General features: G+C 39.8%; 1 protein-coding gene across 2 annotated transcripts; it reads right to left on the bottom strand.

Moving 5' to 3' along the window:
• Positions 1-23,821: 23,821 nt before the first annotated feature.
• On the bottom strand, positions 23,822-161,188 carry ZFAND3 (zinc finger AN1-type containing 3). 2 transcript variants are annotated; one of them, XM_054398384.1, is made up of 6 exons: positions 161,118-161,188; positions 128,619-128,659; positions 71,914-72,093; positions 60,735-60,800; positions 44,032-44,202; positions 23,822-23,988 (listed from the first exon to the last, which is right to left on the bottom strand). In XM_054398384.1, exons 1-6 carry the CDS (start codon positions 161,186-161,188, stop codon positions 23,834-23,836), a joined length of 684 nt encoding a protein of 227 aa, XP_054254359.1. In that variant the 3' UTR covers positions 23,822-23,833. The 2 variants fall into 2 exon arrangements, with proteins under 2 accessions (XP_054254359.1, XP_054254366.1); XM_054398391.1 differs by lacking the exon at positions 60,735-60,800.
• Positions 161,189-256,515: the final 95,327 nt, after the last annotated feature.

Below are 256,515 nucleotides of genomic sequence, written 5' to 3'. Positions count from 1 at the left end.
CACACCGTTCCTGCCAGTGATTTCCAAACCGGATAATTGCACCTGTGCCCAAGGACTGCACCGCACCGAACAGAAACAACACCTGGAAGTGATGTGTCATCTGCTAATGTCACGCTGTAAATGAAGTTGCCTTGGAGGTTCATCCCCAGTTCGCCCCTGGGCCTGGCCGTGCTGCTGTAGCCGCAGCTGGCGGGTGAGGAGCTGCTTGATATGCTAGAGGTGTCCTCCTCCCGCTTCTCGCTTCATTTTGAGTAATCAATCAGGCTGCTTCGGAGCTACAGTTTACAATCTGTAATTTGTATAATTTGATTTGACAGTAATTCCATCGTTGTTATGTTTATTTACAAGAGATGCCCCGTTATCAGTTCAGTTTTTATTTGTAGTTTTCCTTGCTTTCCCAATTATGGTTTAAAAATTTCTCATCTAATTCTTGAGGGCTGCCATGTGTTATGGCTCCCGAGGTAGTAGTCACTTCTTTGTGCTATGCTCCAGGGAAGAAGATGGGTCTGTACAGGACATGATCACCCTTGCATAGATAAAACTACTAAGGTCTAGCCTGAAATATCTTGTATTCTAATATTACAGGTATTTTCTGCTTTCCATCAATTTAGTTTTGTACCCTTTAGCTACTACTTTTTTTTTTTTTTTTTTTTTAAAGGATAATCCTAACTTGATGTGTATACCTTCAGATGCTTGTTAATTTAGAGGAAGGCAAGTAAGTACAGCTTCACTATGTCCGCTTCTTAGAGCTAGGTAGTAAAACCAATTCAGCATAATGAAGTATGACAGTTTAAATGCCAGAATGCTTTCATTTTTAATCACCTATCCCTCAATTTAAATCTGAAACCTTTAACAAATCCAATTCTACTCTTCGAATGAGGTATAAGAAAAGCTAAGTATGTCAAATGACTTCCAGAACAGTGTTTTGAACATAGGACAGAGCTAACCAGTAGGAAATTCTGAGCAGATGGGTTTATTATCCACCCTGTTCCTCTCTAGAATTCAAATACTTAGTTTGGAAGGACTTGGGATGTCATCTGAAGTTCTTACTGAGCAGGGGTACCTACAAATAGAAAACTGTTTTTTGTTTTGTTTTATTTTTTCCCCCTTAATGTATCCTTGTTGTAGGTGAAAAGATGGAGGTGTCATCTTGGCATATAACACCTTGTCAATAAAACCATGCAGAAAGTGAGAGTTGTTTTCTTTGCAACCTCATGACTTTCAAAGTCACACCTTCGCTCCCAGAAATACTCTTAGCCTGTAGCTTACTGGGAGAGAGGTGGAGTACTTGTTACCTGTGTTACTTAAGCTGTGTCATCATGCAGAAAATCATACGTGGGGAAAATGAGATTCAGCTCTCACATGAAGTATGTCAATCACCTGGGTTTCCAGAGTTCTGATTCCAGCCTCAGGGAACACATAGCTATTTTACCAGTTAATAATGGCACTTGGAGTAATGCTTAAAACTGAATGCTGCCTTTCCCCAGGTGCATATTTTAAGTCCTCAGGTGTTCTATAAAAGCAGACCAGTGGCATCAATAGGCAACAGATAAATGAATGCTGTTGGGATCTTGATGCATTAATTGTGCCCAAGACCAAATTAGGTGGCTATCTTTGTTTTCCTCTTTAAAAGATCAAAGATGTGATCCTGCTTTTCAAGATTTCCTGTAAATGTAAATATTTCTGCATGTATCTTCTGCTAGGTATAAAAATAAAAGGTATAGAAAGAACTTCTAAAGAGGGATTTACATACATTAACTTTGTAATTATATGCACAACAGGCAATTACACAAGAGTTAATAAAATAATAGTAATAATGATTTGTACTGGGTAATTGAAATTTATGAAGGAGTTTTGGTGTCTCTAATAAAGCTGTGATGTCTTCAAGTAGAGCTAATGAGTATGACAGAACTTACTAACATGAATAAACTTAATGTTGCATTTGTCAAAGATAGTACAGTGTTTTTAAAAGGTGTCTGAATATTAGTATCAATATATAAATGGGAAACTGAGGTAGGAATGTAAGCACATTTTGTTTTGCTGTGCCACTTCAGTCAGATATTGCAGTCTTTCATCTAAACACCCTTTTCTCCTACTTAGTAAAACTTTGGCTATTATTCAGAAATACCATGTAAAGTGCTGGTGTGCTTCAGTATGACTTCCATGCCTGTGGCATGTTTCCCAAACCACTGTGTGTTTAGCAATTTGAATTCTTCTCTCATGTTTGCACCACTTTAGCTGTAACTGCTTGTTACTATTGAGTCCAGGTGTGTCTACTACCGAAGCCTACTGCTTCTGGATCATGGTGTCACCGTGCGTGCCTGCCTTTTGAGATCTGTGAAGAACGAAGAAAATGAGGTCTCTGAATGTGAGAATGTTTTTGTTTGAGCATGGATTACTTTGTGACGTACTGTTCCTGTGCTTAAGGTTTAAATTAAGACTGGTTTCTTTATCTGAGGGTTTTCAATATGTATTATTTCTTTTCTTCCATAAATCCTACCATAGGATAGCAAGTGCTTTTTGTCACCAGAAAATGCTGTAATTTACCATCCACTTAGAATGGGTCTTGCTTCACGTGTTTGTGGGAGTTTCACCTGGACAGTGTTAAGACGTTTGTGCTGTGAAGGGTTCACTTTTCCTTATGTTCTTGTTTTATTGCAATGTCAGTCTCCTAAAGAAAGTATGTTTACTGTAGGATAGAATGAAAAACATTGTGGGTTTGAGGAGACAGAAGCTCTTTTACCCCTCCCCAAAGGAGTGAAAGAAAAACAGCTCCACACAGGATTGGAAATAACTGGAAATTTAAATGGAAGTGCTACTCACAACTCTATACAGCAGTACAAAAACATACGAAATACACAAATTCGTATTCAGCCTTGGCCCAGTTCTCTCCAGCCTGGGCTTTACCAAGACCTCGCTAGGCCAACGTTGTCCAAAACCCACCCTCCAAGGAGGCCAAAACCCCAGGCCTCAATGCCCACCCCCCAGTACCTCCCTGCCACCTCGCACCAACCAGGCCCGGACTATGCAACAAAAATTAGCCAGGTTGCTCAAGGCCAAAAAGCACCACCTCCCCCAAGAAAATAGCAGAGAGAGAAGAGCTCAGTGCACTGAGAAGAAAGCAGGGAGAAGAAAGGCAGAACAAACAATTATGCTCATTTATATAGGGGAATAGATGCAGGATTGTGGGAATGAAAATAACAAGGATTGCACTTTTCCCACTGTTCACCCGCTGAGCTATCTGGTCCTTCTGGAGGACCGCTCTGTGGTTAAGACATCCAATCTTAAACCCACAACAAACATTGTGGAATGGATTCTTTAAGCTCTCTTACTGATCACTTTACTTTCTCTCGCTTCAGAGAAATATTGGATTCTAATGGTATGGATTGTTGGTGAGGGGTAATTTGAGGGATGCATCTAAGAGGGACAGGGGAAAACTCCAGGAATTAGATAGTTGAAGAAGTGGCAAGCAAGTCAATTGTATTTGGGATGTAGTAATAATAGTCTGGAGCTCTGCCGTCAGCAATGAGTAAGGACTACAGGGGGCATAGAAGTTACAAGACAAGGTTGACACATATTGACAGAATTATGCATCAGTATTTTGAGAACAAGGAACTGGTTTATGGCATTACGTTCTGCTTCCTTCTTCTTCCATTCTTTCCTTGCCTCCAGCTGAGCTCCTAATGGAGAAAGGCTGGGGGGAGGAGAACGGGAAGCAGCAGAAGGATGTTTATTGCTGCTTGGTAGGAATGTAAATTAGCTAACTAATGATGTGCATTGAATAAATAGGTTTGGTGGGTTTGATTTTCTTGTCTTATTTCTTACTGCAGAGTGCTATAAACTACCCATCTCTGCCTTTCACTTACTCATAAACGTGTAAATTTGACCTTTTCCTGGGAAAGTCCCACCAAACTGAGTCTGTTTTAAGCTTCTTCCACTTCTTACAGGAACCATGTTTTCTAAATCAGGTGTGACATGGCAAATCTCCTCCAACACTTGTCATGTTTAAGACTACAGTGCAATGTGGGAAAGATGGGTCTGGTTGCTAAAGCTCTGGGAACTATACCTTTTTTTTTTTTTTTTTTTGAAAGTAAGAAGGTGGGATTTGAAAGCCTGTGAGAGCAGATGGAATGGTGGTGCTCCTCCACTGCTCTATTTCTGACATTTCTGTGGGTGCAAGGCTGGCTCCCCTTACCTAGGCAGTGACCTACAGTAAAGGTGTCCTGACATACACCTTTTTCACACATACACCTTTTCTTTAAGCTGCATTTCTGGTGAGTGTTTGAGCTGTCATGAAGGTATTGAACTGGGAATGTTCCACATGCTCCTTCACCAGGAGGAAACTAAAGGAGGGCTTCAGCAGTGTTCATTACTAGGCATGCTGTATTTGGCAAATGACAGAAAAAGGAAGCAGAGGGGTGATGGCAGTAGGTGAGATCAGCTCTAGTCTAGCCACTGATCCTGAGAAGCCAAGTGAATAACTGGACTGAAACAAGCAGTAAAAATGAGTGAAGCTACACATCATGCCAGCTGACCTTGGAGTTTAACCTAGGACTTTGCCAGTTTAGCCTAGGAATGAGGAAAGAGTGGTTTAGTTCTTTCTGAAAACTGGAGGAGGTGTCAGAGTCCTGTCCCATAGAATGAGAAATACGGGTCACTACTCGGCATTGTAAAGTGAACGTAATGCTTGCTTCAACTGCTTTAAGTTTAATATAAGTAAGTATTGTGACACAATATTGGAGTGTAGTCTCATGACTGAGTTATCTCAAACAGCCTTTTTGGAGAGTCAGGCTCAGATAGCTTTCTGATTGGCATCTGTTGCAGGTTCACTCTTATGTAGGATTCTCATTTTTTCCTGCTGAGCAATCCAGCCTGTTTCCACTGTGACTACTCCAGCCAAGCTGAAACCATCCTTGCTCATGTACACAGGAAACTGGGGCAGTATCTTAAGATTGGGAGCTGCCTGCTGAAAACTGCTTGGCTTCATTCAGTACAAAGACTTGGAAAATACAGTATGAAGCAGGTGATTGCTTTAAGGCAAGTGCTGCTACAAAAACATCTTGCTAGATGTTTTGTTCGGGTTTGGGGATGTTTTTATTGTTTTTTAAAAGTAATTTCTTTCCAATTCATTGCTTTATCTTCTTTCCATGCTTGGTTTACCCCTATGCACAAGATGACCCTAAGAAGTAGGGATTATCTGCTTCTTCCTAAACAACTCTTATAATCCTCACTGATACTGTGAGGATCTCTGAGGTAGGAAAGTGTAAAGAGAAATACTGGTGAGAAGGTGTGAAGAGAAGACTTGCTGTAACAAAGATGCTTCTGCTTTGGCACAAACAGTTATCTCTTTCTGCTTGTTTGTTTTCTTTATAAACACTCTGATCCTTGAAGTGTGTATTCTGGACTGCATGTCACTTAATTATTTTTTACTGGATGGAAAAAAATATAATTCCGCTAAATTAAAAATAGAGCTGAAAATGGGTGTGGCTTGATCTCTGTGGCATCTGAGGCAGAGGAACAATATTAATTCCTGCAATTAGATGTTAATTGATGTCTGAGCATGTCTATTCCTAGAAACAGCAAGATCACATATACTATAACTAGCACTATTAAAACAGCATAGCTTACCCTCTGTGCTCAGCAAGTGAAGAACTGGAGGAGGTGGAAACTTACTAGGGACCTGAATAGAGCAGTGGGGGATGATGTGAAAGGAGCAGAACTTGTGATGGGGATGAGGGAGCGCAGCCTGGTTGAATGGTTAAATGCACAGAGTGCACTGTGGTTTTGTTTGTTAAACATACATCCACTTTATTTTCATTTTGTTGCTGGTCAAGTCTGCTTGAGATTCACATCATAAGCAACTATAAAGGTTTAATACAAACTGATGAAATTTCTGACAAAGAAGAAAAAACACAGAAATTTTCTTTGGCCTTTGGAAAACCATACACTAACAGTTTTGATTAAATGAAATAAGAGGTCACTGAATCTGGTCTTTTACCTACTGTGTGTAACAGCTTCAGCTACATCCATTTCAATAATGAAATTCCGTTTCTGTACTGCCTATGTCTTATATATAAGCACCATGCACTGTATATATTTCATTTTGTTTCCACTTTACAATACAGTAAAAATCTTTTTCAACTAGAATAGATGCTAGCCTTGGATTCTGAAGTGTTGAATAGAATAATAAATCCCCTGCATCACTAGCTTGACTTTCATCCAAGAGTTTCAAAGAGCTTTATAAACATCAAGTAATATCTCCGGCATGCCCATCACAACTGGAGAGTATTACCACTGTTCTGCAGCTGTTATTATTAGTTTGTATCATTGCATCTAAGAATTCCAACCAGACTCAAGACTCTACTGTGTATGTAATGAAAAGTTAAGACCTGTCCCAAAGACCTTTGAACAGCTGTAGAAAAATAGGAAAGGGATACAGGAGGCCTGAGGAATACAGGGCAGTGGTTGAAGGGGAAAGAAAATTGGAACTTGGGAAGTGACCATTGTTGGAACAGCATGGTCTGTCTGACTGTTGTCATCTATCTTGTGGGCAGTGCAGCCGAGATGGGACCTGAAGAAGTTTTTTCAACGGCTCTGTGGATTTTACTGTGTGACCGCTTCCATGTTTAACGGCAGCTCAGCAAGGGTATGCCCGAGGCAAACTTGGCTTGATGAGTGATTAAATTTGCCTCAATATTAGGAGAAAAATTTGTAGAGTGGAGGTAACTGAACTGTGAAGGAGTGAAATGTCTCAGTTTACAGCTCCTCTGCTGCAGAGGTAACTGGGGTTTTGCTTTCTGGTTTGGGTCTCTCAAGACATAGAATCTAAGGGAGCATCTACAGCAGTTATTCATCTTACCCTGGGTACGTCTTCCCACCTCTGAGATGCACGTACTCATGTCTAGCTCTAATAAATGGCAAAGAGAGACTGTACCTCTGCTTCCAGCTATTGAGCAAGCATCTGGAAGAGGGAAGTGTTTGTGATCTTTCTGCTCAGCTTCTGTTAGACTAGACTCCTCCAGTTTTATTCTGTGATCCCACCTCTGTTTTTCTCGTACTTTCCAGTCATTGGACTGCTCTTGGTAAAGATGAGGCAGAATTTGGTTCACTGTCCAAGGTTAGACAGTGTCCTGCTTTTTGAGTAGATTGCCTCTAGTACCTAGCTCCTTTCAGCAGGGTAGGCAGGCTGAGGTCATCCCTTATGTGCACATGTGCAGAAAACTGTACCGTTGAAAGTACAACTGTCTGTAGACTATAAGCACCTATGTTAAAAGCAAAAGAAAACCCTCAGAGCCCTCACACTGCTTCTGCCAACCAGACTGCTGGATCCCAGGTGTATCTTAGATACACATCATGCTGCTGCTTCCATTTGCCACACCACCCAGGATTCCCACAGTACATTAGGCTTCCTTTGTGCCTTGACTGCAGCTGTGGATGCTGACACTGCCCATACATTCTCACAGCCAGTCTCAGCTTGTTAGTTGAGGTTTATTAGTGTGGACCCCTTTGCCATTCCACAACATTTACTGCTGGAGAACCTTGCTGTTGAGGCCTGTGAGTTGGGTAGTGCATATACCTGCTGAAATTGTTGTGCAGGTCTAGCTCTTTGTGCTCTTCTTTAGTATTGTCAGTGGGCTTAGCTGGCTGCTGTGTCAGAGAGCTGGGCTTTGTGAATCCTGGTTTGTGATTCTCTACGTGCATCATATAAAGTGACTGTTCTTAAGAAATCCATCTTGTGAAGTCTGCGTTCCTTGTCTTCTGCCACGTTTCATGTCTTATGCCCTTTAATCTAGGATTGCAGAGATTTTGTGCTTTAAGGAGATGTCTTCCAACCCAAGGATCATGAACGCGATATAAACATGGGACTGTCTTGAATGTAACAAGTCTGCCTGACTTAGACTCTGGTGCTTGGTTCATTCTCATCCTGACTAGTGACCTCACAGAAAGCTACTGCATCTGGGTGGAACTTGTACTGGTTCAGGAAAAGAGGGGTCACGGTGTGGGTGACTAGTCTTTAACATCAGCAAATGCTGTATTCCTTTTGTGTGTGTGTGTGTGTGTCTTGTTTGTCCATTCCAGTTCACATCTCCCTTGTTACAGTTATAGTATCTGGGTACCATTCTGAAGCAGTGAGATTTCACAGCCATTTTAGTGCTAGTCTGTGATAGTGATCAGTGCAGTAGTACCTGGCTGTTGTTGGTCTCTTCGAAGATGTCAGCAGAGCTGAGGATCCAGCTCAGAAGCAATCAGCCAAGATTGGAAAAAAAGACACTGACTGCACAGATGAGAATTTTACCTGACATGCTAGCAAACTGCCACAGGTTGTAATTCTGCTAACTTACATGAAGTAATGCAGGTTCAGGCTTGGTCAGTTCTGAAGTGAGAAAAATGCTAAGGGAAAATCTTTCACTGCAAGGAGTGTTTAGTTTTGTTTTTTTGCTGGAGGAGCTGGCATTCCTCCCTCTTCAAAGGCTGACAACACTTCAGTGTGATGGCAGGGCACGTTGTCCTTCTGGAAGTGCCATTATTCATGTGTAATGTGAAAATTGCATTGGTTGCTGGTGCAGCTGAAAACCTCCAAGGCTCTGAAAGTCTTACTCTGCACAGCCTGTTCAAATTTACGTGTAAACAACTTCAGTGCTGCCTCCCTAAATCTGCGTTCATGTAATGAATGTTTGAGCTATTGTGCGTGAGGGACTGTGTTTGCAAGAGGAGGAGAATGCACGCAGCATGTTTCTCGAGTGCTGGTGATAAATAATAACTTAGTACATGATTTTAGCTTAAGCTGGGTGGAAGTGGTTTTACTTAGCATTTGCAGTGGGATAAGGGCACACATAGCCTTGCTGCTGTTGCTCAATGGGCAAGCTGTAATTTGTTGTATGCTGCAGTAACTCAGTCACTTGTGTTTTTATTCTGGATGGAGACAGCAATTTCATTTGAACATGACTGGGTTTTTCCATGCAAAAGAAATGTGTAGTGTTGCCAGTGTGCTCAGAGGGAGAGTGATTAATCTGTGTTTAATTCACACATTTGATGATTTTTCAGCGTGAGAAGAGTTGGGCTTTGCATACTTCAGTGTAGGAAACTGAGAGCAAGGAAAGTGCTCTATGTATTTGAGGTTTTCTTTCTGTAAAAACAAATTCTTTGTAGTTGGGCTAGGTCTAGCAGTAACATTTCAGTAGTGGAGTGAACCTTTGGATTTTTCTACTGTAAAGAATGAGATATACTGATGCCTCATCATCTCCAAAGGGCATGTCTCTGAGGTTTGTGGCATTCTGATTCCCATGTGTAGTATTTCAGTTCTCTGATCTGTAACTGTTGGGCACTTAGGGTTTGCATGGGATTTCTTATACTTCTTTACTTCATTTAGACTTTGGTATGATTGTAGAGACTCATAACAAATACTTCTGATGATGTTTTAGCAGTTTTTTTGCTGCCTTTTGAAATTTAAGATGAAAAAAGAACATAATGAGCTGTCTAATTGTGCAGTACATGCTGTCCCTTCATATATACAAAAGGAACTGGATTTTTTTAGTTTTCACCACTAATTGACTTGATCTTCCTTTCATACTGCTGAAGGTAAGATGCTGCTATGCATTTGTAACAAGGAGGAAAAATGACTCACATAATATAGGATAGTTCAGCTACCACTGAGAAATACATGGTAATTACCCTGGTTTTCTCCCCTGCCTCAGAGAGACAGAGGGTGGGGGCTCAAGATTAACCATTGTAACCTGTCTTGCCTTTGAATGGAAAGCCTTCTGGGTAATTGTTTTACCTGCTGGGTGACTGTTACACAAAGTCAGTGAAGTTATTCCAAATGAGAGAAAAGAGTTTAGCCTAAACATATCATCTCAGACATCCTATTTGATGGTGGGGAGATAGAGGAATGCTGCATAACTGCAATTAACACAAAAATTACATTTTTGGCATTCAAAAGGCACTCCTTAAAATTTTGTCTACTGGGTTCAGCATTTGACAGTGATTGGCTTCTGTGGTTTGTTTCCGGCATTCTATTCTCAGTGGAAATGTGTTTGAGAAGAGAGAAATGCAACAATCAGGAACCCAAGCCACCCACATGCTAACTAACTGATTGTACCTATAAACATGGAACAACCCCACTATTGCTGTTGAAGCTGTTACATCAAACAATCATGAAAATTCTCCAAGCTTGTAGATACAAACCAAGACGGCAGCTGGGAAAGGAAGCTGTTAAAAGGGAGAGATTTTTAAAATGTTTGGATTACAGGTTCACACATCTAATTTGAAAACAAACCAGAAGAATAGGTCTGTTACACAAACCATCTCCCTCTGATTCCCACATGGTAGTGAATACAAACCATTTACACTCTCCAGTAAAGAGAGCTCATTGGCAGCTGCCTCCTATTTAGTTCCTTCTTTGTAAAGGAAAGAATATCGTCTTTGCAGCTCTTCATGGCTCATTTTTAAGTTGTGTATCAAATCTGACAACAAAAATCAAGGTTTAACACTCTCAATTAAATTAAGCTAGCTCATTGTTAGCAAGTCTTCTGTTCATGCTGAATGACTTTTTAGTTACTCTTGGCTGCAGGAAATTCGTTATCTTGGGTGTAGTATAGTAATGCAGATTTTGGGCTGTGCTAGGACAATTCTTGTTGTTTTGGTCATTTTTTTGGTAGATGCACATAGTACCAGATGGAGGGCTTATGCAGCAAAAGTATAGCTGCTTGGTTTGTTTAGTTTGTTTCAAACACTGTGTTGTAGCAGAGTAGCAGTGCCTGTTTATCTTGTAGCTGCTGCACTTAGCTGCAGTATCATGGAAGTACTGTACTATCTCTCAGAAAAAAGAAAATGAGCTGTTGTCAGTCAGGAGAACCTTTCAGAGAGGAGAAGAGCAGTGACATGGGTAGGGATACTTCAGCAGAAGAGAGAGAGTCCCTCTCTCTTTCCACAAGGACAGAGTGATAAGGAAGGGAGGATTTATTTTGAAACTCTTTTACTGACTGCCTTACCAAGCACATCTATTTTTTAACTATTTGAACAGAGGGCTTATTTTAGAGCCTAATAAACTAGAACATATTACAGTTTAGAGACTGGGAGCTTCTTGGTGTACTTTGATGTGCTCATTTGAAAGAAAAGATGGGGAGTAGTTCCACATGAATACTCCAGCTGATCCAGGATCCTGTCACAGCTTGTTTTTCTTGCCTCCTTTTAAATTAATTGGATAAATGGAAAATAATGAAGAGGGGACATAGAACAGGCTACCTGGATCAATAAAAATGTCAGTTTGGTTGCATCAATGTAATAGGCAGAGCTGTTTGGCTAAATAAATGCGTTTTGTGTGGCACCATGGTTGTCCAGAGTGCTTTAAAAGTAAAGATGATGACAGAGCTCAGCAACCGCAGGCTAGTGTGGCCTGGTGATCTTAAAGCAGGAGAGACCTTGCCCAGTTTTCAATAAGAAATTATCTTTATGCCAGTACATTGCCTATACTGAGGTCAGAGAGTGGGTCATGAAGCTCAGTAGGGCAGAGGTGGGCAGAGTTTAGCTGTCAAAATGGCAATTCTGCCAATATAAGAAATAATACAAGGATTTTACTGGTCTGGTCAGTGTTGCTGCTCCTTTTTGCATGGTGGTAGTGTGTTGACACTGAGGTGTTGAGTACTGTATGACTAGGAAATTGACAGGAGGTCTCAGCATCAAGACCCACACATTTAGACCGGTAGCAAGGACCCAACCAGACTTATTGTACACAACTACAGCCCTAGCACTATTGGCCAGGTTTGCAATCTAGCTTGATCGATGCCTCTTGCAAGCCAAGTAATGCAATCTGAGCAATACTCCAGTGACATGCAGAACTGGGTTTGCATCTGCATGGAGTAGAAGCTTGGTCAGTGAAACTGTGCCTGCACAGTTGGTTGGCTGCTGTGCCCTTTAGATGGCTGCTTCTCTCATAGTATCAGATCCTTTTGCTGCTATAAAGAAGTGCTGCTTCTTTTCTTGCTTTATTTCTCACAGCACTTAAGTAGAGTTCTTTATAGTGAAGTGTTGTAACAGCATAATACTGTGCAAATTCAACCTACAGAATTGTTGTTAGTGATATCATGCTAAAACTGTGTGGTCTTTACTGCCTGACAAGATGGTATAAGTTAATTTTCATGGCATTTAGTGTCTGTTCATTTTTTTAAAAAGTTTGATTAACCCAGAAATTTACCAAAGTCTTGTAAAATTTCTCTGACGCTGCACCGTTCCCAGACAGGTTTTCTTTAAATACCAGTGGAAGGGGAAAGAATCTTAATGGTCAAATTGAAGAAGCTGCTAGTTTATCTCAGAACAAGTTTTATTTCAGCCAGATATCAGAAGTCTTCACAGTTATTTGATGCATCTCTCTCTTCTCAGGTGTTGTAGTTCAATAAATTTTGCCTATTGATCATTAGATAAATACAGATGTGAAATTGGAGTGCTAACAAAGACCTGATCTATGGAAGAAGCAGCCATGTGAGATGGAAAATTTCTGCTTTCAAGGCTGCTAAAACTTAAATGAAAGGAAAGTCCTTTAAACCCTGACCTTCAGCTTCTGGGTTTACTTTGTGCACATTCTCCTTCAGAAGCCACATACTGGCTTTATTTATACTTACTAAAATAAATATGTGTGTGATCCTTTCTTCTACACACAGGGTGTTTTTTTTGCCATTTTTTTTTGTGGTAGAAAAGGTTCTTTCTGCTATTCTGAAACTAATACTGAAGGACAGCCTCTTAATTGTATCATTGTAAGAGTTTTTTACAAAGTATATCAGTGCTTTACAAATATGACTGCATGATTCAACCATTTTCCCAAACGGCAAATGCTTCTGGAAGGAAACAGCTACATTTGCAACATTGCAAGCAAAATAAAACACTCTCTTAGTGCAAGAAAGAGGAGGATAGTACCCAGATAACCTTAGGAAACTTAACTGGTTGTAAGTCGTCAGTCTAGTCTAGTCACCCTGGTTAGTGACCTGTCCTTTCAAGTAGTCTTCCACATCTATTTGTTTTTCATTTCTTGTGAAAGTCAAACACTGAGCCAAAGCATTAATTCAGCATGGAGTCAGATATGTCATACCATCTCCTGCTCTGGCAGGGGGGTTGGATCTGATGATCTCTTGAGGTCCCTTCCAACCTCTGATATACTGTGATACCTTGGCATTGTTCAGTCACTGATGCAGGGCTTGTTTTGACAGTAGAGAATGAAACTGTGGCAGAGAGATCTACAATTTCTGTTCCTCAGCAACAGTTCAGTCTTGTTAAAGCCACAGGTTGGGCCAGCAACTAAAACTAGCTTCTGCAAGAACCTCTGTCTGAGATGATAAAATGAACACTGTCAGTTCACTAAATGAACTGCTAGATTTTGTTTTCAGCTTGGCTCCAAGAGAGGCTGGTTGTGCAAATCCTAAAATCCAGCAAAGCACCTTCCCCAGCTGCATACTAGGAGAACATTCTAACTAAGCCTTGCATTCTCCTCCATACCAAGCCTCCACTGCAACTCTGGACAGGAGTTGGTGGAATGTAGGAAGGATTCTTGTGCCAAGTGTTCAGGACCTGGAACAAGACAGGGGGATGGGAAGACTGACGGTTTCATCATGGACTTCACCAGTCCAAGCTGGCACAGGGACTTCTACTCTTCCCCCTTCTCTTCTAACATTTGACATAGCATATTCCAGCCTTGACCAGCCACTTGTATGAGGAGAAAAAGTAGATAGATGGTATTGCAGAGGAAGCTGTAGGCCTTTTCTTACTGCCAGGGGATTTCATTTGCAGAGTACAGGCAGATTGGAACAAGTGATGTAGGTGCAAAGCATGAAATAATACAGGAGATGAGTCTCTGGCTGCAGCACTGCACAAGTACTTTGCTGTCAGTATCTTACACATCATTCACTCCCCTCTTCTCCTGGCTGTCTACCAAAGGCAGCACAGGAAATCTTAAAGTGACTCCTCAGCATAGTAGCAAGGTTTTGTGCTCTTTTCCTTGCAGAGAGGTTTGAGCACAGGTCTCAGTCTGACTCTGAACTCAGGGACTCTGAACTACTTGTTATTGCCTATGACTTTGGAATGATGAGGAACTTCTATGCCAGTCACACTGGGGGTAACATTTCTTTTACTGGTTCAGCATAGTCAGAAGGGACAAACATGCAAATAGAGCTTCATTCTTGTATGTATGTGGAATTGGACTGTAACTCTGTATCAGAGCTGGCTTTCAAATATACTTGGGACCACAGGATACTTTAAAGCCCAGTATTACTTGCCCAATTACATGAACAAATTGCCAAACTGCTTCAGGTGAAATCTGTCATCTCTGATCAAATGCCTGTGTGTGAGACTATCCTCTGAGTGTCCTAGTCCTGGTGCAATTAATGGAATATGACCATATTCTGTACCCTCTAGAAAGAATTATGTTCTTTTTATTTTGGGGGGTTTTCGTGGGGTTTTTTTTTGTTTGTTTGTTTGTTGGGTTTTTTCCTCAGTATTTGACTAAAGCTTAGTTTATTTACTGTCTCACCAATACAAAAAAAAAAGTTGTTCTGCTTTCTCTATAAGTCCTTCATTCCAGCAGAGAGGTAATACAAAAGACTGATTAGGACATCATCACGTAAAGTCTTTTATCTGTTGTGAACCTTTGAAGTTCAGCTGCCTTTGTGACTGTCAGAGTTGGTGTGCAATGCCTGTAGTTTTACTTGTCTGGTTACGCCAGCACAAGTAGAGCCCCAGCAGTCATGGACAGCAGCCTGAATAATTTGTACACAGTAGAAGCACGGCATGAAGAATGTGCTTCTGGCCAGAGTGAGCAAGTCCGTTTATCATTGGGGTTTTTGGTGGTGGTATTTTTTTTTTATTTTTTAATGAAGGCTTTTTGGTGGCAGCTCTGAATTAACATACTGATGAATTATACAGCTTCCTTGGAATAATTTACTACTTTTAGATTTCTCTGTTTTTCTCTGTTTAGAGGATCAACCCCTTAGCCATAGGCTCTACAATAAAGGATAAAAAATAGCCATTCTAAGACTTAATGCTTTCATTCTTCTCATGTGCTTTGGAGTAGCAGTTATCTAGTCATGGAATCACACAGAACCCATAAACTGTAGTTCATAGTTAAGCTCGCTCAAACAGAAAATTACACCAAGAAATCCATAAACAGTAAGAACAGCAAGGGTCAGACTGTATTATTGTGAAGAAGTCTCTGGTGTGGGAAGCCTAATGCCTTTTGTTCTTTCTGCTGTTAAATGCCCCAAGCTCAGCTCCCATGGTGCCTTCTGAGATATCAGAAATGTAGTGTTGTATTCAAAACACATTTCAGTATTAGAATTTTATTTTGGTACATTTTACACAAAACTGTAATCCTTACAGTAAACATTTAGCTCTATCTGATACATCTTCAGACTGCTCTCGAAATATTCATCCTTCTTGTCTTTACATGAGCAAGGTGCTGAATGTTGGCTAAGTATGACTGATCCACATTGATGTTAACATGATGTGAAATAAACAGGTAAAGACTGAGACTGCATTAATCTTTCTGTTTTGCTGGATGTATACAAACTGCACAGGACCTAATGTTTGTTTTGGTTCCTGTGCAGTGATTCAAGTTCCACAGGCTGTTGTATTTCCTTCCCTAACTTTCTGCTATCAGCCAAAGGCTGGTAAGATAAAGCTACCCCAGAAAGCACAATTCAATCAGAGATCAGCACTGTCTTGTTTAATACATTATCTCTCTTTATAAACAATTTTATTGTTTCACACAACAAACATGGTTAGAAAGAGCTGGTACAATATACAACTTGATTGCCTTCAGGGGCTCATGGATGACTGGTTCTGTGAATCTTGAGATCTTTCAAGGCTTGGGATAATAGTGCAGAGCACCACGACAGCTGCTGAGTTGCACATGCATACAACTGGGGCTTTACCATTATTATCCAGACTGAGAACAGCAAAGGCAAGGAACTGATTCTGAATTATGTAAGAAGTCTGACTTGCATCTAGTTGACCCATGGTTTCTATGTCAGTCAAATCTGGCCCTTTCAGTAGTTGTGGCATTTGAGGATTGTCTTCATGAAGCTTGATGTAAAGAAACCAAACCAACCCATAGTATCAACCACATGCCAATAATTTTAAATCAGTCAAGGAGATTGATAAAGATTTATCGTTATGTGGCAAGCGAGTCATAGATTTATATTTTATCCACAGAATAACAATGTTAGGTTAACCACAGAAAAAAAATAAGGCAGAACAAAGACAATGTTTTTGTTTCCATCTGGATAGGTGTTTGGTACCTGTAAAAGTACTATTAAACACTGCTTGCATGTCTCTATTGGCTGTACTATCAAGGTAGTTGCTCCTTGTGTTGAGAAAGTCCACAGAAAAAGTTAAGAGCAGTGAAGAAGGGGTTTAAATTGGAAGTACAACTCACTCTTAATGTTATTTGCTACAGTGTATTAAGACAGTTCTAGGAATTTCATATACAGCAGTCATTTCACACTTAAAAATAGCATTTTCATTACAGATGGAAACAGCTACTGGCAGTACAAGCCTCAATACCTTCAGACGTGATCGTCTCTACTGTTAGGCTCTGTTCACATAGGCTCTGCCTTTGAACATATGGGGAGAAGTGCATTGTAGTTGAGGAGAACTTTTTAAAAGGGATAATGGAGAAAGCCTGCAGAAATTACAGCAAAGAAAAAAGCCAGAGAACTGAAGGCCTCCATGGGCACTACAACACTGACACACTGCCAGAGGTATCAGAGAATAAATTTCAAATAGCATGTATTTGCCTGCTCCTACTAATTTAGCAGGAGTTGCTGCCTCAAAGTACTGCTATTAAGGTAGGAGTATGGTCAGTAGCGCACCTAGCTCAACCTATAAACACACATGGACCTTTCACCCACCCCTTTAACAGAGTTCCGTGCCCCTAGGAACAATATGAGACACTATTAAAAATGTTAGTAACCCAACTGTTAGCATCCCCCCAAACTTCTCAGCTGTTAGGAGGGAATATTTTTAAATGGAAGTACAAATGAGCATAACAATGCTTCCAGACTTAAGTCTATGGTAATTGATAAACTACAGCTACTATTAAACAGAAAAATGGAGATATTTCCCTACAAGTCAAGCCAGACAAGGAGTGATGATTACATATACATAGGTGTGCAGAAAGTGAAAGCTGTTTTTAGCCCAGAAGCATCATTCTGCATCAGCTGTTTGATGTCCCAAATTTGTGTGTGCACGTTGCTGAACAGACAGATCTGTTTGGAACTATTATTTTTGACAGGATCTGAGACCAAAGAGAGAAAACAATGGGTGTGCAGTGGGACTTGAAGAAATCTATAGAATTTTTAGTTAACTGCTGCTTACTTGATTAATAATTTCATCTATACAAACATGGTGCGTAATGAAGGGGAAGGTCTTCAGGCAGACAGAATAAAGGTAACACCTTTGGCTGCTGTGTACACATGGCAGGCTATCCAAAGGAGCAGGATTCATGCAAAGCTGATACGTGTGGATCATGAAAGATGTTTTTAGCTGGCCATTACTTTACTGTAGGCAAGAACAGTTGTGCTAGCCAGCAGTAGTTAAACTTAAAATTAAGTAGTTAAATTCATCTTGGGGATGACCAGCTTCCTCATGCTGCTGCTAATACAGAAACTGGTTTAGCTAAAGCTTTCAGGCATTTACTAAAGCAAACATACTTTAAACACTACACTAAAAGAGAGGAAAAAAAAAAAAGAGACAAATTATTGCTAGAATGAACTCTGACTTTAGATTATCTAGCAGAGGCAGCAGATTCTTTTCACCCTCCCCTGAGTCTTACATTTATTTGCTCCTTTGAAAAGCAGAGGGATGAGACTCAGGAGTTAACAATGGAACTTTCATTTAGCTTCTATAATGCAGAAGTGCTGACCATGCAGGCCTTCCTTTCACAAGATGATACCAGAAAAAAAAAAAAAAAAAAAAAAGACACACAAAAAGGTGTGGCATTAAGGATTATTGCTACTCTGTTGCAGAAACCCTGAACAATTTAGGAGAAAAATCCCCAATATTTTCAAGTGTGCTGAGAACCCTAAAAGGAACTCACTCCTTCTGGTGTTGCATCTCTTAATACAGTAGATGACTTCAACACTTTGCTTTCAGAGATGTCAGCTTTTTTTTTTTCTTCCCTTCCCCTCATTTTTTAAAAATACCTGAAGTGTTTACAACTCTAGAATGTGGTTTTCCATCCTCCCCAAGCATACTTGGTAGGGGGAAGGAAAGTGTCTTCTGCAACTCAGTTAAGACTAAAAGGGCCCAAGTGATGAGGAAATAGCGAGTGCCATCTTCTGTCCTTCTATGTGAAGGGAGAGCCAACAGACAAGAGTAGGTGTCTTTAATTTTATTCTCATTACTTACACAGTCACTGCACCGTGCTACAAGTTAATTAACTCACAGCATCCTATTGCATGTTATTACCTTTGCACAAACCTAGCAGAAAGGAACATTCTGCTTACGGTTAAACCGTTGCTGATCAACACTTGCTACTATCAAAACCCCATTTGTTAGAGGATGCAATCATTATCTTTAGAAACTATATATAATTTCAGTAATCTTTTCCTAATGCTTCAGATATATGTTTTGAATTTGAAATTATTTACAGTTAGTCTTGCAAAGTTCTGCTTGTTTTTCTTCCAAATAGCAGCACGTTGCAAAATAGGAAAGTCTTGCAGCAAAATACGTAGTATTACTAAACGATCAAAACCTTTTTCTAACGATGACAGTCCTGTTTCATTTCTTTGTGTAACATGTTGCAGAACTGACTCCGACCAACTCTACACAGAGATCCACAAAGATACAGCAACAGTTTTCTGCAGTACCAGGTTAAGAAAGTTGATGCTATTTGTCAAGAAATGATTTGCCTCTCTACCATTTTATGATCTGAGTTGACGTGAAGGGGATGGTGGATGTGATCTGTAAGCATCTGTCAATTTGCATCCTCTGCCTTCTGTTTTCATGCCATCTTTCCTGCTGACTCAACTTCAGATTGGAAGATGAGGCAATGAGGTTTATGGGATGATGTATATGAACAACATCACAGAAGTGAAGTTTAAAAACCCCATTGCCTAACATCCAGAACAAGTAGATCCTGTCTGTGTTAAGCTTGTTAATTGAAGAAGGAGCCTGTCGCTATAGTAAAATATGTAAGGCATTTATCACTTCTATAGACCAAGGTACATATTTATGTTGGCTTGAACTAACGTGCAGGGGCTTGCTAGAAGAACAAAGTTGATACTTTTTTCCACCTGAGGCAAGTACTGAAAACCCCAAAAATAGCTACATTCAGGTAGAACTACTTTCAAATGCCCAGATGCACATGCTGACAACCTCAACAAAGGAAAAATGAATGAAGACTGGGAAGAGAAAGAAAAAAAATGTCTCCTCACTGATGGTTTTTAGGAGTGACTTCTTTTCAGCAACACTAAGGTTTGTTCTCCTGGAAAAGCTGCTGATAGTGAGATATAAATCCCACTATGTCACAAGTTACCATGTAAAATGTGCACTCTGAATACTTTTGAGCAGTTTAATCTTATGCACTGTTTTTCCAGGGTGGTCCTTTGTGTAGCATATACAGATACAGTCTCAGCTAAGCATAGTCTTATGAACTGTATCCTCATACAGCAGCTCCTGCCACGTCAGCTTTTGTTGAACCACAGTTTACCACTGCTTCTGTTTTGTTCTGTGTGCAGAATTCTAATTAGGTATTTTTGAGTGATGAAATAAACATCTGGTACCAATAAATACATTTCAGTTTAATAGTGTTGTCTTAAATGTTTCCATTTGTTTTCTAGGTATAAAAGTTCCCAGGAGCATACAAAATTATTTCGTCTGAATGTGCCATAGTTTCATTGTGACATTAAGAGATTACTTCAATTAGACCTTCTCTTTACTGTTCCACTGATGACAACTACACTACAACAATGGGAACGCTAATTCATTTGTCTGGGCACTTAACTGTGTATGCAGCCAGGGTGAGCATTTTATCAGTTATAAAAGCTGTATTTTCATGATGCCATTAGTATGAACTTTCTTCCCTAGCATATCTTTTGTACTGAAATAATCAATGTAAGAGTCTTTTTTTCTTAAAAAAAGTGCTTTTATGCCTTAGAGACATACCTAAGCTGGAACACAGTTGGAGAAGGAACTGCTGTGATTGCAGTACGAACTGAACAGCACAATGAGCACAAAGTTAAATATAAACAGAACATTGTGTTCAAGAGGCCAGGGGGTCACACCTTGTCCAAAAGAAGAAAGTCATGCAAAATGCAAGTTTTGAATGTACATATCATGTTCCATGGAGTAAAAAAGCACAGTTAATATTACTTTTGGACATCTAGAACTGCACCAAGACTCTTTTCAGGGTACTGCCTGTGCACTGTTCATATTCTCAGGTACCTCATTTTACAGTTAATGTAGCTTCTCATTCAAGATACTAAACTGCTTCAAAACAGAAATCAGAGCAATTAAGGGTAGGCTCTGGCATAGCAACCTTCATGGGCAATTCATATTTTTCCTTGAAGCCTTGCCTTGGAATTTAATGAAAAGGCAGAGCTGCCTCACGTAACTTACCTGTACTACAACACAGCCATCTGGTTTAAGAATCACACACAGTGCTGTAATTGAAAGTACCATATGAACTTCAGGAAAAATGGGTAATAGGTGTAGGTGTCCAATGAATCAGGCACATGTTCAATTCCTAACAATTTTCAAATGGTTTGAAAATAATCACTTTGATATTCTCTTGCCCTTTTTAATTAGCCTTGTGTTTCTAGCATCTAAATGATTAAGAAACATTTATTTCATTCCTCTACTTACCCATTACAAATACATCCCACTATGATTTGGAATACAGCTACTCTAGGTGCAGGAGTTGTCAAAATGCATGAAAGAACGTTTAAGACATTTTAAAACTCTGATGCCAGTGATATAATGTACAGTATGCATTTGACATTAAGAGTATGAACAACCTGTTTATTTGATTATCTAATATCAAAATTAAATTGACCAGTATCCAGGCTACAGCAGATTTAGCCAGATTTACTTACAAAATAAATCATTAAACTTAAACCTATCAGACACCTCTTCCTGTTCCAAACTGACAAAGTACTGCCTGCCTTCCACCAACTGTAAATTCAGCTTTAAGTTACTGGCCTAACACTGGCATTTCTCCCCATTCTTATTTCTTACATGAACTTGCAACAGAAATGGTGTAAAACAGTAAGACCTGTTAGAATAGGCAGAAAGGAATTCAAACTTCAATCTGATTGGTTTAATTTTTCTTTTTAGCAGGAGGAAAAAGAATAAAGTTACAAGATTCTTTTAATATTTTCACAATGTTAAACTAAAACTGAGCTCTAGGCTACATGTGTAAGTAAATCTAGAACACAAAAGGATTAAATAAGATCTTCTTTTAAGATACAAGAACTTAAGCTTTGTTTACGTTTAACAAACTTCACAGAACAGATACTGCAAAGGAACAACCCCCTCCCCAACTTTTTGTTTAAAGTGAACATCGTCCATAATTCACATGAACTTTAAGTAGTGTTCTCTCAAGATCCAACTTGAAGCGATCTGTGCACTTATAAGAAGATTAAAGAAAATAGTAAGGAGGAACAAAATAGCATCTTCAGTATTAATGCAGAAAGTCTTGTGTATCAATCAGAATGCCCATCAAACGCTATGGTAGGATTTTGTAGGAAAAGAAAGTGCGTATCACAGCAGCCGCCAAAATCCATGGTTTCTTAAACTCCTCACAGCAAATGTAAGTAACATCCTTGGACAGTCCCTTTCACCAGGACCATTTCCTGAAAGCGCAGCACCTTACAGAGGATTTTGCTGCTGGTTTCATATTCTTGAATAATAACAACAATAAACAATAACAAAAAACCCCAAAACAAACCCTGCTTGCACTTTATAATGATGGGACACTTTGATTTGCTTCATGGTTAATTAATGCTAATACAATCAGATGCTGAGTGTGTGTGTGGAGAGACATATATATTACTCTTTTTTTTTTTTTTAATTAGTTGTCTCCTTGTTAAATGCTCCTAGCTGGCTAGCAAAGTAACAATATAATTTGGCCTGTAAGGAGTTAGTTACCTGTAACATACAGAACAGAGGATAACTCATACAAGCTTAGTCCTAGAACACTGGGGTTTTTCAAGTGACATGTTATTTCACCCTTCTGATGTTTTCTATCTGCCCAGTATTTGAAGATGCAACAAAAGTATTCCCCTTCCTCAGGTTTTCTAACAACTTTCCCTGATTGTTAATACCTTACTAATAGACTGAGAAGCTCAATTCACTCAGGATTAAGCTGGGCCACTTCAGTACAAATCTTTTTTACCTGCATAAAACCCCTGTGTGCAGCAGGAGACATGCCCATTATTATGCTTGCTGTTTCGTGCGTCCAAACTGATAAGACTGGTGCAATTCCGCTCAGCGCAGCGTGACACCGTAACACAGAACCATAGGTGTAAACGGATCCAAAGCATCCTACTCCACGTAATGCTTTTCACATTCACTTGCTATGCTTGCTTTGCTTGCTTTGCAATCCATGTGGGCAGAGATTTTCATGGGAGCATTCAGCTGCATAGAAGGAGGGCTGGCAGAGCCCGTTTGATTATCTCATTGACACTCTGGAAGTGAGGAACACAAATTCGTCTGATAAAGGGCGTTTTTTACCGGTTGTTCCCCAATACTGTTACTGAATTCCGTTTGCTACAAAATGTCCTTTTTTTTCCCCCAATATATAACTCTAGCTACAGAAAGTCAGTCTGTAGAATCCAGCCATGGCTACTGTGCTGTGAATTAGCCTTATTTGATCAATTATCAGATACCTGCACTTAGCAAAAGGCAAACAAGAGCCAATCAGGTTTCGGCCGGTGGGAATGGCTGCACTGCTCAAGGTATGTGGAATCTGTTCACATGAGTCATAGAATCTCTGTGGATGCCATGTAAAAAGTATGCACCATTTACTGCTCTAGGATGGAGTTGGCTTTAAAGTGAGGTCATAATTTAACTGAGAAGGAAAAAAACCCAAATGAACAACAACAACAACAAAAAAACAACCAAACCCTGATAGGTTCTCTATAGTAAGTTAGATATAAAAATTTTTCATAAGAATCTCTGTCCCCTTTTCTTTTTTGGCTTCCTGGGAAGAACCAGAAAGATGTTCCTACCCCCACAGAATCCCTGATGCTGGTGACACTGCCTAACTCAAAAGCCACACGCGATGAAGGCACGAGTGACCAGTCAGGTCTTCTGGGCTTAAGCAGCTGCAGTTGCTGCACTTAGTAGTATTTCACCTCCTCAGGATACAATAGCAATGAAGAAGTGAAACGCTGCACGTTGAACAGTTTGTCCAAAAGCCATGTGCATAGCAAACTTTTACACCAGCTTCTATACAACTATTTGTTTTAACTCTGCAGCTGGAATGTTTCCAGCATAAGGCTTTTAGAGTGACTCCAGCAGTAACAGAAGCCTTTGGATTTTTCTTGTTTTGTTTAAATCCACTAGCCATGCTCAAAAATAATATTTCTTAGGTTGTTGTGGTTTTTTTTTGTTTTGTTTTGTTTTGTTTTTTTAATACGGTGGCTAGCAGGCACCTTAGTAACCAGCCAGAAATCAATTTCAACCACCATCAATCCCTAAACTACAGTACCAGGACGGTTGGCTAAAGAAAGGAAACTGATTGGCTGTAGTCTGAAACTTGCCTAGTACAAGGTGTCTGGCTGACTTTGTCCTAAATAAGGCTAACATTAGTGAACTAAGAGAACAGCATTTGGTTGCAGTCTTGCACTCAGGAACATCCTTCGCCAATGCGTTGGCAAGATCTCCCTACTTTCCGATCCAGTTTCACCATTTTCATAATGGCTTCCTCACGCCCACGTCCCATGTGGTCAAACGTGCAGTCATGTTGTTCAGGCAGGCGATGTAACATACAGAACACATAACCTACCACAGACAGGGAGAATAAAAAAAAAAAACAAAAACAAGTTAGGGACTTGATTACAGTGGCAGAATCTTACCTGAATTGGAAGTGAAGGATCACCTACTGTGGGACTACTCGCTTCTCAAGAATTAATGCCAGCTTTATGTTTTTATTTACAGACTATTAATAAATATCTGATTAAATACTCAAGCAAATTCAGTAATTAGCAACACAGTATCAAAGCTCAAGTCACGTTAGGTTTGGAAATTTTTTTGCCATCCTCTCATCACACAGAGGAAGCCCCCCAGATTTCCTAAATTAGATATGCCCAGATAGTAGCAAAGCTAATATTGAATAAAAGGGGGAAAAAAAAGGGGCAAGAAAAGAAAAGGGGAAAAAAAAACATAACAAAAAACCACTGATCACCTTCAGTGAAATTGTTTCTACTTTATGTGGAGTTGGTTGTCATTTCTTACATTCATGCCTACAGTACTTCAGGTTGAGCTCCTAAGCAGATATTCAAATCAGAACTATTAAATCTAAGCACCTTGCTTCCTTTTTACTGCCATCACCCCAGTGGGCAGCAACTGCAGGAGTGGTCACTGCTCCACTACCATTCCAGTTTTCAGAAGCTTCTCTTTATGAACTGTTTTGACACTAATGATGGGAGGTAAACAGGCATTTGACATAGGAACATGTCATGCCACATCATCTTACTCTGCAGCTGAAAAGATGTAGGTTATTGCCTCTTTTTCTAAAGCTAGTCAATGTTAGTCAGTTTTCCAGGGACCATGTGATTCAGAAACACATCAACCCATTTTCCTACAGATGAAGAGGGCATCTTCAGTAGCTACCTCTTTCTAGTCTACCACGAAAATCAGCTTTTTTCTTATTTGGCCATAACACTTTATAACAGTAAAGAAATTACCTCTCATTTCCTACCTCTAAAATGAATGTTACCCAGCAGTAAGTAGTATTAAGATGATATAGTAGGGAAAAGAGTCATACAATTACAGGGTTCGTGTAGTCCGCCATACATGAAATCAAGTACGGTACTGCCGATGCTGCAGTATTTATTCCTGCCTGATGACTCAAAGAGCATCACTCTCCCTCTCACTGAATGCTCTACATTGCTCCTGCTGCTGCTTGAATGCACAAAAGATATTAAACCCACAAAATCATGGTGTGTGACAGATGGTAAAGGATAAGTAAGAGTGAATTATTGAGAGTGTGTGTTTGTGCATATATACACACGCATAGATATATGTGTGTTTGAAGTATTTCAAGCTCCTGGACACATGAATTGCAGGGGGGAACATGGAATTATTTAAAACAAAACAAAACAAAACAACAAAAGAAGAAAAATTGATTTATCTTTGCTCTTTGTTTCAATAGTACCAGCTATGGAAAGACTTGTCTATTATCTGTGGCTGGCTTTGAAACCCAGTTCTAGGAACAAAGGAAAAAAGACAGGTTTTCTGTATTGGTATATGTGATTCAGAAATATGGATGGAAAGATACAGATTGAATTGATATCTATCTTCTCTTGTGATCATTGCCTCTACTTCAATCTCAGTCTGGGTCATGCCACACTCAAACGTGACAAATACCTTTCCTGAGGTGCCAAAAATTCAAGGTCTGATTGTTCAAATGAAAATATTCTTGGACTATAGTTTCAATACTAAACAAGCATTTCACTCAATTCGCTCTTATAGAAAGCATGGACTGAAGGCTTCCCTTATTTCTTGAAATAAGATTTCAAATTACTGAACCAACATCCACTGCAGGCACAAGAATACATAAATACCTGACTAGATGAACTCAAAAATCCAGTTCATCATCTTACCTGCAATGGATGTGTAAGAAGCAGATGCAAGAAACTGCAGATACAAACTGAGCTGAAGTAGTTTCAGTCCCTTGTAGGTAAAAACTAGTTTTAAATGCCAGTGTTTTTACAGATCCTCTTCACATGGTTAAGAAGTGTACATAGAAATGCTATTTAATGTCATCTGAAAGAGATCTTGAACATGTAAACAATATTCTACACAGCTTCAGCAAGACCCTTTGACTCTTCTATGAATCTAGTAAGAAAAATGAATATACAACATGATTTATCACTTTTGAACATGACCTTTTAATTGCCCCATCTGTTTACCTTCTACAAAGCCTCCTGCCTTTTGTAGACCGTGTAACTTCATTATGTTCTTTTCTATCTTGCCTGTGATGGGTTGAAATTTCCCTCCCACATTAACACCACCAGACTAGCACAGTTAGGAAGCAAATGAAGCTGTATTTACAAACAAAAACTACAACCTACAATGGAATGCAATGAATGTATACAAACATACAGTATTTGCAAATATGTACAATAAACAAATCCAGCACAAAACTCTCCTGGCCAAAGCCAGGAAAGCTGTCCCTCTGCCTCCCCGTTCCCTGCCTTCTCCAGAACCCCCTGGCAAAACAAAGAAAGACAAGAAGCAGAGAAGTTGTTAGAACTTAGCTTTCAAGGTCAAGAACCAGTGTGTTATCTCTGAAGCAAAGCAGCAGAAGAGAAAAGCAGAAACACCCTGCTAGAATGCTGCAGAGAGAACTCTCAACTTTTGTTTTGAGAACTGAATCTTAAAGGATTCTCTCTCTGCAATAGAAGTGTTTAGAATAATCATATTTTTCTTTCTTACATCCGACTGTGATTTATTTACATTCTTTTACTTTTCTGCTCGAACTCTGTGAAAAGAAATTAAAGACATAGCCTTAAAAGCACCACATTGCCACACCCTCCCAATACAATATATTCTGTACTTTGACATAGATTTTCTTTCCTTTATGAACACCTCTCTTCAGAGCACCTGTTTTCATGAAGGAAAATCTCTATTGTATGCTATATTTATTCCAGATGAAACTATTTTTATTTTCCATTTGTCAAGTATTTGCTTATGCATTCTTGAACAGAATTTCAGTAACTGTCCAAGAATAATTGCAGGTGATTTTCCTTTTCCCAGACTATGGAAAAAGTATTTCTAATTCCAGCAACTAAATGATCTAAATCTGCTATTCATTTCTTTATTTAGATATGTACTGCTAATTAGAACTGATAACACTGAATGAAAGAACACCCAAGCACACTTTCAGCATTACTAAAATAGTTTTGCATGTATTGGCTGTTCCCATGGAGGGGATTTATTCTTGAACTAGCAATGGGGATCTTCTGGAAATCTCATTTCCAAAAGAGACTTTGGATTGTTAGTCCTGTTGCTCTAAAGGCCTAAGTCACTTTAAAGACTGGAATTGTGGTTTTGCAGGCTTTATTTAAAATTTAAAGGGCTTGAATACTGTTGTAGTAGCTGCATCAATAGTATCAGTAGTGCCAGAGTATCAGTAGTTCTAAACTTTTTTCATTAGTTGAGAGTGGATATAGTCAATTAAATTGTTACTGCTATATTCACTCCTCACTTCTTCACTCATCTAGAAATCAGAGTGGACATTCTGTGGTCTGCAGGAGCACAAGAGCCTGATGTTGTATCCACACTATCAGCTTTTACAACAGTTACGTTATTAAGTTACGTGTACTGGGGCATAAGGCCAATATGTATACTTCTATTTTGATCCTTCAAACCAATCCATATTTAGAGGTGAAACCTTTTCTTCTGAGAACTCTGCTTTTATGGTTATAAAGCAAGTTAGATAAATGAACTCATGGTGTATTTACTGTTAAGTTCATCATAGGAAAATATAAAATACAGGTTGTCACCCTAAAGGACATTACTGCAGAAATGCTTCTTTTAGCACACTGTAACTAAAAGACAAAATAAATAACTTTCTGCTAGAGGGAAGAGGATTGGAAAATGGAATCCATCTGCCAACTAAAGTTACTTTATCCTAGTCATCAACCAAAAGTATACCAGACTTCCACTCTAAGCATAGAAAATGTCAATCTAGAAAATGCAATAAATACATCTCACAGCTTTGCAATTGTTGTTTTCTGATGTTAGAACTGAGTCACCAACTCCTCAGGCTTCTAATGCAAGCATCTTGGAAAAACATTATTTAGTACCTCAAAATTCCTGAGCTCCCCTAAGCATCTCAGAAACTACTTCACAATGTGTTATCAAAAATTCACTTCCATTTCATCACCAGAGCACACACAAATGACTAAAAGCATAAAGCAATGTACTGTCTCTGCCTTACTTTTACACAAATAAATGAGTCTTTTGCATAGGGCATGCAAAACCCCATCACTTAAAGGGGGTCTAAGATCACACACAAGCAACTATGAAGCTGCTTTCATCATTCCTGTGGAATCTGCTGGAAAGAGGCGATTGGAGAGGACAGGAACCAAAATAATTTTCAAGACGAGAGAACATCGCAGACCTGCAGTTTGCTCTGTGTCGGTGATGATGAGAAATGACCACATTTTCCTCAGTGTTACATTCAAGAGTACTTGCTAGGTGGATACACGGAGTAACAATAAGCAAATACTTCAACTAAAACCCTACATTTAATTTTCGACTTTCTATCTTCAATTCTGCAAACAGTAAGCCATTAAAATACCAATAAATTTATAAGTGAAGCACCAGAAACAATTCAACTAAATGGCATAATAACCCAGAACATTTAAAAGCAAAATTCTAATTTTGGAGGGGTCCTTGGTTTTATTAATTTCTTCTCTTGGTCTTTGTTAACTAAACAGAAAGTGGTCAGACCTTGTCATCAGGGATGTCAAAGTCGAAGGCAGCCTGGGCTGCAGCAATCATGCGCTAGTGCAGTTCACTGTCTTGAGGGGTATGAAGCCCATGAGAAGCACAGTTAGGACTCTAAGTTTTAGGAAAGCAAACTTCCAGCTCTGCAAGGAGGTAGTAAATAGGACCCTGTGGGAAACAGCCCTCAGGGATAAGGGAGCAGAATATAGCTGGCAAATCTTTAAGGATGTTTTTATAGAGATCTCAATCTCCACATGTACGAAATCGGTCAAGGAAGGCAAGAGACCACCATGGCTGACTGGAGACCTGCTTGTTAAAATAAAGGGCAAGTTGGCACTACACAGGAAATGGAAGCCAAGGTGTAGAGGGAGTCAGTAAGAAGGGACAGGCATCCTGGGAACAGTATAGGGCTGTTGACCGGTTGTGTAGGGAAGAAGTCAGGAAGGCCAAGGCACAGCTGGAACTGAACTTGGCAAGGGATGTAAAGAAAAACAAGAAAGGCTTCTACAGATACACTAACCAGAAAAGGAAGGTTAAAGACAGAGTAATCTCCTGATGAGCAACAGTGGGGAACTAGTGCCAACAGATGAGAAAAAGACTGAGACTCTCAAAACCTTTTTTGTCTCAGTCTTCACTGGCAAACCCTCTCCTCATGGCTCTCACGTTGATGGCCCACAAGATGGAGACCAGGGAGACAAAGTCCCTCTCACTGTGAAGACAAGGTGCATGATCATCTGAGGAACCTGAAGATATACAAGTCCATGGGACCTGATGAAATACATCCCAGAGACCCGAGGCAATAGCTGGTGTGGTTGCCATGCCACTCTCCGTGATATCTGAAAAGTCCTGGCAGCCAGGTGAAGTCCCTGGGGACTGGAAGAAAGGAAACATTACAGCCATTTCAAAAAAGGGTAGAAAGGAGGACCCTGGGAACTGCTGACCTGTCAGCCTCACCGCTGTGCCTGGGAATATCATGGAACAGATCCTCCTGGATGCCATGCTGAGGCACATGGAGGACAGGGAGGTGATTCAAGACAGCCAGCATGGCTTTACTAGGGGCAAATCCTGCCTGACCAACCTAGGGGCTTTCTATGATGAAGTGACTATGTCAGTAGATAAGGGATGACCTATGGATGTGATCTAGCTGGACTTCTGCAAGGCCTTTGACACAGTCCCCCACAATATTCTATTCGCCAAGTTGAAGAGATACAGATTTGATGGTTGGACTGTTCAGTGGATAAGGAATTGGCTGATGGTCACATCCAGAGGGTAGTGCTCAATGCCTTGAAGTCCAGATGGAGAGCAGTGACAAGTGGTGTCCTTCAGGGGTCCGTACTGGGACCTGTACTGTTGAATACTTTTATCAATGATATAGACAGTGGGATCAAGTGCACCATCAGCAAGTTTGCAGGTAACACCAATCTGAGTGGTGCTGTTGACATGACAGAGGGATGGGATGCACCTCTGCTACAAAGACAGGCTGGGGGAACTTGGGTTGTTCAGCCTGGAGAAAAGGAGGCTCCGGGAAGACTTAATAGCAGCCTTCTAGTACCTGAAGGGGGCCTTCAAGAAGGATAGAGAGAGATTGTTTACAAAGGCCTGGAGTGATAGGACGAGGGGCAATGGCTTCAAACTAGAGAAGAGCAGATTTAGATTAGATGTTAGGAACAAGTTCTTTACCATGAGAGTAGTGGAACGCTGGAACAGGTTGCACGGGGAGATATTCAAAGTGAGGCTTGACAGGGCTCTGGGCAACCTGATGTAGCTGAGGCTGCCCCTGCTTATTGCAGAAGGGGTTGGACTAGATGACCTTTAGAGGTCCCTTCCAACCCAGACCATTCTATGATTCTGGAACATGGCACAAATGCCCAGTAACTGGATTACTGCAATCTACCAAGGGAGAAGCACGGCACACTGGTGTGAGTAGTGGATGTGCTAGTGGATGTTCTTGGCTAGACAGAGCCCCAGATTCTTCTAATGTACTGCTGGAGAACATCACACTGTTAAATAAAATATATAATAATTATAATGGACCCTGACTCATGAATAGCATTGTGACAGAAAGCAAAGTCCTCCTTTTGAGATACTGGTCCTGATCTAAATTCAGAAAGCTGCCAAAAGACAACAGATTCAATTTTGTTTGTGAGCACATTTTGAAAAGTGGTAGAAGTGCCAAACAAGCTTATTTAATACTTACACAGCTTACGCATTTACAAAGTGACCCGAAAACATTTAAAAGTGCCCCTATTTGAAACATCTTGATGTATATTACCTAAAAATTAGTCTTCTGCTGTGACGATTACCCTGACATTCAGTATATTTGCCTTTGTGTTTTAAGAAGAGAGCATGTTTGGACTTTGCCATACAATGAATGTGCAATGGTTAACATGGCAATGCCATCTACTGAACCTTGTTTATGTAGAGGTACATTTTTGTGTTTCTAGAAGATAAATCTTTCAAATATCATTGCAGACATGAAAAGACAAATCCTTTCATTACCAAGTACTATCAATCATCTTAATTGCTCAAGCTAGGCATTTAGGTTTTCATTGCAGACAATAACCACTCAGAAAGTTTAGCCATCTATACTACAATGACCCCTTCCGATTCATTCAGAGAAGCTCAAATGGGTAGGTCAAAGAAAGTGAAGTCAATATTACCATAGAAATCAGACCTTCTGGCACTTTAAATCATCTTACTTGCCCACTGGTACTGCTATTTATCATTTTCATTCCCAAATGAAAAGGCAGAACTGACAGAATTTGCATCTTACACCATTTCCAAATTTTATTTAATAAACAACTTGCATTTGAATAGATCCCCTAGGCAAAGCCTATTCGAAGGTAGTCTCAATGGTGGCCTGGATGCACCCCTGTGCAGAATTTTATGCTGGCTTCTTCACATGCTTCACAAGAATTTTTACCTTTCTTGCTAATTTGAAATTCTAATCAACAAAGGTTCAAACAGAACTTAAAAATACCCTGTAACATAAAGAGATGAAGGCACTGCAAAAGTTCTCTACCAAAGGTGCATTATCCAACAACGCATGTGTGAGTCTGGTTTCTGTGCAAGAACAGATTTCAATGTATCTTTAAAAGATGAAGATATCTACAGGATATCAAACACAGCAAAACCAGGCAGATTAGCCAGCAGAGAAGATTATCTCATGAAGTGATACATGCTGCTGCAGCACCGTTCCAAATAATTGGCCATCATTCACCAAGTGCCTAGCAATGCTCAAAACAATGTTCATGCATCTCCCCTTTCCAACCAGAAAGATAACTTAAGGTGTTGTAAATAATAGTAACAATAAAGTGATTTTTTTAAATGTGTGGGAGTGATTTTTTTTTCCCCCAAGGTATGAAATAGGTAAGAAGTGAATGTAAGAGTAGAACATTCAGCTACCAAGATACAAAGCAAGATCCTAAAGACTTGTACATCAGGGTCCTCAGAAAATGCTCTCTGGATTTCAGTATCATCCTGCGTGCTCCCTTAGTACAGTCCAGCCTAGTAAAACTTCCAGTAAAGCTTGAATGCACTACTCATTTACAGTATAAAAATATTCTAGTCTGCTGACATCTTGTATTATTCTCCTTCTAGACAGCCTCATTCTTGCATATGCTCAGATTATCTCTTCTCTCTCTTCTGTAGAGAATGCTCTGCATTGGCATTGTCAGCTTTCATTACACAACTCGAGGAACATTCAGCTTTACGTGACACCTATAAACCAAACCAAATCCCAACAAGCTAAACAACAAGCTTTTGGAAACAAGTCAGCTAAACTATTCTCCTGTTTACTGTTCCCAGCTTTGCAAGATATCATGGTGCTAAGTAATCCAAAATAACTTGCCTGGAAATCTTGTAATTCCTTCCCAAGGGTTTCAAAAGAGGAGTAAGCCATGTTATGGTGATGCATTTTAACCAAATAGATGCATTTATTAGAATTCCACAAAACATAGCTTGAGGCAGTCCTTTTTACTATTTCCACTCCAGGAAGAATGGATGGGGATTGTTAACCTCTAAGCATTTAAAGTTTGAAGTCTCTAAATACCAATGCACAATATCCTAAAAACTTCCCTATGAAGGCATTTCTGTTCCATGTTCCTTTACAAACAGCAGAGCTGCAAAAGATTCATGGAACACAGCAGGAAGAAGTGATCATAACTTAGCTTAATAATTGATTTTTCTAACCATTTGCTATGGCCACTACAACTTGCCTCTTACTATTTTCTACAGATTGTCTCTACTTACTCATGACTTCCAAAGCAATCAATAACTCAATCAAAAAAAAGAAGAAATCTGCCAGTCTGGGACTGGACATGCACTTGGGTCTTCTGTCCTGCTCTAAAGGTGATCATCATCTCAGGTTTCATACTAGATGTACATGGCTCTGTGACATCTGTCATGCTATATAAAATTTCATGTCTAAAATTCAGAATGCTTACAAGATGCTGCAGATTAATTTTGTGATTTTACTACTGGGTTTATGCTTTGGAGAAAAGGGAACAAAGAGTTTTTTCCTTTCTTGCTTTCCTTTGCTGCCTACCACAAAGAGAGTAAAAGCAGTATGGATGAGCACGCATTAGAGACAAAAAAGCTATTGTGAAAAAAACTGCCCAAGAAACGAACAGAAGAAATTGTATACAGAAGAAAGATGACGTCATTGTAACCCTGTAAGAGCCACTGGTTAAAGATTCTGCAAGAATTCCTTAGATTATAAGGAAAATACTTTTTATTTTCAAGTTTAGTCGCATATAACCCATGTTTCAAAATGTCTTAGGGAGCACACAAGAGATGTGGTGTTCCACTGTAGAGACTCTGCAAACTAACTAATTTTACCCCAATTTATTCTTATTTCAAATTCACTTTCCTGTTTATCTTACTACTTGAACAGAAATCTGTCAAACTGTTTTATCCTACATTAAATGTGACAGAAATTCTAAACACAATTTACATCACTTGTGGACAGAGAACATGCCGATTTTTCAGGTTTTTTTTTTTTTGAAACAATAATTCTTAAGGACGTTCTACATAAGACACTTGTACTCCTTGACTCTGGAACTAAGAAGAACTTAAGTACTATGAACATCTCTGTAGGTTAACATTTTCATTTCAATACATATAAAGGTACCTGGCTCTGAAACAGTAAATTGCAATTAAAAGGTTTGTTGGGGGCAGGTCTCAGTCAACATCATACGTCAGTTCTGCCATATAGCACAAAACAATGGTGGTTAAAACTTTTGTTTTGGACCAAGTATTTTTCTTGTTCTATAGAACACATGCACATAAGAGTACTAATTCTGCACCACAACTTCTTCACCCCACTATGGATTCATGAGTTAAGGGCAACATCTATCAGATGAGCAACTTAGGTACATAATTATTCCTGTGGATACAGCATGCAACCAATACTCACTTCCAAACTCTTTCACACCTCAAAAGCCACTGACCTATGCGTTTCATCTGTAGGCTCTCCTTCCAACCTTATATGCTATCCTGAATATTTTGTCCCAGTTGCAACCCACTGCAGTCAGGCTTAAGCAGTAGTTGTGACACTAAAAATTGACTTACCAGCTAGCAAAAATGGGGGGTCACCACTGCTGTGAAACATCTGCAGAACTGGGGTATGATCTTAGTTCGTCTATGGTAATAGATACAACTTCAGATAAATTATACATTTGAATTTGTCACACATTTTCTCACTATAATTGAAGGAAATATTTTTCTCCGAAAGACTTGTGCAATTTTTGAAGCACAAAGGCAAAAAATGGTTAAAGAAGAATTTTCAAAGGAACCACTTTGCTCTCACTGACTTGCAGCATCCCTGGTAGTGCCAGAATGTGAACACCAACGTATGACTAACCTGAGGGAGTTAGGGGAGTTTCGAAATTATAAGTTTAGACTTTAGGTAGGTGAAGAGAGTTTGCTTTTTTGAATAACCATGTCATCTTGCAATTATCTAGTCAGGAGGAATTAATATCATGGCTACACTTGTAAGAATGACATTCACTGCCGTGTCTGCAGGGCTGAGAACACCAAAACAACACTGTACTTCCCATACTCCTAGTTTCACAAGGTTATATCTTATAGGACATGGGAGAATAAATCCAAAGAATATGCAATAGAAAAAGAACAGTTATGCAAAAAAAGCATGCTCGTGTCCAAGAACAGACATCTAATAAAGTAGAGGTAAACCATAATAATAGGCAACATTACTGCAAATTGTAGAACTCTTTTAAAATTAGATTTTACATGGGCTATAACTAGCATACAAAAAAGGATATGTTTGCTATCCAGAATATTTGGATTTGAGAGTGGCATGAAATCTTTAAAAAAGTCTCCTAAGAAAGGGCAAGTGGATGGCAGAGCTATCCTAGTGTCAATGCAGGGCCTTGTGCAGAGTGCCTGACATTTATTTAAAAGGAGCTAGATGAGTATTAACACTTCTAGAATTCTCTCTACACCAAGCCCACCTGAGCCAAATCAATTCTCCCAGAAGCTGAGGATTTAATTAAAAGCCAAAGTGTACCCAATAATTTAATTAAAATAGCAAGGAATACTGAGTGATTCAATAATGTATGTGTATCATTTTGTTTAGCCCAATGAAAATGCAGGAAAGATAAGAACTAATAAAGAGCTGGAATGAATAATTAAAGGGTATATACAAACACACTGTACGTGTTGTATTAACTGTTCTTCTGGATGCTGCATGATTTTTGACTTCAAACCATCACATGCTGAATATGATTCCAGGTTTGACTTTCAGTATATTTCCCAAATTATATTATTTATATCTTGGGTTTAAATAGCTTTCTAGAAGTGATGCCATATTGATCCACGATCTCACAACAGTGAGGTTAGCTGGCCAAATCACTGCAGAGAAGCAGCTCTATTTCTTTTAAACCTAAATGAAATTTATTTTATGTCTTTATCCCCTATTTACACTTTATGTCCTGGGTCTGTTAGATTGCAGATTCCGCCCTGTGCAATTCCTGTAGCCTCTTGCAGTCCACGCCACCAGTAATTCTTCTTCTAACCAAAGGGAAATAGAGTTCCATTTTCTATTTATACTATAAAGGAAAACAAATGCTTAGAGCCATGTACTTCCCTCGTTCCCCTTTTTGAGTGTGAAGACTTACACAGCATTCCCTGCCCCAGCTTGTTCAGAGTATGGCAGGGCACCCTGTACACCACTTGTGCATATGTTTGAGCAACTTTCAGCAACTCAGGAGCATGTCAGGACTGTGCATGTCTCTGTAGCCAAACATTTTCATTTCAATACATATAAAGACACAGTTAAATAAATGTATTACTTTTTAAAACCTAGTGAAGAGAATATTGTACCTCAGTGATTAGGAATGTCTGTAAATGGAATTTTTCAGCTCTTGAAGCTTTCCTCCAAGGCCTGAAATACTTACTGTCAAAAGCTCCTGACACAGATGAAAATCATTCTTTTAACTTCTGTGAAAACTGATGCACACTGATCTTTATTGCTTTTACTTAGAAGGCCCACAGCAACCTAGTGGACAACTAGGGGGAACCAGGTAGTCTTAAGCCCCAGGCCCTAATGTGGAACTTAAGACCATAGCTGGCGTTTTCCTTTATACAATATTTTAATTATTTAGTTTGTAGGGAGAAAAATGCCTCTAGCTCCTGGAAAGAATCCTGACTTCTCAAGGCAAATTTTGACAATTCCTTCTGATGCAGCAATTGGTATGATTTCCATCCCCTGCCCACTTCTTCCTATGAAGAATTTAGACTTTCACCAGCAAAGTTCATTGGGCATCATTCCTTCCTGACTAAGCCTTACTTTGTGATTGAACTGGCTGGTTCCCTCAGGATTTGTCAGACTGTTATGACACGTTTTTGGGCTTTCTGTGTTGACTTCAAATATCAAACATGTTAGTAAAATCAGTAATTGTGTGCGTAGCTATTTGTTAACATAGGGACAAATATGTTTGATTGACTTTGAAGGGAACCCTTTCTTGGCATTATCTTTTCTTTTGAGAACAGGCTGCTGCAGCCTTGTGCCAACCAGCAGAAGCCTCCTAAGTGCACAGTCCCAGCAACGCTGTAATGTGATGCCTGTGGGACTCTGGATAAAGACACTGTCTTTATTTAAGTAAAGAAAGAATTTTGATTAGAAAAGGCAGGGAACTTTAACCTTCAAAGATGTTTCCTTTAACAGCTAGCAGGTAGGTGGCTATTATCTTCATTTTTCTGATAAGAAAAAGAAAAAAAGACTCAAAGACTGAACAAATTACTTCCCTAAAGGTACTGAAAAGGATGGAATTAGAAATAAGGTAGTTTCAGTCAGATTTTTATGTTCAAGTTCACTAGGTTGTATGTCTCTTGTGCATACAAAACAATTAAAAATTGCATAATCTTTTTATTTATGCATATGCTTTTTTCTTCTGTTGCCACAGTACAGGTATGTATGGAAGAAGAGACTTAATGTGGCACAGCAGCAAAATGCTTGTTTTTTTCCCCTCATACTGTAGTTCTCGTGCAAAGAACGACCTGAAGTTTATATATTGAAGGACTTACCACATGAGTAGTGCTAAAAAAATAATCTATTTTGTTTTGTTTTTAAAAGAAATACAACAACTTATTATGTTTAAGGAGAATTTGAGGACCTAAGACACTGACCCATTTCAATTACATGTATTGTTTGGGACTATAGGAAGGTAACTAAATAGAGAGGTTCCTGTTACAGGACTTTACATAGCATAGTGGTAGAAATCAAAACCAGCATGTGCTGTAAGAAACCCACACTAGTTGAAAAAGCTGGGGGAATGTATGAGAGCCTATTCAAATTGTATTTCATGATTCCTAATTATAAGCAGTGCTTAAGAACTAAAGTGTTTTTTTGGGTCCTATTGTTGTGGTGGTGTTAGGTCATAGGTTCGACTTAATGACCTCAGAGGTCTATTCCAGCCTCAGTAATTTTGTGATTCTGTGAACCCATGACACACCGATTAGTCAACTGCTTAATTTCTAGGATTTTCATAATACATATTGCTCAGAGAGATTTAAAAGCTCCTATTCTCTATCAAATTACAATCTTGGGATAACATCTTTGTGAAATAAACCAAAACAAAACCCAAAATACCCCAAACCAAACTTCAATAATTTTTCTTTCTAGACAACCATCTTAGAAGAATAGTCAGCAGAAGATAGCTGAATACTGTACATCTTAAGGCCTGGCAGGAAGATTAGCCAGAATTATAGCATATACCTAGTTACTATTTTCCCTTTTATTCTTCTTATTGAACTACTTGATCCATAATTTCCAGAGGCAGTGTGTGTATTTGGTTTTAACCAATGGAAGTACTTTGGTTATAGCAATACATAATCATGTTCTGAAGCCACTTTGGTTTCTAACAGATAAACCTTATCCTTCTAGAAAGCAAATTTACCAGTGCCATTACAAAGTCTTCTCCACAGGAAAAGGTTCCATGGAAACATATTTTACCAAGTTTTAAGAGAAGTTGAGACAAGTTTCTGAAATGGCTTAGAAAGTATGTTTGCAAAATATTTTTAAAACTTTTGTTCCTGTCCTTGACAGGATTACAGATTTTTACAACTTGTTTATAATGCTTTCTCCAGACAGCTGGATCTCCTTTAATCTGCATTTACTCATTAATGTTGTGAAGACCTTTCCACTGTTAATATTTTTTACAGATACGTATAGATACATAAAATTGGCAAGCACCAAATTATCCTTAGAACACACAAGACTTAAGTCAGGAGATGGTTTAGGATGCAAAATATTTTGTAAGAGACATAATAACAATTTATTTTTAACATTGTTCTAATGCAAGATTAATGTGTTGCCCTTGGGTTTATTCCCTTATCACCTCAAGGCCAGCTTTCCTTTTAGTGACTTTTTTTTCAAATGACTTCTCAATTGTTCCCATGAGTAACTTCCCTCATGATCACTATTCACACACAATGGTATGTGGTGCACTGATATCAGTATAAAAATTAAACTGAAGACTTCACATATATTTTTTGGACATACACATTTTTCATCAGCTGCCTTAACTTTTTTCTCTTACTTAAATCGTCAACCAGAGTACCTCTGTTTCTGTCAATAATTCTTTTCATCTACTTAAAAGGCATTTATGATTTCCTGTCCCATTGCCCCTATTTTTTCCTGTTTGTTTTCAATCAACGCAGTTAAACATTCATTTACATGTGTTTTTTCTCCTCTAGGCAGGTAATTTTAAGATTACGCTAATACATAGTTTGTTGCTTTACCTCCCTATTTTATAGTCTTTCACAGTTCAGCTTCTCTTTATCTTTCACTTTCTATAAGAATTTGTTATCCAAGCCAACTGAGCTAGGCAATATGTACATCTTGCATTACTATGGCCTCAAATCCCTTCCTCTAATCTAAGCAAAGAATGCAGATTCTTAAATGTTTTTATGCATTATCCTTACAAGCAACAAGCCTCAAAACACAAATTTAGTTATGCACTACTCCAACATGTTGATTTTCTGTGTTCAAAATAATCTTACCCATTTTGATCAGATCTTAAGGAAGCATTTCACCAACTTCTAATAAAAATTTACCATGGCATTCACCCAGTTTGCATTAAAGTCACATTCAGCACCCTCTCAAACACCCAGCACATTGTATACTGCTAAGACTAAAAATCTGTGTCCTTTTTCTACAAATGTGCTTTAGTAGTTTAAGATCTCAATCACAATGACCAGTGAACGGTGATCAATATGGATGAGGTTACATTCAGGAATCACAGGAAGGTTATGCCTTTATAAAGGAGCAGTCTGTGGTGTGCTCCAACAACGTGCTATGCCTGCATTCCACATGTTCAGCACAGTGAGGCAGTGCTCTGGCTAACCAGCAAGGTTAGACTTGAATGTATCCTGACTCAAATCTTACTGCTGTAGAAGCTGCTCATGAATGTGCACCCTGTCAAATCAAGAAGCAGACAAACATCGATACTTGCCAACACCTCACAAAGAAAAAACTGCAAAGAGACACGTTTTGCCTTCACCCACACCCGAGGTTAGCAGTTACTGCAGTCTCCATCAAGAGAGCACTGAATGCATTAACTGTTCAGAGCTGCTCACATTCTGGGAAACTGTTACTTGTTGCAACTTAACCTAGGCCAGTAAAACTCCAAGACAGTCTTTTCTGGCCACACAGCCAAGAAAGATTGCTATCAACGGTTTGATCAGATTGCACCACAACTGAGCAGTTAATTTTCAATACAGTCTGATTGAACTGGAAGGGTTCATCGTCTTCCCATCCTGTTAAGATCATTCAGGCTGAAGAATCCAAAAAAGTTGAGACTTCTTAGCACACATATCAGCAACATCTCTCTAAGGTACTGCTGGTCTGGAAGCTAAAGACAGGCTTACTTTCCAGGGCCCACTATTTTGGTCAACCCATTGATTGCCAAGAGTTCTGGATAGGTGAAACCTGAGCTACAGGCATGTCCACTAGGATGTGACACCAACACATAGCAAACCATTTAAGAAAAGCTGGTGAAGAGTTGGCACACTGTATTAATTATTCCTTAATTGCCAACTAGGACTGGAATTTAACACAGCAGATGTGAAATTGCTTTACTGATCATCTAGAATATCCTCACCCATCTTCTGCAATTCCAACAGTGTTAAAGACCACTGCAGAATTCTCTGTATTGGACTTATACAGCAAATGATACCAGAACTACTTTTTGCTGTAAAATACTAAGCCTCTGCCATAAAATTAAACTATGCTTTTCTGTGCAAATAATTTCTATGGCTTATAAGTTTACAGTTCAGTATCTTTTAAAAATGTACACAACTTTATTTAATAGTAATACAAATCTAGTCAAGCAATTAAGACAAGGCCTATAAATTTATAGTGTAATTTGCAAATAATCAACCTACCTTTCTCTAAAACACATTTCCAGAACTCCATGCTATACAGCTATTCTTACTCATAAATTTGCTGCCCCTAGTTTTAAAGGAAGTTTGTGGTAACCCCTTGCTTATCACATCACTGAATTGACAACTTAATTTTCAGATCAAGGATCATACGTGACTGATTTAGGACTGCTTACACATCCAGAGAAATGCTGTAACAGAGTGTAACCTGAAGAATATGATTTCCATAACTCCTGATGATATAACTGCCTACTAATCTAATATTAAATAATTACATTATTTCAGTATAATAATTATCTGTCATGAGACACGAAACTAATGAAAGACTCACCAAAACTAGGGAAAAATTTCTGTCTGGAAAGCATGCCTAGTGTAACTGTCATCTAGAAACGTTTGCTAGGAAGCTGGTTTTCTTCTGGCAGTGTTGATTTAAAGGTTATCCAGTCAGATAAGCGCAAAATGAGAATTCATTAAAAAATTTCACTTTCTCACTGAAGCTTGCAAAGTGCATCAGCAATTAACAATTCCTATCACTTCCCCCAGTTCACCATGTGAAAAGGCTCAGAACTCGTTTTACAAATTGCTCTTTTGAAGATCAAAGAGAAGCTGAATTTGTCTGTGTGTGCTCTGGATGAGTTTGTAATTTACTGGAACTTTCAGAGGCGGCTTGGCAGCACACTCATTTGACAGCCCCAGGATACAGGATTCAGGGGAGCTCTGTGACTCTTCCCTTCTAAGTTCCTTCCTTGCCTTTAATTGGCACCTCATTAGAAATTAATGAAAATGACATCCTCTGTTCTTCCTGCTCCAGGCACAGAATGCTACAAAAAAGCCCATCACAATTCATAACACATTCAATTTATATAGCAATGGCTCTTAAGCATTATTTATGAGATGTGAATTTCTTGTCAGCAGTTAATAACTTGTACAGAGGGGAAGCAGAATGAAAAAAAGATCTTGAGAGTATGTGTGTATGAAAATAAACAAGCCTTTCTGCAGTTGAAAAATGCTGTGTTTGAATTTGAAGAACCCTTGCTAGAACTCCTTTCAAAGTAGGGAATCGTTTTTCTTTGTGCCAAAGTCTTGCTGCTCTGTCCAATCTGTCTAAAATTCCATGTAGTGTCAAGGGAACAAGCTCAGCAGCATCGCCTCTCTGGACAGGTCTTATTGGAGGACAGCAGACCAAATACAGCAGTTTCCCAAAGAATTGGTATAAATCCTTAGGTCTAAGGAAGCAGCTCATTCTCTCTGTCCCTCCATTGCACAAGTCCTAGATACTCTGAATTAATATCTGCAGATGTATCTATATAAAAACATTATCCAGTATGTATAGATTTTTCTTTCCACTGTGTCCCACTAAAAATCTCACTAGAAGAGTCACCAAAAGACGCCTCAATGAAAAAGGAGAGGATTTCCAATGCTTTTAACATTACGACAGCAATAAACTTGCTGTTCTGTGGAGTCTTGATAGTCAGTTTGGATTTTAACAACAGTGTTTGGAACAATGTAACGTTTATGTGGTTAATCCTTTCTCCATACATCCAAGCACTCACATGCATTTGTCCTTTTAAATATGGCACCTGCCTTTCTACTGATTCTGACTATCAGAACTTTCTGTGGTGTTTAAAGATGAGGGTTTTTTCCATGCTTTTTTGCATTGCTTTAGTTAAAGATCAATATGCCAATGAATTTGATAGCAGTGGTACAAAGTCCAGATCAAACCATGTTTTACCTTGGCCGTTACTTTTTAAGACCATACATGTTTATTTTACACCAGTTGATTATATTTCCAACGCTTCCAGTTAAACATGTGTCACCACCTGTGCTTTTCAACATGAGAAAAAGCCTTACCTGATACAATATGGATTTACAAACATTTTAAATTAATGAAAATTTAAACACATTTATTCTATCCTATTTCACATCATGCCCTTCCCAGAGTTTTTGATCTGGCTGGTTGTTCATGACCAAAGCTACCAAATTTCACAGGCAGCAGAGTAAAGTTAGTGAGAACGGTGTCTATAAGGCAGCTTCTTTAAAAATGACAAAAGCTACATGCTGTTGAGTACTGAAAAAGCAGTTTAGTTGGTGTGAAGCTGAGATGACATGTTCTGATCAGTGGTAGGGTTTTGTTTGCTTCTTATTAATATTATTATTAAAAGTAAGTAGTGCAGGGTATGCCTATTTTCATGTCACATGAGAGCATTTCATTACAGATAACATACATATACTGAATACAGCATCAACGAAACATTAGAGCTTCACAGATACACCTAAGATCTCCAGTTTTATCAACTGTGTTGTAAACATGGAAATAAGACTCCCGCTTCCCACATCTCATTGAATGAGTGGGATATAAATGTTTATTATACATCCCATATAGGATGTAATATGTAAAGCAGGAATGCAAATATTGATTTCCTCATTTATTGCTGAGGATCTCAGAATTTTTTGTTTCATATTCATGATTTATTAACACATTTTATGAACTTTAACAGATGTCTTTCCATAAAGCTTTATATATTCATTGGAAACTACTGAAAGAACGATTCCTACAATATTCCAACAATGTTCAAGGAAACGTGAGATGATCCAACTAGAAGCATTTGTCATCCATTTATGAAAAAAAAAACAAAAGGGCCAGTCATACACAACGTAGCAACTAAACAAACTTCTCCAAATGTATGAATACAAGCATGGTCAGAGCGCTTTCAATACATGACTACGAAAAAATAATTAGCAGGTAAAACTACTATGTGCATTATCTCTGGGTCTCACAAACACATTTAAATGAGCTCTGTACACAATTGTTCCATGAAGGACAGAGCATCTCCCCTTGGAATCTAGTCACATTAATTATTGTTTCAGAAAGACTATTTGCATGCAACGTAAACTTCCAGATTAGCTGTCTGCATGAGATTATCAGCCTCAATTCAATTAGCTGAATAATATCATCAATGTTTGAAAAGCCACACTGGATGTTTTTAAGTCTTCTCCCCCCCATTAACTGTGAGAATGAAAACATTTTCAGTTAAAGGGCTTTTTTTGTTTTAACTTTTTAATAATAACATAATTATAAAATGCAGAATGTAGATGCTGACCTATGTTGCTTTAAGCTCTGTAAAAACTCTGTCGTCTTTGCATATTTACTGATGCGCTTTCTGTTTATTCTCCTGTCAAGTGGGTATGATGCTCTCCCGCGTTACAGGGACTTCTGAAGCTAAATTCATTAACATCTGAGATCTCTTGAGACAAGGCAGTACACCAAGGCCAAAGTTTTAGAGGGGAAATTATAAAGGAACTAATTATAACTTTTTACTACCAGTGGAAGCTACAGCTTCTGTTTAAAGTATCTTTGAAAGATTAAAAAAAATGCAAGTGTTCTCTGTATTTCCACCTTTGATACGGATGTGAGCACGGCTGCATTAGAAAAGCCAGATGCTACTGACAAACAGTACTCACCACAGCGACATGATCCCAGTTCCTGCTGTACTAGCTCCAGTTTTGTTTGGCACTGGAAGCATCGGCGTCTACTCTTCTGTTTGGATCGACTGGTTTCTTCAGGCCTGTCGTTACTGTCATCCAGTAGCCGTGGCCGTTTCACAGGAGAAGCCTCACCCTCCGACTGTGAATCTGTTGTATTCACAACAAATATTTTAGGCAAAATATTAGAACTTCCTTGCTGAGGCATCCCTTTGGGCAGATTAAAGGTTTATTGCTTTCAGCTGGGGTCAGCACCAAGCAGCACAATACTTTCCATTCTGTTGCATACATATTTTTTCTTAACAATCAAAATGAGCATCAAGCAAAGGACAAATTTTCTTTGTTCCCTAAAAGAACCCCTCCTGCTGGCAATACTGAATATAAAATGAACTGAACTGATTAGCTTTCTTCTAGCCATGGCTGGGTCATACAGAGATATATGTAGAGTACACACCATCCTAAACAACAGCAGGCTTCATCTGTCATCTCATTCAGTTTCTCTTCTGTGCCTTCTTTGCTCTCCCTGCACAAACTAACTGAAGTAGCCTGCTGCTCAAAAACAACTCAACACAAGTTTGACCTATTTCCTTCCTAGGCAGAAGGGAGATTTTTAAGGCACAGCATATAAATTACATCTTTTATGACCATACTGTGCTTTCCTCTATTTCCACACGGGTAACAATTTAAATCTAAATCAGTATACAACAACAATACGAGCCCAAACAAAATAAGACCAACTTGTCTGTGCATGCTATAAATTCAAAGTGCTCAGCCATTTTCAAAGAATTAGTCAGAATACTATTTGCATTAATAACTTTATACATTTCAGCTTATAAGAAAAGGTAAAGTTCAGGACAGTGTTAACTGCAGGTAGTGTAGGGCCTTTTGTCTGTGTTGTCTTTCTTGCACAATGGAGAGTATGTTGACCAAGGGTCTGGAGTAGCACATGAAATGCACATTACTGATACCCAAACTTCATTTTTGTGGCATGTCAGAGGTGGCGAATTTCAGCAGACCTGCTGCTCTGCAATCTGAGCTAGGTCAGGATAGAAAAAACTTTTTTCCCCTTCCCAAACTTGTGCATAGCAGAATCAGTTCTGGATTTCTTCTTAATAGAAGCTGCAAATAAATTTAACTCATACTAAAAATTAAATAATTTTTAATAGTGTTGCAAGGAAACTAAGTGCTAAAACCCAGTACTGCAATCAGTTACACTAGTTCAGTTAAATTCATTTTGAAAGAACATAAATGCAACAAGTAACAAGATAACTATATCTTTTTGGCAGAAAGATAGCCATGTTTTCACCTCTAAGTTTCCACTGTGTGGTATCCTGTGCCTATGGGGAACATGTCTACTTCATGTTAGCTGTCCTGGATTATCCACGAAAAGATAACTATTGAAGCTTCAACATTGTCCATATCGTCCTTATTTCAATGATCTTATCTGATCCACTGCTTATGAATATCCTTAAGCAAATCTCTAATGAAGTCAGACTAGGAATACTTGGTAATGTCTCCCTCTGGGGTATGCTCTACATGGTTTCTCACATGCAGTATAAACTGATCCACTTTTCTTACCTGTGTTTTGGGCCTTGTCTCGCAGTGTTTTTCCATTTATTTGGCTCCAATCTCACAGCTATTACAAATATATAACTTGCCTCCTTTGGGTTTACTTTATTTCTGTCACATTGCTCTTAAGATATGCTGAAAATGCACCTGGCTTTACAAGAAGTACAAAGTTTCTACACTGCACATTTCATACAAAAGTGAACTGCAACTGCTTTCTGTACAGTATACAAGTGGTAAGCTTTTATTAAGCTGCAGTAATTTTATCTGACATGTGCCTCAACATAGCCTTCTTTTTGATCTATGTCACAGATTACAAAATACATCTATTAGGGCTAAACTAAGATTTGTACGTAACATGTTACAATTCTGCACGCCTGAGCATGCAGGAGCCTTGACAAGGAAAATAAAGTAGTGCACAATGAATTAATAAATTTATGGAACAACTAGCTCTGTCTTTAATTGAGTCTCTATGGAAGATGATTCAAGAGAAAGACCCTCTGAATAGACCGCCCAACTCTCAGAACAGAGGTCCCAAGTCATGCTCCAAAGCAACAGTCTTACCACATAGACACTTGTTTTCAGAGTGCTAAGAAGAGTTGCCCAGTCTTGAATGTAGTAGGGTGCACCTATCAACAGACAGCTTGGCTGCTCCAAGCTGGTCAGCTTGGGGTTCAGTAAAAATCTGTTACAGTCCACCTTGTTGCCCAATATGGGGAACTACACAATTTGTTGTTTATTCATTACTCAGAGAAACAGATATTTAGAAATAGCTACTTCCCAAAGATCTTTGCTTCTGGGAAGATAAGCTGTTCTGGTAGTTCTCACAAGCAAATCTGGTATTCTGAATTAAGCTGATGGAATCCATTATGGTCTGTTTATAATAAAGGCTAAACAAAGGATTCATGTGTATGACTCAACCAATGTCTAATCAGTTAACGAAGCCATGTGCTTTAGTGAGAAAAACAGCTATCCCGTGTTGGGCTAGTAGCCCTATAATAAAAGTATTGCATTACACGTTTCCTATTAATTGGTAATGACTATCTGAACATTAACATAAGTTGGCTAAACAACTAGAAATGAAAATTTAGGTATCTAATTTTGTTTAATACCCATCTTTTTGTCGTAAATTAAGCAGTGTTAACACCAAGATACTCTGAGCCCAACTCCCAGGGACAGTACCAGATATGTGATCAGTGATTGCACAGCACCTTGAACACACCAGCCCAAGCTAATACTCATTACAAAACAGACCAACAGTACACATGATTGTATCTACTCATGGGCAAGTACAAAGAGCAAAGAGAAAGCACAGATTGGACATCAGAACTTTTAGATTCAATCTTGCATGGATTTATCATGTTGTCAGGGCACAAAGCATGTGGATTCTTGTAATATTACACTTCAGAGATCTGATAGCAAAAGGAAATTGTTATGCACAGCTTTACTACCTGGATCGCAGAAAAGAACCCTCTAAGAACAGGGTAGAGTGCTGCAATGAGACTCAAGGGCAAATTCTCAGTGTAAACTATAAAACAATAAAAAAACAGCTATAGAGATGAGGATTCTTTCAAACAGTGACTGGCAGTGGCTTCTGTTAGAAGGACGGTTCATCCTTCTAAGGATGCTTTTAAGAGAAATTTTCAACACTCAACCTGCATTTTAGCATTACACCTAGACCAACAAATACCCAGTCATAGAATAAAAAAGGAATACTTTCATTTTACATGCAGACATAAAAAAATCATAAAAATTTCCTGTAAAAAAAAATGAATAGAGATGAAATGCCCCCAAAATTTCACAAAGAGTAACTGTCCCGAACACTCTCCAATTGCAATTTTCATTCAGACTTAAGAAATAAGGATTTTTCTAATCTATATCTGATGATGAAGATTCTTTTAATAGTGGTGATTTTATCAAACTGTCATTTGAAATAAGAGAAAATTAATTTAGCTGGCAGAATTGAAACTGGAGAGGCTTTTCTGGCAACAAGAAGTAGAATAGTTTTCTTTAAAATTCTTTTATGTCTTGGCCAGAAACTCACGTTTGTTTCTTACTGTCACAGTTTGTCTTCATTATCTAGGTTTGCCCCTCAAAATAATAAATGGTGTCACAACTGCCAGAGCTGAACCCCACTCCTACTCTCCAGCCATGAAGGAGTTTTGCAGGCTGCATGCACATGGGTACACTAGCAATTATGCTCTTCCATAGCATTTTGGGGAGAAGGTGGGAAGCTTTAAACCCAGCAGACATGCGGGCTAAGAAAATGTAACAGGGAAGGAAGAGGATGGAAGAGGTTGGAGGAGAAGCCCTCCTCTACTGCTGCTTGCTTCAAGAATGAAATTAATCTGTTTAATATCTGGTTCAGTGACAGCTTTTGCGGCACCCAGGTTTTTTTCTTTTCATGAAGAACACACCACACTGACAGACTGACATCTGTGATCTCAGCTGCCTGTGCAAACATCAGGAAGAGCAATAATTAATGAACCTTCAAACATCACTGACATCTCCTCTGAAACTATTTTAAAAGAAGCCCAAGCTGTTAAAATCTCTGACCATGAAGAAACTCGTATGGTCACAGACAATAACTATATAACAGGGATTAACTAAAGTCTGAGCAGTATCTTGTTGCCACTTTCTAGATTTCGGGGGGTTTTATTTCCTTCATTATTCCATTTTTAGATAAGAGATTACTTAATTTCCTGGCATTTTAACTATGCATTAGAAACTTAATCTAGAGGAAGCTATCTCTTTACAAATCTTTCCTATCCCATTTACCAAAATCATAATTTCAAATCATCTCCTCTACTTCACATAAACTTAAAATTAACACAGTTGTTCCAAAACCCATTTACTTGTTGACTCCTAATGAAAAGAGAGAAATTCATGATTAACATCTTATGAGCCAAGTTTGACAACCATGACCACTTCAGTTCCTCACTGTTGTAGGGTAACACCGTGGAAATAGTTATTTTGAACTCTGATATTTTAATTGGGATTAACATCTCGTCCTTTCATGCAGTCATAACTATCTCAAAGCTGCATCAGAAACCTAAGTGCGTGCCTCTTTGGAAATAGCCATGCTCATAATTTCGTCTGTGAATTCACCTCAATTTTTCTTAAAACACTACAGACAGATGTCTCAGAAATTCTTACATTAACAGTTTGGTACCATTTAACCAGGCAATCTCTTCAGTATGATGGCAGTGCCCATAGAATCACCATTTCACTGATTTATGTTTTCCTCTCCATAGAGCTTAACAGCAATTGCACTAAAACTCATCGTCCCTATACAATGTGGAGCAGGGAGACTGCATAGGAATAGCCCCTGTAGAACTCAAGTCCCATCTGCCACTTATTTGCCTCAGTGTGAAATCACTCGGGAGACTACAAGTAACTGCCAGCAGTTGCACTACAACAGTTATTATTTCTTATCAACTATCAAAACCATTCAACAGTAGTTGTTTCCAGCTCTAATAAGCAAAAACAACCAATCAACAACAACAACAAAAAAAGCCACAACTTTTTGCCTAGCTGTTTGAAATACCTAATTGAAAGAACTGCTTTAAGACACTCCAAATTCAAGACATTACTGATGTGTGTGACAATTTTAAAATTTTTCTCACAAAGTTCGAGCAGAAAAGTGAAAGAATGTAAATAAATTGCTATTGGGTGTAAGAAAGCAAAATAATGATTATTCTAAACACTTCCATTGGAGAGAGAGAAGTGTTTAAGAGTCAGTACTCAAAACAAGGTCCCTCTCTGTCTTTCTGTCTGGTGTTTCTCTGCTGAGTGGTCTTCTGGCTGGAGATAATACACACACCCGCATGCTGACCTTGTCAAACTAACTTTAACAAACCTCTCTCTGCTTCCTGGCTTTCTTCTCTTTTGTCTTCTCTGTGGGGGGGAAAAAAGAAGCACAGCCCCTCTGGGGGCCAGAGGGCTTTGTTGTGTTTTTCTGTTGATTGTACATATTTGTAAATGTTGTGAATAGTGTATATTTGTACATATTCATTGCGTTTCATCTTAGACTGTAGTTTTGCCTGTAAATACAGCTTCATTTACTTCTGGACTGAGTTAGCCTGGCTATTGTTAAATGTGGGAGGGGGATTCCAGCTCTCCACTGTAACAATGTGTTAAAGATTCTACCAGCAAAATTTACCTTCTCTCTTTGCAATAGAGATGGAGAAAAAGCTTCTGTTACAGACAGTGATTAAGTGGTTTTTTTTTTATTTGATGAACACCAAAAGACAGCAACAAAAATTAAATTTAATGTGTACTGCTCTGACAGTGAACAGTATTTTTGAGCTGAACAATAGCATGGTTTAATTTCCCCAAAATGAGAGATGGCACATGATGCATGCCTTGCAACGAAAGGAGAATCAAACTAATTTGTACCAAGTACTTTGCTAGCACAGTAAATGCAGGCATTTGTAAAACACAGAGATGAACTCTGCAGAGCAGCACAAGACTTGTGTATGTGGCCTTGTGTTGTGGGTTTAAGACTGGATGTCTTAACTATAGAGAAAAAAAGTCCTCCAGGGACTAGGGACCAAGGAAGTAGACACTAGAAAAACATAATCTTTTGTTATTTCATCCCATCATTCCTGCATCTCCCCTATATACATGGACAGCACAGGCTGTTCTGCCCTTTTCCTCTCTCTCTCTCCTCTCAGCATGCTGAGCTGTTATCTCTCTGGTATTTGCCTGGCTAATTTTTACCTTGCCATTCAGGCCTGGTTGGGGGGAAGCAGGAAGGGATGAAGGGGGAGCGGGGGGTAGGGGGGTGGGCATTGAGGTTTGGCATTGAGGGCTGGTTGAGGGGCAGGTTTGGAAGGCTTTTGGCCTAATGAGGTTGTTGTAAGGCCAGGCCAAAGGACTGGGCCAAGGCTGAATATGAATTTGAGTATTTTGTATTTGTGTAAATATTTGTGCACAGTATTTCCATTTAACTTTCCAATTCTGTGCGTGGAATGTTTTTATTTTACTCCTTTTGGGAGGCGTAAAGTATCTTTGTATCTGTTCTAAACCCAAGACACCTTATTTTCTTAGGAATAACAGCAGCTGCTGCTCCTCATCTCCAGTGGTTTACATGCCTCAACCAAATTTGTGTTTTAATCACACTTTCAAAATGTAACACTCTCCAAGTAATTTTTATATGTATATGTGTGTATGTATATATATACACACGTGTGTGTGTGAATGAGTGCCAATGCATATATTGCTCCTCCCCTATGACTTCAGGAAAACAGAAAAATGTGGGAGCATAATCATACAAAACCATGTAATTCCAGTAACTTCCCAATATCACATATGGAAACAATTTTTCACTGTACGAGAGACCTGACACTGACACAGGTTGCCACAGGGGTTTGTGGATGCTTCATTCTCAAAAGACCTCTGGACACAGCCCCCAGCCTGCTCTAGATTATCCTACTCTGAAGCAAGGAGGTTGAACCACTGGGACTCCGGAGGCCCCCTCCATTATCAACCATGCTGTAAACTCAGAGAGATTCACGGAAAGGGAAAAAAACCACCCCAACTTATATACTAACTCCTTCCTACCGCTCCTATTTTTTTGTTTTCCCTCTAAACTTCTATTGTTGGTACTACCATCTGTCAATAAAGAATTATACTGAACTGCAGTGTAACTTAATGAGGCTATTAACTATCACCTCTAATGGAAAAGAGACTAACCTAGTGCTAACAACCCAGATGAATAAAATGCACATTGAAAGATCTATGATGAATGGTGAACTACATAGCCATGCATTTTAACTAAGTTATAATTACCAAAAGTATGAAAATGTCTATTATTCTTTCTTGTCAATAAATTTCAGAATTGCTACATTAAGTGAAAATCTAATTAATTTTCATCTCACACTTAAGTTCCTATGCTACATGTTTTGTAGTCAAATTCTTGCATTACTCCCCCCTACGCTATCTGTTTGTGAAGTGGGAACACGTTGTACAGTTCAGCTGAACACTTGGTCTTGTGCTTGCTGTCCATCCCTTGCTACAAGAGTAAGCAGCTGAAGAACATGTTTAGAACCAGCTGCTGACAGTAAGATCATATGCAGACAGTGACTGCTAGGGCATCCAGACACAAGACTTGATTCTCTTTGTCTTGATTACTCAGGACAGTTTATGCCATGTAGAAGCTTGACACTATTCTGTTAAGGGAAGTTGGTTTTGGTTGGTATTTTTTCCTTCTTTTTTTTAAACCGCTGACAAATAGCGTCTCAGGTTGTTCATATATTCAGACTACTATAAGGTATGAACCTTGAAAAGGCCAGAAGAGAAAACTGGCCACAACACTAAAGTCACCAGTTAAAAAAAAAAAAAATTACAGGTATCAATTCAAACTTATTTTCTTATTATTAAATAATGTGTTTTAGCAGCACAGCATTCAGGTTGAGAGAGGGTCAACAGCAGATTCTGATGACAGTTAAAGCTGGAGAACAAATGATGTCATAAGTGGCCTAAATAATCAGAACAGGATTAAGGATTATTAAGTGACGGAATAATGCACAAATACAGATAGCTAAATGGAAAAACAGAAACACAAGAAGGAAGGAAAAGAACCTGTAACATGGGAATACACATGATAAAAAAATTAAGGCAAATCATGAACATTCACACCATCTGAAGACTACTTACTAGTATTCAAATATGTATATTTTCACATGTGAATATGTATATGCAAACATACAGAAAAGTTTACACTGGTTCTGATAAAATGGGAAATTAAGAAGCATTCAGAAATATCAGAGTTTTATTCTTGCTGATTTTAATGAGAGCCCTCATAGGCTTTGTGAAGTTCCCTAACGCTGGATTAACAAGAATAAATAAGGCTACAAATACTGCATATTCACTAGTCAGCTCAAGAGTGCATAAATAAGTAGCGCTGCTCTGCTTCAAAATCCTAGTAGTATACTCCAGCTATGTCCTCATCAATCAGATGGTATACGGGATTCAGGAAAGTAATTCTTCAAACTAATAGCCTAAACCCAGTTCTATATAGAAACTACTTGCTCTGTTATTTTGCATTCATACACTGAGTTTTGCTTAGCATGCTCTTCCCCCTCATTGCTGCAATGAGGGTGTTCCAAGGCTAAGTCACAGGTTCAGAAGAGGAATCATGAAGAACTCTTGCCTGGTAGCAGTGGAAAAAAAATATTTTCCATATTTATTTTTCCAAACACTTATTTGTCATTAGCTGCTGAACCTCAGTGATGCCATAAGGAACAGAAATTTCACAATGAGACTATAATTCCAAGGATTGTAACTGATTAATGTCAAGGAAAATAACTAAGAGCTCTTGTATTTTGATATAAATTTTACTGAATGTATTAAGAGTAGATTCTGAAATATACAGCTAATCTATCTTCAAAATATGCTTTCTTTTGATTCAGATATTTTGAAGCTTAAAAATCAGTTTATGTTTTGATTGTGCTACTTGTTCTAGCAATTTTTGTGAGTGAAAAACCCCAGCCCTGGCAAAGAAGCCAATTTCTGCACACCTGATTTCTGTTTACAAAGCGTCAGAAGTCAGGCTGGTTAACTGGGTAGTTGTTATTATTTTGAAAGGAGATACTTGTGAATCATCTACGCTAATCTGTATCAAAGACCAAATCTGCACAAAGGGCAAGGTAGTATAGATTGATGCAACAGTATATGCACTGTCTTGTATCTTACATACATCTTGTCTCTTACTCTTGCTCGACCCTCTTTGGTCCCAAGATGTTGGTCTCATTGGTTGTTCCATAAAGATTATGTTATGGGAAATAATTTGAACAGGAATAGCAAAAAGAGATAACTTGTTTACATAACAATTCAGTGAACATACAAATATTTATAAACCGCTTCAGAGGAAGCTACACTTTCCCCTGTGTATGCTCTGACTGAAGCATATTTCCAAGAGGCTCTATAATTGCTTCCAGGAATTTTTAAGGTCCTTATGAAAATTAACACCGAAATGGAACACAGTGAAAACTTGTATTTAAAGGCTGTCTGATGCTCACTGAAATCATTAGTCAGAATAGAAGCCTTCAGCAATAGTCAGATGAAAGCTTTGGGGCACTGCCCTGAAATCAAAAAGTACAGCAGTAACAGGATCATGAATTAGTTCTCTGCAAGATACACTTGTCTTAATTTAAGAAATATATATGGCTATATGATTTTAAATATATTTTGGGCCAGTTATTTAATGCTAAACTTGTTTTAAAAAATCTTTAGTGAGATAAAATAACAAATTTAGAACTATAAAAAGCTATATCACATTTGTTAAAGCTTACCAGTAAGAAAAAGCCTCAAGGTGAGGCTCAATGGGGCTCTGGGCAACCTGATCTAGTTGATGTCCCTGCTCACTGCAGGGTGGTTGGGCTAAATGACCTTCAGAGGCCCCTTCCAACTCAGGTGATTCTATGAACCTCGATTTCTTTGCCCTTGAATTTAATGGAGACAACATTTATTTTAAGTTCTGAGCTGCGATTTTGTTGCTTGGGAATGGCTAATGGCTTTCCAGCAGTCTGTGTGGAGATAGTGGTAATGAAACAGGGAATTCGGAGCTGTTGGGTGCATAACGTGAAGTAACCTTAATAGATGTATTCTATAATATAAACTATGTACCTACTGTCAAAGGTCTGTTAAACGATGTTCACAGAGACCCTGGTATTTCTGAAATTTAAACATGGCATGAAACCACTTAAAAAAAAAAAAACCAAACAAGACAGAAGTTGTTTCATTTTAATTAAAATACACATAAAGAGTAAAATATTTAATTTTCTATTTCAACAAATTCAAGGACAAATCCTTTGTCATCATGTCCTATACTTTAATACAAGTCCATTGAAATTTAAAAGATAATGACCTTTAAAGCATGTAATTTTCCATCTGGTAAGTATTTCACAAGCCAGACTGAAAACCATCTTTAAGGACACAGAAAAATATTTATCATATTACACAAAACTAGTTTTATTTCTTAAAGCTAGAATCCTCTCATTAATTACTTCATTAGATTGATTACAAATGGAGTTTTTCCTAAACAGGAATTACTAGAACGTTTTATAAATGTCTTCAGAACACTGTGTAATATTTCTAATTAATCTATACAGCATGTGAAATTGGGCTTTCATAGCCACATTACATTTTTTTTGTCCCTTCAGCCACTTTAACTATCTAGTTTCCTTACTTTATGAACAACACAAAGGAAAAGAACACCCTGGGAACTAGTAAGCATGAAAGTTAATTTCAAAGAAATACTGACTATGAAAAGGATGAGTTTCCATTCATCTCAGTTTCGTGTACTTTAACACAGGCGATGTGAGTATTTCTGTCCTAGTATCATAAGAAAAATAATCTATTTATTTTATCTTGGCTGTACTGAATAGACAAGATAGGAGTCACTGTTGTCACATCCTGTCATGCTGCTGCACGCTTTTTCATTTCTGAATGTTGTATTTTTTCCACTACTCAGAAGAAAATTCTCTTCTGAAGTAAACAGCATGAGTGATCAATGTATGAACTATGAAGATGCTTACAAAACTTCTCTTTAGATTAAAGAAAGTACAGGCAAAATTTCAAGGCATTTTCTTTCATTGTGGTTTAGAAAAGAGATGATTTAGATGTCTAGCACAGAAATGTGCTAGACTGTGATAGATAAAAGACCAAGAAAGACTTTTGGGGCAATATTACCAATTATCGTGTGCTAACAAGCTCTTAAAAACCTTCCCAGGAACAGCTGAAGTTTTACTAAATCAGAGGCAAGCTATAGCTGACTTTTAGCAAAATGTTTTGATGTATTGACCCCCCCCAACCCATCTCTTTAGATTATTCTACCACATTGGTTTTAACACATTTAGTCTAAAATGCATGGGATGCATTTACTGAAGAGACCATTCAGGTGACCATATCCACCATTTTTAATGAGTGAGGGTGATCTTGTAAAGCTGAACAAGGTGATAGTGACAATAAATCCTACAATTGTAGGAAGTCCTTAAACTTGTTTACAGATATGACTATTTTGGTCCTTACCATTAGGAGGTTTTTAACCTACAAAAAACACAATGCTTTGAGAAGGCTCTTAAATGACTAGTACTGGCAACAAATGCAAAGTGTATCTGAAAAAAAAAAAGCAAGCTTGAGTGTATCTGTTCAAGCTCCTTTCAGCAGGAGGGAAAACAATCTGTCCATCCAGATAGATATAGAAGCACAGAACAGATAATACAAACACACCACAGAAAGAGGCAATAAGATGAGACAGTAAAAACGCATCAACATACATCATCTGATCATAGTACAGTGTCATCTCCCAGTCTCTGTTTAGCTCTTGCCACATCAGTGCAAGTTCTAGACACTTTATCCTGTTTATAATTGCTGATGAGCAGTAATAGGGCCTCCATGCCTCAGCTCCTGTCCGTTCCACTTCAGAGCCCACCGATTAGGTTATAACTTTTATTTACAGCCTTGCTTGATGCACTGTTCTATTAGTACAGCTGGAAACTGAGCAGCAGGGGCAGGGCAGGAGGGGAAGAGAGGAAAGAAGAGTGTCCCTAATGGGCACTATTATTGCCAGGACTGGGTGATTTATTGAGCTGCTTGAAGGCTGTTCTATCATCACTTTCCTGTTGGTGAGAGAGCTCCAAGAAGGTTGGATTTCTAACACAATGCCCTCCAGAAGTCAAACACTAAAGAATACCTTAAAAGTCCCTTGGAACACCAATGAAAAACATACAGCAAAGTTGTTTCAATGTCTTTTGTATATATTTTTTTTGCTCATGTGCTTGACAATTCAGAGTAATTAAGAAATAAAAATAAATAATTTAAAAAAAAAAATCAACTTAGTGGTTTACTAGGTCTTTTTGTCCTTACTCAACACACAGTGACAGAAAAAAATATTACAGAATCACAGAAGGTTAGGCGTTGGAAGGGACATTGAAAGATTATCTAGCCCAACCCCCCTGCCAGAGCTGGATCACCTACACCAGATCACACAGGAATGCATTCAGGCTGGTTTTACCCTCCTGGGCAGCCTATTCTAGTGTTCTGTCACCCTCACAGTGAACAAATTTTTCGTCACGTTTACATGCAACTTCCTATGGCCCAACTTCCACCCACTGCCCCTTGTCCTGTCATTGGGCATCACTGAGAAGAGCCTGACTCCATCCTCTTGGAACCCACCCTTTACATATTTATAAACATTAATGAGGTCACCACTTAGTCCCCTCTTCTCCAAACTAACGAGAAAATTAATGATTTCTTGGGTTTGGCTCTGGCTCAAAATTTGTGTACTTCTACCACAACCTGCTCTTTTTGTAACTCCAAAAAGCTCTCCTCTCGATTGTATGGGTACAGCCTCAAAGCAAATCAGATTTCTGGCACTGTGGCAATCAAGCACACACCTTACTATATAAGCATTGATAAACCCAAAACTTCAAAAAGGACCATACAGCTTTGCTTGAACAGTGAAAGAACTGTTTGCCTCTTCTAGACCCAAGTTTTACACTAGAAAAAGCAAAAGCAATGAGACAAATAATGTAATCATGTACAATATAAATACTACCACACCCACCTAGGACAGACAGCCTCATAAAATGTGAGCTGTCTGCACATATATTAAATATTAAAGATGCACATTTCTCATAAATAACTGCTGAGAAAGAAAGTACTTAACGATGATCCTTGTGGTCCCTTCCAACCCTGACTGATTCTATGATTCTATGACTAAAACCTCACTAACTTTATGGATACAATGCATGAATTTATTGTGTCATTAATGCATTTTATCTGACTGTTTCTACTACATTCTTCATAGCACAATTAAAAATCAACTGAGTGCACTCACACAGTTCCACCCATTTTTTCCAGGTATCTTTAATCTGCATGAAAATAGTTCAAAACCTGGCTGTTTAGAACTGTGTATTAAATCATCATTAAAGTTGCAGAGCAGAACAAGAAGAGTAATATGCCATTTTGCACTGCACTTTCACAACTCGGGCACTCAATATAAATGGGATCTGCATGCCCTACTGACTAGAGTAAGACTCACAGTATCTGCCATTAATCATGACATTACCTAAGCATTAAGAACCAAATCAAAACACGTCAGCAGCTATATGCTAAGCCATACAGTCTCATCATTTTTCCCACAAAGTCTTCAGACTGCTGGCTCCCAAAATCTTTGATGCATCATCCCAGCTAATTATTGTGAGGCTTTATTAATTCTTTTCACTAAAATCCTTGTCCTATGGGCACATTTTTGAATAGAAGTACTTTTTACCATAGCGATGATTCTGGTGAACAAGGAGGGAAAAACTCACTATTTGATGTAATAAAACAATTTATCTGAACAGCTCCTTCAGCATGCAAGTTGATAAGTACATGAGGTAAAAAACTTTTTTTTGTAAAAACTTCTCCTGTGTCTTGGCAGATTTATTGTTTTGATCTTTCTTCAATAGTTACATTAATGCTAATAAAATATGAAAGGTTTATATCTTCCTTAATATCCTCTTGACAGGAACCTACATGCAAGACAAGTAGGTCAAATTTCTAATTTTCTGTCTCAATGCTGATATATGTCAGACTTCATGGAAAAAATCTATGTTTGAAGGGGAACAAAATTACACAGATGAATTCCATCAAAATGTTCCTCCTTCAAAGCTCTTCCAAGCAGAAGAAATGTGGAATACTGATAGAAAAGAGGCTTATATGCAATATGTAGTATTGACAAATACAGCTTGTATCACTCAAATTGCTTCCTGGGAAGGGGCACTAAAGTGAAGTGAATGTAGTGTGAAATAGTCACCTACATAGTCTGCTGCTTATGCCTCTGGATATCACATAATTTCTGAGTAATATTTTGTAGCCAACATTTTCTTGTCGATTCCCACATTTTTCCATACTCCAAAATGCGAACTATGCCACGGCCATTTATTTTAAAAACTGAAGTTTTCTCTGGAGAAGAAAGCTGCAACTCCTGGTAACAGGTTTGTTAGTGTAAGGGACTACAAACAAAACATGCAGGTCACTGAGCAAATAATGCAAAAAGATTTTGGGGGTAATTGAAGCAATATAAAATCATTATATTTAACTGACTCAGCTTGTGGCATCAAATCTCCTTATTTTCTTGCTAAACACACACAAACGATTAACATACAAGCATGTAGGGACCAAACATTAGCATAAACCAAACCTAAGAGTAGTACTGAGCAAAGCCAGCCAACCATTTAATGTACATTTTTCAATATGTCCATTAGCCTTATCAGCTTTATTCTAACAAGATTTTACTTTTGCCATTTGCCACTTCACATGGCAGATTGAGTTGCTTTTTTGATAATGACAAGCACATTTTTAAAAACAGTCATATAGTACTCTCTATATAGAGGATCTATCCTACTCTTACAAAGATAGGCAAAGAGAGTTGGGGTTGTTCAGCCTGGAGAAGGCTTTGGGGAGACCTTATAGCAGCCTTCTGGTAATTGAATGGGGCCTACAGGATAGCTCAAAAGGGACCTTTTACAAAGCCCTGTAGTGACAGGACAGAGAGTAATGGCTTCGAACTGGAGGAAGCTAGACTTGAATTAGACATTAGGAAGAAATTCTTCACCATGAGGGTGGTGAGATACTGGAACAGGCTGCCCAGAGAAGCTGTGGATATTTCACCCCTGAAAGTATTCAAAGCCAGGTTGGCTGGAACCTTGAGCAACCTGGTCTAGTAGGAGGTGTCCCTGATCATGTCAGAGGGGTTGAAACTAGATGATCTTGAAGGACTCTTCCAACCCAAACCATTCCATGCCTCTATGATACTCTCAGTTTTCAGTATCTGTAGCATCACAGAAAGATTTTAAACTACCCTGCAATGAAAACAGTTAAGTATCACAACAGTTAAAATATAAAGAAAATACAGTTAAGTAGTATCATAAGCAAAGCAGATTAGTTTGAGCAGTAAACATTTTTGTCTTGCTTAGGTACATCTTCACAGCTATGTAGAAAAGAAAATCCACAGTCTTCCTATTCTGACAAGTTGGACCCAGTATCTTCCAGTGCCAACACAGAACATTCTTTGACAAACAGCACTCACAGCAATGTCACAAATTATCCAGCATTAGCTGACAGATCTGCACCAAATGCAAACTAATGTAGCTTCTTCTTAATCTTCCTTTGCTGCAGACCAAGCCAACTTGCATCATCATACGTTTGCTACAAGCTAACAACATGCATGTACAGAACAGCTACAATTCAGCTAAGAATACAGTAACTTTAAACTTTTTGAAAAAATTACTTAAGAGGAAATTTACCTTGAACTTCTGAAATATTAAGATCCCTTAATCAGACAGAAATGCCTTTGCTTTCTGCACACTCAGTACAGTTCCACTAGAACATAAATGCATATACTGACCAAAATTACTTTGGAAACAGACTGCTAAAAAATTATGACTACCTGCCACTGCCATTCCACAGGTACTTGTGGCTTCCCACAGTGGTTCCGGTGGAAAGGATCACAGGAGGTTTCCTTAATCCATCCAAAACCAGCCTGAAAAAGATCTGAGCCAATGCAGGTAACTTGTCTGCCTGCTTGAATGAGTGCTCACATGATTCTTTGTGACAGATCTGCTGCAGAAGCAGTAGCTTCAGCCTATCAGTTACCTAAAATGTCCTTAGTAACACTGGCTCTGTGAGAGATCATCCATCTATATACTCCATGAAGAAATAAAGTCACTGACAGGACCCAAAGAAGGTAGAACTTAGTCTCAATGACAAGATCACCTATCTATACTGCATTTTCCATCAGGGAAAGTAAAGACAATATACTCCAAACAGTTTTCTACACAGTACTTTGCATTTAAAAGCTGAGGATTTTCACTGTCATAATTGTTAGAATTAACACATACAGAAGTAATCAGTTTATGTTTACAAAGATTAACTAAAAACATAATATAGTAGAATTACCTGCCACACAATTCCTTTTATATATACACATTTCTGGCAGCAAAGCAACAATATTTATTTTCATTTGACATTTGTCAGATCTAATTAATAGCCTTGACTGGTAAACTATAACCTCACAGTTAAATATTATGCAAAATTTAATTCCTTGACCCCCACAAAACACATACCTGAGTCACAAGATCTTTTGGTTGGTGTGGTTAATGAGGCATGAGCTGTACCTGTGCATGGCCCACCTGGAAACAGAAAAGATCATATGTCTCAAAATAGCACCTATATTTAACATTTACAACCACATCAAGATTATACTTAGGAATATAAAATGCTGAGGAGCACTTGTCTTTGGAAAGCACATAGGGAAGTAGTCTACTATTTTCAGTCTTTCTTTACCAGTCAAATCCAAATGCGTTGTGCTGAAAAAAATAGATGAGAAGTTGGGACAAAAAGACAAGTCATGCTACACTTCATAAATATTTCAAGAGTTTTAGGAAAATACAGTACTGCAAAATTGCAATTTCTCCAGCGCTGACAAAGGTATCATTTAGGTGAGAACAAAGCTAGAACTGAACCTAACTAACCCAAAAGTACTCCAAGAGACAAAGTGATTGCTTCTCTAATGTGAACAGAAACCTTGTCATTCACTCCACTGAGATACAACTTTTATCTTGTACTCAGGATGTTTTCAAAGTGTGGCACAAATCTAACAATCTCTCCACGTTTAAGGTGTTTTTGCTGAAATCTGGACTCTTGCCCACTCATCTGGTATCTGCTTGGTAGTAAATTGCTCTCTGGCTTTTTTCTTAACATGCATCATTGTTGCAGAGTTCTCCAGAGATCTTGTTAAAATAGCAACCAATTGAGTGTACTCAGCAACTTGCAGTAAAAACAGATAAATAAATAAAAATAAACCCCATATAGTGAAGCCAAGACAAATTGACAGTAGCATTGCCAGTGGTAATAACACATCATAGCTTTGATAATTGGATATTATAAATTGGATGATGCCGAAGAGCCTGAAATTAAGTTAGATCTAGTAAAGGCTGGCTATCAAACTACCAGTAATCAAGTTTGCACTGGACTGCTGGTGACATAGTACTATGCTGGCAATAAAACAGAGATCAGCATGACAGGATAATCTTTAACGTATGTCTACATGCCCTAAAAAATACTTTCACCCTTAATTTTTTTTTTCAGTCTTTGCACATCTGGAAAGTAGCAAAATGGCTTTGGTAATGTTTTTCTCTTTTCAAACATTTTCAGGTCTGGCCTGGTAATAAACTGTTTCTTTTTGCTTCTCTTTGAGATGCTTCTCCTTCAAGTTTTTCTTTCATTTCTATTTTTCAGTAAGTATCGGGTGTTGGGTTACTTCACCTACTTTTTAAAACTTACAGCATGGTAGTGCTACCAAAAACAGTAAAAAGGAGAGAGATGGGTAAAAAAAGAAAAAGTAGTATCTGCAAGTGGGAAAGAAAGATGTGAGGAAATTATTTTGGTGCATTTTCTAGGTGATCCTGCCCTGGCAGGGGGCTTTGACTAGTTGGTCTTTTGAGGTCCCTTCCAATACCTCATTTTCTGTGATTTTTTTTTTTTTAAATTATGCACTCGGCAGTAAAGATCTCACAAGTTCACAATCCATTTTCTAGAGATGGACTGATAAACTTCTTGAGCTTTCTTTTCTCCCCAAGAAGTCCCTTGGCAACATACACCATTTCTTAACTGCACAACAGATAATCTTTACAATGGCCAACAAATCAGCTCTTGGCCTGCAGGCAAACACTGAGGCCACTTATTAGGGCCTGACCTGAGGTTACACAAAGTGAACATGACTACAAAATGTAACATATGACATTGCTGTATTGTGATAGGCCACAGCATAAGCAGCGGGCAGGAGTTACAGTATTGTGAATGACAGCTGGATCTTTGCAGGCTGAGAAGTAGTGGGGTGGTGAGAAATGGCTGAACTCCCCAGGTAAGTGGAAGGCAGCAGTGGGGACTCCTCTGCAGAGGCAAGTCTGTATACGAGATGAATCAAGCTTCCTTTTGCAGTGAGGAGAACAGGGAGGCATGGGGTAGATGCCTTTCCTGGCCAACAGAAAGTGTCCCAGTTGGATGGATCAAGCGTTCTGGTATCACCATGTTGGTGCCTGCTCCAGGCCTGACAGCAGTGGCAAACTACTGGTTTGCAACAACCAGAAATTGCCAAAGAAGCTCAAATATTTTTTTAACATTTTTTTTCTAGGCTAGAGTATAAAAGCTGAAAATATAATCTTGATCTGTGTCAGTAACATCATTGCAAAAGGCACAAACACTGCCTAGTCTAGGATTTGGTGTATTTGGGAAGAAAATCAATACTGCAGCAGGTCTCTTAAGTCAGTCTCAGCTTTCGAAGATCAAGTATATAGTATTTGGTTTCAGTACAGAATTTGTGTAAATGATACATACAACAGGATATGGAATATATCAAAGTATACACAACAGGGTATGGAATTGCAGTGATCTGAATTTATACCACAGCTGTCTCTTCAGATGAAGTAGCTCTCCTTTAAATAGTTTTAGTTACATTCTCCCAGTTTTCACCTAATACACATCACAGGCATCATCACTGTGGATTATCAAATAAGACTACTCCTGGTAATTATTGTACAGTAAATATTTACAATAGTTGATACTTTCAGTGTCCACCCAAGTAGGATCACACTCTCTGAAGTACAGTAACTTGGTATGTAGTCTGCACTTCCCCATATCAGTTTTTCTTTTATCTTGCCTCATTAGGTATTACATTCATATAGCTTTGATTTGTATAGCACAGCACCAGAGTTTCAACAAAGAATATCTTGGGATTTGCATGCATGTACACGAGTGCCTAATAACCAGAGAATGCAACATGTCCTTTGCAGCACTGCCTTCTGCTACTGTTTTTGATCCACCATTAAAAACATCATGCATAATTCAACAATATGCAGCGTCGGCTTGACTGTGCAATTCTACATGGAAGTCATTATGTTGAATCTTTTGGTACACAACAGCTAATGCAGGCATGTTTGTAGTATTTGAAATGAGGCACTGTATTTCCCACAGCTTTGATAAAATCCAGCATGGAAGAAAAAGGAAGCCAAATAATGTTAAAACACCAGCCCTCACTTTATAATTTAGTAGGATCCAGGATATACCTGCCTCTTCATTCACAAAATCCACCCCCCCCAAACCTAAACATCAAAAAAACTAACAAAAATCCACCCCTTCCCAAAAACCAAACAAAAAAAAATTCAGGTGAATTTAACTGTGGTACATAAAATACTTCAGTGCACAGTGAAACACACGTCTAGCTTCTAACATACCCCACAAGGCTGTGTTTCCCAGCACAAACAAGAGATTAAAAAGAAAGAATAAAGATATCTTTCTACTCTATATCCAATTAACAGATTAAACAAGAGCTTCTGCTCCTGTGTTTTTCCAGTACATGGTTTCTAGCATTTGTAACTCCTCTTTCAAACAAAAGAAAACTTGCCTAGAAATAATGTAATCCCAACAGATGATTTAAATGGCAAAAATACTAAAAGCTACTGAAGAAATTAGAAAAATAGTGAGAATCGTTGAGTTTGCAAATTCAAACACAGAATTGATGAAGACAAAACAAGATCCTCTAATTTGAACACTACTATACATTAAAGCAAAAGGTCTTGTTAATGTAGCCAGCATGTTTTTGGCTTCTGGTAACCCTAGCTTTCTGTAACTTACTGTTAACTGTACTCTAAATATTGATTTGGAAAAGCTGGTTCCAGACCAGTTTCTCTGCTAACTCTCTAAAGTGGTAACATTTTACGTATTGCTTATATTTCTCTGTATATGTTAATATTGTTATTTACTATTACAGACTACTATACTTTCTATATAAAATTTACTTTTAGAGTGTCTTTCTGCATTGTGCACTGCCGTTCCTGAAAGATGATAAAAATTGCCAAGTACCATTGTCCTGCAGGCCTTTCCCTGAGGCAACTTCTTGTTTCCCCTTCCTGAAGTCTTTCTCTAAAGTGAATTGACTCCACTCAGTCAGAACTTCCTGTTCAAGTGGAAGACTACATAATCTCACATCTTCTCACTGTTTAAGGAAGGGCTAACTTTAAACCCAGAGCATGCATGTTAGATGTATTTGAACAGGACTTGGAAGCACTTTCTGAGCAGAGAAAGAAATGCAGAATAGAATGAACCCTTATAGTAATTAGAGTGAGTACAGTAATACAATGAAACAATTACAGATAACACAAAACCAGCAAGTCAGATAATGAACAAACATGAAAAAAACAGTGGAGGAGCCTGAAGTTCAATACTACTTGATCACAGTAACATAAACACATCCAAACAATACACAGCAGAGCCTTTCAGCACTGTCATGGTTGCTTTCCTGAAAAGCTACACCGATGCCCTGCATGCGACAAGACTGAGTTCTGTAAGAGGCTGGTAAGAGCGAGCCGCATTTTCTAACAACAGCGGTGTTGTCGCTAGAGACACAAGAATTACATGTCTATTGGCAACACAGGAAAGAAATCACCTTTGGAAACCTATCCAAAACAGTATTCTAGTTTTATATCTCCTGAACTGGTACACACATAATCTAATTAGTCTACACAGTTGAGTTTGAAAACAGTCATTGATTACAAACACCAATACATAAACAAAGGAGAAAAGACATCTCTAAATTCAGTCTGCAAAGACAAATACACTCTCTTCAAGGAAAAAAAAAAAAGGCAGAACTTTACAGCACTGAGGAACGGCTTCTTTGCTACAGAATGAATAAGATGCATAATTAATTGATGTCATTACTAAATAGCTAAGAGGTTTGTATCAAATACAAATGCATACTTTTGAAAATCTAATTTTACAAATTAGCCATTACTTACTGTTATGGTAGGGCCACGACATGGCCCAGTACAAACCCAGACAGGCCTTAAGATGTCTAGACAAGGTCCCTTTCTCTCCCTTCCTTCCTGCAGAAAAACAGGGCAACGTGGGAAAAAGAACAAAGGGGACAGGACTCCTGCCTGTCTGGTAAACAAGATGTTTATCTGGGGTGGGAGCATGTAAGCTGACCACTGTTCCCCCAGAAATAAGGTCTTTGCTTCTGCCTTTTATGGTTATAGCCTGGCAGAACACATCTCCATTGGGCAGCTGCGCATTAGCTTCAGTGCCCCATTGGACCAATCGATCCCTGGCAAGGTGTATATATACAAGCTACTTGGTAGTCACCTTTGCCTTGCCTTGCCTTGCTTCAAGCCTTGCTTCAAGCTTTGCTTCAAGCCTACTTGAACCTATCTTGTAGAAGCCGCCTTGAGTTGCTCTGCCCTGCCTCGAGTGCCTGGTCCAGATCCTGGGATAAAGCCACAAGCCATACACATGCAAGCTGGAGAAGCCACAGCCTAGAAGCCAGATCCACCTAGCCTGCTTCCCCTTGCCACTAGAATCATGCCGTGCCTCAGTTTACCCAGGAACCAAGAAAGCGCCCGTTGTGAAGGGCGTCATTAACTGCCCACCATCTCCTGAAGCCAGATCAGCCTGGGACCACGCGGTGAACTCTCACACAGCAGCAGCAGCAGCATCCCCATGTGGGTAAAACGAGCTGTGAGTTATAATTCCTTGCCCTTTGGGTTTAAAGGTTCTTATCGAGCCTCCCCCCCGCTGTAATCAAGCGCTATCTGCTCTCAAGGGCTTTCTCTTTCCAAGCTGTTGCCTCCTAATTTGCATAGAATAGTTTGTATTTGCCCTGAAACTGCATATTCCCATTGTAAATATATATTCCAACTGTACAATGATCCTATTCAATGAGTTTTGGCATATTTTTATTAATAAAGGGTTATTATTTTTGTTGTGAGGGTAACTAATAAATAATTCCCCCCTCGACCACAACATTTACTTTTGTGGACATCCATCTACATGCAGCTTTTGGAGAAAGAAGTGAAACCTGGCCTGCTTTGCTGCTGCTGAACAGCTGGTAAATTTAACTTAAAGGATTCAGAATCCACGTTTTCCCCCTGCTATTGTCTCCTTTTCCTGCTTTTTCTCACTTTTCTCATTTGTAAAATAGACATGCTACTTCCCTATTTTATAGGTATACGATAAAGTGTAAAAATGTGATTTTTGAACCTGGCACTTAAATTATATTTTTATAAATAATTTTTATGCAAACTTGATAGCTGTGCAGCTCTAATCTACATTTTTCTTATGTGACTGTTTGTTTCATGTTCCAAGGGGTCCTTCCACTTTAATAAATGGGACCCTAGGATACACTGCCTACTCTGCAGTGTGAAGCGACTATAAATCAGACAGTACAATTAACAGTGGTACTATTCTGCTGGTCTTCATTACATTTTAAAATTATCATGCCACAGTCAGGGAAAGAAGTGTTAATTTCATAAATCTATGTGCCAGATCTTTGCTTAAGATGTTAGAACCACCAGAAATGTTCTTTAAATGAAACTTGGACTGTACGGATTAGACTGACACTTACAGAAAGATGTTTATGCCATGAAAAAAAAGGATGAAGGCAACACTTCTGCTAGACACTCTTCTGTGCAAATTTCTGTACTGGCACTTAATACTACTGGCATTTCACAAAAGAGAGCTCAGCCCACAGCTCAGTACAGTTATATTTGAGAGCATTCTTGCAAAACACCCCGAGAAAATGTTAGCATCAATACTAAAAATAAAAACCCAACAAACCCAAAACAAACTAAAAAAAAAAACAAACCAAACAACAAAACAAGACCACCACCCCCCCCAACAACAACAAATATTCAAGAAAATCCAGGTCTGATGCTAATCCAAAGGAAAAATTGAATTACTGTTAATTTTACTATGATTATCTATGCCAAGCAAGATAAAAAAGGGCCACTAGCTTGGTCTGATTATAAATTTAATACTTTATAGATGTGGGTATACATGTAAATTTCAGTCAAGGATGAGTCAAACCCCAAAGTTTCCCTTAGTCAGAATTACACACAAAAAAAAAAGATAGGACATATAAGACTGACTCTTACTACAATGAGCAACTGAATTCTCAAAGCCAGGGCATTTAGAAAAGCAGCGAAAAGCAAGTGCCATTATAAAAATCATTGTCCTTAGTTAAAATGCAATCAAGGATATCACAATAACAATTCAAAATATGAACTATTTTCAGGGCATATATAGGAAAGCTGTGATGCCTGATTCTGCTGACAAACAGGCAAAATGCAAAAACTGTGAAGTGTTATAAATTGGTAGAAACGTCTTGCATAGTGTCAGAGAGAAGGCCATTCAATAAAAAAAAAAAAAGAACGGATGTACTTGTTTATTCATTTTTCATAAGGTTATGTTGAAAAACAAACTGACTGAAGATTAGGTTTTATATTCCAAAGACAGAAAAAAAAAAAACATTACTTTTTAATACTATAGCCTATATGGCTTTTTACAGAGTCATGCTTCAACAAACCATGAAATTTAGAGTATAAGCTTCCAGTAAGTGCAGCAGAAAAAACAATCTCTCACCTTTCTGCCAAAGGTCTTTTACAGAAGCTTACTGCATTTCTGCCTCAGATGTAGTACACTATATGTACATAAAGTAACTTTGCCAAAATAACTTCATAATCAGGGGTATTTCAGTGTTTGCAACAAATGCAAATACTTAATAATAACAACGTTTAAAGCATTTTTCAAACTTGTCTTGCAAATTTAAGTGTTAACTAACAGTTTTTTGAACACTTACCTTGACATGCAACAGTTCAAATTCTGGACAGTATACAAAAACTAACCAAAATTTACAGATAATCAGTTATGGGAATTCTTATTTAGGAATCTAAAACTCAGGATACACAGAGGTAAGTTCTGGCCAGTGATCATCACCTTCTTTCTGGGCTGAAATCTACACTGTAATTTTTGACATTTACAGCAGTATTGTAGATCTTTGTGTATCTTATAAAGTCTTCAATGTAGAAATGTAGAGAGTTTAACTGTTCTAGAAAGATCAGATATTTCTTTTGTCCTTTTTTCAGTTGTGGTTCTTGCTGATTCAAGGAGGCCAGGAAGAGTTAAGTATATAATTAAAATCACACTGACAAAGGCTAAGAACTGAAATACCAACTCTGAGCCAGCTGCCAGAGCTGGAGTTGTTCACATTGGCATTTTTTCTGTCACATAACAGATTTATTTCTAAAACCTGTGCAGTGTCTACTCATATAGTGACAGAAAAACGAGACATCCCCCAAACAAGCAATGAAAGTCTGAAATTAAGCAAAACTATTTCATGTGCAGTGTGATCTTTACCAAAATAAACAGAAATTTCACTAATAAGCTAGGTTTTTCAAAGAGTGCTGGTGGTTAGAGGTAGTGGGAAGAAAAGTGAGGGTCACTGTCAAAACCCTTTTTCCTGTCTGTTAAAAATAAACAAAACCCCTACTCACCCAGTAAGAAAAGGAAATCTTTGACAGAGCTACGGTATCATTATTTTCTGTGTGTGCAAACGTTTGTTTCAGAAAACTTAAGGCAGCTGACCAGACCTGAAGGCTCTGGATAGAAAATATTAGAATGCTTTTTCCCCTCCTAACTTGCAACAGTTTTGTTTTTTCAATTGGTGCTAAGTAATACTTCATAAAAACAAAACACATGTGAAAGAGATTTAAAAAAAAAAAACAACAATAAAAACAAAAACAAAGTCCTGAAGCTTGAGTCACTGTCTCTGGGCATACATCTTCAACACATTTTGTTGACTGTAAGACTGAGAACTACCTTTCATCTACCAGGGGGAGAGATATTAATCAGCAAAGCAAGGACTAGGGTAGGTGACTATTCAGAATTTAGGGTGGCAGAAGGTAAGACCCTAGAACTTTGCTGTATATATAAAACAGCTGGGAATGCAAATGTAACTCTCACAAAAATCAAAACAGTAACAAAAAAGGCAGAAATACTTGCATATTGTCAAACTGTGCTTCTGCAAAATCCAGTCCAAGGAATTTTTCTGCTGTATCATTTGTGTTAAAAAGGGAAATGGCTACTTAAAAGCAAGTACAAAACTCACACTCACTTTCTCTGACACAGAATGAGAAATTTACCACATGAGATTTCTATGGCTCTCTTTGGTTGCTGTAAGACGAATGGAATTTGTTAACTGCCTAAATGGCTTGCCACAATTCTGACCAATTTATTTACTGTATAGACTCAATTACTGTGGCAAATGCCTTGATGTGAGACTCTCCTCAAAAGCTTGAAAGGGAAGTGGAATGCACAATGAGAATCCTTCTTGAGTATTCCACTCTTTTCACACTTTGATAGGGATCACCGTAATGACCCCATACATTGATTTCTGGTGAATTATCACTATTCTCCGCAGTATGGCACATAGCTGCACATTGTCACATGGCACTGCAAGACATCAGTCTTTGAAGAACACAGCTGTAACGAGAGAAATGCATGCTCTATAGAACTTACTGCAAAATAAATAGTGCATAGAAAAAGACATCCTCAAATTAAAAAAGACATTTAAAGTTTGGGTATTCTTCATTACAGGAAAAGCCTCCATGCTAGGGCCATTATCCGCCAGAAAAGCTCCATCTGTGTATAATTATTTCTGATAAATGACATTAAGCTTCATTAAAAAGGTAGAGGGGATGTGAGAGAAGATAGAGAGAGCTCAAGCTGTAAATAAATCTCTCCACTGTATTTCACTTAATATCATCCCAGCAGGAAGTCATAACAAATTTTCTTTTGTAGGTAGTATTTTCAAATGCTCTGCATGCTGTGCTGCCTAATATCCATCACCTTCAGTGTATGTTCGCAAGCGTGCAGCAATTTGGGATGAAGGACACTAATTCCCTATGCTACTTCCCATCCCTTTAATCACCTTCCTACTCACCCCCAAGTTGTTCTCAGTCACAATAAGAACACATTGTTGTAACACGATTTAATTCCTAACTGAAGACATTTTCAGAAAACTCGCCCCAATGAGCACTGGAGAAGCACCAAATAGTAGAGCAGCAGAGCTGCTGAGGCCCCCTGCCCTGTGAAGCCGAAATGTTTTGCTGAAGCATAGTATTTTGCTGAATTCTCTAAGAATGTTGTTTTAAGGCCTTGTTTTCACACCAGACTACAGGTTTCCCATGAAGTTCTGGACAGAAGGAAGAGATGATGGGTGATCAGCAGGCAACTGTGTATGCAAAGCAGAGACAAGAGTTACGTGGGAAGTTTGCTCTTTATTACAAGAACTGGTATCAGCACATTCACATTTGAATTCTGGTGTATTTCTGACAATATTCTCACATATAGATGTAACACAATAACTCAGTTAAATTTTATTTTAGTTAGTGTAATAAATTACTACAATCCCAAAACAACACTTTGCATTTTATCCACAGCCAATCTGTTTACGCAAAAAGAATTTATATAAAAGTCTACCTACTTGTAAAGAGGATAAATACTTCAGCAAATCAGCAAAACCATCCTATGTAAATAGTTAACACAACTGAAAATAAGTGTATCACATCAAAGATTTTTAGTCCTAGTGTTTTGTGAACAATATTATTTCCAGCAGTTGCCTCTTTGTAGAAGATCCCGAGTAGCTCTTTGAGACTTCCTGCTGACCAATAAGTATGTTTTTCTTGCAATGTTTACAACTATTTACCAGCCACAACAAAGTAAAACTCAGTTCAAGCAGGACTGCACCTTTGAAAAACGAAATTGCACACTTAAGTTGAAGAAGGCAGATTTTTAAAGCTCAACGTATTAGACACAAGATGAACTTTTAACAGAGGTTTAGATTAATTTTAAACAACTTTATCTCTTTATCTCACTGTGTTTGCCGATTTTTAACCTCCTAGCTTAACTTCAGGGAGAGTTTTTGCCTGACAGAGTTCAGTAAAGAAGATGGGTCATGAAAGAAGAGATGGATTTTTCCATGAAACTAAGTTTTAAGCAAGTAACCAGCAGCAGTCTAGACAAACATGCATTAGACTCAGTACTATGTGCAATTGCAGTAATTAAAAAACTAAAGGTTTTAAAGTCAAATTTCACAAGATATTGGTACCTTTCCTCGGATACATGTAATAGTTTATCAGTTATGTGAGAAGGAGTTTCTCAAAATGACAGTGCTTCAAAATCATAGCTGAATTGTATACTACAGTTCCAACAGCTGTAAAGTTGGTTAGAAGCTCCTGCAACCCCTTTTAATTAGTTCTTTGGTTAAACCATTAATGTCGATTTTGTGAATAACTTCTAACCTTTCCCTTTGCTGCAAAAACCCAGACCATTTACTTCAAGGAAACATAGACCTAAGAACAAAGATAAACGTTTATCCCTCCTTCGCTGTTAAGTTAAGACCCAAGCACTTACATTCCTCTTTGCTCGGTGAAGTCACATTCAGTTCTGTCAAAAGTTGCTGGTTGGAGTTAGCGGCCTGCGTGGTTAGAGAGGTATTGCTGTTGTCACTATTTGTTTCTCCAGAGAACAGATCTGACTGGTTGTTGCTTGTGCTGGGAGTAGAGTCATCATCTGGCTGCTTCTTCTGGAAATCTGTCAAAATCAAGATTTCATGTGTCATCCCAGTTGCTCAATCTCACCATCGAATTTTATACTCAAGAGCATCCAAAAGCTTACAGCACATGGCACCATTTAAAAAAAAACAGTTTACACAAAGTCCATATGAAAGCACAAAGGAACAAACATCTGATGAGGGAAGAACTAAGGCATTTAATACAAGTATAAGGAAACGCTACACTTCTCTGAAAACAGCATTTCTCACTGCTGTCATGTAAAATCCCACCAATATCAGTTTTGGCAAAGCTAGCATAGGTAGCTATGGTTCCAGGTTAGCATGAGAGAGCTGGTGAGAGATTGCCTTTGCATCACTTGTTTGATGTGTGTGTGGGCTTGCTCCATCTTCTTCCCTTCACTTACACAGACATTGCAATTAAAAGTTTCTCATTTATCCATGTTATGATCATATAGTTATGATCTCAAAAGTTTTTTTTTTTAATTTTGGTTAGCAAGTCACACTAAGTCTCCAAATTGCTCCCATAGTCCAAATTCCATGTCTTTGATAGATGATATCGTGAGGCTTTACCTTCCCTCCAAAACAGACTCAGGTTTGAGAGGAAATATGCTTTTCCTTTACAAGTGCAAATTCTCCCTTGAGAGTTTTCTCCTGAACCCACAGTCCTCATACCTGATCGATTACAGCACTAGTGTCAGTACCTACCAGCTACATTACTGAATTTCAGTCCAGCACAGCTCTGCCTTGGGATGCCTCCAGGGAACACACTACCAGTCAAGTGGATTTTCGTTTAACATCCAGTTATTCTCACAATGCAAAGGCACCTCATCTTTTTACAGAGACAGTTGCAGATGAAGTGCTTCACCTCTTGGTATTCTTAAATACTTTAAATTACATACAAAGGCAGAATTTATTCATTATGCAAACACATAAATTGGTATTTGGTTGCTCAATATTATGTTGTGACAGAGAGGAAAAGAGAGCAGTCCATAAATACTCACAGATGACAATGTGTTACAACATGGATCGCCAACATGACTCACTGGGATTGGGAAGCACTACAGTCAAACAGTCCCTAAAGGCTGATTTAAGATTAAAGTCATTTGCCAGAGAAAACAAGCTGTATTTCTGCTGTGGAAGAGTCAGCCAGAAGTCCAGCTTGGAAAGGAACAAGCTCAAAGCCAGGCAAGACAAGCTCTTCCCTGGAAAAACAGTGGGATGTTTTTTGTCACAGATGGGTTACTGGACCCAAGATGTCCCACTCAGTTCTTACTAGTTATCAACAAAGCTTCACCCAACTTGGGTTCCAAATTGCAGTGTCTGCACAATCAAGAAAGCTTCAAGTACTTGTACACTAGCCACAGCCACAGTGATTAGAACTGGAACCAACACCCCAAAATGTAAAACTCATCAACTCTTCATGAATCTAAGGCCATAGTCCTGTCAGAAGGGGACATGTTGGCTGAAAATATAAAGAGGCTACAAAGACTCTAAGCTTTATTCTACCCAAGGTAGTAAAGCTGTATTGCGTGCACCTACCAGAGAAACTTCATCTTTTAACGAGCAGGGCAAAAAAAAAAAATTATGTTCAACATTATACACCGTGAGTAATCTATACAATGCATTAAGAAAGAAAGTGCAAAGTTACAGACAGCAATAGATACTACGAAATATATTATAATTCAGCAAGTCAAAAATTCTCAGTGTTTTTTGTTTTATTTTCAGGATTTGTGTTGTTAGGAATTTTTTTCTAAATACCTGCACTATCTCATTGTTATCTTAAAAATGGTATAAATAATAAATATCCTGGCAGTTCTAACAATAGTACAGAAGTACTCGTGCTGCATTGTGGCTCCCAAAGCTGCAAGTTTAAGAGCACACTGACCAATGTGGTTTGTTGTTTGTTAGGTTTGGTGTTTTTTTCCCTCCTGAAAAACTATTCACTTTGCAACCTATTGATAAATTCTCCAGCTTCAAAGCATAAAACGGTGTTAAAAATGGTCATTTGGTGACAGCATTTCCCAACAAGCATACTAGTGAAAGAGCTCAGAGTCATCACACAGCAGCAAAATCCACCATGGCAGTTAAACGCTCTTTGCCTTCATGAATCCAGGACTTCATGTTCAGAACTAGCATTTACTCGGACTGCAAATCAACTTTCAAAAAAAAGCCTTTGCTTGCCCAGTTCTGTGGAATGTTTCCCATTCCTGCTCTTTAACCCCTTTTTCACTGTAGACAGGAGTACCTGAGGAAAGTGTTGAAACTGCTGATCTCAAGCACCTAAGACATACTAGCTGCAGCTGAACCTGTACTACTTATTTACATTACAGCAATTAACAGTTGACTTAGCAATATGGTGCCAACAACAACACAGGACTTATTCAGTGACATAGTTTACATAATGAATTCAGCCGAAATTGTCAACAGATTTCTGAACATACTGCTTTATGATTTGTAGCCTAGTATTCGCCTGGTACAAATACATATCTAATGACATACTGGGTGAGCTATATTTCTTGTATGTCCTGGTGAGCATTTAGCTTCTGTTTACCAGCACTCTCATTTACACACAACTTGCAGATCACCTTGATCTCCTCTCCAAAGCACAATAAAAGCTGGCAACAGCTACACCCGTGCACTGTTTGAATAAACCCAGTTAAGCCTTAACTGCTTAACAAACAAACAAAAATACACACAGAATACAGGCAAGACCCTGGCAAGTTTAGAAGGGGAGGGTTTATACTGATTAAATCAGAATGTAATTCGGTTGACAGAACAATGGCTTTTCCTCATAGTCTCCACGAGGTTAAAACAGGACAAGGGTTGGCAAGATACCATCATCTGCAGATTTTATTTAGAGACGCATGCAAAACACTTTTTTTTCCTTAATTTTTACTGATACACTAGCAAAATCTGTGCCAAACTGCACAATGACTAACTAAAAAAATCCATCAAATCCATGTTCCCCTTTCCTAGTAACTTTTCTTTGAAACTTTTTACAGAAACTTTAACTGGTACAGGGTTTAGTGGAAACAAACTTTCTCCATCTGTCAGATAATATCTTGGGTATTTTTTTTTTTCCAAGGTTGTCACCTTTTCCCTATTGCCTTCAGGTTTGGTTTTTTTTGGTGGCTGTGGTGGTTGGCTTCCTTTTTTAAGTGCAAGATATCCTGGTGTTAGTTACAAAGTGGAACCAACACCAAAATAAGATGTGAAAATAAGCAGTTACTTGCATGGGGGAATAACGCAAGGAAAAGGTCTATCAATAAAATGCATGAAATACACCGAATAAATCATTACTGCAAGTAGTAAGCAGTGACACTGCCAGTCTTCTAGCTCCAAAATTCTTTCACTTTTTTAAGCGCTGCACCCAGCATCTCAACTAGCTGAGGTAGGGCTCTCATGTGCTGGATGTTAATAGTAGGAGTGCTATTTTGGGTTTGTTACTCAGATTTCTTAGTAAACAAAACAATGATTATGTGCCTATACAGGCATTATAAAAACTTCATATTATACATATATAATTAATTCAAATGGTTTAAAAGAAAAGAAAGGCAAGAAGCCAGATTTGTTTCCAGACGTCAGAAGACTAGTTCTTTTGCAAGACAGTATTTTGTCCATTTGTGTTCATAAAAGAACATCAATAACCAAAGTCACTATCCCTGCAGCTTCTGACTCTAACCCATAAAACTAGAGGTGCCATACAAAATCACATCTTCTGCACAGGACTAAAACTTCCTCATACACTTATCCAGTTACTGTTACCAGGTCAGGGTGAGCAACCAGAAAGAGACTGTCTTCCCAATGTGATCTTTTTGCCCATTACCTCAAGATCAAATTGATAAATATTTAAAATATCTGAACTCTTCAATCACCTAAAATGCTCCTGAATCTGTGACAAAAAAAACAAAACAACAACAACAAAAAACCAACCAAAGAACCCCAACCAACCAACCAACAACAAAAAAAAAAGACGACAGTCCCAATTCCAGTATTTAGTTTACTTTAGCCATTGAAATCCAACAAAGTACCTAAGGAAATAGTAAGTCTTCAACTTTTGATTAACTGTAAGAGGTCTGTAACTATGCAAGGAACAACCCTTAGCTTCTGGAATGTAATTTGTGGGATTACAACCAGTTAAAACTTCAGGGAAAGGCAAAACCAAACAATACCAGTGCATCATAAAGCATTTTACTCTGAAAAAGACAGGCATGTCAAACTATTACACAAAATGACTTCATACTAAGCCTGGGCTGCTTCTCATTTACATTCATGCTATGGTATAAGCAAAATTTATGAAACTCTCAAAGGGAGGAATTTTCCTTTGGGTTTATTTTAAGAGTCAAGGTTAAACCCCCTTTAAAACCTCTTACTATTCTCAGGTCTATTACAGATTTTTTCATTAATATGGGCTCATTCAAATAAATTAAGGATGTTGCAAGAGGCATCAGAATAAACAGCATGCTAAGGGGAAAAATTTAGAGTTTTTAAAGTAATTATTTTTGGTGACAGGCAATATTACATTATTCCTTTATTTTTGAGTCTTACAGCTCCTGTAACTTAGCAGTGTGACTAGCAAAAAAGTTATTTAGAGAGTGTTTGCTTCTTACACTGCATTATATGTGCAATCTGCACATTTTTATTAACAAGCCATCTTGTTCTTTCACAGAACATAAATTAAGAGTGGCATGTCAAATGTCTACTAGCTCATCAGTATCTCAATGTACACAATACACTTTTATGTTACTCTAGTCTCATCAGAACACAGTTCCATGCTTAAAAGAACATATGTTTTGAGTACTCCATGGGAAGTAACATAAACATTGACACTGCTACAGTGAAATGCTTATTTTAAGTTATTGTATCACTTTATTTCTTCACATGCCTGGAAATAGTACTGACCTGGAAATAGTACTTCACATGACTATGGAATATTACTGCAAGTCTGAAGATTTTATTGACTTATTCGTTGAGAACTTTCCTAGTTCATAGCTTACTGAAGATGCTTCAAGTGTCATTAATCTATAACTACATTTTGCATAATAAATTACTGCTAAACAGATAAAACCTTTCCTATAAGGAGATATCTGAATGCAATCTAAAGCTCCAATAATGGACTGGGAATAAAATTCCATTTGGAGGAATTTTTTTTTATTTTGAAATAACACACAGACAGAAAGATACGCTAGCCCACTTGCAGAATAAACACAGATATCCTGCCTTCTGGGGAATGCACTGTAGAATTTGTGTTAAGAGAAGACAACTGAAGTCATAAAACCGAATCAGAGGTAAGTAGTGTACAAAACTGTATTTATAAATACATAATACATAGCATCTACAAAAAGATATTTCTTAATACAGCCACAATAATAATAGCTACAGTAAGTGGATGAATAGAAAATGAGACTGGAGAGTTAATAATTATCACAGTATATTTTTGTATGAGCTGTCAGCAGAGCTCATCACTTTCACAGTAAGGCACAAAGCACAGGGAGAACTAACAAACCAGTGAAAATACTAGAAAGATTACTTTCTATACAACTGAATTTTATTAAGAATTGTGAGCAAATATAGTACAGGAAATCCATTCAGCTCTTAGGGGATTTATTAATAAATATAACTCTTCCATTTTTTCCATGAAGAAAACCTGAAATGAGTTCTTTATGCTCAGTTATCCTTCATGATTGCTATACCTTTTTTAAATGGCAGCACATTATTACTATGAGTTTCAAATAATATTGTCATTTGGATGTTGCATATACTGTGCTTTTCATATAAATTTCATAATCTTTTCAAGTAAGTCATAAAAATACTAGAAGAAGGGCAAAACAAAAAAAGGATGGATTAGCAAGGGTAGCAAACAGACAGTGAGACCACGTCTGTAATTACATGTATTAATCATTCAGGAATTAGGATCACACTATGTAATAAGACTGTCACATTTGTAAAATTAACATAATAAAGTTGGTTTTGTTTTGTTGTTGGTTTTTTTTGGTTGGTTGGGTTTTTTGGGGGGTGTCGTCTGTTTGTTTGTGTTGGTTTTTCTTCGGTTGGTTGCTTGGCAAGAAAATTCATTAATAACTTGTAAATAAATGATAGCAAGACAAGAAGCATAAGATTATTACAGATGACCTTCAATTTAAGATCCAGGTCATTAATAAACACATATGCAGACATCTTTTTTAAGAATTTTTTTGTGTAAGAGTAGAAGAATCTATGGTAATCATATTAACCTGGCTTGTAAGACCTTGAATGATGAGCATGAAAAAATCTGCCATTTTAACAGCACATGATCCCAGCATCCCCAAAGTAGTTGTGAAATCCTGAATTGATGAAAAAGTAATTTTATTAGTGTATACAAAATTATCCTCTAAGAGCAGCTTCCCCCCAGGACAAACACTTCTCGATCTGCCAGATAATAACAATTTGCTTGTCATAATTATATAAGTAGTGAAAAACCATGTAAATAACATTTAACAAAACCTTTTATCATATTTCCTAAGGTTATTTAAAGTAGCATGATTACATTATTTCCACTAAAATTTTATTGTGACATAAAACTCAACATAAACAAGAAAAAATATTATCTGTCACCACAGAATCCAAAGTACTCAGGCTATGAAAACTACTATTTTGACAATCCACTTTAAATTTCCTGTTACATTTAGACTTTAATTCATTTGAGAGCATGTAGAGCGAGAAAGTACCCTACAAAGGTACTATTACATTGCCAAATCTAAACCTAATGAGTGGATAGCTATATAGCATGTGCATCTGACAGTGGAAAAACAAAATGTAGACAATTTATTCTGCAATTAACTGAGACTGTATAGATTCTTGAAACCATACCAAAGGATATTGGTAGTAACCCCACCCAAGGGGAAATTATGAACTTTAAACAAACTGTGGAAAACAAAGCAACCACTCCTTGATCATGACTTTCTTTTTCAATTATATGTGAAGTGGGAATTCATTTGGAAGAACATTTACCAAAACAGACCAGTAGTAAAACTAACTGAGAGCAGCTTCCCCTATGTTGTCACTGCGAAAGACAACAATGACAATAATTTGACCAACTCTAATGAGAAACGAGAAGAGAAACTCCAGTACCTGGAGGTCAGGAAAAGTAAACTGATACCAGGCTATGGAATTAGTCTGTAAATTTAACTGACTGCAGCTGTTTGAAGAATCCATTGGGCACTTCAGAAGGACAGTCATTTAACATGATCTAATGGTAACAGAACAGTGGAGTTTGAGTAGAATCAAACACAAGATGATTATTTAAAGGTACTTACGGAAAACATCTAAGCAGCTGCGATCGACAGAATTTATTCTAAAAGACAACTTGGAAAACATGTAATATGAGCATTTAAAAACAGACAAGGCAAAGCTCTAGAAAATATTCTCAAGGGTAAGCAGCACGTAGCCTACAAAACCCACAGCTCTATCACTCCCCTAAACTTATCTATGGCATTCTTTTAGTACTAGTACCCCTTTGTGAAACTAAGCAGATCAGTAAGAAATGTCCCATTTCAAATTAAATTCATGGTGTCACAATATATCCAAATTCACATTCTGAAAGGAGAAACATTCATTTTGATCAGAAGAAGCTGATCCATAAACCAAGCACTCTGCAACCACCATGAGTCATATATGAAGTAAACTAATAAATTCAACTTCTTGAGGTCCTATTGTACATAAATGAGAGCTTGAAAATGGAACAGTTAACTGATAGAAACAGAATTTAATAATCATTCATATTTATTCTAGACACTTCATTCACCAGGCACATAGGAATTAATATTGTTTTAATAAAAGAAATGTTTCAATTAGCTCTTCTTGTACTGGAGCTATCTTTTAATTCACCTTATTTCCAATACCTAGAGAGACCACTCCAATTTCAAAACTCTTGCCTATCATTTTTAAATTAATTTCTCCAGTCTAATTTATATGGTTCTAATTAAAGCGAACATTTGCCTCATTTTCTATCAATAATAGTCACATTTAGAGTTCAAGCATTCCCAAATATTTGATTATACTATGTATCACTAGGATTTTCACAAGGAATAGAAGGTCTCTACAGTAAAAAAAGCCTTTCTAGTACTAACCCACAAACTCCTCATCAGTCCCCCTTCCCTCACCTTCAGTTAAGACACCTTAGCTACCATTACCAAAACTCTCAAAACATTCTTCAGAATTACTCATTCATCAGACTCATTTCCCCAATATCATTTGAATGTTAAAAAGCATTCTGGAGGAGAAGGAAGAAAAGGCACTCATCCCCTACCTCACTTCCTAACTAGCCAACCTAACCCTCTGAAATGTGTGCCTGTGAGGAAGTATTTTGTTGCTATTTAGGTTTTACTAGCAAAGCACTGAATTGCAAACTGAAGTATAAAGTAGAAGTTTCTTCCAACTCTTCCTTCTGGAATCTGATGCTTCTTGTAATAAATAACTGCCTTTCATATGCAGTAGCTAGAGAAAAGCATTGAGAGATAACTCCAAGTCTGACAGTCCTGAGTTGTGGCAGCAAAAACTTTGCAATGGTTGTAGTTTCGATGAGGAATTTGTGACTGTAACCTACAACAATACGAGAAAACCCAGGTTATGTTTTAATCACACAAGTAAGAAAGCTCACTGGAAACTATCTGACACCCTTGTTAGTGCCTTAACTTCATGGTCCACGTGATGCTAACTTCCCAAAGAAGCCTGGGAGCTTAAGGGTGTAGCTGTAGTCTCCCACTTACCATCCTCTCCATCCTAATCTGTTATCACACAGAAATGCACAAGAGCGATGCTCGATGTGCCAAACAAAAAACTGCAGACATTCCAAGGACCAAGGAAAGGAAAGTTGATCTAGATTGAGGAATCCAAAAGGTCAAACAACTCACTAGACGAAGCTGCTGCAAATCACTGCGTTACATTGAATTCTGACTACGAAACATATGGCTCAGAAATTAACCCCAACTTAAGCACCCTTTACTTATTTTCAGCAAACTTGAAATACATTTATTTGTTTTCCAGTCTTTTAGAACAAAAATATGAATATGTGTAGATATTAAAGAATTGCCTACATAAGATAAGCATTGGTTAGGCTTCTCTATGAAGACATGCTGAAATTTTGATTTGATAAAAACATACTTATACTTATTCTTACTTATTAAAATTATCTTCTAGAAGATGATAGTAAAACCACTGAATTCAAGTCAATAATGTCATGTATTTTCATTATTAGCCAATTAATGTCAATTAACGTCAAAGAAAAGAGCTGGAATATATCTCAACATTTGAAATCAGTATAAAATGGCTGCAAAAAATGTGAGTTCATAGCTAAAGCTTCTGGATTTTTACTGACTTTTTTCTTATAAATTATGGCTGATTAAATTTTTAGATGCTTCTCTAATTTCTTTACATGAAAAAAGTGTAGAAAAACAAAAGGAATGGAAAAACTACTCTCCGCAGATGTATTCTTGTCCCCCCATTGGAAAAGATGGATAAATATACTTAACTCACTTATTTTTGTATAGCAAATACATGTCAACTTAAAGCATCTCTTGTGATGAAGTGACCCTTCTGCCTGTCAGTTATGGAGGATCGCTACTGAAACTGGATAAAATACATATTCTTCTCTATGGATTAATAAGGAAATAAAGAGGAAGTGCTATAAACAAAGAAGGCATGAGAAGAAAATAATCATTTTGCTCCTCATATCCACAATTTGTGATTTGATCTGATCTGACTTCTTGTGTTACCATTTGCAAGTTAACGTAGCTAAGAAAATTAGCCCTTCACCAGTGCTGTTGCTAGAGGTTTGGTGTGTAAATGGTTGTTATTGAACATAATAAATCTGGAATCCTTTAAATAGGAGTTCTCACTAGCAAAGCATAAATCTCTACATCAAGGGAGTCATGTAATAACATTAAACAGTACATTAATTAAATGTTGGTAACATTGGGATCCTATATACGAAAACAGATTCTGTGCCCAGTCCTCCATGTTAAAAGTTTTTTTGTTTTATATTTTTCCCCTAAGAGTTTAACAGTGTTACAGTCACAGAATTAGGACTCCTCTTCATGGAAAGATTCCTTCTCGTAGAAAGGCTCCAAAATTTTTGCTTTTCATATAGAGCCTTAAGAGAAGATTTAGAAGGTTTTGTAGATTCTTCTACTAATGACATTACAAAATAAACTGAAAATTATTTTGAGGGTTCCATCTTGGGGTGGGGGGGATGAGGGGGGAAGGAAAGAAGGGAAGAATTGTTTTACTGATGCTCTGAAAAAAACAAGAAAAATACATCCTTAAGTGCTTAATAAATAGAAAAAAAAACAAGGATGAAAAATGCTATTCTCATATGGCCATGAAAAGCTAAGAACCAAAATAGGCTTTCAAGTAATATTTGAAAGCATTCTTTCAAGCATTTTTGATATGCCTAAACAGACCTAGAAATAACTATTATATAGCTTCTTCAGGGGCTCACATTCTAAAGATCAATAGATTGAACCCATCTCTGAAAAAATTTATAGAGACTGAAGTCTTACAAATTATCAGTTTCTTGTATTAATAAGCTACAAGATAAACAGTTAATAACAGTCTTTCTCCTCCTTCTAATCACAGTTCAAGTACAAGTAATTACAAGCATTACTTCTGAATCTAACTGGGGACCAGCATATAAAATTCAGATCAAACAGCTAAATATGAATAAAATAAAGGATGACTACATTTTTAGGAAAAGCACCAAATGATTGCTTGAAGCTATTAGCTGTTTCATGAATACTGTTCTGATTACCTCCTTAAAGCACAAACATCCATAGAACCTATCTTTACAGGCCAGCAAAAATGGCAAAATGCAACTGATCTCAGCAGCTAAATGGAAGGGTAGCAGGAAACTTTGAGTAACTGACAAACTTGGAATAAATTGGGTCAAGCAGTCCAACTCTATCCCATATACTCAAAGAGCTAGAGTGGAGAAAACCCTACAATTCAGTTACCTTTAAAAAAGGGGAGCAGTCTGAGAGGCACTGCCCACCACAAAATTGTCAGATCAGAGTATTGATACAGCAGATTCAATTATGGCATGTCCACCACCAGAGGGAGGTGTTCCATTATACTGCACTTTCCAAAAACTTCCATTCCTGTGTATTTATGTCTTAAATTTTATTTAATCATCATAGTAGAGAACAAGTTTCCTTCTTTCTGTAAAGGCACTTAAAGAGTCTCTTGTTATGCATATCCACTTTAGAATAATTACTGCTATTTAACTGAAGAAACTCGGTAACTAATGCATTATTTCCATCTCAAACAATCAACAAACCTTTTATCCTTTCTATCCAACCCCTAACACAATGACAATAGAAAAGGTCATCTTCCAATATCACCCAAGACCATTACAGAAATTTTCCAAAACCAAAACTACTATTGCTTTCTTCAGTGCACAGAAATAAAGAAGTGGTATCACCTTGCCATCTTACATGGATCAGGTCAGTGTACCATTAAACTCTGAAGATGTATAAATAGAGGAAAAAGAGAGAAAATTGCAGAAGCATGACTTTGGTAAATTCTGCTGTATAAGTCTGTGGGAATAACCAATAGGTACAGTTCCCCAAAAGACAAAGGAGTGGTGCCAACAATCTCTAACTGCAAGCATTTGATTTGTGTTTAAGTGAGAATGGACAGAAGCAGGACATGTCTGGAAAAAGATTCAGAGTGCCAACACGAAGAGAAAAATGACTGCAATATATAAAGAGCCTAAATCACTCACTTGAAATTCATGACTGTTGACTACAGCAGGCAACACAGCTGCCCATGGAAAAGAAGAAAAAAATATGAAATCCCACAACCTAGCCATCTTACGTTACAATGATTCCACCTATTCTGCACACATAAGGAATAAAATCAACCCCACTTGTACTGGGTTTGGCCGAGCTGGAGCTAATTCTCCTCACAGAATCCTTCTAGTCCTATGTTTTGCAGCAGTAGTCGATAACATAGCAGTATTTTGGCTATTGTTGAATAAGTATCCAGGCTGTGGCTGTGTCTTTTCAATGTTTCCCTGCCTGAAGAGTACACTGAGAGGTGGGCAAGATCTTGGGAGGGGACATGGCTGAGCCAGCTGACCCAGATTGGTCAGAGAGGTATTCCATGCCATATGACGTCAGCTGAGATATAAGAATGAGGTAAAAGACGGAAGTGCGGGGATTTGTCCATGGCGTTTATCCTCCCATGCAACCACCAAGCTCAGAGAGCCCTGCTTCCTGAGACTGACCATCGTTCTGCTGATGGGAAGTAGAGACTAACATCTCTCTGCTTTTTGCTTCCATGTGGTCTATTGCTTTTGCTTATTATTGTTATTAAAATTGCTTCTATCTTATTATTGGCTTTTGTAATATTTTTCCCCCTCTCTCCTCCTGTCCATTTAAGAGGGGGAATGATAGAGCGGCTTTGGTGGGCATCTGGCCTCCAGACCAGGACCAAACCACCACACCACTGTGTTTGAAAAAAAAAGTTATATACTTCCTATGCTGCAGAGCTGAACAGCTAATACCTGCGAAACTGGAAAAAGCAGCAAAGAGATTAAAAAAAAAAAAAAAAGGCATTAGGTTTTCCTCCATGTATCACTGTGAATATAGGGTGCACCAACTCCAGTATTCAGGAGAAGAAACCTGCCATCCATTGCATTGGCTATTTTTAATTAAAGTCTGCAAGTTCTTTAATATGTGAACTTTAGCCTGTAGCTTCTGTCAAGACACTCTCCAAATCTAAATCTGATCTTGCTGGAGAAGCAGAAATATATCTAATAAAATAAAAAGAGAATGGAAAGTTTTACCTATTAAATCGGTTTTGCTTGGAAACAGTAATAGTAAATTTAACAGATTTACTCTGTGGCTTTTCACCGTTCTTCCTCATTTAAATGCTGCAAGGTAACATTTTAACATTGCTTAATTGTCTATATATTAAAATATCTCTGAGGCAAACAACTTCAGAAATTGTTCTTCTGAAGGATTGTATTCTCATAATCACATAGTAGGACTACAGTGACAGATATGACACCAATATGTTTTTATGCCTATATATAAAAGAAACTTCAACAAAATAAATATTTAGTGCAGACCAAAATGAAAGAAAAAAGATTATTTTTCTCTTAATATGGAAAAGAAACACTAAAACCATTACTTTGTTCATAGTATGGTCTTGGCTTATATCTACAAACGCTGTTTATGCACACCAGGGTTGCATGATATATTCTAGAATTCAACTTCAAGGAATATTCATTTCATTTTCTCTTACTTGTTCAATGTTCCTGTAAACATCTATACATCAATATTCTTGGCAAATAATAGTGGCAACTCAACTGAAAACAGGAATAAAATGCAAGTATTTCAGATGATCACATCGACACACACCTAATGTTTGAGAGTTTTTCCCTATAATTAAATTCCAAGTTGATGCATGCTTTTCTCCAAGACTTTAACTATGAAGTCTTTGTAGACTTGCATGCTAACAACATTGATATTGCACATAAATCAAATCCAGTTAGGCTTGAAAATTTGAAAGTTAAATCGTTTCAAAAAGGCAAGTCTTCGGAAAGTCTCCCACACGTGATTTTACAGACACCCAGGAACATTCCTTGTTATGCCCTAGCTTCTTCCTATCAAATTCTGCAATGACTAAGAACACATTAGCACTATAAACACTATGGTATGAACCCCATGTATTCAATTCCAGCAATGTATTCCCTTGCTAATTAATTTGTGACCTCTGAACACACTCTGGAACTTTTATCTACAATCTCCAGTTCCTGTTTCAGAACATAATCCAATCTTCACCGCAACACTGGTCTGGCTTCCTGCTTTTTCCTTCAATTCCAAGTTCCCCAGGCTATATTAGAACACATCAGCTGCATCTGGGATAAACAGTGTGGTTACAGAAGCTCAAGTTTCAATTACAAGACTTCAGTATTTCATATTTAATTTTAGGAATAATACCTGCTTTTATATTTTGCAGAGATTTACACTAATAGCTGTGCTAGTTCTTCTTTGCCTAATCCGTTCCAAGTCAAATTCTGCTTTATTAAATTACCACCAAACAGAGTTTTGGTTGTGATGATGCTTGAAATAGTAGATTTAAAGTTGCACATTTAAAAGATTTTTTTTTAAAAACAAAGGAGAATAAATCAGTGCCCTAAAATAGACCAGGGTGGCAGAGGTGATAGGAAACCAAAGCTTCTGTAGTATGTTCAACTGAATTATTTCAAACTGCTTTATATGAAACTGTACACCATTTAGAGTGAAATATGTCCCACATTACACATCTGAAGGTAAAGTTTCTATTTATTGTTCAGTCATCTTCTCGGTACTTGCAAATACAATTTCAATGCTGTTAGCCAGATTTTCATGACCATTTTGTAAGGGTATCCAACTGCCTTTAGAGATAGGGAAAAGCCAAGTACGAAGAAAATTAAGCCACTTGCCCAATTTCATGCTGGAGATGCATGACAAAGTCAGGAAGCCTACATTCATTTCACATATGAGAAGATTTTTTTGTTGTTGTTGAATATTTTTAGAAGTTTTCAGAACAGTTTGCACTGTTTTCTTGCAGCCTGGCACCCTTGGACACTATTGGTGGCATGGTGCTGGCTAGTCATAGCTTTGGCTGGCCCTGTTTAGAAATTTTTTTATTCAATTTCATGAATTAATTTAGGAATCATTCACTTGTGCACTGGAAACAGTTTGAAGAGAGCAATCAACACTGTAAAGAGAACAGAGCTGAGGAAAGCAGAACAGAAAGCAAAGAAATATATAGCTAGGAGTATACTGTGCCATAAATCCATATGAATATTGTGGCATTAACCATTTTGCTTGCAAATTGTATGGCCATTTATATCTTGCTTAATCATACTGGTCCTTCTAGACAAGCAAACCTGTTTTTAAAATTTATATCTGTAAGAGAGTTCACCCAGTCCTTCAGAAAAGAAACAGCACTTACAACATTGCACAATACCCAAGTAGCTTGTTATTTTGCAAACACAAAAGTGACTAGCATAAATTTAAATAAAGTAATGTCATGACTGACATCAAGAGCTTTGCAGTCCCTGATTTTGCTCTCTCTCCTGAGGACCCTGAAGTAACTCATCACACTGTATAGAAAAATTACCACTTTCTGATTCTAGAGCTTCTTTCTCTTATTCTTACCCATTAAATCTGAAAGCTCTTCCCTTTTTCACACTCACAAAAAAAAAAAAAAGGTAGGTTTAGAAACATGAAATTAATATTCTCTGGTCATTTTAAAGATTATTTAAACAGTCTGAGTTTACAAGTACAAGAAAACTGTATAATATTGATTTGCAATGCCATGAGAATAACTGCATCAGTCTGAAAATTTGCAGCAGTCCTGCATGTTGAAGACAACACTAATCTTAAGACTTTTCAGACTAGTTTTCACATCATAATTAAGCAGTAAAAAATTAATGATTTTTTAAACAGCATTACAGTCAGTAAGACTGTTAGGAACAGGCTTGTCTGTCAAATTCATTGCCATGCCAGATTCTCAAGCTTTCTGTTAAACTGATGCTAAAAACTGAGGCAGGCATTGGTCAGTGAATAGTGATAGCTGTACACAGAATCACAGAATGGTTTGAGTTGGAAGGTACTTCTAAATGTCATCTAGTCCAACCCCCCTGCAGTGAATAGGGACATCCTCCATTAGATCAGTCTGCTCAAATCCTTGTTGAGCCTGATCTTGAATATCTCCTCCAGGGATGGGGTCTCAACTACCTCGCTTGGGAAACCTGTGCCAATGTTCCACCACACTCATGGTAAAGAACCTGTCTAACATCCAATCTACATCTACTCTTCTTTAATTTAAAAACATTGCCCTTTGTCTTATCACTCACTACAGGCCTTTGTAAACAGTCCCTTTACAGCCTTCATGTAGGCCTCCTTCAGGTACTGGAAGGATGCTATTAGGTCTCCCCAAAGCCTTCTCTTCTTCAGACTGAACAACTCCAGCTCCCTCAACCTGTCCTTGCAGGAGAGGTGTTCCAGCCTGCTGATCATTTTTGTGGCCCTCCTCTGGCCCCACTTCATCAGGTCCACATCTTTCCTGTGTTGAGGGCTCCAGAGGTGGAAGTAGTGCTCCAGGTGAGTCTTACCATAAGCAGAGTACAGAGGCAGAATCACCTCTCTCAATCTGGAGGCCCTACTTCTTCTGATGTGGCCTAGAATGCAATTGACCATCTGGTCTGCAAGTCCATAAATGATGTGTCACCAGCTTCTAGACTCAAGATTCACGTTTATGATTTTCTGCATTACCTCTCTAGTAGATTTCTTTCAGCTTCTTTTTATCACCTATTTTTAGGGACCCAGTATTAGATCCTATATTGATGAACACTTCCTGCAATTTTTTCCCTTCCTTTTGATGATATGCCCTAGCAAATGGCATCTTAAAGATATTCTACAAACAGGAAGTTGAGGCTGCTGTCAGTCATATTTGTATTGTCTTATTACTTGAAACAAAATCTACTTTCTTTTTCTTTAGTCATTCTCTTCTGCTATAAAGCACACAGGGGAAACAATAAGGCTAGAAGCAAGTAAGAATGACTTTATTCTTAACATGCTGTGTTAGCAAAACATGCTCACGCTAAGCAAATGCAAAGCAGTCACAATGCCCCCAAATCCTGTCAAGAGAGAGCATTCTGACAGTATCACATTTAGGAAGATCTGGAAATTCAGTAAGGGTACAGAGCTATATCTCTGTTATGCCAAACTCATTTTCATAGATCATTTAAGGAAAAAAATCTTAGCCTGCAGTTCTGATGCCAAGAAAGTAGCATTTCTGTTACTTTCATTATCTGTTCAATGACAGAAGACTGAAAGGCTTCCATCAAATGTCATATGGTACGGTATGATATTTATACATTTCTGCTTCTCCTAAAAATTATCTGGCAAGTAAAATTTTAGTATGGAAAACAAATAGGTCCATTCTCATCTCTGTTGTGCATGCAAGCTTTGAGCAGACTGGGACACACATCTCCTTGTCTAAAGTCTATCATAGTACTCCTTTCCAAATGTAAATGGTGCATGAGAGCAGAACTATTTAATTCACCCCTTTAATCCTCTTAATATTTTAAATATGCCAGAATTCAGTCACAACGAGGAAAACTTTCCTCTTGTGGCACAGTATTACCCTTATCTACTGTATTTCCGTATCTGTTTTCCATGTTCATTCAGCCTAATTAGGGCTTCACTGAGTAAGAATGTAACAATTACTGGGTTCTCTAGCTAGCACAGCATTCCTTTTCTAATCAACATGTCATAAAAACATGAGAAAAAAAAAAATCCGTGAAAACAAAATATCAAGTTAACCCTACCCAGTACCACGACAGGCAGTTATTATCAGAGAATGTGATACATAGCATACTGTCAAACCATATTCTTAGTAAATGTATGAGCTAGAACTACAAGAGATATGACCCTGCCCTTTTTAAAATCCAAGTGCAAGCTCAAATTCAAAACTTGAATTTTCTCACAGAAATAGTACGTAATGAAGAAGTGCAAGAGAGCATCAACTTACATTTGGCTTCAGAAACTTCTACCACTTGAATTATTTTTGTTTACTTCATGATATCTTACTTTTCCCGATTAAAACCGTTACCCCTCCAGTTCCTATACTGTTTATGTACTCTCCACTGAGTAGAGCTGGTTTTTGCACAAATAGGAGTATTTTACACCTATGAAGGCAGCCAGATGCTAAGAATACTTTTTTCTTCAAAGCTTTATTTTTATTTTCTGTGGCTCCACTCAATATTGCACAAACTGAGTCAGCTACAGAATTCCACTAAGATTTTAATCTTTTATATGTTCATGGATATTTCATATACTTAATTATAAGGAATTTTTTAAAGAAAGCTTTCAAAGTGTTTCTGTATACACACACAAAAAAGAAGCAAGCTTCAGGGGATATTGTGTGGCAAAGAACTCTGTAATAACACTAAACCATTGAGGAAAAACATGCCTTCAAAGTTAAATTATTTTTTCCCCCTGCTTTATCAGGCTGAAAAGAATGAAGCAACTTCTTCATTGCCATTTATTGTTTCATAACTCACGTTGTTCATCTGCAGATTTCTGGAATTTGAAAGCACCTTAACTATCCAGAACACCTTCTGACATTTACATTTAACATAGCCATAACATGTTCACAGCACTTGGTAAATCACGGTCTGATGAAAAAAGAAGAAAGGGGAAGAAAAGCAATTTGGAAAACACTCAAGTATTGTGATTATACTGACAAAATTTTCAGAACTGACAAGTTACTGAACACATCTGACATTTGGAGTCAATACTTTGCTCTAAGATCTGACTATCGATTTTGAAGTTACAATCAGTAAATAACATGGATCTGTGTCACATATCAGTTAAACATTTCTCAGATTTCAGTTACAAGCACTTAAAGACAAGTTAAGTTGAATTAGTATTGAATTAGTACCTTTCAACTACGGAACAAGTCCTTGTACTTGTAAAGTATCTTGCTTCCCAGTGCTAGAGTCTCAAAAATCTTTGATTAATATATTTGTAATCTGATGGTTTGCTGTTTCTAATGCCTTAACCCCTCTTGCTTAAAGCTTCCAGATTTCAGAATTTTCCTCAAGTTCTACTGGCATTCTGAACACATGATGTAATCTGTATGCAGCTGAATATATATCAACCTTCAGTTTACACAGCCAGGAGAACAGGCTTGCAATACGGAAAAACATTAAAACTACTTTTTCCTGCTTGTTGAGATAGTATACTGCTAAGTGCAAGGAACATTTTATGCTGGTTTACATAGTACTCAGGACAATTAAATGGCACTGATTCCTCATAACACACATTTTACAAAGGAGATACAAGCAGAGAAATTAAATAGTTTTATTCAGGGTAGTACAGACATTTGCGAGAAATTTCAATCTAATCCCTCACTATTGAATCCTTTTCCTACTTGCATTTCTTTCTTCTATGATACTGATTTTAGTATCCTTTTCCACAGACTCAGGTGTCTAGATAAGAGCCTAATTAGCAAGTGCATACATCCATACAATTATCTATGAGTATCTACATTAAATGTAAAAAAAAAAAATAAATAGAAGAGAACCTAAACTCTTACAAACCTGGTAGTCTTACCAAATCTACCATCTTTAATGTAAAGAAATGTAAAAGTCTCTTTTGAAAACATGATTTTTCTATTCCTAATGGATAACTTAACTGCACTTAACAGAGCTCTGCTTTCACCGCCAAGATCTGCACCAATAGGAAACAGTTACTATGGCCATCTACTGGCTAGAAGGGTTTTTGCAGTCTAGGTGGAAAAGAGTCTTGGTTTTTAATTGTATGTAGGTTGAGTAAACTCAAGTGGAACAAGAGAGTCTATAGATCATGGAAGGAGTGGTTGGCCACTTGGGAGGGGTATAAGACTGTTGTCAGAGGATGTAAGGAAGCAACTAGAAATTCAACTTTGCAAGGGAGGTCAAGGACAACAGAAAGGGCTTCTTCTAATACATTGCCGGAAAAAGAAACACTAGAGGCAACGTAGGCCCACTGCTGAATGAGGTGGGTGCCTTGGTGACAGCAGATACAAAGAAGATACTGAATCATAGAATCAACCAGGTTGGAAGAGACCTCCAAGATCATCCCGTCCAACCGATCACCCAGCCCTAAGCAATCAACTAGACCATGGCACCAAGTGCCTCATCCAGTCTTCTCTCAAACGTCCCCAGCAACGGCGACTCCACCACCTCCCTGGGCAGCCCATTCCAATGGGCAATCACTCTCTCTGTGAAGAACTTCCTCCTAATATCCAGCCTATACCTCCCCTGGCACAACTTAAGACTGTGTCCTCTTGTTCTGCTGCTGGTTGCCTGGGAAAAGAAACCAAGACCTACCTGGCTACAACCTCCCCTCAGGTAGTTGTAGACAGCAATGAGGTCACCCCTGAGCCTCCTCCTCCCCAGGCTAAACACCCCCAGATCCCTCAGCCTCTCCTCATAGGGTTTGTGTTCCAGACCCCTCACCAGCTTCATTGCCCTTCTCTGGACACGTTCCAGTACCTCAACATCTCTCTTGAATTGAGGAGCCCAGAACTGGACACAGTACTCAAGGTGTGGCCTGACCAGGGCTGAGTACAGGGGAAGAATAACCTCCCTTGTCCTGCTGGCTACACTATTCCTGACACAGGCCAGAATGCCATTGGCTTTCCTGGCCACCTGGGCACACTGCTGCCTCATGTGCAGCCTACTATCGACCAGCACTCCCAAGTCCCTCTCTGCCTGGCTGCTCTCCAGCCACTCTATCTCCAACCTGTAGCGCTGCTTGGGGTTGTTGCCTTCGTTTCCATCTATACTGCTGGAGACTGTCCTCAGGAACACCAGACCCCTGAGGGCCCAGAGGAAGACATGACAAAGGAGGAATTTTCCTTGGTTGATGAGGATTGGGTTAGGGAACAGTTAAGTAATCTGAACATCCATAAATCCATGGGTCCTGATGAGATGCACCCGTGGGTGCTGAGGGAGCTGGTGGAGGTCATTGCCAGACCAGTCTCCACCATCCTGGGTAAGTCATGGTGGTCAGGAGAGGTGCCTGGGGACTGGAGGAAGGCAAACGTCACTCCAATCTTCTGAAAAGGTAAGAAGGAGAACCCAGGTAGACTGCTCAGCCTCACCTCCATCCTTGGAAAGGAAATGGAACAACTTATACTCGGTGCTGTCCTTAGGGATATCAAGGACAAGAGGATCGTTAGGAGCAGTCAACATGGGGATACCAAAGGGAAGTCAAGTTTGACCAACTTGATAGCCTTTTATGAGGACATAACCAGGTGGAAAGATGATGGTAGAGCAGTGGATGTGGTTTATCTTCATTTCAGTAAAGAATCAGAATTTCCTACTCTGCAAAAATACATCATATTAGTATGTAGTAAACTAGCTGCAGCCCATCAAATTAACATAGCATTCCTTCTCCATTTCAGTACATCTGCTGGAAAGCCTTACACTAATAACCCTACCATATATTGACTTTCATGGACAAATTCTTAATTTTTTCCCAAACTGCTTATCTCAACTAGGATAATGCTTGATCTAATTCTAACAGATTTGCATTTCAGAACCAATTGTAAATCTCAGCATGAGATTATATACAACTTCAGTGAGACAGGCTCATCCAAGAATCTGCTGCTGTGCACTTGGTTTTAGATTTGCAGTATTTTCCTTACAGGGGTATGGGTTCAAGGAGAAATGTTAGCTGAAAAAAGAAAATTTAAAAAGAAGTGACACTTCTTTCCTGCTAATCATATTGATATGACTATATATGAAATCTGACTTAACTGCTCATGGCATTTCTATTTACCTTTAGAAATTTCAAGGCAAGCTCTGTTTTCTCTACATAGATGCTTTTCACTGCATCTAGTGAGTTGCAGCAATTAATGCAAAGCAAGCAAGCAGCTCTGTAAACCTGCTGACAGCTGTTTAATGGGAGAGGTGGCAAGTGGTGGACATGTCCTGGCAGTGTGTTAAATGGATACAGAAACACCCACAGTCATCAAGCTAAACTGATACTGGCAGGAAATTAACTGAGAGATAGAAAGCTCATTTAACAATGAGACCCATAGCAATCTGGACAATATAAGACTGTGTAAAGGTTGGAAGAGGGAAAATGAGAAGATGCATTTCTTCAAGGAGATAGCAGTCTTTAATTTCATAAGTCATTTTATTTAGCCTTGTTGCTTCAGCGCACACACCGTCACCCCTGCTTTGCAAAGCAAATGCTTTTGTACAGATCTGTAAGCTCCCTGGACAGAGCATGTCACTGACGTGCTTGAGTTAAAAGGAGATTTTCATGTTAATAACACTGCCATCATATCATGCTTTCTTCAGACACTTCAGAACGTGGCTGTAATAGAAATCAGTCTGTCTCTCACATTATGACCATTTCAAAATGCACACCACAACTACTGTCAGACCTATTACAATTACTGACAGAAAAGCAAACCACTATATTGACTTACGTCAACTATTGCCATTGGGAAACAATGAGACGACACCTACAAATAATGCTTAAAAACAAAAACTCCAACCAAGAAAATACCAAAACAAGGTTTTACTACATGGTCAACTAAAAAAAACCCAAGAATTCTTCATCCATTCATGCTGTATTAATAGCCAGCAGCCCACACATGGCAGAGCTGCTGTTCTACCATACAAGGTGAAGTACAGACAGAAATAAGAATGCAGAAAGAATATTTAGAATATTACACTGGACTTTAAATATTGTAATAAAATCACAAGTTCAAAACCTGTAACATTTCTATGTGTTTCTACCTTTGTGGTCACTAAGATAAAACTACACTGGTTTATAATCTAGTATAAAAGCACAATCATTCTGTTGATTAGCATTTCTAAGTGACTTTCTGCTGCACTGAGAACATGCTTCTTATTGCAGAGTATTGAAATTTCAAATCCATGAATGCTCTGCAATAATTAAAACAAGGAAAATGTCAGGCTGTCTGTTTTCTGGGATCTGACATTTCTCAACATAGAGCACACAAACCTGGAGAGATCTGTAAATCCACTACTTGCTCTATTCCTGTAGACCTTGTCTTTGAGCTATCTGTATACCAAGAGTCAGAAAAAAGACCATAAAGCCCCAAATATTACAACAGTATAGTCAGCATTCCCTAAACTTTGAGTTACACAGTTAACGGTAAGTCTTGCCATTCTCATTATGTAACATTAAGAAAGAAAAAGGTTTTACATGCTACAATTAAAAAAAAAAAAATCAAAAAAAGCAAAAATAAACTTCCCTTCACTTTTAAAACATCATTTTTCAAACACAGCTCATCCAATTTGTAGGTGAGGATGATATTCCTCAAACTGGAAAAGCAAACAAATTAATCCCCAACCCCCCAACAAATTAGCTACAAACCTAAATCTATCCCACCCATTTATGTACATGAGCCAAAAGTCTTTGACTCTGTCCAATGCAAAAACACCCTAAGCACTATCCAAACTAAGATGACTGCATCATTTAAAAATCTCATCTTGAAAGGAGAAACAACACAGCTCTTCTAACAGCTGCAGCAGTTTACGGAGCTCTCCCTGGACTTTCCTCAGCCCACCGTCCTACGTTGTGCCTTCAGCTGTGCCAGTATTACAGTATGATGAAGCACACCAGAAAACTATTGTGAATTTGGAAACACCACCTTCTCTCATCCCAAATAGCCTCTCTGTTGTAGTGTGGTGGGCTGAAATTCCCCTTCCACATTAACAACTCCAGACTAGCTCAGTTCAGAAGCAAATGAAGCTGTATTTACAGGCAAAACTACAGTCTACAATGGAATGCAATGAATATATACAAATATACAGTATTTACAAATATGTACAATTAACAGAAACAGCATAAAACCCTCCTGCTCCCCTGTCTCTCCCTTCCCTGCTTTCCCCAGATCCCCCTGGCAGAAGGAAGAAAGCCAAGAAACAGGTTGTTAAACTTAGCTTTTCAAGGTCAGTATGTAAGTGTGTTATCTTTGAAGCTAAGCCCAGAAGAGAAACGCAGACTGCCCAGCAGGGAAACACCAGACAGACTGAGAGACTGCCTGTACTTTGAGTACTGACCCAAACATTTCTTTCTCTCCAATGGAAGTGTTTAGAATAATGATTATTTTGCTTTCTTACACCCAATAGTGATTTATTTACATTCTTTTATCTTTCTGCTTGAACTTTGTGAAGAAAAATTAAAGGCATAGCCTTAAAACCACCACACTCTCACACCAGAATGGTTACATTTTTGTCATCACCTTTTTTTGACCTGGTCAGCACCATGTGGTTCCCAGCACAGTTACACAACAGAACTTCAGGCGCAACACTGAGAAGGGATAAATTCAGAGTCCTAGAAACTGTATCAATTGCAGAAGAAACCTACTTCAAACCCTGGATTTAGTTTCATACATCTGGAGAATGACACGATTTTTCAGAGCAGTTATGTCCTCAGTATCTGAAGCTGTTTGCAAAAATCCAGTAACTTAGTTATCTTTGCTTCAGTCACTTTATGGGAAAGTTCTCTTAAATTTCACCCTCCTTCCAGACAGACACACATATTTAATGACCATGAACAGCACTAGACTTGAAGATACTGCATCACAACTCCTCTCACCTTTCTCCCTCCCCTCTATGGAGCTCAATCAACTTCCTAATAGCAAAACTTCAGAATACTTTTATCTATTGGTTTGACAGTCTCAAGTAAGACTTTAAATGTACTTTTCATTTAGTAGTAACTCCACAAAACTCAAGCACATATTACTGTTGCTGACACAGTTAAGTTCTTGTAACAAATATTCCAAAATCAGCCATGCAACTTCCACAAATATCCCTTCTTCCCCTTTTTAGCTAAAGGACAAGATTCCTTTCTTTGTAAATATGCATGTCTTTGCCAGAGGTGTCATGGTAATCAGCATTTTAGAAAGATTTAAAAGCAGCAACATTTTCAATGCTTCTATCTAAAAGAATAAAGAAATTCTAAATGAAACACTCCTGCTCCAGAGGGAAATCAGTTTCCAAAAAGGGTCAAAAATAAGTCTCTCTTTGCTATCAGATGTGCATTTTGTGCTCTAGATAATTTTTTGCCCCTTTTCTTAGTAAAAGTTGTGCGCATCTCCTACTGTGGACAAGGTTCCGAATGCAGTTCAACTCAGTGTAGTAATTTCCATATAAAATATTCCCAAATTTCATTTGGCAATACGAAGAGTATTTTACTTTCTGGCTTTCACTACTGTGTTGCTTTGGTTGGAAAACACTCTTAAGCATTGCCCTCTCTGTAACATGCCACAACATGTCATCAGTGTCTACTCCCTTTTTCTAGGGTGCGGGGATGACAAAATGAATACACCTATAGTTACTCCTAAACTGACAATACGACAATATATTCTTAGTTTGTAATTAGCTTATTAATTTTCACTACCTATCCATTCTGACCCATGTGCAATTTTCCCCTCCCTTGTGGTCTCAAAGCTATTGTGATGTGGTAAAATATACTGAAATCAAGAATCTTCTCATTCAGGGGTTTGCATTTTGATAGGCTGTGTGCCCAAACAGATACACCCACAGAAGGAAATATCAAGTGAGGCTCTGTAATTCAGTTTACCTATAACAATTCATATTTGTGGTGAAACTCTACAGTGTACTTAAATTTTGAGTTAAATTTGAGCTAGCTTGACTCTTCAATCATCTAAACATCGAAAGCTTGATCATGTAGTCTCAGAGCAGGATTGGTCCAAATACAGATAAACTTATCAAAATAAAAACAAGGCTGAGGAACCAAAAGAATAAAAAGGGCAACTTGGCAGATTAAGTGCTTTAACGCACAGTTAGTCTTTAGCAAGTAAAAGCAACAAAGAACAATTTATACCATCAAGTGCGTTAATGTTACATGACATATAAGTCCAAAATTAAAATAAAATTTAAAAAATTATATTTAGAGTGGAAAGATACTAGATAGAAGCAGCTATTAAATCAGTAGACAGTATTGGCTTTCTCAAAATATTTTCCTGAAAAAGTAGTAACCTGAAACATAATATTATGTGTACTGGTTTGAGGCCAGACAGATCCTCTCTTGCCCGAGAGGGACAAAAGAATGACACTCAAACAAATGGATTGGAGAGTGATGGAAAGTTTAAATGGAAAAGCAATTGGTGAAGCTACAAAAAACTACAAAGCATGGTGCCAAGAATATCCCAAAGCATACAGAGCCCCTTACATAATCCCCAAAGCTTCCCAATCCTTCCCTTCTCCCACCTGAGGGTATACGCAAACCCCCCAGGGCTCACTCTTCCCTCTCCCACTGCTAGGCTGGTCTCAGGCTGGCCAGGTCTGAGACTGCCCCCCCACCCCCTTCTCCTCCTGGCATTAGGCCTAGACAGGCCTAAGAGGCCTTGAGATACTCCCCCACCATTACCTGATAAGAGAGCATCTCCCATGGGAGCAGAGAGGGAAGAAAGAGGAAGAGAATGACTCTGCAGATGGATTTATAGGGGCAGGATTTATGGGTAGAAATACGCCGTGTCCTGTGTCCACCTGATTGGGTGGACATTCGGGACACCGGAGGTGTGACTTATGTGGCAGTAACAGGAGGCACCCAGCCTGAACTGCCACATATTGTCTCTAGAAGATGGTCTTATCATTGAGATTAAAAAAATTGAACACATCGTAATGTCACTTTGCTGTCTGCTGAGAAATCTATATTCTGTTGTCTGTCCCATTCAAAGAACAATACTAGGTGAAATCAGAACAGTGAGCTGCACAGTTTTAGAAGAGGTTATGTGATTTTTCTCTTCTTCCTTTCAGGTTAGGCAGTAACTACAAAGATGTGGAATTTTGTTTTCCTCCTATTCCTTCTTCATTGTCAAGAGACAACAGAAAAAGCTTCAAGAATAAATATACATTTCAGAATTTATATGCAAAGTGAAGAGAGGCAGTTAAGTATTTTCAAAAACAGGAACACTGATACACTGGAACTAAGCAGATCAAGCTTTCAGACTGTATTTTAAAAGCACTGAATACATGGCTGGCTGGTCACACTAATAATCAGCTTCAAATACAAGATGAAGTAGCTCTATAATGGAAAACCAGCCTAAATAAATAAAATACCAAGCAGAAGAAAAATAGCTTATTTTTCCATTAGTCCCATTTGTTTGTCTGCAAAAGCCTCTACTAGAAGCTTCTACTATCTGCCCTTTATCAGTTAATCATATGGAAAACTAATGAACACAAACTTGTGTAAGTGGAACTTCAGAACTATTTTATGTACTGGGCAAATGACTTGAGTTATATTTCTCAAAAATACCCTACTGTTTTGGTTGCAGTCATCATATAATTGTCAACATGGGATACCCAAGCATGTTCTTACGGGGAATTGCTGTAGTACTTCTCTTATTAAATCTTTCTTTTAATCTGAGCACAACACACAATCCTGACTATTTGGAGTAATCAAAGTCAGAAGGAAAGAATAAAATTGTGAGTCCCATGTATCAATGCAAAGTCTAACAGATATGATCACCAAAAAGCATTTTTAAACAATTATGGCAGAGCAGTAGGAATTAAGATATGCACCACTTGTGTAGATTACGGCAGAATCCAAGGTGCATCTCACCTCCTTAACTGGAAAGCTATTCTTGCCCTCAGAAAACTCTCATATTATCCTAGACGCATAAGAAGCAAGACAATTATTGACAAGTAGTGAAAACAACAGGATAGGCTCTTGAACACAGGCATATTCATTAGCACAAAAAGACAAAGTCCAGTGCTGGCTGTCACTCGCGTTCTAAACTATGTTTTCAGGGAGAACATGATGGTATAGAAGTATATAGGACACATTCTTTAGCAGTGATAGGAATTTAGGATTTGTCATTATTTGTAGTTACTGAAATATACTTTTAAGTAGCATAAAGGAAAAGTTCCAAGTAAGAAAAGCAGCAGAGCTTACAAGAGTTTGATAACTATCCAAATATTCGTCACATTATTAGTAGGATGCATGATGACAAATGAGAAAGCTGGGGTTTCATGAACAGAATTAAGAGTGTAGAAGACCAGAACAGAGCTATGTAAGCACAGAAACTTGATTTGGCAGGTTGCTGCAAAACAGATGTAAAAATAGGTATTTTAAAATGTTATATTGATTCACTTGTTATTACAAACTGCAGTATGTTTGAGTTGCACTTGATGATCTGGGAGATCTGTTCTCAACAGATACATGGCTGTTTTGAAAAGGATATCGCTCTGCAGAGATGGATGGTGTAATATCACATATAACTAACAAATACTAGTGTGTGAAAGAGAGGTTATATAGGACAGTGCTTCTTTCATTTGCACACTAGACATTAGAAAATATTTTTCCAAGGGATTACATAAAACACATTCAAACAAACAGTAAGCATTGTCATACCAATAACAGTTGCTCGTTGTTTTGGAAGGCACAGATGCAGCTATTTTCCTCCCTCTTTTCTGTTAGCATGACATTAATGTTCAGTAAAGGAAACTCTTGATAACAAGTGTAAAACAATCCATAGCAATTTACCTTAAGGGGCTGATAATCTTTCTTCTAGTAAAACAAACAGTACAAGTAATCTTTCATTCTTATAGAACCCCCTAAAAAGCAGCCCTTGGAGACTTAAACGTCTTCTATACAGGGAAAAAACAAACAACCCCCAAAACCAGATATCCAAGAATTGTTTTCCTATTACTTTCCACAAGAAGAGGAATCAAAATTAAATCTGACAGATGTTAGATTATCTAGGCTTCTTGGTATGTATTTCTGTTCTTAAAATATTTTAAATCCAACAAATTCAAGGTGATTTTGTACTGTGATTCTGCTCAATCAGAAGATAAAATAAGTAACTGAACAAATACACCATCAGGATCCAGCTTAAGAAACACAGGATGGAGTTTCTTGCTCACAGACATGCTTTGAACCATCAGAAAAACCTTCCCATTCCTTGTTTAAGAAGATGATTTTATGTTTAATACAATCATCAGCTTCTTTGGAAAACAGTCAACACCACATCAGCTTTCCACATTAGAAACAGACAAAGCTAATACTTCACACCACTAGTGGCACAGCTACCCTGCACTGCTTGAAGCATCCTCCAGTATGTAAGGCACACTATTCAGAATTTAGTGGTTTTACTATAATTTAGTATTTTTAAAGCTAAGTATCAAGGTACAAAAAGATTCTGACTTCTACCACTCATCACATGGATAGACTGTTGTGGTCAGGAAAGGGACAATGGCAATAAAATTACGTTTATATAAACACATGTAGTAACTGACATCTTTAAATGAAGGATACCTTTATTTTGTTCACCCAAAACCAGGAACATGATTTAAAAATACTTCCTTCTTGCAGATTCAGTGTTTCTGAACCAAATACTGATGACATTTAGTTTATCTGGAAACAGCTTTCCACATCATGCAGCCAGTTCAGATATTATCTGACCAACTTAACCCTATGTTAGAACAGTCGTAATCCAACCAAGAATATGGGCTTGTTTTCTGTTGTTCCCCACTAATTGCTTGACATGGAAAAAAAGAAAGTGTGTATTTTGTTCCTAATAAAACATTATTTGCTCAGTTACAAATGACTTAAAACTATGTAGATGTTTAAAATAAACCACCAAAACCACACAAATACCCAATAACAACAACGAGAAACCCCCCCCCCCAAAAAAATTACTGAAAATTCAATTCACATTTATGCCATGGCTAGCTTCTATGCATAGCAATCCCTTATGTAGTTCACCAGCATATGTTTGAACCATGAATAAATCAAGTTCAACTAACTATGCTCACAGCATACACATATATATATGTATGTACACATACACACACACATATAATTATACGGACATGCTTCCATTTAATTTGAGGTCTAAGTATACTCAAGAAATGAACACTATTTTGATTATAATATTTCTAAAGAGACTTTGTAGGTAAAGCATTGATTTCCCTTCCAATACAGTGTCAGCTTGATGTTACATTTCAACTAGTGTGGAACCCTGAAGGAACTTTGATTTTTAAAAAGTGGTCTTATATTACAGTTAACAACCACCTTCTCAAGAGGGCTTTTATTTATGGTGTATGACTTCAATCTGGAAGTTTTTCAAATCAGCTGACATTAGCTGCCACAATAAGGAAATGCTATTTATCCCATTAGCATATGGTGCAACCTTTCTGCTGTCCATTGAGGAATACAAAAGCTTCCAAGGGATGGTATCACTTCTTAATTTATTTGCGACTCTGAAATTAATACCTTCATCACCATACTTTGTATATGGACAAAATTCTCCTGAATTCTATTTCCTGATGATTTCTTCCTGATAACCTCAGGATCTCAAACACAGGTCAAAAACCCAAATAAACCCAACCCAAACCAACCCAACCCAACCCAACCCACCAAAATTTACATTTAAAGGCAAATTATCAAGATTTTTTAAAACTATGCAAGACATTATGCAACTACTAAAAGTAAAACAATTCAGGACAAACTAATCTGCTAACCAAGACAAATCAGTCAAGGAACAAGACAGCAGCAACTCACTGGTACCTCAGAGGCATCACTTGCAATGAAGTCCCGTTTCAACTCACTTAGGAAGTTACTTACCATCCCTTCAAGTTGTATTGCTCAATGGAAGTGAATGTGCTTTGGAAATTACTTTAATTAAATCTCTGGATTTATTTAATATAGAGGGAGCATTCTTTTAATTGCAAGAGCTTTTTCATGCTTTGCATGAAAAAGAAACAATTAGAATAACCTGAAACAAAATGAGTGTGAAATTTCTCCACCATCCCATGTGCCATTGCAGCAAGTGCAGAGACATGTAACAGATGGTCAATTTAACTTACATTCTCAGTTATTAAACATCACCTGCAGGTCCATTAAACTGCTTTTTACTGGAAACACTATATAAATTACTTAGTATCCACAATGCAGAGGATTAACTTGACCTTTCTCTAGGGCATGATACATGGCTTCTCAAAGACGTTCAAATAAAAATCCAAAATGATATTAGCTGTTCTTCTAGTGTTGAATTTTACAGTTACATCTTTAGCAGATGAGCTGGATGGTGTCAGTCATCAACCTTATTGTTCCTTTATGACAAACACCATGGAGTTAATGGATACTAGAAGAAAGCACAGTGACAGATTAAGATAATATAAAATAGTTGTGTGAATTTAGGAATTGAAAATCCAGTCAGTGTAAGAAGTAGAGAGTAAGGCTGAAGTATTGTTTTACACCGTTGCTCTCTGTGCCTGTTGCATGCAATTTACACAATAGCTTTTTCCTGTTCTTATAAACATGCTTCAATAGCTCCCGGAAATGACAATACTGGGCCACTGTTTTTAATCCTTGGCCTGTAAAAATTAAAATACTGAAAACTTAATCAAATACTGCTTTTACCCAAAGTCATTGCTTGCTTTATGGCAAGTTACAATTTCTTAGAATTATGTATATCACATTAATTGCATGTAAATTAAAATGTCTTCTGAAATCTATCTTTACAGCTAGCCTAATTATTTGACTTAATGTATCCAGAATCCTGTAAACGGTATAGCAGAGACACAAAAAGTTAAGTGAAAAGGAATACTGCTAGGTATCATAGAAAGATATATTTGGCTAGCATACTATTATGCATTTAGATATGATCCTGTCAAAGCAAACAGAATTTTGAAGATTCTCTTCTTTCCATGTAATGGCTTCAAAACACAACAGCCCAAGGAAGCAGTAAATACTCCTTGAAGCAATCTGAACAATTAAAAGTCTAGCTATATTTTTTCTCCTTCTTCACAACCAGCTCCAGGTGGCCCTGTTTGAGTAGAAGGGTTTTGATTGCCTGTGATTCTGTGAAATATGTCTCAGTCTGACCAATGATGAAGAAGCCCCCTCCATGCAAAGCAGTTCTCCTTAAGTGCCAATTATCAGTATTAGGACTGTACAGCATGTGGAGCGTCAAATCAACAGCATCCATGAAAATCAGGATCGTAAGGAAAAGCTTCTTTACTTTGAGGGTGACAGAGCACTCAAACAGGCCGCTCTTCCCTGGAGACTTTTAGAACCTGTGCAACCTGATCCAGGAGTACCTGTGTTAGCAGGGGGATTGGACTAGATTATCTCTGGAGGTCACTTCCCACTCCAGTACCATTCTATTATCTCCTACAGTCAGCTTAAAGGAGAAAATTATGCCAACATCTACAGGTAAATATCTTGAAGAATTGCCTACACTAGGGGAAGCTGCATCCCATCTGATGGTGATGATCTGGCCTCAACTACATTCAACTCTGTCATACTCTGAATGCTCTACAACAATACTTATAAACCCAAGTAACTACACTAGTGCTGAATCTAGCAGTTACCATCATACTGTGAGTAGGACATGAAACCCAGTTATCTGCCAACATGACATTAGAAAGCATCTGAAGAGAAACATGCAGTGAACAGACACACCACAAATTGTTTAAACCAAGAGTGAAGCTCACCTGCACAGCAGAGACTTTTCCCCACATGGAATTCAATTCTGCATAATGAATTCCTACAGAAACTAACACTACTACAAAAATTATCGGTATCTTCTCTTTCGCCAACATAAATATAGAGCAGAAAATAAAATAATGTATTTCCTAACAGTCCTACAGGATTTGGGGAAAGAACAAACCACCAAAAACAGATACTGATCACATTGCTTAATTAATTTCAGGCATTACAGTAGGGACAATTATGTATGAAACAAAACCTCATATCAAGGAGGTAAAGTCGTTTCAAAACGTCACATTTGACGCAACACAATTAACAGTTCAGGACACTATGAAACACTGTGTTTGATGCACACAAGTAGCTATGATGGAACACAATATCCTCTAGAAGATCATGCGACACCACAGAGAATTATATGAGCACCTGTGCTCTTGCTGGGTAGAACATTAACATGAAGGGCTGCCAAAGGTTTGGAAGCATTATTCTGCAGATATTTAAAAACACAGGTAGACACATTATAAACACTTAAGGCAAGAGTATTTGTAATTCTTCAAATATTCCATAATAACAGATAGTAGTATTAAAACAGACATATATAAACATAATAAAAAGATCAAATACTTTAGTATTGACAAAAAGAAAGTCTCAGGATTTTTCTGAAAAACACCACATAATATTCTTTAATTTCTCTCATGAAATTTAACTTGTTCTGCTTCTGTTTACAAATACTGTCCTGTTAAAACAGAAGTTTATGTATTTTTTTGCTTCGTATTCATTACACTGGAAACTAATTCTCATTTTTGTCTTACAATATTGACAAGCATTAAAAGTGTAAGATTTGAAAGCATTCACAAAACCAAATTATTTGCATGCTTACACTTCATGATAACAGGCTAGAATCTATTCCAAATTCTACATTCAATACTAGGGTATGACAACTGATAAAGTATATGTATGTATTAGACTCTCTGGTCTTCAAAATGGACAAAACCCATTTTTTTCTTCTTTTAACACAGAAAATATTTTACAGATATACTTAATATTAACCACACATTCATTCTGTTCACTGCAGTTAAGAACAAGACTCAACTCCATTATTGCTCTTTGGAGCTACTGTCTTGCTTTGGGATTTTTTGCACCTGTGGTGACAACGCTTGATAAACATCTACCACTGTCCTTGTCTTTCATCTAATGAAAATTTAACTTTTGGAATAACACCTAATAACCCTATAGTTTTAGTTATTCTCAGCTTATTTTAGCAACTCTTACCTGTTAACATGTTTCATTGTGTAATCAATATAGCAAAGACAAGTGTCATGCACAAACTGAAGAAAAAATATATATTATTTAGATGAGAAATTCACAGCAGAGTAAAACGAACATGAAAAAAATTATGCTGTGTATATAAGAATATTTAAGCACTATGAAATAGATTTAAATGCCATAAAAGTAGTATAAGTTTATCTTTTAATTTACTGCTCAAAATCAAAAAGTAAAATTTACAGTTTCAATTACATTATCATCAGTGGATAAACTGCATAGAACTAGGTCTATTTATGTCTGAAGATAGCAGATTTTCATAAAGGAGAATCAAAGACCAACTTAATATTTTGTGTCACGGTTCTTATACAAATAGGAATTGTCTTTCTCTCCTCACTGCTGTTTCACTAAACAATTCTCTAAGGTATGTTTTATACATTCCACATATAAATCATATCTTCCAGAAGAGAAATTCCATTAGCAGCTTACATTCATACACAGCAGAAAACACATGCTAGAGAAAGCACCAACAAAACTCACTGTAGAAATTCTTAGCTTCATTTGCCTAAGCCAACTGAAATAGAGATTTACGCTCAAGAAGTTGAACTAAGATTCTGAATAAATCATCTGATACAAATTAATTTCCTCACACCAACTCAACAGAGGCAAAAGGTCTGTGTGAGGTGAACAAATTAAATTTCTACTCAGAAGCTTCCCAAACTGAGAAAAATCTGGTTAATAAAATCTGTGCAAGAATCAATAGCTTCCACTATGCCCCTAACACAAAAACAGTGCATCAGTAAACCTAATATTCTTTTAATAATATCTCTAACATTATCATGCTGACAGCTTCCCTTTTGAGTTTTCACCTGTTACTCTCCCACTCATCCACTGACACATCCAAAGTAGCTGATCAGTTGTTATTTCAACAGCAGCAAGAGAGATATTTTCTACTTAGAACTGTTGAAGTAGTAGAGGACACATTTAAGCTCATGATCAAGATATTTTCTTCTCCATTTTTAAAACAGCTGCGTGATGTGCAAACATGTTTGATGAGTCTTCTGACCAGGGTGGGTGAGGGATAAAACAAAATTCTGTACTACCCATAAAGAATGTCCTCTTGCAGAAGTCCATCCAGAATTCCAGGAAGAGTAGAATTACAAACACACTCTGCTATTTCATATAAATTGTTAGAAAGAAGTTAGAAAGCAGATGAAAAGATATTTTACTGATAAAACCTTCTATTACTACAAAGCACAATCATAGGTAACAAGAAGAAAAAGTTCCCATATTTACTCCTAGAAAGGAGAGTATCTTCAATCAAGGAATGAAAATTTGCAATGAGAAGAGATTGTCACTTTTGGAATAATTGTCACTTTTTTTCTATGGAAGCATAGCCAAAACAAGGTGGGGAAAGAGTCTGAGAAGCATCTCTGAATACTCATGAGGAAAACAAAGATAAACAAATGTATGCATACACATGGGCACATTTCTTCCTTCTCTCTCCTACATAGAATCACAGAATCATAGAATTGTAGGGTTGGAAGGGACCTCTAGGATCATCTAGTTCCAAAGCCCCTGCCATGGGCAGGGACACCTCACACTGGTCAGGCTGCCCAGAGCCACATCCAGCCTGGCCTTAAAAACCTCCAGGGATGGGGCTTCTGCTACCTCCGTGGGTAACCTGTTTCAGTGTCTCACCACCCTCATAGTGAAGAACTTCTTTGTAACATCCAATCTGAATCTCCCCATTTTTATTTTTTACCCATTCCCCCCAGTCCTATCATTACCTGACACCATAAAAAAGTCCCTCCCCAGCTTTCTTCTAGGCCCCCTTAAGATACTGGAAGGTCACAATAAGGTCTCCGCAGAGCCTTCTCTTCTCCAGACTGAATAGTCCCAACTCTTTCAGTCTGTCCTCATAGCCACAACAATCTAATCTCTTTTGAAAACCAGAAAGATATCTATTTCATGAAAACATGCCAAATGAGCAGATGGAAAGAAGATGCGCTCAAAGTTAAAAAATATGTTATATCCTAAGAAGAAAAAAGGCAACAGTTTCTGCCTTTAGTGTTTTCAGAAGCTACTGCAACTTACATGGCTTCACAGGACAAACATGACTTTTAGGCCATTAGGCAGAGAGCAGCCCTCCCCAGTGATACCTTTGCCAAGTCCTGCACTTCCATTTCCCTGACAAATGCTTGCTTGGGTGAATGCAAGAAAATTTTAACACTTACTAAAGGATCTACTGTTCAGAAATCAAATAAAAGAGTATTTCTTTTTAAAGCTGCTTACTTTAATAAATCCAAACCATGCTATACATAGGACCATCTGATTAAAAAAAAAAAAAAAAAAAAAGGGACAAATCCCCAATCTGATGTATACATGTTTATAGACTTCAGGAGCATTAGCTCTAAATATTCCAGTAATGAGGGTTTACCTCATTAATAAAAATCCTTCAGCCATTATAGTTTTCAATGAGTTGTGTGCCCTGCTTTAATTTCACTCACATTTTCTATTAATCATTCCATGTATGACAGCAGAAGTTAAAAAGGAAGAAGAAATGCTACATCCATTTATAAAAGAGGCAGCTCTTTGGAAGGTGATATTTCAAACCAAGCACACATTTGTTATCAAAACTCATCTTGCTCTCCTGCATTGTGTAGGAAATTCCCTTAAAAGCTCACATGAGCTCCATCTTGAGAGGAAGAGACAACTCATCCTTTCAAAAAGAAATCTTTTTCCATGCAGTCTACTCAGTTCTCCATGCTACTTCTTCAGAACCACAACCAAAGATAAGATCAATGGTCGTTGAAATATGCCAATGAAAGTCTGTAAGCAAGGTGAGCACATACTGAGCTCTAATAAAGTGCCTGTCCCTTCCACCCCTTCCAATGTTAAGGAAATCTAGCCTGTGCCTCTCAACCCTAAAAGTAAACATAATCCAATTATTCATGTTCCACAGCAGACAGATAACTAAAAATTTCATACACAAATGCTTTCCACTAAAAATGCAAATGCAGCTTTGATTCAACAGTTGTTTTAAAATACTATTAAATACATATATATATAATTCAAAATTCAACTCAAAATGCAATATTCAGAATTTTATTATGCAAGAATTTTTTGCTACTGACACGGAACAGAGAACTTCGAGAAATACAGGGCTTTTCTCACTGCAAGAATCCTGGCTGAGTGTTCCTCCTACCAGCAGCCTCTGCCTCCCCAGCACACTACCAACCAATCTCCTGGCTGTCACACTTGAACTCAGACTGTGAATCATCACTTTTATTGTACAGTAACAGCTCTACTTTTGACTGAAGCAAATGGAAATTACAAAGCTAATTGCCTAAATTGTAGAAAATCCACACAACAAAATTCCATAAACACTATTGCTGCACTATTGCATAAGGCTTTCAAGAAATTTGACAGGAGTGGTGTGACATACTGGCATACTGTAAATAAAAAGCAACTCAAATTTTTGTTACATGATTTACACTGAATCTGAAGTATCAGTAGGAATTATCAAAGTTTTTTATTTTACATACTTTTTTCTCATCTCTTCTGCCCTATGAATGGTGTTCTGCATAGCCACTTTGATGACAACTAGCAGCAGAGAGACTCCAGCTGTGATTCCCCCAACCATACCAGAGAGCCAGATACAGGCCACTCAGAGAGGAAGTAAATATTAAAATTTTTCAAAAGTGAGCATAGTTTCTCTACAGATTCCCCTCCAGTTAGATACTATGCCTTTCACAATTTGTCTGCCAGTACATAGCAACTTAACCTTACCCTAAATTTTTAATCATGAAAGAGTCAAAATATGACACACATACATTATTGCCAGGTGAGAGTCAAGACTAGTTTTCAGTTCCTTTGAAAAAATAATAAAGAATACACACACAAAAGAAAATATTTACTCATAGCCCAGTACCCTTCAAGAATGAACATATCTGAAAACCTTGATCAAAAAGCAAAACACTTTTGAAATCTCATTATAAAAGTTAAAAGGCTCAATCAATTTAAACACCAGACAGCAGAGATGCAGAAAACTTCAAAAATGAAACTCACATTTACCATTTATACAAACACAGAAGACAATTACAGGGGGAAGGGAGAAGCCTTATCACAAATGATAATTTATCACATTAACAAACTATAAAAACTGTTAATGTTTCGCTTATTTTCTCTTAGTGAAATCAACACTAGGAGCACACTGCTTAACATTTTAATGCACATTTGCTTCTTGGAGAAGTTTCATAACATTAGTTTTACAATTCTTGAGCACAGGGGGTTTGATGTAAAGAGGCTACCACAGAATACCTGATTTGTAAGGAACAATTCCCACAGATCATACAAGACAGCCAATGCATCAAACCCCATTTAAAACTGCTTCTCAGAAAGCTATCAGATACAGATGCTTTCCTTTAACCTTCTTGTACTGCATTCTGTAAGGTATTACCACACTGACAGATGCCTTTCTATAGCTGATCTTCAGAAGCAAACCAGAAATCAATAATTAAGCAGTGGGACAGCAACATGACAAAGAACTGTCTAGCATAAGGGAACTGGCAACACAAACCACTGCCACCTGAAACACAGAGATCCCAAACTCAGTTCATTTAAATAAAGGCTTTTTTTCTATTCAAACAGATGACCCATATTCTGCCATGCAACTTTGTAGATCAAATTGAAGAATTTAGACTTTCACAAAACTCTTTAAAAATAAATAAATCCAGTCATGAGTACACTCTGCCTAAGGCAGAAGCTAAGTTGGCTAGGCACAAAGTTAGACTGACAGTGCTATGAAAGTACTTGAAAAAATAACAGCTCCAAAGTAAGGTACACACCTCGGATTCTTTAGGTCTGTTGGGAGGCAAGCTATACCAAACATCCTGTGAAGGTCTCACTATTCAGAAGATTTAAAAAAAAAAAAAAAAAAAAAAAAAAAATCACACTTGTGCCTTGCACACTTTTGGTAAGGTAGCAAGCCTGATTTTTTGTTTGGTTTTGGGTGTTGTTTTTTGCTTCTTTATATTTTTTGTTTGCTTGTTCATTGTTGTTTTGTTGGGGTTTTATTTGTTTGTTTGTTTTGTTATAAAATCTCTAAAAGCCTCCAGGACAAAATCTAGCTCAAGTGCAAAAAAATCATGGTCTTTGACATGAAAGCAAAAAGTAAAAAAAAGCCTTTTCCTTGAAAGGCAATATTCAGATTTTAAGTATAAGTATTCCAATTTCTCTTGGTATCTCATTTGGTATCTCATTGAGGAAATGGGCATTTTTCCTTTGTTCTTTGCAAAGATGAAGCAAGTCCATTAACTTACTTGCCTTTTATACTCAAAGCAATTTCTGTAGCCCACTGCCAAAACTAAACCGGAGATCCTGTATTTTCTGCAGATGGGCTAGGATTTACCTCACTAGTTTATGCCTTCTTACAAGCCAAAGCTTCGCTCTTCGTAAATGCCATTACAAGTCAGTCCTACCACATGAGACACAAAACTCAGATTTCTGGCAGAAAAGTTTCCAATTATCTCATTCATGATCTAAATTTCAGCAACACAGATCAGCTTATTTTTTTCTAACTCTAACTAACCCAAACTTTCATATCTCAACCTACCTCTTGGGACGGTGCATGACTTCAGTTTAACAGGCAGTTCACATCAATTTAAAATGTTTAGGGAGAAAAATAATGAAGCTACTTTACACTGGCTTTACTTTTATATCTGAGCCAGATGAACATAATTTGAAGACATGAGCTTTAACTGCATGTGTTAAAAATATAGGCCTTATGTGATTCTGTTTCCAATTTACAAAACAGCAAGATACTCCTGGAAAAACATAACTGTCCCATACAACAAACTGAAGGTAAATTTCTTCTTCCTCAGCTTTCATGTGTTCCTGGCCATTCCACCAGGGAAAAAACCAAAATAAACACAAAACAGTCAAAGCAAATAATCACTTACCTAATGAATATAACAGGTTCTGAAAATGGCCAATTTAAAAAATCATCTCTCAGAAAATTGAGTGCTTCCCTCTAGGGCCATAATTGGTGAAATTATGTGCCATTCACCTATTTTTTTGGAAGTTCTGGTTTCCTTGCACACTTCATGCCTCTTGGCAGAAAGCCTGTGCTCTGCCACTTCTGTCAAATACCAGTTATGCCTAAGGTTTGTCTGAAGGACTTCAGGTCTCCAAGTAGGGTGTTTGAAATTACCTTAAATGCAAAACAATTAATTTCTTTTCCCCAACTTCAGCCTCTCACCGGGTTATGCTGAGCACTGTAGCTCTGGCTCAGTGGATATACCTCTTTTGCCAAATAGCAAAGCACTACAAGGCAGTTACTCAAAAGGCATGATAATGCTGGCTAAAGGCAGAATTCTCAGAAGAGTTACTTTTCCTTGCAAAACCCACACAGACAGACACGAGTGTCTCTTCACGAGTGTGGCCCTTCCCGCTGCGATTTCAACTCATCCATAACTCCTGCAGTCTCCTGATGCTGTCAGTGCTCCAAAAGCACTTCTACCACACGAAAGAAAATCTAAAGCAGAAATTTGCCTTACATTATAAACATCTACTTCAAGCAAGGTACTGCTTATCAAATAATTAATTTTAATATTCCAGCAGTAAGATTTTTTCCGTCATGCTCCAATCTGAAGACAAGAACAAATCCAGTAATAGAATGTCAACAGTAATTTAAGACGAGGTGAACAATTACTTAATAACACTGCAGCAGGAGAACATTTTCCAATAGGTGATGGAGGCATAAAATCTTCAACAGATTTATTCTTGAACTATGGTATATTCCCACTAATATACCAGGGCACAACTGAAAAATTCTTAATAGCTTGCTGCACAAACTCTTACAGCAGGAAAAAAACACCAACTCTTATAATTTCAGATGCCTTAATCAGCAGTAAAACTGGAAAAGAGGCAAGAAGCCTCTTGCTTTCCTGTGAACCAAGGACATAAAATCAGTTAACTACAAAATTCAACCCAATATTAAGTCATTAATTAATACATGACACTAAATAGTGCCATAGAAAGGTTTTAGCAAAGAAAGTTTTAATTATAAAGCCAAACAGCACAGGCCAAAAAAGCCATGACAGTAATTTGCTATTAGTTTCACCCTCACCTGCTACTACCTTTCAAACCAGGAGGTGCAGTACAGACAAAACTCAGGAAGCTTTCCCTTCATTAACCCAGTTATGCATGAATAAGTGTTTTGCAAAGGTGCTCACATCCTTACCACAGTACAGCCTTTTGTTTTATGCCATGTAACAATAAAAATTTAAAAAATAATTTTAAAAGATGGATTTTCTAATACTATGCAGAAAAATAAAACGTCAACAGTTTGGACACAGTGAATGTCATGCCACTTTAATTGCTCCCTTCATTCCAAACCTTAGCCTTTCCAAGCACAGAAAGCCCAAGAGAAAGGTTGAGTAGAAACCAGCAAACATCTCAGCCCTTGCACTTAGATGCTTACACAGTTTCCACAACTACTCAGTCTCAGATTTGCTGGAGAATGCAGAACAGAACCCAGGATTTTGTCATCTGCTCAATAATACATTCTCACACTACATTACGCTTTTCTTCAATTTTCAGGTTCTGCACTCCTTAGAATTTTACTAGGAATGGAGAAATAGAAGAAACTAGTTCTAACCTGGAAGATCTGAAAAGAACCTTCAGGTTTTAAACTTGGTAAATGTTGTAATATTGTTTTCTGGTTTAAACAAAGATGTTTTATAAATTGGTGATCAATGTAAAGTCACTGTTCGCACATTTGAACGTATCAACTTCCAGTAAAAGATGGTTTTACACTAAATTTGGCAATTCCTTTTGTTAACTAAAATAATTAATGTATATCTACATACATTTATAAAATAATGAAGCTTCGTATTTATCCTGTTTTGTTGGACTTTTTTTGTTTGATAGCTTATTTGTCTGCTCATAGTTTAGAAACATACATGAATGCAAACTGGAATTTAATAGGAAGTTTACAAATACTTGGTTAAATAAGAAGTTACCTTGAATGCTCTGAATTTAGTTGGTTGGATTTTTTTAAGTTTAAGACAACATTTTGTATATATATTTGAAGGAACTACTTCTATTAGTAAAAATGACTGCTTGAGACTGTCACATACTGCACGATATACCTTCTCAATAAAGATTAAAGCATGGAGGCTACGAAAGTAATTTTCTTTCTTTCTGCTTTGCAATTTCATGTTAATCAAAGTACTTAAAATAAATAAAAAATAGTAAAATATTTTCTATGCAGTTAAGAAATAATTTAGTATTTCAGTACAAGTGCTTAGCCAGTGATCTCTATAACTTCACACCATATCTGCTCCTATGTAGCATCTGGACAGTTGATTCGGGGGACCAGGGGAGGCTCAGGCTGGATGCTAGGAGATACTTCACAGAGAGGGTTATTAGACGCTGGAATGGTCTGCCAAGGACATTGGTGGAGTCACCATCTCTGAAGGTTTTTAAGCAGCATGTGGACCTGGTGCTTAGGGACGTGGTTTGTTGTTGACCCCTCAGCGCTGTGTGGAAGGTTGGAGTGGATGACCTTTGAGGTCTCTTCCTAACGGATGTTTTCTGTAATTCTGTTTGGGACATCACTACAGTCTTTCAATTTCCAAAGGACTATTTTGATAAAGAATGTGACATGCTAACATAAAAGTCTAAAAAGTAGTTAACTTCATGAAAGGAGATATTTAGCACCTGATTCAGAGAAAAAAGTCACTTCAAAGTACTTATATAAAACATAGAGCACATATCTACAGAGAATGTATATACTTATAAAAATACAGAATATATATGTATGTGTGTTATTTGTTTATATAAACACAGACCAACATTTTAGCTTATTTCCCCACTAAATATGCAGACATACAAAAACATGGTCCAGACTGAAGGAATCTTTATTCTCATTGGAAAAACACTGTAGGGAAGAAAAATTGGCAAAGAACTTGAAAAAGAATGAAAGTATACGTAGACAAGAGCATTTATTATGGCATGACTTAAGTATAGTCTAAGATGATGAAAGACTTCTAACTTGATCCACAAGTCTTAAAATGCCACCTTCATACATATTTATATGGGTAAATAAAATCTTCTTCAAATTTTGAAATGCCTAGAAAGGCTTCAAAGTTTTCTTCTTATCTAAACTCTTACAAAATCCATGCAATGGATCCTGACCAATTTTACTAGAGTGCAGAAAGAGTTATAAACTGTTCTTCTGTTCTTGTTCTTCAAAGAAATCATCTTTGATTCAAGTTTTTATGATCAATGTGTCATCACACCATTAAGATTATCTGGGAGTTTTTTTGTGTTGTTTTGTTGGGGGGTTTGTTTTGGTTTGGTTTTTTTAAGTAGCTAGACACTTATTTGAATACCTTGGTGTGTTAGTGTGAGCTGAAATTCCCCCCACACCAACAATAACCAGGCTAGCTCAGTCTGGAAGCAAGAGAAAGCTGTATTTACAAGCAGATCTACAATCTATGATGAAATGCAATGAATATGTACAAATATACAAAATTTATAACATTTACAAATATATACAATCAACAGAAAAGCACAAACAAGCTCCCTTTGCTTCCCCCCAAAGGGGACCTTACCCGAGGGGCCTCTCTCCCAGGGTCCTCCCCCCCAGACCCCCCTGCAGAAAGCAGAGTTAGCTAAAAGCAGAGTTAGCTAAAAGCAGAGTTAGCTAAAAGCAGAGTTAGCTAAAAGCAGAAAAGTTGTTAACTTAGCTCGCCAAGGTCATTGTGCTATCTTCAGCCAGAAGAGAAGAAGGAACAGCAGCTAGACAGCCCCGACTGCAGACTGCAGAGTGCCCCACTTTGTTTTGAGTAGTAGTTCTTAAACATTTCTATCTATCCAATGGAAGTGTTTAGAACAATCATTATTTTGCTTTCTTACACCCAATAGTGACTTATTTACACTCTTTTGCTTTCTCTGCTTGAATTTTGAGAAGAAAAATTAAAGAGACAATTTCAAACCATCACACTTGGTAAGCTTAACTATAGAATAAGTTGCCATAATAGTATACAGTATTTTCTGAAGTCTCCTAAAAGGAAAGACACTTTCAAGTCCTATTGACAATATCACCAAAAGTCAAAAGAGTGAGCTAGAAGCTTTCCTCCCCTGCAGAGTAAGGCATGATTTAGTTTCTCAGGCTCAGGTGTGCATCTGGAAAGAGTCACAACTGAGTAGTCATTCTCTCTACAGGGAGTTACTTATTGCAGCTTGCTGTGTGGAAGGGAAAAATATTTCAAGGTAAAACCAAAACAATTACTTCTGCACTCCTGTAAATGAACATTTTGTACTTCGCTACAGTACCTACAGAAGAGGTTCCAATAAATATCTTTCACCATTTACTAGGGCATGGTCAGCAGAACATGAAGCTGCTCACAATGTCAGATGTTTATGCAGTAGTAACTCACATTAAATAATCTTATAAATCAAGAGCAAAATTAGCTTTCACTCTGTCAAAAACAGCTCAAGTGGTAACAAATACATGAAATCTGACCTTTACATCAAAGAAGCTCTTTTGATTACCACCAAGAAAAACATGTTCTGCTACAAAAGCTTAGAGCATTCTGCATTTCTAGACCTGCTTGAATATTCCAACATATATTCCCCCAACTGAGGTATGCCAAGACATTTTTTTTCTTTCTTTGGGAAAACAAAACAAGAACCTAAAAAACAAAACAAAAAAACCAACAGAAAAGATTAACTGAAATCCACAGCTACCAGGTGCACTGGAGACCTACTGCTATACAGTTCTACCAGACATATTAATTTAGAGACTATTGCCAGCCATTTTGATTTTGGATTCAGGTGTATTTTTTCAGTTCAGTTGTTCATAGATCCAAAAGCCCAATTAAAGCAACCACCAAAAAAAAACATACAAACAAGCAAAAAACAGCAAACAAAAAGCCCAAGCAAACAGAAATGCAACAAAAAACAGTTACAGTTATTCATACTGGAATCTATCCAGTTACCTCTAACTAGCATCAGTCAGGCATCAGCTATGACTTTTACATGCTGATTAATGAAACAAGTTTCTGTTATGTTTATCTTAAATGAAATCTTTGCAGTTATAAAATTACCAAATTAGAAAATTATCTCCTTTAAAATTATAATTACAGACAGTAACAGAAATAGTACAGAGTAAAGACTAATGTTTGAGGTATTTCAAGACATTAACTTACCTCATTCAGCTGGGTAGGTGTCAACACCCATTACAGACTTCTGCATTTCTAGGATTATTTGTATCTATCACAGTTTTCAGTAGATACTACCAGGTTTCATTTAAAAGAAAAAAATATAATAAAAAAGAACCACCATTCCCAATATCTAGCTTTTAAATGGCTGCTCAAAGCTTTTCAGCAGACAGGAGTTCCACAGAGGACATGAAATGATGTAAGGACTCTACCAAGGCAACCAAAGTGCAAAAGGAACACACTCACCTATACTGAGATCAGCTTTCTCTTTCATGGAAAGCAGCTCCATGGAGAAAGACTTTGGAGTTGTAGTGGATAGCAAGTTCTCCATGGGACAACAATGTGCCCTTGTGGTCAAGAGAGCCAATGGTATCCTGGGGTGAATCAAGAAATGTATGTCCAGCAGGTCTAGGGAGGTTCTTCACCCCCTCTGCTCTGCCCTGGTGAGACCACACATGGAATACTGTGTCAGGTTTCAGGCTCCCCAGTTCAAGAGTTTCTTATGCTCCAAAGGCCACTACTTGAGCTGCTTTTACAATCTCAGAAAGTGGAGCCTATAGAAGACTGCCACTAGACTGTTTATTCAGCTTCAGCACTTCTGATCACAGAAGTGAGACAGAGCATTTGAGTCCAACATGTGACCTGAATGCAGCCCAAGAGTTCAGAATCAACACTCCTGACTCATGATTTCCAAATGCTTTTACCCTCTAACAGTTACAGACCAATGTAACTGAGTATTACATCAGATGGATGTGGGGGGAGCATTGTGAAGTATAGCATTTCATGATGGCAAAATCCCACACTAAGCTTGAGAAGTCAAGCAGTCTGAAATGAGGAAGTATCTGAACTATATTCATTTAATCATAATTGTGATTTGGCCTCTTTAATTTATCTTCATAGTGCATGCAAGCAATGACATACACTTTCGTTTTATGGGACCCCTTTTTTGCTTACTGGATTAAAAAAAAAAAAAAAGGGCAAACAATCAATCAGAATTTTATAGAAAGCAAAGCTCCTTTCTGCTGGATTTGACTTTAACTCCCAAGAAAATTTTGACAAGAAATCAGAGGAATTAAATTCTGCCCACTGACTGCCACAGGATTCTTACATGACTTTTGTACAGTACTCTCATCCTTACTTTCAGGATGTTTCAATAGGTATTTTTTGGTTTTCACTAGCAGAAGCATTCAATACTCTTGCAGTTCCACAAAGACAGAGCGTGTTCAGTGTTTTAAGCATCATAAATTATGTATTTCAGGTGAGAGAGATTAAGACAGGATTACAGTCCCAAGGCTACTCAAAGTTGATATCCAGTATCCGTGGATGTTTGACATTTGTCCTTTAGATTCTTATCTATATCTAGTAAACCTCGACACACAGAAACGTCAAGATCGTAAATTAACTTATTTTCTTGAAGTACTAGGGGGCTAATTATTTTTCTAAAGAAATTCTATAAAGAAAATAATTATTCTCTATTTAGGTCAATGTGCAAGTGCTGTAGTAAGAAGATATAGGGCATGGCAATGTCTTAACATTGCTTCCTGTTCAGTACAATGAATGAGACCAATTCTATGGAAACATCTTTACAGTGTTGTAACTAAAAACATGTACTTTATTTTCTAACTTAATAGTGAGGGAGGTTATTCTTTAGAAATACTACTGACTCTTGTGCATGCAGAACCCCAATTGTCTTTACATCAGAACAGAGAATGTGTTCAAAGGAGGTATTTTCAGCAAACAGAGCTTACCTAGATGATACTTAATGATCTGTGATTTAAACCAGGAGATTAGGCCACTAATCGTATAAAGCATACTTGTACTATTTGGTCCTTTTAGCATAATTAAAAGACAATTAAAATGCATGCACACAGATTAGACTAATTATTATGGCATCATAACCTGTCTTGCAATTTCCTAAATCTTCAGTGCCAGGTTCATCAACAGCCTATGCTTTTTGCAAAGGAAATGAACAAATTCTTACACATTCAGTTACCAGAGGTGCAGCTAGTTTCAGCATCTTTTCAAGAAAGGCCTCGTCTACAGTACTGCAGTCTTCAAGCATGAGGTTCTCTCCTTCCCAGTTATGGAAAATCATCTGCTCACAAGAAAGGTTAAACCCAGATTCCCTATAGAAACTATTTTAACCTAGCGTTACTCTTTTTTAACTAGTAACTAACTGATATTTTGATGTGATCACAAAATTTATCTGAAGATTTTTTTCCCCTAATAGTTGGCAAATTAGTTGAACAGTTTAAATGTTAACTTTAAAACATTCCCTCATTCAACATAAAATACTAACTTCTCTATCTCCAAAGATAAGCATTATACTTCTCACTTTCCACTACTCAATACCACAGAGAAACTCTTCATAGACAATACTGTTTTGTTTTGGTTTTTTTATAAAAAGTAAAGCTATAGTTGGGTTAACTAAATCTGCATGAGTAGCTTGCCCTCTGGTGACTAACTTTGTGAGAACATGCAAGTTTTTGTAATAGATACATGAAGGTTAGTATGAATAAAGAATGACTGGAATGTCATTCTGCGGGCTCCACAAGAAACGGTATTAAAAGGTTTAAAAGAAACGGTATGCATTAATTGCAACAGCACAATGTGATTTCATTCAAATTAAGAAGAGAAACAGACTGAACTAAAGATAAAATGTCAAGAAGATGAAGAACAGAACTGCAGCTGTAGAATTGCCACGTACCAGAAAGAACTGAAATTCCAGAATGTTGCCTAAGACTTATGAAAGCTAAGACGAAATAAAGAACCCAAAGGTCCCTCACGGCATCTGTTCCTCAAGGTTATAAAAGGAGTCTTAGCGAAGGCTCAACAGCCAGAAATCCTTGTTCTCTCTCTCACATGGGTGATGTCAGCAGACTAATTGAACATACTCACCTTGAAGCTTGTGAGTATATGGGTATTACACAGACAAAAAAAAAAAATCAACCTAATTACAGACTATGTGAAAAAATTTCTTCCTCCTCAGTAAGATCTGACACCAATTTGTTACACGAATTTCCTGCACTATTCTAACACTATGCTAGAGTCGACGGGGGGGGAGTGGTGCGTGAATCTGGATCACATACAGCCAAAGGATCGAACTTCTGTCCCAGAGTTTGGGTAATTTACTCAGCCTGAGGGCCCTGACTGACTTTAAAGGCAGCCAATTTCCATTTTAATCTACTATGTGCTAATAGCATACTAGCTTGAAATACAGGTATTGTTCCTCAAGACAGGGTTCCAGATTTGCCTCAGCTCCTTAGATTATCACTGAATGGCACTGCACATCATATATATTTTAGCTTCTAAAACATTCCAGTGAAGCAGGGAAATCATAAGTAACTCATGAGGAAGAGAAATAGAAGACCAAAACAAGGTAACTTCTGTAGTATCACAAATAAAAGCTCGATGACTGTGAATAGGAATTGTGTCTCAAGTTCCTAGGTAGCTGTATAGCTGCTAGATCACATTCCTTTAATAGAAAATGGATAGACAATTGAAAAGTCATCAGTTACATTTTGTTCCATTATGTAGATGTTTGTCCTGTACACCTGCTTACCTAACAGCTTAAAACCTTAGCAAACAGCTGTATTTTTCTTACACCTAGCTCCTGAACTAAAAGGTTTTCACAAGAGAGGTTTTTCTTGATCTTCCTTGCTTGTGTATGTTGAAATGTTGTCTGAGTTAAGCGCCACAACTGTTCATCTCAATTCTTTCTCAGTGTCTTTATCTGAAAGTTGTTGGTGGACAGTAACTTCTTCTCTTTGAAGATGCACAAGTATGTAGAGTTAACTTCCAAAACTGTAATTCTGTCTTTTCTTGCATTCACCAGGAAATTCAGTTACTGTAAAGACCAGCAGAATCCTAAATAATTTCTGCAACTATCACAGATATCAATGGTCATACACATACCTTTTCCCAGTTACCTCAAAAGGGTAGAATAACAATGAGCCCCTCCTCACAGGTCACCTAGACCACAACCTTCACACATTTATTGAGTAAGTATTGCTTATGGATTCCTTCCCTTGTCAAATACATTTTGAAACTACCTCTTCTACCATCTTTTCCTGTCCTACATCAGCCTCTTGGGCCGCAGTACAAACAGAGAAAGGTTACCTGCTATTCATGTACAATTTTCATATGGCATTAGTGATTAGAATCCTAGATTAGTGATTAGAATCCTAGAAAACATGCAGTCAACTCAACAGCTATCCTTGTGCATTCTTTAATATCCTGCATGCAGTACTGCCTAACACTTGCCAATGACAAACTAAATTGTATTTATAAGGTGAAATATGAATCTGCATTGTACTTCTCAAAGGAGTAAGATGAATGTTTCTAAACCATGCTCCCTGGTATGACCTCTCTTCTCAGAGAGAAAGAGTTAAATAACCTTTTTTACTCCCCAATGGCTGCTGGTCCCACAAAGAGGTGCCATGTTTTATTTAAAACAAGCTCTCTCAGTAACCACTTGTTCTAATTGGCAAGGCAAGACTGGATCCCCAAAGCACACAGCTCGTTACATTCAGTTTGGATTACAAAAACACAGTGAAAGAAACTGCATCGAAATGTACAAATTAACAGCTCAGGAGTGCATGACACGGACATGGAATTAGATTGTAATATGGAACAAACTCCACAGGGAGGCTAAGGAACAAATCACTAGTGTTTCTATAAACTAGAGAAGGTTTCCAAACGAGCAAATACACAAAACTGAGCACAAACTTTTCTATAAATCAAGCAAATTGCTAAATGGGAAAAAAAAAAAAAACCAACACTTTCCCTCTCCTATCTTATCCATGCTTTTATAGGAGAACAGAGTTACAAGAAAGTTTAATTAATTAAACCTATAGGTTGTAAATTGTAAATATGTAACTCTGCTTCCCTGCTGTCAGCGTGCAAACATCATGGCAATTAAGACATATTTCTAAACTTACTTTTTTACATCATCATAGAACATATACACAAGAGACTACAGATGGTGTTTCGACGAGTCATTTGGAAAGGTCACAAGTTAAAAAGTGAACAACACATTAACAAAATAGAAAGAAACTGGCTTTACCATAAAGAAGACAACATACTAGAAAACAGAGCTGTGAAAAACTAAAAATAATGCAAGCTTGAGACAAAAAAAGGGCAAAGGTTCTTTCTTTGCTTGTAGACCAATCTGTACAATGGGACTGGCAATTCCCTGACATTAAAAAAAAAAAAAATAAACTACATGCAAAATATCAGTGATATTTTTTCAAGACAGAGTGGGGGAAAAATTAAGACTATTTGACAGTCTTTTCCAGTAGCAAGGTCATATTTCTGTTAAAGCATAATTAGTATTTTTTAGTAAATGAGCACCAGTCTACCAAACTATGAATTTAGCAAGATGTAATCCAATGAAATAGCCACTAACATCCCACACAGAAGTTTACTGATAGGACTGATCAACTATAAAATGTTAAAGGCATTCAATTTTCCTGCCCTGTATTAGTGAAAAGACTTTCAAATGTGACTGGAAAAAGTCCTACTGGCTTGAAGTCAGTAGTAGCCTGAAAAAGAAAAAAACCTGCCCTCTTCAATACACATTTAAATGTCAGCTGTGAATGAAATTCTTTTTCTTCCAAAGAAAGGCTGTATATAAATAGAAATACTGCATGGGTCTGTCCTCCATCACTGCTTGCCCCTTCTCAACATTTTATATGGGGAAATATGAGGGAGGAGTAAAAAGAAAAAAATTAAATTGAGCAAATTGAACCATCATCTGAGCCATTGACTTTACTGACATTCTACAAGCACTGTTTGTGCACACAATGCCTTCACACAGCCAAGTCCCAGGAAGCTGGGAACTATCTTCCACACAGCCTATTAAATGCCTTTTCTATAGATAATGCATGACAAAATCATATAGTATAGCTACAAAGCAACACAGGTGCCCTCTACCACAAATTCCATACCATGATACTACAGACAGAAAAAAAAGAATGGACTCCTAAAGTAATTTTATACTACTTTCACTAAAAATGTGATCTCTAAGTTCTAAAATTTCAGTACCCTAGAAAGCTTGAGATATTCTTCTCTCCCATATTTTCAATGTTGTGTATATCAAGTACATCAAGGAATGTTGTGTATATCAAGTATATCCAGGAACAGGTAGCATAAACACGCTCCATTATTTGTTTGATGGTATTTTTTGACAGAAGTAAAACAATTAGTCTTAAGCTTAGATAATACAACTACACTTGAATAAACTCCTTTTCTATTATTTCCTCATCAAACCTTTCCTCATCAAATAGGTTAGAGGAAAAGGAAGTCAACTAAAAACATGCAATATTTTGTGGAAGGATTTATATGCTAAAAAGACTTTTAGAGTTAGTAGTGCAAATCAAGCTTATAAATAAGTGAAGACCAATTAAAGTAATTTATCCTTTTTTTTCCTCTTAATGCTATTTCATGGTGATTGCCTTCGTCAAGCTTAGCATACACCTCATCTTCTCAAGTTTACTAATTATGCTAAGACATCTTTTCTCTAGTAGCTTTCCCTTTTAAAAATTCTTTGCGTATAGAGTAGATGAAATTAAATATATGCCAAACAATATCTGTGTTTAACTGGAATGTTATAGTTCTTTATTAGTGGGTGCTCTAGAAATTAGAAATATTTGTTGCCACTGTAACCAGCTATACAAATTTTGAAACAATTATTTAGCTGCAAACCTGACTATCTAATAAAACTGGAAGATGAAGCTTGAATACTTTAAAATGCTAGCCAATGAGCACTGTTTTCTGTAGTGTACAGCCCGTGTACTTCAAAAGACAGACATGAATACAGAAACCAATTCTAGCCTAATGAAGCAACAAATTGAGGCACCATTTGCCATTAGGAGCCAACAAAGGGAACACCATACTGAAAAAGAAATGTTTTGTGTACAGATAAACTAATACACAGTGCTGTTTTCAAACTTCTGAAAATGCTTGCTGCCTTTCTAGCAAAATAACCAAAACATGTGGATTCTCATTAGAAATTACAAGGATACAGAAAATGCAAACTCATGAGGTTTTTAATCATTCATTTAGGAATGAAAACTTAATGAAGAAGAGAAGAACTGAACAAAGAATAATTTATAATTTATCATACAGCAGGATACAGCAAAATTTGGACTAGCAACATGCAAGATACACCTGTTGAAAAGGTTTCCAGTAAGCAAGCTGAAAGCTTGACTGAGGATCAGGTTAGCAGTTGATTAACAGCAAAATCTATTCAGGCAGGAATGCCGATTTTTGCCAGCTTATGCTTACAGTAGGTGCTATTACTGCCATACAAGGCAGCATATTAAAGAGGATTTGTAAAGACTGAGGGAAGAAGAAACTGTGTTATTGAAGTGATTTTGAGTCACAGTAAGCCCCCAATTTTGTAAGCTCTGAAAGTTACAGTAGCTTAGCAGGACAAAATTAAAGTCTGCTCAAAAAAGGAAAAGGGTTAAGATGCACAAAATCATGAAGTAACTCTAGAAGCAGACATCTGAGTGAGTTCAGGAAATATAAAGAAAAGCAAGTAATTTGATACTTCCAGAATCAGATGACAGCTAGAAGTTACTAAGGTTGGGGGGGTTTTTGTTTGTTGTTGTTTTGGATTTCCCTTTCCCCCCCTTATCAGATCTTTCATATTCAGAATGAAAGATAACACTGAAGTTACAAGATTTCTTAATCTGGCATAGAGCTAAGCATGTATTTTGAAAATACATATGTAGTTCCAGCAATACTGATTTCCTACTTGACAGATGGAGACAGGAAAAATACAGTAATTTTTACTCAACAAGATATTCATATGCAAAAAAATGTGCTTGATTTCAAACTGAAAACTAAAACTGACCTAGGAGTTGAGGCCCCTAAATCTCAAGAGAATTTTTTGGTTAAAATAGTGGAAGTATTTTTTCAAATTCAGGGATGCTGATCAAACGTTTCACAGAACAAGAACATAAACACTGCATAGCTGGATTAAGAAAGAGATGGACACCCACCTCTTAAAGTTTCAATTATACCTTCAGACTGAAGTGCTATGAAATTGACTCACAAATCCATGAATGCTCTATCATTTCATCTTCTTCCAGTTTCCCAAGTGCATCACTCCACCAACCCATTCAATGCTGCACTTACCTTCAGTTTCACATGCTACTGAACAGCTGAAATCCACTTCCTGTACCACTCGTCCCAGTGCTTACAGCACCACAACATATTAAAATTTCTAGGCTTGTAATCCAATGGATTCAAGGCAGACTGCATTTCTTTGGATGATTTAAGTACAAAGTCTAGTTTTAACATTTTCTCTATCTAAATATTTGTTCTTACTCTGTAATAGTTTGTTCTGTACAGGACTGTTCCCAGAGGCACTAATTAAAATAGCGTTCTTGAGGTACCAGGTGTTGTTTCTGTGAATGTCTGAAGAATTCCTGCCTGAAAGGCCCTACTTTGTAAAAGTGGCTTTTCAAAAGTACTCAAACAATGTCCCTATCTGAAGCTGATATTAAAGAAATTCATAAGTGTAATGGGAGCAAAGATAGATTAATAAAGAGTGGTTTTGAAAAATTTCACTCATCACTGTCCTGCATTTTAATCATTCAGATTTCACAGTTTACCATATTGGAAGAAGAGAGGTTGCAGTATTAACAAAAGATGCAGTGGCACTAAGGGAAATTATCTGGTTGCAATTTGCATTTTTCCACTTACTAGCCTATATTCTGATTTTTTTAAAAAAGAAAACTCAAGCTTTATTGCATTTGAATTCTAGATATGCAAGAAGTATGAAGCAACTGTGCCTTAACCATCTGAAGAGCAAATTTATTTGAAGCAATTTAATATGTAGTATTACACTTATACTGTATCTGGAGACTTTGCAGCATTCTAGCACATGGTCAGCACCAAATTAGAGACAGAATGTTGTAAGGTACTTTGCAGAAGTACAATTAACTTGAAATTATTTTGGAGAGGCTCTTGAACATTTCAGAGTCTCCTGAAAGTTGTTTAAGCCTTGCTTCTAAAGGGCTCAAATAAAACACAGCAGGTATTCTTTCTTGAAGCAGGAAGATGAGGTGAAAAGAAGGAAAAGCTGGCTGAGGAGGATAGCTAACATCATGCTTCTCTCAAGTATTTATCAACCTTTATTTGCAAGCCAAGAACTAGTCTGTGGCAAATGAACAAATTTGTGGTTGTACCAAAGAGCTCAGTGAATCTTCTAGATTGAGGTCAAAACATTGGGCTCTTCTAGCAAAGCATTGCAGGTATGTATGCAATACACAGCTCACTCTTGCCATAGAAATCTGAACAACTTCATCTCTATAATAACCTGTGAAAAGTATTCTTGTGTTTAATGCAAGAAAATGTGCAGTCAGACAAAACAAGGAATTCCAGTCACCAAACTACATAATCTGGTTGACTTTGCTGTTTGGTTCATATCTGGACAAATGAGAGTGAAAATTCACTGAATTTATCTTGACAATAAATTTAGAAATCACAAGCATTTAGTCAAACAAGAAGGCAAACTAACAGCTAACCACTACCCTTTTTGTTCTACTTCAGCACTACTTAACATCACAGACATGAAACTATGACCAGAGGATGGGGAAGAAAGGAAGGACAGAAGCAAGGAAGAGCTCATGATCATGGATTTACAAAATTGTCACAGTTTAGAAAGTCTGACAAACAAGTAAAGATAGGAAGGTTCAATGTAATAACTCAGATTGCAATATAAACCAAGCAATTTATATTATATTATTATTCATAACCAAACAATGTTTTAATCTCTTACTGACTTGTTTGCCCTTTTCCCTCTATATATATAAGAAGGTAATGCTTACACAAATGTAAGGAGCTTTGCTGCTATGTGCATCTGAAATTATTTTTTTAATATGAATATTGGATTCTATACCTTTTATCTGAAAACAAAAAAAAAAAACAAACCAGTCATTTAATAAAAGTACTAACCTTTTTCGTTGTGTGGATTTCTTTTTTCTAAAATAAAAGAGAAAGGAAATGACAGTCAAGAGAAATATTAACTTCCAACTTGCCCTCACATACAATTCTTCAATACATTTGAATTAATAACTTGCTCTATTAAAAGAGAAATAAGAAAAACTTTTTTCACATCACATCTTTGGAGTGTCTGGAATGGTGAAGAACATCTTGCAACACCTTACTTGCTTAAAATACTGCTGTTGCGGTGATTAAATTTACAGGAATACAAGTACACATCTTTCTATTTCAATACCATGGCTGGAAATCCAGTATAAAAAATGTGCTAAAAATATTTCAGTAACATCGAAAAAAAAACAAAAACAAAAACAAAAAAACCCACAACCAAACCAAACAAAAAAAAAACGTGCCAACAAAAAGCAACTGGAAAAAAACCTCAAAGCCAAAAGGATGCTGGGATGATGAAGTTACTACTCAAACAGAAGTGGTTATTTCAGTGCTACTTGTTGAAGGGATCATAGTTAAGATCTAAAAAGTAAATCTGTCTTTTTCCACAATATTTGGTTTTGTTCCAACTAGCAGTAGTTTAAGATATTCAAACTCTTCAAAAGTCTTATTTCGTAAAAATAAACAGGCTGTAAGGAAAGCCTTGAAGAATTTTTAAAGTAAACTTCCCTCCTCCTGAAAAATCACACAAATATTTAGGTACCATCTTGTAGTTTTACCACAGAAAAAAAATGAAGTTGATCAGAGGTAGTGTTATTTCAGGAACATTACAGAATAGAAACCAAGAATCCTCCTCTTGTTAAAAAAAACCAACCAAAACTAAACAAAGACAAACCAACCAAAACAAAACAAACAAAAACACCCCACCAAAAAATCCCAAACAAACAAAGGGAAAAGAAAAACCACAACCCTGTAAAACCAAAATAAAAGATGCTTTGCTTAATGTCTGGTTTGGTGGCTGTGAAGTTTACTACGCTCAGTTAAACTCTGAATACAAGAGATGGGACATTTTAATATTTCTGAATCAGAAAATCCACATTTCTGAGGTACACATACAGAAGTTGTTTACAGTGCCAATATGAACACAATAGTCGTACTGAGCCAAAGACCTAGTAGCTTGTTTATGACTGTGGTCAGCTGGGAAAGAGTACAAGAAAGTACTTGAACTTCTTCATTACACCCTTTCCTGTGATCCATGGCTTTGGAAAACAACCAGGTAAGTACATGCATCATTTTACTGAACACCCTTTGACAATCTTTATTTGCTACGTGTTTGGTTAATAAAATCACGCTGAACTGAAGATCTGAAATCTAGAAGTTAAAATTGATTTTTTGGTTAAAACAAAGGAATCTCAGAAAAAGCTTTAAAGTTTTTGGGTTTGTTTTGTTTTGTTTTTAAATCTAAAATTTAGTATCATATCTGCTCCCTCAAGAGAAATTAAAAATCATTAACTATGACAGTACTTTAATTACAAATAAAAATAAATTTACAATACTAAGTAATACCTCCCAAAATTAAGAAAGGCAAAACTAAAAGATGCTAACAGGAAAAGGTCAATAGGAATTCCTAACATTTTTACACAGTAGCAATGACTTTGCAATATGCTGCAATTAGGATTAGCCTACTCATGAGATACTGATGATTTAATGTTCAAGGGCTGCAAGTTAAAGAGAAACTGAACAGGAAGTGTTCTATACCAGCTTCCCATTTTTTATCCATGCTATATCTCAGAGGTTATTATAAAATAAATCCTACAAAACTCAAAATTACAACTCAGATTTAAGCATTTTTAAAGCCTCGTCATCTGTATAGGAGCTGTGCTGACAGTGGAACTCTGTAGTTCAAGGGCATTCCAGAATTCCCTAAACTTCTAGAACAACGTTTGACTCTTACATTCACATAAGAGGTGATCAGCAAATAAATGAAGAAAGGGAACTATGATTCCATAGACACACCGAAGGAAGAGAAGCCCATGCATAAATCCTAAAAGAGATGCCAACAATGTGGTTTTGATAATCTAACAAAAACACAAAACCTTTTACTGCACTTACCAGCAAAGCATTTGGAACAGAGATTCATAGTCTTGCTGGACCTGAGGCAAAAATAAAAAAAAAAATAGAGCTAAAAAATTCATTATAATTCTGAGCAATACAGGGAAGTTTTGGGGGAATGAAGCAAGGGTACAGAGAGGGTAAGAACTTAAATGGCTAGGAATCAAATGTAAGGGGCTAGAAGTGGCTGAACTTGGAACAGGGACAAGGGAAAAAGACTTCATATGGGCAATCTCTTTCCAATTTAAAGAGCTTCCAAAACATGGCTTTCACACATTTACCTCATATATGAAAATAAGCTCACTTTACCATTCCATTAATATTATACACTAATTCATATCTTTCTATTGCAATATGATAATAACGATAGACAGGAAGAGCCAACACATTCCACTTGAATATTAGACTCCCCTTGGCAACCGCTCTGCAATCCTGACAAATCCTGACTACAGTACAGCAACAGAGAGATTACAGTATTGGAACTATAAGGACATAGACAGATGTGCTCTTGGAAATCTAGCCTGAATGACTTAAGAAGTTATTACCTCAAGCTGTTCATTAGTACCTGCAGATGCATCCAGCAGTAATTTAACCTGCCTGCCTTTGCACTGACATAGACTAGGATAGCTCATATGATCCCTCAGTGTGGCTCAGCTTTGAGGACAGGAACCTTTAGCTAAGAGAAAAATCAGCTGGAGCAAGACAGCAGTATCTTAAACCTCGCAGTTGTCTCCTAAGTGTTTGTGCAATTATGTCACAAGTGCTCACCCTCATAAAGAAATCCAATAGGATCATCCCAAATAAATAAGTAAATAAATAAATCTATAGACCTCCCTAGGGTTACCATGAAATTATCCAAAGCAATACAGTATGGGAGAATAAGTTTCTCCCTGTTTATGAAAAATTTTCTTCTAACATCACAACATCGCCTTTACAAAGTGAGCTGAAGAATATCTTCTGAAGTTCCTTGAGTGTTGAAGTGTCTTTAGATAAGAGCAACCCAGTTTCTGTTCCCAATATTTGATTTATTCGGCGTTTCTGAATCAGCTCTGCCACTACGTGTAAGCATTAACACCATCTATGCAAATTAATTCTGCATACACAAAAACAATTGAAACTACAAAACCAATTGTTTTGTATTTCCAATATGGACAGAACTTTGAGATGAGATCTGCATCTTACAATATGCATATTATAAAAATCAGAACTGCTTACTATCTTGAGAAGTCTCAATAATTTTTTTCAATGCAATTATACCACAAATGAACGCACCTATCAGAAGAATTATAGAATTTGTCCCTTTCCTCAGAGTTTGCAAAAGGAATTACTTTCAGGTAACAAAATCAATTCAGACTTGGTCAATCATATCTTATTATTAGTCACATCAAAACATTACAGATACTTTTCAGTTCATGCATATTTGAAAGCTGGTTTATAACAGGCTCAAAAATTCTAGGAGAACACAGTTCACTGCAGATATGAGACATAAGCATTTGCCATCTATAGCAAGAGCCACAGACACATGAAAGCTAGTTTTAAATGCAAACAGTAAGTGCACAGGACAAAAGTTAATTCCCAAGAAAAGAAATGCAGAACAGCATTTGTAGCCATACAAGTACATCATGAAATCAGTATATACTCAAAGATTCAATATCTATGTTGACAGTCTGCACAGATTATCTACCTTCAAAAGAACTGCAATTAAAAACAGCATGGTGAGTCAACACCTACAGCATTAGTGTGCTGCAGTTCAGTACTCACTGCTTATGGGTTAGACCTTCTGGAGCAGCTCAATATGCCAGGCAGGAGCTTCTCTGCAAAGCCATTAAACCCCAGGGGCAGCAAAGAAAAAGAAAGGCAGAGTTCAGATGGTTCATATCGATGACATTGGAATGGGCAATGACAAATGTTTTCAGTGGTATAATCAACCATCTCAAATGTTAAATATCAATTCAAAGCCTCAAACAATATTTACTTGTCAGCACATCAACAGTGGAAAACACACACACACAACATCCAGCTAGGTATGTGGGGGGAAAAAAAAAAAAAAAGCTGCCAGTTATTCATAATACAAAAATACCCCAGATTTTCTGAATGGGCAGTGCTACTAGAAAAGTGACCTTGTGAGCTAAGTAACTTCAGTTCACTGTTACAGTGTCAAGGATCACTTTCTCTCTGATGCTTTTCTATGGTTTTTTTAAGGCATACAAGTCAGTCTGAGGCTGCTATATAACATGAAAGTCTAAACTATGAGTGGTTTGTTATTTTTTAGTTTCTCTTACAGTCACTTATGTCACTGTGGATCCATCAATATTAAACTAGAACTAAGAAAATGACATTTTTTATTAAAGACAGAGTAACAGTGTTGATCAACAATCAGCTCCTTTTTGAAAGTGCAATATTTAACTAGCACGAAAGCTTACAAAGAAAATGCATTAAGCAGCTTACATACGTCAAATTCGCTAGGTATTATCTGTCATGTCAGTATCTGTCAAGTAAAACATGTTTTTGACAGTTCTTTGTTAGACTGCAAATCCCTCCTCCTATTGCTACAGTTTCTTCTTTACAGGAGGCAAGATTTCTCTCACCACACTCTCAAAACTGAGCAAAACTGAATATTGCTGTTTTCTCTGTGAAATAAATCTTGTTAACCACATAGCTATTTTACATTAAAAACTTGCCATTGACTCCAACATTCATCAGAAACTCATGCTTGCCAGGCAGGAACACCAAAATATAAAATTTATTTGCTACTGATAGCCCTTTCAAATATATCATACATCTGTAATATCTGTTCTTTATAGAGGTAATTTTATTTGAAACACTCAAATCTTTAAGGTACTGAATAGTTCTGGTCGTGACACAGCCCTGTTTCCACTTCATAAGAAAGAGACAGTCACAGCAGCCAACTCCACTTAGAGCAGGTGATTTGCAGGGAAAGCAAGACAATTCAGATTTCTAGGAACATAAAGTAAAATTATGAGTCTACAGGAGAGTAAGGCACAGTGAAGCTAAAATTCAAACTCAGTCCTTGCAACAAGAATTGCATGTTTTAGACTGCAAATCTTTAGGCTGACAACCAACATTTTGACACCCTGCTGTCAAAGGTTGGTGATATTTGACATGCTCCTGAATTAGATACAAAATCACCATGTTTTTTAACCAGACATATGAGGACAATTACCAGATTTCTCTCATAAAAGACAGCTTCATGCTTAGAGACACCTAATCAGAATTACTTCAGTATATCCCTAGAAAGCCAGTTTTATATTGATAATTTACAATCTTCACTTGTATATAATTTAAGATGGTATTCAGAAATACATTCATATTTATGGATAAATCAAGTCAAATAGAATGGTATTATCTCCAAGGCAGAGTATAAAGCTGAACCCTATTTGAAGGTACTTCCATCTGTCAAAAAGAAACCATTTAACTAGAGGGTGACACAAAATTATTATGCAGATTGGAAACCACAAGGTGAAGCAAGCTCAGAAGGTCAAGTGGCAGAGCAAGTTAGAGGCAGAGGATACTTCAAGCCTGCTAGAAAACCCCAGAGGCTACAGAATGATTACATGCAGTAGTTCTACAGGGCTCAGTCCAAAATGAATGTATGTATTAAAAGTGCTTCCATTTTCAAACAAAAATCCCCACCACCTTAATAACACAGCCATGAAAATAGTAAAAATCACATAGCACCTCTGAGGAAGAAATTTACAGAAATGGGAAAACCTGGAAGCTAGATTTATACTCTAAGTAATGAATAAATTACATGTCAGGTTAAAAATAAAGGAATATTTGAGGCTGTTCAAACTATCATCCTTTACTTGCACTGTTGAGCAACAAATGTCCATAGCGAAAGAAACTATGCGAGCTGTCACCCAGATGCACAAGCAGACCAACATAAGGATGTAACTTCAGTGCTATCAACATCTGCATCTCCAGTTAAAAGTGCATAATGCAAAGTGAGAGTCAGCAAGAGGCATCAATTATCGAAAATAATATACTTCAAATTCTATGTATTGATATATAACTAATCGCTTCCCTGATTTCATTTTCACCTCTTCCAGTAATTTCCTCTGAGGGTGTGGCCTTATCTCTATCTAGTCCACTAAAAGCACTAAAACCACTTAAAGTTATTTCCTTAAATTTATGCCCTATATACTATGAATTATTCCTTTTCTTTCTTGTCAGGAGTATACCATTGCAAGGTACCATTCAAATCAATGTGCATTCTTCTCTGCTTCACTGAAGTTTGCTCTTCCTTTCCTCTCTCCCAGCACATGACTGTATAACCTTATCTATGATGGTATTGTATGGAAACTTATAGAATGGAGCCAAAATTCTGGCCATGAATCTTGAAGACTGTTAGACATAGAGTAGTTGGTCAGAACAGCCAGAATCTACAAAAATAATCAATCTTAATCTGAATATTCAAGAACAAATTATATGTGTAAATTATGCACATTTGAAGGGAGTTAAAAGCAGCATACAGAAATTTACCTGATCTCAGGATACTCCGTAATGCACTTTCTACCAAGAAACTTAGAGCTGCACATCTAATAAATACCGAAGGTTTTGTGACAAAATCCTGCATTTTCCAGTTAAAAGCACTTCCAAGCTTCCTCATCCCGTCTTTAAAAGGATAGGAAAAAAGCAAACCACAAACACTAAAGTCTAATACTAGCTTAACTCCACACAAGTGCCAAAGAGCAATACAAAATGTGCAGTTTCATTTGTACTAGGATGTCTCCTACACTTTAAGGTAATAGTGAGCTGCTTTATTGAAGTAAATTCTCATCAATAGCAAGAATTCTGCAGCTGCACTAGAGTTAAAATAAGTAAACATTGCAGTGTAGGTAGTATATTCTCAATGCTTGATAAACAGCAGCAGAATAATAGTCATTCTTGAAAATACATATTGTTAAGTTGTTTTTACAGGAGAGAATAATAAAGAGTTCGGAGAAAAAATGTTTTCATACAGCATATATAAATTAGATACTTAAGCCACATATGCTAATTAAGTATGACTGCAAAATCACAGATTCTTCATTTTTATTGGGAACAAGGTTTTCCAGCATATCTAGAAATAATTCTTTAGGATTCAGTCTATGACTTAGGAGTAGGAAAATATCTGCACCATTGGCACACTAATTGTATTAGGGATTAAATGCATCATGTTAAATGTTTCTTGGTCCCCTTCCACTACAGCAATTAGAGTGGGATCACAGTCACTACAGCACAAATACATCTTATCCCCTGAGTGATACCTGTTCAAGAATGTGAGGAGCTGCATGTTTAAAAAGCATTAATGCAATATGAATCACATTATTAATTAGTTAAAACTATGAAGAAGCCTTCTCCCTATACATTCAGCACGTACTGTTTCATGTATTTAGCGACACAGGACAAATATACGTTACATCAATGTATTTAGACTACTGTAGTTAATGGTCTGTCACCATTTCCATTATAAAGCAATTTTCAAAGGTTTATAACTCTGCTGAAGAATTCACACTGAGCTGTATCTTGGCATACAGCAAAAGAAAAACTATAGCCCACATACGTTTACTTTCATGCAACCAGGCTAGAGGATTATTTATCATTAAAAAAAAATTGATCCAATTTTGTACTGCCCCTACACTTTTCATCATTCACTCACAGCATACAACACTTCACCTTGTACAGGAAGGAGGTTAATTAGACTGCATTAATAAGATCCTCAATTGTGCTTTGAAAGTTCTGTGTATCCTATCACTTCTGAAGAAAGTCATTTTACTTCTATAAATCAGAAGTCACCTCATTGATTTCATATATGCAACAAATCTCATACTTACAGTTGCTCAATTTACGATCTTGCTAAGGGAATACTGGCAAGGCTTTTTTAGACATTTTAAACAATTATTCGTATTTTCAGACTGAGGCAGCTCAGTTATTCTTCAAGAATAACATATGCCAAATTTCTTTCAAATCAAAGAGCAGAAGTGGAGCATGTCAAATGCAGGTGGGCCTGTAAAGAACTTGGCAATCAGAAACAGAATCACAGAATGTTAGGGATTGGAAGGGACCTCTAGAGATGGAGGCCAACCCCCCTGCCAAAGCAGGATTACCTACAGCAGGCCTCACAGGGAGACAATTCAGATGAGCTTTAAAAGTCTCCAGTGAAGGAGACTCCACAACCTCTCTGGGCAGCCTGTTCCAGTGCTCCATCACCCTCATCAAAAAGGAGCGTCTCCTCATGTTGAGGTGGAATCTCCTGTGTTCTAGCTTGAATCCATTGTTCCTTGTCCTATTCACTGCGCACCACTGAAATGCGACTATCACCTTCATCTTGAAGCCCACCCCTCAGATACTTATTGACGTTGATATCCCCTCTCAACATCCACATACACTCAGAAACAGATTTTTAAGTGAACTAAAATCTCTAAGTATTATTCAAATGCAGTCAATGCCCTCTACTTTATCAGCTGTTCTATCCCTACATGCTCAGTGATGAGAACTCTAGTTCAATTAGAAAACTGTTATCAGTAAAATTTTATTATTTCTATTACAGTGGGTTTTTGCTTTGAAAATATATGACTATTCTGGTTTTGGACGTCTCATTTTCACCATGAGCAATTTAAATGCTGCATATCATTTCTAGATTTTTGTGAAGCTGCTGAAAATGATGCGTTGGTTAGTGAGTCACATTTGTAAGGCCCTCAATTTGAAATGAAATGGAGGGTAAACTTTATGCACAGCACAGCGTGCTAGTGCAATGCCCTTCTGGCAGCTTTCCACACTCACAAGATATGCTGATGCATCCCAATGAAGTAGCTGTATCCCAATTTATTATTTTTTTCAATGGCTACACTAAAGCATTTTTTAAAACTATGGCTGAAAGCACTTGTCATGTTTTAAGTATACAAAGACATTGACGTGCTTTGTTGACAATAAGAGCACAAATACACAAGAGCAGGATGAGGAAATAGGGAAAATACACAGTAACGAAGCAGCTCCTTACTTTTACAAAACATATCATGGGGTTCTGACACAAAAGCACTGACAGAATTTCAGTTTAAAGCCTTTTCCAACAATTAATACAATAAACTGCAAAGAATCCAATGCACCTAAATGAGGTAAAATAGATTGTAAGAACTTAGATTTTATTCAATTCAGTTTCTACCTGAGCTCACAACGTTCTTGCCTTTTAGCAAAGCTAAAACACTTCATAGTCCCATGTTTCCATACTTTCTTCTAAAAAAAAAAAACACCACAAAAAAAACACCACACAAACCAAAAAGCCACAAAAATCTCAGCACCAAAATCCTATACCGAACATTCCCCTGCAACTCTCCAATGTATTTTTTACAAATATGTGTAATCTCCTATTTAAAGGACAGTAGAAAGGTTGGGATACTAAGTTTTAGCAAAATCTAAGAGGCCTTTGTAAAGTAGGAATAAAATGTGAAGGTTGTGATCTACCCACCTTCCACAAATTCCTCAAGGACATTATTCTTTATGTGCATTGCAGGCAATAATTAACATTGCCCTATGACAACACAATCATCTTCTTCAGATTTACAATACAAAAATCATATCAACTTTATCTTTTCCTTCCCATCAGATACTCCAGTGATAAGCAGCACTTGGAAACCTATTCCATTTGTGTTACTCCTTTTATCCCAGGGTCAACAATAGATAGTAAATGGTAAAACATTGTTAGGAAAAAGAAATAAAATCTGTAAGAAACCTCAAGAAAGTATCCATTTTGTCTCCTGACTTAAAGACGTGGCTAACTATATATCAAGCCTCCCTAAGAAACTTTCTTGAAACACTTCCTGACTTGAACAACTAGATTTAACTTAGAAAATATGAACATTTTTAAGTCTTGCTCATTTTAAGCCCAGTATATCTCTGCTTTATGCCAAAGTGCAGAGAAGCTTTTTCTTTTTTTTTTTAAATCAATTTTTTTAAAATCAAATCAAAATTTAAATCATTTTTTTTTAAATCAATAATTTTCTGTATTAAAATAAAAAAGATACTTTTAAATCCCTGGCATTATAATGGGTAAGAATGGTTAGAACTTTTGAATGCCAGGAAAAAAAAAAAACAGCCTTGCAGCAAAGTATTTCAAAGACCTTGCCTGTTGTATGCATATTAAATAACATTTACAAGGTCAATTTACATAAACCAGCTTTAAAAAAAAATGGTGTTGCTAGTATTAACAAAACACATTAACCATGTCTGGTTTAAGTACTGTGTCATAAGTGTTCTCCAAAAACTAGCATAACAACAAAGAGAAATCCTTTGTTACAGAGGTCAAATATGTGTTGTCAAACACTCCACAGGCAAAAAGGAGTTTAAAAGGCTGACCATCCCAAATATGGAGAGAGAAAGCACTTTAAGGTGCACTATATGCAAAAGGAGGAGTCAGAAACCCAAGCATTATTTTGCTTATTCATTTCCGTGAGTTAAAGCACAGGAAGCTAGGTTCAGAAATAAGGCAGTCAGAAAGAAGAAGAATGATAATCTGTTGGACAAAGCAAGAAAACATTGCTGTTCCAGGACTTGCAAGGAGCTATGTCCTCCCATTCAGTAATGAGCAGGTTGTCCAGCAGGACACCTTGCTTGCACAGACCTCCCTGAGCCACCCCCAAAAGCATCAATATAACAACACATTTTTGTGAATGAGTGACAATCTCACTTTTATAGTCTTTTGCACTCCTCTGCTTATTGAACCCTTCCGGAATCGCATGCTACAGTAGAATTATAGCACTTCCTGAAAAGCAGTTGAAGAATTTTGTCAAGGTGCCTGCAATTTTCCCGTGTGACCTACTCTAGATGATCCTGCTCTGGCAGGGAGGTTGGACCAGATGGTCAACCAGAAGGTCCCTTCCAACCCCTAACATTCTGTCAGTCTATGTTATTACACTGTTCATAGATACACATCTATCTATAAGAAGCTAGTAGTATATAAGTTAGAAGACACTTTTTCTCCTCCCCCATTTAAAACAGAATTCAATAAAGTCTAAAAGAGGTTAGCTGGAGGTTCACTGCTGGAAACTGACTTTCTTTTATCCTAGCTAGTCTTGTACCCAACTGTACAGTAAGGAAGCAGCATGGCTCTTACTTTAGCCAGTGCTGCCTCTACATCTGACTACACACAGTCATTTTCAGTTCTCAGGTGGGGAAATTGTAGCCACATCTCATGATACTGCTCTAGAGAATGAAAGCATTTCAGGTCTTTAGGAATTTGAAATTAATCCTATCAAGGATCCATCTACACTAGGAGCAATCTGTCAGTTAATTATCAAACAAAACATTCCTAAAAACAGATTCACCTGTAATGGCAGAAAACAGTTCTGCCCTGCTGGTACACTAAAAGAGAAAGGGAAAACAAACAACGAAAAAACCCAAACAAAATTTAAAAAAAGCAAAACTGAAACAATAAAACCCAACAACAACCAAACATCCAAACATAAAAAGTCACTGGAAACTCATCATAACCAGGGGAAAAACACTGAGGTCCCTTCTAGCAGACTGTCAGTTGTATTTCAACTACTCAGAATCATCTTGCCTAGCACCAGCAGGTCTGAATGCTTGTCTCAGTCACCCAGAAAATTTTGGTCAACTTCCTAATAGCACTCAGGGAGAAGTCTGTACTAGATTTCAAATCTCTCAGGTAATGAATGCAGACTCCTATAGCCTCAAAAAAACCCCAGAGTCAAAGAAAAAAAAAAAAAGAGAATGCCACTCATTTGCTATATTGCAGAAATGTTCTAAAGTAATATTTACACCACACTTCACACAAAGTCTTAGCCCAGAACACTTTGGATATTTAACCTTGAGAAGAGATCTCCTCTAATATGTAACTTCCAGATTTTCTACCACAAAGCCAGTTCAGCACAATTCCAAGCAATGCAGCATTTCTAACCAGCAAAAAATTACTCCTGAAGTGTGGTCATGAAACACTACAAGACTGAAGCACTGACATTTTAGCATGCGCTTATTTCATAGGCTTAAAAGACTCACTATTTGAAAATAATTTTAACTCCTGTTCACCACTGTAAAAGTTTCTATGCTTCTACTATTATCACAGAATACATCCAGTTGGAAGAGACCTCAAAGATCATCCAGTCCAACCCCCAACCCAGTACTGAAGGGTCAACACTAAACCATGTCCCTAAGCGTCAGGTCCATACACTGCTTAAAACCCTGCAGGGATGGCAACTCCAACACTGCCCTGGGCAGACCTCAACATGGCATAGAACACTGTAGATAATTCCTTACGCTGTAAATCAGTACTTCTTCCAATCTACTACAAACATTCAAACCACCTACCCACAGGCATACTTCCAGCTACCATCCATCAAACCTGAAGACCACCAGAATTTATTAAATTAGAATCAGAGACATGAACATCAAAACTTACTGCTTATTTACTTATCAGCTGGAAATGTAGACAGACCAATATTCTTTAATCAGAAATCAAGTCTTTATTTTTTAAAATGCATTAGGGTGACTGAAAACAAAAGAAATTATGCAGGTGCTGTGACGTGTGCAACTACAGTCAATTTTTAAAATGTCTTTTAAAAGCAAATTTTTTTTTAATTACTTATTTTGCTAAGAGAATTTTCTAGTATAAGCTAGTATAATTTAACTGAAAGTTTCTAAGAAAGATCAGCCATGTCCCATGATACTCTCTAGCTACACAAGAGGTTAATTTAATCACCTTTTTTTTTTGAGCACATCCTATGAAGGACTGTCTAATTATTTCAGTGTTTAATTGATCTTTTCAGCAAACATGGCCTGGGCTCCAAACCTCAGATGGGCTCTTGGCATAAAAATTCTGCAGAAATCTTGGGGAAAAAAACAAAAATAAAAGTCAGACATGGCAACACAAAAATGGCAAAGGCAGTTGGCAAGAGAGTGCTCATCTCCTATTAGGCAATGTTTACTCCCCCTTGGCCTTCACACATAGCTAAAGTTTGAAAATTAAATTGACTGTTTATTCAGTAAAAACTCTGATGATCGTATATACTTTCAAATATACCATAGGTACAAACACCCAATGGGTTGTACTCACACCCCTAAGCTGATGAGGCATCACAGAAAAGCACCCACACAGGACAGAAGTTAGCACACTTGCTTTCTGCTGTGTTACAAAATCTGCACTCTGTGGGTCTCTAACAGTTTGCACTGCACATTTATAATGCTCTAGATACACTAACATATGTGAAGCATTTTATAACTCAAACTACCAGCACACAATGGTTCCTGCTGTTGCAAACACTGAATCAGCGGAACTACTAGAAACACTAATGAGAATTTACTGCATGAAAGGAAATGTATTACAGAAACAGGTTATCACACTAGTATCAATGGATGAGTCACAGTAGGACTTAGAACAAGTTCAGATCATCCCTCAGTTCAACAAAACCCAAGCTAAATCACAGCCTGTTTACATTTGTATTGCAAAGCTGCAGTGAATGCCACCTGCAGTAGGCACTACTATATGATAATCCAGCCTGCAATGCCTGCAAATAAATCTGTATGGAATAATTACCACTCACAAAAATTGGACTCTCCTATTAAGAGCCTATCACAGTACATAGCAACCAAATACATCTATTGATATAGTGGTCTTGTACATTATTGATAAAGGAGGAAATGTTTAATACTGTATTAAGAGAAACAGGATAAATCTTACAATTCATTACAGGATTCAGTATCGCATATGCAAAATAAATGAGAAGGTTGCCCAGTAAATAAAAAAAAAAATGGGTAATCTACAGAAAAATGTATTTGTTTACCTCCTCCATCACAAGAGTTCTGGTCTACTTTTTCCTGCTTCTCTTTTCAGCTTAAGAACTAGGAAATCAGAAGATGGGAGGATGAATACATTGGGAAGTTATGGCCAAGAAAAAAAAATTCATTAAAGCAAACATGGATATTTAATATATTTTACCAGAATAAGAGAGGCATTGACAAAATGCTTGAGCAGTGAGAAGTGAACAATACCATGTATTTCAACTCACTTCCTGCTCCCTCAGCAAAAGTTTGGGAAAGCTCCCACTTTTGCTGTTGAGACATTATTAAATTCAACAGAATCAAAGTAGTTTGACAGTCCCAGCAGTTCTATTGATAAATTTAAAAGCCTTTAAGTGTCTCTGTAAAGATTAAATCCACAACAGAATAGAAAGAAGAGACACTTTCTTTGAGCAGTCCCTTTTTAAAAACCTTAGTGGCTCAGGCTTTTCAATGGCTGAAGCTTCAGACTTCAGAAGTAAATTTTCCTCAAAATTTAATTTGTGGGTCATCTGAGAATTAGAATTATCAGAATTTCCAAACACTGATAAATCTATGCATCACAAGAAATGACCAAATTTTGCTTCCCTTTATCCTAAAGTTTAGAAAAATATATCTTCTTTGCTGAAGACAACTATACAGAGTAAATGTTTAAACAAATAATAAAGTACTAAGGCACATGGCTTCAATAAGTGATTTAAGATTTATGTGTTTACATAATAGAAGAACATTCCTAATATCATCAATTTATGGCTTGAGAAACATGTTGTAGAGAAACCCTGAACTGACTAGAAGTCATAACAAGCAACATAACACACTGCAACAGTCAAGCTGATGCAGTCAGTGCTTGGTTTTAGTAACACAGGAGTACAGATATAAAGATATATTGCTTAATAATAATTTTCTCTGACAACTTTCTAAACACACTTAAGAATTGCATGATTCTTCAAACCCTCACATTTGACATTAAATGCCTTAAAACAAATTCATTTTTGTTGCAATGCTCATAATGGGGAAAAATGAAAAACAAAACAAATCTTTCCATATCCCCAAGAATCTCATACTGCTTTTGTTATTAAGACTAAATTTTCTTAGTGGTTATCAGCCAGTGACCACTTTCCTAAGTTTCAGGATACAAGCACAACTCTAGCTTTCATTTAACTAATTCACTGGTCATAGTTTACCCATCAGCTACAGCAATACAACCATCACTGTCTCAGCAGTTTCAAAGGAACAGAAGTTATATTAATTTTTGTATTTCTGCTACTGTGCAAGAGAAGCATAACTACGCTGCAGCAGTTTTCATTTTTCCCTTATAACACCTATACTAAACCCAGTTACACAATACAGGCAGAATTTTTTTCTTTAATACACTGTGAACATTCCATCCCAGAGCATGCAAGAAGGGCCAGAGGCCTCCTCAGTAACAGACACAGAATGGTCCAAACAGAGATAAGGGGGAAAAAAAGTGTTTGACCAAACTGCATCTTTCCTCTCAGACAGACTGGGACAGACTGTCATATCTGTCTTTCCTCGTACTGGTTTTTGTTCCTTAAAGATGAGCATCTTATTTGGAATCATCACTTTCAGTTGGAACGAAAGTATTACATGGGTAAAAGAAAAAAAAAAAATGAATTGGACAACCCAGATGAACACTCCAGTCTTCACTCTTGAGAGAAGTTTCCCTCATGTACAAAGTGATGCCCTTCATGTATCAGGCCCAAAGGCTTTGACAATTTTTATCTTACCATTACACAGCTGAAGGTCAGTGATCGTAGCTATACTTCTGGCGTTTATAGTATATAACAAAAAAAAAACCAAAAAACCAAAACCCACAACGTAATTTTATAGAAGTGTCTCAAAAAGTTAATCAAGAGAAAGCAGAACACCTCTAAAAACATCAGCCTTCTCCAAAAAAAAGCTACATTGTATGAAAGCTCCACATTCTGTTGATACTGCATTATGAAAGCAGAATTTGTATGTATAGAATAATGCAGTTTTTCCATTACCTGCACCTGTTATTCCCCCTACAGTAGCCAATGTCTTGTTCCATACTGGAAGCAATGTACTTTATTGCCCAACTAAGGAAAAAATCCTATTGCCACCAGGACTCCCCACATGCTTTTACAGCATGCAGTCTAAAGCAGAAGGAAAGGAGAAATTTTCCATCAGATACTTAAACATATTTTAAGATAAGGCTATGTAGAAACTTGAACCAGTTAAAATGCAAGAGGGGAACAGATCTACTAAATTTTGGATTTCCAAGTTTTTCCTTCAATCTTGTAGACCATCTTGTGGGCTCTAAACATACTGATGCAACTAATCTGTAACTTTTTACAGAGAAAAATTGCTGTATGTTTTTGAAGCACAACAAATACCTGAAGTCATTTCCAACACAAAACTATTTGGAGATAGGATAAATGACACAAAAATCAGGTATGCTGATACAGAGTCTGTCAAAAAAAATAGTGACAAATAGAATGTGAACATAGTGCTGAGAATTTATTTCTCCCAAAACAGTGTGTAAGCAGAAACAATAATAAATTACTATGGAGCGATGCATCTTACTACTGGAGAAAATATTTTTTTTTTAATACACGAGATTATTTCTGCCAGTAATTGAACACAGAGAAGAAAAATAAGCAGCGAGGAAAAAAAAAAACCACAACAAAAAACAGCTTTAGAAAAAAAAAATCAGTAATTACTGCACATCTACAAATGAAAATAATAACACTTCTGTCTACAGCCATAGAAAAACATTTCATATTGAGATTAAAAACGCTAATAACGTGACACCATGTGTTCAGAACTCAGTTTCACATGTGCAAACTATAAAGATACCTATGGTTAGTTACCCCATTTTATGTATTCCTTCATTTAAATGTTCTGAAATTTTACCATAAGACTGAATGCAAACTACAGAGGTAAAGATACAACATACAACTACATTTCAAATGTACTTAAGTGAAGTCATACACAAGCCTATAAACCACTCAGTCTGTTACTGAACTAAGCTACCCGACTAAGACAATCCACCACAGTTTTCGCTTTGGCTTCAGTCCTACAAGTCACTTTTTGATCACACTATGTAAGTACGTAACATTTTCAAAGGCTCCCAAGTATCAATGAAATTTGATACACAAGTAATTTAAATGCCCTGAAATAATCCATTATATGTGGATTTTCAGTGAAGGACACTTGCTTACAAGAACTGTATTTGCCTTGTTACCCATGAAACAGTAGGCTTTGATTTTAATCTGCTCATGCTACTTTCAGGGCTTCTCTAACTAGGTTCTCCCTGTAAAGAAATGAAAACTTTCACGAGACATAAAGCTTTCCATTACATGATCAGAATTCAGATGGGTTTCTCTCAGTCTTAAGATTTTCAATATTTCAATGTGTACCAAAAGGCTAAACAATTTGAATGAGATAAAGCCAGGAAGCTGAGATTGCAGTACTCTTTTGGCTGAAAATGTCTATTGATTCATGATCTCTTATCAATGTAACTCTTTCTTTTTGTTTTTTACTTTCATGCTCCAAGGTGTATAAACAAGTTTCAGCTATTTTATAATGACATGTGAGAGGTAAAATAAGTTTGAGTTCTTTCTTAATGTTTGTCCCCCAAAGTTGCAGTTTCATAGCAACCATCCACTGCAAAAAGAAAGCTGTTCTGCACTCCATAGGTTGTACAGCATGTGAGGAATCCTGCCCTCCACTCTCACCCAGTCACCATGCAAATTTCACTCCTGTAAGCAGCAGGTGACATACCCAATGGAGAGCATTCAGCATTCCCGATACACACTTCCCATTCATAAATCTCCCATTATAGTAAGATTACAAATAATTTGGTTTTCAACCTCCTATGCATTTTCCCCAATTTCATGACTAGGCTTTTGCAGTTGAACTCATTTGTAAGTCAGCTAGTCCAACCCCCTCTGCAGCAGGCAGAGGCATCTCCTGGTCTATGCTGTTATCACCTTTCTCTTTTGCCCAACTACTTTGGGAAGTAATGCCATTTCAGGATTTTGAGTTATTACAGTGCAGAACAGTCTGATTTATTAAGAATTGACAATTTCACATAATGTCAACATGATAAATTATGTTTCCAGTGTAGGGGGCTCTTAGTACAAATAAATATTTTCGTATGATTGCTGTTCCAAATTTCGGTTTACCAAAATCGAAGTTTCAATGAAAAAGGCATTTATCTTATATTTTAGTCTCTTTGTGGCAGCTCTGCAAAGCAGAATGTACATGGCTGGTATGTACAAATAATAATAAATTATATAAAGCTCAAAGAAACAAGTGGAAGGATTTAATAAAAAAAAAGAAACAAGCATTTCGTTACTTTTATAATTTTTGCAGTGCAGCAATACAAGGAAATGTTATACAATATGATGCCAAAACATAAACAAAACCTGTTCAGAAATACAACTAAGTAAATGCTATGCATGCTAAATCTCAGAGGGGTTACTTAAGTGCTTTAGCTTAATAATCAAACATACTATCAACAGCAGTAAGTCTTATTTGGAAATAACTTTGACATAAGCAAATCTGTCGAGCTAATTAGTGACCCACAAATGCAAACTCCCAAATTTTAGTTTAATCTACATCAACCCACTCTTGTATTTTAAGCATGCAAGTTCTGTTAATACAAGTCAAACACTAGCTTACTCTTCTGAACTATATAAAGTCCACAAGCAGCCTGTTTTAAGTAAATAATCAGGATCTCTCAAACATCTTGAACATTACACTCCAACATGCTAGCTACTCCCTCAACATCTACAGTAAAATTTTAGAGAGTACTGGTATTTACCATTCTATAACGCGTACATTGCTTTGTCATAACACAATTGCACATAAGAAATATTTCATTTTTTTCTAAACAGTATGAGTTTAACCAGTATGTGGAAAAGTCTGCAGGGTCTCTATAATTAACAAGATAGATCAAATTTTGTGCCTAGCTACTTGACATTTTCCTTATAAATTTATAACTAAAGCCTTTATGCAAGTACAGCATATCTAAAAATTAATGGCTGGAGGACAGAGAACAAGGTCACCCAAAATTGTTGAGTCTTATTCTCTAACAAAAATTAAAATATCTAGTTTTAATTTTTTTATTTCTCAGGACTTAAAGGAAAAGGTAACAATGAAATTAAAGGAATACTTATAAAGTGAACATGCTTCACTTTCCCCACTTCCCACCTCCTTCAAAGTTTTGCCACAGTCTAAATTAATTCCAGAGTACAGATATTTGTCATAGCCTCTCTCATGTTGTGCCTTGAAAGCTCAGCACTGCTCTTCATGTGGCAGACCCCTAAATAAGAGTGCAACTACTGCAGAGGGCAGTGAGGACCAGCTGTACACCTAGCTCACTTTTCTCTGCTATCTTTGTATTGGTCACCTAGCCATAAGAAATGAGCTGCTGCATGTGCTGTTCAATGGATAACAGGGCAGAGAGTAGCATTTTTCAAAATGGGATTCAAATGTTAAGTTGGGAAGAGACCCTCAATGCATTGTGCCTTTGTCCTATTTCACACAGCACATTTCACAGGTCTCAGTCAATTGTTTCAATTACTAGGGTAGAAAGAATTCAGCACATACGTTTTGCTTTAAAGTTCAAGGGTTTTAAATACTTAGTGGAAAAAACAATCCTTCATCCCATAGCCTTCATTCCATGACAGGAGAAGGAAACCTTTACACAAACTGGTATTTTGTCTTTTCCATCTTTGGTGATCCAAATTAATGCAAACAGTAATCTTCACAGCTGTCATTTTCACAAGGTAGCTTTTACTACTTTCTAAGTGTTTAAATTAGACACAAACACAAGGGTATTACAGCACTCACAGAAACCATTATGTTATTCTCATAATTTTCCTATTTTGAAGTAACACAGAGGTGTGGGAATACACCTCAACTTCTTATTTTCCTCTGCTAATCAAGACTGAAGGGATAAATCACAACCAATACACTTACTTCATCTAATTCAGATGGTGGAAAAATCAGGGCCAAGTTAAATATTTCATTTGCATGCATGCAGAGCAAACAGCAAAGGCTCTTTGTTCGATCACCTTTTTATTCATTTCTGAAGTTAATCTTAGGCAAAGACACACTAACCAAGCAAAGAGTGATCATTAACAGTAGGTAATAAAAAATGAGTCCCATAACATTACCTTATCTTGAACTCTCATCCAAGCCATGTATAACTTTCCCAGTACACAAGGTTTAACTACCTAACCACTGTGACAGGCTGCAGCTGCAAACTGCTTCATTGACTATGTAAAATTAATGTTGATTCCTAAATAGAAGCAAGAGTTAAAATAAATGTTAAAAATAAAGCAAGCAAGCAACAGTATCAGCACATAACCCTTCAGTCATTCTTAGTCTCCAAGAAAAAAAAAAAGGCAAATTAATGTTTCCATGTTTCTGCTTGACTTTAAGCTTTAAATCATGTATCTCTGCAGCTTCTTCGGCTGCACCCTTAACTCATGGAAGATCCCTTCTGAAAGGAGACCACACAATCTTCTCTCACTCTCCACTTCCACCAAAGCACCACACCAGTCTGGAAAATTAAATGGCAGGTTACACAATTTCTAGAAAAGTAAAGCATCTCCAACTATGAAACTAAGTAATAGCAAGTATGTAAATTACAAACTTCATGCAAATTTGTTTCTTGCCTCCCTTACTTCCCAATGCTTTTGCTTAATGTCCTATTCCCTGCAAACAGCAGGCTAGCAAATGAAAGTTTTGGATTTTTAGCTTTCCAAACATCATCTTTATCAAGAAAGTTTATGTAGATGTTTTTGTTCTCTTAGGGGAAGGTAAAATGCTATCTATACACTTTTAAGGAAAATATTTACTCTTGACTAATTCAACTAGACTCAAAATCTTAATACATCTGTAAATATTGTTAATGGTATAAACTGAAGTAGGAGTTTCTGTCTCTTGTGGTAAGAGTAATACAACATTCAGTGTTTGCTACGTATTGTGCTACACGTTTTTAGCGGAAACAACAGGTTCTGAAAAATATCTACAGTTGAAAACAAACATATGAAAACATTAACTCAGGCCATCTGTCCAGCTAGCTAGAAGATGACACTTGTCATTCATATTCTAGTAGTACATTTGTTGCAGTCATGATGACCTAAGGATATAGGCAAGATTGATTCTGGAGACAGATTTAATATTTAGATATATACTTAGAAAAGTAGACCAGCTTCCCCAACACTGAACAAAAGCCTGCACCTTCAAAAGCTGGTCTATTTTTCCCAAACTAGGTACTCAGTTATACTACTAAAAAGTTAACCTCTACCATTAGAATTTGTCCTACATAGATTATAAGGGACAAGAAAGATAAGCAGAAGAACGGAAAGCACCATTGATTAAACAGATACTAAATTCCAAGATGAGGATCATGTACACCATTTCCCTTGTTGTCTTAACTGCTTTCATGGACACACAAAAAATATCAAGTCTCTGAAGCTCCTGTTTGAGTCACTATCTCATTACATCATATAAAAAATTATACAAATTTATTTGGACCATAAATTAACTTAAATACTTATGATTGGGTGGCCTTAAAAGTAATTTTTAAAATCTCTAATTTTAGAGTTATGACATTCATACCAGGAAAAATACTATTAGAATAGTCAAAATCAAGTTCAAACAAAAAAATGTTTCTTTTGTACCTGTTTTTTTTCTGAAAGTTGATAAATACATGAGATTTTTCTCTGCTAAAGTGAATCATTAGCTACACAATCTATCTACACGAACGCTGCCGAAGCCATTTCAGTTTTTATAATTCTGTATCAAAAGTTGTTAAAGAAATGAGTTACATATGTATGCATATATATAAAAATATAAATCCACATGCAATTTCAACATTTCCAACCACACCATAAAAACGACTTTAAAGCACTTCCATATTCAAGTTCACAACATTACCCGGACAGGCTGGAGAGCTGGGTGCAGGCAAACCTCATGAAGTTTAATAAGGACAAGTGCAAGGTCCTACATCTGGGGAGAAATAACAGGCACTAGTACAGGTTAGGGGCTGCCTTGCTGGAAAGCAGCTCCACAGAGAAAGACCTTGGGGTGCTGGTGGACAGCAAGGTCTCCATGGAACAACAATGTGCTCTTGTGGCCCGGAGAGCCAAAGGGATCCTGGGGTGTTTCAAGAAAGGTGTGTCCAGCAAGTCTAGGGAAGTTCTTCTACCTCTCTACTCTGCCCTGGGTTGAGACCACACCTGCAATACTGTGTCCAGTTTTGGGCTCCCCAGTTCAAGAAACACAGAGACCTGGTGGAGAGAATCTAATGGAGAGCCACAAGGATGGTTAGGGGACTTGAGCATCTCCCCTATGAAGAGAGACTGAGATCCCTGGGGCTATTTAGTCTGGAGAAGAGAAGAGGGGATCTGATCAAGGTCTATCAATATCTGAGGGGTGCATGTCAAGTGGAGGGGGCCAGGCTCTTTTTGGTGGTTCACAGTGAGAAGACAAGGAACAATGGGTTCAAACTAGAACATACAAGATTTCACCTCAACATGAGGATAAACTTGTTTACAGTGAGGGTGGTGGAACACTGGAACAGGCTCCCCAGGGAGGTTGTGGAATCTCCTTCTCTGGAGACTTTCAAAACCCAACTGGATGCGTTTCTGTGTGGACTATCCGAAGTGATCCTGCTCTGGCAGGGGGATTGGACCTGATGATATCTTGAGGTCCCTTCCAACCTCTGATATACTGTAATACTGTGATACTGTGTGTGATGATACTAACAGAAGTCAGAAATCCACTAATAAATCAGAAAACTGAAATAATGACAGAAAGAATGCTAATAAGAAAACAACTAAATCCCTTTCCATCTCCATAGCATCTAAGAGTGTCCTGGGAACCTCATCTGAGAGAAGAAAAAAAAGCAAATAAAGAAAATAGCAACCTCTGAAAGATGCAGCCTTAAACTTCTTAAAGTCCTGGTCTAGTTCTGCTTAGTTTGGGTTTTAAATTACAGCAGTTTGAAAAGCAAACAGTAAATTCAGTTATCAGCAAACAGAATTTTGTATGCACTTCAGAAGACATGCTAGGTCAAGCAACTGAATTCTAACTTGAAATGCTATGGTTCTCATTATGCCAAAACATGCGAGGATTTCCAGTACTTTAGTTTACTTTGAAAGAACAGTATATCAGTTTAGTTTACTGTATAATGACATACATCACGTGGTTTTCCTTTACCTTTTGAGTCTGTCTTTATAAGCCACGTAAGCAGGACAGGAAGTGTTAATTATTCACCAGAAAGATTTCTGGTCTTTCCTGAATTAGTCACAGGAGAACATTAATAGTCAAAGGAGAGACTGCATCACAGAATAATGGATAATGATGGGGTCCTATCTTCAAGAGAGTGCTGCAAAACCACCTGAGACTTGCAGATGTGTAATGAAGGTGGTTCTTGCTCTTCTAATTGCATAGCAACTCTTCTGATTAAAAGAGACTTCTTCCACCCACCACAAACACTTCCTTCTACGTGAACATCCTTGGAAACAATGTATCAATGGGTCAATACTGTCCCAAGGCAAGTTCTGACTTAACAACAGCTCTTTTTAAAGGACAGAACTGGAGAACCTGCCAATACTCCTCCTTACTACCATGTCTTGCATTCAAGGATCCTAAAGTACTGTGGAATTAAAAGAAGAGTGATATATGATTCACCTAGGAAGAAAGTCACGCAAAAGGGAAAAGCATGGACCAATTATCACACAGTGCATCAGCAGCAGAAGTAGCAGTAAATCCTTTTCAAGCATAAATGTCAAGGAAAGGATTTTTATTTAAAGAAAGAAACATGACACTACCCTTGTCTTTACGAATTTATAGTCTCTAACCTCTTGTAATAAATGTAAGATGTATTATGGAAAAAGGAAAAAAAAAGAGGCAACACTAGAGCAACATGTCTATATATTTGGACATTCAACACTATGTATCTGGTGACAATTCTAATTAACTCTGGAAAAGGAATATACCCTAAAATAGGCATGTTAGAAGTATCACAAACACTACATGTATGACAACACTGAAAGTTATAAGCAGAGTTAATTCACTTTCTTAAATAAACTGAGTCTATTTGCACCATCTTAATTATTTATTTCCAAAGCAAGTTTTATTTCAATTATTTCCCAATGTAGTATTAATTACAAACCCTCATGCCAGGTAAAGGTATTTAAAGCATTCAAATGTTTTTGTTAAAGGAGTTAACACCTAGAGAAGTACTAAATATATAGAAATAGTAAAAGCACTTTATCACTTATAGCATAGCTGACAGCTCATCCACACATCTACGTAAGAATGATAAAACAAGATTTCACCCGTTCCAACAAGCTGCTGCATTTTAGACCGTCTACAAATCTAAGCATTTTTAAAGATTAAGTCATGCTTTCCATATCAATTTTTTCCTATTAAAAACTAGGAATAGACTAACATACTTGCACATTAAAATTGGACATAATATGGAAATACACCATGTTAAAAATACTTTGACTCCTTCAAAGAAGCAAACAGTCAAAAGCTGATTCTAAAAATATAAATTATAAGATTTTAAATTAACTTGTTAACAACTCAAGGGAACACTTGAAACCTGTCTGCATGAATAAGCAAGCATTTGTTGACACACAATTTTAGAAGCTATTATTGCCCATTAGTTCACTGAAGGAGATTACTTAAAAAAAGGTAACACTAAGACATGAACAAGCATTACTGCATCCAACACTAATGCCTCTTCTTGCAAACCAGTGTCAGCAATACCTCAGCCAAGATTCACCTTTCTCCAAATAAAAATGTATTTTATTGAGTAATACTAGATACTTGTTAAAAGAACAGTTTCAAAGACAGTTAATTGATTTATCAAAAAGCTACACTCCTTAATATTGACATTATTGTGGACCAAAATAGCATCTAATCAACAGTTAGCAGAACAATACAATTTCCAATAGTGCAGAATTCTTGCTAAATGACAGCATTCTGCCTACTTTATATATGCAACTTCCTCTGAGACACTTCTAACAACATATAATTATAGATCAAAATGCTGTTATGGTGACATGGCTGATCTCACTAACAGTCATACTGTGGAGGCCAGTTGCGTTTCAGCAATTAAGTCAGTGAGGACACGACTTTGGATTCTGCTTTTCCAAACACACAGTTTGGAGGTTATCATGGAACTAGCCTGGTTTGTTTTTCTACATTCAAATAAGCACAAGTTAAATATATACATTGCTAAAACAGCCCTCAAACTAAACAACTCACCAGGCATCAGGTACTACCATAGACTAAAGACCTGGAAACTATAGAGAATTGTCAAAATTACTTCTTTTTCTCTGTTTGTCTGACTGATTTTTAAAATTACTTTAGGAAAAGCAGTTTATAACTCTGCTTAAAATTTTTCATTACTTCTCTTTAGGCTCTTTACATACATAAGCACTGGAAATCCAACACTAGCCAAATTTATTAAAGGACATAATGCCAATTAAAGTAATTAAGAAAATTAATTCCTTTAAACCACTAATAAAAATGCCACAAAATTTAGAAACTGAAATTTATCTTTGTCCCACTGACCTCCATTGTTCAAGTTCAGAGCATATGATGGCCAGATTAAACAGCAGGAATTGAACAGGATACTTACAATTCCTTCATAAATAATATAGGACAGCTTTCCCTGCTGCAGGGAAGACCCCAAAGGACAGATTAAAGGCAAAACCCCATCAATTTCCTAATACAACTTCTTTGCACAAGCACATACTGCATTTACCACAATGCTTCTATTCAGACGAAATGGACAGAAAAATTGAACATACAACTGCAAATGTCTTCTTTCTCCAACTCTTGAAATACTGTAACTTTTTGATTAATACATTTTCCTGAATACAGGTAAAGAATAATTTAGAGCAACTGGACCTATGTATTATGATACTCTGTCTGACTTCCAAGTTACAAGATTTAAGAAAATGTATTTAAAGGAAAAAATGTTGAAACACAGCATTCCTTAAGCATATCAAATTCTTGCCAATTCAAAGATCCATCCCCATTATGAGATAAGTGTTACATCAAAATCTTAAATTAGAAGATGATTCAGCATTTTTGCAGAACCTAAAAATCCCAACCCACTTCGACTGTATGCTCATGTCATATCCACAGTCCAAAACCATTGATCACAGTCACCCACGCAAACGTTTCATTTTCGGAAAGCATTTTTCAGATAATTTTTTCATTTATTGCATATAGTATCCCCAACAGTATTTTCTTATGTGGCCTTCTCAGTGTCATGTGAAGATGCCTTTCCAATATCTGCAACTGCTGTGACCTAAGTTCCTTTGCAAATCTGATATCTAGATAAGTCAATTCATGCTGCAGTTACTAACTGATTTCTAGTTCTTCCAAACCAGACAAGGGGACTCCATGTTTGTGAACACTGCCTATACAGGAAGGACTTTTGCCATCTGAGAAACAAAGACAAAAAACAGGAGAACAGATGCACCTGCCTAAACTGAATACAAAGATTATCTCCAAGATCCAAATAAGGATTTCAAGAGAATCAAGATCAACTATTGTCCAAGAACATTCACAAGACACTTTAAGATACAAAGTTAGTCATTGAATGCTGTATATATGAGGAGATACAGGAGCACAGTGACATTTTAAACTTCTAAGAGTATAGGCAGTATTTTGCTGAGAAAATGTATCACATTCATACCAAAAGCCTCTTAAAGAAGCCTGTGTCTATTTATGCACTTTAAAATAATTTTAAAAATCAAATAATAATTGGTATATCATGTTAGTGAAAATACTCAAATCAATACCAAACATCTCCAATGAACATACCCATCAAGGATCATTTTCTCAAGTTAATGTTTAGCATCACTGATTTCAATATCTTAAAGGAAATAGTGAGTCATGATGCTTCCATCAATTCCAGACTTCCACAGCTCTCCAAGCTCAACATGCTTCACTAGCATTACCACTTCAGTGAAATTTGACGAAGTGGTTCAAATTGATGCAATTAAAAACAGCAGTAGTAGTTCCTTAAATCTAGTATCTATACTATAACCCTCTAAAAGAATGGACTTACTATTAGAAACTTTTGAAAGCATGTTCAATAAAATGAAGCAATATACAAAATACAACATATCTATGTTACCATACATTAGTTGAACAGTTTACTAACTAGCATTAAGACAGACACTTCATAGCACTAACTGTGGAACAAATATTAGCACTGCCCAAATCACAGTACCTTTGACTAATCACAGTTTACAAAAGACACAAAGAAGGTACAGCCTGACAGGAAGATAGAAAGAAATCTGAGAGGTGACCTAGACACAATGACTTTTATCTCCTCCAAACTTCAGATTGCATTCTTGTTTGTTCCAGCTATGACACTGAATTTCATTCCGACTGACAAAAAAAGTTATAGTAAGATTAAGAAGTGTTGGATATGTCTGTCTATAATTAGCACAGCACTCATTTACAATGACAAAGTATTTCTAAAACATTTTATATAAGGAATTTGAATATTTTCATGGCGTAAGCAAGTGTTTGTTTTCTCAAATTCTGGCTTCACTGGAGAAGTGAACAGACATTTTTAATCAAGCAGGCGTATTTCTGGATCGTCTTAAACCAAACACCCTCATACACCAGCTGTCTGAATTTATTAAATTCTTAGAATTATCACACAGCAAGATTAAAAAGAAACAAAATCAATTGCCTCTTTTTTCCCTTTTTTTCCAGAAAGAGAATGGTTAAATTACAGAACTACTTGCTGTAGGATGTGAGGGTCAAGAATATGCATGGATTCACCAAGTTATTACACAAATACATAAAAAAATAGGTAAGACCTGCTAAGCCATAAATCTATAAAACAGATCACAACCTTATGTCAGACTGCCAAAAGCAAAGGAGGTGTACCAAGATAAGCATCACTGCATGCTTGCTCTGTCCTTATGCTTATTTGCTCGGCATCACTTATCACTCAAAACAGAAACAGGGCTGGATGCATCTTTGGTCTGATCCAGAACAGCTGTTTTTCATTAAGTAACAAAAATCTTCTCTCTGTTTTGTCAATTCTATTAAATACTGCAAAAGAAAGCATTGTTTTCACATTCCTAGAAAAGAGCTTATTACAGTTAAAGTAATAAATCCAGTTCATCTGCTTTTACTTTGAGTGTAAATAACCTCCGTTCCTAAATGTAAGCTCTGCAGCAAATAGAAGACTTAGTCATGATCCAAAATGTGGTACCTTGCAACCGTTGTTGAAGAGGCAATTGCTCACTATACAAAAGTTAGAAGAACGTCTTTCAACTTCAGCTGCGCTGTTCTTCTAGTTGTACTATGAGTGAAATCACAAAAACCTCACAATTTATGACTCTTTATCCTGCACATTCTTATTTGAGCAAGGAACACGACAAAGTTCAATTCTGCACCACTACCACCACTTTCTCCTCAGACAGGAGTTTCTCTATGTCTCATAATTTTCAATATCTTCCAAAATTAAGATCCAAGTATAAAATTCCAGTGTCTGTCCAATGCCTGCTACCATCCGCTGTAGCACCTCCTAAGAATCAGAGAATGGCTTAACTTGGAAGGCACCTTAGATCATCTACTCTAACCTCCCTGCCACGGGCAGGGACACCTCTCAACTAGACTTGGTTGCTGAAGGCATCATCCAACCCAGCCTTGAACCCCTCCAGGGAGGGGGCATCCACAACCATTCTGGGCAACCTATTCCAGAGTCTCACCACCCTTGTATTGAAGAAACTCTTCCTAAAATCTAGTCTAAACCTAATCTCCCCCAGCATAAAACCATCCCACTTTGTCTTATTGCTAGACACCCTTATATATTGCTAGACACCTCTCTAGCTTTCCTATAGGCTCCCTTCAGGTACTGGAAGGCAGCTATTAGGTCTCCCCAGATTCTTCTCTTCTTTAGGTTGAACAACCCCAGCTAACTCAGCCTATCCTCATAGCAGAAGTGCTCCAGCTCTTGGATCATCCTTGTGGCTGCATAACATAAGAAAACACAATATTCAAATATTTTTAAGCAAAACAAAGACCACAGCAGGCAAATTAATTACTTGATTCCAACCAATTGCAGTTCCCTGTGATTGATAGCCTACAAATATTTGTAATAAATAAAAGCAAATGAGCTTTTACTTTACTCACAAAAAAATGGTTTAGGTCTTGTAGTATTAACCTTCATAAAACCTAAGTGTCATTAATTTATTGATTTAAATCAATTTATCACTTTAGAGGGAAGATATCCAAAAGAATCTCATTTCATGCTCACAGCTCACTATTCACTCAGGACCTTAGTTAGTATTGAGGTCTAATAACTAATAACCTACTTGGTAGCATATATATTGTCTTGCATAAACTGACATGCTTTATTCTAGCATGTGATCCAATGCTCCAGTAAGTGAAATGCTGGCTAAAGAACCGCATGATCCAAGGCTAGTGACAGCTAATTCTCAGAGGGAAAAGTATGTATTTCAACAGTTTACTTAAGCTTCATTTAAGAACACCTATGTGAAGTTTCAACAACCATTAAAGGAGAAATAGGTTTATGAAGCCAACATCCACTCATAATGGCCTACAAAACCTATGAGATAACGAAGTATTTATTAAAAGGATAGTCACTCAAAGTTCACATGGATTGAACAGCTGTAATGACCAAAAAAACGCAAGAAGGAAAAGACTAACCAGAGAAGAGTCTTCTTAATAGCATGCATGTACCTCTGTGTGTGTGCATACACACACATATATATACACACACACACACACATATATATATATATACACACACATACATAGTCATTATTTGTTTAGAAGCTAAAAGCAAGCTTTGGTGATACAAAGTCACAAAGTAATCATGCTTACATTAAATGATTCACTGTTTGATCAAATGTTTAATTTTAGTAAACAAAACTGAGAAAACAGACAGATTGGCATGGCAGGGACCTGACAATAACATAAGCAACTGGAAAATTCAGACTCAGAAATAACTTTGGATTGGGCCTGCACAGAATGCTTGGGGCACTGTGTCTCATCATAACATACGATGCATGCGGTGTCAGAGAAAAGACAGAACAAATGGTAACATCCTGCAAAACCCTGCTGGCACGTTCTCAAACGACACTGCCATCAGTTTTAGCTGACGATAGCACCTTATATTTGCCAGAAATGAGATGAAACTAATCATACTGTCTTTTCAATCAACTTCCCACTGGCTGCCACCATTTCAAGAATGGAATTAATTTGTTTTACATCCATTAATTTGTTTTTCATCCATTCACATATTTCTTTCTTTTCTTTTTCTAAGGCTCTGAATGCAATAGTATGTCTGAACCATAAGAAAAATAAGCAGTAATCACTACAGTACAAATTGTAAAAACACACTGAAATACGCCTTCACAGTATATGCTTTTAACAGCCAAGGAGTATTTTATCTTACAAGTCTCACCTATGCATATAACCATTTAACAGTAAAAGCCCCAGACTTTTGCTGAGCTATACACAAGTAAAACCTTTGTGGAGTCCTTTAAAAGCCAATGGGGAACTGCCACCATGTAGCTCATTAAAGGATCGTGCCTTCTCTCTAATAAGCAAAATGGCTTAAGTGGAATATATACATATTTCATATATATATATATATATGGTACCCACACAGCCCATACCCACTGCCTGCACTGGCACCTCCTGTTAGAATACCCCCAGCCAAAAGGCTCTGGTGATGGTGGCTTCTCCCACAGCTTCTCACTGCCTCCACAGCCTTTCAAGACATATATATATATATATATATATATATACACACACATTTTATATATATACACACACACATATAATTTTCATGTATTTATTAACTTAAGGTTTATTATTTTATATATGTCATAAAATATAAGTTTCAGGTTTATGAAATCCACTAGTCTATAGAAACAAATATTACATGGTCTGTTAATCAGGAAAAGCAATTTTTCTCTGCATCATAAGAAATTAAGCACAGCACTAAGTCTAGATGAAGTAACCTGAAATGTCAACTTACATACTGCACCCTTTCCACTCTTTGTACACTAAGACTATTCTAATAGAACCCAAGATATTTATAACTGACCAAAGTTTAAGACACAAAAATAAGAAGAATGGCGAGCAAGATATTACCAAACAATAAATTCTGTGAATTCCTCATGAATAACATGAATAGAGATGAGGTTTCCCAATTCAGATTATCTGGGTAACTGAAACAATTTTGTAAAATTTAAAGATCTCAGTGCTCCATTTGAACTTTATTTGAGCAGAACTGACAGCTTGGAAATTCTACAAAGGGCAAGTCTGCAGAAGATTTAAGGACAGATTCCATGATCTTCAACAAAAGGCAAGCAAACATTGGCCATTGACCTTAAGCAAATGTTTCAAAAGTCCTTTCTTTCAGCAGTCCATTTTTCAGTCTCTTAGATCTTAAAACACCAAGAGTTGAGTAGTTCTCCAGTCACTAGAAATTCTTGAAACCTACAGGATCTGAATTGCTAATATAAACCCCAGCCTTTTAAAACAAGAACCTCTCCAACTTTAATACTGTAATATATACCAGTTTTCTCTTTGCACGCCATTGCTATCCACATGCTTCACAGGAGCTATTTCGTCACTGTTCACTAAGTTTTAGCCCAGAAATCTATAAATTACTTCAATTTTGATGCTTCTTCCAGTATTTTCTTTAGGGTTTCCTATCTTTGTGGCTCACTGCAGAAAGTGTACATCTTACTGTAAACAGTCCTGGCTACATATTACATAAAATGAATGGGAAAAAAAACCACAAACAACAACAACAACAACTTTTACACTTGGCAAAATCTAGACCTTATTGTCTGACTTACTAATCCCCAGTTGTTGTGCTACCTACATGGTTTGGGCTCATGCAACAACAACCATGAAAGGATTTTTAGGGTGTCAGATAATGATAGGACTAGGGGGAATGGAAAAAAAATAGAAATGGGCAGATTCAGATTGGATGTTAGGAAGAAATTCTTCACTGTGAGGGTGGTGAGACACTGGAACAGGCTGCCCAGGGAGGTGATAGAAGCTCCATCCCTGGAGGTTTTTAAAGCCAGGCTGGATGTAGCTCTGGGCAACCTGATCTAGTGTGAGGTGCCCCATGGACAGGGGATTTGGAACTAGATGATCCTTGAGGTCCCTTCCAACCCTAATAATTCTATGATTCTCTACCATTAAACTAATGGGGACTGGGAAACAAAGCCACACTATTCCTCTACATTACTTACAAATTTCATAGAAACTACTACATTAAACTAAAAGTTTCAGAACTCTTCATAGCCTTAAATATTCTAAAAAGCAAATATGGCCCTGCTATTTCAAAATGTGACTTGACAGACCCACAAAAGTGACACAAAAATCACAGACAAGACTCCATCCAAAGACATGCTGCTGGTAGTAACCCTAGCTGACATCTAGGGAAGAATTCCAGCTTCAGATGCATATTTTTTTTTTGCCATCATGATTTACTTTCATCAGAAAGCTGATACAAACCTGCGACCCCTCAAGTACTCCTACCAACACAACTTCACTAGAAGGGCATGTCTACATAAATTTACCAGCTGATCATTTTTCCAAGCCCTTGCAAGGCCTAGATAAGTAAGGACAAGAAGAAACGTAGGTTTCTTCAGGACCAAGAAGTACAACAAACTGTAACACTCTCGAAGGTGACTGCCCAGTTTTTGGTTTTGCTGGGTTTTGTTTGTGGAGTTTTTTAAGTGAAAAACTAGATACATAGTTTGCTTCTGTGTGTCGAAATGTACTAGGCAGATGCTTAAACTGAAGAACAGATCAATTTATTCACTGTATTGGTGGATGTAGCAAAGTTTTTTTCACAGTGCTGTCTTTCAAAAATATCTTGCAAGAAACAATAATGTATGCATGACACACTGAGGTGAAAAAAAAGACAGATGCTTGTGCAAGGGGAATGTATGATAAAAAGAAAAAGTAGCATCTTTAAAGGCAATAGGTTTTCTTGCGAGCCTCCTGTCATTGTTAAGCAGCACACTGAACTAGCCAAGAAGTTCAGCTCAGAGAAAAAGTTCATTTTCAACTTTCCTGCAACTCTCCTTTTGCATTAGTATCATGTTACAGTAATCAGTATGCTACATTAGAAAAGCAGCAACTTGATTTCCGTTGCGTTACAGAAAACACCAAATATGGGAGCCTAACAAAAGAAAAATTAATAAAATAATTTACTGTATATTTATAATCTGTCTTTCAAGATCACTCCCAGCAGGGCCATGGCATTTGTTGCAGTTCAGGCTTCTGTCATAACTCAAAAGTGTGATTTCATTTAAAATCCTGCCACTCCAATAAACCAACCAAATGCACAGTGACATCACTAAATCACTCTTAATGCACCTCTTTTCTCAGCCTCCACTTCCCCAGAGTATCTTAAATCGTATGACATAAATCTCAAGAAGGTACAATCACAGACAAATGTAAATCTCAAGTGGGTCCTCAAAAGTCTGTTTAATCACATATTTTTTGAACTTTCCATAAGGAAGAACATTAGGGACTAATGTCTCTGTGATATACATTAAAGACACTTTATGATCATATGTATCTACAAGTATACCTGATACGTCTAATTTACAATAAAATAAAATAAATCAGTAACTAGAACATCCTCAGAAGACATGATCACAGAGGCAGGTGATAGAGAAGTAGAGGATTTTAGCAAGGAACAGGCTTACTTTTTTTTTCCACCTTTGGCTAACAGCAATGACCTTCTTTCTAAACAAGGATCAGCCAACAGCTAACAAGGACCTTATCTATTATCAGCCTCCCTGCCTTCAAAGCGCTCGGGAAAGAAGTGTTTTTTTCTCCTTATCCTTTCCCCTTCATTAGTTATGCTGCCCTGCGCTGACCCGCATTTACCTTAACGACAGCTTCCCGTTCCCCGGTGCAGGGCTGGGATGTGTCGGGTACCCAGCTCCAGGACACCAAGCGGGGCAGCCAAGGGCCCGCATTACTCATCTGCGCCTCTGAGAAGGTAAAGGCAGGCCCAAGAGCACAGCTCACAGACGCCTGCCACTCCGCAGCCCCAGAGGAACAGCCGCTCCAGGAAACCTGCGTGTCTGTGGAAGCGAGCAGGCCTACCCGCGCCGAGGTGCCCGAGGGGCGGGGGAAGCTGCGGGACTGCCGCTAGCAGCCAAGCCGTCGGTGTTCCCCCGCCAACAGCGCGTCCGTGAGAAACGCAGCCACCTTCCCCGCGGGCCACCCACTGTCTCTAAGCCAGAAACCGCTGCCACCCTCGCCTGGGTCCTCCGGGACGCGGCACACCCCCACACCCCACCACAAGCAGGGAAGCCGGGGGGACACCCCTCTCCTCGACTGGGCACCCACTGCGACCCGCCCAGAAGAGGCCAGCGGCCGCCCGCACCCCAGGGCGAGCTGCAGGCTCGGCCCCCTTGAGAGGCCCGAGTCCCGGGATACGATCTGGCCCGGCGCCCCGGTCGACCTCTCCACCAAGCCTGACCAGACCAGGCCCGGGCTCTGCCCCCGCCTGGCCGCGGCCCCCCACTGCCTCGCCCTTCGCCGCGCTACCCGCCCCCCTCCCCGCGCCGGGCCAGGCCGGGCCGAGCCGGCTGCAACCCAGCCCCCGCTTCGCCCTCGGCCCTCACTTACCCCCAGAAGCCGCAGGGGCAGCGCGGTGGCAGGCTGGGCGCCTTGCTGCGCTCGCTGCCGGCGTCTCCCATGGCGGGGCCGGTGCGCTGGGCGGCGGGAGCGGTGGGCGGGGGGGCGCGGGGCTCCCAGCCGGGATTCCAGGCCGGTCAGCTGGAGCCGGACGCGACCACTAGGGAGGTGGTGGAGGGGAGGCAGCGGGAGAGGGGTAGCCGCACCCTACCGGCTGGGCCCCCAGGGGAGCGGGGACGCGGCGCAGAGCTCTCTGCGACTACCCTCCCTGCCCGTCGTTTATCTGTGACGACCCCGCTTGTCACAGTGGGGCGCGTTCACCCTCCCCCACCACTGGGCTCCTGACTCAACAATGCCTGTGTGTCCCCCTCTCTCCGGTGCCTTGCCTCCCCCCGTCTTGAGCGGAATGGTTTCGCCAACACACCGGATCAGCTGGGAATGGCATATGCCATAGCCCATCCTCGGGGGGAGTTGGCTTAGATCAGGGCCGGGAACTAGGAGAGAAGCAAGTTCACAAGACCTCCCTAGACTTGAGAAAGCAACAGGTGCTCTATAAGGAAGCTCAGATGCATCCGAGGCTTGCAGAGCTACCTGAAGCCGTTGGCCACTTCTGTCTCTACCCACATATTAGATACACAGTGGTACAGCCAGAGAAGACCAGTAGGGTGGAGGTGCTGACGTTAGTGGCGCATGCGGGGTGGGTCTTCGACGCGGAAGTTGGTTGATGGCAAGAGGGTCTCCGGGGGATTTATCCACACTGCCCAGGGTCAGCGGGGGTCGATGGGTTTGTCCTCCATCTCTTAGTTCTCCGGGTCCGGACTTGTTTGAGCCTTCGGAGATGGTCGTTGTCAGCCAGTGTGACGGGGGGTGGATTGCCAAGTGCGCACTTCGGATCTGTCCTGGACGGGTGTCTGCCCGTGGGGTACTCCAGCGGGGTTGGCATCAGACTGCTTTCCCCGTGGCTCTGTTTGCTTCCGTGGGAAGCCTTGATGCTGCGACGTGGGAGGGAGGCATAGGGGAGTGCTGTGAGAGCCGTGAGGGTGACGCTCCCTCTTTACTGCGTATTCTGTGGGTGTCCGTTCTCTTTCCTTAAGTACTAAATAAAATTGCTTGGGCGTCTAACGTATGCAGGGATTTCTTTGCCTGTGGTAAACAAAACTCACTGCTTCAGGACACTGAGCTGGGGGTTGGCTGAAGCCGAGAGAAAGCAGGCCACCTTGGTCCCTGTGTTCTGGCCCCAGAGTAAGACCCGCTAAGGGGTAAAGTATGGCAGGCACGGTGCATGGGTGATTACCATCTGCCACTCTTGGACGAACAGGAAAGGACTTGAGGGCTGAGTAATAGGGATTGTACTTCTGGTATAGGTTTAGTAAATGGCGTTGAGCAAGTTACGGTCTTCCACTTACTCTGTGTTGGTGCTATGAAGTGGAAATACTGCTAACCCCCTACTAGAAATTGCTTTGTGGTCCAAGTGACAGATGCTGTGTGGGAAAATGCTGATGTGGCAATACTGAAGGTGGAATTTTGATGTATTCTTTAGGTGCTGTTACCCATCTTATACTTTGATTTCTGCTTTACATTTAAAGCTGAGTTTGTTGAATGTTGGAATAGATGATGCCTAATATCTCTTGCAGCCTAAGCCATTCTGTGGTTCTATGAGCCTTCATAAAGCTCAGTATCTGTAGGTCTTTGTGAGCAACTAGCTAATTCTGCTAACAACTTTTTGAGATGAATGTTCAACCTTATTAAAGAATTTTATATCAAATCCATGGCAGAGAAAAACATTAGTAACGGCATACATGTACACACCTACTTTAAACTTTTTAATGAAACGTTGGGATTTAATTGAAGTCGTTGAAGTAATGTAAACAGGATTCTTTGAAGAGTGGTTTGTGACATATTTTACTAGTACTGGTTGCTTTATCAAACTTGAGTCTGGTGTTATGTAACACCCTGCTGAAGTTTCAAGCGACAGTTAAAGCTTTGGTAGCTCAACCTACTTTTCCTCAGCCATGACTTCAAATGCAATAAAAATGTTGAACCCTGAGACAGATGTGATACAATGGAGATGGCACATGTGTTGAGAGTTTTCATTCACATTAACTGCTCCAACTGCCATTCCTCTTTAAAATGTGGCCGCACCAAAGCGTGAGTGCTTCCTCTTGGCACAGCTTTCTGAGAAGCTGAACTACTGAGGGGGCATTGCTGAATGCGCTAAGAGAAGTGAGTACCTGAACAAAATAGGCCTAGCTTCAGTAACATCCTTTTAAGCCAGCAAGTCAACTGAAAATTAAAATCGTGTCTTGTGTGCTAGCTGCCTATACTGCTTCTGGATGCTGTAAACTCCCTTCAGATAGGCAGTACCTACTGGGGTTTTGAAGAGTCTATAGTTTGTGTGTCCTTACTTGCTGTTCCAGTGAACTCATGTTGAGTCAGTTTCCAAGTATTAAAAATGTTGTGGAGAAACATTCTTTCAGGTTTTCTTGCTCAGTACTGTTGTGTAATTTCAAATAAGTTTACTGATTTTTGTGAATTTATGTTGGGATAATGTAAAAATCCTAGTTTTCCAGGCAATGCAGATTTTTAAAAACCCGACAGGGGTGTGGCAATTCACTCCAGAGTTAAACATAAGCAAAGCATGATTTTAGAGATAATGTTGTTATACAAAGCAAACACATTTTAAGCATGATGATGGTGAAGACACTGAACAACTCTGTAACTCGGCCTACTACTAATGCCCTAAGGAGGAACAATCATGGCAAGTGAGGGATAGCTTTAGGATTATAGTACAGTTGAATACTATGGGATCTATCAGAGGGAGCATATGTGCCTTGATGCTGTCATGCCATATAATACAACAACACACTTGGTTTGGGTTTTTTTACAGCTTCTGTAATGCTGGTTTTGTATAATTGAGGTGTTTCCTACTTTGTTTGCATACATTTTAAATTACTGATCACAGAATCAGAGAGTAACGTTTCCTGAAAATTTAGTGTGTTCATCCATACCTTTTAACGTTTTGATTTGTGTCATGTTGCTCCTAATCACATTCATCCATTTGCAACCACAAGAAAGGGTGGGTTTATGGTGCAATGTGGTGGCAAGGGGAGGTACCAGTATGCAATGCTTCTTCAGAGGCTGGCAGGGAGAAAACTGGTTCAGCTGATCTGAAATGAACACAGTAATGAACAAGGCATTTCAACCTCCATTGGGTGTACGGACTATTCAGCAGATCTCCTGTTGAGCATGGCCTCTGGCTCCCTGAGATGTTTCAGTGCTGACATTTTCTATAGCTTTTTTTTCATCCAAAGAGTCCAAGCCCTGCATGCTTTCTCAAATAATCATCGAACAGTTAAGGTTGGAAAATACATTTAAGATCGAGTCCAATCATAACCCAACTACCATGACCACTAAACTATATCCTGAAGTGCCACATCTACATGCTGCATGTACTGTAAACATGCATGAGGTGAGGTAGAATGCTGCTTAGTGGTAAAAAAGTAGCTTGAAAAAAGAGTAATGAGAGAAGAGGACTAGGAAACAACAGTTTAACTATACAGCAACAGAAACAACTGATGTAATTTTAGTTCTGCATATCCAAATGCATGAAGTAGAGAAGTTGGTAATCCTAATGGGACTGCAGTGGCCCTGCAGCTCTTCTCTGAGCGTTTTTCTGGAGACAGTGCAGAGAAGAGAAACCAAAATACAGGCTGCAGACACTGAAATACTAAGAAAAATGTTAATGTTCAAAGTTTGAGCAGGGAATGATTGCATTTGGGGAGAGATCATAACCACTGTCCTTTCGCATTTAAAATTATATGCAAGAATGGAAGGTATTTTTCATCAGGATGCACAGAGTTTAGTAAAAGAGAATTCTTAAAGGGGAAAGGTGCTTAGGACATAAACAGAAAATGTTCTCATGGTGAAGTCTGACTTTTACCTCTCACTGAGGTGCTTCTGGCTCATTCTCAGACAGGCCTAGTTGCAGGATTAGGTGAGGTACAGACCTCACAGGATCAGGAGGCAAAATTCCATCATATTTGGAAGTGATGATTAAATATCGTTGCATCTCAAGTACTTCCCTCCCTTCTGCCCCCCCACCCCTGATACACTAGAAAAGCTTGTGCCTGTACATAATCAGAGCATTTGGGGTTATTTTAGTACAAACATGATTGGGGCTGTTCAGTCTGGAGAAGAGAAGGCTCGAAGGTGACCTTATTGTGGCCTTCCAGTATCTGAAGGGGACCTACAAGAAAGCTGGGGAGGGACTTTTTAGGTTGTCAGGTAGTGATAGGACTAGGGGGAATGGAACAAAGCTGGAAGTGGGGAGATCCAGGCTGGACATGAGAAAGAAGTTCTTCACCATGAGAGTGGTGAGACCCTGGAATGGGTTGCCCAGGGAGGTGGTTGAGGCCCCATCCCTGGAGGTGTTTAAGGTCAGGCTGGATGAGGCTCTGGCCAGTATGGTCTAGTGTGGGGTGTCCTTGCCCATGGCAGGGGGGTTGGGATGAGATGATCCTTGTGGTCCCTTCCAACCCTGACTGATTCTATGATTGCCTGATTGAGATACATGTGTACAACTGTAAAATGGAGCAGCTGGAGAATGTCACAAGTATTGTACATCTTCGCTCTCATCTCGACATCTAAATTACCATCAAATGATAAAACTGACTCTTGAACTGATTGAAGTAATCACTTTCTACTCCTATCCGCATATGCATTACCCATACGCAGTATGGGTAATAAACAAGCCTTGGTGTGAGATGTGGTGGTTGGAGGCTGCCTGGGGTCCAGTGACCATGAAATAATAGTTTTCAATATATGGTGAAACCAGGAGGGGCATCAACAAAACCTCCACACTGGACTTCCGAAGGGCAGGCTTCGCCTTATCTAAGGAACTAACTTGGAAAGTTCCTTTGGAAATAGCCCTTAAAAACAAAGGGGTCCAGGAAGGCTGGACCTACTTCAAGAAAGAACTCTTGCAGGCACAGGAACAGGCTGGCCCAATGTGCTGGAAGAGGAGCCGACGAGGGAGACAGCTGGACTGGATTGTCAAGGAGCTTCTAAAGGAATTAAGGAAAAAAAAGAGGGTGTATTACCTATGGAAAAAAGGTGAGGTGTCCCAGGAAGAGTTTAAGGACGTTGCTAGATCTTGTAGGAAAAAAATTAGAGAGGCAAGAGCCCCTTTAGAACTTAGACTGGCCACTGCTGTAAAGGAGAATAAAAAATATTTCTATGAATATATTCATGGCAAAAGAAGGGGCAAGGACAACCTCCACTCTTTACTGGATGCAGAGGGAAATATAGTAACAAAAGATGAGGAAGAGGAAGAGGTACTTAAGACCTTCTTTTCCTCAATCTTCAATAGTGGGACAGGTTGTCTTCAGGACAACTGGCCTCCTGAACTGGCAGATGGAGCCAGGGACCAGTATAGTCCCCCTGTAATCCAGGAGGAAGCGGTAAGGAATCTGCTGAGCCACTTGGATCTCACAAAGTTGTTAAGGGGGAGATTAAGTAGTTGCCCTTAATTAATAAACTATATGGCAAACAGGTATTAATAAAAATATTACTAACCCTTTATTAGTATGAAAATTGCTAAAACTCATTAACTAGGATCGTTGTACGGTTGGAATATATGTTTACAATGGGAATATACAGTCATAGGGCAAAATACAAACAGTTCTATGCAAACTAGAAGGAAATAACTTGGAAAGAGAAGGTCCCTGGGAGCAGATAGCACTCAATTACAGCAGGGAGAGACTTGGTAAGAACCTTTACGCCAAAAAGCGCAATGAATTAATTACTCACAGCTAGTTTTACCCACACGGGGGATGCTGCTGCTGCTGTGTTAGCAATGAAGCTTTGGGGTGCTCTCGTACGGCACTGGCATGGCAGATTGCTGGCAAGAAGCGTTTGCCACGTTGTCCCAGGCTGATCTGGCTTCTGCAGACAGCAGGTGGTTAATGACACTTCTCACAACGGGCACTTGCTTGGTTTCTGGGTAAACTGAGGCACAGCATGATTTTAATGACAAGGGGAAGCAGGCTAGGCGGATCTGGCTTCTAGGCTCGTGGCTTCTCTGGCTTGCTGTATGTGGGCTTGTGGCTATATCCCAGGCTCTGGTCCAGGTGCTCGAGGCAGGGCAGGGCAATTCGAGGCAACAAAGCTTGATGCAAGGCTTGAAGCAAGGCTTGAGCAAGGCAAAGGTGACTACCAAGTCAATTTGTATATATACAACTTGCCAGAGATTGATTGGTTCAATAGGGCAACTGAAGCTAAGATGTAGCTGCCCAATGGAAAGGCCTTCTGCCAGGCTATAATCGTAAAAGGCAGAAGCAAAGGCCTTGTTTCTGGGAGAGCAGTGGTCAGCTTACGTGCTCTTATCCCAAGTGAAGAACTTGTTTACCAGACAGGCAGGGGTCCTGTCCCTTTTGTTCTTTTTCTCGTGTTGCCCTATCTTTCTGCAGGAAGGAGGGGAGAGAGAGGGACCATGTCTAGACATCTTAAGGCCTGTCTGGGTTTGCACTGGGCCTTGTCATGGCCTTACCATGACACAAGTCCATGGGACCAGATGGGATCCATCCTAGGGTACTGAGAGAGCTGGCAGATGAGCTGGCCAAGCCACTCTCCATCATTTATCAGCAGTCCTAGCTCACTGTTGACGTCCCTAATGACTGGAAGCTGGCCAATGTGATGTCCATCCACAAGAAGGACTGGGAGGAGGAACTGGGAAATTACAGACCTGTCAGCCTGACCTCAGTGCCAGGCAAGGTTATGGAACAGGTCATCCTGAGTGAAATCACACAGCACCTACAGGATGGTCAGGGGATCAGGCCCAGCCAGCATGGATTCAGGAGGGGCAGGTCATGCCTGACCAACCTGATCTGTTTTTATGATCAGGTTACCTGCCTGGTGAATGCATGGCAGGCTGTGGATGTAGTCTGCCTGGACTTCAGCAAAGCCTTTGACACTGTCTGCCACAAGAAGCTCCTGGCAAAGCTGGCAGCTCGTGGCTTGGACAGATTCACTCTGAAATGGGTCAAGAACTGGCTGGAGGGCTGGGCCCAGAGAGTGGTGGTGAATGGTGCCACATTCAGTTGGCAGCCAGTCACTAGTGGTGTCCCCCAGGGATCAGTGCTGGGCCCCATCCTGTTCAATATCTTTATTGATGATGTAGATGAAGGAATTGAGTCCATCATCAGTAAGTTTGCAGATGACACCAAGTTAGGAGCAGGTGACGATCTGTTGGAGGGTAGAAGGGTCCTACACAGGGACCTTGACAGGCCTGGGCAGAGGCCAATGGGATGAGATTTAACAAGTCTAAGTGCAGGGTTCTACACTTTGGCCACAACAACCCCAAGCAGTGCTACAGGCTGGGGAAAGAGTGGCTGGAGAGCAGCCAGGCAGAAAGGGACCTGGGGAGTGCTGGTCGATAGTAGGCTGAACATGAGCCAGCAGTGTGCCCAGGTGGCCAGGAGAGTCAATGGCATCCTGGCCTGTGTCAGGAATAGTGTAGCCAGCAGGACAAGGGAGGTTATTCTTCCCCTGTACTCAGCCCTGGTCAGGCCACACCTTGAGTACTGTGTCCAGTTCTGGGCTCCTCAATTCAAGAGAGATGTTGAGGTACTGGAACGTGTCCAGAGAAGGGCAATGAAGCTGGTGAGGGGCCTGGAACACAAACCCTATGAGGAGAGGCTGAGGGAGCTGGGGGTGTTTAGCCTGGAGAAGAGGAGGCTCAGGGGTGACCTCATTGCTGTCTACAACTACCTGAGGGGAGGTTGTAGCCAGATAGGTCTTGGTCTCTTCTCCCAGGCAACCAGCAGCAGAACAAGAGGACACAGTCTCAAGTTGTGCCAGGGGAGGTATAGGCTGGGTATTAGGAGGAAGTTCTTCACAGAGAGAGTGATTGCCCATTGGAATGGGCTGCCCAGGGAGGTGGTGGAGTCGCTGTCCCTGGAGATGTTCAAGAGGAAACTGGATGAGGCACTTAGTGCCATGGTCTAGTTGATTGGATAGGGCTGGGTGATCGGTTGGACTGGATGATCTTGGAGGTCTCTTCCAACCTGGCTGATTCTATGATTCTATGATTCTTAGTGAAAGCTTTTCTTTTGGAAGATTGTTCTTATTAAACTCTATGCTGAGGCTAAAAAATAGAATGAGCATGTGGGAAAGGGCAGTGGAGAGGACATGTCTGAGGTCTAGTCATAGCTAATGATAAAGGTGAACAATTACACTGACTTGCTAGAGCCTAGGGCATGGGCTACAGATCATGAAGATGCTAACCTGCATCACTTGCTAGTCAACAACACAGAGATGTGACCTCAGAAACTCAACCGTACCAAAGACTGGCTGAATTGGGACCAAGGCTTCCAGACTTTCAAATGCTCATTCCTTGATGTGTAGTTCATCTCATTTTCTGTGTTTGTAACACATTTTTTAGTTTTTGCATGCGCCTGGCATAGCAGGGTGGCATTCAGCCGAATGCATTAAGATTTGCTTATTCATTTAGTTCAAGTCAGTGCAAACAGTCTAAAGAGAGAAGAACCCACACCTCCTCTAGCTTGGGCCTTGAGAAATCTGACTGTGGTTTTCTTGGCTGATTGAAGGATGTCTCCAGATTAAAGAAGACAAGCTGAATTCATCTTGACTCTCAGCATTGGTTGTGTTGTCAAAGCATATAAAAGAAAAAATTAACCAGCTGTGAATTAGCAATTTATAAATCATGTAGATTAGAAGGCTTTCATAGCTGTTTCTGTTTAAAACATGAAACATACCTATGAAAACTAAAGGACAAGTTTAAGTAAGCACAGCACTGAAATTTAGAGTCAGAACTTTGACATTGTTCTTTGACATGCATTTTAAGTCTCTCAGTGCCTCAGTTTCTTTTTCAGTAATGATAAGACTAACTTGAAGACAATTACAGAATCACAGAATGGTAGGGGTTGGAAGGGACTGTGGTGGTAGGGCCAAACTGGTCCAGCATAAACCCAGACTGGTCCCAGAATGTCTAGACGTGGTCCGTCTCTCCCCCTCTCTCCTGCAGGAGTTGGGATAACACAGGAAAAGGGACAAAAAAACAGGCACTAACATGTCTGGTAAACAAGTCTCCTTTCAGGGTAAGAGCACGTGTAGAGGCTACTGCTTCTCCCAGACCAGGCCTATGTTCCTCCCTTTTATGGCCACAGCCTAACAGAGTCCCATTGCACTGGGTAACTGTTTGCTGGCTCAATTTAATCCCAGGCAAGTGATAAATGCAGACTGAACTGTATTCACCTTGCCTTGCCTGCTTGGACTCGCCTTGCCTGAATTTGCCTTTGCCTGGACTGACCTGCTTGGACTCACCTTGCCTCGAGTCACCTTGTCCAAGACCTGGGATAGAAGCCACAGCCCTACTTACTGCAAGCCTGAGAAGCCACAAGCCTTAGGAGCCAAGCCTCACTTCCCCTTGCAGCTGGCAGCCTGTCACTAGTGGTGTCCCCCAGGGATCAGTTCTGGGCCCCATCCTGTTCAATATCTTTATTGATGATCTGGATGAGGGGATTGAGTCCATCATCAGTAAATTTGCAGATGATACCAAGCTGGGAGCAGGTGTTGATCTGTTAGAAGGTAGAAGGGCTCTGCAGAGGGACCTTGACAGGCTGGACAGATGGGCAGAGTCCAACAGGATGGCATTCAACAAGTCCAAGTGCCGGGTGCTGCACTTTGGCCACAACAACCCCATGCAGTGCTACAGGCTGGGGTCAGAGTGGCTGGAGAGCAGCCAGGTGGAAAGGGACCTGGGGGTACTGGTTGACAGCCGCCTGAACATGAGCCAGCAGTGTGCCCAGGTGGCCAAGAGAGCCAAAGGCATCCTGGCCTGCATCAGACATAGTTTGGCCAGCAGGAGCAGAGAAGTCATTGTACCCCTGTACACAGCACTGGTCAGGCCACACCTTGAGTACTGTGTCCAGTTCTGGGCCCCTCAGTTTAGGAAAGATGTTGACTTGCTGGAGCATGTCCAGAGAAGGGCAACGAGGCTGGGGAGAGGCCTTGAGCACAAGCCCTATGAGGAGAGGCTGAGGGAGCTGGGACTGTTTAGCCTGGAGAAGAGAAGGCTCAGGGGAGACCTCATTGCTGTCTACAACTACCTGAAGGGAGGGTGTAGCCAGGAGGGGGTTGGTCTCTTCTCCCAGGCAACCAGCACCAGAACAAGAGGACACAGTCTCAAGCTGCGCCAGGGGAGGTTTAGGCTGGAGGTGAGGAGAAAGTTCTTCACAGAGAGAGTGGTTGGCCATTGGAATGTGCTGCCCAGGGAGGTGGTGGAGTCACCATCCCTGGAGGTGTTCAAGAGGGGATTGGATGTGGCACTTGGTGCCATGGTTTAGATAGGCATGAGGTGTAGGGTGACAGGTTGGACTCGATGATCCTTGAGGTCTCTTCCAACCTTCTTGATTCTTGATTCTTGATTCTTGGAATTTGTGCTGTGCCTCTCAGTTTACTCAGGAACACGCAGGAGCCCTTCACGGAAACGTGTCATACAGCCCACCATCCTGCTGGAGCCAGATCAGCCACCGAGAGACCGCGTGGCATCCTGCCAGTCTCTTGCCATGCCAGGCGCACGAGAAGTGCCTTACAGCCTTAACAGTTAATACGCAGCAGCAGCACCTCCCTATTTGGGTGGAACTAATCTGTGAGTAACTAATTCATTGCCTTCTGTGTTTAACAGTTCTTGTTGAGTCTCCCCCTGTGGTCGAGTGCCATACTGTGCCTGGGAATTCTGTTTCTTTCTTCTGCTTTGCTTAAAATGGTTAAAATTGTTATATTGCCTAAATATTGTTCATTCCCACTATAAATGTATATATTCCAGCCATACACTGCACCTACTTGATAAATTTTTGGAAAATTTTCATATTAATAATAAGTTATTAATATTTTTATTAATGTTCAGATTTGCCATATTAATGGTCATAAATTCATAAATCTATAACAGGGACTTCCAGAGATCATTTACTCCAACCCCTTTGCTAGATCATGTTGCACACGAACATGTCCAGGCAGATTTTGAAAAGTCCAGAGCCATTCTTGACTGCCTGTTCCAGTGCTCTGTCACTCTCAAAGTAAAGGAATTTTTCCTCATGTTCAGGTGGAACTTACTCTGTTCCAGTTTGTGCCCATTGCCCCTTGACCTGTTGCTAGGTAGCACTGGAAAAAGTCTGTCCCCATAATCTTGGCAACCACCCTTTATATTGATAAGCATTGAAACAATGTCCCTCGCAGTCTTCTCCAGGCTGAACAGACCCAGGTTTCTCAGCCTTTCCTCATAAGGGTTCTTCTGTCTCCTAATAATCTTTGTAGGGCTTGCTACAAACTGTAATAGGTTGTCTCCTTGTCTCTTTAAACTGAAGGGCCCAGAACTAGACACAATACTCCAGATGTTGCCTCACTAGGGCAGAGTAGAGAGGGAGGAGAACCTCCATCAACCTGCTGGTCACACTCTTCCTAATGCACCACAGATATGTTGGCCTTGGCCACAAGGGCACGTTGCTGCCTCGTTTTTAATAACGCGTTTATTTCACACATGTATCACTTCCCCTTCCTGCCCCTTATGCAATCCGGGGCGTTTAGAGAACAGCATCAATGCAAAAAAATTGAGTGCAATTAAATAGTCTAGGTGAGTCGAAAAATGCCAGATAAAGTATATGAAATAAAATTTAAAAATCAAAATGTTAGGCATGATGTAACAGAAGGAAAGAAGAGGCCTAGAAAACAGAAGTGGGTAGTGACCCCACGCAGATGGGACGGTGACTAATACTGAAATCACTCACTGAAAAATAAACCTGCAGATGTTCTACATAAGCTGAGACTTCTACTATTGTTGCTATAAACCATGAGACTTACAAGTGTGAATGATGATCATCTTGTGCTAGGCATTTCCTGATGTTGGTTAGCAAACACAGCTAAGACCATTCTTAGCCTTTGAAAGATCTTTTAAGCAAATGATCTCCAGCACTTTTTCTGTAAAAAAAAGGAAAGAAAGAAAGAAGAAGAAAAGCACTGTTACAGCAATTTTGCCAGGAGGACTGAAGCCTTGGAAAATGGAATGAGCTTCTCAGAGTCACGCAAGAAGGCACCTGTGGATCTAGTAATAGCATTCAAGTTACTCAATTCCTAGTATAGTAACAAATGCAGAGTCTGTACCCTCTTGCAGAACTCATGTTTCAGGTTCTCTTTTAGCAACCCCTAATACCTGCCTTCTCTGCCCCAGGGTCCAGAATCACATAACAGTGGTGTCCCAAATCATCTTTGCTACAGCTAATTGATAAATTAAATATAAATAAATAACCGTACATGTCCTTTCACTTGGAAAAGGAGCTTATGCCAAAACAATATGGTTAAGTGGAAAGGTAGAAGATCAGTGATATTTATGTATTTCCTCTGTTTTCTTAACCTAGTTTCTCTTTGGCATTTTCCTAATGCTTTGCACAAAGTCACCTAGTCTGCACCTAGGTCTTCTGGGTCCTACTGCAGCACAGATAAACAAGCATAATAAAACTCCAATCTTCTATAAATATAAACCAGTCCAGCCTTCATTAGACAAAGGTGCCTGCCCCTGACAATCTGAATGTAAGCTATTTCTGCTCGTTCCTCTGCTGCTCTGAAGATATCAGACTGGTGACTTGGCAGCTGAACATACTTTCAGTCACCTCAATAGGTTTATCAATTCTGTGACTTCTGACCTGGTGTTTCTGAGTATGGCTGGGATGAGCAGTAATTCCCTCACAAATGCTGCAGTGTCAGGGCGGCTTAATTACTCGGCAGCATGAGAAAGTGTTCAGTAGTTCAATGACAAAAGGTCTTAGAGAAAGTGAAATGGAAGCTCAGAGTTTTCCCTTGTTGCTCCTCTCTATAATGTATGCAACATTTAGCTTTTTCAGGATTATGGCACCACTGTTAGCGGTGCAAACCCTGGTCTTGCTGTTTATGGTATCCATGTGATCACAGCAAGATCAGAAGTCTGAAGTGCAGCATAGGTAATTTTGTGAACAGCAGAAGCACCAATTTCTTTTACAGCAAGTGAAAAAAAAAAAAAAAACCAAACCATTGCCTCTGGAAATGAAGAGCATACAGAGCAGCTGTTTCAAATTTGTCTGACACTGTAATAAAACACGTTTAAAATGTTAACAGTTGTACCCATGGCACAGCTTCCCCTGCTGTGTGCACACTGACAGCTTTCCTCTATGCCATACTACTCAGCTGCCACGTTTGTGCTCAGTCCTCTTGTCTTTCAGATCAACTTCATGAATCATTTCCCCAGCTGTTGGCTACAAATGACTGGGCACACTCCAGGTGGACTCACAGGCTGGAAGGCAGGGATGCTGTTCAATCAGCCACAACTGTCATGCCATGCAGGAGCATCTGCTGGGTAACCAGGAGTTGTGGTGGTTCTCAAACCTGCAACCCCACCCTGTTAAATCTGTGCTGCCTTCTGACCCCGGGCTGGGAATGAGCTCTCCAGCACACCAAGATGCTCAGAAGTTTTCCATTCTGCTCATTGCTTCAAAGTGATGACAGTGTACAAGCAAGAAAGGTTGGAGGAAGTAGTGGCCCTGAGCAGCTTGATCCTCCCCAGGCCAGTGAAGCAGTCACTGGCTTTGGACAGAGGCTGAAGAGGGAGAAAGAGGAGATGAGCTGGTGAGGGGCTCCTGGAGAGTCCTTCCCGGTCTTCTGTAGTAACATACCTGCTATGGTGATCTCTACTCTGCCCTCTCCGAGCTGGAAACATTGAAAACTGAAGGATTCTTCCACTCCAAGGTAAAGCTGCAAGTCCAGTTTGGAGTAGTTGTGGTACATGCCAGAGAGTTGAGAGATGATGCTCTTTAAAGGTAAGGAAAATGATGAGGTTTTGAATTTTCCATAGAAACACAGGAGAGGATCTCTGTGTCTCCCTCTGTCAAACTGTAAAGCTGCTTTTCACTTTGGCAGACCACCACTGAAGCCAGGATACTTCATTTTATTATAGTCAGGCAAGAAACTTGAGAACCTAGAAAGCAAAATAGCAGTTAAGAAACCACAGCAGAAAGCTCTGAAGGAATGCTTTCCAGGAAGCTGGGAGAATCAGGACTGGAAATCTGGAAGTGAAACAGTGATTAGGGAGAAGCTTCTGACAAGATACCAGTCCTAGGGAGAAACCTTGGTTTAACTGCAAATGAAAGAAAGTGAGTTGCTAAACAGAATTGTAGCTGCAGATGAGACAGAAAATAGCAGATTGATTGAGAAGCTGTAGCACCTGAGCTGCGTGACCACTCCTCTACCTTAGGAACCATCAGACTCCAGCTGCTGGTACTTACTTTGTTCCTACACAGCTCCGTTGATGCTACCAGTGGTGCAGAAAGAGGGATGGACTGTACAGTGTGTGGCCACTGCTGGGAGGATGGTATCTCAGGAGCTTCAGAATCACAGAAATATTCAGGTTGGAAAAGACCTTCAGGATCACCAAGTCCAACTGATTACCCTACTCAACAAGGTTCACCCCTAAACCATATCCCCAAGCACCACATCCAAATGACCTTTAAACACATCCAGGGTTGGTGACTCAACCACCGCCCTGAGCAGTACTAACTACCTGTGAGAAGAGACCAGCATCAGCCTCTCTACAACATCCTTTCAGGTAGTTGATTGATGAGGTTTGATTGATGATTGTAGAGATTGATGAGGTCTCCCCTCAGCCTCTTCTTTTCCAAACTAAACAGCCTCAGCTCCTTCAGTCACTCCTCATAAGATTTATTTTCCAGGCCCATCACAGCTTCATTGCCCTCCTCTGCACTCACTCCAGCATGTCCTCATCTTTCCTGTATTGAGATGCCCAAAACTGAACACAATACTCAAGGTGTGGCCTCACCAGAGTGGAGTACAAGGGGACAATCACCTCCCTACTCCTGCTGGACACAGCATTTCTGATACAAGCCAGGATGCCTTTGGATTTCTTGGCCAACTGGGCACACTGCTTGCTCATATTCAGCTGCTTGTCAATTAGAACCCCCAGGTCCCTTTCTGCCAGACAGCTTTCCAGCCACACTTCCCCAAGCCTGTAGTGTTGCTTGGGGTTGTTGTGATCCAGGTGCAGGACCTGGCATTTGGCCTTGTTGAAGCTCATCCCATTAACATTGGCCCATTGATCCAATCTAGCCAAGTCCCTCTGTAGAGCCTCCCTACCCTTGTGCAGATCATCAACACTCCCACCTAACTTGGTGTCCTCTGTGACCTTACTGATGACACACTCTATGTCTTCATCAAGGTCATCCATAAAGATATTAAACACTGAGCCCTGAGGAACACCACTTCTGACCAGCTGCCAGCTGGATTTAACTCCATTGAGCACCACTCTTTGGGCCTGTTCACCCAGCCAGTGCTTTATCCAGCAGAATGTGTGCTCATCCAAGCCAGGAGCAGCCAGTTTGTCCATGAGAATTCTGTGGGAAACAGTGTCAAAGGCTTTTCAAAAGTCTAGGTAAACAATATCCACAGCCTTTTCCTCATCCAACAGTTGGGTCATCTTGTCATAGAAGGAGATCAGGTTAGTCAGGCAGGACCTGCTCTTCATAAACCCATGCTAACTGGGCCTGATCCCCTGGTTGTCCTCTGTATGTTTTGTAATGGTGCTTGAGCTGACCTGCTCCATGACCTGCCCCGGTACCGAGGTCCGACTGACAGGTGTATAGTTTCCTGCATCCTCCTTTCTTCCTTTCTTGTAGATAGGTGTTATATTTGCTACCCTCCAGTCCACTGGGACCTCCCCAGTTAGCCAGGACTTCAGGTAAATAATGAAAGTGGCTTGGTGAGCACATCTGCCAACTCCTTCAGCACCCTTGGGTGTAGCCCATCCAGCCCCACAGACTTGTGTGCATCTAAGCAGCATTGCAGGTCAGTGACCACTTCCTCATTTATTGTGATGATCTCATTCTGATTCCCCTCCCTGACTCCTATCCATGAGGCTGGGAGTCCAGGGAACTGCTGGTTCCAGTATTAAAGACTGAGGCAAAGTAGACATTGAGCACCTCAGCCTTCTCCTCATCCTTAGTCACTATGTTTCCCTCTGCATCCAATAAAGGATGGAGATTTTTCTTAGTCCTCCTTTTGTTGTTAATGAATTTATAGAAACATTTTTTATTGTCCTTAACAGCTGTAGCCAGGTTGAGCTCTAGCTGTGCTTTGGCTCTCCTAATTTTCTCCCTGCATAGCTTTTCTACATCTTTATAGCCCTGATGAGAGACCTGTCCCCTCTTCCAAAGGCCATAGACTCTCCTTTTGTTCTTAAGGTGCAGCCAAAAGTCCCTATTCAGTCAGGCCTGGATGCCTTCCCTGCTGACTCATTTTTCAGCACACAGGGACAGCTGCTCCTGTGCCTTTATGACTTCCGTCTTGAAGCATGTCCAGCCTTCCTGGACACACTTCAGGGTGGCCTCCCAAAGGACTTTGTCAATCAGTCTCCTGAACAGGCCAAAGTTTGTCCTATGGAAGTTCAAGGTGGCAGTTTTACTAACCCCTCTCCTTGTTTCCCCAAGGATAGAGAACTCAGCCATCTCATGATCACTGAGCCCTAGATGCTCCCCAACCTTTACTTCCCCCACAAGTTCTTCCTTGTTCACAAGAAGCAGGTCCAGGAGGGCACCTTCGCTGGTTGGCTCCCTCACCAGTTGTGTCAGAAAGTTATCCTCCACGCACTCCAGGAACCTCCAGGACTGTTGTCTCCTTGCTGTATTGTATTCCCAGCAGAGGTCTGGGAATCAGCTTGTTGTGGTTTAAGCTTTTCCCAGAGTCCAAAAGCCCAAATGGAACAGATTTAGATTGCCTTCCCTATCCCTTTTTTCCTGGTAGGGTAAATGCAAATTAGGCAGGAGAAAAAGAGAGGTAAAATCACGAAATAAATGGTCTGGAATCAATTTGGATGTAAAAAAGGTAAGTTTAACAAAATATATATGGCCTTTGAGTAACAGGGGAAGTTACAAAGGTATAAGGAAAAGGGTAAATAGAAAAATATACAAAACCAGGCCCAGCTGGCATTGGATTCCCTTGATGTAAATGTGGATTCTCTTTGGATGCAGTCCTTAGAAGCGTAGGTGCAGCATGGAGGTAAGCCACACGGTAACTGCAGGAAGCAAGGGCAGCACAGACATTCTGTCAGGCAGGTGAAGCACAGGAACAAGAGGAAGAGCCAAGAAGATGGCTCTCCTTAAATAGGCTTACTGGACAGGAATGGGGAGTGGAATAGACCTTGACCCAGGGACCCTCTCCCCCTGGGAGAGGGAAACCAAGTCTCTCTGCCCACCTGGATCAGGTTTCTTTGTCCACCTGGGGGCTGGGTTCTTTTCAGCCCCACCAGGGATGGGTGTAACCTGACACAGAGCTGCCCTCCTTTTCCTTCCCATGGCAGCAGGCATGGCAAGCCCTGTCTGATAGTCTTTTGGACTCTCCATCCCAGATTGCACAGCAGCAAAGACACACCCCAAGTACATAGATGGTACCAGTCACAGCCAGCAGCTGTGGGAAAGAGGACTTCTGAGCAGGTAGGAGGGAAAGTGGCTGTCCGTGTGTATGGGTAGGGTATGTAAAGGTCCTGGATTAGGGGAGGAAGATGAAAAGAGGCTCAAAACAGCTTCCTTACTTCACCTTCTGAAGCTGCACTCACCCCTCCAGCTTCCAAACCCCATCTTTGATTTCAGCAGTGAGTCTGACCTGTATGGGCTACAAACGCTTGGATTCGTAGGACAAATGAGAAAGTGGAGTACAAGTCCGGCCAGAAGACCAGTGTGAATACCCACATTCAGGTTTGGAGATGGAATGGAACACTAAAATGATTATGTATGTCACCCCTATCCCATGTAGAGGAGAGAGGTTGAGTCACTATTTGGATTTGCAAATGAGTTTCAGGAGGATTATTACATTTTACAGACAACTTTTCAACAGAGGGGCAGGTTACAGGATACATATTGAAGTCTGATGACAGGAAGAGGTGGAACATGGGGCCAGGCCAGTGGTTAACAAGCTGAAAAAAGTTTAGTGAAATACCACAGGCAGAAACCACAGCAGTGGATGAAAGACTAATAGAAGGATAGGAGAAGGAAAGATGTCAGCAAGCTTTTGGGAAGCAATATGAAAACTGAGAGACTTCTGAGCAGGGATTCTAAGACCATTACTGTTGTAATGAGCCTCCCAAAGCTGGTCAGTCCTGCTAGGACTGTCACTTGTGTTGCCTGCTGAGTTTACTCATGCCTTTATTAACGTCCCCCCCAGCAGTGGTTAACAGGGACATGAGAGGTCTAAGGAGGTTAAAAGAAAAGCTGGCATGGTGGCTTTGTCTGTAATAGCACATATTTCTGAAGCGATGTGACAGTTTCTCTTAAACATCTTGAAATGGGATCTGGGACAAGCTGCTTTGTTTCCCTCTTCTGTAATTCGTAGTAAAGGCTGGATTAAGACCACTTCAGTGTAGACCAATTTCTGATCAGTCATCCAGGGAAGAAAGCTTTCTGCTTCCATGGGTTGAAAGAAAATTTTGAAAACCCTGTTCAGAAATTTCTAATGGCTTCTGAAAGCAATTTATAGACTATAGGTCTGAGGCGTGAACTAGCTGTGCCTATTATGACAGTCGTTACCTGCAGTTAGTAGGAGGATCTCCTTAATATGAGCTCATTCACTTGTGTGATCAGAAGATTTGTAGTAGGTGTTGATAGACATTACTCACTCTCAGTAGTGGCTCCCTGCATTTCTGGGATGAGCCCCAAGGTAAGCCCATGCACTGTGACCCTCTCACTCCTACCCAAGCACTTTTTTGGCCATGCTGATTTGTTGCAGACAAGACAGCTGCTTTCACAGCCAGGGTCTTTCACCTGGCCCTTGGATGTGGTCAGAAGAAAGGCTACAGAAACCAGGCAAGGGAACCTGCATTGTATGTTCTGCAAACTGAGTATCTATTTTTAAGAAAAGCAGACTGCACTGCTCTGGTTCAAGAAATCAAATGCTGAAATCAAAGCACCTAGGCAGGCAATTTATACATTGCTGACATTGGTGCACACATCTAGTGCACTGAAGGCATGGCCGTGCTGCCTGCAGAGCTCACTGGATGCAGCTTATATTTACTGCAGCACAACACCTGTGAGGTCAGGAGTTCTCCAGCAAAGGGTTCAAAGCCTTGCTAGTTTGCATGCATGCATGGGCAACCAGCAAAGGCACTCATCCACTGTGGCTGGACCCAAGTGTCAAAGGGGTGACCTGTGTCTTCATAATCAATACTTTGGGGTGACCTCTGTGAGGTTGTGATGCTGCATACAGCTGTCAAGGGCAGAGGGAGACATTAAGCTTGTTTTTATACTTAGAGTGATGTTTCATTACAAGCTTTGGATACAACCTCTTTACTATTGCTTCCTTCTCCTACATATGTACACATCTACTGTCCAATACAGCCAATTTATGTAGGCATAACAAAGTTTTAAAATAACAAATGTGACACTGAAAGTCTTCACAGCTGCCAATAAGCAGTATGCATTGCCAAGAATGAGGCAGAAGAGTACAGCTGGTGTGAAAGGACCTATGACACCAAGTGGTGTTTCACTGGGTTTGTACAATGCTGGGTCCGTTCCTGTGGTGGCAGAGAGTGACAGTGCAGTGAGTAGGCACTTTTGCCTGTGTGAAGGGAATTCACCACCACCACCCCCCACTCTCCATCCAGGCTGTGGAGATTGCTCAGTTGCTGTGGTGGGAGGTGATACTCTCACAAGTGCTGTAGCTGGGTTTTTTTACTTGATGCCCATTTAAATGCTGTGCCATTCAAGCTTCTTCTGCTGGTGTTTGTCCTGTTCCTTTCTCTTCTCACCCTACATGGTATACACCTTCCTGCCCCTACTCTGCCTGCTCCTGCCTCCCCTTTCACTGTCCCTCTCTCCCTCCTGGTATTAAGGCACATGTAAAAGCCACTAGATTTTCCACACACCTCGCTCCTTTTGAGTTTTTTTGCATCTCTCTTCCTCAGTTACAAATCTCTCGCTGAGAGGTCAGAATGGCTGCCAGGCTGAGGTGGCAAGTCCTTTCAAAACAAAGAAAGGGCATATTATTTTTTGTTCAGAGAAGGAAAGAAAATCCTATATTAAGCCCTACAGCACAGCATGGCCAGAAAGATAGTATTTCTGCTTACTAGGCATGCCTACGTTTAATTGCTTAGCCTGTTCAAAAGGTATTAGTAGCCTAGTTACCAGCAGCAGCTACACCTATGCTGTTATCATGGTTTCAAATGATTTTATTAAACAAATCTAGGAAAAAAGGCAAGGGGAGTAGCTTGAAATGTTAAAGCAATCAAATGCAGGGCCCATTGCTATGGCTGTTAAACTGCTTTTCCAGCCCAGGGAAACCCTGCAAGGATGACATTTTCCTGTAGACCCCTACACAAGAGAGTGAATAACTTTTCTTGGGATTTTGATAGAAAACCAAATACTTATTCAGAGGGAAGATTTCATCACTTTTTAAACACTGGAATAGGCTCCTCAAGGAGGTGATTGAATTACCATCCCTAGAGGAGTTTAAGAGATGCATACACTGGTGTTAAGGGGCATGGTTTAGCACCAGACTTGATAGGGTTAGATAATGGTTGGACTTGATGATCTTAAAGGTCTTTTCCAACAAAAATGATTCTATGACCAGCCATCTTATGAATGGATGGGGAGAGCTAGCGGGCAGCATTTATCTTGCTTATGAATATTTCAGCTTGCAGTAAGTCTCTCTTCTGTGAAAAAAAATGGGAAGCATCCAGTTAGGAATAAGGAACAACTGGGAGGAGCATCCAAGTAGTGCTGAACTGAGATACCAGAAGATGGTTAAAAAAATACATTATTTCCATCTTCCTGCATTATTCCCAGGCAGCAGACTGTGAACAAATAACCTCTGGAGACTAGTATTCCTGTCAACAGTTTCATTTAGTATAACCCTGAGACTTATAACAGCCAGTACAGGACAATGTTACACCATTAGTATTGGCACATCTGTCTGACAGAGCACTGACCTGCAAAAAACCAAGGTACCTGTGCAGCCCATGGCTCTCTCTTTCCTTTTCCAGGCTGACAAATACAGCAATAGCAATCTATGTAACTACAGATTCAGCCCTGCTGCTGCTACTATTCTGAACCCATTTCCCAGGAGATCTTTAAAATACAGTCATCTCCAGCTCCACTTAATCACACAATCTGTCCCAAGGTCTGTTTCTGCATTTTTGGTCCTCCTATTGCCAAGATCCCTCCCAGGGTACTCTATTTTTTCTTTCCTTTGACCCTCTATCAACACTTGGCCATGTGCCTTGTCGGTCACTTTGCTGTGGGACAACCTCATGGCCACTCTTTCTATTGCAGTACTTTGTCTTGTAAAGCAGATAGTGAGATAGTCTAATTGTATTTAATTTGCCCTGATGCAGAACATCCATCTGCCCAAGCCTTTCATTTGCCAGCCTCCCATAGCTGTTTTCATGAAGGTGTGAGTGTATTTCCTCAACCCATTTTCATTCCTCTTCTCTCACCAGTGAGCATCCAGGGCCAAGCACTCAGCCCAGCAAGCAATTCATTCAGGCAGTATCTTTTCAGGCTGTTGAAGAAAGCTGAGTGGTGAAGAAATGGAGCATGTTGTGATATTTTGAGTTTCAGCTTTGCTAGAAACAAGCAGGTGGCTTCTAGTAAACTGGAGGAAAAGGAGGGTCAATAGAGAGGCTGGAAAATACAGGCTTAGGAGACATAGTGGTATTGAAGGACTACTAAAATTAAACTCTGCTCTCTAGGTTTCAGCTGTGTCCAGTTTGGGTTCAGCTTACACTGAAACCTAGGCTCTAATTTACAGCCCTGCAAAATGTCTATGGCTAGCTTTTTTTAGGAAGATGAAAATAAATTTCAAAGCAAAGTGCTTCAAATCTGCAGCCATAGGTGAGCCAATACAAAAATGGATAGGAGGGAAACTGTCAATAGTTAGCTGTAGCTTAATCCATAATTATTTACTGCAGAATCTCTTACAGCCACATTTATCTCATGTAGTCTATTTCTGGAGACAGACTGTTAGACACTGGTAAAGCAGGTGGTTTGCTTATGACTCCCACATTACATATTGATCTGTTCCACTTTCCCTGTTTCTGACTGATAACTTTATCAAGGCAGAATGGCCTTGGTGGTTTATGTTTTAACACTGCCCAGCAGTACTGTGCTTCTGAATGAAATACATAAAATCCTCTACATAGATAAAGCCACTAAAACCCTAAGCTAAAGTACCCACTTATTAAACAACCTCTCCTCTCTCTTGCCCTCCCATGCCCTGCCAGCTCTGAATAAAACCTTACAAAAAGCTCAACTCTTCCCCAGAAAATCCACAAGCTTCCCTTCTCCGTCAAGCTGCAAGGCACTAAAGCTGCTTCTCAGTCCCCAGCTAAAATCCCCTGGCCAGCATTTCTCAGGAAGGGCCACCCAATTAGCAATACCAGTCGTATAAATTAGCTATGATTTTTTTTTTTTTTGGTCTCTTCTGCTGCCTGCTCCTTTTCACTGTCCATAACTCACCTCAGACTGATTTCCTCCTTTTTCTGAGTACCAGCACCCACTTCTTGATGATCATTTGTCAAGGCTTTGGTCATGATGACAGAAAAGATAGCATGCAGCTTTTATTTACTGCCTGTTTCCCAGCTTGTGCAGCCAAACGGAGCTCTGCCATGCAGTGTGCCTCATGTTTTATGCTATTCCTATGTGGTGCTTAGCATTTAGAACAACACATCTCTTCATCATTTTCCCATCTGAATGGAAAGGAACTTGCACTAATACTTCACCTTTTGAGTCTGTTTAACCCAAAGAAGTACCTTCTTCATTGGATAGCACTGGCAGTGGTCCTTAAAGTGACAGAACTGGGCCTTTGATATCTGTTATCTGATTTACCCAGCTAGATTCCCCTGTCACCAAACAACTTGTAGGGGAACCCAAGGGCACTGGCTCAACATTTTGGTTTCCAGAGTCAGGCTGCAAATTTGTGGATTAGGTGCAGGGTACTAATTGGTTCCTAGCTAGACAGAGCTCAGACATAGCTATGTCCCTCTTCACACCTTCAAAAGTCACACATGCACAAAAAGGATTGTAAATAGCTTATTAAGAGGCAGAGGAGAGAATTACCTTGGGAAAGAGTAGAGTTCATATACTGGATGATCAGAATAGTTTGAATCCCCATATAATTTTTTTTTCCACCACTTGAATTTGCTTATATACTTTCTTTTTTAGAGAAAAGCTCTTTTTGTCTTTTTTTGGTGTGCATTCATTTTGCTCAGTCATACCCTTTCCTTCCAACAGCTTATTTTACATGTCACCTTTTGCCTGGTAGCAAAATGTCTGGGAATGGTTTGAAAATCAAGGAGGGCAATCTTACAGCAGAGAAATAAAAATGCCTTATTTCCAAGATCAGTTCTGCATAATATCTATAAGCTGCAATTACTTATGCTGTCTGAATCAAAATAATTCATTACCATTATAAAAAATATTTTAGGAAATTCAAATGGGAACTTGCAGATTGATGCACTGATGGGTGCTCACAGATTTATTAGACACATGACAAGTAACTTGAGGATAAGGACATAGATGGAATCATTTGAAGATGTGTTTAGCTTCTGAAGATATGGAACCAAGAAGTATATATTGGTTGTAATGCTCAGAAAGCATGTGCCCTATTTCCTGTTGGAAAGTGTAACTTGAACTTTTCAGCCATAATTCAGAAGCAGCTTTCATCTGTTCATGTGGATAGCTAAGAAATAGGTTTTCTGTTCCGTTAAAATGAGGTGAAATCTCTTACCAAGATCTGTTCAAATGTGCTCATAAATGTTCTAAACATTTCAGCATCTCCTTATATTCTTCTTTCAGGTGGTCTGTAAGTTGTCTCCAACGTTTTAAATTTATTGCCACAAGATTTCTTGGCTTTAAAAGCACAAAATCCTGTTGATGAAAAGACAACTGCTTTACACCATTTCAATGATACAATTTCTAGTGTTATAGTAGCCTTAATAGCACATGTATAAGTATTCTTAGTATTAGAACCAAAATGAAGTCACGATAGTGACACGTTTGCCTCTGAGTTTCAGAATTCCTCAGGGTAGGTGAGGAAATCTGAGAGCCATAGCTCCTGGGTTTCTGCTATTAGTAATACTGTGGGTTGATTTGCACAGATCATTTGATCTTTACACGTCTTGGTTTGTAACTGCTATAACGCCTTTGCTACCAGAGAGGTGGAACCCGTTAATAGTTGTTGAATGCTGTGAGTACCGTTGTATAGAAGGTACTACATGAAAAGTCAAAATTACACACAACAATCCATGACTTCAGACTTCCTGTTGCTTTTCTGCATGATTTATTTAATTACAGTGGGTTAAGTAGCTGTAAACATGCTACTGTTGCACGTTGACAAAGGTTTTCATTCCTGGGTTCCCTTCTAGGTGTGTGATTGTAAGCTGATCAATTCTGTCTCTGCTGATCCTCTCCTGGTTTCTCCCCTAAAATCCATTCCAGCAGTGATGAATTCACCTCTTGAAATTAATAATGTCAAGGTTGTCAATATTTTAAAACTCAAACTTAATTTTGCTCTCTTGAGCCTTGCCTTTGGCTTCTGAAAGCAGAAGCTTTAAACTCTATTATTTGGAAAGTCTACTGGGATGCCTTGGTGTGGCAGCTGCTGTATAAGTTTAGTGCTGCACTGCTATTAAAGTCCATTAAGAAGGATCCTTCTGGTGCTGTCAGCACACTGCAGATTAAAACCAGGAAAATAAAGGCACGCTCAACAAATGCTGCTGTAATGGTTCAGATAGCTGCAGAGCAAGGACTCATCTTTGGCTTGTGATCAGTGTACTTCTGGGTTCAATGGAAAGGTTGTTTGGCTTCCTGGATAAACTCTGAAAAAAAATATATATTAAAAAAAAATCAATATGGAGAAGCTTGGATGAAAGCCAGAAGAAATGCTGTACTGAATCCAGAACACAGAAATCCTTCACAGTCTCTATATTCTGTTCCATACAGATTGTTTGTACTCTAGAAACAACTAACCTTTACTATCCATTACCACTGCAGGGTTGTACAGGATGTGAACAAATTGTCAAATTTTATATGGTCATTTAAAAACAGTTATCAAAATCCCCTTCCAAGATAATGTTAAAAAAGGCAAGGTGGGTACAACGTGAGAGGAGGAGCCATCAAACATGTGCAAAAGGCCTGACAACAAAACATAGGAGTAACTGACTAGTTTTAAAGTCGATAAAGATCTACTGCAAGATGCCTCCTTAATCCCCTTACTTAACAGTTTGGAAAATGGAGGGGAAAGTGAGGTGTAAGAGGTGGGTCTTACACTGCCATGGAATCTCCTCACACCTAGGGAAGATGGAGCTATGACAGATGCAACCTGTGGGAGCAGGCAGTGGTATTTGACCCATTCCTATGCTGGCAGGTCCAAGGCAGTGCCTCCAGAAGGGATAATAGAGAGCACCCAGGCACCTCGCCGCCTAGAGATGGGACAATGCAGTCTGTGATGGTGGTAACACCCTTGCTTAAGTCAATGGCACACTCCTCTTGTCCTGGTTTCCTGTTTTGGTAAGGATATTGAATAAGTCTGTCACATACAAGTGACAGAAAGTGACAGAAATTGTCAAACTATGTGCATATGGTGTTTAAATGGGGAAAGTCTGGAAATGCTGGAAGTTGTGTGCCAGAGAGGAGGTCCCTGGCTGGGATGTGGAAAATGTGGGTGGTAGAAAGAAAGAAAAATAGATGCCTCTGTTCACCCTCCCAGAATAAAAGCACAAGAGGATGTTCAGTGGAAGTAAAAGGCAGAAAATAAAAAACTGTTAAAATAAACCATGTTTTATACAATGCTTAATTAGCTCATTCCCATAAGATAACATTAAGCCTGAGAGATTAGTAGGATTTTAAAAAAGGATTAGACATTTATATGGATAATGTAATTGGGTAGGTTCTCATTAAATAGAATACATATTTTCTTTTGTTATGAAAGGCTATAAACCCTCTTGCTTCAGGGTTTAGGCTAGCCGTGCACTGATAAGTATTAAAAAGAAACTTCCCTTGTTGGCAAGTCATTCCCTTTTGCTGGGCTTTCTGTGCTTCATCAGGAGTCTTTCACCATGAATTATCACAGTGGGATTATTAAACTATATGGTCCATATGTTTGGTATGGCATGGCAATCCCATTTCTTCATAATCAGATATCTCCTTGTGACAGATCACAAAAATCCCAGTGGTCTGAAACAAAATCCTTTTTTTCTGCTGCTTGCTCCATAAGGGGGTTGACCCATCTATTAGGCACCACCAAATCTGCACTAACATGTCTCACTTGCCTGTCCTAATAGTGGCATCTTCAAAATCTTCTACAGGGTTTACATAAGATCAGTTAAAGAGATAGCAGGATACCAAAGACCCCACAATTTACACTTTTTCAGGGAATGTTCTTCTCCCACAAATGTGAATGGGGTGTTCTCATGGATGTTGCAGGCTGTAAGAAGCTGCAACAAAACACATTCAGGTAAAAAGGAAACAATCGTAATCAGAAGGGGGAAAAAAAAGCGTTAAAACTTTTCCTTTCACTTCCAGATAAGGTAGAAAAGATGCTGGTAGTAGCCTAGCCTTCCTATTATAAAGCATCAGAAGTCCGTATCTAACCCGGCTGAAATTCAATTGTTTTGCATTGTCATAATTGCAATACCCTTCTCTTTGGTCTTTCCAAGTGTCATTTCAGTCTGTGCACATCCCTGCAAAATACTGCTGTAAAGATCATCCTCCTAATCCATCAGTTTGAGGATTTTACACATTTTTTTTTCCTCTCTACTACATTTCTCTTTTTTACTCCATCAAACACACGCTATTTATCTTTCCTGTCAAGGCCCTTCCCACTCTGCCAAAAAGATCTTCTTTGCTATGACAATGTCATTTCCCTTCTCATCATGCTGTCAGTCTCCACGTCTCACTTGTTAACATTTTTATAGAAACACTTCTGTGCTTTTTTTTCCTTACTGTTATTCAGAGTAATCTTGGTAAAGAGGAGTGAAAGACCCTCATTATCCTTCCAAATCTCTGTTGAAGCTCCTCCTTTACTATGCTGCCTATGAAGAGCTTGACAGTGGTTTGGCCACTCCTCATTGCGCTGACAAACAGAAGTCCGTTCATTCTATTCACCCTGTCTGCCCAGATACATCCACTGCCTTTTAGATATTCACATCTGGAAGGTAAGAGTGGCCTTTTGGTTCCGCAGAATGTCGTCACAACAGCTTCTCCATCGTTGACTCGGATTTCCTAAGGCCCCCGCAAAACATTGATATTCCTCATTCGTTCTCTTTCAAGATTCACTGGGTCAGTTTACCTGAGTCCTGATGCTCTTGTGTTAGTAAAACACCCAAGTTACTAACTGCTTTCTGTAGGAGCTACGCACGGAAAGTCATCGTGCCCTGCAGCTGAGGTCTCTCCTGAAAATGCACGCAGTGAAAAGTTGGCTCCAGAAGAGAAGCATTCAATTTAGCTCTGTTCTAGGCAATGTTGCCTTTCCTTCATTTGCTAATGACTCCTGCAAATTCTCCAGTCCAAGAGGATGTGCTTTGTGTCCTTATTTATAAAACTCTTGTTGAATGTACTTAAAGTCAGTCCTGCAAGACAGTTTCGAGCAAACTGTCAATTTATTCCAGCTGAATATGTAAATAAAATTAATGGTGCTGTATTTGTATCCTGTTACAAATATAATAAGCTTGAAGTAATGCCGACTGTAAAATCTGATGACGATTGTAGAGCAAAAATCATCCTCTAGAAAAAAAAAACAAAATTTGATACCTGCCTTGCAAGAGCAATCAGGGATACATTTAACCTAGAGGGTCTTTTTAAATGTATTTGTTCATACTGCTGCTTTGCTTCATTCCAATAAAAAGGCAAGCATAACTTGGTCTCCTGTAGTGGTTATTTTTGGTTTAACAACTATGCAGAATATCCTGTATCTGTTCCCAGCTCACTGTCTGGGGGCTTGCAATGATCTTGTTATTAATAATAATTTTACATTTATAAGACATCTGTAATCCCAAAGCATGTTATAAATCAGGGTCGAGGTCCAAAGTGCTTACTTAACACTGTTAAAATATGTGTAAGTTCTTCCAATTATTCAGTAAGAGACCCCAGATTTTGTCCTAAAAATTGTAAATATTTATATTTATGTGGCAGAGTATCTTATCTATTGAACACATTCCCAGGAAATTTACTCCCCAGAAGGTCTGGCATTCCTGCCAGTTAGATGTTTGGATCGTTCCTGATCCAATCATTACCTCAAACCACTGGGGAAAACCCAGCTTTCACCAAGAGTATGATGAAACTTATTGCTGGCATATTAATCAGGCACAGCATCAGGATGTGATGGTCCTACCTGAAGCATTTGAGACAGGAAGATAAGTGGACTGCAGTTAAGGAACTGGGAATAGGTAGCTGAATTGGGCCTGCTAAGACTCAAGCCTCTGGCTCCAGGGATCCCAGGTGTTTTGAACACTGCTCAGCTCAGCTCAGAATTTGCTCAGCTACAAGCTGCTCTGCTTTGAGCTGCTGGCCCTGGGAACAGTTAGGAGCCCATCCAAACTTTCACATACTCGTTCTGCATATTTTACAGGAACATCAAGGGCTTAGTGGTATACAGACAGACGGTTCCACAAACTCAGGGAAAAGATGCAAAAGTATCTGGGGCAACACAGATGGAAGGAAGAAGAAAGTGAGGCTGAGTGGACAGATAATCACTCCCATCCCACCATGAGATGGGCCAGCTGCACTGAGGCCTGATTTACCCCTTCAGAGCCTTTTTTTTTTCTTCACCACTGTTGATTTGTTTCTAAAGGCCTTAAAATAAATAATGTTCCAAATGTCAGTGGATCTCAGGTCTTTCCATCTGAAGCAAATTGTCTGTGGTAGGGTAAGCGATATCAAGTTACCACAAAGTCAGGTTGCCAGCGGGCAAGGAACTGTTCTGAACTATTAACAACATTCAGATATTAAGGACATCTGGTTTCCAAGACCTTTGTGACCTTGAAGAGCTTGGACAACATCCTCTGAAAGTCCTGTCAGATCATCTATGAAACCTGGTGTTTGAAGTGAAACAAAATATTAAATCAGGGTTAGTGTTGATAGATTAAAAAAAATTAATTGACGTCTTCATATTCCCTCACTTCAAAACCTTGCCTAGAAAGCTTTCCAAGTTCCATTCAAACTGGAACAAAATTAATGAATCTGCAGTCATACCTTTCTTTCTATTTTATGTTTCTTTCACAACTGCCAAGTGCAGTTATGTGGCCTCAACAAGAGAGGGCAAACTGAGCACTGTGACAATGGGGTAGAAGGCACTGGGATTATGCCAAGGGCACGTTAAGTCCAAAGGGTACCAGCCCAAAGTGCTGAGTTAAGGTATACTCAATATATCATCCAAGAACCATAGAGGCCTTTCAGTAATCTTTTATTTTTAATTAAACAAGCAAGCAGTTAGGAGATTAAATAAATCTTAAGAGGAAGAAGCTCTAGCATCCCTTCTGATCCCCCTCTCTTTTGTGGCTCACATGCTTTCCTCAGTTATTCACAGCCACATGACAAACACTGCCTAATGGCCAGCTTACAGAATCACAGAATGGCAGAATAATAAGTGTTGGAAAGGACCTCTGGAGATCATCTAGTCCAACCCCAACACCAGAGCGTGTTCACATAGGGCAGATTGTACCAGACGGTGTCCAGGTGGGCTTTGAGTGACTCCAGAGATGGAAACTCCACCACTTCCCTGGGAAGCCTGTTCCAGTTTCCACCACCCTCCACAAAAAGAAGTTCCTCCTCATGTTTAGATGGAACTTCCAGTATTCAAGTTTGTGCCTATTACCTCTTGTCCTGTTGCTGGGCACCACTGGAACAAGACTGGACCCATCCTCTTGACACCCACCCTTGAAATATTGATCCTCCTCAGTCTTTTCTTCTCCAGGCTAAAAAGCCCCAAGTCCCTCACCCTTTGTAGGACAGATCCCCTAGTCCTCTAACCATCTTTGTAGCCCTTTGCTGTACCCCCTCAAGCAGTTCCTTGTCCCTCTTGAACTGGTAAGCCCAGAACTGGACATAGTACTCAAGTGAGGCCTCACCAGGGCAGAGCAGAGGGGGAGGAGAAGCTCCCTTGACCTGCTTGCCATGCTCTTCTTGAATTCTGAATTGACAGTAGGCAATGTCCACTGTTATCCCCTTGTCCAGCCATGCCCTCATAGAAGGCTATCAGTCAGACATGACTTCCCCTTGGTGAGTCCATGCTGACTATTTCTGATAACCTCCTTTTCCTCCACGTGCTTAGAGATGATGCCCAGAACAAGCTGTTCATCATCTTTTCAGGGATGGTGGTGAATCTGACTAGCCTGTAGTTTCCCGGGTCTTTCTTCTTGCCCTTTTTGAAGACTGGTGTGACATTAGCTTTCCTTCGGTCCTCACACACCTTGTCTGTTCTCCAGGACCTTTCAGAGATGATGGAGAGCAGTCAAACAATGACTTCTGCCAGCTTCCTCAGCATGCAAGGGTGCATCCCATCTAGACTCATGGATGTGTGGCTACACAGTTTGTTTAATTGACCTCTAACTTGGTCCTCCTTAACCAAGTATTCCTTCTTCCAGGCTTTTTCTGTTATCTCCAATGTCATGGACTCCTGATGGCTGACCTGAGCAGTAAGGACTCAACCTGTTGTAGTACCCTTTTGTTACAAACCTGGAACACATTGAACTCACAAGGACAACTGCAAGTCAATGCCCACTTTTCATAGACTGGATTCCTTATGTGAAAGTCTTTGGATGTGCTACAGTGCGTTAAGTTTTGTGTGAACACAACTACACTGTGAACTTTTCTGCCTGGCCTCTTGCTGATGTCCCATATGACAATGTTTCATGCCAGGGTTGATTCATCTGCTTACCTGTACGCTCTCACTGGATCAAGGGTGAAGCTAATGGGATTCAGCTATTGGTGTGTGTAGCCCCCAAACAGCCTGTGAATATATATTCTCAAAATCTCTTGTACTGTATCATGCCTTGCAACCTCCTCGCCCAACACACTTGAGGGTTCATCCAGCAGTCATAGGTCCTCATACTCCAAGGGAAAGCAAGCTGTTCAGATTTTTCTGGAGTGACCCGGACATACAGGAGCACACACAAAAATGAATGTGTGAAGGGTCTACTTAGGATACAGCTCACTTCAACAAGGAATGAATGAAACACTGGCAAAAACTGGGGACACCCCCCCACCCCCCCCCCCACCCCAAGGCTGTGAACAAGGTAACAAGGTCACTGGCAATGTTCCATGTTCTTCCCCAAGGCTTTGGGTCTGATATTTTGTGTGAAGGGTGGTGTGCAGGCTGTGGTCTGTGTTGGTGTGTCTGGTTTGTAACTGCCATTTTGATGCTATGTTTGCTGAAAGCAGCATCCATACCAGGGAGGTTTTGTTTAGTGAAAATTATTCCTTTAAAATTTGCATAGTAATTCCATACCATTATTTATTCACCATGCCCTTCCTCCCAGCCTTTTCATACTATCCAGACCAACCATTGCAGCATATGCCTCCACCCCAACCAATCTAATGACAAGGCAACGTTTTCACATAGATAAATGCTTAACAGAGCCATCCAAGTCTACTGATGTTTCAGCTAGGGAAAATTTGGACAATAAACAAGGCACTTTGCTATTTGATGGATACTACCATCTTTCACCTCCCATGACATTTTATAAGGTACATTTCCCAAAACAAGATGTGTGGAAATGGAAGGACATTAAATGCCCCTTGTCTGTTTACAGTTACACCCCAAGCACCATCAGAGCTTAGGTCTAGTAAGTTTATTGTAGGACCCTGCTTGACATCACAGTTTGAATGTGCTACCTAGTGAAATAAGGGAGAACAGCAAGCAACGACAGTGCTGAAGCATCTCACAAAGACTGCAAGACAAAGTAGGCCCAGAAAAGTTGTTGATGAAGCAATCCACACCTGTGAGAAGACTGTTGGGCCACATGAAGTAATCACCTCTCCCTTGTCTGTCTGCTTCTTATCAAATCGCTCTCTTCTTTTGGAGGGTACAAAACTTAGAAGGTCCAAAGCACCAGCTAGAAATCAATCTGGCTTCAGCTGTAAAAGACAACAAGAATTTTTTTAATAAATGTACTAGCAACGAAAGGAGGATTAAGGAGAATCTCTGTCCTTTATAGGATGCAGGGGGAAACATAGTGGAGAAGGATGAGGAAAAGGCTGAAGCTTTGATAGCTTCCTTGCCTCAGTCTTTAGCAGTAGGACCAGCTTTTGCTGGATACCCAGCCCTCTGAGCTGGAAGAAGAACAGAAGGAAGCCCTCATCATCCAAGAGGAGATGGTTAGCAACCTCTTGCACCACTTAGACATACACAAATCTGAGAGAAATGGTGGTAGTGCTCACTAAGCCACTGTCCATAATTTGTCATCAGTCCTGGCTCACTGAGGAGGTCCCAGTTGACCAGAGATTGGCAAATGTGAATGGTAGTGCCCATCTACAGAGAATGTCCAGAAGGGAGGTTTGGGGAACTATAGACCTGTCAGCCTGACCTTGGTGATGGGGAAGCCAGTGGAGCAGATCATCTTGAGGGCCATTACACAACATGTCCAAGTCTTTCAGGCCTAGTCAGCATGTGTTCATGAAAGGCAGGTCCTGTTCAATAAACTTGATTTGGACTTTAGCAAACTATTTGACACTGTCTTCCACAGCATCGTCCCGGAGGAACTGGCTGCTCATCACTTGGATCAGTGTACTCTTTGTTGGGTACAAAACTGGCTGGATGGCCAGGCCAAAGAGTGGTGAATTGAGTTAAATCCAGTTGGTGGCAAGTCACAAGTGATGTTCCCTAGGGCTCAGTACTGGGACCAGTTCTCTTTAATATCATTGTCAATGATCTGGACAGGCAGATTGAGTACTCCATGAGTAATTTTGCACATGACACTAAGCTAGAAGGGTGGGTAGGAAGGCTCTACAGAGAGACCTGGGCTGATGAGCTGAAGCCAAAATTGTATGAGATTCCACAAGGCCAAAGGCTGGGTCCCGAAATTTGATCACAACAACCCCTTGTAGTGCTACAGGCTTGGAGCAGAGTGGCTGGAAAGCTGCTCAGTAGAGAAAGCCCTGGGAGTGCTGATCAAGAGCTGGCTGAATATAAGCCAGCAGCATGCTCAGTTGGCCAAGAAGGTCACCATTATCCTGACCTGTACAAGGGAACACTGTGACAAGCAGGACCAGGCAAGTGATTGTCCTCTTGTACTCAGTACTGGTGAGTACCTTGAGCATTGTGCTCAGTTTTGGCCCCTCACTACAAGAAAAAATTTGAGGTGCTGGAGCATGCCCAGAGAAGGGCAACAAGCTGGTGAAAAGTCTGGAGAACAGGTCTTGTGAGAAGTGTCTGAAGGAACTGGGGACATTTAGTCTGGAGAAAAGGAGGTTGAGGGGAGTCCTTATCGCTCTCTACAACTCCCTGAAAGGAGGTTGTAGCAAGGTATGTGCAGTTCTCTTCTCCCTAGTAACAAGTGACAGGATGAGAGGAAATGGCCCCAAGTTGTATCAGGGAAAGTTTAGATTGGGTATTAGAAGAAACTTCTTCACTGAAGGGTTCTCAAACACTGGAATAGGCTACCAAGGGAGGTGGTTGAATCCTCATTCCTGGAGGTGTTTAAAAAGCATAGATACATGGTGCTAAGGGGCACCACAGAGTTAGGTAATGGTTAGACTCAATGGTCTTAAAGTTCTTTTCCAACAGAAACGATTCTGTGATTCTACAAAGATATGATTCTGGTCCTTGGGGCCTTGTTCGTGCCAAGATGAACTCCTCCACCAAAAGGGCAGCACCTTGACATGCAGACAGGGGTGACTACACTCCCTCTCAATCCGTACACTTTATCCAGCTCTTTACTACATGGATTTCTCCTGCCTAACCTCCCAATGCCTCTAATCCCCACTGCTTTCCGACTTTTAGGGCTGTTCTGCAAATGGGAAGTAGTGTGGGAAGCATTTTATTGTTTCTAATCCTTCCCTTGCCTGAGGAAAAGACTTGGGAATGCCATTCCGAAATCATAATTTTGGAAATGTTGTCATGGCTGTTACAGAGATCCCAGCTGACACAGTAATGACTTAATAAATTCCTCAGCCTTATCTTGCTGTCACATCACAGTCTCCAAAGAAGAGAGAGACTATCAATTGCAGAGTACCAGACTGACCTCCTAGTAAAAAAAGAAAAGGGAAGAGATCAAGAATTTAACATCATCTTGATGGTATTGCAGAGGATGAACAAAAGGGAAAAAAAAAAAAAAAGAGGAGCAGAAGGAAGCTCTCTGAGCAGAAATACAAGATAGTTTTTTACTTGAAAGGGTGGGGGGAAGACAGAAAGGAACAGCAGAAAATGAAAAGCTGCAACAACAACAAAGAAAAACCCTGCAGAATGGGGTTCTGGAGGGGAGGCAGAAGCAGAGAGCTGGTGGAGGATGTGCTTATGGCTCATTCTTGTATAGAATGTCATCCCCTCCAGTCAGGCTCTGAAGCCTAGAGGGACAAGTGCTTATTATGGACAGCAGTAACTTGCTGAAACCCAAGGCAGAAGCTCTTTCCTTCCTACTGCAAAATGTAGGGCCACAAAACCAGCAGATGCCCTGCAATTCCCACACTTGTAGTCAGGCAAGGATGGAATTGCCACATCTGTACCCACCTGGGAGCATTGCAGCCTTAATGTGTGCACCCAAGCAGCTATTGCACTTCTTTACAGCACAGGCTTCATTGACAGTATTTCACAGATTGTTTTGTGTATGAGTCTGTGCCTTGCTTGATGGAAAATTTTGGCTGGATTTGTCTGATGGGAGGTTTTAATACTTGTATTATTTGATTTTCAGTAAAGGCTATTTTTTACAAAAATGTTAAAGATTCATAGATTTATATCCTGTCTCATAAACACCATAAAATGCTTTTTTGACAAATCTAATAAACATAACAAAATGCCCTTCCAATAAAAGAGCTGAAATCTTGCCCGGCTGCATAATAAAGTTGCATTTCAGCAACTTGGCTCACACCTAGGTTTAAAGAAGGAATGCAAAACCACCCTCACCTGGAGCTATGATTTGTTGTAGTTTGCTGACCTTAACACATTCAAAGATCCTGAGCTTCACTTTTCTAGCAGCCAGTGAGGCTCAGGGCTAGGTTTAGCTATGCACCAGAAAATACAGTAGATTCACATTTTCACAGGAGCAGGTATTGCTCGGTAGCCTCCAGCTTCGTCATAACGTCATCAGCCTTCCAAATATATACTTCATATTCATTCACATTAACTATTGGTATAATTGAGCAGGTCTTATAGAAGTGCTCAGGAAAGTTTCATGGCCTGAGGAAGGTGATGGGCAGATTGTTTTCCTAGAATAGAACACCCTTGCTGTCCAAGTATTGTTGGAGTGAGAGGAGCTCCATTTCTCAGTGTGTGTGTGGGTCTGTGTGCGATCCCGTACTAGGTAGTTACCAGCTGGTAGTAGCCATGAGAGATAAATATGCATCACAATGCTGTGGTGACACCTGTGGTCTCAAGCAGAGGAGGAATAAACCCTCCAGGATATGTGCCCAGAATTACAGAGCTCCTATTTTGCAAGAGCTGCTACAGCCTTGCGGCACTGTGGGAAGCAGAAGAGGAAGCTGGAGGAGCAGACGTGGTGTGCTTGGACCAGTTACACTGACAAGTGTTGCACGCTTATTCAGTTTAGCTGAAATCAGAGCAAAACTGTTAGACACACTGGCTCAGCACCACTGAGCTCTATGTGCAAATGAACTCAAATACAAGTAGCACATGCCAGGAATGAACTCACTCCAGGAGAGGACCTAAGCTGAGCCAGTGGTTTCTAGGTTGGCAGCTGATAGCTGAACATAAATGGGAACTCCTGCTTTGCAGTGCAAAGGATAAACAGCAGGAAACGACAAAGTACATCTCTGTCCCACATTCTTCAGCATTCTCTTATGCTTTCTCCAATTTTATGGAATGTATTTAATTACTTTGCATTATAAATGAAACTTAAATTAGACAAATGTACTCAGAAATCTTCCCTTCATTGCACAGCTATATTAACTTTATGATGTCACAAATGTCAGAATAAAACATTTATATTATTCTCTTTGTTGGCTAAAATTTGTCTGTGGTTGTAAATCCATGGAACTCAATTAGATTACAGCAGATAGTAATTTGATCCTGTTTGTCTAGATTCCGAAGTGAAAAAAATTACTAATGGTTCTAATTTGCTTATTTCCAGAGTTAGTTATCAAACTCACTTAAATGATATTCTACCTTCCATTTCATGAGAGCTAGTACCAAAAGTGGAGGCAGAGGAGAGTCATATCCTATGTAGAAGATTCGCCCCTCTGTGTTAAGATATTCACAGCATTATCTGAGAATGCAACATGATGAAAACGCACAGCTTTGTCCTGGGCTCCATCTGACCTAGATTCTTTCTTAGGCTGGTACGCTGCATATGTTTCTTCCAATTTCATATTTACTAGGTCAGGCCATTATTCTGTTGTTTGGAGATTTATGACCTACCTTACACCTCACAGTATAGCATGAGCAGTGAGATTTTCTAATTTGCACCTGCCAAATGTGACTTTTCTCTGACAGCCTTTTACGTTCATTCACAGCTTCACTTGGAGGTGTTTGCTGGGTGGTCAATGGGTGAAGTTGTCCAGAAGCTTCAAAATGAGCTGCACAGGCTGCTGGAAAGGACTTTGCAGAAGGGACAAGCAGAGCAAGCTGAAAATGCCATTATTGAAAATATCTTTAATAAGGTCCCATGCAGCAAAGGAGAGTCAAAGCATTCCACCAAAGCCTTAAAGTGGATTCCTTGCTATCTCCTTTGTGATGAAAGGTACTACAGAAATGTGAGATGTTCTTGCAACTGACTGCACCAGTATGGCTCAGTACCATGCAGGGAGGCATTGTTTAGAATGACACTGAAGGTCTGCATAACTTTTGCTGGCAAAGTCATGCTTGTTCAGGAGCTTTTGTGGAGAATTTGGGAAGGTGATGAGCAATACTGGTTGCAGTTGTCTGTAATTTCTTCTTTCCAAATGAGATGGATACAAGATATATATCAATGTAAATCTGCAATACCACAATTGAACATGTGAAAACAGTCTGTGCTACTGTAAATCTCCTGAAGTTTCAATTAATTCAGTGGATTTATTCCACATTTACTGTTACTAGGACCAGAATCTGTCCTGATGGTTATTCACTGACTAGTAGGGCCAGAAGTCCCCTCTGTCCGTGAGGGTCTGTACTTAGAAGTATAGCTATGCTACTAAGCTATCTGTAGACATGCAAACACTGTATTGCTGGTATAACTGCAAGAAATGAGCATCATTATGCTAGAGTGCTCCAAAACACCTGTTCTAGAAGTTGTCATTATAATATACAGCAACCCTTGGACAGTTATGTGTCTTTTGACTTAGATCTCATGGGTCCAGAAAACCACTTCTGCGTGCAACTTATATCTGCTTTGCCCTGCAGCCAGGCTTTAATTGAGCAAAGTTCTCTGAGCCCATTTCAATGAATATTGAGCGGATATGTCAGTGAGCTTCTTTCCAAGCCCTCAGAGATCTCATTTGCTCTGGCATCTGTAGTCTCCATCAATTTTACTTTGTCTAGCCTGGAACATATTTGTACCCATCCTTTCACTGGTTTGTTTATAAGTGAGCAAAATGCCAAGAGAAGCATTTCATACTCTGTTTGTCCATTTTCAATTTACATGCTCCTTATTTAAACACATCTCAGCACTTTCTCCAGAAGGAGCTTGAGAAAAGACTGAGTGAAAACTGAGCTAAAAACTCAGAAAACTGGACATCACTACATGCTTTGTTTGTTCCTTTACAAATAGATCTGCTCTATAGACATTGTGCTGACACCAAGGAAAAACAAAGCAAGAAACTGACATGGAGAGATTGGAGCAATGTGGCAGTGAGGTTCTACAATGACTTCTGACACTGTTATGTACTACAGACCAATCCCAGAGGAACATCTCCTTTATTAGTTTCTAGGTATCTGTCATTTTCTGCTATTTATGTTATTGCTGATCATTACCCTCAACTTCTTTTCAGGATAAGTGGAGGAAACAGGAGAATAAAAGAATCAGGAGGGCAGAAGTGTTCACAGTGTGACATAAGCAGTCTCTTTCAATATCTTGAAGCCTCTTCCTAGAATAGCTGGCCTTTCCAGGCTTCTCTGACAGGCTACACATTTGCTACACTTCCTCAATCCCAAATACCCAAGGGAAGAAGTGTTTCACATAAGAAAGAAGCTTCTCAAAATGAGCAAGGAAGCCCCAGGAGGTTGTTTAATTCAAATACCCAAAAATATAAGTGTGCCCTGAAAGAATGAAGAAAACTTTGGAAGTTTCTGAACACTCTCAATCACTTTGTCACCAGGTGCCCTGGACTGTGAGACACTCTGTCTACCCAGTAGCCTTTTTCCTTCCATCCGAAGAAGAAACCTACAGGAGACATCACTTGCCTGCAAAACTCTCAGATCACTAACTAGGTGGATCTGTGTGTTTTCATCCTGGAATAGCTTGCTGCTTTGCTACTTCTGTTCATCCTGCTCATAGGGTGATGTCAAAGATGTCATTCCTTGTGAAAGCTAGGAGGAAAGGACAGTGTCAGTGTGTGTTGTGTAGAGACTGTGACAGGGAGAAAGGCCATGGATAGAGGTTTAATGGCACTAATAATACATGAGGCAGCATAACGGGAGATCTTTGGAAAGAAAGGCAGCACTTAAGGGATTCTGGACAGGTGGAATTCAGTTCTCCTTTGGGAGTTAATTATGGCAATTGGCCCAATATGTCCTGATGTTCTTCTAAGAACAAGGAAGGTGTTCTTTGATATATGACATAATTTCAAACATTTAACCTTGAAATGACAGAGCTGCTGTAGCTGTTCTTGCATGGTCTTGCCTAATAAATTGAGAATAGGGTGAGTTAGCTTGGAATCTCAGGATCTGGTTCTTGCAAGCATGCTGTTTATATTGCCACAGGAACTTTCCCAGTTAAGGTACAGACTGGAAAAGATCAGTAATTATTCTGATACTATAAATTTTAAGCTATTTTGGTTCTTTATTCAGTGATACCTTAAACTCTTATCTTATCAGCCACCAAAGACTTCATTTGGAATACTGATTCTGAGAACTGTACCTGAGACATGCAGCACCTTGCTTCATGCAACAATTAGACATTTGGGTATAGGGTGGCTCTGGAAGAAAACAAGTTCCAGTATAACCCCTGCCAGCTAGACCCACTTCCTACACATCACACAGATACAACTGCTGGAGGGAGTGCAAAGATGGTAAAACAGTGTCTTTTGTCTCTCTTTCTTAAGAGAGCCCAAGCCTTCAGTCATTATCTGAACACTGTCCAAATTTTAGTCACTCATTTTAATTCTCTGCTATTCTGATAAAGCTAACTATTTTTGTTTATACAGTGAAGGTACTTTCCCTACCTGGTTATGGTAAATTAAAGTTTGAACAAAGTCCATCTGATGTTCTTTAAACTAGAGGGAAAATATGGATGTCGCATTCATGATTGAAGTGTCATGTGAAATTTGTGATTATGTCTATGGTAGTGGGATTACATTAAAATATTTGGTTTATTTTTACACTACATCAGGTCTCATACATTGTGGAACTCTTAACACACTCTTGTCAAGACAGTCAGATAGCTTGCTCTGGAGCCTTTTGTTGCTGGCTCTGGGACTCCTGCAGGACAGCCAGCACAATTTAATGACCTCCAGGTATCTCGCCAAAAAAGCCATTACTGAACAACTTGGTTCCAGCGCAATATTGGTGCTTTCCTGATTATCATCTTTCCCCTCTCTGGTACTCTTCTCTCCCACCAGTATCTACAGTTTACTGTGCACACCACCAGCAGGGCTCAGCTCTGACTCCAAGTTCCTTCTTAAGATCTTCTTGGCATTTTTTCTGGAATACTAAGGGAGTCTGGGAGTGAATAATGCCTATTTCATAGAGCAGAAAAGGCAGAAGGCAATGTTCATCCTCCCTCTTGCTAGACCAAACTCAGCTTCACCAGGCATGACTTTGCTTAAGGTCTTTTATTTTTTTCAGTGAGAACCAGGCTCCAGCAATTGCATGCCATTGAAATCAATGTCAGACACTCAAAGGCAGCTCTAACATTTGGCATCTAAGTAGGAACTCCCCAGTTTACACGGGGGAGGCACTGGGCAGCATCCAGCTTAGAGCTCTGCTTGCTGTACAAGTAAACATTGGTTTATTTAGCTTTGAGTAGCCTTGGAGCTAGACACTTATCATCAGATGCAGCTCCCTTTACGTAACACTGGCCTTGGAGAAAGCTCTCAACAAATCATAAGGCTCTTGTCTGTGAGGTTCCCGCTGGCTTTATATCTCCATGCTGTGCTCAGAGATATTGCATGGCAGGAATAACAACAGCTCTGACAGCATTCACTGGGAGCCCCTCCGCAGCTGAGCAGCCAAGCTGGTGCTTTCGGTGGGCTAACCTGTGTTTCTCTGGGAAGGTAAGGGCTGAGTGTAATAAGAGAGGAGGGTGGGTGTGTCTGTCTTGTACTTGGGATGGGCCACAATTTTTGCTCTTTATTGGAGCAACACTCACCTTTGGGGTCACATCTGTCATTCTCCATCTCTTTGCACGGCTTTCACGTCAGTTAGCAGATCACTCTTTCAATCCTCCCTAGCAGGTGAAAACAGCACTGATTAAATCTTGTGTGCCCTGCACTCAGCATGACAGTTGCCCCTTCTAGGTCAGAGGAACTCGAACAGACTGATATTGCTGGATGAACACACTTTATGGCATTGAATCTTGCAATACCACAGGCTTCCTTCCTTTTAGCTTAATTTGACCTTGTGTGTCAGCACCAGACACAGCTCAGCTTTTAGCGTGAGTCTTTGTCAGGGAGGGCTCCAGCACTAGGAACTCACCCCACCACCACCACTTCCCTGCTGAATCCATCTAAACCACATTTTCTCACAGTATCCTTTGAAACAAAAACATTGTAACCACATATTTATTCCTTTCTGACATCTCTATTGCTCCACCTCTATGAAACTCAGCATGTTTTGTTTGAATTATAAAGATGACTTTAATACTGTGTTTGGACGGTGTTCTGAAATGCTTCTATCGTTGTTCTACAGTGCCCCAAGTGTCCTGGCTGCGAAGTGCTGTGAGTACAACTGGATTATTTGCTTAGGCAAACACCAGAAAATAGGTTTACTGGTATTGCTAAATGCGTTGGAGCAAGCCCTGAGTGCACATGTAAGCACACATGCCAGAGTTCACAGAAATAGTCAGCAGGTTCATGCACACCCATATACACACCACAAAATTGTATTTGTGTGCTTGAATGTTCAGCAGCTGTCAAGCAAACATGCTGAAAAGATCACCTTTGAGGATGTGAGGTTAAATTTGAATGTAAATATGAACTCATTCATTGCATGAATTCGATAAAAGCTTCACTTGCTTTTGTGCAGCTGCCTCAGACCAAGAAAACAGTTCTCCTTTCTGGCTTGCATAGCCTGTACCCACAATAACAGGCATGTGGAAAATCTTGTTAAACCAAGTCAGTTTTCTGTTCATGTAAGAGAAAGTCTGGGGAGAAATGCTCATTAGCTTCTGGCAGCAATAATTCAGAAGGCAAACCAAATCACATTGTGAGACACTTTGGGCACTCTCTCATTTACTTTCTTTCTCCTGAATATCTACCCCCGTGAGGCAGGAAAAGCAAATAACAGTCAAGTCTCAGTGGACCATGCATGCAGATGCACAAGGCAAGACATCAAAAGTACCTAGCTTCCAGGTTGGACAGGCACAGTCACTGAAGAAAATACAAGACGCCTTTACTATGCTGGTGGTTGCTCATGTAATTACAATGATGCTGGCACAGAAAAAAGAGCATGCCTGAAGCCTTGCCTTTCCAGAAGCAGATGATAGTAGAAGCTTTTTAGGTTGCTGGGGCAAGGGAAGAGGATTGACAGATTTTAATTCAGTTTCATTTTTTTGCTCTTGGCCCATGGCTCTTCAGATAGATTTTTTTTTTTCTGGTACACCACATTTGGCCTTTTTTGTCAGAAATCCTGGAGTTGCTTCTCTCTCCAATGCTTTGATCAGATTTGACTAACAATGAAAGCATGGAGTTGAAGTGATCAATAGCAAAAGGAGCACGGTTTATCTTAGGTTGCTAGGCCTCTCTTTTTGCTTTTATTTTGTCCTGTCTTGATTGTTGTTATATATAACTCTGCCTCCAGAAATTCAATAGGAATTAAAAGTACCTTCCAAGAACCTCAGCATTGTCCTTTACTGAATTTTCTTAGACCTTGGGAAGCAGAAAAGGAGAAAATCCTTTGCTATCTCTAGTGTAAAAATGCCAACCTGACTGAGCTGAGAGCATGACTATTTTGCAACAGTACAGCCCTGGCTTCTGACAGTTGCACTAAAATATCACCTAAAATAAATCTGTGAGGGCCCAAATGATGTGATCCTGCGATGGAGGTAGCACTGTTGCTCTGTCTGTCATAGTCCTGCTACTGTTAATACCATTAGTGAAGCTGCAGAAGTGGCTCATGGTTTTAACAAAAAAAAGATCAGTGAAGCTCTCTGCATATATTGGTCTATGTGGACCCCTTCTTAGGAAAGACAGAAGGTTTATTTAGATTTGCAGACTGGATTGGTGGGAAATCACAATGGGCCTTGAGCTTTCTCTAATCAGGAGAGGTTCAAAAACTTGCTCTGCTTAAAAAGTTAAGTTATACATTAGCTTCCTTGGCAAAATTGAATGAAATTCAACCTATTAACTTGTAAAACATGAATTTATTTATTGACCACTTCTGTAAAGAGGAGCCAGCAGTCACAGTGCATCAGAATAAAACTCTATTCAGCCCAGCAGTCTGTCTGAGAGTGGCTGTGGTGGATGTTTCAGTGCAAATGTAAGAACAGAGCACTTATGCCTTGCCTGGTTCAGTTGCCCAACCTCTGGCAATCAGCATTTGGAAAGCTTCCCATTTTGCTAATCTAGGATTTATTTCTAAGACCGAGCCTCCCAGAAAATGTTCCAGGAAGTTTTTTCAGGGATATGTAAAGGTGTGACAGCAAGAGAAAACAGGAGCATTGCTCTGTTCCTATCAGGCAGTTTAGGAAGGCTGCCTGCTGTTGCATTTGTTTGTTCTTTTGTCCCTTCTTTTCCTCTACCTCAGTAAATCAGATTTTCCAAGGCTCTAGATCCAGACGATTTTTATTGCCATCTGTACAGGTGGTTGATCTCTTTAGCTGGTAAGATCAGCCACCAGCTGTCTGATGGTGGTTGATGGGATATCCATTTACTTTCATGACAATTAGAAAAAATGTGTGCGTGGAAAAAGATCTAAGGGTTTACTCCTAAGGCAGAGGAGCAGAAAAAACTTGAAGGTGATCTGCCAGCACTGAAATATTCCTGCAGCTCCAAAGAGAAAGTTGCAAGCCTCCCTGTGTGCACTGGTGTTCTTGGCATTGCTCCTGTACCTTTTTACGCTGTGAGCCAGATGTTTCCAGCAAGACTTTGTGATATATAGGCCAGAAAAGCAGAGAAGACCCTGGGTGATGGACAACAAATGTGAAGATTTAATTCTTGGCCTTTTGTGTCCTGACAAGGATCTTTTGCTTATCAAATTAGTAAAATTGGACTGAAAGAACTGTTAGGCATCTTAATTGCTGTATATAGAAAATAAAGCCGTATCATTACCATCTCCTCACAAGAATCAGATCATCCCCATCTTTTGGGGCTCATTGCTAAGTACCTTCAGCATCCTCTTCATTCCATTACATTTGCAATACTCTCCCTGTCTTAGCTGGCACAATTTGTTATCCGTTTGCAAGATCCAGGTCTGCTCAGGAGTGCTTGGATGTGTAAATCCAGCATCTCCCTTTGTTTTTGTAAGCCCAGCTTCACAGCTGGATTCCACTAGCATTTGGCAGACTTCTGCTCTCATCTGGGGGACTTCATCCCACAGCAGAGAATTTTCTTCAGTCTCTCATTAAACAGTGTGTCCAATTTACTTATCTGGTTAATTGAGGAGCTTGTGCCTTGACACTCTTTTTGTTGCCTTGTTTTATTCACATTTGGCCATAATGTGTGATCTCCCAGAGCTGAGCAATGTGCTCTATTGCTCCGCAATATTCCATCTAAGGAGATGAAAAGGGATCAGAGCTTGCTCTCATGGAGAGCTCATGTCCAGGTTTTGACTGCTGAAATGGCTTCAACTTTGGATGTCAGTGGTGGTAGAGGTTAAGTGAATCAGCACCCCAGATTTTTCATTCCTAGAGGCAGCAGCAGAAATCCAATCCAAATGGTACTTTTCTTTCATTATTTATTTCCTTTACACATTTTAAGCTCTCATTATCCACATTAGAAGTCTCTCTGGAACCACATTTCTGTCTTTTAACAACACAGATGTCCATGGCATACAAACACCCCTCTCCAAACACCCTTTTGTAGCTCAATACACTTTTGTAGCTCAATACCCTTTTGTAGCTCAATACCTGTAAGGCTGCAGATGAGGATTCATCAGCAAATACACAGCAGAGCTAAAAATGACCTGAAGGAAGATCTGAACTAAATCTTTCAGAGCTTTCAGGTCATGATGTTTTAATGAGCTAACAGACAGCTAAGCAAGCACTCTGGGCTCTTGCAGCATCACCCTGCAACCAGCTGCTTTCCTGGGCCAAGATTACTTGAACTAGGGAAACTTGGTGGATTGTAATCTCTTATCTCTCTTGCAAACTGTGGCATTGGTTTTGAATGGTAGTGCAGCAACAGTACAGCATAAAATAAATTAAAAAAAAAATAAGGAAAGAAAAAGAAGAAAAAAACCCTCTCAGACTCTGAAGAATAGCTCCTGCCATTTCCCTTTTGTATCCACTGCTGAGGTATTTGAAAAGAGCAGGAGATAAGTAGCCTTATGACTGCTACAGATTAACAGGCTCTGAGGTACCAGACACGTATTGCTGCTGCTGGGAGTATAATGGCTATTGATATTCACATTTATACAGACATTTCCATGGCGGCACTATGTGGTGGTTTGCCCCTGGCCTAGGGGCCAGGTGCCCACCAAAGCATTTCTATCACTCACCATCTTAAATGACCAGGGGAGAGGGGAAAAATATAACAAAAGCCAGTAATAAGATAGAAGTAATTTAATAACAAACAAAAGCAATAGACCACATGGAAGTGAAAGCAGAGATAGAGAGAGATGTTAGTCTCTACTTCCCATCAGCAGGACGATGGTTGGTCTCGGGGAGCAGGGGGCTCTAAGCTTGGTGGCTCCTGAGGAGGACAGACATCATGGATGAATCCCCCACTTCCTTCTTTCACTTCATTCTTATATCTGAGCTGATGTCATATGGCATGGAATACACCTTTGGCCAGTCTGGGTCAAATGGCTCAGCTGTGTCCCCTCCCAAGATCTTGCTCACTCCTCAGCATACTCTTGGGGCAGGGAAATGTTGAAAAGATACAGCCTGGATACTTACTCAACAGTAGCCAAAACACTGCTGTGTTATCAACTACTGCTGCAAAACGCAGCACTAGAGAGCTGCCATAAGGAGAATTAACTCAAGCTCAGCCAAAGCAAATACACACTGCAAAGAGCAGGCTGTCTGGAAGGCTACAAACTATAACCACTGAGGCCAGGCAAAATAAGACAAGGAGCAAAAGTCCTGTCACTGAGAAGCAGCAAGGCACTGACCAGTTCCTGCCATGTAGAAGACTCTGACTTCGGATTATAGATCTTCCACAGACACAAAGGATACACTAAAGCTTGGAAGATTAATGTCAGGAACTTTCTAGAAGGGAGGGAACACAAGGCCCTAGCCTGCAATAATGAGTGACAAACTGCTGTCCTGTAAGGCTCTCTGAGGCACATAATACTCACTGAGAGACTTCTGTCAGGTGAGCCAGGGAATCTCTGGAGGACAAAGGTACAAGAGTTTTTGGATTATCTTCCAGCCTTTAATTTTGCTTATGTTTTGTTTTGCAGAGCTAATTGAAAGGGAATGGGGCTTCATGTGAGAGGTGCAATGGCTTCTCACCATTGCAAAAGTACGTTGTGCAGTTGTCCCACATACATGAGCTACAACATGCCATGTCAGGATTTTCATGTCATCATTTTCATAGAATCATAGAATGATTTGGGTTGCAAGGGATATTAAAGATAATCTACTTCCAATCCCCCTGCCAAAGGATACCTTCCACTAGATCAAGTCACTCAAAGCCCCATCCAACCTGGCCTTGAACTCTACAAGGGAGAGAGTATTCACAGCTTTGCTGGGCAACAAATTCCAGTGCTTCACCACCCTCACAGTAAACCATTCTTCCATACTTTTAAAGTTTGAAGCCATTATTCCTCATCCTATCACTACACTCCCTGATAGAGTCCTTTGTCATCTTTTGTGTAGGTCTCCTGGAGCCTTCTCTTCTCCAGGTGGAACAACTCCAACTGTCTCAGCCTGTCCTCATAGTGGAGGTGCTCCAGTCCCTGAACATCACCTTTGTGGCCCACCCGAGGGCCCAATTGATCAGGTGTATGCCTTTCCTATGCTGGGAGCCCCAGAGCTGAACACAGTACTGGAGGTGAAATCTCCTCAGAGTGGATTAGAAGGGTGGAATTGCCTCCCTCAAGCTGCTGGTCACACTTGTTTTGAAGCAGCCCAGAATGTGATTGCCTTTCTGGACTGCAAGTGCACATCACTGGCTTATATTCACTTTTTCATCCACCCACACCTCCTGGAACATCATGCCAAGAGAGGTGGTGGAGCCCCCATTCCTGGAGACATTCAAGGTTAGGTTTGATGGGGCTCTGAGCAACCTGATCTAGTTGGGAATGTCCCTGCTTACTGAAGGTGGGGTTGGACTAGGTGACCTTTAAAGGTCTCTTTCAACCCAGTGCATTCTATAATTCTGTGAGTCTATGATAAATACTCGAGCAACTCTTTTACACCTAAGGAATAACAATTCAGGGTCATTTCTTATGCATTTGTTTGTAGAAATCCAAGATTATATAGAAAACTGAACTTCTACGAAGTAATGGTTGCATCAGTTCCCAAAGAAAGCACTGTAATAAATTGGGTTTTGACATTTAGTTGCAGAAATTTTAACCCTTTCTCTGTCGGGGGGGAGGGGCAAACTCTCAACCAAACTTTCATGTTTGCCTCTCTCTGGAGAGTAGAATTTGCACATAGTTGTTTGATCTCAGTCATATTCACATATTTCTCCTGATCTGCTTCTATTACTCGGCAGAAAAGTGTCACATTGATTTTCATCTCTTATGTGCTTTTGATTAACTGATCCCTAAGGAAAAAAGGGATTAAAAATCCCATCTGCGGGCTTCCAAGGATATGTCGTGGATAGATCTGTTCTTCCCACACCCTCCTGTTCTGCAGCTTTCTGTCCTCTAAGTACAGGGAGTTTTCAGTGCAAAGGCAGAAGATTCCAACTTGTACGATACTTTTGTGTTATACTTATCCCATCAGAAGAATGTGTTCTCAATGCTATAATAGAAAGAGCTGTAGGTCATGACTGAGCAGTGTTGGCAGAGATCTATGGGGGTTGCACTGGAATACCAACATGAGCTGAAGACCAGAAATTAACGAATTAGCAGATTTTGGTGTGACAGAATTTTCTACCAGATATTTCTGTCAAAGAAGCATGTCCTTATTCTGCAGAACCATCAACCCTCAGGGCAAGTTCATTGTCAGAGAAGTCAGAGTTTCATAGAATCATAGAATCAGTCAGGGTTGGAAGGGACCACAAGGATCATCTAGTTCCAAGCCCCCTGCCATGGGCAGGGACACCCCACACTAGAGCAGGCTGGCCAGAGCCTCATCCAGCCTGGCCTTAAACACCTCCAGGGATGGGGCCTCAACCACCTCCCTGGACAACCCATTCCAGGCTCTCACCACTCTCATGGGGAAGAACTTCTTCCTCACGTCCACTCTGAATCTCCCCACTTCCAGATTTATTCCATTCCCCCTAGTCCCATCACTACCTGACAACCTAAAAAGTCCCTCCCCAGCTTTCTTGTAGGTCCCCTTCAGATACTGGAAGGCCACAATAAGGTCACCTCGGAGCCTTCTCTTCTCCAGACTAAACAGCCCCAACTCTTTCAGTCTGTCCTCATAGGAGAGGTGCTCCAGCTCTCTGATCATTCTCATGGCCCTTCTCTGGACACGTTCCAGCATGTCCATATCCTTCTTGTAACAGGGGCTCTAGAACTGGACACAGTACTCCAGGTGGGGTCTCACCAGAGCTGGGTAGAGGGGGAGAATCACCTCCCTTGACCTGCTGGCCACACTTCTCCTGATGCAGCCCAGGATCTGGTTGGCTTTCTGGGCTGCAAGTGCACACTGACAGCTCATGTTGAGCTTCTCCTCCACCAGCACCCCCTTTCCTCAGGGCTGCTCTCCAGCCAGTCACTGCCCAGCCTGGATTTGTGCTTGGGATTGCCTTGACCCAGATGCAGGACCCTGCACTTGGTCTTGTTGAACCTCATGAGGTTGGCTTGTGTCCACCTCTCCAGCCTGTCAAGGTCTCTCTGGATGGATCCCTTCCCTCCAGCGTATCTGCTGCACCACACAGCTTGGTGTCATCAGCAAACTTGCTGAGGGTGCACTCAATGCCACTGTCCATGTCACCAACAAAGATGTTGAACAAGTCTGGTCCCAGGACTGATCCCTGAGGGACTCCACTTGTCACTGGCCTCCACTGGGACATGGAGCCATTGACAGCCACTCTTTGGGTGCAGCCATCCAGCCAGTTCTTTATCCATCTCATGGTCCAATCCATCTTTATCCATCTAGTGATGAGTTTCTTCTAGAATTGCTAAAACACAATATCAAACAATTAAAGATTAAAAGTAACTCCACCCCTGTGTCTATTCCTCTGTCCAAGTAAATGTTTATTTCTTTGTTTCTATGTTAGTGGCACAAGTCAGCACTCATATGCAGCAGAATTGAATGAGTTATTGTGTTAGCTCCCAGGGTCAAACAGAGCACATAAATACGATGCAAGAAGTGGATCTGGAGGGACAATGTGGAAATGATCTCCAGGTCTACCAATGGAAAGAAGCGGTCTCATAACTGTTAAGGCCACCAGGCCGTCTTATTAAGGTCAGCTCTAGTGTGTCATGTTGAATGTAATTATTCCGCTGCCTATAATTTCAGTACATTTGATTCTGAATATAAAATGAGGCCATTTTCTTCCCAGGGATAAGAGAAATGTGTGCCTTTGCAGAGCATGAGACGCAATCACTCACAGACCAACCAGCTTTATTTCTTCCTGATGAGGTACTGACTCCCCAGGGAATAAGCAGAAAACAGTATTTTCAACAGAGAGGGCAGAATACAAAGAAGAAAGTTTTTCTTCTGCTCTCAGGGGTGCTGTGCTTGGATGGTGGCCTGTTGCTAAGTGGCCTCATGGGAATGATTCCCAATAGGATCATAGTTGTGTGTCCAGGGATTTCATTTCTTTTAGACCTCTTTCATCTCTTCATTGAAATCCTAATGCTGAGACTGACCTTGTAAGCTATGGTTGCCCTCACCTACCATTCTTCCTGTTTTAAAAACAAGGCTGATAGGAACATAAAAAAAAAAAAAAAAGACTCTTCAGACCTGGCAAATTTTATCATTAGGTAAGTGCAAAATATTATTTTCTCCCCCCCCCCCCCCTTTTGCTTGTGAAGTGAATGGGATTGGAGTCTTTGTTGCCTTATGCATTATGCTGAAATGTACACTTGTGCCAAATGCTTATAACATGCTGCCAAATCCAAAGAGTAGCATTTTGTATGTTCTTTGTTCAGGCATGAATGCCTGTGCAAGGTGCAAAGCAAGACTAACTCAGATGCTACAATAGTCCCAACCACAGAATGTTACTAGCAAATGCTAAAATATGGTAGGATGTTTCCTTAGCTCCTCTGCCTCTTGCTTGAAAACAGGATCACTGAGACTGAGTATAATCCTCACCCTATAAAAGTGACAAATTTAGAAAGCTAAATTGGGTAAAACACCACTTGTTCACTTGCAACATGAAAACAAAATTCATTTTTTTCAAAATCTGAATCCATATAAGGATTAAAATATTGTCAGTTTGTACCCTCAATAATTTTCACCTGTCCTATGATCACCTATAACTGCAGTGTACAATGGATGGTGAAGAATTCAGTATGCACTCGCAATTAAAATACCGGCGACCTCTGATCCCTTTCATACTTCAAAAGGAGTGAAACATCTTTATAGTACAGTGGACCTGCATATTTGTGGCTTGGGTTTGGGTTTTTTTGCTTGCTTGGTGTGGTTTTTTTGCTTGCTTGGTGTGTTTTTTTATTTGTTTGGGTGGGGTTTTTTTGGTTTTTTTTTTTCTTTCTTCTATAAAAGGGTTTATAGTTCTGCAAAATATTGTGAGTGATGGTAGTGCTGACAGTGGTGTGCCCTCAAGAAATTAGTTCCAAAGTGAGTGCTCCGGTTATTAAGAACAGATTGATTCTTGGGGGATGAGAAGAGGTAGTAACTGTGGAAGAACCCTTTAAGTGGTTGTATTTGCTGCTTCTGCAAGTGAAGTTATCTTCCTCTGTTGTCCTCAGAAGGACATATATATGCTGTCTGCCAGTCCAGATCTGGAGGTCTTGAATTGTTTGGTATTGTGAGCTATTGACCTTAGGAAAATGAGCATGATCTGTTCAATCACAGCATTTGGGAAGAAGGACCTTAACCTGTAAAAAAGACATGGCTGGTGCTAAGAGTTCCCAGTACTTTTTGGATGAAACCCCTCCAGCTGTGGTTGTCCTAGGCACCGCTGGAAAGACTATAAGGGAGTTTGCTTCTAATTCTCCTTTCAGGTCCTCACAGCAGAGACAGACTTGTTCTGTGGGTAGGAAAATAAAGGGAGTTATATTCTGCTCCTTGAAAAAATAGAAGTTTTGTAATTGAATTTGTCCACACAACAGCAAAGCCTGAATTTGGCATCTGTTTCTTATACCTGGAAGAGCCCCCGTTTTTATCTCTAAGCTCCTGTTTTAACTTCAGGGCCACTTCTTAAATTGATCCAATGAAGAGACAGGTTCTGACTTGGCACTGAGAAATGGAGAGGCGGCAGTGAGGCGGCTCGAAGGCCAATCTCAGGGTATAGAGAAACTCCCTCAGCAAAAATTGCTGGGCTGGGATCCTGTGATTTGTAAAAAACACGGTGTTGAATTACCACTAAACACATGAATAAGTAGTGATGGGATTCACTGAGAGCATCAGTATCTACTGCAGGAGCTTGCTGTGCTTGGCTCAGCCTGTAGCCTCCCCGGAGATCATCTGGCATTTAATTTTGATCACTGCAGAAAAGGGAGGCTGAGCTTACAACAGTCACTGACTTAGCTGATGTATGTGAAAATGTTATTAAAATAGGAAAATCTCTGTCCAAGTGGATTCTGCTTTGCCGTTTAACAATCTCATGTAAATGATACACAAAGGATTTGGAGTGGGGGATCTATCAGAGATAACAATAAGCTATTAATATGAACTAGTCAAGTTTCACTCAGCAGGATTAAGACTGTTGTGTCTCATTTAGGAGTGTAATATGAATCTGTCCTTCAGATATGACAAAGCTTATGTTTTCCCTGAGTTGTTTCCAAATGAGGAGGGAAATCTCAATTGATTTATTATTTTGCCTGTTGTCAGTCCTGCCTCACTGGGTTAGGGAGTCCAACCTGATGCCATAACCTACAGCAGCAGTGATGGATGTAGGTTTATCATTGACAAGGGAGCAGCAAGTACCAAAAAGAGGTGCTGAGTATGGGAAGGGTTATCTGAGGAAGGGGCACTAAAAGGAGTGGGGAACTTACTACCCCATTCTCTGGGAGTCATAAATGGGAATTCAAAGTAGTAGTTTATTTTACCTTCAGGAGAACAGAAATGTCTTTTAAATTTTTTTTTTCCCTAGCACTGGCTGCAAGAAAATCATAGATATATGTGGAAAAGACCAACTCAGCATCCCTCTAGCTGCCTCTGTGCAGAGCAGCTATCAAACTGAATGTCTCTGTCTAAAAAACATGCTTCCTACCTCTTATCTTGTGATTCTGTTCCTTGGCTTGGCAGATCCCATTATTACAAGTTCACTTTTTAAAAAATATCTCATATTACATATCCTCCATAGGATCTCAGTACTTTATTTTTACAGCCCTTCTAAGCAGCTGAATCAGGGAGCTCACCTGTAATGCAGTTAAAATGTATAGCATGCATGAGTCCTCACTGTGTTGCAGCTGGATTCATAGACTTACTCAGCTTTGCATAACACAGATATGCTGTTATAATCAGGTACCATTTACACTGGACTTTGTGCAGGACATTATTTTGTCCTTCTTAGATGTCACTTAATAGTCAACATCAGCAGAATTGTGGCCATGTGCTGCAATTTCTGCATTTGTTGTCATTATCCCAAATATTGTGGCATTTAGAGATTTACTGCATGAGCAGGATGGGATCTGACTTCCCTTCGTTTTTACAAAGAAATGTACCATCTAAACTCAAGATACCTCCAGTCATTAACACTGGAGGTATCAACCATTTGAGATCTTTAATCAACTTGCTGTCAGTATTTGTGGATTCAAGTGAATTTGCTGGGACTGTCCTCACTTAGGACACCTCTTCAGCTTATCCAAAGTATCTATCTGAAATGTCTTCCACGTTAAGGGATGTAAACTGAGACTGTTGCTCTCCCCATAGGTATATCCTTCATTCTGATATCTCTAGTCCTTTGCTGTGACATTTGCAAAGTCCCTCGTTACAGGACTTGGTTCTCTTTGTCCCCGCCATGTTCTACCAAGGGGAGCCGAAAGTCAGAGCTCCCACGAGCAGAGATGTACACAGAAATTCTGTAAAAAGGAAGAATTTCCTTGCTTACAGTTTACTGAGAATTTTAGCTAGTGTGTGATTTTTTTTTTCCTAGACACTGAATTTTAAATTTGTAATAAAATCTGCCTTTGAAAGCCATAATTAGCAATTAATGATTAAAGAAGGACACGGTTAAGGATAGAGAAGTTTATTAACTTATCTAGAAAGCTAGACAAAACTAGTACCATTTCAGATACTAAATTTTTGCAGCAAACATCTTGAGAATGAATTGCAGATAGTTTGAATCAATTAACAAGTTTACAGATACAACTTCAAATTATTAATTTTAGAAAAAAAACTCAAATCAATGAAGAGGGATTTTGTAAAGAGTGAGTAAGACTATAAGATAAATATAATTCAGTAAGTTTTTTACATTAAACAATTTTCTCAACCTCACTGAAATTTAGCAATTCACCCTTTCAATTCTATCTGCATATAGTCAGAAACATACACACACACATAGACTCTCTCTGCCTCTGGATGATTTAGCTCTTGCAACACCTTGTCAATTAGTCTTAATCATTAGTGCCACAGTCCTTTTACTGTTCTAGTTTTTTCTCTCTCACCTTTCCTTGCTCTGCTTGTGCACTATGGTGATTCCTCTCTGTCTTGTAGAAGTAATTTTAAACATGGAGACTTACATGCTTCAGTCTTTAGATGGCACCAAAACTGAATGCACTAATTAGGGAAGCTTTATGATTTCTATTATTTTCCAGTCACAGACAGGCCTGGTTTTTAGCACTTTTGAAGGTTCGTGAGTTCTGCTTTGGCAAGGCTTTCTATGAGTTCTACATATATGCTGTTTGCAATGTTAGATCTTACATTGATTAAAGGGAACTATCTAAATAGAAGCAATTGCACAGCAGCTTTGAAGTGCTCTGCATGTTGCTGAAAACTTTACTGAATTGAGCTGCAAGTGTTTATCAACAAAATATAATCAGACTCTTGAAATATAAAATGAAATGGTGAGTTTGTCTGATGTTAGTAGTGGTCCTTTCAATTCTTTCCTATTCAAGTATATGAAGCAGTCAAATATTTTCTTTTTATCTCAGGACATTATTATCTTTAAGGAGTTTGTGTACTGACTTCAAGCTGTCTAGATGGTATTGACTGAAACAAAGCAATGCATGCAATTGCATTTCTAAAGGACCAGTGCAAAATGATATGAAATTAAAATAGATGGAGACATTAAGTGCTCCCCAAGGGCAGTAACACTGGTACTTAATGGTCAGAGATGTACAAGAGAAAAACTTGGAGTTATTTACTACATAAATCCTTACAGACAGACTTCTGGTAACTGGAGCTGTGGTGAAAGAGGCTCTGAAATTATTGCTTTCCTTCAGTGTTAATGCTGATCCCAGCACAGTCCACCCAAAACGAGCCCTTTCTGCTCCTCAAACCTTCCCAAAGCCCAGTGCCTCTTGCTAAACTACGTGTTTCTTGAACAGCAATTATTAAAGCACAGTCAGAAGGCCAAAGTCCTGGAATGCTGAATGACTTTAAGAAAAAAACTTCAAATTCATTTTTCTTGAATTGAAATTGAATTACATAAATTATCTTTTATTTATTTGTTTGTATTGGACTTCCAATTAGAGCACTTTTGGGGCTAACTAGCAAGTGACTTAGAAAATGTGAATTTCAACAAGTGTGAAATTTTTTAACTGATTTGAGCTAGGACAGAAACAATTCTCTTGAATGATTTTATTTTACATCTCAGTCTCTTCTAAGTGACTGTACTTTCTGAAGTTAATTGCATGTTTCTGCAGACAGTGTCTGCTTCTGGGTGTGATAGCTTTTGATGTATACAGTTACTACTAAGAGTAGGCATGCAAAAAGGCTCTTGCTTATGCTTGCTCCTATAGAAACCAAGGTCACTGCTAAATTTTGTACCCCATGTTGGAGTGCCATAAAACATAAGGCTACACCTGCAGGGAGGTGTGGACAAGACAGGTGACCAAAACCTGAGCAATAAGGCATTCCATTCCATATATGTCATATTCAGTATGACGATGATGGATCACAGAGTTTCACAAAGTCTCATCTTCAGTTACTGGCATTTGAAGAGGACTCTGTTGTTTTGCCTTCTATCCTGACCCATGTATTCCTGAATGCAGTTGCTGAGTTTAGTTCCTGAACCCAGCTCCTGAATTCAGTTCCAATCAGCTGCTTAGTCCAGTCTGGGACTTCTCCAGCGCCTGCCCTGTAGTGTCATTGTGAAGGTGATGTGATTGCTTGTGTGTGTGTTGTATTTGATACTGAGTTTATATGTGTAAGTTTCATTATTTTTGTTATTATTAAAACTGTTTTAGTTTTCTAATCCATAAGTCTCTCTCCCTTATTCCCTTTGTCTTCCCATTAGGAAAGGGAGAGATAGCATCTGTCATTCATCTAGTGGCCAGCCCAGGCCTAACCCTTGACAACTTTACTGTTAAATACTGAAATCTTAGGTTTGGTTGGTGCTGAAATTACTGAAACAAAGAAAATCCAGTGTGTGCAAGCATGTTGTACTCTCTATTCACTCTGTCTGGATCAACTCGCAGTTTCAGCTAGCTCAAAAAATCATGTTATTTTAAAAAATACTCTAAATACATATTTAGTAACAACCATCATGAAGAAAAGAGGTAACAAGTCTGCTATAGTATTGGCATGAGCTAACAGTTTAAACTTGAGAAGCAGCACACTTTTTATCGCAGGTGTTACTAATCTGACAAATAAACTAAACATGCATTACAACTTCTTAGAAACATCTCAGCTTTCCCAAGGAATTCAAAGGTCTGTTTCTGCCTGTGCCTCTTCCCCTCAGTGGGAAAGGTCAGAGGGACCACATCATCACAAGAGCCAACAAAATGGTGACAAGATTTATGAAGTAAGGGATTCACCTGGGAGTTCTGGGGAATCTCTGTTAACTACACTAAAACTAGTATGTGGTAACCTGCCTAGTAGAATGAGGCTGTTATTGAAAGGTTCAGTCCCTCTCCTGTGCCTGATTGTTCACATAAACATCAGTACCTGTGAGATCTCTGCCAGAAGTAGCTCAGCACTTAGGTTGTAGCTTTAATGCATTGACATTGGCACCGGTCTAACCTGGACTGCTCATTCCTTCTCATTTCTGCCTCTGTATTCACACTGACACCCCCATGGCTGTACTGTGGACTTAGACCACTTTGTAAGGTCCTGAAAAGATAATGGGGGAGATGGTAGGTAATCTGATGCAGACACATTCTCTAGCAAGGCAAATAATACTGTAAGACTATAAAAAAACCATTGGTAGCATGACGGATGGTGAGGGAGTTCTTAAATCCTCTTGGTTTCAAAGTGCAGTGTGGCCAGTCCTCTGATGGGGGATGCTCTGGGAAGCTCTGCACTCACAATAGTGGCTCTTCAAGGTGAGTTGTGTTACAGATCTCGTTCTCTCTGCACTTCTCATCAAATAGTTCTACAGACTGACTTATGCTTTCCTCAGAGTTAGCATCCTTGATGTGTTTTGTAGTTGAACAAAGGCTTGAAACACTGACTCACCAGCTCCCTGTGGGCATTAGAGTTTTCTTGGGTAGACGGTGAGCCCTAAGCCCTGCTTTCCATGTTTTGCCTTAAAAGGATAGATAAAGACATACTTGCCATATAGGTCTTTATTAGGTTGGTGTATTAGCCTGCAAGTTAAGCAGCCAATCACTGGAATGAGTCTCCAGAAAGCCTGTGGTATTGCCATCCTTGGAGATTTCCAAAACTTTCAGCAACCTGATCTACTTTTGAAGCTGGCTTTGAGCTTGTGTTTGGATTACATGGACTCCTAAAATTCTTTCCAACATGAATTATTCTAGATATTAGAATGCCTGTATGTTTATTGTTTTTACATATCAGCTCCTTCAATTTCTTCTGTCTGGTTTCCCTTAAAAGCATGTACCCCTTTAAATATTATCTTCTCTGTCCCCCCCAAAAAGAAAGGATCCACAGAAAAACACAGATGACCCAAGTGGAAATTTTAGTGGTACCATTACATCAGAGGAGGGCTTTAATTAGTAGGCTTGCAGTAAAGATAATCAATTCTGCCTGTATCTGTTACAGACACATAAGAGGGAAGCTAAACAGATGGAGACTGTCATTTGTTAAAGTGAAAGATGTCTTCTTTAACCTTGCAAATCTTGTTATTCCAACACTTTGCTTACCCTCTTGAGCAGCTCAACAGGGCAGTAACTGTTAGGGGAAGAAGGAATATAAGAATTCAGAGAAGTAGAACTTCAGAAACTACACACTTAGTATGTGGGCTTTAACTTTTACCTTGCTGGTAGGTTCTTTCTCAGGGAACTGCACAGATGTACCTTCACGTATAAGGAAGATATTAAGTCCTTATGGATTCAGCCAGAAAGAAAGGCACTGTGCCTTGCTCTCATGTGGAAAGTTTGGGCAGAGGAGCAAGGGGACAGGGCTACAAAATATAATTTTCAGTGGAAAGATGATTTCTTTCTAGTGATGCAATATGGTCATGTGGGCTGCACAATATGACTCTGAATCAGTGTTGCCTCAGAAAAATCTCCCACCACAAAGATGAGAGTGCTGTGGAGTAGGGATTCACCTGTCCTCACTGTCACTAGCCAGTCTGGGAATAGCCTGTTCTTTTTGGAGCTGAGATAAAAAAAGAACCTTTGGCCAGGCCAAGTGCTCCAATGCTCACAGATGCTCACTGCAGTAAGGATCAGCCTGAAGAGCAAGCAGGCACTCTCCTATCTAGTTTAGGGAATCGAAAGTAGGACCAGTAGGGAACAAGTAATTAGGAATACCACAGGAGGATTCCCACATTACACTATCTTGAATTGTCAAGTATTTATGATTCTCTGTTTTCTTAAGTACTCCTTGTTTTGGGGTCTGTTGGAGAATGGGAAAAGCCTTAAAGATACGGAACAAAAATGGCAATGCAATAAGGAGAAAGTGAAAGACAAGGACTGTCAGAGAGAAGGAACCCAATTTTCCTGTGTCTAAGGGACACAGGAGATGGAATATCTGGTAAATTTAAGTCACTTGAGACACTTCTGACAATTTACTCCTTTTACTGGGAAAAAAAAAACAAGTTATAAAAAGCTTGGCAAAACAACCTTTAGTCACAAGGTCTCTTGCTATACTCTGTATATGCTAAATAGGACAATGGATCTCTAGGGAATTTCCCCTCAAACACATAATTTCTTAGAAGTCAGAGAGCAATGAATGTGACAGAGTGCCTGGAAGGAGTAGGTAGTCACTGTTTTCGAGTAACAGCACATAAACCTTACAGTCTCCAGAAGAAAGGCTGTCTGCTGGTATTTCAATTCTCTGACTGGGATTCCGTTTCCCCTGTAGTCTGGTCTCTCCTTGTCTGTTTGTTTTGTTATCGTTTGTATGGAGATCATCAGATCCAAGCACATTTGACATATGGAGATAACAGTCAGGAAAGGAAACAACATATGGCAGACAATTCATATCCATCAAGATCTGACATGAAACCACTTTTAGCAGTAGAAAAAGGAGAGCAGAAAAAGACAGCAGGTTTGAATTTAAAATAAGCGTGCTACTCTAACAAACAGAAAGACCTAGGGCTTGCGTTACTAAAGGATACCCCTGGTTCACCAAAGCCAGCACCTCTTGGTACCAAATGCTTCAACAGTGAGTTAAAATCCTCTGCAGTGCATTGGTCATTTACTTTTTGACCACCATGACTGATTAAGGACTAGTCTCAAAGCCTCTAATGAAGCCAGCCACACTGTTGAATCTCTGCCTTGGGGTATTTCTAGGTTAATCCAGATGTTTGGCCCAGGGTTATAGGGAATGTCCAGGTTATAGAGAAAGAACACTGTACTGTGCAGGTGCCAAAGGATGAACATGCCTGGAGTCCCTAGGGTGCAATGTGTGGCCCTGTTGTTCTCAAGTATATTATTTGCCCTTTGGCAACATCACATAATTGATTGGACAGATGAGATGGTCCAGGTCCTTCCTAGCAGGGTATTCACATTGCCTGTTGGAAAAGTGGGCAGGACTGAATGGAGACTCAACTCAAATGACTTACAAGGGTGTTTTGGATATGTAGTCCTGAGTCTCAGGCCCTAGGCTCCAGACTGATCCTGGGACTGATGACTTCAGGTAAGGTGTGGTTGTATGCCAGAAACATGACAGGTCATTTCTTTAATCAAAAAAAGTGCTAGTCTTTCAGTTAGGCTGAATTGAACTTTTGGCTGGAGAGGAGTATTTTGAGCAGCTGCATTTCATTTAGACTTAGCTGTATTTGGATTATTTGGATATATTAGGAAATGTTAAAGGAATTACGATGTTTTCCAGGATAGAAAAATACTATGTCACTAATTTATGTAACTTATTTATTAGCAATAAATGGGATATGTTCTGTAATCTAAACCCATTTTTCCCCAGGGAACACCTGGCCTCTTACCTAAAAAGTGGCATTTCACTTTTATTTAGGTTGTCTTTTATAACACTGTGGAAGAGTCCTGCAGGATTAAGAGGCTAATTAAGGGTGAAGAAACCTCTATGAAGGAATGTTTGCATTTCCCAGCCTAACAGAATTCTCATGCTCAGACATGGTATCCCTGATGTGCCAAGAGGAAGGAACAGCCTCATGCTCTTTTGCATGAAACCAAGAGCTGAAAACCAGAGGATAAATTGCCACTATGTGGAGACAGGCTTTCAGGGAGGATCTTCTCCCAGTGTTTTTTTCCTGATGTTCTTTCACATAGCTTCCGGTGTGGCTGACCCCCTTCCTCCTCTGCCAATTGTCTTCCCATCTGTTAATTCTTCTGCTCCAGGAGGAGGGTAATTGAGCTGACATGATAGGATTTGCTTATATCACACTTCTAGAAGTAAAAAAGATAGCAAATCTCATTGGAGAAAGAAACAAACGGCCTTTGAGAAGGATAAGACCTGCTTGATGATCCAGGGCATCTTGCTAAGAATGGAATCAGTCAGCCTCATCTATGGGTTAATGGTGCTCAGCTGAGCAGAGGTATGTGAGAGAAGAGCTTGGTCAAGTGTATTTCCCAGTCCTCTCTGGGTGAGCAGGAAGGATGAAACCTTTGTCAAAGCCTAGCCCTGCCCAGAGCCTTGCCACAGTGTCAGTGTAAGGAGGTGCTGTTGCTGAGTATAGCAATCCTTTACAGGTGCCAACTCAGAGGCTTTAAAATGCAAAATGGCATTTCAATGTTTAAGAATAGCAAGTAATTTGATGGCTGTAATAGAAAAGCTTCCAATCCTTTAGCAATGTGTTCCAGAGCTGCATAACACTGCTGATAAAATTGCCTTTGGATTCCTTGTCTAATATTCCAGCCTTTCTCTCGCTCAGCAAAACACAATAGCTTGCACTAAGCCTCCCTAGGAGGGCGGCTAACAGCACATTTACTAGACACTTCAAACATTTGATCATATTTCTCCTGAGTGTATTTAATATCTGTTAATGTCAGCAGCTCCAGCCTGATCGAAATACCTGCATTGCTGGGAAAAATGTTTAATATAAAAGATGACACGGGTAAGCAATCACTTACTGATGTCTTTTGGAAATGGATAGGTGACTACCTAGATTCCCTCTATCCCCCTTTCTCTGCCTCCCCCTTCCCCAGCCCTGCTCTCTTACCACCCTGCTGCTCTGTGCTTCTCTGAATGCATTAGAGTGGTTATTCTGAGTATGCAGGAGATGCCAGGAATAGTCTCAGGTTTCCTGCCTCATCAAACCAAATTCAATCTGTAAAAAATAATACACCCAGAAGGAACAGTTAAAAGCATCTCCAATCAATTAATGTTAAAATGGGTTCTAGGAGGCTAATTTGTTAAAGGAAAACCAACCCAGCTCAGAGCTTGAGAGGCTACTGAGACAAGAGAAGAGTCAACACGTCAAGCTGTAGTGTTTTAAAGAAGGGTAGCAGATAAGGTATAGGTTGAAGCTATGAGTGCATCACTCTCAGCTGCTCATTGCTGGACGCTCAAGGACTTCAAAGACACACCTTGTTTTGGGCAGGTTCAATACGTCTTATCAGAGCAAGTCTTCTTCCCAGACTTTCCACAGGGCAGCAGATGGCACAGGCCTAGCTGCGTGCACTGGCCATTTGCATCTCCCACTAGCAGCTGGAGTGAGAAATAAAGGATGCATTCAACAGCCTTGAGAGATCTGCATACTTACAGCACTGCCACGCCTACTACACTGCTCACTCCAGTGGTTCAGGAGACAAGTTGGTACACCATCCGTATGAGTTTGCCTTTGAAAATTGTACCTCAAAAAGAGACAGAAGAGGGTTTGCTTTTTTCCCCTGATATCTGAACCTTGTTGACATTCAACATTATCACAGAATCACAGAATCAGTAAAGTTGGAAAAGACCTCAAGGATCATCAAAGTCCAACCTGTCACCCAAGACCTCATGACTATCTAAACCATGTCACCCAGTGCCATGTCCAATCCCCTCTTGAACACCTCCAGAGATGGTGAATCCACCACCTCCCTGAGCAGCACATTCCAATGTCTAACAACTCTCTCCATGAAGAACTTTCTCCTCACCTTGAGCCTAAACTTTCCCTAGCACAGCTTGAGACTGTGTCCTCTTGTTCTGGTGCTGGTTGCCTGGGAGAAGAGACCAACCCCTGCTGGCTACAACCTCCTTTCAGGTAGTTGTAGACAGCAATGAGGTCACCCCTGAGCCTCCTCTTCTCCAGGCTAAACAACCCCAGCTCCCTCAACCTCTCCTCATAGGGCTTGTGCTCCAGACCTCTCCCCAGCCTCATTGCCCTTCTCTGGACATGTTCAAGTATCTCAATGTCCTTCTTAAATTGAGGAGCCCAGAACTGGACACAGTACTCAAGGTGCAGCCTAACCAGTGCTGTGTACAGGGGCACAATGACTTCCCTGCTCCTGCTGGTGACACTATTCTTGATGCAGGCCAGGATGCCATTGGCCTTCTTGGCCATCTGGGCACACTGCTGGCTCATGTTCAGCCTACTGTCAATCAGTACCCTTTCTGCCTGGCTGCTCTCCAGCCACTCTGTCCCCAGCCTGTAGCACTGCATGGGGTTGTTGTGGCCAAAGTGGAGCACCAGCACTTGGACTTGTTGAATGCCATCATGTTGGACTCTGCCCATCTGTCCAGCCTGTCAAGGTCCCTCTGCAGAGCCCTTCTACCTTCTAACAGATCAACACCTGCTCCCAACTTGGTGTCATCTGCAAATTTACTGATGACTGACTCAATCCCCTCATCCAGATCATCAATAAAGATATTGAACAGGATGGGGCCCAGAACTGATCCCTGGGGGACACCACTAGTGACAGGCTGCCAGCTGGATATGGCACCATTCACCACCACTCTCTGGGCCCAGCCCTCCAGCCAGTTCCTAACCCAGCAGAGAGTGCATGATCTTCATGATCATAAGTCAGGCTTCAATTTTATTTGTGATGGAAGCTGAGACTCATATCATCTTTTGACTTCAGGGCCTGGAGCTTCAAGTTGCATTTTGGAAGGCATATGGATAAGTTTCCAGAACTGGCAATGAAGATCCACATGGTGAAGTTAAACAGATATCTCAGTAATTTACAGAGAGGAGGATTCAATTGGCAACTCCTGAATGTCTCTTGCCTGGAGTGCCAGTCCTCATAAAGGTGAATTTTATTTTTTTCCATCGAATGCTGTCAGACTGTTTCCAAAGTGTAGAAAACATTCAAATAATATCTGAAGCCACCTTTGAATAAAACCTTTTCAAGTATTTTTCTTGATACCTAGTGTCTTAAAAATAATAAATAATTAATAATATCTTTTAAATAAATTTAAAAATAAATAAAAAATTAGGTGCACAATTTTAGCTGAAGCCTATTGTCCCTATTTTGACACTGATTAATATAGGTCACACTTTTCTTCCTTCCAGCTATTAAGTATTTAGATCCATTTATACTTTAATCCCTTGGGTTTTTTTCCCTGGTCCTTTGTTGCTGTGTTACACCCTCACAGTCAGAGAGCATTGAGATAAGTGGTAGAAAAATGAGAAGAGGGAGTTAAATCAGTAATCCAGCTTTGAAATAAAAAATTGGTGTGAGGTTATTGTTTGAATCTAAAGATCTTCCTGAAAGCAGAAGGCAGGGGTAGGGACAATGGCAGGGGAAACTGAGGCAATAGGACCTGAGCCAACATTAGTGCTTATCTGGATGAAGTACTTGAGTGCAGTCCATGTGAAAAAGGGTTAATGAAACTGCATTTCCCTGAGTCTTGACTGGGCCAGGGCTAAAAGCAAAGATTTGATGAAGGCTATGACAGGGTTGCTGGATGTAATAGAGCAGATCAGCTGGTGTTAGACCTATAATGCTTGGTAGGCTGCTGTGGTCAGGGTGGGCTTCACACGGTCTTGAGGAGGAATCTGAGAAACCCGCGGTTCATGTTGTGCTTCCCCTATATCACTCTGTCCAGTTAGCAGAGTACTGCACCTAAGAAATAGATTAATTTTGTTCACAAATCTTTGCCCATGAGGTTTAGAGAGTGTTCTGGGTTTGATCTTCTGGGAAAACTACTTCCTTTGGAGAGGGGAAGGAAATAGTAGACAATAGCAACAACTCTGCTCACAGTGAGGAAGTATGTCTGCCTGTTCATTGTCTATCACTTTTTTAATTTTCTTGTTTATCTTAGACAGTAGCAGCAACCTTCCTCCTGGTTAAATTAGAGAAGCTGTTTGGAGAAAGTTCAGGTAAACCCAGCTGAGATATTCTTATATGCAGTAAAAGAAGTTTGCACAGACATACAATTATTGGCCTCCTCTGTCAATAACTGGGCACGCTGACTCCATCGTGCCCTAGGTTACACTTCTAGTTCTTGTTAGTTCAAAAGACTGAATCAACCTTCCTATGAAATTTTGAAAATAAAATACATATTTAAGGAGACTTTTTGGACTGTATGTGTTCTGTATCACAACAGATATAAGCTGGGTTTCACTACAAAGAAAGCATTATTGTTTCATTCATACAGGTCAGGGCAAAAGGAACGATCTTTCTGCAGCCAGGTATAAGAAGCTGCGTAGCTCAGCTGTGCCCTACAGTAAGATACAATAACACACAGCATGGTGCAGCTTTGATTTTAATTCCAAATAAATATTTCCATAACCTACAAAATTCCTCTAACACATTTATCTGGGGGAACACAAAGATTAAAGAAATCCTGCTAATTCCTTTATCTTTCAGATACAGGACTGAAAACAAAGACATCCAAACCTTGAGCCATTTAGAAGAGGAAGAACCCAAAATCTGTGCCAAAGGTATGACTGCTGGGTTTACTCAGGGCTTCAGGTAAGCTTCTTTCCCTGGACTGTTTAGCATTTCAGAGGCCCTCTGTGCTCCTCATGGAGAGCTATGGATTACAGACATAAAACCTTGCATAGCTTGTAGCCAAAGCAGAGCAGAGGGAGTACAAACAAACTAATCCAGGGTGCCTTCCTCTCCAGTATCTTGCCTCTGACCCTGGCCAGCACTACATGCTTCAGAGAAAGATGTAAGAACCTCACAGCAGGCAGATGCAGGATAATCAGTCATTTCAACCTTTTTCTCAAGCCCCATGAGATGTCATCCAGATCCCTAAATAGTTACAAGTTGGAGCAAGCCTTTGAAGAATGGCATTTAATATACTCTAAAAATTGTTACTATCACAAACTCCCATGACTCTGAAAACTTATGTTATCCATAGAGAAACACATTTTCATTTCGGATCATCCTGTGTCCTTGGTCTCACTGTAGCAATGAGTACATAGGCTTAAATACCTATTTGAAGAAATTATTTAATATTTCTTTTTATCTGTGGTGATTTCCCTGTCACTTTTTTCCCCACTGTGTGTCTCTTTTCCTGACATTATGAAATAAGGAGTAGGGATAAAGAGAGGATATTCTAAAGATTACACAATCCTTCATCATGTTATTGTACAAAAGGTCTCAGAAGATGAATTCTTTCAGCACCTTAAGCACTGGTCTGGCAGCCTGTTTCCAGCCCCACTCAAAACCACAGAGATAGGCTTTGCAACATTCCCAAATCAAACCCTAATTCACGCCTTAGTCCAAATTGATGACCTTGGGCTGGCTTTTGTCCCAGCTTTTCCAGTCATGGCTATGATGAGCATGGTCTCATAGGAGAGCTAGTTTTGCAGACAATCTACCTCTTGGCAGTCCCTTTCCTGCTCCATTCCACCCAAAGTAGTTTTTGTCTCTCTCCCAATACTAACTCTAACAGTTTCACTTGCCCTTTTTGTCAACACAGACCCTCAGGCATCCTGGAGGTGGAAGAGCTGTCAGTGCAGAACACATTTGCAGCCTCCCTGTTCCTTTGGCATCCCTTTTTCTCCCGGCTCCATCTCAAGCTCTTTTGTTTTTGTTATTTTTAACCCTTAGCATAGCAATTAGCCTTGTTTTCTATTCTTTCCCTAAGATGTCTTGTCAATATCTTGCTTTAATAGAATTTTTTTTTCTCCCTGTAGCATCTCATAACCCCATTTAACTTGTGCAGTATCACTGAGGAATTTTTAGAGCCTCTGAAGAGATGTGACACATAGGACTTCAGCTAGGTCTGTAGTGCTTACACAGAATTTCTCAAACATTTTTCAGTTCTTAATTTCTAATTAATTTTGGCTTTCTGCTATCATTTGTGCACATATTGACTCTACAACAAAATATCTACAGTAATGACTTCATTGTGTCACCTGCATTATATCTTTGTACCCACTTCCAGTGCAGCACCCTCTCTCTAGCCCAAACCTCTTTACCATTCCTCCTCCCTGCTCTGCCTCCGTCTTTTTCTCTCTTCTCTTTATAACATCACAGCCTCTTGCTCTTTTCTGTCACATCCTCTGTCCTTTTATGCTTTCCTGCTTGATGCTCCTCACTGAGACAGAGGCCAAGGGGCAAGTGAGTGACCCATGTATGTATTTCTGTGTACTAGGCAAGAGAAAACAGAGGACGACCTGTCTGTGTGAACTGACAGAGCTCCATGCTGTGAGCCAGATGGAAGGAGGCACTCAGGGAAGATGTGGGGTACAGCCTCTCACATGGTGAGAGAGGGACATTTGCTGCTCCAAGCCACGGCAGCATTCTGTGGCAGAGGTGCTGGGCACACACCTGCGGTGGGGATGAGGAGCCTCAGAAGTTTGGGGCACAGATCATGAGATGGATGCAAAGAATTTTTTTTTCTTAGTAAACAATTTTTTTTCCTCTTTCCAATGTTACATGTCTTTGGCTTTTCAGCACTAGAATTTCATTCCCTGGGCCAGTCATCTGGTTGCCTAAGGTCTTCCTTAATGTCATTGTAATTGTTCCTGTTACTGACCCACTTAAAAACTTGTGGATGGTGCATTTGCTGTTTCGGTTCCATCTCTTTCTTGTTTGTTCACATATACAAGAAAACTAAACAGTGCTGGATCCAGGGTGGAGCCTTGAGCCATACAACATTTGCAAGGGTGAAAACAGGCCACTTCAGTCTTTGTTTCTCTGTTAAAGTTTCATCCAAATAACATTTCACTTCCCTCCCCTTCCCTGTCTTAATGTTTATGGTTTGTCCTTTTCACACAGAGAATCAACCAGGTTGGAAGAGACCTCATAATCACCAAGTCCAACCTATTACCTGATACCTAACACCTCCTGACAACTAAACCATGGCTTCAAGTACCACATTCACTCTTTTTTTGAACACCTCTAGGGATGGTGACTCCATCACCTCCCTGGGCAGCACATTCCAATGGCCAATTACTCTTTCTGTGAAGAACTTTATCCTCACCTCGAGCCTAAACTTCTCCTGGCACAGCTTGAGACTGTCCCCTTGTTCTCCCACTGGTTGCCTGGGAGAAGAGACCGACCCCCACCTGGCTACAACCTCCTTTCAGGTAGTTGTAGACAACAATAAGGTCTCCTGAGCCTCCTCTTCTCCAGGCTAAACAACCCCAGTTTCCTCAACCTCTCCTCACAGGGCTTGTGCTCGAGACCACTCCCCAGCCTCGTTGCCCTTCTCTGGACATGTTCAAGTATCTCAATGTCCTTCTTAAATTGAGGAGCCCAGAACTGGACACAGTACTCAAGGTGTGGTCTAACCAGTGCTGAGTACAGGGGAAGAATGACTTCCCTGCTCCTGCTGACTACACTATTCCTGATACAGGCCAGGATGCCATTGGCCTTCTTGCCACCTGGGCACACTGCTGGCTCATGTTCAGCTGGCTGTCAATCAATACCCCTCAGGTCCCTTTCTGCCTGGCTGCTCTCCAGCCACTCTGACCCCAGCCTGTAGCATGGGGTTGCATGGGGTTGTTGAGGCCAAAGTGCAGAACCTGACACTTTGTCTTGTTGAATGCCATCCTGTTGGACTCTGCCCATCTGTCCATCCAGTCAAGGTCCCTCTGCAGAGCCTTCCTAGTCTCCAACAGATCGACACCTGCTCCCAACTTGTGTTGTCTGCGAACTTACTAATAGTGGACTCTATCTCCTCATCCAGATCATCAATAAAGATATTAAACAGGATGTTTTCTCAAAAGAATTTTTGCAGTCTCAGAAAGTCAAGGCTTTCCTTTGACATGGGCAGAGAATTGTGAGAGATTATTGATACTGTTCTGCTTTTGATGGTATCATTTTAAACACCTTGTTAATTTTTTTTTTTCACATCCTTAATGCTGCTTTCAAGGAAGAATAGCTAAAACATTCCAACCAGAGGTAGCTCTGCAGACTTGCAAGATCTGTTTCTATTTCTGTACTGATCATGCTACCCCTTAGCACTACTAGTTTTTAAATTAGCAGATTGGTAGTAATTGGAAGAGTGTGGGAAAAGGCAGATTTCAACAGTTTAGGATTTGATTAAGAAGAATGGGGCCAGCAGATCAAGGGAGGTTATCCTACCCCTCTATGCTGACCTGGTGAGACCTCATTTGGAGTTCTATGTTCAGTTCTGTGCTCCCCAGTTTAAGAAGGACAAGGAGCTACTGGAGAGAGTCCAGCAGAGACCCACTTAGATGATTAGGAGATTTAAACATCTACCTTATGAGGAAAGGCTGAGACAGATATGTCTATTTAGCCTGGAGAAGATTGAAGTGGGATCTTATTAATGCTTATGAATATCTAGAGGGCAAACGTTAAGAGGATTGATCCAGACTCTCTGTGATGTCCAGTGACAGGACAAGGGGAAATGGACACAAACTACACCACAGGAGGTTCCACATAAACAAAAGAGGGAAAAATTTTCAATTTGAGAATATCAGAACACTGGAACAGGGTGTCCAGAGAGGTTGTGGAGTTTCCATCTCTGGAGGTATTAAAAACTTACCTGTATGTGTTCCTGTGTGATTTACTCTAGGTGATTCTGCTCAGGGGGATTGGAATCAATGATCTTCAGAGGTGCCGTCCAGCCACTACCAGTTTGTGATTCTGTGATCTTCCAAACACATCAGTACTCATTCAGAATGCCAGGTTGGAAGGGACTCCAAAGATCGTCTGGTCCAACTGTTCTAGGTGGACTAGATGATCCAGCACCCTGCCAATCTGAGTCTTAAAACTGATCACTGCTTCTGCTGGGATTAGAGTTTCATAGACCTAACACAGTGAAAATTGAACTGTTTTGTAAACCTGGCCCAAGACTGTGGCTTAGTACCTCTTAACAAGCTGGTGAATCTTCATGGTACAGTGCAGCTATATGCAGAAAACATCTCAGCTTCCAGAGATCTAGTAGGCCTTTCAGTATCCAGCAAATTAGCACTGTTGTAGAGCAAAGCAGCTTTACAGCTGTTCTCCCTCCAGTTTGGGAGATAATTGGAGTAGAATTAACTTAACAGTCTTTATTCTGTGAACAGTTGCATGAAGCAGATAAGTTTATGCTTTGTGCCCATCACTGTTTTTTGGAAGCTCATAGAAAGTGCTTTGGGGAGTGCATAAACTCACCCTCAATCTCAAACAATAAAGAGCCTTCTCTTTGCAACCACTTCTCCGTGGGGTGAGCCCAAATATTATAGAGGCCGCTTCCATTGTCAGTCAGGGAAGATATTGAGGAGGCATGGATGCCACTGCCTCAGGCACTCATCAAATTCCCTCTCTGACTCTCAGAGCTTCTACACAATGATGAGACCCTAAAGAACTATGTGGTTCACCCTGCTTCTCCCAGTGAAGTGTTGTTTGTCCCATGAGACAAGTGTTTCATTGCAGCTGGTTTGTCAGGCTGTCATAACTAATAAAACAGCGCTTGGATGGCTGCACATGTGGATCTCTGGTATTCTGTTACTAACTCTACTGAGAAGAAATGGATGGACATAGTCTACTCAATGGACACAATTCCTGGAAGAAAATAAAAAAAACCCAACAAAACAATATGCTGCTCCATATATTCCTAACTGTCTTGTCCTGCTGCTAAAAGGAGCCATGTGACCCTTACAGAGACATGGAGGAAAATGGTGTTTATTAGAAACATCAGGTATTTGTTCAGGAGGCTGTGGGATGCAGCCATTCCTTGGGCACTGCAGATATATTTACAGTATTAAAAGGTCAAACAATCTTTCTATTTCTCTGTTTGCTTTGGAGCGTTTTGTTGAACATTCTCATTACTCGTTGCAGTATTTCTTTGATTTAAGAGGATTTCTCTACATGACCATAGTTATTAGAATGCAGTGTGTGTGCAGTGAATGTGTTATTACTATAACAATCTTCTTCTTGTAGCAGATATTTATTCTGAGTGCAAAGCTTTTAGTTCAGTTGTGCATGTGGCAGTGAAGACAAGATGGGGCAGGGAATTTGGAAAAAAGATGGAGGGGAATGGGAAAAAAGACATAAAATTAACATGGGCTCTATGCCAACTATTACCTCACAGAATCAGAACCATAGGTCTGGGAAGGGTCACATAGGAATGCATCCAGGAGGGTTTTGAAAGTCTTCAGAGAATGAAACTCCATAACCTTTCCAGGCAGCCCATTTCTGTGTTCCATCACCTTCATAGTAAAGAAGCTTTTCTTCATGTTGAGGCAGAACCTTACTTTCCTGACTTTTTTTGGACAGAGAGAAGTCCTGTCCAACAGCATGAAAACCATAAGGATGGGAACAAATTTTTCTCCTCATGCAATTTTAAACTGATTTCAGTCAGGGGTTTTGGCCCTTTTAACCTGTATTTGAATTGGTGAAAGCCTTTTAATTCCTATTGGGAAGCCTTCCTGATCCTTGTCCAGGACTTACTTGCTGTTCCTTGTCCACAGCACACCTTCAGTGTCAGGGAGGAAAAAGGGGCAATGGAAATGGGGTTTCTAGAGTTGGAGGCAGCCAAACACATCACATAAACTCTCCATTTTAGAGAAAGGAGGTAGAGGCAATAAGGACTTTTTGTAGGACTGGGAACAGTAAGAATGCTGACATTATCAGGCAGAGATAATTAAATATATTATAATGAGGCAAGGGAGACAAAGGCATTACATCATGATTTGCACTCTATATTTTGAAAGCCACAACACACAGAGGTAGGTAAGAGTGATTACTTGCAAGAAAAAGTAACTGGAGAATCTGCTGAACATTGTCTATTAGGATAACAAATATCTAAGAGTCTTGAGAGACTTGGCTCAAGAAATGTCTGGTTTTGATGAACCTGGGATTGCTGGCAATATTGCAGATGGCTGCAAAGGTTTTGCCAGTGCTTCAGAGGGGTGTGAGGAGCAGTTAAGGTAATTATAAGCTGACGGATCTCGAGTCCATATCTAGCAAAATAGGGCTCAGGGAAATAAGAGATTCAGTTGCTAACTAGAAATACAATTAATATTGACCAACATAGTTTTCAGGGAGGAAGAGCCTGCTAAACAGAACAACTTTCATTTTGTATGTCATTACAAATTCAGTTGACAGTGACTGCAGAGACATAATATGTTTTTACAATGTGTGGAACATGGCCCAGCACAATATTTTGACTTAGGCCAAAGGCGGCAGGGAGTGCTGACTGATGGGAGTGAGGTTTTTATAAAATAGTCTGCATCCAGCATTATTTCAATTTCTCTATCAGTGATCTGGAAATAAATATTAAATTGCTGATGATAAAATCTGAGGATGACACACAAACTGATGGAATAGCCAATAATGATGGGGACAGAATGGCTACCCAGAGAGACAGGATGGTGCAGTCTGCAGTACCAGTTTCAATAAAATGTTAATAAAATGGTTTTTCATGTTGCCCAATGTCAAGTCATTCACCTGGATTGCAGGAACTCTTCTGATGTGGGCAACTCTTATTCATAGCAGCCCTAATAGAGGACGTTTTTTTTTTTTTCCTCTTGAAATCTCTTTTACCTGAGGGTAATACTTTTGGATCTTATTACTGACTGTTTTGCCAATATTTTTTGCCAGCACAGGCTGTTTTTAGCTGGTTGTGTCCATTAATGCTGGCGTCTTACAGGTGAGGGAGACAGTGTTGTACCAGCAACGAGTGAATCAGACTTGGGGGGGCTGTAGGTGATTGTTGAGACCTACTCTATGCTCAGCACATGTCAGTCTGGTACTGATGATGCCCTTCTTCTTGTGCGCTTTTCCTGCCCAGAGGCAAGCTGATTAAAGCAGCTTTTATCTTCCCTGAGCTTGCCACTATGCATGTGACTAAAGATTCATGTGTTGGCTCATAAATTGCACCTAGTCAAATGTGCATTTAAAGTTATTTGAAGTACTTCCTTGGACAAATGCCCTTCCCAGTTCATTATTTGGGCATTCTTATACCATCTGTCCAAACCATGAGTCCAGCTTACTGTGGCTGGGTCTTCATTAATAGACTCTCAGGAGTCGGTCGTCACGCTGCAAGGTTTGAAGGGTGATTAGCATCTCATACTGTCTTGGTCAGACTAAAGAGAGAAAGTCATAATAGTAGAATTTCTCTAGCTGGTGCTTGCTTTATAGCATCAATCACTTATATTTCTATAGAATGTTGTAGAAACAATAGAAGAGGACCTTATTTCCAGTGAAATATTAGAAATACTTTGATTTCACCCAGGATCTCAAGTGAAGGTCAAAAAAATTAAGGGAGAAGTTGTACATATGAAGATGGATCCACTGATAGATGCTCTATTTTAAGTAGGTTTTTGGACCCTCAAAACCAAACATCACTCACCCTAATGTAAACCCACAAAGTTTTCTGAGATCTTTTATCATCACAGGTTTTGAGTATGTTGACTCCACATCTCTTCACTGATGACCATACCAGGCAAACATCAACCAGGGCGCTGAGCTCCAGTCCTGAGCTGCCAGACTAGGCAGCTTTCCTCTATCACTTCAAACTGCTTCTTTACACTCTCATGGGCTCCCAGTGAACACATTAACAAAGCTCTTGCCTTTGAGCTTGTGAGAGTGTGAGAGCTGATGAGATCACAACCTAGGAAACCAGTTAGCTTCATTAAAATAGGGGCTTGAGAATTTAACCAATTCCTCAAATTCATTTCTCTTGTCCTTAACTCAGACATATTGATGGGTTTAAATTTCTTTTTCTCATGTATAAACACTGAGCAGGCTTTGATAAAAACATATCTGTGAACTATTATCTCTTTCTTTCTGGGAGACTGCTTCATGGTACACACTCTGTTGTAAATATCATAGTAGTTGCTCAAAATCTGTCCCCCTCCTCCCCCCATGATGGTCTCATATTGAAAGGAATATGAAATTCATTGTACTAATTATGTGTATTTCAGAACTTATTTGGTGGATTATGTACTACCTCCTACTTCTGAGTAATGTGATATGCATATACTTGCACTTGAATTTTTTAACCATCTGAATCAGCAGTCTGAGAAAGACTAAAAGAATCCTCCCTTTTCAGGGTAGGCTTGCTAAAAGGAGGGACTTTATATTCTCTCCTATGTTTCTAAAAAGAGAGCAGTGACTCAGGGCTGTATGGCAGAGATCATCCCTAAGGCTGTCTGTCTGCTTGCTGCAGTAGAAATGAAAACAGAGATATAAAATTAATTTATGTGGTACTAGTGACTAAGGAGTTAAGGTTCCTCTCTCTAAAAGTCCTTAGCCTATGGCTGTTGTGTTAGGTCTACTTACATGAGAACTGATGAGTACAAGAATCAAGAGAGAAATATGAACCTGCTTCACATGAAGCCAAAAACCCAAACCAAAACCAAACCAAAACCCCCACAAACAAACAAACACCCACATGAAACAAAACAAAACAACAACAACAAACCACACACATAAAAAAAAACCAAACCAAACCCAAACCCAAACCAAACAAAACACAGCAACCTCTCTGGAGACCCAGACCTGAACTGTCTTCCCAAAATTATGGGGGCTCTGATCTGCCATTGCCTTCACCAGCTTGTGAGAAATAAACAAGTACAAGTCTCCTTTATCAAGAAAGACCTTGCAGGGCAGAAGCTATAGAATCATACAATCATGTTGGTTGGAAGCAACCCTTAAGATCATCATGTCCTACCATAAATCCAGCAGGGCCAAGTCACCACTAAGCCATGTCCCTCAGCGCCACATCTACACGTCTTTTAAATACCTCCAGGGACAGCAACTTGTCCACAACCACAACCCCTTCTGTGAAAAAATTTTTACTAACATGCATCCTAAACCTCACCTGATGCAACTTGAGGCCATTTCTTCTTGTCCTGTTTCTTGTTACTTGAGAGAACAGACTGACCTCCACCTCAATACAACATCCTTTCAGGTTGTTGTAGAGAGCAAAAAAGGTCTCCTTTGAGTCCTTCCAGGTTCTCACTTCTCCTTACAGCTGAGCACATTGCATCTGACCATCAGGAAATAGCCTAGGGGACTTCCCACATTCTGCTCTTTCCCTCTGAACTGACAGTCTAGTGGATGACTCACTCTGTCTTCTCCTAGCCTTGTAGTAAAACTTCCAGGGCTCCTCTGAGGGGCGTCCTCTGCTTGGTCTGTCCAAACCCCCAGCAAACAGCAGTGGAGCAGGAGTCATTGGGTCATTTCATCTTCCTGGGAGTCTTGTGTGAGCTGGATTGGTGCCTGCATCTGTGTTTCAGGCAAGAGGATGGAGTAAGGGGGCAAGAGACACATGAGGAGGAATTTCCAGATTCCCTGTGGCCCCTTCTCTGAATCTGGTTTGGAGTTCTCATTGCCTGTGCCCTTCCTGTACCACTCCAGTACCAGAAAGCCAGGCTGGGCATACGGTGCAGAACTGTGTGTGCAGACTTGGGTGTATGAGAAATAAAGGACGGATGTGGCTTACTCTCACAGTTTTGGCTTTTTTGTTTCCTCTCTATGTCAGTGAAATTTCAACATCTGTAAATATTTCTGTCCTCCAAAGAAGTTATTGCCTGTGTTGCATTATCTGTGAAAAATCTTTCCCCAAAAAACCTTATTTGTGGCTCCATTAACCTACAGAACTCATCTAAATGCTCCATTTGCCTTTTAAATAAAGAACAAGTGATTGTTGAGGGCTTGCATCCCTATCATTTTGTGTTGCTTGCCTCATTATGAGAGGAACATAAGGGTCCCCCATCATTATTTCTGACTCTGTCATTAGCAAAGGTCTGGAAAGCATGTTTTCACTCCATTAGCCTTCAGAAATAAAAAGAATGATTGCATAAGTCAAGAACAATTATTTCAACCAGCTTTCCTCAATGTTTTGCTGTGGAACAGGCTGGGACCTGGACATGAGCGGACAAATTAATTTACGTTATTTGTATTTTTAGAAAAAACACCAGGTTAGGGACCGATTTACCAAAATGAATGGCTTTATTTGTGGGTTTATATGCTTCTCTGGTCACTTATGACAAACATCAGGAAGTTGATCATTTCCCAAGTCTCCTGCAATTTACCTCTTGAGCAGTGTGTATAACGGAGGCTCCTAGATCCGCCATAGTCATTATGTTTCTCAGAGGTGTGTGGAAATCTGTGTAAACCAGGACCTCTTTCTCTAATGATACTATTCTGCAATTATGCTGAAGTTCATGGAAGATGATATGGTAAATAATTCATGGATATTAGCAGTCTTGGATAGAAAGCACTACAGAAGAAATATTATTTCTTATTTTGGCTGAAGACGCTTTGCAGTTGCTGCAGATAGTAAAGACAATTACAGTGTAGATGAGAGCTTGGAGTGAAACTGGGTTGAAGAAGACTGCTTAGTACTTTTTTTCAAGTGAAATAGACTTTTAAACCTTTACTTTAAAATTACTAATGAGCCAACTGGAATGAAAGACAGCATCTCCTATAGATCTGTGCAGCTCCTGTCACAGCAAGTTGTTTAGCTGGAAGTTTCAGTGGAGGTAAGAAAGATCACATTCTGCTTGTCAGTGAAAAGCTGTGAGCTTTTGGTTTTGTGCGGTTTTTTGTTGGGTGGAGGTTTTGTTTGGTGGGTTGGTTTTGGTTTTATTCTTTTTTTTTTTTTTTTTAAACAGGTGTATGGTTGCCAAACAAGATGTGGATTACAGCTTGACAACATAGGCATTCTATGCACAGAGGGCATTCAATAAGAGACGGAGGTGATAAGCACAGAAAAGAGAACCCAGATGATACTATGAATCGTGATATGGTGCCAGGATTTTATGTTAATTGCATACCTTGTTCCTCACCTCTGTGTGTGCTAGTTCCTAGGAGAGTTCAAAAGTTTGACTCCAGCAAAGCCACAAAAAACCTGCAGTCATTCACACTTAACTATTGACCCAAATCGTAAACCAAAAGATAAAGAAAGATGTCCTCTATCTGACAGTGCTGTAAAACAATGATCATGGTCCTTATATCTTCTGAACAATCTTCATGGAAACCTGGCAAGAGCATCTAGGATAGACAGGACTCTGAACAGGGTCAAGAGGACAGTGTCAGTCCTGAGACAAAAGGGTTCATCTTAGCCTTGAGATTGACCTGAACTTTAAAAGGATCTAAGCTCAGGTGTGCAAAGAATAAGAATGGGTACGTGTCACAATAGCTTGTAAAAGCAGGCACTGTAGAAGCTGACATGACTATCACTTTTGTTGGCAGATTCAAGGTGGAAACAAAAACCTCATCAAAATAACCCAGAGGAGCTGTGGGGTACACCGAGGGAGCTGTGAGATATGGTCCTAACCTACAAATCCACATGAGACAGGGCTTCATCCCACCCCAGAACTGTGTCAGTGACTGATGAGTCAAGGTGTTTTGAAACATTTGAAAGCTAAACACCTGGAGCTCCTCATAGACATCAAGGCTAGAATTATCACAAAATAAAGCAGAGTGGAAGTAAAGGTGCAAGCATTTTGCCATAGCAGTCTATCCACAAGGCCCAGAACCACAAGGAGATCCTTTAGGCTGTGACATGGACCTGCATATTCTCATCTTCAGGTTGCAGGACACACCCTTATGAACTTCTTCTGCTGGGGGATTCACCTCCTGTGCTGCTGTAACATGGCTGCATTGTAGTTAATAAATGCACTAATGGAGACTTGCATTATCAGGACATTTTGAAATTTACTCTAGGAAACCCTTCAACTCCATCAAATCCACCTTTGTCACAAGATAGAGTGCTGTTCGTAACAGGCTCATCAACATTCGAACTGCAGCCCAATTCATTATCAGCCAGGAGTTTCCAAAAAGACCCCAAGAAGCAAGTTATCCTGATCAGGGGCTGGATTCCTCAATGTGTCTGTTAGTCCTCTTTGGATGTTTTGTGTCTGGGAGCCTTTCTGCTAACTTCTCTATGACATTTAAATGTACTGCCAAGACTAGCTGTAATCAGTTAGGGACCTGGAAAAATCTGCCAGGAGTTCCCACCCCGCTGCTGGGGTCTTATGCTGCCATGAGCAGAAGATGCCAGCTCCATGCAACGGCCATGGGCACTTTCCTCCTCTCTCCTGCTTGGCTGACTTTAATTTAGAGCTCAAGTGTCAGCTGCTCTAAGTGCATTAGAGCTGGGTGTGATGATTAACAGTGAATGATAACAATGGCATTTCAGTGGTGGCTAATAGGCTTCCAAACTTAATCTCTTGTGCTCTCACAGAGATAAAGAATAGATAATTCTTCCAGGGACAATGATTACACAATAAAGTTTGCATTTGCTCCCTGCTGATGAGCTATGAAGCCTGGTTTCACCCAGGGGCTCTTGAGAGGCCCCAGGGCTGGGGTGTTGCCAGCTCAGGATTTTACTGGATCTCTGCTTTCACGCAGGTCTGTCTCCTGGAGCTGGGTGATTACAAGGAATTAATGTCTTTGTTCTTGCCTTCTTTCTAAAGACCCAAATCTCCAGCCAACTTCTCACAGGGAAATTTGGACTAAGAGAAATTAAATTTGTCCCTGAGTAATCTATTTGAGCTTACAACTTTTGGACAAATCTCATGACTTTGTGGCACCATTTATTGATCTGAGTACTGAGGATTGTCAGTTCTGGGTCTGGCACATCCACAGCATGGGGGAGAGCTATGAAATTGTCAATGGGCTACGAGGTTCAGCAGAGAAGCTGAGAGACTGGGCTGTAAGGATGATTTTCTAAGCAGTGAGAGAAGCTTTTCTGAATGGAATGAGTCTGTCAGTGACTGGGATAAACAAGAAGCTTGACCTGAATAATTGAGGCTTCGAGGTGTCGTGTTTTAGCAGCTCATATGCCAGGACTCTGGTATTTACCAGATTCAGTGGGTGGCTGAGCATTAATAAAGCACGCATTAGTCTTCACTGGAAAGGATCCATGAACCAAAGCAGTCTGGATTTGAGAGAGCAAAGCTCCTGCTGAAATTATAAATGAAACACGTGTAGCCTACTTTGTTTCAGGACAGTGCATGCCATGATTCCCTCAGACCTGGTCACTGTCCCACAGTGCAGACAGCAGTACCCTGTCAGTGCTGTGTCACTGGACTCAAGGGGTGTCCCATAGCTCTGTATTTGCTTCTTGAATTCTTACAAAAGAAAAATTGTCTTTTTTTTTTTTTAACCTCAGATCAAGCCTTTCTTGTCTTTTTTTTTTTTTTTTTTTTTTTTGCTCCTGAACTGCCTGTCAAGGAGGTCAGCTCTTTTCATAGATGTTTCTCAGATCCCTCTTGGCCAGCCCTAAATACAAGTTCTATAACAAGAAGCATATAACGTTACTGGCACATTGAGCAAGAATCATAGAATTGTTAGGGTTGGAAGGGACCTGAAGGATCATCACCTGAAGGCAGAGGCACCTCATACTAGATCAGGTTGCCCAGAGCCACATCCAGCCTGGCCTTAAAAACCTCTAGGGATGGGGCTTCTACCAACCTGTTCCAGTGTCTCACCACCCTCATGGTGAAGAATTTCTTCCTAACATCCAATCTGACTCTACATGTTTCTTTTTTTTTTTTCCATTCCCCCTAGTCTTAACACTACCCAACACCCTAAAAAGTCCCTCCCCAGCTTTCTTGTAGGCCCCCTTAAGATACTGGAAGGCCACAATAAGCTCTCCTTGGAGCCTTCTCTTCTCCAGACTGAATAGCCCCAACTCTGGTTTTGAGGACGGGCAGGACAGCAAAGTAGAGTGTATACACCCCACTGCTACAGCATAATGTGGACAAATAGCAAGACATTATAGTGAGGTTTTACAGCTGCTAAATGGTTTAGTCCTTAAACAAACATCTAATGGGATTTTAAGCTTTAATTCTTTTGAAATACCAGGCTTCAGAGGAGAGCTATTTTCTTACAGTGTCTACCATCATGTCTTCAGGCTGTGGGATATTATAAAAAAAAACAAAAAAAGCCAAAGCACAGCTCATCCCTGATGTATTAAGCCTCATTCAGTCTGGATTTTTTGCATTTTCTCCTGCACACAATTCCTTCTCCTTTCCACTCTGCCTCTGGTATCCCAGCTGTTCACATTTCCTTGGCTCAGGCTCTATGAAATGAAGCCAAGAAGCCTGTATCAGTGAAACCAAGAGAATTTGTAATTAGCTCCACCTTTTTCAGAGAAAATATTGTATCTGTATCTTGAAGCACACTTTGTTGTAGCAGCATGCCACAGTTCCTGTAATCATGTCTTATCAGTTTTTTGAGCGTGTATCTTTATAGGGATTGTATCCCTACAAGTTTCCTATGGAGGAAACAAAAGATGCTCACTATATTCACAGCTGGGCTGTCCTGAACCTCTCTTTGAAAATCAAAGCTCTTCAATTATTCTTTTTATTCTTCATTTTTACCCATTTCTGCATTGCTGGTTGTATACGGGGTACAAGATGGTCACCCAAATATAGGTCAAGATTGGCCTATTTCTTACAAAATATTGAACTATTTCACCAGGTTTTGGCATCCTGATATTTCCCTTTCAATAAAGGTATATTATGTCTTTTGGCTGCATCTGTCCTCTTCTTACCTTGCATATGTCAAACACTGAGTGACTTTACTATGATAGCTGAAAACCACACTGGCAAATAGGATGGTATCCTGCCAGGCTAATGAGTCACATAATTCACTGGAGGATTTGGTGAGCAACAAGAATTAGCTCAGGGGAAAAGACATAAGCCCACAAGGCCAGGAGATTGGGAGATGTAAAGAAAGACAAGGGGGTGTGGAAGAAGGTCCCTTCCTTTCGGCAGAAACAGCTGTGTTGCCTCAGCTGACTATGTAGTAAGACTTGACTTCACCTATGGTGGGGCAAGTTCAGTAGCCCCTTATGGATACATGGTTTATTTTTAAAGTGCAAATGTTATTTTCTTAATTTCTGACATGCTATTGGAAGCAAACAGCAGTCCTCCTTGCAATCCCCTCTTCTCTCATTCACCCTCCTTCCTTTTGCACAGTCACAGGCTGTTCCTGTTCACATGTGGCATCTGAGAGAGGCTTTGAGGTCTGTGTTTAGAGCCAGCTTAGCACAGACAAGAGGACAGACTTTTCTTCGTTCTACTTGACTTGAAATATTCTTTCGTATAACTGGGGAGGCAAAACCCCTCTACCTCAATAAAAACCTGCTTCCAGCACTTTGTCCTCCAAGTTTTAAATTTACCATCTGTACTCTGTTCAAGCTTCTCCTCAACACTCCATGTTGTCTATTACTGTGTATAAAAATGATCTGTGTTGACACAGGACTGAGTGGGCACGTTGTATTACCAGCTCCAGCATTTGCCTGTGTCCTTTATTTCAAGCAACAAAAATGTATTTCACAGCAAGGTGATTTCTTGAAAGGTTTTCCACAAACACTTTGTCTAAAAAGAGATGCTGCTAGAGAAGGCAGAAAGCTGGGTTTCTTCAACCCATTCAATAAAGTTATTGAGGAAATTGCTCAAGACTTCTCAGCTGCTGCTGTGGAGCACGGTGCACATTGTATTTGCAGGGCTCCTGGTACTTTTGGTTAATGGGATGGAGAGCTACCCCTCTTTCAAGGCTTAGTGAGTGCTGCACTGTGAGGGCCCCTGGGAGCCCAGGTAACAAGCTGCAGTGCTTTGTCTGAGCTCTCTGAGATCACCAACAGCCTCTGGCCTGGCCTGGCCTGCCTGCAGCCTACACATGCACACTGGTCCTCATTAGCTCAAGTTGGTTCTCCGTAAGCAGGGATGTGCTTGCTGTGCACCTGCTGCAGCAGGCCCTGTCCACTACTCCTGGCTGAACTGTTTTTAATTATGAAGATAATCAACAGTTAATTGCCAACAATCAGACAAAGTGGTGTTTTAGAGACAGAGAGAAGAATGGCAGAGAGAAGTGGGGCATAAAGCAGGAGCCGACACTAGTGCTGGGCACAGCTGATGGCAAGCAGCTATTTGGAGTAGAGGGAGATTGATGGAAGAGGGGGTGCAGCAAAAGCCAAAGCATTCTTTTCTCTTCCATCCCTGAAAAATCTTCACTTTGATACTTGCTTCTGCCATATTACCTCTGTTTTAAGACAACACAGCTTGGTTCTGCAGGCAATATTGTTAGATCCCACGTGCCTGCAGGGAAGACAACACACTCGTGAATGGCAAATTAAAGGGTTCAAAACACATGGGCAGTGCTGCTGCCTTTGCTGGAGTTGCCCAAACGTTTCCAAGTGTCTTGGAGGAAACCTGTCAGGCTGTGAGTGAGCTCCAGGGAAATGAAGGCTTTCAAGAGAGGGCCCAGGCATGTGGCACGATCTTAGCTGCAGCTAGATCTTCTCAGGTGGAACAGACAAGCGCAAGAAGGAATGAATGAGCCCAAGTGTTACTCTCACTACACATGATCTGGCATGTTTTGACTTTTATAGAATCATACGGGTATGGGTTGCAAGGGACCTCAAAAGGTCACTTAGTCTACCCTTCCTGCAGTAAGCAGGGTCATTTGTAACTAGATCAGGTTGCTCAGGTCCCCAGTCAATATGACGTGGAATGTTTCCAGGGATGGGGCTTCACCTCCCTGGGCAACCACTTGCAGTGTTTGACCATCCTCTGTGCAAAAAACGTCTTACTTATAGCTAGTTTAAATCTTCCCTTCTTTTAATTTAAAACTATTACCCCTTGTCCTGTCACAACAAAGCTCTGTGAAAAAGATTGTCCTTATCTTTCTTCTGGGCCCCTTTTAAGTGTTGGAAGGTGGTGATAAGGTCTCCCTGGAGCCTTCTCTTCTCCAGGTTGAGCAACCCCAACCTTCTCAGCCTTTCTTCCTAAAAGTGGTGCCCCAGCCCTTTGATCTTTTCTTGTGGTACTCTCCTGGACCCACTCCATCAGGTCGATGTCCTTCTTGTGCTGAGGGCTCCAGCACAAGAGGAATTGCTGTCCCACTTATTTACAGTTTGTTGCTAACATAAGCAATGAAAGAGAATCAGGGGGTTGTGTGTGCGTGGGTGTTTGTGTGTTCCTTTTTTATTATTTTCTGGTTGACATACCCATTATTTTGATTTGATTTATTTTTTTTATTTAGTGAGACAGTGCTCTCTGTTTCTACAATCCAGTTCAGTACCGTGAAGGCGCATGGAGCAGATGGAGTTGTTGCTATATTTCCTTACGACCGTCCATCCCTCACCCCACGTGTACTCGGTGCGGATCCTGGGCGTTCCTTTAGACAACCCCGGGCCGCGGGGATGCGAAGGGCTGCCCCAGGAGAGGGGCACGGAGGTTACAGAACCCGCAGGGAGCGCGGGGCGTTAAAGGCGGTACCCGAGCCCGCCGCTGCGGGAACAGCTCTCCGTCGGCAGGGGGCAGCGCTGGCCCGGGCAGCCCCGCGCGCCGCATAGCCGGGCCCAGCCGAGCCGCTCCGAGCGCCGCCGAGCGCCGCCGATGTTGGGGCAGCCCCACGCCGAACTGCGCCGAGCCGGGCCGTGGCCTGGGGCTGTTTCCGGGCCATGACCAGGAACCCATCATCCGGGCCGTGCTCCAGCTACTCTGTAAATGACACCCGTGCGGTGTTTTCCTGGGGTCTGAAATATTAATTAAGGATGGGAAAAGCCCTTTTACAGTGCGCCACTATATTAAACTTATAACGCTGTAAATCGGCACCATAAAACTGTAACTCAGGGGCCGGGAGTTAGCCAAACCTGTCACTCTGCTGGGGGAACAGCAGAGATCTTAACAAACAGCATCATATACAAGTTTCTGCAATGTACATAAAACTTACTGGTTTGTACCCCTATTAGTTGTTTTTTTTTACAACATCTTCAGGGACAAAGAAATAAAAATGGCAAGCAATACAAACAAGCAAATCAATTCAGAAAAATAAAAGCCGACGTTAGCTTGCATCTGAGGAGTGAGTGACGGGTCAGGCATCTTTATTTGTTTGCTTGTTTGAGGCGTTCTGAGAAAGCTGGGTTAATTTAAAAATGCTTTCCTTCCTCTTTCTTTCATTTCTTTGCTTCCCGCGTGCAGGTCAGGACAGGTGATGCTAGGTAATGAAGCCATGGTGAAATTAGTTATTCTTTAACATAGCTATAGTCTGATCACCAGTTTTCTACCCCTCAAATGCAAATCACCAATTTTGATCCCTACTGCTTTTTTTAAGTTCACAAATGTTCTTAAGGGGCTTATTCTCCCTGTTCCCACACCTCCAGTGGAAAAATTACTCTCTGGGCTTTTCCATTTTGTTTGACCTTCAAAGTCTTAAGTCCTGCCTTTCTCCTCTTCACTAGAGGAACCTGGCAAGAACTTTTGTAACCATTAATAGTCATGTCATTATAAAGCAAAAACCTGGGCTGTAGCTCTCCCTCTCCAGGAGAGGTGGGCAAGGTTTTGCAGCTTGTTAGTCTCCTTTTCTGTGTGAGGCAATGGAGAGCTGCACTTCATTTTGAAGTTTCATGCGACATCACAAATCAGGTCCTCTGGCAAAGAGGGGAAGCAAATACCAGATATACTGAAGTGAGTAACTACCTCTAGTGAAGAAAATCCTTTAATGTGAGCACAGTGTAGGCAATGCAGTGTTTATTTACCGCAAAGAAACTGTAAAGAGCACAGCATTGATTTCTTGGGTTTTATTTTTCAGGTCGCTTTTGCAGGGCTTGATCTGTTTGTATGATTTTCTGAGAAGCATCTGAATAGCTGATAGCTGAATAGGTTCAGCACTGACTTTCTGACACAGGCAAGGTTTGTTGTTCATAGTATTCCTGAAATGACACAGAGGCTCTGACTGGAGACAGGCCAGGACATTAGATGAAACTGCTTTTATGACACTTTTGCTTTTGATGTCTAGAGGACAGATTTCCCATTGTATGTCTCTGCAGCATTTCACTGTTGACCGTGAAACCCTGCTGGCCAATGCTGAGGAGGGAGGTTGTAGTGTGGTGGGAATGGTTCAGTGGAACATCCCCAGGTAGCAGAGATGTGAACATACATCCCTACTGCTAGTGCCTGGCTGTGATGCAGTTCCACAAGGATGTATGCTTTTCTCTTTCTTCTGACCCACTTGAACACAAAGTCGTGAGGGTAAGGGAGACATTGATGCAGCCCAGAATTCTTCAGGAGCTCAAGGTGGTTGTGTCATTTCCTTCTCAATTTTAAAGTAGTCAAGTTCAAAGCCTCACTCCTTTAAAGACTTAGTACCCTGGATCAAAGTATCTTAATAAGTTCCTTTACCAACACCATCAAGAGACTTGCTATTTCCCACTGCAGCAAAAGATGAGATGGAGAAGAGGTGGCTCTCTGATGTCCTCCTCCAGTTGTTATAAGCATTGGTCAGTGTCTCTCTGAAGCGTGGAAAAAAATCTCATCTGGGATCTTGTTACACAGATCACAGAGTCATAGAATTGTCAGGTTTGGAAGGGACCTCAAAGATCATGTAGTTCCAACCCCCCTGCCATGGGCAGGGACACCTCACACTAGATCAGGTTGCCCAGAGCCACATCCAGCCTGACCTTAAAAACCTCCAGGGATGGGGCTTCTACCACCTCCCTGGGCAACCTGTTCCAATGTCTCACCACCTTCATGGTGAAGAATTTCTTCCTAATGTCTAATCTAAATCTACCCTCCTCTAGCTTGGATCCACTCCCCCTAGTCCAGTCACTGCCCAATACCCTAAGAAGTCCCTCCCCAGCTTTCTTGTAGGCCCCCTTCAGATATTGGAAGGCCACAATAAGGTCACCTCGGAGCCTTCTCTTCTCCAGACTGAATAGCCCCAACTCTCTCAGTCTCTCTCTATAGGAGAGGTGCTCCAGCCCTCTGATTATCCTCGTAGCTCTTCTCTGGACATGTTCCAGCACATCATCCCCTTCTTGTAACAGGGGTTCCAGAACTGGTCACAGTACTCCAGGGTGGGGTCTCAGGAGAGCGGTGTAGAGGGGGCTACACTTCTCTTGATGCAGCCCAGGATACAGTTGGCTTTCTGGGCTGCAAGTGTACATTGGTGGCTTATGTTGAGCTTCTCATCTAACAGCACCCCAAGTCCTTTTCTTGAGGGCTGCCCTCAAGCCAGTCACTGTCCAGCCTATATAAGTGCATGGGATTGCCCCAACCCAGATGCAGGACCTTGCATTTGGTCTTGTTGAACCTCATGAGGTTCTCATGGGCTCATCTCTCCAGCCTGTCAAGATCCCTCTGGATGGCATCCCTTCCCTCCAGCATGTCTGCTGCACCACACAGCTTGGTGTGGTCAGCAAACTTCCTGAGGGTGCACTCAGTGCCACTGTCCATGTTGCTGACAAAGATGTTGAACAAGACTGGTCCCAGTACTGATCCCTGAGGGACTCCTCTTGTCACTGGCCTCCACTTGAACATGGACCCATTGACAGCCACTCTTTAGGTGTGGTCACCAAGCCAGTTCTTTATCCACCGAGTGGCTCATCCATCAAACCCGTATTTTACCAGCTTGGATATGTCATGAGGGACATTGTGAAAGCCTTTGCTCAGGTCCAGACAAATTACTTTGGCTGCTCTCCCCTTGTCTATTGATGTTGTGACCTTGTCATAGAAGGCCACCAGGTTTGTCAGGCAGGATTTGCCCTTGGTGAAGCTGTGTTGATTGTACCCAATCACCTCTTCACTATTCTTCTGCCTCAGTAGTGGCTCCAGGAGGATCTGCTCCATGATCTCACCAGGCACAGAGGTGAGACTGACTGGCCTGTATTTCCCCGAGTCATCCTTCTTACCCTTTTTGAAAATGGGAGTTATGTTTCCCCTTTTCCAGTCAGTGGAGACTTCCCCGGACTGCCATGATGTTTGGAATATAATAGAGAGCAGTTTAGTGACCTCATCTGCCAGTTCCCTCAGTACCTGGTAGATGTATCCCGTCGGGTCCCATGGACTCATACACTCTCAAGTTCTTCAGATGGTTATGGACCTGATCTTCACTCACAACGGGCAGTTCCTTCTTCTAGACCCTGCCATTATCTTCTGTGATTTCAGGAGTGTTGCTGGAGCCCTTGCCAGCGAAGACTGAGGTAAAGAAGTCATTGAGAATCTCAGCCTTCTCCATGTCACTTGTCACCAGTTCTCCTGTTTCCTGTCTGAGGGGGCCCACACCTTCCTTAGTCTTTCTTTGGTCATTAATGTACCTATAGAAACTTTTGCTATTCCCCTTGATCTCCCTGGCTATATTTAATTCTAACTGAGCTTTAGCTTTTCTAACCAGGTCTCTTGCTACTTGGGCAGCTTCCTTATATGCCCCCATTCTAGCTGCCCAACATCTGAAGATTGTCTTTCAGTTCACACGAGCAGGGAATGCTCACTGCCTCTGGAACATATGTCCCTCTTTACTACTGCAAGGTAGCACAGTGTTTCACCAACAGCATCAGGACTGGCCTTTAGATTTTCCACCTTCCCATCCCACACACTGGCTTCAAAAGTAATGCAGGACAGCATGATTATCGGTATGGTGTATAATCACCCTCCCCAAGTCTTTTTATGCACATGAACATCCCCCATGTACTTAAGGCTTATCTTTAATTAAGTTTGTGTACATTTAAGACATACACTTCCTAAAGAGGGTTAAAAATGTCAAGTGAATTCAGAATAAAGAGGTGAAAAAATGCATTCTGTGATACTCACAGGGCTGGTAGCACTAACAAGAGAGACAATTCCTGGCTTTCTTTGGTACTGAAGTTAATTGTGGGCATCTATGGTTTAAAGACCTTGTGTTATTGATGGGGGTGTGTTAACAACAGGAGGGACTGACTCTAACATTAAATTGGAACTTAGTATGTGCAGTAGGTTGTCAAGAGAACGAAATAAGAACAAAGGAAACTGTTATTATCTTTTATTATTATCTTTTAATCCCCCTCCCCATTTTTCTTCTGCATGCTCTCTCTCTTGCAGCCCTCTCTTTTCAATAATTACAATAATCAACTTACAATGATAACAGAAATAATCTCCTGCAAGATAGTTAAACAAACCACATGTTATCTGTACTAAACTGTGCTTGCTTACAGTAGGTATATCACTTATGGAAAAGCCAATAAAATTTTAATTAAAAAGCATGTGGATTGTCAGTTAAAATGCAAAAATGGTGTGCAAACACATGTAGATTGGTCCACAAATTGCTTGGTATTTGATAGAACAGGTGGGAGGGCAACCCACCCCAAACCAAACCAAACTAAAAGCCCCCAGGTTCGAGGAGCTCTATTTATGTTGCTCTATACAGAGCACTAATTGCCTGGGAATTCAAAAGCAGGGGGAGGGGACAATCCTCCCTTGAGCGACAATCACATCCACCCACCTCCACCAGTGCTGGGAGCAAGCACGCAAAAGTTAATTAAAGATTTTGCATCTCCTGACTGCAGCACTGGATTGATAGGTGAGAGAAACTAAAGCTCTCCCACACTGTACCACTTACACGCCTTCAACCTTGCCCTGGAGGCACCACCTCTAGGGATTATGTGTTTGCTTTCCCTGGTGTATTCAGGGTTTGGCCTCTCTGCTAGGACTGAAAGTAGGAGGAGTGATGAATGCCAACTGCTTGTCTCACAGGAACAAGGCTATAGGTAATTACCTAGTAATGAATCACAGTGGTTTGAGAGGACTCCAGGTTCTCTTTACTAGTTGTTTGTTCTAATGCTATTTGGCATAGAAATGACAAAATTAATAATTTCTGTGCAGCCAGTTATGCTATGAAGAAAGTCCTCAACACCACTTAGTGCCTTGAATTTGCCTTGCTCCCCATAGTCTTTTTTGTGGTTCTGGTGTGAATCCTGGCATGATCTGCTGATGGCCTTTGCACTCCCATGGCAGGTCAAGAATGATGGCTTAAGCTGCTGCTTTGAAGACAGAAGTGCATACCCTTCACTCAGACTTTTCTCCAGGCTCCATTGCTGCAGGGCATCACCAGAAGGGGAGGAAGTTTCAGCAGTGATGGAATGACCAGCATGGATAAACAAACCAACAGTTGTGCTTTGCACTATTGTCCCTTGGTGAGTGAGCAACCTCCTGGGATCATGTTCTAGTGCAGAGAAGACCTTTTGGATAACAGCACGATAAATGTCTTTGTGGTGTGAGGACATCCCAAAACAGTCTCTGAAGTTCCCTTCCTTCAGCTGCAGCTGTAAAGGGTGGCTATCCCCTGCACATGCTGCACTTTCATGTAGGAGAGAGCAAGGCTGTGAAGTGGAAGGACCAATTTCCTCAGCAAGCATATTGCTGTAGTACACCCACTAGTGTAAGACACTGAAGTTTTGAAGCTATTATAAATAGATAATGCTTACATATTGCTCTTTACATTTACAGTGATCCATAGGCTGTACCTAGTTACAGAACCACAAGAGTCTGGCAAGGCAGAGCAGTTAGGATCAGCCTTCTTGGTAGACAAGAAATTGAGGCAAGTGTATTAAAATGCGTGATCAGGGGTAGAGATGTGGGGTCAATGAGAAAGAAATAAGTTAAAACATCAGACTTATGTATTTCCCCATTACAATGCTTCACGTGTCTTGGTCAAATAAATTCATGTTAATGATGTACTAACCCTTTTCATCTGAAGATTTGAAAATGTTTTATGTAGTAATATATTTTCCCTAAGCAAGTTTTGTGGTAGGCTGATGGTCTTTCAAAGGGGAAAAGTGTGGGTTGCTCTGCTATATGTGTGCCTTTATTGCCTCCAGTCCATCAGAGAGAGGGAGATGGCTGGGGTTATTCATGAATCTCAGCAAGAAATGAGATGGGTGATTGTGCTAAAGGAACAGCAGATGCCATTGAGGGAAGGTGTAGGAAGAAGGCTGGGTATGGGTTGGGAGGATTTAGTGCCACAGCAGTTCGTGTGACAGGGCAGAGTTGTACCTGGGTTAAGGAATACCAGGATGCAAGGGGTATCTGGAGATGCTGCAATGGGATCCATGCAGGGAGAGGACAGCACAAGGAGAGGTAGTAGGACCTCTTTGTGGAGGGCTGAACATAGAATCAGAGCATCATAGAATGGTTTGGATTGGAAGGCACCTTAACAATTGTCTGTTTCTAACTCCACTGCCATGGGCAGGGACACCTTCCACTAGAGTGTGGTACATAGTGCCCCATAGAACCTGGCTCTGAACACTTCCAGGGAGGGGAAATCCACAACCTCTCTGCACAGCCTGTTCTAGTGTTTCACCACCCTCACAGTGAAGAACTTCTTCCTTACATCTATATAAATCTGCTTTCTGTGGGTTTAAAGCCCTTGTCCTATCACTACACGCTCCTATAAGAAGTCCCTCTGCAGCTTTCCTATAAGCCCCCTTCAGGTACTGGAAGGCTGCTATAAAATCTCCCTGGAGCCTTCTCTACTCAAAAGTTGGCCGAGGGGAACCCAAAAGCTCTTCTTTGCTGTTTTCCTTCAAAAATAACATTTTTACCATCACAGCTCTGCAATGAAGACTGAAAGAGAGGTAGCTGCTGGCTCTGGCTGGGAGGGGCCTGAGATCCCACAGAGCAGCTTGGAAGGGTATGTGGGCTGGTGGGCTGAGCAGAGCACCCTGTCATGAAAGTGGGCAAGAGTCACAGAATCACAGAATGTTAGGGGCTGGAAGGGACCTCGAAAGATCATCTAGTCCAACCCCTCTGCCAGTGTAGGATCACCTATACCAGGTCACACTGGAATGCATCCAGGTGAGTTTTGAATATCTCCGGAGAGGGAGATTCCACAACCCCCCATGGCAGCCTGTTCCAGTGTTCTGTCACCCTCACAGTGAAAAAAATTTCCCCATGTTTCCATGGAACTTCCTATGCCTCACCTTCCACCCCCTGCCCCTTGTCCTGTCATTGGGCACCACTGAGCCTGACTCCATCTTCTTGGCACTCACCCTTTAACATATTTATAAACATTAATGAGGTCACCCCTCAGTTTCCTCCTCTCCAAACTAAACAGCCCCAGCTCCCTCAGTCTCTCCTCGTAAGGAAGATGTTTCACTCCCTTAACCATTTTTGTGGCTCTGTGCTGGACTCTCTCAAGCAGTTCCCTGTCCTTCTTGAACTGAGGGGCCCAGAACTGGGCACAGTATTGCAGATGCAACCTCACCAGGGCAGAGTAGAGGGGGAGGAGAACCTCTGTGAGCCACCTACTAACCACACCCCTTCTAATACACCCCAGAATGGCATTGGCCTTTCTGGCCACAAGAGCACATTGCTGGCTCATGGTCAACCTCCCATCTACCAGGATCCCCAGGTCCTTCTCCCCTTCACTGCTCTCCAACAGGTCACTCCCCAACCTGTACTGCTCCATGGGGTTGTTCTTTCCCCGGTGCAAGACTCTACACTTACCCTTGTGAATTTCATTAAATTTCTCCCTGCCCAGCTCTCCAGCCTAAGTCTCACTGAATGGCAACACAACCTTCCAGTGTGTCAGCTGTTCCACCCAGTTTTGTGTCATCAGCAAACTTGCTGACAGTGCTCTCTGTTCCCTCATCCAGGTTATTGATGAATGTATTGAACAGTACTGGTCCCAGTACTGACCCCTGGGGGACTCCACTAGATACAGGTCTCCAACTAGACTCCATCCCATTGACCACAACTCTCTGACTTCTCTCCTTCACCCAGTTCACATCCACCTGACTACCTGATCATCCAGACCACACTTCCTCAGTTTATCTGCTGTGGGAGACAGTGTCAAATGCTTTACTGAAATCAAGATAAACTGCATCCCCTGCTCTACCATTATCTACCTACCTGATTATGTCCTCATGAAAGGCTATCAGGTTGGTCAAACTTGACTTCCCCTTGGTGAAACCATGTTGACTGCTCCTAATGACCCTCTCATCCTTGGTATGCCTAAGGGCAGTGCCAAGGATAAGTTGCTTCATTACCTTTCCAGAGATGGAGGTGAGGCTGACTGGTCTCTAGTTACCTGGCTTTTCCTTCTTGCTCTTTTTGAAGATTGGAGTGACGTTTGCCTTCCTCCAGTCCCCAGGCACCTCTCCTGTTCACTATGACTTACCCAAGATGGTGGAGAGTGATCTGACAATGACCTCCACCAGCTCCCTCAGCATCTGCAGGTGCATCCCATCAGGACCCATGGATTTATGGATGTTCATATTACTTAACTGTTCCCTAACCCAATCTTCATCAAGTCAATCCTCCTTTGTCATGTCTTCCTCTGGGCCATCAGGGGTCTGGAGTTCCTGAGGACAACCTCCACCAGTATAGATGTAGACAAAGAATGCATTTAGTAACTCTGCCTTCTTTGTATCCTCTGTCAGCAAGGGACCCACCTCATTCAGCAGAGGGCCTGCATTGCCTCTAGTGTTAGTCTTTCCTGCAATGTATTTGAAGAAGCCCTTTCTGTTGTCCTTGATCTTCCTTGCAAGGTTGAATTCCAAGGAAGCCTTAGCCTTCCTAGTTGCCTCCCTACATCCTCTGACAACAATCTTACACTCCTCCCAAGTAGCCAGCTCCTCCTTCTATGATCTGTAGATTCTCTTCTTCCACTTGAGTTTGCTCAGCAGTTTGCTACTTAACCACACAGGTCTCCTGGCTCCCTTTCTCGATTTCCTACTTGTTGGAATGCTCTGATCTTGGGCTTGGAAGAAGTAGTCCTTGCGTATTAACCAACTACCATGGGCCCCTTTGCCTTCAAGTACCCTGTCCCATGATATTTCCCCTAGCAATTGAAAAGGCCAGAGTCAGCCCTGCTGAAGTCCTGTGAGGAAAGCTGAAAGTAAAAGGGTTTTAACTTTCTTAAATCTCCTGTTTTGTAGCTTGAATACCCTGGAGAAGCAGAGACTTGAGGGAGAGGATTAAAAATGACGTATGAACTTTAACTGCTATGGCTCCCTGGAGCCTGGAGGGGAAACTGAGGCATTGTGACTAATACCCTAATGAGCCACAGCTGTGGGCTAGAGGAACTTTGTCACATTAGTGCTTTCTCTACTGCTGAAACATGGCACCCTCTGGCATCCAGAAAGTCATGGCCATTAGCTACAAGTAGGCAATTATAAACTGCTCAGAACAATCTCCTGAAATGGAAACACAGAAGCTGAAGTAATTCCTGCCTGGGAAGGCAAGGAGAAGCATGGTGCTGCCAGCTGCCACTGTGAACTGCCATGGGCTCCCTCTGAGTCCCATACATGCAGTCTTGCTTTGTCCCTTCACAGGAAAACCTCTGCATCCTGCCATGACTTTTGTGCAAAGGTCTTGCATGGGGTCCTTGTGTGAACTGAGGGCAGTTTCCTCTGCAGCTGCCAGTGAGTGGCAGATCTGACTTTTTTCTTCTTCTGTTTTGATTACAGAATTGCTCTGTTATTCTAGCAAGTCTGAAATTAGATACAGGTGCAAATTAACTAAGTCACAAGTGCATTGCGTTTGGTAATTTTTCTGTCAAGAGTCATACTGAAGGGTTGCAGAGAATAACAAGAGAGCCAACCGGCTGGTCCAGGTGTGCCTGCTCGCGGAGCATGCCGCCCTGCCAGTGGCAGGAGGCAGCAGGGGCTGTGTTCTAATCACATGGTTCGAAGTCACCCCCTTCCTCTGACTTTTCTACCTCTGACTTCTTTTGTCTGCCATTCCTCATGGCTGGTCAAAACTGTCTTTTATTACTTGCTCCCCTGATTAAAATGGTAGTTGTCATGGTTATAGCTAGGTCCTGGGATTTTGCAAAGCCAGTGAAACAAGAGCCCAGATCCTCCTCAAGCAGTGTAGGCCCTGTGTTCTTCTCAGCTGAAACAAGAAGTGCTGTTAGCTGCCAGTCCACCCAGCTGTGGCAGGTAGATGAAGGACTCCAGCTCCATCCACAGCCAAGCAGGTAAGTAAGGATCTTCTGCCCCTTCTCAGCCCAGATGGTGCCTCTCTTTGCAACTTGCAAGAGAGCAGTGGTTGTGGGGGCAGCTTCTAAGCAGCCAAGATAATCCAATCAGTTGAGCTGTCATAACGCAACAATCAGATGCCTTGTCTGTCTTCCCCGTCTCTAAGGAGGCGTAAGCATCTTGTGTAGCACACAGTATAAATAGCTTAAGTGAAGTGGGTGGCATAGGACAATAAGACAGCAGGAAAATGTGTGAAAGTGTTATTCTGCTATGGCTGCTCACAGCTGTGTAGCATTCACTTTGTAGAGGGACCATTTCTGGCTCCTTGTGACAACTCATACTCACTTCAATTCCAAGGATGCTGAGATTCAAGTGCAGGAACTGTGGTGAGTCTCAGTGCAGCTGCCCTCTGTGAAAACTTTCTGCCCTGGTGTGTACTAACAGGCCCAAGAGAGATTAGGAGGTGCCTGAGCTGGGGTGCTGAGCTCCTTCCTTGAAATGCTCAGATGAAGCAGTCACCAAGACTGCAGTGTGCTGGCAGGTCAGTGTGTGGATAAAGCTTGCCTTGCTGCTGTCTCACAGATAAGCCTCATTCACCAAGCAGTTAATCTGGAGTGCTTTCACCAGCACTAAAGCCATACTATTTATTTAAGGATTAAATTAATGGCTCTATACGAATCTGCAAATTAGTTAATGACATAATTGTATCAAATGATAAGTATGGTGCTGCACAAAACTAGGCAGGGAAACCAATTCAGGCCTGGGTTTCCTCTTGCTGTGGCATTCAGACAGCTTCTCACACATGTGGAGCTGAGTACCTTTGCTGGGATGTGAGTTTGGCTGAGACAGGGCTTTAGCTCTCTCTCCCTTCCCTGAGTACTGCTGCATTACAAGGTATATTGCTCCTAGCCATGCAGAGCATGCTTGGGGATGCCTTCTCTCTTTAGCTCCTTCTTTTGAGGTAAGGGAAAATTTGTGTTATTTTTTTGCCTTTCCCCTCAAAAATTATATGTTCTGGAACTGCAAAAATAGATCAGCAGATGCAGACTTGATTTCGGCAACATTTTTGTGGAAGTGTCAAAGGTACAGACACAGTTTTAGAGGACAGGGGCTGTGAACTGTTCATAGTGTTTCATTCTGGACGGAGATCTTCCCTTTCCAGCTCATGTGAGTCATTAGCTGCAGGAATGCAGGATGCGACCATCTAAACAGCTGCTCTGGGTGATACCCAAGAGCCACTCCACTTAGGATCCAGTGTTTGGCAGCAGCTGTTGCCTAGAAATAAGCCATTAGGCAATGCTGCTTGCTTGGTGTGCTCTCCTTGGCTGCCTGTGGTCTGTAGCTATGGGACCTACTGAGCAAGAGGTGGCACTGGGGAACAGTGGCAGACTGGCTTTCATGCACTTGTTACGCCCTGTTTGTCTTCCAAAATAGCTTTATTTTCTTCCTTTGCCCTTCCTGAAATCTTCTTTATCCCAGTAGATTTTAGTGGATTTATGGAATGCTCCTGCTTCTTTATTCTTGGGGTTAAATCTCTCTAAAACATTTTAATTGTAGCATATGTGGGCTATGGAAACCTTTTGAGGATTAAAAGAGAACATTATAGGCAGTAGCCAGGCACCATTAACACTGTGATCAACCCATAGCTCCCGATGCAAAAAGTAGTCATAATTCTCTTATATTTTTTTTAAAATTAGAACAGTAGCAACCATCTTTTGGGGGCTTAAAGGGGTGTGGTTCACAGACACAGGAAAAGTTTGGCTCGGTCACTGAAATTGATTTCTCTTTTACAGCTTGATGTGAACACCCTGGTTCAGGCTCAGCTCTCCTGCGTGGTAGAACTGCAAAACTTTCCCACCTTGCTCCCAACTTTGCCTGGAAAATTGGTCGCACATGTCAGGGTGAACGGGAGAAGAGGCAAGTGATAGAGAGAAACTGGTGAAAGTGTGAAGGAAATAATAACTACAACATTTTGCATAGGGACACCCTGAACTTGCTAATGCTTCCATGGTCAGTCCTTCTCCCTCCTGCAGTTCTGCTTTCTGGATCAGCTTTACAGTCCTCCCTGCAATTCTCTGCCCCCTGTTTATTAGCACAGGAACACCTCTGTGCAAAGGAACTTTATTCTCCAGCCAGTGTCCTGGTTCCTGTTTTCAGAGCTGCAGAATTTGTAATCTGTTTTCATTTCTGTCACTGATTCTGCTGTGGCTCCTGGCTAATCACACAAACTGTTTTGTAACGTTGTCAGCTCTGTCCATGCTGATAGTGTCGCAGTGCTCACTTACTCAGAGCCACTTCTCTAATGCCAACGTCTGTGTCTGAGCTCTGCTCTCCAAAACTGAAAGGTTAATCCTCCAAACCCTCCAGCACTCACATCTCCTCTTGAGAAACACCTTTTCCACTCATTCTCCATTGTACTATCATAGAGCTGGGAAGAACGTAGAGATGCCCTTTTAAGATAATGGCATAAAACCTTAGGTCTAAATTCATTTTACATGACGTAGATTTTGTTACTGCCAGTAGAATTTTCCTATTGATCTCTCTGGAGCATCTCAAGGCATCCTTACTTTCTTGCCTTACAAAGTGATTTCAGGACGCAGAAGAGTAAAACACTTTCTTGACCTTTCTGACCATTGCTCTGAGTGTGCACTCTCTAGGTAATTAGTCACTAAGACAAACTCACCTGGATAAAAGGTCACTCAAATTGTGTATATCACTTATACCAGTCCAAATGATTGTGTTTTACTTGGGGGCATCATCTGCTGGAGTAGGAAGCTGAAGGTTGGGTCGCTGGCCTTTGTTGCAAATTGACACTCTCAGTGGCCTTTTTTTTCCATGAAAGAGTGTCTTGATGCTAAAGGGAATGGATTGTAATCCCATGACACAGCAATGACACAAAATTTTAAACTACCTCTTATTCTAGCAGGACAAACAATAACTACCTATCCACCCCTT

This window comes from Indicator indicator, chromosome 2 (assembly GCF_027791375.1).
Source record: "Indicator indicator isolate 239-I01 chromosome 2, UM_Iind_1.1, whole genome shotgun sequence".
Taxonomy (NCBI): Eukaryota; Metazoa; Chordata; class Aves; order Piciformes; family Indicatoridae; genus Indicator; species Indicator indicator.
This window is presented reverse-complemented; position numbering and strand designations above follow the sequence as displayed.

Bases quoted from the DNA above. Each gene is read 5' to 3' on its own strand.
- ZFAND3 (XM_054398384.1), bottom strand. From the start codon at position 161,188: ATGGGAGACGCCGGCAGCGAGCGCAGCAAGGCGCCCAGCCTGCCACCG. The intron at 128,660-161,117 runs GTAAGTGAGGGC...TTTTTGCCTCAG, and splicing joins TGCCCCTGCGGCTTCTGGGG to GTCCAGCAAGACTATGAATC. The intron at 60,801-71,913 runs GTAAGTGCTTGG...TTCTGTTTCCAG, and splicing joins TTCACCGAGCAAAGAGGAAT to GTGGGCCATGCACAGGTACA.